Source organism: Rhinolophus sinicus, linkage group LG14, assembly GCF_036562045.2.
Source record: "Rhinolophus sinicus isolate RSC01 linkage group LG14, ASM3656204v1, whole genome shotgun sequence".
Classification (NCBI taxonomy): domain Eukaryota; kingdom Metazoa; phylum Chordata; class Mammalia; order Chiroptera; family Rhinolophidae; genus Rhinolophus; species Rhinolophus sinicus.
The window spans coordinates 7,274,473-7,562,830 of NC_133763.1; the positions used below are offsets into that span (position 1 = coordinate 7,274,473).

A 288,358-nucleotide genomic window follows, 5' to 3' on the forward strand; every position below is an offset into this window, starting at 1 on the left:
TTATATATCTCAGCTTGCATATTACTTCCTCAAAGAAATCTTACCTGATCTGGTCAGTCTAAAATAATCACCCAGCCAAAACCCTATCAAACCATGATACCCTTTCATTTTTGGAACTGCGAATAAAATTCTCCGAAATCATCTTATTTATTTATGTATTTATTTTATGCCTTTACCTTGTATAGTGTAAATTTAATGAAAAAAAATCTGTCTTATTTTACTACAGACCCAGAATCTAGAATAGAGTCAGTTTCAAATACTGGCCGTGCCATACACCAAGCTCAACAATGAAAAGCTAAAAGCTTTTCCTCTAAGACAAGAAGAAAAGACAGGGATACCTACTCTCTTCCCTTCTATTTAACATAATGCTGGGAGTCCAGAGCAATTAAGCAAAAAAAAAAAAAAAAAAAAGAAAAGAAATATAAGGCATCCAAAATAGAAAGGAAGTAAAATTGTCTTTGTTTTCAGATGACATGGTCTTATACATAGAAAACCCTAAACACTCAAAAAGAAAACAAACAAACAAACAAAAAAAACTGTTAGAACTGATAAATTAATTCAGTAAAGTTGCAGGATGCAAAATCAATGAAAAAACTGATGCATTTCTATACACTAAAAACAAACTATCTGAAAAGAAAATTCAGAAAATTATAGCATTTATAATTGTATCAAAAATAATAAAATACCAAGTAATAAATTTACAAGAAGGTAAAAGACACTGAAAACTATAGAACAGTGATGAAAGAAAGAGGGAAGACACAAATAAATGGAAAGATATTCAGTGCTCATGGATTGGAAGAAATAATAAGATTAAAATATCCATTATTACCCAAAGCAACCCACAGATTAATGCATTCCCTATCATTATTCTAATGGCATTTTTTTACAGAAATGTAAGAAAACAATCCTAAAATTCACATGGAAACACAAAAGGCCCCAAAGCCAAAGCAATCTTGAGAAAGAAGAACAGAGTTGGAAGTATCACACATTCTGATTTCAAACTATATTACAAAGCTATAGCAATCAGAACAGTATGGTATTTGCATAAAATAGACACGTAGACCAATGGAACAGAACAGAGAGCTCAGAAATAAATCCATACATATATGGTTAACTAATACTCAACAGGGACCCAAGAATATTCAATGGGGATAGTATAATCTCTTCAATAAATGGTGCTAGGCAAACTGGACAGACACATGTAGAAGAGTAAAATTGGACCCCTACCTTAAACCATACACAATAACTAATTCAAACTGGATCGAATAATTAAACCTAAGATCTGAAAACTTAAAACTCCTAGAAGAAAACAAGGAGGGTAAACTCCTTGACATTGGCCTTGGCAATGTTTTTTTATTTTTTACTTTTTATTTTTTGGGATATGGCATCAAAACCACAGGCAACAAAATTGAAACTAAAAACTGGGGCTGTATCAAATTTAAAAACTTCTGCACAGCAATAAAAATAATAAAATGACAAGGCAACCTACAGATTGGAAAAAAATATTTGCAAACCATATTTCTGATATGGAGTTAATATCCAAAACCTATAAGTAACTCATATAACTCAATAGCAAACAAACAAGCAAAGAACCCAATTAAAAACTTGGCAGACGATCTGTATAGACATTTTTCAAAAGAAGACACACAGATGGCCAACAGGTACATGAAAAGGTGCTCAATATCACAATTCATCAAAGAAATGCAAATCAAAACCACAATGAGACATCCTCTCACACCTGTTAGGATGGCTTTTATCAAAAAGACCGCAGATAACAAGTGCTGGTGAGGATGTGGAGTAAAGGGGAAACTTACACACTGTAGGTGGGATTGTAAATTGGTACAGCCATTAAGGAAAACAAAAAATGAAAAATAGAACTACCATATGATTCAGCAATCCCACTTCTGGGTGTATATCAAAAAGAATTGAAATCGTTATCTTGAAGAGATGTCTGCACTTCCATGTTCATTGAAGTTTTATTCACAATTGCCAGTGGGCAACCTACCATATTTCCCTGAAAATAAGACCTATCCGGAACATCAGCTCTAATGCGTCTTTTGGAGCAAAAATTAATATAAGACCCGATATTATATTATGTTATATTATATTGTATTATATTATATAAGACCCGGTCTTATATTATAGTAAAATAAGACCGGGTCTTAAATTAATTTTTGCTCCAAAAGACGCATTAGAGCTAATGGTCTGGCTAGGTCTTATTTTCAGGGAAACACGGTACACGTCCATCAAGAGATGAATAAAGAAAATGTGGGATATACATAATCAATGGAATATTATTCAGCATTATGAATGAAGGATGCTCGCCATTTGCAAGAGCATGGATGAACCATGAGACATTATGCAAAGTGAAACAAGCCAGTCACAGAAGGACAAACAGTGCAGGATTCTATTTACACAAGGTACCTAAACCAGTGTAACCCCTAAAAGCAGAGACTAGCATGGTGGTTAGCAGAGGCTGGAGGGAGAGGTAAATGGGCATTGTTTTTTAACAGGTATAAAGCTTCTGTTTTGCAAGATGAACAAGCTCTACGGACCTGCTGTACGTACGACACAAGCGCCTACGGTTAACAATGTGTACGTCAAAATATGTTGAGAGGATAGATTCCACGGTAAGTGTCCTTACCAAAAACAACACACACAGAGCACAAGGAAATTTTGGGGGTGATGGATGTGTTTTATGTGCCTTGGTTGTGGTAAGGGTATTATAGGTGTGGGCACATGCTCAAACGCATCAAGATGTATACTTTAAACATATGCAATGTTTGTATATCAATTACATCTCAATAAAGTAAAAAAAAAAAAAGGTTGACTGGCAGGTTTGAGGTGTGTAAACTCTGCACATTCCAAAGAAAGGTCGGACCTTTGACCTGTTCCCAGAAAATAACCTCTAAGCCCTCGGATTATCTGGTTTGATAACACTATCTTCGTCCCCCGGAAGCTTGGGACACATCAGTTTATGCTGACATTGTGGTTTACGGTGGGCCCTGGGCCATGTGGAATCAGTCTGACCACTGCAGGGGCTGGAGACAAGAGCAGCCACGCTCAGTGCCTGCCACCACTAAGACCCTGGGCACCGGGGCTCTGAGGGACGTCCCAGGTTGGCAATACTCCATCTGTGTTGTCACACATCCCTGCATGAGTCATGAAGGGCTAGCTGTGACCCACGGGGAGAGGACATCTGGAACGTGTCGTTTTCTCCTTCACCGTGTTCTTCTGCTGACCGTGATCTGTGCCACTTTACTGTAATAAAGCACAACTGTAAGTATAACAGCTTTTCTGCGTTCCATGAATCCTCCCAGTCAACGGCTGAACCTAGGGGTGGTCGTAGGGACCTTGGACAAACGAGCGCCTCGTAGAATAACACTGATTCCTTTTTTTTCAGTGTGTCACAGATTTTTGGAACTTCATTTTTTCCCCCTTGCTCGCTCCACATCCCCAGGTGTGCACCCTGCCCAGGTGACCGGAAACCCAGTGTGATAAGGACGGTATGTCCCTACAAGTTCCCCTGCCTGCCCTGCCCTGTTCGTGACTGAAGAACATCAAACAAAGCAGTGAACCACCACCACCCCCCGCCCCTGTGCCTTTCCTTGTGTCTTCCTCCTTGACCTTAAATAAAGACACTTGCCACAGTTCCCCCCCTCCCCCTGCTTGGTTCAGCCTTCTGCCTTGGCACTCTCCCCCCGCCACACACACCTGCCCTCTGTGATCCCTCCTGGACTGCGAGAACTCTGTATCTCTAGGACCTGTGAGTATCATAAACTTTGTTTTCTTGCACCGGTCCTGTGTGGTCACCTTGAGGGCCCATCCCATAAAAGAGCACAGGACATACAGGTAGGAGTTCAGAAAGGTAATCGCAAGTATTTTTATTAGCATTTTTTGTGGCGGTGGTGGTGGTTTATTTATTTGCCTTTTTTTTTTCTTTTTTTTCTGAAAAGGTGTGCTTTAAACCCTCACTATAGCTTCTGTTTTGAAAAGTAAACAGAAGGGAGTTACCTTGAAGGAGTTTATTGGCTCTGACCGCCTATGGCAATATGTCTGCTTGCAATTGTTTCAGATCCTAGAGATGGTGGGAGGCACTCGCCATCTAAGCGTCACACAACCCCAGTGCAAATACAGTCTCGGGAAAATGATGATTTAGTGAGTGACATCAAACAAATGGAGAACCCTAATTTTCAGTATTCTTGCTTTTCTTTCAAAACCTAATAAAAACACATATAGATACATAAAACCTAGGATCTTTGGACTTAGAAATGTCATGTGAGACAATATCACATATTTCTTTTAAATACACAGTATCTCTCAGTTTAAAGAAATGACTGTATTGGTATTCAATGTTTAAGCCATCCAAACTAATAGACATCATGGTATTTTACAATATATAAAACATAGTTAATGAAACAAGGATATTCTACATCTTTAGATTAGGTTTTATATACTCTAGTAGAAGCTTTTACTAGTGTTGAAACTTACTCCCTGGTTTCTAAAGAATTTGTAAATCCAATTATTTTCATCATCAATTTTTAAAATTGTCACTCTTGAAATATATTCCCCAAGATGATCCCATCATTTGGGGGCCAGCATGCTAAATATATCCATACTTAGAAGTGTCAAAGATGGATAAAATAAAAAAAATACATATCTTATGTATTCAAATATATGTACAAATTTTCTATCACCTGCAGGGATTTTTCCATTACAATCTGATCAAAGATCACTTAATAAAGCAACACCAATCCCTAGAGAACTTCCAGTGTTAGCTTTGAAACATGTCTTAAGCCATGACAAAAAGTAGAGCTGGGTAAAGAGAAAAAAAAAAATTGCAACAACCAAAAAAATTCCTTTTAAATGTAAAATGCAAGAAAATGGGAGAGATGCCATATATTTAATAGAAAATGAATCGCCCAAATAAACATTTTTTTCTTCAATTTGATAAGAAATTAATGATTCAGATTTTCATTCCTCCCAGAAAGGTATAGTGTGCCTCTCTCACTTATAAAAATATTGCCAGTTCTGAAGTCAGTTCAATTCTGTCCTTTAATTTTTTAACTGCACAGATGCCTGATGCATTTGAATAAGTACTAGAGATCAATCTATAATTCTGAAACTTTTTTTTGCAATTGATCTTTTTATTCAGTTTCTATTGTATATGCTATCGGGTTAAAAATTGTAATTCCAATTTTTATCCAGGGATAATATGCAAGGGGGAAAATAGCAGTATAACAATTTTTATGGGGTGTACCAAGGTATACATTATGTCAGAAGCTGAGAGTTCCACAAAGAAATTTTTTAAAGTGTTGTTGTTTTTTTCCTCTGACAGATCCAGCAAGCCAACTACATTATCTAAAAACTACCCAGGAAGGTGTATAAAAGAGTTTAAGAATTAGCAAAGAAAATATAGTAAAAACATAAAGCAAACAGCAAAATCACTAACATGCAAAGTGAAACCTAAGAATTATACGTTACATGTGCAGTGAATAGATACTGCAATCATCTGAGTAGATAGGGAACAATACAAAAAAAAAAAAATGAAAGAAGTGGAAAGGAAGAGAAAGTCTACAAATGGAAAGAGTTTAAATATTGGGTCTCTAAAGAATTGAAAGAAATTTCAGAAATAGTTACTGAAGTTGATAATATATGAAACAATTCTGATAAGCTGTCAAATTTTGCATTGTAATTTTCTGGGCATATTTGTAACAATTCAAACATTTTTATTCTAGTAATACATTTGGCTTTTAAGACATTTCAGCGCCTTCTTTTTTTTCATAAAACAAAATGATGTCACTCTGCAAATATCTCCTGTTTAAAGAGAAATTCTTCGAAGAATGACATTTTTTTCTAGTAAAACAAGTACATTTCATTTTAAACTTTTAATAACCAGTCAATCCACTCTAAAATAGCATCTCCCTAGCAGTTTCCAGTAGTGTTTCTTTTGCTTGAAAATGAAAGTCAGATGAGATGTAAGTCTGCTCTGCTTATCAGTGCATTCCCAAGTTTCTTTCTCAGGCTTGGGCCTCAGAAGAGCTGCATTTCAGGGAGAGGGTCCAACTAACCTTTGCACCTCCCACTGGGGAAAGACTCTGAAGGCACTGTTGTCTCTAGACCAGACAACCCGTGCCCTTTCCCTGAGCCCTGAACCTCTTACCTCCCTTCAATTGTGCCACTAACAGTGTAGCAGTTCAATGTGGTGCAAATACACAGGCTTAACAGGTCAGTAAACGCAGGTTCTGCCATTAACTGGCTGTGTGATCATCAGTAGGTCACTGTGCATGACTTATATTCAATTCCTTTATTTTTCAGTTAAGAATTTGTGGTCCCTCTGAGTTTAAAAATAATGTAACTTTCAATATAATATTGGCTCCGGTCTTTACTTCTAGAGCTGGTATCAAGGGTGCAGTTGATAATTAGAGTCTTCTTCCCTCCCATGTGCCCCTTGACCTCTGCCAACACCTTGATTCATCTGTGTTTTTTACCAGGTGGGGTGACCCAAATTTTAAATTTCTAGAGGTTCTAGATCCTCCTTCATGCACACACTCATTACTGAATTAGCACATGTTTTGTTAATGTTAATAAGCACCTATAATAGAAAATGTCAATAGTCTAATGAAATTAATCAATAAAATAATCTGATTCTAAATAACTAGAAAATTACCTAGTAATTTCACAAAGATACATTACTTAGTAATTTACACTAAGGCCAACTGAGCAGGCCTCCTCTTTTTTGATTTACAGGCATGAACAGCCACACGTAGCCAGGTTGCTGCCTCGACTTCCGTAGCTGTGTCCTTTAACGGAACCTCCGTCCTTTGGAAACAAGGGCCTCTGCACCTACCAATTCCACGGCTGGAAAATCAGGAGGAATGGCTGTAGAATGGGTTGTTAGATGCAAGAAGGCACTCCTGTTCTCCAGTCCTTGGTTTCAGCCCTGTGTATCATGGCTATAGTGGATATAGCACCAAGTATGGGTTTCTTGCATGCGGCATATACCACACCCTGCAGGAAACCCCCACCTAGCATGTACTGTTCAAACTTCAGCCCACTGGAATATTTACCTTTACAATTCTCTTTCAGGATTACCCTGGATGAAGCTATTGGACAATAGACAGTAGACACACAGTTCTGGCTGGTGCCAACACAGCACACGGATCCATCTCTATAGCAGCCTTCAAATATTCCTCTTTTGTTCACTGGTCATAGGAACTACCCACGAGCCAAAGGAGAGGTCAGAGAAAGGGTTACGAAGCATCAAGGAAGGTACCATGGGTGTCTGAGGCAACCACTTGTGCAATTTACTTGTGTCTTCTGCATCTACTTGGACCGAATTCCCTCATATACCATCCCAATTCAATGGTGGTGCACGCCCAACTTAATAATTTACTGGAATAGATAACAATGAGCTTGTGATAGGCAAGTGAAGTTTACTATTCATTTGATAGTCTCTAGTCAGATGGCCCATCTTTAACATTAGCTAGGAGCTGCTTTTCAAATGAAGAATCATTGTTGAAAGAATGACAAGATGTTGGATCTGTTCAACGCTTCCCTTATCAGAGCTCAGCAGAGACTCCATAAAGCATCCTGAAGTGCAAAAGACACTTGAAGTATCATTGGTCATGAGGCTCAAATCTTAGGCAGCTCACATAGCAGCCTGGACTCTCTTTATCCAGTTGTCTATTGATGGGCACTTAGGTTGTTTTCATATCTTGGCTACTGTAAATAGCACTGCCGTGAACATAAGGGTGCATATATCATTTCGAATTAGTGTTTTTGGATTTTTTTGGATAAATACCCAGAACTGGAATTGCGGGGTCATAGCTAGTTCTGTTCTTAATTTTTCGAGGAACCTTCAAACTGTTTTCCATAGTGGCTGCACCAATTTGCAATCCCACCAACATTGCACCAGGGTTCCCTTTTCTCTGCATCCTCGCCAGCACTTATTGTTGATTTATTGATGATAGCCATTCTGACAGGTGTGAGGTAATATCTCATTGTGGTTTTAATTTGCATGCCTCTGATGATTAGTGATGTTGAGCATCTTTTCATATGTCTATTGACCATCTGTATGTCCTCTTTGGAGAAATGTCTATTCAGGTCCTCTGAGCATTTTTTAATCGGATTGGTTTTTTTGGTGTAATTAACAGTTATTTTTAAATTGAGCAAAGTAGTCTATTTACCAAATAGGCTTTTTCTTTCTTTTTGCAAATTTTAATCCTTACCTTGATCTTACCAACAGCCCTGTAGAAATGACTTAAAATGTAAATAGAAAGCTTTCAATATTCCAATGTAAAAAAATTAACATCAGATTAATTAAAATAATATTTAAACACTCCTAGAACTAGTATCTGCCATAATTTTAGGATGACAAATAAATTTCAAATGATGTAATAGAATAGTAATGCATGTCTGGAATACTGTGTTGAGAACAATTCTGAAGACATATTTGGCTTCAGCTGGAAACTGCTTTGATTACTTACTGATATCTGTCATGGACATGGAGAGAGTACTGCTGACAGATATCCATATATTTGCCATCTAGGCCTTAATGAGTCCATCTGGAGAACTTTTCATTTTGTGACATGACCTTACATAACTATTTATATTCTATTCTGTCTAGAAACAGAGGTGGATTGTTTTTTGGGGGTTTTTTTCTAAGGAGAAATATTTGCATGCTAAAATGCATCAGAATATATCAAATAAACTTAAGACATAAAAATGAGAGTGTGATTTTTATTTCCTCTCTTTTCTTTCCTGACTTTATCCAGTTTGAGTTTTATGAAGCATCTATATGATGCGGAAAGTTTGGGGAAACATGACTGACACAAGTTTACTGTACAGACTAGCAATGATCTGACAGAACCAAGCACAGAGCTCGAACGGAGCACTTTGTCCCTTTGGGTCAGTGACCACAACTTACATTCTGCAGTGCCTTGAAAATGTTATGGTTAGTAACATAGATGAAACACTGGTTAGTTAGGCTGTCAAAATAGCCTCTATCAGCCTCAGTTTAGTTCCTCATACTGTCTCATAAAAAATGGAGACTTCTTATACACTTTTTAATGTCAAAATAAATTCAGTCCTGTCTAAATGCCTCAAACACATTTCCTCAAAATAAATAACTTGCTGAAACATATTGACATCAGGTGCCATTTGGGCTGTATTTTTGTCTCCTTAATTGAGAAGTTCTTTGCTATAAATGTTTCACATGCATTTTACTTAGATCATATTTTAATTTTCTTTTCTTGTCTATGTACACGATGTTATTTGATATTCTTCCTTTAGAATATACTGCATGTTATACTTTCTTTGATTGATTAAAATTTAACTTAAGTAGATCAGAGGTGATATTAAGTATAAGAATCTAGAAGAATTAATGATCTATCTTTTACCAGTTTTATCAATGGCATTTAATATGCCTTGTCCAATCAGATATCTAAGTTATTTTTCAGGTTGAATTTATCAATGGTTAATCATATAAAACCTACTTGGGAAGTTCAAACTACTATTTCACACAAAAAAATTATTAAAAACAATTGTATATAGATAAAATTTTGACACCAAAACTTTCTTTTTTGTTTTGATGATCCAATACCTTCCTAGTATACCATCAATAACAAGGAATGTCTAGGCCTGTTACTTGATAATAAAATAATCTATCTGACAACATTTGAAAATAATTCCTTGAGCCAGAATAAAAGGGTTTTTGGAAAATATTTCTACTGTTTATATTTTGGGGAGTATATTTATTTTTCTTTTTGTACATCCATTCTCGGATACTACTTTATGTATTTGGAGATTTTCCCATCGAATAAGAAAGATCCTTACATCATATGCTTAAATTCCATGCTTTATTGCCTCCCACTGTAGAAAATTGTTTAAACAGAATGAGGAAGCAGACAAATGATGATTGTAAACTAATTATGGAAATAGCAGATCTGTTTCCTTAGAGCAATCCCTGACCCTCCACCAGGATTTAAACTTCACTTTCCTTAGGTTCCCTTATCTGTTCCTTTCTCCTGGAACTTTGTACTTTCTCTTTTATTTCTGAGCATGTCTCAACTCCTTCAGTAGACTCTAATATCCTTAAAGAAGGGATATGATTTGATTAATCTTTGTCTTTCAAAATGCTTACTTTAATGCTAGATACGTGTAAATGACACATAAAGGTTTACGCATAAAGTAATTAAATGAGTCAATGAAAGGGATACAGCTCACGCCTTAACAAAAAAGCTACTTCTGATGGAATCCAACTATGACCATCATGAATGAGAGTAATCTATTGGCTAATATTCTGATTATTCCTAATCCACTTCCCCTCCAGGGAATCAAAACTACTGGATTCAAGGGCCTTCAGCAGGTTTAAGAAATTTAATGTTTCAGTTACCATACAGCTAGGGTGTAGCTACAAAAACACTGTCTAGTGCTGTTTGACCTTCTCAATTGTGAGGGGGACTCAACTGGTTATCTCATTCCTTTTCCAAGAACAGTCCAAGGCTATAAAGCTTCTCTCACCATTGCTGCAAGATTCTTTTTCTATGTAGCAATAGTATCAAGCACCCTTAGGCTCAAACATCACCACAACTGATGGTATGACCATACATTTTTGAAGAACTGACAATATGGTACACTTAAAATAAGAAGAATAAATGAAGGCTGGTGTTTGAGTTTTTAAAAAAAAATCCTGCAAAACACATGTTCAAGTCATTTATTTCATCGAAAGTCATCTAAAATTATCTGGAATGCTATTTTTCTCTGGAATGCTGCAAATAATATTCAAATAATCCCATAAAAGATTCGGCAATACATTATTTCCATTCACCTTTTGGAAGGTAGATAGAATTTTACATTTATTTCTTCAGCTATTTCAGAGAACTTCCTTTCAGCGTTTAGTTTATGAATGTAAAATCTAGATTGCATGATTGTAACTATAAAGACCGTCCCAATTTATTACCTATTACCTATGTTTATGTTCAGTCTAATGAAAGACAAACGCTAGTGTCCTCTGGTTGAGGATGCCAATCAAATCCCCTTCTTCCAAGCCCTGATGTGGTTCAGGAATCCGCCCCCTACATGGAGTCACATACCTCTGGGTAACGTTCTCATCCTAAACCTGTGGTAATTAATCATGATTGGGGCTCCAAGCTAATGGTGATTGTTCCATTCACCTCATCAGATATTAGTGAGTTCGTAGGAATTTGGTGAATTTTTGGCCAATGAGACAAGAGGGACAATAATCTAGAGGACTTATGGGAAAGGTTTCCTTGCTCTTAAACAGAGATGTGAAAAATGAAATGGTCCTTTTCTTCTGATGAGAATTTTTGTGTTCAAATGTGAACATCAGCCTGTCTTGTAATCATGAAGACAAAACTGACACACTGAAGAGGAGAACGTGAAAAGATTTAAAACAACAAGCAAAAAATAAAACCATGTGTGGATGAATCACTGAATTAACTAACCTGGAAGCTGCCCCAATTTGTAGACTTTTTCTTATGGTTTATGAGATATTTTTGTTGTGTTTTTTCCGGATTGCAGACAAAGCTGCCCTGACATTTCATTTTTTAATTATTTTCTCTAGTGTTATCTACCTACTAAGATCTATGATATTTGGGGTTGAGTATGAAAAGATATGATGTCCTGAATTTATTTTAATTGTAGAATATCAGCCCTTTTATCAAATGTTTCAAAACCAGTTTCCTCTTTGACATTATAATCAATGTAAATTTTAATACATTCACTTAAGGAATCCTAAAATTACATTTTAAAACATCTGATGTGTTCCATAAAATCATCAAACAGATTTGTTTTATTCTTGTATATGAACAGCATAATTTGATCCTTTTTGCAGTTGTCTTTGTAATATATTTTTATATAGTCATTACTCATAATGTTCTGACATGTAATGCTATTATCAGTTTCTTTCTCTGTTTTTATTACAAAAAAAAAAAAAGAAAGAAACTTCTGGTTCTGTGAAAAGTTTAATTTACGCCTAACTTTAACCCCAATTTATGAAAATTTATGAAAATTAGATAGGCTGTTTGACATTCATAGCATCAGGCTTCACAAGTTGCACATTTAAAATGTAAAACTACACTGACACATTAAAATTCTATTTATCATCTTCTACATGATGTATGTGTTTTACTTTAAAGAGATAGGTATATGTAATTTTAATGCCAGCCTCAGAATCACCAAAAAGTACCCTGGCAATCAGTGGAAAGGTTTAATAGGTTTTCTGTCTTGTTCTTAATTTGCTGAAATTACAAAATCAATACTTTCAGTTGTAGCTGCAGTTACCCGTTTTACTGCTTTAAGATAAAGTCTACAAGAAAGTAAGCTTCACTTTCAATTTGTAGCTCAGGACATCAGGTTGGTCTTGGCCACTCGTTAAATAGCCTGTTCTCTGCCATCCTCTCTAAGATATTCCAAATGTGCTGCAATTCCATTGCCAAGGAGGTACATACTTAAGGCAACTGTGATTAATACAGAACAAGCAGACGTTCCGAGTTTCACACTTTCCTTTTGCCCCTTTCTCTTCACAACACACTGATGTCCCTTCCTATTTCGTTAGTGTGAACTCATCTGAATTCATACTATAACTTACAACTTGGGATCTCAGATTGGCATCAAACACCCACAAACACTCCACCCAAATAAGAAATAGTCTCGTTCGGCCTGAACTCTGTCTTGCCTCTACGATTCTTGCTATAAGAGCACATTCCTGCCACTTTTAAGGTAAGCAAAATCTCCCAGATAGAGTCAGGTTAATACAAAGTAAACAAGTTAGTACATTTCTATGATTTTAGTTGAGAAAAAAATGTGAAAGATCCAATAGTCACTTTAAAATGGCAAAGATATTGGATGTGACCATGGGATTTTGAGTATTAAAGCTGTAAATATTTTTTCATTGTGATAAGTGTTAATAAACATGGGCAAAATAGCTAAAGAGACTTCGGTTTTATAATTTTTGTCACATAGTCTTCCGCACGCACACGCGAACGCACACACACACACACCATTGTCAGGAAAAGGAAGAGATCTTCATGGCCGTGGCATTCTGGGATGACCTGTTGTTTTGGGGCATTGGATATGGAGAGGCAGGGTTCCATTTGCAGGCACCTATTCTTTTATGATCTCTACTCTAAATGTGGCTTCTTCTCAGAACCCGTGATCAAGAAGAGTTATGCCCTTTTAAATGATCTCACACCAGGATATCAGCATTATTTCGATACTCAATAGCTATCGAACTGTCGTGGTGGGCAAGTAGTGCTTTGTCCCTAAAAAGATACAAACACCTGGCCTCTTCCCTCAAAGAATTTTCAGCCTATCTAGTCACCATATCTAATATCCTTTTAAGTAAAATAACATTATTAGTGTAAAAAATCATGTTAATAACGCATTTCTTCTGCATTCCCAAGGCATGTTATTTGTACTTCCCTTACTATATTGTAATGGTATTACAGTTTGGCGGGAGTCATGCTTCTTAACTTTTCTATTGTAAAATAAGCTAATCATAGATGGGACAGTGTCTTTTCACATTTATCTATTTAAATTGAATGAAGTACGAGATAAAATTATGGCTCTATGAGGTGTCGATGAAAGAACAGCTCAAAAGGGAAGAAAGGGCTTTAAATTTAAAAGAGTGTTGAGTCACCACGGACTGAATTATTCTGCCAAAAATGTATAGCTATGTGGATATGACAAAATTCAGTGTGTCCTTGGGGCATATAAGACTAGAGTCTCTAAACATATAGTCCAGGCAAACCTTAAAGTTTTGACAGACATCTTTAAAGACTAAAACTAGTTGTAGAAACTGACAAAATTCGTTTTGGACTTGGAGATGACAACACTTACAACAGACGGAGAAAGGAAAGTAGCTTGGTTCACGGTATTACAAAATTCCACAGGAAAAAGAGCAATGACAAAATTTATTTTTAATGTCACTTTTATTGTATCTTTAACGGAACCCACGAATCGACTTGCTTAGAATGTAAACTCTGACTACATCATCTAATCTTGACAACACTAAAGCCATTTGTTTCAATTGAGGCTGAGAAAAAGTCAAATAGTTTGTCTACAAAATAAACAAGTGCCAACCAATGTAATGACCTTCATTCCAGTTTGTTGTGATCGGTCCGGTCATGTTTTCAGCACACTCATCTCAGCAGGCTCAGAACCCCAAATCTATATTTAATTTAAGCATTGCTCCATCACACAGAAATCTTTCAACAACCTCACTGCCATTGCAAGGGAGAGCGCATAAACTACTCTTTACCAGAATCACTTTACAGTCTCAAAAGAAATAATAATAGCTTCAAATATACAATGTTTTTAAAATCAAGATAATTAAAAAGATAAAAAAAAATGAATCCCTCTTCATTCAATCTTTATCCTAACAGAGGTGAGAGACGTTTTTGTTTAATTTCCACTTTAACTTTATTCAGAAATTGCAAGAAAAAATTTTCACAAGACTTGAGGACCCCGTTGTGAGGGGTGTAAATGTCTAATCACTATTTTGTTTTTGTACACCTGAAACTAACAAACAAATAAATAAATAGAAAGTTCTTAGAAATGTCAAAAAAAAAAAATAGACAGTTAAACATTTGAATTTAGATGTTAAATCTGAATCAAAAAGACATGCCAATTTTTAAATGGTCATTTTATCTATTGTCCACTTCTATTTCCTGGTAGGAAAGAGAGCACGACTCAGAAGTTTAAAGAAGGATCTATTAACAGAGGTAGAAGTGGATTTACAAGAACAGAGAAGAGCTGTTGAGGTCAGTCTTGTCCTGAAAAGGCCGGGGAAGTAAACAGAATCCCCAGAGACCCATGAGACCTGGGGGCCCTCAGCCCTGTAGCTATGGAGGGATATAATAATTGCCCACAACGGTGACCCAGAGCGGGTGGGAGCAGAGGAAAAATACACTTCTCTCCATGTCTCCCACCCTCGCATCTCCCATTACGTAGCTGAAAACTATCAAATATCAGCACGTAAGGGAGACTGGATGATGTAAAACAGATATCATCTCATCTCTCAGGGAACAACATAGAGTCAGGACAGATGAGGGTAGGTCCAGGGTTTTCGAGGGGCGCCAGAGAATGACCAGGACAACATCACCACGTGAAGAGTGGCAGTTTTGATGTACCACAAAACAGACGGCAGCTCTTCAAATGCCCACTCTCTCACTTAATAGTTTTATTGATTTGTGCAATGCACCTCCCTTCACTGACCCCTGGTTTTCTTTCATTAAAAAAAGAAAAATCTGCATATGATTGTATTCCTGAACAGAGGATTTTTATATTCTCTTCATGGTAGGTTTTAGGGGTGGGTGAGTTAGTATAAAAAAAGGAAACTAAATACTGACCATCTGGAGTTGAAAACTAAATATGAGAAAGAAAATAAGGAAGATTAAAAATGGTCTAGAGATGGAATTAGTCGAAGCCAGCACACCTTTGTCAGACAATGGGCCATGAGCGTCTCCCTCGGCATTCGTGAACACACTAATGTAGCACCCCAGGAAAGGGCAACACGGAAGCCTCTGCAGTGCGGATTATACAGCTGCGAGAGGCATGACAAGGGTCCTTAAATACCGTCCTGATATTGTCTGCGCCCTTTATAGAGTTCATATTTTCTCTTTCAGTTTTCTTTATAGTTTAATTCATTCGTCTACTTACTAGCCGTGCAATCAGCATCTAACCTGAACAAGACCCTGTCCTGGATTCCTAGGATGCAACCTGTAATGATAACTATTTCCGTGAATTTTAATTTACAACACTTTGAATTCCTGAGACACACTAAAACCATTTGGCAGGAACCCTAAAACACCAAGAAACATTTGATAATTTGGTCTTGCTCAACGAGATGGTAAACTGATATTAAAATCTCCATTAGGTCAATAGCTACGTCTATAGGTATGCCAGGCCGAGCCAGGTCTGCGGCACAGCCTAGCTTCAGGGAACTCTATACCGAACCAAGTTATGCCCTGGGGGTCTCTGTCCCTTATAGGCCAGAGCTGACATTGACTCATACCAGTCAGAAATCATACAGTTGTTCTTTTTTATTTTTTATACCACATCTTATTCCCCAGATGGTTTCGGGCAGGGAGATTCATTACTACAGTGAAAGCGAGGAACCCAGGGTGCTTATTTGGCACCTACAGTACAACTGTTGCCTGATCTTAGAGGCGGCATTCCACTCTGAATTCCTTCATGAACGTGCTTCTCATGGACGTAGCCAAAAGACATCACCGCCCTCCCTGCCAACACCACCTCCCTACTGTTCTCATTTCAGCCATTGCCAAGACTAACACCAGCACCCAATTTCAGCTTAGGCCTCAGGCTTTCATGCCTTACACGGAGGATTTACCTCCTGCATGTGTTATGCCCTCTAATTCTGCATAAATTGGACATCAGATTGAGTTGTGTGCCTTTGGCTGCCAGTTGATGTAGACTCGGTGAGCAGGTTAACTTCCCCAGTAGAGGTTTCGATGTAGTTTTCACTTTCTGGGCCCCCTCGTCCCTAACTGCACCTATTTAAATTGTGAAAGCCTTAAGCACTATGTCAGATTGAACAGCATTTATAAATGTAAAAAGAGTGGCAAATCAGACATCATCATGTATAAAGGAACAGTCTTCAAATGAATTGGAAATATGATTGTTAACACCAGGCATTCACAGGCTTTCTTTTGGTTTCTCTGCTGAGCTCCTTTTAAATACCTGTCATCATAAACCACTGCTCGCCTTCCCTCCCCATCACCTTCCCTGGTACCGTATGCACAACCTGTGCTCTGCTCTCAACTTGGCTTCCTGACCCTGCTGGATCATCCAACCTCCGTACAGGTACACCCTCTGCTCCATTCAAGCAGTTTTACTTTTTCTAAACCTCCCATGTGTTCTCTCTGACTTCTTTCAAAAACCATAACTGCGCAATTGTTGTTTAATATTTTGTACTTTGTGAAGTTGAAAAGTACTGCTTTCAGCATTTCGAATTACGGTAGGCATTAAGGCATAATGAAAAGGTGAAAAATGTTAGGTCATAACCCCCCTTCGGGAAGTTCATAGTATAGTTGGGGAAAGAAGACATGAAAAGCAAATAATACACTTATAATTTTTTAATTTAATACAATAATAGGAAGAGGATCAAAAGGCCATACAATGTAATCTATTCAATGAATTAGAGAATAATTGCTAGGACAGTTAGATAAGTACAGCTGGTAGGGAGGCCGGGAAGAGAATATTTTAGCGCAGGCAATATTACAAGTGCAAGTAACGAGACAGGTGAGCTAGGTTACCCGTGAGTAAAGCTTTTGTCCCAAAGAGAATAATTTAAGACAGAGGGTGGGGCAAGGCTGGAAGGAATGCTGGGGTTCAAATTATCCAGGACCGTCAATAACAAGCCAAGTCACCTGGTAGACAATTAGGAGCTATGAAATATTTTGGAAATGGATTCTGGTATATTCATTTGTCTAGAGACGGTCTGAAGGATGGCATGGAGAGGAGAAACGAGCAGGGAGATGCACTGAAAAGCACTGCAGTAGGTCCTAGGCTGCAATGGTAACTTCTAGAACCAACAGTAGCAGTGGGAAGAGAAAGATGAGCTATTTTAAAGAATAGGCATTAACTAATACATTAATTAATACATTAACTAGGAAACAAAGGGAAAAAAAGACTACAGTCCTAAGGCTTTTGAATCGGGAAGATGATAGCGATCTTTAGATGGCTGTTGCGGAGAGAACTTTGAGAAGAAAACATGAATTCAGTCCTAAATGAAGATCAATCGTCAGGGGTACATATACATGAAATTTAGAAATGAAGACTGGAGTTTAAGAGAGAAGCAGCCGCTAAAGGTCCATAGTTTGTATGGACAGCGCAGACGTGCTATGGGAAGCTGCAAGTTGACAAGGTGGAAACTCCAAGAGAGAGGAAGTGGAGAGAGATGAGCCGACTCCAATCACCACCATATCAAGCAATATTTAACCTGTGTTATTTGACCATCAGGAAGCAACATGCCAGAAAAATCTCTCAATAGTTTCCCAGAGAAGTCTGACAAAACCCTCCTCATCTCTGCTAGGACGCAGACTGCTACCTTAGAAGACGAGATGAATTCATGGAGCATCTACAGTTTTGCGAAGTTAGTGCCAGTACACATTCCACCTGTGAAATGTGGGGCTTCTGATGACAACACGACTAGTTACCAAATTGAAATAGGTTATATATGCATTCATATGAATAGTGTAACCATAGTTGTTAAATTTGTAATTGAAATATTCTGTCGATTTCCTAAAAGAGCTACATTTTTCTAAATACAGCATTGGGATAACAATGGTATAATATTCCCTGATATGTTAAATTGAATCATGTAAAAATTGAAGACCACAAACAGTCAAATACTGGCAATTTAATACATTCCATCTATAATGTATATTCATATCTTTAACAGGTTTATACATTTTTTTTAATTCAATTTTAAAATGTCATAATATTCCAGGAGAAATTTTCTGGTTTTACTTTCTTTGACTTTCAAATATTCTTTTTGGAACTGCATTCAAATTTCATAAAAATAGTCCCTATAATAAACTACACTTGATTTATAAACATAAGAAAAAGTCATACAATGGCTATTCTACTATAGAACAAAAAAATTAAATGAAGACCTAGTAATTATTTAACAATTTGGACAAAATACACCACTTAACAAGTAGTAAAAACAAAGAGCTACAACTTTATCCACTTAACATTATGTCTACATTGATTCTGTTAACAAGACAATTGCCAAACTCTATTTTACTTCGTACTCTGTGGACACAAAGCCAGTTTGCTTAAATGTATTGAAATGCTAAACAAGGGATACAAAAATTACTTCTAAAATATTGATCTGTTTCTAAAGCAGATTGGACAGTTCAGCTTCGGACATCATGAAGCTCAGTGCAAAATGAATTTTTTTTCTGTCAAGGCAGACAACTATTATCATGTAGATGCTAAATGCATGCATTTGATATAAGAAAATTATGGTAATGTGACATTCCTACTACATGATGGAATATTCTTTTAGATAGTGAAACATATTAATAACACACATGATAGAGTTCTTTTTGGTTCTTGACATTTAGAACCAAATTTTTCAAAGGTTGTCCTTATTAATATGTATACAGTAAGTATAAACCACACCATGCATACAAACAAATGCCTCTTAGTCTTTGATTCGGTAGAGTTTTGCACAAGTCAACAGGTGACCATAATTTTCCAGTTCTTTTAACTACAAAGTCTTTAAATGACACTCAATAAAAACATTTCTTGAGAAAACATTTGCACTGATACAACTTTTTGAGATAAACCTGCCCTCCTTTGTGATACAAGTATTTGGGATAAAGGAAAGCTTAGAGATAATCAAAATATAATGCCATCATCAGCTAAAAATGTGGAAAATAACATTTACTAGGAATCTGTACATTTGTTTATGTTTATGAATATCCATGTGCATTTATATACAGACCTAGCTATTATATATGCACAAGTATATATGGGTACATATACATACTATGTTTCCCGGAAAATAAGACCTAGACGGACCATCAGCTCTAATGTGTCTTTTGGAGAAAAAATTATTGTTTTAATATAAGTATTGTTTTAATATAAGACCGGATCTATAATATAATATAACATAACATAATATAATCCCGGGTCTTATATTAATTTTTGCTCCAAAGATGCATTAGAGCTGATGGTCCAGTTAGGTCTTATTTTCAGGGAAACATGCATATATATATTTTTTTGTGACTATAGCTAAATGACGTATTAAGGAAGTCATTGCGAAAGTTTTTGTATCATCAATCTGATCTCTTTGAGATTATTATGAATTCTATGAACACTCCCGCCAGAAAAAGCCCAGGCAGCATTTTTGCATGTTGTGCCAGGGGTTAATACAGTTCTGGAGTCTAATCACAGAACTCTGCAACTACTGCCTTCAAGCTATGACTTTGGGGTGACATTGGTTAGTAAAATTATATAGGTTTCCAGTATACAATTCTATAATCTATCATCTATATGTGGCATTGTGTGCTCACCACCCATAGTCAGTTCTCCTTCCATCACCATATTTGACCCTCTTTACCCTTTTCTACCATCTCCCCCTCCTCCCTTACCCTCTGATAACCACTAAACTGTTGTCTGTGTCTATGAGTTTTTGTCTGTCTTGTTCGTTTGTGCTGATTAGTTACGTGGAATATACAATAAAAGTAAAGTAAACGAATTTATTAAGTTTGTATTTTTTCTAAATTCATGTAATAGTAAGCCAATTATCAAAATCCCATAGCCAATTTCAAGCTTTCATCAAATGTTAGCATTAGACATTACTAAATTTCTAATGATTTGTTAAATTCAAACAGCAGATACAACAAAATTTAAGCTTTCAATCCTAAAACTCTGACACTTGAATTTGTAGCCTATTTTATTTAGAACAGGGCATAGATTGGTTCCCCAGGAAGTAGGCTTGAAGATGGATATCAGTGTGCCAGAGGGTTATCTGCAAATGCTGGAGGGTCCAGGCCCCAGGAAAGAGAAAGGAGGAAAGCAGCCCTGAGTAGAGGGAGAAATCTAGGTGTGATGGGGTGATAATTGTTAGTAGTTGTCACCTGATAAACTTTAATTAGAAAAAGAAAAAGAAGAAATACCCACTTTTGCTTCAAGCATGGTCTGCCAAGTGTACTTTGCTGAGATTCGAATCGAAAAAAGGTTTCAGAATTTAAAAAAAAAAAAAAAAAAGTAAGTAGTCTAGTTGTGCTGCGGTCTCCAGGGAGGTCTCAACCAACTGTATAGGAAGTTCTTGAGTTGGGATAAACCTTAAGAGTTGTTCCAGGCTGAGGCTAAGATTCCCCCAGGTTTTCCATTAGGCGTGGGTCTCCCCAGAAAGGGAATGTGACCCTGGGCCAGAAGCATCTGCTGAGCAGAAGCAATCGCTTTGGGGGGCGGGCAGCTGAGGCTCGTCTCTAGCAGCATTTGCAGCAGGTAAGGAAGGAAGGCACTCTTTTCTAAAGAGGTTTTGCCTCATGCATCACAGTCGCCCCACCATGCTCTCTCTGGTTCTCTCTTAAGATAGTCGAATCTAAGCACAGTCATGAAGACCACCAAATCACGTGTTTAGTCATCGCTTCTGGGAATTCTGGGAGAAAGCACATCAGCCCTCCGTTGGTGTAACATCAGTGCATCTGCAAGGCATGATGCAGACTGTGGCTTGCATCCGGCCAAGTCTGCCAAGGAAGCGGGAGCCTGGGGACCGAGTCTAGCCTATGCCTGACGTGGCAAGCCTTGTCCTAGTGACAGGCTGGGTCTGCCCAGAGGAAGGAAGTGTCTTATTGCAGTCTGCCTTCCCCAGGTCAAACATATCCAGCTCTTAGAGAGGGACAGTGGTTTCAGTAGAGGCTCCGTCTTTACTGCTATTCTCACTTACATAGAAAGACTGTGAACACACATAGAGCCTGTTTTATTCCTTTTCTTTTCACTTTCAAATGTTAACAATGACTGTGTTGGCAGTGGTGAAAGAATTCCATTTCTGTACTATAAGCCTAATGGGTTGCATATTGTCAGGAATCGCTATATTTAACAAACTCATTCATCACATGATAGCCCTCGTATTTATACCACTACATAAAACATTGCCAAAAGAAACACGGCAGTACAAAATGAATTGTATTAATCAGCTTAAGTATTCTGAATCGTTTGGTGTGTAGAATACCTGAAAATTCCCAGTTCTAAATTCCATGGAATTAGAACTTTATAAAGTAAAATTCTGCAGGAAAAATATTAAGCAGTTTAATTTTATTTGTATTAAAAAGTCAACATTTTCATGAATTATACTAAACGTGTACCTATTTACTCATATTGATTGTCATAAATTTTAATCTGCATTCCTATCCTTTGACATACTGCTAGCTGTATAAACAAAAATAATACTAAGTAGTAATAACAAAATATGCCTAGAATTTTTTAAGTTTACATCTGTGTTCTCATTTGTTTACATACATAAAACGAGACACAGAAACAACCCATTTCCACTGATCTTCAATTCAAATCAAAAAGTATTTAGGTAACAGTGCCACCTATTGCTCTAAAGTTAAAGTAAGCCTCGTTGCTATTCCCTTAGTATTTCATACCACAAGTCTTATTTTTCTGTTTGTTAGCCTAAGTTTTCATTTTAAGGTAAAGATAATTTCAAGTAATTTAAATATATGAATGCTTTCAGGAAAACTACATTTAAACAAGAGGGATGCGTTTGAAAGTTTCAATCCCGAATGGGCCAACAGTCAATATGAAAATAATTTAGAGTTGATTTTTTTTTATTTGCTGTCTTTGAGGACCAGCATTATAACAGAGTATGGCAGGAATTTGTATTTGTCATCCAATGTTGTATCATTATCAAGACAAATAATGATCTTTGATTTCATCTCTGAGAAAATACATGAAAATAGATCTAAAATAGATCATTGAAAAAGGAAATCAACTTGTCAATGCGGTGATAAAATTTGTAAATTTCTTTTCAAAAATTTTTTACAGCACTTATCTGGATTTATATAACAATATGTAAATTGCAATAGTTTGGATATTTTATTGTATTGTTTCTAGTTTGTAATAATAGTATTCAAAATTCACTGCAAATATACATTCCTATAATTAATATCCATCACCTACTTTCAATAACATGTAGATGAATACTTTTGAATATAACTAGTTTTAATGTGTAAAAATAAAATGTTTATTTGTTTAATTAATGCTGAAAATTATGAGTTCATTTAAACATGTTGTGATATTTTCTTTATTGTGTGTTTATTCTTTATTGTATGTTAAAAATAACTGAATAGGCATTGTACACAATGAAACTGCCCAAAAATATAAGGGGAAGTTCTTGGATTTTCCAGCAGCAAAGTTGTCAACAGAATAAAAGAAAAGCAGAATTTTCTTTATCTCCCCAAATGGATTGTGGTATGAAGCAATATTTATGGAGCCTAGAATTCAAAGATACTTTAGATGAGTGAAAGGAGGGCTGATTTTTAATATGTGCTTCTCTGTCCTTAGGGAAGATCATACATCATGTGTTTCTAAAACCTAATTATATAGATTATATGGCTTTCGAAATTACAATTGCTGTACTTGTGTATAATCTTTGTAACTTAAACATAAAAATTATTCAATCTTTCAATTATATCTTTTAATTTCATATTCAATTTCATTGAACTATTTCGTTGATTATATACATTTATGTGAAAACCAGTAATATTTCAAATTGTACCATTTAAGTTAAAAATAAACTTTATGAATGCTATATAAAGTCTAAATATGCTAAAATACTGAATTGGTTTAATATCATTGAGTGACTGAATGCTTGTATAGCTGTGTATATGTTGTCAAGATATTCAAGTTTAGTGAAAATATAGTCAATTACATATCTAGGAGAGCAGGAAATATATCTTTTTTTCTAGATTATTAAATAATTTATGCTTTGGGTAAAAATGTACTGAACTATCATATAGGCCAGAAATTTTGTTCACAATAGCTAACACAATTCTTGGCACATAGTAGGTGTTAAACAACTATTCAAGGGTAAACTGAAGGTTACCAGATGGAAAGGGTGTGGGGGCTCAGTGAAAAAAGGTGAAGGAATTAAGAAGTACAAATTGGCAGTTACAAAATAGTCACAGGGATGTAAAGTACAGCATCGGGAATATAGTTAATAATATTGTAATAACTATGTATGGTGTCAGGTGGTTACTAAACTTATCGGGGGGATCACTTCATAAATTATATACATGTCTAACCACTATGCTGTACACCTGAAACTAATATAAAATAATATTGAATGTCAAGTATAATTGAAAAATAAAACATAATAAAAAATAATAACTATAATTACCATTTGTTCTTAAAAGAATCAAATCTTTTCCTCAATTTCAAAAACACATTTTTTTCAAGTTCTCTTTTGTATATTGCTTTTCTTATTTGATGCAACTGATTAAACACACTTCCGTTCAAGTGTATATGGTTTTCAGAAATATGTTAAGTCAACCTTACAAGACAATATACCTTGAGGTCAAGTAAAACATTTTGGAAGAGACCTGATTACTGTTTCAAAAATCCTGATATTATACAATATGTTATAAAGAAAGACTTTAAAATTATTGTCAAGTAATGTCTTCACAAGCTTTTTAAAATTCTTCCTCTTTGGAATATTTACTTACAATATTTCAGCTAGAAAAATAGAAAGAAGTAACATAAAACAGAAAACATAAAATAGAGAAGATGGGTAGGGGAACAGCAAAAGCATCCCAAACAACTATTCTGAAATATCCAAATCCAACTCTGTAATACTAAGCAGTGTGTTAAGAGACATTGCTTATATAAAACATGTATTATTGTCCATAAAAGTAAAGAACACTGATAATATATATTAAAACAAAAACATGCTTGCTTGAGAAAAATAAGCTTATACGTATTACTGTATATAGACTGAACTTGATAATTCTTAGAGTCCAGTTGGCATATTTTGTGCTGTTGGAATTAAAACAATTATTTCATATAAAGATTTTCAAAGTGTTGAAATTCAATTCTTGGGTCACGGTCCTTTATATAAGATTATCATTAGAGTATAATTTAATCTGGGATAAGAACGGGGAGAGGTGGGTAATTAGGTCTAATGTTTAATTATTTGTCTTAGCTTTCCCACATAAGTTCCTAAGCATGTAAACTAGGGATGCAAAAGTAAGATGTCCGTACCCCAACAGCTAACATCATCATTGTTTTTCTGTCTTAGCTTTACTACATCATTGCTTTAAATGAGCACGACAAAACCAGTAGAGCTTTAGTCTCTGCATTACCCTCTCTCCTCATAATCATTTTCAATTTATTTTTTTCTTGCATGTCATCGTTTTAATGTAAATCTTTCACTTTTTTCTTTTCAATAAAATGAAATGATTAAGTAATTCTGCCTCTTGCATGATTAAAGATGACGGATAAGCTTGGGTGGATAAATATCAAGGCGCCTAACAAAATCTGGGCACCTCACATGTCAGAATCCTTCTAGCTGGCTCACTGTTAATGACAGGAGAAATTAGCATGTCTGTGGCTAGCCTGGGAAGAACCAGAAGATAAGGAAACTGTATCATTTTTTTTCTTAGTAAAATTTAAATCACTTTTTTGGGGGGGCTTTAATTGATCTCTAGCAAAAAGAGTAGAAATTAAATTATACGTAAGTCCTAACCACAGTGCAGGTTCACATAAAACTAAAAAGTCAATAGTTTCTTAATAATGCTTTAGTAAGTACATAGCTATAAGCAAATATAGAATAGAGAGCATATTAATGCAAGGACATTTACAGAATCATTGATGATATAAAACATTGATTACTACAATAATGCTACTGCACTGGGATCATTTTGTCATAATGATTTAAGGGGCAAACACAAACCAAATGAATGATATTTACCATTTTATTTTTCATAACTCCTTTATCGCTCATCTTTTCATAGTTTATTCAGACATATATATCAGAAAGAAACTATTACAAGACAGCACATATTATATTATCATTGCTTCTAGAGATAAGAACTGAAATGATGCTGAAAAAAATTAGGTTTGGGGCCTCTTGTGATTAATTTGGATTTTTAAATTTTTCATGCCAAAGACCAAGATTGTTATGTATTTTTTTTAATTTTAACATTTTTTAAGGACTCACCATATTTTCCTCAGTCGGTCTTAGTTTTATAAAATTAAAACCTTTGGTTTCTAAGCGGAGGCCTGTGGTAATAGCGCAACAGCCCAGCATTAGCTTTTCCAACCAGGACCACACAACGTTTCTTGAGCTAAATTTTGTAGACATCTGTATCATGGTAGCCCTGTGTTCTTTTTTTGACAGAAGAAATCACTATTCTGATTTTTTTTTTCTTTCTTTTTTTTTTTTTTTTTTTTTTTGATTGTGTTCTGGATGGCAAACTTTGGGCCGCAAAATGCTAATTTCTAACCTAACACCATGACAGCTATCACAACCATCACAGGATGGAATAAAGACAGCAAGCAATCTAACATCCAGGGCTGTGAGCTTCTCATCAGTGGCTGGCAGACTGCATGAAGGTTTGCAGTAATCCCATTGGACGGCCTTGGTTGATGAAACCTGGGCACAGGCAGTCACAATGTAGAGTTCACAATTGCGAGCATTTGTCCATAATTTAAAGCTATACGAGAAGCGGGGAGACTATTCATCTGAACCCCAAGCTATAATTTTACTGGAGTAACATTTACACAGTTTTTAACCCATTAAGTCCTTCTTTCCTGATGCACACTGACTTTCTTGTTTTAAAAACAAAAATAACCTCTCTAAAAGGCCACGTGCAAATGCCTAACGCAAGCTTATCGGTTAAGCTGTGAAAACCTGCCATAAGAATAAAAGCTTTTTGTTTGCAAACAGCATCAGTGAGTGACATTTCTAAATCTCAAACTTGGCAGTTTTTTGATAGTTTCCTTTTATGTGGTGCTTTGAGTATTTGAAATTCATTTTTAGCGTATCACAAGCATATCTAGGCTGGTATTCAGCTTTTCTCTTTTCTTTCTTTTTTTTATTTTTTATTTTTATTTTCATGTGTGCTGGGTCTATCTATTACTCCAACCTGAGATGTTACCAAATGTGGTACTTCAAGTAACTCCAGTTTCACACAGTATTGTGTGTGTCTCTGTGGGCGCACATGCGTGGGGGGAGGTTCCCCTGCTGTTTCATAAAAATATTGTAGGCCTTTGTAACTGATTTGCTTCTCTTATTACCTTTGAAATTGGGCATCATTGCAAGAAAAAGAAACAATGTGGTTTGTTATATCAAAAATACAGAACGCTAATTATTAAATGTGCAAAGCACTTCTCCTTTTAAGAATGCCAGTGTTTCGATTATCGAATATGTCATTTTAAATGAAAAAGTTTGCCATTATCTCAGACTCAGAATTGGAAAGTTAGCGCTGCCTTCTCTGCTTCACGCAGAATCTACCTTTTTTTTCCCTCCTTCCTTTCTGTCGTACATTCTTCACAATATCCTCCCATGTACAAATAGCAGGCTACATTTTTCTTGTTCTCTTTGCTAAAATAAGAAAAACTAAAGGCATATATATATATATATATATATATATATATATATATATATATATATATATGTCATGGTATTATCTCAAATATCCATCCTCCACTCAGTGTTTAACAAAAACCTTTTTTTATCACTATATCAATGGCTACTTCTTCCCACCATTGTTCTTCGCCCCAGTCTTAACTCTTTCCATTTAAAAACCACAGGGAAATCCTATGATAACTGGTCTTATAATCTTTCACACCTTGGTCTTCTGGTCCGACTTGTTTCCTTTCTCAATAAATTTATTGAAGGCTATAGTACTTTTGCTTGCCTACTTGTCCCATCATGTTAAGGACACTGAACCTTCCATTTGGAATCAAGGTCATTACCTGTTGTGTTGAAGTAGCAATAAACAGAAAGAAGATCAGTAATTCTTTGAAAAATTAGAGATATTGGGGCAAAGATCTCTAATCTCGGCTCTCTATTGTTGAAATATAAAAAGTACAAGAAGCCACACGGTACAATGGTATACACAGGTCGTCCCTCTTTCCTGAGCCAGCTTGCTCCTTTGTGAAGCAGTCAGAGACACCTAATAGTTAATGCACAATGTCTGTGATGTCTGAACAAACAGTGGCTTCTTCAAATCTGATCTAGAACTCTCAAGAATTAGCCAAGTGTCATTGGCAGGTGGCCCTAAATGTGACATTTCTATTCACGTAAGCTAGTCTCAAACGACCCTTTGGGATTCAGCCTCAAGCCTGTATTTTCCAAAATCTGTTCCTTCTACTAAAGATAATGAAAAATTGCACGTTATCCAATTAAGTTCAGCCTCCTTCTCTTAGCACTCAAGGCCCCAAACTCTGTTTCTAACCTTTTAAAACATTTTATTGGAAAATAAAACACAAATCTGGAAAACAACTCACACACGAACAGTACTACTTAGTGAAATATTATAAGGCAAACACTCAGTGACTCCACTCCGGTCAAATCAGAACTTTGTCTGCCACCCCACAATCCCTTCACATGCTGCATGCCAGAGGGCACACATCCTTTTTATAGTCGTTTATGGTTTCTTCACCTATTTGTGTAGCCCTAGTCACTGTAAAATAGTCCTGTCAAATTTTTAACTTGATATCTTTTAAGTTTTGTGTGTGTGTGTGTGTTTTTTAATCTTGAGATACCCCCTCTGCAACCCTTTCTTTTCCATATCATTTTTCAGGTGAAGAACACACAACTGATAGCATCTTCAAAAACCTATAAACATGTGAGCCGAGTTTGTCAGCCTCCATGTGCTGGTGGCGTACTCATGATGCAATTTAACATGTTCCTCTGTCCTTTACATTTCCTGAAAACTGGCAATTGCATCCAGACTGGATCAATCTCAAGACTGATTTGTTGATGGTGTGTTCTTTCATGACACCATCACAAAATGCCTTCTCTCCTTCTGTGATGTTTGCAGTTGGAATGCAAAATGCCTGGATCCATTCATTCACCAGGGATTGCAAAACAGTGCTATTCTAATTGTACTATTTTGTTCTGACTTCTTAGGTGGAATAATTTTATTTAAGGAGGCACTGTATGATAAGAGTTAATCCTCAGCTGGCCTTGGAAAGCTCTTTCTTTATCTCCAGGCCTGGGTGTCTAGCTTTGATTCCTGACCAAGATAAATGTGGTGGAATTTACAATGTTTTGTTTCAAATGCAAAACTGCACTGGTGACCCCCAAATCCCAGAGAAAGTTTGTTTAGTGATAGTTTTCAACTGGCATAACTGGTTAGACAGCCTGGGTAATCACCTGACCAAGGGGCATAGAAGACCTTCTGGAAGTATCGGCCTTGATTTCTTCTGAAGCCAAAAATCCTTGCACACAATCAATCCCAAAATGGAGTGTAGCTGCCTGAAGGAGAAGCAGGAGGAGCTTGTACCCCAATGTCTGCTGGATCCCCAATGTCTCCCCGCACTCCCTCTCTTCTGATGCACTATCCTCTTCGGCTTTAGATAATAGCCTTAAATGAGTATGTTCTGTTGAGTCTGAGGAGTCTTTTCAATTATCCAGAACGAACAAATATTTCCAGAGACAACTCCCCTCACTTACTAATTTTTTTATCTAATGGTTTAGTTAATATAGAAAGGCAGGACAAAGCTTATTTCTTTCCTGATTTAAGCAGTTTTCAAGATAATGAATCGGCTCCCTGTTATATTCAGCAGGTAACCAATTACGCTTCTTTAATATATTTTTAAACTTGTTTGTTTATGCATTTAACAAGTGTAGATGAATTTCAAAGTTTACCCCTTGTGACACTCAAATTGTCCCATTTGTCCCAGGAAGCTTTGACAGCTTTCGTGCTCTCCGGTATGCTGAGATGCTTCAGAGTCATCTTTTGTATTTTTTCCTGCTCCCCACCGCCCCCCCACTTGGTATCCATGACTCCAAAAACACTGTCTGCATTCTGGGCTCAGTCATGGTTTCTCAGCCTTTTCAGTTCGATGCTACCAATTTCTTGGTGCAATATACCCTCTTATCACTGGTTGGAATTGCATGCTTCTTTTAGGTAAAATTGGCTTATGTAAACATAGGTATAATTCAGGACTTTCTATTGTTTCACTCATAGGCCTATAGCTTTCTTGTGCCTAAGAATATATGAGAAGGTCAGGATTACTTTATAACTCTTTAACAATATAATTGAATATTTTGTAAAACAGTGCATTTTAAATGTAAGTAGGCCATAATACATTTAAGGTCCTGGGAATCAATTTATTAGAAGTCACCAATATTTGATAGGTAATAAATAACTTAGAAAATATTAGACTTCATTACATGTATCTGGGGTAATTATTATTTTATGAAACTTTTATTGCTTTTGTTTGTGTATATGTGCACATGGATTGAGTGGCAATTCTAAATATGTTTCGTACTGTAGGTTACAATAAAAAATGATTGAAAGTCATTGCTGTAATATAAATTCTTTCAGATAATGTTAGAATAATTTTTTCAATTTCTAACCCCCCCCCAATTTTTCCATAGGGATATTTACTGGCATTATATTAAGCACCATCATCTTTATTTTCCATTTTAAAAGGTAATTTTATCCAAAGTAGTCTGCAGGATTAATCCATTCCCATTACATTTTAGTATTTTTCAATGCGTTAAAGAAATCTAATTTGGAACTAATATGGATTTGTCTTCTGTAATTTCTTCTCTGCATCTTTCTGAATTTTATTCAGTACTCGGGAATGCAACATTTACTCATATATAATTTATAGCTTCTCTTTGCATCAAGAAAACTGTATTCCATTGGCATATAAGTTGAGTTATTTCACATGCCAAACAGCTGTGTAGCACACCTCATCCTGGACCATTTTTATCGTAAGTTTGAAAAGCAATTGACATATCACTGACATGTACACGCAGCAAAGAAAAACATTTAAGAAATTAAAGGAGTAAAGATTTTATATGTTACCTGATGTTATATATACTTGTGACAGGAAAACAGATATGAGATTATAACCTTTTATAGGCTAAGTGAGCACTCATAAATAATTGTCTAAATGCATGAGAGAGAGAGAGAGAGACAGAGAGAGACAGAGAGACAGAAGAGACAGAAGAGACAGAGAGACAGAGAGAAAGACATCTGTATCTATCTGCATACATATCATTTTTTACAGTACCCTTTCCAGCATAAAGCTCCCTGGTGGCATGTAATTTGTGCCCAGTATTGTGCTAAGAGCTCTACATGTATTATCTTATTTAAACTCACCCTGAGGAGGATTAAATTTTCATTGTACAAATGATGAAACTGACACCTGTATGTTTAAAAACTCACCCAAGGACACATAGCTGGCCATGCGGCAGATCCAGAACTAGAAGATAGAGGGGCTCACTCTTAAGCACCACAAAATGGGCAGAAAGGGGGCTCTTTTGTTTTGGAAACCAACAGGCAGAGAGGATTTCTTGGCAAGTCCAGAGTCCTTTGTGGCACCTAACATTCGCTTTGGGTGGATGGGTGCGCTCCTACCCGTCTAGCCACGTGTCGCATCAGCTGCCCTCGCACTCTTCACTCTGGAAAAACTGGCTTTTCTCCCCCTTTTTCTTGAATTTCCATTTTTCATCCATATAACTTTTTGAGAGAATAAATGATTCATCTAACTGAACTTCGTATAGAGAACAAAGCAAGACAAGTTGAATGTTTTCATTTTTCACTTTAGGGAAAAAAATAAGCTTTTAGTAAAATCAACTTAAGAAACAGCTTGAATTGCAAGATAATACTGCTCCTATAAGTAATTGCTTATGTGCTTGTCCTATTCATAGTGGAAGAGCTATGATTTATGAACATTTTTATTTAAAGTATAATCTTGGATTTATTCCAAATAATTGTCATCTTTGAAATGTTGTCAACCTGGGCTAGCCACAGGGATGCCAGAATTAAAGTATTATATCAGCTCACCACATGGTCTGCCCATTGGGCTCAAGGAGGTTTTTATCTGCCTCTCTTTTATCACATATTTCCTTACTTCACATTTATATTTAATCCAGCGACTTCCGGGATTTCTTTTATACCAGAGAGCATGTAAAACACAGAAGAAAATAAGTAGACTGCTATTCACTTAGCAGAGGCTTTCTTCTTGGTTCTCACTCCCTCGTTCTGGCTGAAACTCCATTAGGCAAAAGTGTCCCTGGTATTAATCTAAGATGATTAACTGTGAAGTGGAACAGAGGGTGAGCCTGAGGTGGAGTCATGTGAGGGTGGGAAGATACTAGAGAGCAAAAGGATCAAGAAGAACATGAGTTTAAGAGGCAAACTTTCCAATAATACTCGGCACAGGAAATAATGTTAGCAGCAGCTGCAAACCAAATGGGGAAATATATTCACCAGCATAGAGCTCTGCATTAGCTGTGCGGACAGCCCAGCGAGCAATGTCAGTATAGTTCAGCTGTTTTCTTCTTTCTCTTTCTCTGCTCTTTTTACAATTTTTACCACCAGACTTTTCTCCTGCACAACCTCCACATCTTATCCCTATACCTTGCCTAACTGGACATTAATGTTCTGATCCCCCAATATATCGTGTACACCCCTAAATAATTCAGCCTCTCGTGCCATTATATTTGGCCACGAGGCTAATTCCAGACAATACCAATTCATCACAGGTGACTTGTTTCACTTCTAAGCCCAACATTTAGAGCTAGTGTGCCTCCTCCCTGGGGAGAAGGTACCACCACAACGTGTAGAGAACCTGGATCCCTGAGTCACCTGATGGAAAAGCAGCTCCACTGACTGGTATCGGACTTCCATGCATAGTCATTAAACAATTATCATCCTATTATTAAATAATCATCATCTTATCATTACATAATTATTATCCTATAGCATAATTTAGTTTATACATCAAACGACATTTTAAACTAATATATACATTAGTAATATATATTATCACTAATATACCAATGAAGGGGAAAGAATACACAAGCCATGCAGCAGGAACTAGGATTTTACTGCTACCTGTTCTATATTCCTTCAAACAATATGTATAGAGTTTCTACAGTATTTGAATCATTATTTCAGACAGAAATAGTGTAAGACAGATAAGATCTCTGTTTTCAGAAAAGGGGGTCAGACAAATATTAAGTAAACAAATAAATTAGGTAATTCAGAAATCAATAAGCACTGTTAAAGACAAAACCGATATATCAGGTGACAGGGGTGGGTGACTGGGGAGCCTATTCAACTGAATAGTTAAGGAAGATGTGTTTGTCTTGCAGTTAGGACATGAGTGGAATAACGGAGCTGGTTCAGATATTCCAGAGAGATGTCCTTGGGTATGAATGACCTTAATGCATTAAGGAAAAGAAGGACATGTAAAGTGACTAAAGCATCAGAGCACAGTGAACCTGGAGAGACTGGATGAGGACACAGAACCATATTCAACCCATTGAGTCCATGGTAAGAATTTGCAATTTCTTTCTAAATCCTATGAGACGACACTGGAGAAATTTAAGTAGGCAAATATTTCAATCGTGTTTTCACAAGTTCATTCTGGGCATGGTGCAGGGAATGGATATATTTTTTAATGCAGAGCTGACCAAACTCTCTAATAAATGAGATGTGCAAGGTAAAGAAAAAAAGGAAACCATGGCTCCTGGGATCTAGACTTGTGCAACTGGCTGCGTAGCCATACCTTTTGCTGGGATGGACGCTGGGAGAAGAACTTGCTATGAGATGGGATTTATGAGGCCTATTACACATCCAAAAGAGCTGCTTAATCAGAAATTAAATATAAAATACTAGAGCACAGTGGAAAAGTTAGTGTGACATAACATTTGGAAATATTTTTTATGCAAATTTCATTTAATGGCACTGAATTGGTTAAGATCACTTTAGGGAAAGAGTTAGAGGAGTCATCTGAGGGTACAGTCTTGATGATTTCAGCATTTGGTAATTCAGAGTCTTAATTTCTCAATCTCTTACTCCCCCTCAAAGCAGACGACTCTAACTTGCTAAAAGCTTTGTCTTTAGGAGATCCCTAAGCAGTGAATCTAGTGAAAATTTCCAGTATGGTGGTGAACCACTGGGGGAAATAAAGTCAGTAAGGGAGCACTTTTGAAAAATCTATAAATCACACTGTTTAGGTGGTTGCTTACTCTATCTGCAGCCCTAACTTAATTATGAAAGTCACCTAACGCAGAGAATCCTAGTCATAACGCTCTACATAGGAAAAATAAGGGCAAACTACTTCCTTTAATATATACTGGGAATACAATAATAAATTTGAAATAAATTATCACCCTGCCACAAATCATGATTGGGTCTCCATGAAAAGCCCACTTGTGAAATATTCACTTGGCTGGTGAAGGAAATGAGAAGGGGAGCACAGAAATGAGTAATGGGTCTGAGAGTGATCTGACCTAGTTTGTGATATGACTCAGGGACATCACTCAACATTTCTGTGTATGTGTTTGGAAGCAAATGTTTTCAAATGACCAGCAACAGAAGTTCCATTTTCCATCTCTGTGGCCTCTTTTCACAAGCAAACCCCAACCCCTGCTCACCAGGTAGCACAAATAACAGTTTTTATGGGTAACAAAAGAGACATCAATGACAGAGGCAAAAGATGTCTCAATGAAATAATGATGCACAGGCCTTGAAACACCACTGATGAATGCTACCATGCCAGTGACGTGCCTTTTCTGTTGTAAACACTGTATCCAGACAAACCAGAGGATGAAGTTACATAATATGCCTGCATCACAGTCTTAATTAGCAATCTCATGAAAGCTCTTAACAAGAAGGAATTGTTTGGGGACCTGTTTTGGTAACTCCCTGGGTATAACTATTAAAACTCTTATACTTAGTGACAGTAGAACAAGAGAAGGGGCATGAACTGACTGGATTTAGTATGAGCTGCCTTAGTGCCGCAGACGAAGCATCGCTTGCCTTGGATTGCTATGTAATATGTATTAATAGCTGCTATTATACATGTGAGGAGGAATAAAATCAAAGAGAGATGGGAAAAATGGAAGGTTACCAAGGGAGAGATGAATCTCCACCTCACATGAAGCCTTGGCCCTCGTGACCCAGCAGTCCTCAGGTCCATATAAAACCTAGGATCTCGGTATGCACTGTCCCTTCTTCACCACTCTTCCCATTCCAACACAAGCCCAATTTACTTAATGATTAACTTTCCATGAGATCTACCATGTTGCATCTTCATTTTCCAGTTAGACATGTATCCCCTGGAAGTCTTCACCCACCTCTGTTTTACCAGCATGAATTAAACTGCTTAAGAATTGGGTGATTTTGAGTAAATCAAAGTTTATATCTGTTACCAGTGGAACTTTTGAGAAGCCAAGAAAATACCTCAATGTAACCTGATAAATATGGTACATCCAGTCATCTTATCCTGCATTTATATTTATGTTTTTTTTAACTTTCCCTGAACTTTCATATATTAAGCACCTTCAGAGAGTCATCCAATTAATGTATTAATTTATTCTATATTTAGTGAGCATTCATGCTATGCCAGGGGTCCCCTTATGATAGACGAGATACAAAGCAGTGAGCAAGACAGACAAGTTCTGTGCCCTCAGACAACATGTGGTCAGTCTTACGCGGAAGCAGGCATTATATAAAGGAACGACCATGAAATTTGATAACTGCGATGTACAGAATGATTCTGAAGATCATTATAACCATCATCAGGAGTATCAAACAAATCATGCCCTGTTTAGAGGTATGGAACCTGTGAGAGAACTAACCCCAGATGCTCTCCTGAATTCTGAGTCTCACGGGGATCTTTCCTTACATTCAGATACGTCGGCATGATCCAATACTTTTCTCCAAGGCAATCTACTGTGGCATTTTCCTACCATGTCTAACAGGTGCAGTCTTTACTCCCATCCCCAAAATCCTTAATATCTAAACTTGGGCATGGTAGAAATATCACAGAAGAGGACAGTTCACTGAATCAGAGACAGAGAAGTAGTTTCACCTCAAATAGCTAACCTGCACTTTGTGGAGAAAGATTCTGGAGTCACACCTGAGATCAGCGAGAAAAGGGGCCGGTGAAAATATCGGTGACATGGATGTACAATGAGGAAGGACTCCTCTCTACCACCCTGTGCTAGGTTGAGCATAACCTCTTTGACAGGATGGTGGGGACAGCTCCTCTCTAAGACGCAGTTCCCTGAGGACTAGACAGTGTCTATCCATTTCTGTACCTACTTAGGAGCTTAGTCACAGTAAATGAGAGTGCACCTTTGTATAGCCTCCCTCCACGGAGAACTATCACCAGGAGACTTCATTGTCCTTTAACTTGACCCCACATTTCTGAAACAAGTGGAAGGGAATTTGTTGAAACTTTTTGGAAAATGACTTATCACTTCACTGGTCATTACCACATGATCAAACTCCGCTTTACTAATTCATATGATGTTTTTCACATTCATATCTTGATCTATTATTTTCTAAATTCACACCCCACCCAGAAAAGATGGAACTGACCATTGCAAGAAAATTAAGTTATATTAAATTGGCAAGATACGGCACACATGTAATAAAACGGGGACTTTTTTCCAGTATTCTTCTCTGTTTTTCAAAAATCAAAGTACATGTAGTATAAAAATTCAGCATAGAGAGAAAGGAGAAAAAAATATACATTTGTACACTAATACACCATGTGCAACTCCTTATAAAACCCCCAAATTGTGATATTTTTCTCACTAGTAAAAACATTTTATTGGTATGAATGTATAATAATTGAATTCTTCATCTGAACAAAATGGCAAATTGTTGTGATGATTGTTCTAATAAGATTTTCCTTGGTATCTTAAGGAAAAGGTGTTTTTACAATTTTCTTTTTACCATTACATTTCTTTGGTCTTTCTCCCCCAGCGCACTGCTTGTTTTGAGCAACTTGTCACTTCACTTGCTTATTTTGCACTTCCTAAGTGCTTATAAAAAGGCTTTCAAATAATCATTCAACCAGATTAAAATTTTAGAAGAGAATGCAATTGGTACTTTCGTCAGGGAGAGGGTGGGCAACATTAAAAGAAAATTGTTGATGCTGTCTATACCACTTACATTGATTCATGGTGAAAAAATGTTTCTTAGTTTATTGCCTCTATCTGAACAGCAAATCTATGTAGAAAATCTGATCAAAGCCTACTCTTTAATAATGCATCATGTCTCACTATTGACATTCGTAAGTTGTGTTGACTTTTACAACACTGGTAATGGTAAGAGACGCCTAACATTCATAAGTGAACTGATATTTAAAATATATATGCTTCACCTGAGCATCTGGAAAGTCATGGAATGCTGTCTGAGGTCAAATATACTGTAAAGAGAGAGAAAAAAAATCTCTCTCCCAATGGCTGGTGGAACCAGGTACACCAGTGTTTGCCTCTGCATTTTCTTCTCGAGTAGAAACACGCTGCCTTGTATCAAGGGTGTACTTTAGCTATTGGGTACTCAGCGGATTGTTCATGAAGTAGCTGATTTGTTAGTGGTGAGTGTTCTGATTTCAACGCTTGCAAAGGTGTTCCAAGAGTGTTGTCTCCTCAGTTGCTATTCTAATGACCTTTCAGCACTGAATTGAGATAAAGCAATGGACGCTACTAATAGAATTTGCTGCAGGGAGGCCTATGGTGAATTGCTGACTTCACCACGAACTCTAGTGCTACAGGACACTAAAACAAAGCCATAGTGAAGGAAAGGAAAGTGAATAGAACATACAGAGGAAACATATTTTTTTAAAAAATTGATCTGAATATTCGGAGGCTGTGTAAAACATTATGTGATTTAACATACAACAATTGTGTTCATTAAATCTGAAACCAGGCTGGTGTCACCCTAGGTTAAAAAAGCACTATGACGATAGACGTGGTTTCATGCTGCTTTGCAGGACTTAGGATGGCATTATACATTATAATAAACAAAATGCAGGAATGTCACAGCTGGCTAAATTCCTATCAATTATGAACTTAATTTTTACACACATTTAATACGTATCTCATTTCAGACTTTGCTATACTGAGGAATTTTCTTTTAAGAAAAATGGTTTATACAGTTCACTTCCTGCCATAATCAAGGTCTTTCTAACCTGATATCTGAAGGTTATGCTTCAGTGAATAATTCAGTAGGTTAGTGAAACTCTGGCAGCAAAGAAAGTGCTAATCTTAGATGGAAGCTGTGAGGGATATTAAGAAACAATTGCAAAAAGTGACATATTTAATAGAGAAAGATTACGCTGTGCTACATCTATTTAATTTGAATTGAATAAATTTTGCCAGTATTTTATGAGATGCAGACTGGAAATTATGTGAAACTCCAGTGTCACTTTAGCCTAGGAAAGAGAGTGAAGTCCTTAAAAATATTTTATTGTGATTTGGAAGACTTCTCTGTCATTGAAGAGACTGAAGAAGATTCACTGTCGGTCTTTATTAATTTGAATTAAAAAATAAAGGCGAGTGGAAGATGATTTATCAAAAGACACATAAAGTGTGGAACTAAAAGGAACTAGTGTCATGTGTGAGTCCCTAGAGTCAGGGAATGCCTCCTGGATTGTGACAGAGTGAGACTGTTTTCCTTCTCCATTTTTCAAGGGAAAGTTAGTTGATCTGGCTGAGACAAGCCTGAAATTATGAATAATGGCAAGTGTGAAAATGATGGGGGGAAATGTGTGGCTTTAATCACTACACAGATTCTCACGTGAACTCATCTCTGACATGTGTCATTATCTTTTGCCATGTGCTCACCTGACACAAGTTCTAAGATGAAAACATAAATACTTCTAATGCTTAACCTAGCACTACTTAATTGTGGATCGTTAACATGGCACGCTTAGTAACAAAACAGTGTTTATCTGTGGGGAAGATATCTGGTATAAAATATCTCAGAATCTAGTCTCTCTAACCAGAATGTGTCCCATGGAAAGGAACAGTCCACATCAAATAATCTTGGGGAAAATATTTACTTTACCTCTTGGTGACCCACGATATAAGTGAACATATTAAAAAGCATATAATGCCCTGCAGATAAAAAAAAAAAAATTAAAATTTAAAAAATACGTGTATGTCAACCAAGATAGCACTGCTGAATCTCACGGTTCCGTAATGGATCTGACTTCCATAGTTGAGCCTCTTCCATATAATACCTATGAACATTCCGTAAAACGTGTTTTTTGGAAATTGCTCTTTATATTACTGTTATGGCCTCATGGCTGTGTCCTTCCAAAATCCATATGCTGAAGCCCTTCCCCATGGTGTGAGGGTGTTTAGAAGTAAGACCCCCGGGAGGTGATTAGGTTTAAATGAGATCCTGAGAGTGGGGCCCCCATGATGTGATAAGTGCCCTAATGAGAAGAGGAAGAGACCCCAGAGCTGTCTTCCTACAGTTACATGCATCCAGGAAATGTCACGTGAGCCCACAGTGAGAAAGTGGTCACCTGAAAGCCAGCAAGAGTGACCTCACCAGAACCCAATCACGCTGGCACCCTGTTCTTGGACTTCCAGCCTCCAGAACTGCGAGAAAATAAATGTTTCTTGTTTAAGCCACTGAGTCTATGTTATGTTGTTACAGTAGCCCAAACAGACTAAGGTGATTGCTTTATCATTTCTTATTTTGCATCATATTTTACCCATAGCCTGTCCTTGGATCACCAAAGTCTTTTCTGTCCTTAATCCACATAGGGACATGCATCTCGATTGTTTAAAAGGTCACTGCCTTCAAAAAAGTGGAAAAAACAAAGGCCTGGCCAGATCTGCCTTCAAACCCAGGTTTTGCTACTATGAATCCTGGAGTAATTTCCATACTGAGCATTAGTCTTCTCACCTAAAACTGGGTATCGTAATAGGACATTGCCAAAGTGACGTAAAAATTAAATAAGTCACCTTACGCAAGAATTTAGAATAGCTCCTATACTTGGTAGACATTACTGTATGGCAGGGCATTATTATGATCATTACGAAAGAAAGTGTAAAAACCAAATAAACTGGACTATTATTAGCATACTACAGCGATACCACAAAAACTCCGCAGCCCTGTGTTAGAGTAGGCAGCCTTAGGAAAGACGAATGCTGGGGTTTTTATCCCTTTTCTCCTTAGCTCTCCAGCAGACTGAGAGACAAAACCTTGTCTATTTAGTTACTGTGGCAGATGTTGTCAGTTCCTTTGACCATACCCTGTGGACCTTACTTGTTCAGTGTACTCTTGTCAACTTTTCCCGGTGCCAGCCTCCTGTCTGGCGGCTCCGTGTGCCCGAGAGGGCTCTAAACCTGGCCACTGGGCACACATGAAGCAGGGTGGACGTACTGGGGAAATAGGTATCACTCACCTCCCCCAATCCATCCTTCAAGAAATGACTCTTGAGAGTTGGGTATAAACCCCCAGCTCATTGAGTGGGATAATTCTGAGATGACAGCATTTCTCAAAGTTTCCTTGAGGGATTAAACTCACTTCCGTACCTTCCTTTCGGTGTCTCCTGCACGTTCCAAATAAACTACATGCACTTGATGCTTTGTCCCGCTTCTAGGAGACCCCAACCTAAGACAACCGTGACCTCTTAGAGTGGGTAGGACGACGTTCATGAGGTCGCGATACACCCACACACAAACAGCTTCTTTGAGAATGCTAAGTTTTCAGCCAAGCTACTCTGAGATCTAGGCTTCTGACTGCAACTGTTATGAGGTCCAGTTAATTCCGTTGCCTTTTCCTAAAAATCGCAAAGATGTATTTTCTGGCAACATTACAAAAACTAACAAAAACAAAAGTGAACTAGCTGAGAACTGAAGCACACTACCTGTAGTAAGATTGGCCCTGGAGTCTGAACTGCTCCCACATTCTGAATTTCACACTGAGAGTCCTAAGCCCTATTCAAATTACCTGAAATTCCCAAGGGATAATGCGAATTCTCATGGTCACCTGTGCCTCAGGGACCACGCTTCCAGGCCAACCTCTTCAGTGTACAAAATTCCCACTCACGCCAATGAGCAGTAAGTATTGCGACTTTACTCAAAACTGGGGAGGACGGGAAGTAGAAATAGCTTGTCCTGTAACGCTGAGGACAGCCCCTGTGTTCCCAAAGAGCATCAGGCAGCCCACTGTGAAAATATTACCTTAGTCTCTGCACTATTCAAATAATCCCTGCACTATCACAGATTCTACCTAAAGCCATCCGGGAAGCACACTGATTCTGAGACCCCAATTCATCTTCTTTTCTCCTCTTTTTACCTCTCCACTTTGAGATCCAAATTATTTGTTGCCTAGACCCTCAGAGTTTCACAATCTCCCCTAAAGTCACTGGAGGTACTTTCTTCTCTAAGAATTCTGTTTCTACTTCTCTACATATATACGAGGTGTGATCAAAAACTACAGTGAATGTTTAAACTAAAAAAAAAAAAAAAGATTACAGTAAAAGACACATTGCTATTAATCCCCCTCAAAAGACCCCCCCTCACTTCAAACACACTTATCCCATGGTTCTTGCCACTTTCTGAAGCAGTTCTGGACGTCCTCTTTTTCGTGAGTGTCTTTAGTTGCACTGTCGTGGCTGCCTCGATGTCCTGAATTGAGTCAAAACGTTTACCTTTCATGGTCATTTTGACTTTGGGGAAGAGCCAGAAGTCACATGGTACCAAATCCAGTGAATAAGGTGGATGAGAACACACTGTAATGTTTTTATTTGACAGAAATTGCCGTATACCGGAAGTGATGTGTGACATGGAGTGTTGTCATGATGGAGGATGATTTACAGCACACTTTAAAAACACACCTTCTCTCAACGTAGCTCACACCCAACTGACTGCACCAAACAAGTTGAAACTTGTCACACATTGTTACTAAGGTTCGACGTGCCACTTCCCATATTAAAAAACCCTGCCTTTCCATTGGATGGCACTCGGCAGCAGCATTCACCATATGTTTTGATCGTACTTCATACTGTTTACATATATAATGTTCATTGTTTATCTTAATAGATTATTAACAGCCAAAGTAATTTTTTTGTTGTAATTACTTGTCCTTGCTCACCATGCCAGAGTTAATAAATGTGGTTAAATTATAGTGTTCGGTACAATTTTAGGAAATAAATGGGTGAATGTTGTTTATTAGTTATAAATTTATTTTACCTGTATTAGAAGCAACATACCTATAATACCAAACTCAGTGTTTCACAGAATTGGTTGTGTAGAAAGAGACTACTTTCAAAAATTCTAATCAAATCAAAGTTGCTTTAAATAAAAAATATCATACAGAAGTCAGTAATACTTCTGAACTGGCCAACCAACATGACAAGAATTATTAGGGTGGTACTTGACTGACTGAATAAAATTTTTGAAATATTTCTCTGGAGTAATGGTAAAGTATTTAATCAAAAATGTTTGGGAGAATATTTGTCATGACTCAGGTTCTGTTTTATTTGTCTCGACTTTTTAATACTATATTTCTTGAAAATACATGCTACTCTCAACTGTACTGTAAAATTTATTTTCTCAGAGCTGATATACTAATTTCAATTAGTTGTGACTCTCCACTTAATCAATTGTTCAAGGTTTAAAACTGATATGTGGGATATAAAACTGAAAACAACAAAGGAACAAGACAAACAAATAAAGAAACAAAAACTCATAGACACAGACAACAGTTTAGTGGTTATCAGAGGGTAAGGGGGCAGGAGGTGGTAGATGAGGGTAAAAGGGATCAAATATATGGTGATGGAAGGAGACCTAACTCTGGATGGTAAACACACAATGTGATATATAGATGATGTATTACAGAATTGTACACTTGAAGCCTATGTAACTTCACTAACCATTGTCATCCCAATAAACTTTTTAATTAAAAAAAATAAAAATAAAAATGTCCCAATTAGGGAAAGTTATATAGCTCTAGTTATTTTTCTTATTCAATAACTCACATACACATGCACACATGCCTAGATAGATGACAGATAGATAAATCGATTTATTAATTGTGGTTCTCTTTCAATGCATTTTCTTCAATATTCCCACTTTCAAAATGTTGTCTTCTATGATCTTTAATCCAAGATTCTTATTCCCTGCTCCGCCTCCCCCACCCCCAAATTTCAAAAACCGTGACTAAAAGTGCACTTCATGCCACTGTACTGGGATTTCATTATTTTAACAGTTTTTGCATACCATTTCAGTTACATTTAGGTTGACCCCAAAATTTTGGGACAGGAGAGAGAGGGTGAAGGTCATAGCAACCATGAGAATGCCTCTGACCATCAGCTGTCATTCATTTACCAAATACGTATCAAACAATATGCTACGATTAATGTAAATTAAAACAAAGTAGATCCTGACATACAGTGAAATTATATTTTATTTTTTACTTGCCCATCTTCAGAGTGAGTGCAGTAAAGTATCCACATTTATACTAAATATTAAACTATCTTATATTGACCAAATAGGCCACAACCTAATTTCAAACTTTGCCACCTGTATAACTTATTTCAAAGAAGAGACTAAAATAATTAACCAAAATAGTCTTCATCTGTATTCCGTTTTTACCTTGTCTTTGAATAATATTTTACACTCTTTTCCAAGATGTTGTCTACATACTAGCTAATTTTATCCTCACAACAAACAAACCAACTGGATAGGTTATGTTGTGGCACCAATTCATCAATGAGGTAATAGGGAGATGAGAAAAACCTGGGCCCTTACCAATGGCAAACATGCTTATTTCTAAGACTCCATCCCAATCCTTCTAGCTTTGATTATGTCCCCCATCTCCTGCTTGGCCGTGGACAAGTGGTTCTATAAAAAAACATAGTGGCTAGGGAAGCAGTTATTCAATTACAGACCTCAATCAGCCAACCATTACCTTATAGCAACTGTCCCTTTACCTTTTCACCAGGTAAAGCACTCAGCCCACACATTTTTCCAATCACTGCTATTGATACAAAAACAAGCAAAAGAATAACCCCTCAGCTTTTGTCCAAAAGATGTGATTCAGTGTCTCTGTTTAGACATCTCATAGAAAGGACATTTGTCTTCTAAGCTACCAGCCTTTCCACTTCTGCCCTAAATCCTATAATTTTCACTTACCTTCTATTTCATTTCCTTCCCATCCATCCATCTCCTCACTTCTGCCTTGGAGCACACCCCGGACGTTTACTATTAAAAGGAGAAAGAAAAAAAAAAAAGAAAAAAAGAAACACTGTAGCTTCCAACTAGTTCCTATTTTATTTTTACCTCCTAATGTGTTTTCAAAAACATAACTTTCCCAATGTGTCTCTAGGTAAACTGTAAACAATATGTTATAAATACTTGAATATCTATAAAAATTGAAATGTATTAAACGGTGCTCAGTGAAAAATGCCTCTTCCTTCCCAGCTGCCAGGAGCAGCCCTGCTCCTGTTCCCACAGGCACTCATGTTGATCACCGTGTACTCTTCCAGAGGTAGTCTTAATACCTCTAACCAAATATGTTTATATCCTGCTTGTTTTTCACACAATTAGTTCCATGCCATTCACGTTGCTTCGTGTGATGGTTTTTTTCTCACCTGATACTAATATATCTTGGAGTCTGCTGCTAGCAATACATATGAAAACACCTAGGTTTATATTTTTTGTTTCTTGGGTTTGCTTGTTGTTTGTTTTAATAGCTGCTCGGTCGCCATGACATAGGGGGGGTACCATGATTTTTTCACCTGTTGACAAGCATTGGGGTGTCGCAAACAATTGACACTTCAATAAGCCTGCAATGGATACCCTCTACATAGGTCACTGGTCACATGGGAGAGTATAAGACAAATTTCCACACCTTAAATTGCTCATTAAAAAAAAAAAATTACAAAACATACTTTCTAATCTTTTCTCTCAATGCATGAATCACTCTATGCTCCAGTCAAAATAAATGAGTCTAATACTCACCACCACTCACTGACCTGACTTTCTGCTGTTATTTTTGTGCCTTTCTCTTCAAATGCCCACACTACCTCCAAAACTCAAGCATCCTTCTTTTCACTTAACCAAAATCCTCTTTCATGAACCATTCTCTCATGTGTCCTTCTGTGAGGACACAGCCTGTTTCTTATGACCTTTGTTAAATCTACTTTACAGAGGATTCTCAAGACACTTACCTCTCTCAACTGTGTGAGTCAATTGAGTCTTGAGAAACATGGGTTTGAACTGTGCAGGTCAACTTATACCCGGAACTTTCAACGCCATTGGCCCTTCCTATTCTTGGGTTTCGCATCTGCAGATTCAACACACTGCAGATTGAAAACAGTATCTTTGCATCCCCAACAGCAGTTTCCCCACTGCATCAAAAATATTGTTTTGGCGTCCGTGGTGGGTGGAATCCACAGATTCCATGGACCTACTGTGGTTAAGTTTTGGGGGAGTCAAAGGTTATATGCGGATTTTCAACTGTGCAGGGGTCAGCGTCCCTAACCCCTGTGTTGTTCAAGGTTCAACTGTATTTGTATTAATAGTTTAGTTCCTGCCTAATTTCTTAGAGAACAGAGTATACCTTTTTCGTGTGCTCATTGGTTGCTCCTTGGTATACTTAGTAGACTCAATAAACGTTTGTTGCATGAATAGATTATTAATTGGAAGAATGAAAATGAATGAATGAGCAAATGAGAGAAATCTAAGGGTTGCAGAGAACCAGATTTATTTCAGTCTCAGAGGGCTATGTGCATCCTCTGGACTTTTCTGTTTGTATCTACTTGATAATTTTTATCTTCAAGACCTTTGTTAAATGAATAAAGTCTTAGGGTGCTTCACATACCGAAAATTGAGATAAATTGTAATCCCTTTAAGTTCAGTGTTCCCCATATCCATTTGACAACAAAATGAAGATGCTGTTATAATAGAAAAATGTGATTCTACTCTCTTCACATATACAGACATTAATCCCTGTGGAATAATTGAGAACAATGCATGGTTCATGGAGATGTGTCATCTCTCCTGTTCATCACTGCTTGAGGAAGTTTGGCCTTCTCTGTATTCCCTATATTGTTTTCTTTTCAAGTCTATGGGGTTTGGAAACAAACTTGGGTGCTATATAAAGTAAACTACAGTTCTGTGAAAGACACACAATTGAGAGAACTGCTCTCATAAGGCACTGCTAACCACATTTGCTACCCTCACTATGCAAATAACAGAATTTTGGATCTTAGGTGATAAGCTCTGTCCTTCTTATGAAGGCAGACGGTGCAAAATATTTTCTTGTCTCTGAATCAGAGATTGGGTCAATTGTGTAATAATTATAAGTCTTATAAGAACTATTTAAAAATCATAGGATATTGTGGTATAGAAAAAAACAACAATAGATTAGAAATTATCATTAAGGGATCTCATCTTAACTCTGCCTCTCTGTCACATTGTCCAGGTTTTTTTTCTCTCTGTTCTCCATCTTCTCATTGAATAAATAACGATTTAGACTAGAAAATTTGAAGGTCCATTTAAGTCCTAATGATCTATTTAGGAGTGGGAGCCCTGGAGATAGAAAACCTGCCTCCCAGATACAGTTCCACTATTTTGTGCTAACTGAGTCTTGCCAAGTTATTTAAGTCTCTGAGCCTCCATTGTCTCGTTTTTCTTTTTGTTTTTTTGTTTGTTTGTTTGTTTTTTATTTGAAACTAATGACACCTTGTTTACACAGTTATCGTAGGATTCAAATAAAACAAAGTAAGGAAAAATAATTGTAAATTCAAGGCCACTCCATATAAATAGTAGATATAACAGTATTCTTATTTCTTTCTTAATTATGAATAGAGACAATTCTCATTCTCGTTGCACAGTGTTTTAGGTGGCACATGTGGTGAATAAGGGTGGTGTAGCACACACTCATCTCCATAACCTAAGATCTATTTTATGTATAAATTTCAAAACTTTTGGAAACTCACATTATGTCTTTTAGCTGCAAGCTTTCAATACCGCTAAGAAACAAACAAATCTTTGTTTTTTAGAGAAAAGAAATACCACTAAAAAAGTAAAATAAATAAATGCCAAAAAGACCATTCAGGAATATTAGAAAATATGTCAATAGCAAGAAATGTTTAAACATATCTAGACTACATATATTGCTAAAAAATAATAAGTAACATTTTGTATTTGAGTCTCAGACATTTTTCTAAGGACTTTGCATGCATTCACTCAATTAATATTAAAATCAGATATACGTCATTTCATTTTACAGGTGAGATTGAGAAATAGTTTAAACAATTCGATCAAAGTCAGATTAGTAAGTAATGTAGTCATCATTTCCATTCACACTGTCCAGTTCATAATCAGACATTATGAATGTAAAGTACCTAGCTCATAAAAGGTGTTTAATAACAACAAAAATGTAACTTAATAGAAAGAATTATTCCTGGTTCAGGTTTCCTAAAGAGTTACAGAAATAAATTTAGCATTGAAACATTTTCATTACTCCCGTGTTTTTAAATATAAAATGGAAGAAAGAAAATGGAGAGTCCATGTGAGATGGGAGGTCAGCATGCAGCAGAAGTAAGAGTTGGGAAAAAATTATTTGAAAGTTCATGATGATTTTTGTAAGTTGGGGGCTATTATCACTAACAGCAGTAGTGGACTCAGTGTCAAAAAAGTAATTGGTATTAGCATATTGAAGGTACTTTGAAGCATCAAAAGTATAAACAAACCTGCACTATCCAGTTATTCTCTTTGCTTTTTTTGTGTGTTTTTTTTCTTTTATAATTTGCATGTCTTAAAAAGATTGCCAAAAACTAGAGGGGAGAAATGGTAAAGAAATGCTTATTATCAAATCCATGTGCCTGCCCTTTGAAACAGCATTAGTATGTTGCTATTGGTTTTTTATTTCTTTACACAATTGTTAATATTGACTCTCTTTGTCTTTTTGATTATTTATTTTGTTAGGTTATAGAACGCAGCATTTTCATAATCAGTAACATTTGTCTCTATTGCAATTAGGAACTAAATGGAAAGTCTAAAACCATCAAATGTTATCATTGCAATAATGCTACCAACTGGAAATTTTGAGACAAACTTGCCTTCAACACTTTAGGCTCAAAAAGCTTTCGGAATCTAAGGGCAATTAAATCACTGATTTTAACAACATAGATTGGTCAGACACTCCAATTGGAAAGGTTGTGTTGCACGGAGCATGATGTATTTACTTTCTGTATACAAAATGCTATTTTACTTTAAAAATAACAGGCTGCTTGAAATATGGCTGGCTAAAGTTACTCTGAGCATAGCGACACAGAATTCAAGGGCCATACTCACAGACAACCACAGAGAATGAGAGGGGAACAATGTTTCCTCAGACCTTAAACATCACTTGTATTTACATAGAATGACCAAATGTAGTTAATGGGCTTAAACAATGTACCAAAGCAAAGCAATCTGGAATTTCCTTTCAGTGTGCGTGTGTGTTTAAACACATTTTTGGTGTAGTTGCTGGTTCACTTACAAATGTACATTTGTGCGCCTGTGTTGCAGTTGATGGGACGTGGTATTGTCAAAAGATCCTTGAACGTTTAGATTGTATTTCTTGGGAAGAGAGTGAGAGATGCTGTCCTCCACGCTTTAGTCTCCATGCCTGGTAACTAGAAACTTCGCATTAAACTAGCACTTGAAATTTTGCCTCTCCTAGGTGTTAAGACAGTCACTATAGGTCCTTTGTTTTAAATCTAGTTTGCCCTTAAGTAAGGTAGAGAATCCTTTGCCTTCTGCCTAAAGAGTTTAAAGTGCCTGATTTTCAGGAAGGCACTTAGACAAGGAAACATTTTGTCTCCTTGCACAGCAAGAAAGAGGAGGAAATATAATGCCTAAATTGCTAGTAATATGTAATTAGCAAGTAGGTTTCCATAAAACAAGCATCCATAGGAAATACAGAAACAAATGGAGTCCTCTTCAAAGTGAATACGTTTGTTTCTTGCTTTTCGAAATAAAGTCCTTAAATGTGTGTTTATAGTGTATGCGACATCAATTGCATTATATATATATGTATATACACACATATATATGTCTATACACACATGTCTATACACACATATATATGTATATATATATATATATACACACACACACACACATATACACATATATATTGTCTATTCCTCTGGATGAATATAGCTAAAGAGAGTGAGAGAGAAAAGAGAAAGAAAGAGAGAAGAAAGAGGGGATAAAAAGTGAAGAAAGAGGCAGATTTTTAAGAAGAGGGGATCTTGCACGGCCTGGGAACCACTTCCTTTGCTTTTATACCCTCTGCTTCCTGTCAGCTATAGCGCTGAGTGGAGTGTTCCTATCTACCTGGCTTAGAAAAAAAGAAAATCTCTTTACCTCTTCCTCTCTAAACCTTCCAATGAAATCCCTTCCAACAACTTGAACTTAGTCTCCAAGCATCTCTACATAATGCTGAGGATTACATTTAACTATACTCTGGAATGGAGACTACTCATTCAATTGTATGTCTGCATATATAGAAGGAAATTATAAAAATGAAACAAATCAATAGTCTGTATTTTAGAATCTATAATAAAACACAGAAACAAAAATGGAAATGTAGACTGATAAAAAGCAATATACAGGCAAAATATAGACTCAAATTAGAGTATTTATCAAACATCAATTAAAAAGCTGCATGTTCAAATTGTCAAGATGAATATTCCTTTCATACAGCACCATAAATGTTCAAGTTGTCCTAAACCTAAGAAAAATATTATTATATCGCCACCTAGTGGACACTTGTGGCAAAGCAGGTGTGAGAAGTAAAATCTAAGAAATTCCCACCATCTAATAAAAAGCAGTAAAGCAGGCTTGCCATAGAAATCTTGGAAATAAACGCTAAATTGATTTATGATGTCTTGAGGGTTTCTAAGGAATTTTAGTGTACTCCTGTTTTCATTTTTTTTTTTTAAATCTGAGACCAGATTATTCTCTCTCTAGATGTTAGAAAATGGTCCCTGCCCCTTCTTTGTGGCTGAGGTATCTTCACTGACCAACAGTATTTATGCAACTTTATATATATACCTTTGGACTGTGCATTGCAGAGGGTCTTGAAGAGAAAAACGTAAATTTTAAATGAAATTGGGGAATTGACTTATTTGATTTGGTGGACATTTGGATAGATATTCACTCTTAAATTTTTGTTTGAAAAAATAGCAGGCTTGATGATTATCACTGGAGGCCAAAGCGAATGCCAGATAAAAGAAAAATAAAAGCTATAAAGAGATCCTTGGATTGTATTAAGGGCCTGCCTTAATATCAATTATTTTGATGCTAATGAGGGAAACACTGGACACCCAGGTAATTTAATTTCTTAAAGCAAACTAGTTTTTCTTTTCTTTTCTTTTTTAAATCAGTACAACTGTTTTCACTCTAAGAGCAAATGAAACATTTTATTTTGGCTTTCTCCTTTAAGTGTTCAAGGGAATGCTATAAATATTTAAAAGCTGTGATTTACGGCTATAAGATCTAGAAGCAGTGGACTGAGGTAATCTGCACCATGTAATATATTTAGCACAATAGTGTTCATCACAAAGACGTCTATCTGGGGTGTGTGTTGGGGGAAGGGTGAAAATGCACTTCCTGGAAAGCCAAAGAATATATGGCCTTAAAATACCACGATTTCTCAAAACCAAAAATAAGTACGTTAAAATAAATCCTTGCTAGATAAACAAGATCATTGATACATATATTTTTCTTTAATTGTTAGACACATACTTAGGGTGACTAAAAAATCATAAATTTGGTTTTTTTCAACAATTTCATTTTTTTAGACTACATTTATTGGGGTGACAATGGTTCATAAAATTATATAGGTTTCAAGTGTACAATTCTATAATACATCAGCTGTATAGTGTATTGTGTGCTCACCACCCAAAGTAAATTTGTTTTTAAAAAGGAATATAGAAAAAAGAATACAAACGAAATTTTAGAATTAAACAATGAAAAGTAGTAGAATCTATAATGTCTCCATGGTAGACAGGTGAAAATTTACAATTTATGAACTAAATAGTTACCTATCTAAAGGTATACTAATACTGGTAAAAAATAAATCATTCAAATAAGAAAATTATACCACTAATAATTGTAGTAGCAAGTAAAAGTAAAATAAAAGAGCAGCAGAAAAATAAAATTCCAAAATAGTCCATTGATTTTGCTTAGGTTTGTTTTCTTTATGCTTTTATTGTTTGTTTCTCTGCATTTCTCTTTTGTTTTTGTTTTTCATTCCTTGGACTTCAAAAATATGACATTTTCCCAATCTTTCCATTTAGAAATTTTGTGATATATTAGTTATTTTACAGATCAAGTTTTCTAAATCACAATTTAAATCGATAGTTTCAAATACAATTTAAATAAAATGCCCTGTCCAATGTTGTTTTCTCTTAGAAGTTTGAAAGTGAATTTATAGCTCTACTCTCCACCATCCTGTTTATTTTTTATTATTTCTCACAGTCCTTACCGGCCTTATACTTGGAAAAGGTTTTGGATGATATTTTCATAATGTTAGCATATTTACTTTCCTGCTATCTAATTCTACCATTTTTAAAATTAGCATTTAAAACAATATTCTACTTTAGTAACTTGCTTTTAAAAAAACACAAACTTGTAAAAATGTTCATAAAGATTTCTCGTTTAAAACATTGTGATTAATAAATTACCCAAAGATCAGAAAATTGAATTTTGCCTATCAGTATTTAGTATAAGTTTTCAGGCCTGTGTCACATAACTGAGAAAGCTAATTTAGTCATATAGTTGCTTCTAATATTTAAAACAGCAAATATTTTCTACAGATCCTTGCAAGTGTTTTTAATTTTTTTTTCCCCTAGGCCTTCTTCTCATTTCTTGTGAAACTAAACACAAATACTCTGCCTGCTGTTGTCCTTCTCCTAAAGATTTAAATTTAAGAAATAATAGATGCCTGTCTAGACAACCCTAAAATTGTTTTAGTTACTGATGTATGGATGACTGATAAATGTCATCTTTTCTGCCTGCAGTGCATTTGGAATCTAGTCTACTGACATTTGTCTATAGCTGACCTGTGTCTGCATTTTAGATTTACATGAAACACTTAGATTTTACAACTAGAAACCTTTCGATTTCATTGTTCTTACTCTACATTCAATACAATAAAACAATTAGATCCTCTACCATGTTTCTTCTTCCTCACATGGATGTTTTTAATTAAACCAGCAGGGAAGATTGTAATCAAAGGAAAGGCAATGGAATTTACTTCATCCCTTACCTAGTGAAACAATTATTAAATTCCCAAGCTTCATATTTCTCATACCGATAAAATTAAATCTGCAGCTCTGCTAGGAAGGGTGAAAAAAAGCAGTCCCAAGTTATCAAAGCCTATAGGTTTTCAGGACAATAATGCAAAATATATAACTCTGTTGTCTGGAAAATTGTTAGCTTATTCCCGTAGATTTCATATCAGTTTCCCTCAGTTTCACTTTATTGGGAAGTGTTCCTATATTTTACACATAATAACAGAACAGTCGCCCTTAGAAATGTGGTTATAAGACCTAATTAGGTTATTTCGAACAATGTTTTATAGAATAATGGCTTACCTTGAGTTGACCCAGGATTCTACTGAAAGAATAGTTTTCTTTGCTTATGGTATATTATAAATGTGAAATTATCAAGAACATGAATACGAAAAAGTGCTTTTCAGACTGTGTTTCTGTGAGTCTTTGTTAGACATCTCATTACCCTGATATGCTGTGACATGTGACATTCTCACTTTTCACCTTTTACACTACTTACAATGCTTGGACAAGTTTAAAAATTTATATAAAAATAATCATCCTCACATTTTAAACATATGGGGAAAACAATTTACATAATGCCCAGCCAATAAAGAAACAAAGAATCTGAGCAGCTATAGAAGCAATAACTTCAGTAATATGCACAATGATTCCTGACAGCCCCCCATCTGATTTCGGTTTGCTCTGGATGTTTAACGGGCAATGGGCAGGGAGGATGTTCTTCCTGTGTATGTACTTCGTTTACAGCACTTTTCTCAAATCTATCAGTATTTGTTGCCCTCACTTGACTGTGAGATTCAGAGCAGAAAACTTAGCATTTGTCACCATCCAACACTTGACTCATGGTAGGCAGTCAGTGAATATTTAATGAGTTAATATTAAAAGAATGAATAAATATGGTCACAGTTGAAATGTTGATATTATGTTATCAACTCCAGATTCCATCCTCTTTGACATCAGAATATCAAACACACTTGTTAACTTTCTGCAGGATTCCATAAAAGAAACCTGCAAATCACGAGTGAAATTGAGCCGCAGATAAAGGCACAAAGACTGTGAAAAGAAAAGTAGAAACAGCTTCTGAGTGAACAGTGTATTTGGATAAGATGGGAGGAAGAAAAAATAAAACAATTGAGATCTACATAATTTTACAATATTTTGATGATGAACTTAAAGCTTGAAACTACATGAATTGAAGGAACTTACTGAAAATTAGACTGAAATCGTAACTTCATGACTCTTCTTTATGATTTATTTTGTCTGGATTCTAAAATAAATCCATGTTCTGTGAGGAATGCAGACTCTAATTTCTGAAGTGATTTATATGGGCAGATGCAGACGACTTGGGCTGAAACTGGTGTTTGCTCAGGGATCCAGGAAATGGAGTTATATCTGTGCTAAATGTAACCATAGTCAATGCAAATTTTGCAGACAATACAATTAGTGAAATGATAATGATTTTTGAAAGCAATTTACAAAGATAAATTATGCTATCTGCACTGTTGTGGACATGGGTATGGATATAGGAAATCAAGAATAGAGTACAGGAAAAGTAAAAGGAAATTCTCTCAGGAAAAAAAAAAAAAAAGATAATTCCCCAAAGGGGAGATAATGAATGAAATGAAACAAAAGATAGGTGAATCCATTATTACTCTCCTTAAAAGGATTATTATCTTCATTCATTTCCTTAGTTTATCATATTTCATCAATTTCTTATTTATTCTCGACTAGTTAACATAAATGGAAAGTGGGGGAAAAAATCCCTTTAACTTGCAACCAGAATAGATCATTAATAAATGAGAAGATGGATTCAATAAATTTGCCCAGCATGCACTACAGAGAGATAAAAACAAGAAACATGAACAGGACTTTGAGATCAAGGCTAGACTGCGAAGATACTAATATATCTAATAGATGTTATAAATTTCACTTTTAATCTGGTGGAATACGTTTTCAGTAGACTAACCATCCCACAGGTATTTATTGTTATAAATTCTGGGCAAAAAGACCATAGCACAGCTACCTTGTGGGTTGGAAGGGTGAACAAAAGTAAGCTGATTTGGGATGAGACCAGAAGTCTGTAGATATAAACTGTCATGGGGTGACTGCTCTGTCTTTGTGGCTTTGGCTGAGGTTGTCACATGGCACAAGTTGACCCAAACTCCTACAGAGAACCTGCTATTTTTCTGGCCTAAGAAAATGGAAGTTGGGACAACCAGAGAAGCCAGAAAGTGAGGGAAGAATTTCCACAAAAGATGCAGACAGGCGGAGGTATGGTCTATGTGTAAAACCTGCCTGGGTCCTGGGCACTGGACCCCACCTGGGAAAAGCCTTCTATAAACAACCCAGCTCATGAAAACCCTCCCTCTGAGCTGCCCGCAGCAGGCCAGACAGAGTTCGTTGTGTGAGTCTAACTATATTAATTCGGCGCTGGATCAAAAGCCTCCCAATTTTGGGAGGAAACTAACAGAATCCAGAGACTCCACAACCTCATATCCAAAATGCAAAGAATACAATCGAAAATTACTCACTATACAAAGAATTCAGAACACGTCATCCATTCCCAAGGGAAAAGATGATTAACATCGGTGCCTGTGAGATGCTACAGCTGATGGTATGAAAGAAGGATTTCAAAGCAGCTGTTATGACTATGCTCGGTGAGGTAAAAGAAAAAAACACGCTGGTCATGAGAGAAAAGGGAGTAACCTTTCAGGCCCAAATAGAAAATACGAAAAAGAACTGCCGATGGCATTGTGTCTCCCCACAAGTGTCTGGCAGTCCTGACTGCCAGTACCTGTGAATGGGCTTCGCCTTTGGAAATTGGACATTGCAGATGTAATCAGTTAAGATGAAGCCATGCTAGATTAGGGTGGGTGCCACATCCAATAATCCGTGTCTTTATAAGAAAAGACTGGGACGCAGAAAAGACAGAGGGGAGAACGCAGAGTACAGGAATGTTAAAGATTGCCCAAATCACCAGAAGCTATTAGGTTGGTGCAAAAGTAATTGCGGGTTTAAAAGGTTAAAAATAAATGCAAAAACCGCAATTACTTTTGCACCAATCTAATAGAAGACGCAAGGAAGCATTCTTCCCTAGGGTCTTCAGACAGCGTGGGCCTGCTGACGCCTTGATTTCGTTGGGACTTCCAGTGTCTAGAACCAGGAGAGAAGAAATTTCTGTTGTTTTAGGTCACCCAGTGTGTGGCAATTCGTTACAGCAGCCCTAGGATGCTACTACAACAATCACGCAGAAATTTTAAAACTGCAAAATGCAACACGGAAAGTTTTAAAAATTCACTGTATGAGCGTAATAGCGGAATGGAGATGACAGAGGAGAAAGTCAGGACATTTGAAACAAATCAATAGAAAGCATCCAACTTGAAGAATACATACAGACTTGCAAGAAAAGTGCAACTATTGTGAAAATAAAAGTTTAGAGTCATAAGACACTGTAATCAAAATGAATAAATTTTATTCCACCAACATTTGTTGCTTTTAAAGAGACAGCAAGGATTATAAATTAAGGGAAAATATGAGAACTTCCTTATAAACTTTTTTATTGGGACCAAGAAATCAAGAAATCAATGATCAAAAGATGAATGAGAAATTATATATATATATATATATATATATATATGTATATATATGCTCTCACACACACACACACACGTGAGGTCAGGCAATTAAGTTTGCGAGCTAATCCTTAAAAAGTGCTCCATACCTCATTGCTGAATATCACTACGGTCACCTTCGAAGTACTTACTCCCTGGGAAGCTATGCACCGACACCAGCACCTAGTCCACCCTTCAAAGCAATTTTGGAACTCTTTTTCTGGAATGGCCATCAGAGCTGTCATCCTATTACCCTTGATGTCCTGAATGTCATCAAAATGTCTTCCTCTCAATATTTCCTGTATCTTCGGATAAAGAAAGTCACTGGGGGCCAGATCAGGTGAGTAGGGAGGGTGTTCCAACACATTTATTTGTTTACTGGCTAAAAACTCCCTCACAGACAGTGCCATGTGAGCTGGTGCGTTGTCGTGATACAAGAGCCACAAATTGTTGGCGAAAAGTTGAGGTCGTTTTCGTCTAATTTTTTCATGCAGCCTTTTCAGCCCTTCCAAATAGTAAACTTGGTTAACTGTGTGTCCAGTTGGTACAAACTCATAATGAATAATTCCTCTAATATAAAAAAAAAAAAGATTAGCAACATCATTGCAACAAGTTTGCAAACTTAATTGTCAGACCTTGTGTGTGTGTGTGTGTGTGTGTGCGTGTGTGTCTGTGTGTCTGTGGGAAAGGTAACAGTAAAAGTTATGTAGGAGATGACCCGTTCTGAATGATAAGGTTTCGGTTCTATCTGTACTAGGTACCCATCATTGGGTACAATACTGCAAAAATAAACAAGTGATCTCTTTCACAAAGTGCCAATGACATAGTGGGAAGTCGAGAGAGGTTTTAAGAGTAACTGGCTATGAGCACATATGTTAAACCGATGGCATAAGTGTCAAGAATTAAGTTGTTGCCATGTGGTACAGCCGAAGGTGTGAAAGTGGGGAGTGACATGTGTTCTCCTTCTGACCCTGAGGATTGGGGTGGGGGTGTGAGGGGAAATACTGAAGATGGAAGAAGAATTGCAAATTAACAATAAGGGATAAAAAAGATGGGAGAATCACACAATTTCAGAGGAATCAAGCGAGATTGACAGCAGTCTGTTAAAGAACCCAGACAGTAGAAGGAAAATGGTTGTAAGCAGTGGTTTAGAGGTAGATTTAGTAAAAGACAAGATTGAGATGAATAGGACAGAGAGAAGTAGAAAGAATTTTTTTTCAAATGATGAGTGAATTACCCAATGGGGTGTAAATGTGGATAAGCTGATGAAAGGGGTTTTATTGTAGGTGAGTGTGCTTGTGACTGTGTACATGTGTATATTGTGTGTGTGTGTGTCCATCATGTATATGCAAGTGTGTTTGATGAGAAAAAGTGAGGTTAAGAAATATAAAGACTGGAGAGTTAGTGTGGACAGTAAGTATATTTTGCTTCTAAAAATTGCTTGAATTAATTTAATAAAATCTGGTTAGAGTAGAGTGAGGTCTATTTCCTAAAAACTGAAAATGGCTTCACGTTGATATATGAGCACAGGTAGTCAGTCTTAAAAGCAATTCAATTTTAAGAAGTTTTTATTTTCAACAATCAGCCAATTATATCATCTAGTTATTTAGAGTCAATGCTTGAACCAACATAACACTGCATTCTTTTTTTTTTATAAACACAATATCTGACTTAGATAAATTATTGTCTCCATCTTTGGCAAGTGCAAATTTACAGGCTACTGAGACTTGAAAGTGGATGCCCATGAAGCAGGATATAGGAGGAAAGGATAAAGGGAATTTTATAATTTAGCACGCAGTCACTATCAGCACCAATTTTTTTCTGTAATCATAGAACAAAAGCACATGACATTGAAGTGTAACAAAACTTGCTGCTCTTACTGTCTTTGTAGTTTTTAAAGTGAAGACTAGAACACCCCACATGAAACATGCCTTTTTGTCACCATTCTGCCAATGGTGGTGCTGTTGACCTGGCTTTCCACCTGTCACCAGAATGGGGACACTCACTTTTAGTAACATAATATCCAAACTGGTTCCTCAAGGAAATGGAAACTTTTAAAAACTTTTTAATAATGCATATGCGTCTAAAAACTGAAAAATGTAATGAAATTACTTATAACATCGTTCCAAAATAAGCAGCACTACAAAATCTTCTTATGTTTTAGACATGTTTAGCAATTTCTATCTTTCCACATAGAGGATGTGCGACCCAATTCTTTTTCACTTCATATTATATTGAAAAGCATTTCCTATGCTTATGCAATTATTTTAAATAATTGCTTTAAATGTCTAAATATTCCATCACTTATTTGTATACAGTTTTTTTTAAAATTCAGGTCCTTAATGAAAAAGTTATTACAATACACAACACTTAATATATTACTCAACTGGAGTACAAGTATAGGAAATAATTGTGATGTACACAACACACATACACACACACACACACCGTTATATGTGATCTGTGGAATTGATCTGGCGCTCTGGTGTTAACTGCTAAATCTTTCTGTGAAAATTGCTAAGATCGTCAGTCAGTTGTGGCTGGACGACGTCTCTGTTCTGAGTCTAGGCTAAGTCCCCATCGTCTGTGACTCTGGCTTTGGGTCACCTACTGTGTGAGTCTGTCTGCCTCAGCTGTAACAGTGCCAGTAAAATACATTGTCAGAGGATTATTTTCTAAGTTTATAAATGTTTAAAGATAATATGTTTCAAGTAAAACATTTATTATAAGCAGTGTTTTCAAAGCTTTCTCTGTTTCTGTTTCTACTCGCTTCTGTACACATCTGAGAGGTTCAAAGTCCCAGTGTGCGGATTGCAGGTGAATAGGAATTCTGGGGACAGCCTTCCAGGTGGTGCTATTACTGGGACAGGATTTTACAGTCCTCCAATGCCACTTGGTATTTTGTAAACAACTTCTACTGGTGTCAGTTAGAAAAACCTTTTTTTTTCAAATTTTCAAAATTTTATAGTTACATTTTTTATTGTATCACCAGCATTCCTTTTGGTGACTATAATGGTTCTTAAAAGTAGTCCAACTATTATTTGGGCGTTTGTGTTCTACTGATTTAACACTCTGAATATATAAATTAAACCAATCTTTATAGTGCATAGCACAAATATAAATATAATTTTCCCCAGAGTGCACAAATATCCCCCACCATTATCCAGAAAAAACTGGAAGTAGTCCTATATGAATGGAACAGCAGTATTCTTTCACATATTTAGTTCACTATGGAAAGATGACAAACTTTTTTACAGATTTAGCCTGCAGAATCAAAGTTATGGCTTATTTAGAGACTACGTATCCGATATTGAAGGATGGAAGGGATGAGATGTATATAGAGGCAAGGAGAAATATGGCATTAACTTTTCTTGCTGATTTCTTATTGTTGGTTTCATCATTTGCTTGGTTATAACTAATTATCTGAAGCAGTGGCATAATCTTTCAAAGTCTCCAGCTCTTCAGTAATCAGGGCTGGTCTCAGACACATGGCACCCCAAGAAGGGTCATCCTCTGATACATCTTCAAACAAATATTGTCAAACTACTGTTGACTGTTTGTGTAAAGGAGATGCTTGGGATCTACAAAGGGGAGAAGGAAAGAAAAAAGTTACTGGTGGTAATACTATATTGTCTTGAGGAATTCACCTCCAAACTCCAAGCTCCAAACGCATTTTCCATTTAGCAGAAATTTCCTGAGATAAGCGTTTAACGTGACAGCTAAGATTGCAGAACTAAAGCTTACCATGAGGATTCTGTCTTCCAACTATTCAGAATTCTTTTCCTGGTTTTATTTCCACAGGCTGTTTCTTTCAGCTAAAATTTGTCACAACCTCACCTACTGTCTGGAAACTTACCTTTTGATTGCCATGTGCCTTCAGAATAATAACCTTGGATCTGATGAATCATTACATAATAGCATGCAGGTGAGTTCCTTGGTAATTTGTATTATTGAATTAATCAATATAAATGTTAGAGAAGTCCAGCAGTGACTTTTCTAATGGGTTGACCATTTCAAATCTCTTAAGTAACATAAGATAGAAAACTTACAAATGCTTTTTTTAGGTAATTATTTATTTAGGTAATGAAATTAAGCACCCGCCCAAACATCTCCATATAAAACCAGGTAGACCGTGATTAAGAATCCTTATCAATACCATTTACTGACTGTGCTCTGGGAAAATAATGAAGCATCTCTAAGCTTCAATCTCCTCACTGTAAAATGGAGCTATTAATCGTACCTGCTTCATATAGGGTTTGAGAGTCAAATGAAAAGAAATATACATATTTAGTATAATGTGTGGGAAATAGAAGGCATGTAATAAATATTACCTCCTATTGTTGGTGTTATTTGTCCCAGATAATCATTAAAACAATTTGCGTCCTGTTGGTTTAATGGCTTGATGTAACATATTCTGTATTTAATATTACAGAACACAGAAATAGCGGAATTTAAAATTACATATTCTTTAAAGTGTCTTCAAGCTTTGCAGTGTCATGACTCGATGATTCATGCAACTATGAATTATACCTTAGAATAGGTGTCCAGTCAAATATAATCCGAAATAATACAATATTATGGTTGTATTTTTCCAGTGTCCCCTTTTTTGAGTAGATTTTTAATAGCAACCTGGTGGAACTCAAAAGCAATGAGATTCCAGTGTCAATTTCCTTAGTTTTACTTGAGTATCCAATAACATAAATGTGGGGAGGGTGACTGTTTTATTGATGTTGAGAAAGTGAAACTAAAATCACCATTGAAACAAATGGAGGTTGATGATTCCCCCATCACTTCAGATGACATAATTGGGAAAATCATTTCTTTGGGGATGTGTTTGCTGTCCAGTCTTATTGACATCAGTGAGAATGCCTTCATTACCGGTTGCCCTGACTGGATGTTCATGCAGTGAAACTTAGAAAATACTCCTGCCAGTATACAACAATTTGATGACTTTAATGTTTTTGCTCTTTCAAAACTCAGATTTTTCTTTGTTTTGCTTTTTTTTTTTTTTTTCCCCCTTTCCCTAAATGGCCAAAGGCAGCAATGCCAGCCAGGCTGTCTGATTATTTGGTTTAAAAATCAAACTAAACTCTTAAGTCCAGTTATCATCTTTTTGACAGATTTTGAAACAGACCACCAGAGCTATACTACAAACTGTCAAAAAAAAAAAGTTGTGTTTCAATTCTATAGCTTCCCTAAGGCCTGGTTACCATTTGGTATTCTTAACTTATTGAATTTTCACTCAAGGAGTCTGAGTTTCTGAGATTGCCAAGCTCTTCTATTAGAAAAAAAAAAAAAAAAAAAAAAAAAAAGCTCGTGTGTAGAATAGCAATACGTATAAACATGGGCCAACCAGAATTATGTCAATCCACTAATTTTCACCTCTCACGTGAATATATGCCATGTTTGAACACGATTGTCACTTGGCTCAGAATGGTCAATTTCTGGAGAGTTCTTGGTGCAAGGGGTACAAGTAAAAGAGGGTGAGGGTTTAACTTTATGTCAAATTTAAATATTTTTTGTTTCAAATCAACATGTATATTGCAAAGTGTTTTCACAGATTACATTAATAAAATGTAGTCATTTTCTAAACAGAGGAACTTTATGGAATGAATCTTTTTCTTAAAGGAAATGAATGACAGCAGTAATTTTATTTCACACATTCTTAACATAGTTCATTTTCAGGGCATTATTTGTACTTTCTTATATTCCTTTCAAAAGAGAAACATCATGAAACTACCAATTATTAACGGTCCTAGAAATTCAAGCTATTTATCGATTGTGAAAAATCTAGATATAAAAGAAAGGAAGCCAAGCTTCCATGTATGTGGTGAAATCTTTGCTTGAAAATGAGTAAGGTTTAAAAAAATGCAGGGAATCGGGTAGATTTTTAGCAGTGCATTTTAGAGAATATATAGAGTAATTCTTCCATTTTACAGATAAGAGGAAACTGCACCAAAGAAGCTGATTAACTTACTCATAGCCATATCTTAACATGAAAGCTACAGCTATCCTGACCCCTACTTCTGTATGATTGCCATAAGCTCATGCTACCAGCATATAATCATTTATTAATTCTAACTTTGCTCGCCCACGCTCATGTGTGCAACAATAAGTTCTGATAGTCATTCACTAATCGTAATTTTTCCAAGACTCTCCCTTTTGAAATTTCTTACAAAAAAAATGGAAAGGCAAGGTAAACCAGATCTACAGTCTGAAACCTTACTTCCAATGAGATGGAAAGATTGCTGTAGAAACAAGCTAATGTTCAAGGATGCTTTTCTTCGGTTTGAAGTAAACTTGGTGATAAATGAGGTGAGCAAGATAAAACTGGAAAAGGAAATATTTTGTACTTTTTGAAGGGGAAGTTGGATTTCAGTAGACATAACTTACTCTTCCTCTTTACCTCAAATAGACATCCAGCCAGCAGCAGCTTCATAGCATTACGATTTTAGTATGTTTGCCTATGTGGATCTACACATAGAATTACATCTACAAAAATAAGTTTGAAAAGAAATAGAAAGGAGAAAAAGATTGATCATAGGAAGTTTCATCTTTGTCCTGTATGTAATTCATTTCCTCATAGCACTTCTTTGTTAATTCTTGACTTTAAAGTTGTTTTTTTAAAAAAAATCATGAGCTCAATACCTATATTACACTCTCCTTCTTTAAGTAGACTGTGGCCCCTGGCAATAAATGCAGTGATAGAAAAAACCAATTATCTGGAGTGCTGTGTGGTTAGGATATTAATATTCCCTGTCATTTTTATTCAGGTGCATGAATGATGTACTATGTAGCTTGTTTGATATTCAATGATAATCTTGACTATTTGAATTAAAATGTGGCAGTCCAAACAAACATCATGGAACATATAGTAATTTTAAATGCAAATGCAATAAGATGATTTGCTTTTATGCCATTTGCTGAGGTATATTTTATTATTTGGAGTTAGAAAAAAAAAGCTTCTGCTATATTGTGATGATTTGGCTGAATTAGTTATAGCAGGAGCCCTTTGAAGAAATTCCCCAGAACCTTTTTGACTAGGTTTGACCATTCTATCAGAAAAGGAACGGAAAAGACAGAGCAGGGGAAGAATATTTGCTTGATATTTTATTCCATGTCCCACAGGCTAATTTGAAATTTTCAGTCTGTAGCTCAACATTTACTCTCTGCCACATACTAATAGAAATATGGCATATAATGCATATATTCTAATTCCTGAAATTCGGGAGTAAAACAAATTTTCTTTAACCGGTCTTTCTTAAAAGATAGCAATAAAGTATATCAATACCATAGTGTCATGCATTTTTTTAACTTATAACAAAAATCTGTTTTTATCAGCTTCCCCTCATTTGTCATGATTTCCCCAGTCAGATTATTGGAGGATGTCACGACATCATTAAGGCATTTAATTTTGTTTGCCACAGAAAACAAATATGCAAAATAGTCAGGAACTCAAACACCCATAATATGCATTGGTTTCAAAGAGCTTTACTATTTAAAACGTGCTTTCTCCTTTCAGTGGCTCTCAGCCTGGCTCTCTCTGTCTTCCCTTCTCTTTCTGAATCAGCAGCATGGACACTGTCTTAAAAAGTAAACTATTGAGTTTTTGTTTGTATGTGTGGTTGTGCTTTCACTCATAGACACAGACAACAGTTTAGGAAGGGGGGAGGTAGAAAAGGGTAAAGGGGGCCTAATATATAATAACAAGCACAAATGACCCTAGGTGGTGAACACACAATGCAATACACAGGTGATGGATTATAGAAATGGACACTTGAAACCTATATAATTTTACTAACCAGTGTCACCCCAGTAAATTTAACAAAAATTGAAAACAGTAAAATACTCTATGTTTTTCAAAGAGTGTTCTGCAAATAAAGTTCTAAATACTTATAACATTTCTTTGGTGAATGTTGACCAGGCATGATGTATTATGTTGGTGCAAAAGTAATCGAGGTTTTTGCAATTATTATTAACCTTTTAAACCGTCATTACTTTTGCACCAACCTAAAAGGTCTTCAAGGCTGTTTAAAGATCTAAAGACCATGAACAGACACAGATCCTTACAATGGAAAATTAGAATCAGATACAGTAACATTCACCCACTAAGATTTAAGACAGAATTAACACCTGAGATGTTTTTTCTCTCCTATTCTTACGTTTGAATTGTTGCCGTACTTAATTGTTTTCATTGATATGCTCATTAATTTACCTAATTGCTTTTGAAGACTCTGTAACAATGTGAGGAAGTCATTGACTCCTGCTGAGAGACCATTTAAAGAGGTGATTCATATCTCATCAAGTACCAACAAACAATGTATGAAGTAGAATTGAAAATAATTTTCTTCTAATTTGTAATTTTCTATTGTCTGTCTTCTTATTAGGCATTTTAATACGACTCTCTCTTGCTTCCCTTCCCTCTGTTGAGGTCTGCTCTCTCTCTCCTCGTCTCCTCTCCTCCCTCACCCTCTCTTGCCAAATAATCACAATTACCATGTATACATTGACAAAACTTAATTCATTTTCAAATATCAGCCTGTTATTATATCATATCCCTTTTGAGTCCTCATACTTTTTCTGTGCCAGGATTAACTGTCGTACTTAAGGTATTTTCCCTTCACATTTTGATGTAAATAAACTTTCAACCCCACCTTTCATCCTATTGCTATCCTTCCATCTAGTTACTTATTACTTTATAGTTTAAGTCAAGGGTTTTGCAAATGTCCTTATATCACCTAAATGACATACACAATTTTGGGTTATGGTCATATGTATATCATTATGGGTCCCTCAATTTCATAGGATTTTCAGAGTTTTTAGTTGCTTGATCGTTTATGAATATGTGACATGACAATCACGGACAGCTAACAAGAATATTAGCCATTTGATCACATACTGAATCTAACAATTTTTATCATATACACATTCCCCAAAACCCAAATTATTATTCTAACATGCAAATTATCATGTTTCTTCCTATTGGCATTTTTTGGTTTGTTTTAAAAAGTTGAAAACCACAGGTTAATACTCAGTGCAGCTAATATTACTAAAAATGATATTGAGTATATTAGAAATAACAGGATATGAATAATGAAAACAATAAACAAAAGGCAACAGAAATATTTCTCTACTTGATTTTGTTGCAAACTTTTTAATGATTTATATACCACCATATACACTTTTTCGGGGGACCATGTACGAACTATTAATGTAGCCACATTTTTAAAAAATACAACAATCTCATGGAGAATTTTTTTTCCATTAGAACTCAAGCCATTAAATCCATTATCCATTTTTGTTTCCTTGTCGATGCAATCTGTCTCTTGGTTTTGCCCCTATTAACGCCACATTGAAAAATGGAATCTGTTCCCTAAGTTAGTCTCTAACCTCTTTCATTATTTGAAAGAGAGTTTAGTGCTTGGAAACATGCTCAGGGAAATAGAATTCCCTTCCTAAAATTTTCCACAGCACAAACATCAGTATTGCAAGCGTGTTCACCCGTGAGCCCCTGGTCTGCTTTTGAAAAATGGCTGAACAAAGTGGCTGAGGTCAATAAGAGGTCTCTCAGATGGTCTGCTAATTCATATGTTACAGATGCTGTTGATCCCTTCAGACAGAAAGAAAAAGCCACCACTTTCTAAGGCCCCCTGGATGGAGGGGTATGGGAGTTGGAAGGTTGTTTGTCTGGTCTACCTGCTTTCTGGACCTTAAGAGAAAAATCTTAAACTCAATGCTGGTTTCAGACACCATGAAACACATTCCTTTTTTAGTCCAAGATGGATTCTATGTTCCCATAGTAAGTTATTTTGTTTATTGCTTGACAAAACTATTGATCATGACTATATGTAATGTTCAGATGTCGGATAAACTAGAATAATTTGAGTGCTGAATATTGAACAGGTATTGTGGATGAGGTAATCTAAAAAACAAATCAAGTTCTTTTTCTCAGCTGGATGGGAAAAGAGGACAGACTAATTAGCAGATTTCAACCACCTCCGCCCCCGTGAACTCTGAGCTATCTCCTGAACTCCATCCATCTCAGGGGCTGCTACTCTGCTCACCTTGAGGTCCTCAGCCTCCGTCACTGTCTACTAAATTAGACTGTTCCTCCAGGGAGAGAGTGGAGGTGATCGTAGGACGCACATCAATAAGTCCAGTCTCACTGACCCCTTCGTGACAAGATGCAGAAAGCCCGACATTCATTTTCAAATTACAGCAGATCCTCAAATAAAGTTGTTTCACTGTCATGTCGATGAGATGCCTAGGAACTGAACTCTTACTTATATAAATTAGCTACGGTGAGATTGGTTTTGTCATTTCGCTGAAATGTGCGGAACCTATCAACGACATTAAGTGAGGACATTTAGTATAAACTTTTTAATTGAAGTGTAGCCCACATACAGAAAAGTGCACAAATCATAAACACAAAAACTAATTTTCATATATATATATATATATATATATATATATATATATATGACCTGGTATTATGTTATGTTATGTTATGTTATGTTATGTTATATTATATTATATTATATTATATTATATTATATAGATCTGGTCTTATACTATATCATATAAGACCAGGTCTTATATTATATTAAAATAAGACCAGGTCTTATATTAATTTTTGCTCCAAAAGACGCATTAGAGCTGATGGTATGGCTAGGTCTTATTTTCAGGGAAATACGTATTCTGTTAGGTATCTACCAAGAAATTAAATCATTGAGTCATAAGGTATAGGTTTATTTAACACAAGTATATAAGGAAAAATAATTTTACAAAGTATATTGTTTACAAATTCAATAACAGTGTATAGTATATATTTCCATTTGGCCCACATCCTCAAGAATACAAGGTATTTTCAGTCTGTTTCATTTAGGTACTTGGGTCAGTGCATTCCTGTATTGTATGGTTTGAAATTCCATTTTCCGGATGACTATTCAATTTGAGCACCTTTTCACATTTCACTGCCCATGTGGGTATCCCCCTTTGGTGAGTACCTTTAAGTCTTTTGCATGTTTCATATTGGCTTGATTTTTTCTTTCTTTTATAATTGATTTGTTGGAATTCCTTATATATTCTGCTATGAATCATTTGTCAGGTATGTGAATTGCAAACATGTTCTATTCTATGGCATGTTTTTGCACTATGTTAATGTTCTTCTGAAGAAAATAATTCTTTAAATTTTAATTCAGCATATGTTGCTATTTTCCCCACCCCCACCCCCCATCCCCAGGGGTTGAATTTTGTAACTCTTTTTTAAAGCTTTGCTTAAACCAAGTCAATGTTGAAACTCTCTCTCTTTTTTTTCTAACAAAAAGTTTTGTTGCTTTACCTTGCACATTCTGAATTTGATTTTCCATATGGGTGAAGCAAGTTTCTTGATTCATTTTGTTCATATGAATATCCCATTACTCAACACAATTTATTGAAAAGATCATCTTTTCCCACCATCCTGAAGTGTCACCTTGTGATAATGTATTTGTTAATCTGTTTGTGGACTCTATTGTTTACCGTTATTATGTTTTGTCTTTCCAGCCATTTCTGCACTCTCACTTTTTTTTGACCTTTAAAATGGGTTGGTTATATGTTGGTATGAGTCCTCAAAAGTCAGAAGCTAAGCTCTAACAAATTCAAACAAATTAGACTTGAAGACAACGAGCGTTAATGGAGGCAAAAGATTTAGACCAAAAAATTGCAGGCATTCAGCAGAGAAATTTCTCTCATTTTGCACTTTATGTTTGTCTTGCTTATTCCTTATTGTTTCAATTTTTATATACATTTCAGATTCATCTTATCCACTGTCACCAAAATATTATACAGGGATTTTGATTGAAATTGAATTGAGTCTAAAAATATTTAGGGGGAAATTAATTTCAATGATTTACAATACTGTATCTTCTAATCTGTGAATTCAGTATATTTAAACCTTTCCATCAATGTTTTATACTTTCCTATATGTGAGTACAAATTAACTCCTGTGTGGGAAAGCACTTTGAAAGCTTGAATAATACTATAACATAATTTATAGTTTTACAATGACTTGCTTCAACAAGTCAACTGTTAATTTGAAAAAAAAAAATGGATTGTGTATGGAAAGTTTCATCTTCTGTGAACTTGGAGACAGTTTTAAGTTTTGAAATTTATAATACAACATGAAACTCCATTTATTCATTTGTGTGGTTTCAAGCTGACGGCTTAACTCCCACCAACCCTTGCATGAAGGATGCAGAATTAAACGCTTGTTGAAGTTCATTGTTCGGAGGCCAGGAACAGGGCAGGTAGGTTAACGTGAGAATGAAGCATCTCACGAAGTTGTACGAGCGTATCTTGACACGCAAAAATAAAAAAAGGTTTTATCACACAGTGATTTGGAAGGTGTGATTAACATGCAGCTGTTTTTTGCATATGCTGTTTTCAGGCACCGTCTCCCTTACCTAACTCAAGGGCACAGAAGTATGCAGGGAACTGGTACAGAGCTTAAAGATTAACTACACTGCAGGAATTTTGTAGTGGATCTAAAGGCCTAACATGGGTTATGGAAGAAAATGTTCAGAAAGTTGCATTTGATAAATTCAGGTCTCTACTTGGAGACCACTTCTACTCCTGACAGTCTTTTCTTTGCTCCATACTATCCAATACCTGGCTTGAATTCTCGCTTTTACTTTATATTTTGTGTGTACGTCGTACCTCAGTGTTCGCGACCCCATCTATGCAGTTATTATGCAAACAATACTATATGGCTAGAGAAATATTTATATTTATAACATTATATAAATAAAATCATATAAATATATAGTTATGTACATAACCATATATGGCTTATAGATAGCGCTGATATTATGTGTCATAAATAAAACCTTAACTTAATTGAACACTATCTAACACAAAGGTTCCTGATTGCATGCTCCCAAGCTCAAAGTCCCCTCTGACAACTGACTCGAGAATAACTACCAAGTAAGATTCTTGGAAGGTTCTATACAAACAAATTAGTGCCCCTATTTTTATTCTAAAACAGCAAATTCACCACTAAAGATGATTATGTCTATAAATTAAATAAACTAAGGCACATACCTGATTGATAAAGGAAAAAAATACTTTTCATTTATGTGTGTAAGTATTTTCAATAAAGTCAATTACGAGGTTGAATTGCTATGATGCTTATCTAGGTTGTCTAATTGGTTTACCTAATTTGTATTCAGGTCCTGCTCTGGGGCTCCTCTAGCCATCTCCAATCACTTACCATCCTGTTCTTGGTTCCTAATATACTTAAATTTTTACTCCCCAGTTGGGAAATCTCCTCTTAGGAATTAGATTCTAATGGGAATGCTTTCAGCATGATGTATTATAAGAACAAACACCAATAACTCTCTTGATCAGACTATTGCTCTGAAAGGTTTCGCCTCAAGCACAAATAAATAGATGATTAAAAGTATGTGTACCTTGAAGTTGCAAGAAGGGTCTCATTTAAGAGTTTGAAAACATTTCATTGCAGCTATGGACGATCTAGATTGTAGGTTAACAGTCAGGAAGATCCCATGTAAGACTCCACCTCATTCACGGAAGAAAATACAAAATGGACCTGAAAGCGAAACATCAGTAAAAGAGAGAAAATTGTAGATTTTAAAAACCGCATAGGGAATAGAGTCAATGGAATTTTAACAGCTATATAAGATATCAGACGGGTAGTAGATTGGGGAAGGGGGTTATCACTTTGTGAGGGATGTAAAATGTTTATTACATTGTTTTGTAAACCTGAAACTAATAAAAAAATAGTCATGAAAAAACAAAAAAATAATGTTAAGCAAATTCTTAATTAGCTGAAGAAACCTACTGGCCAATAATTGCAGGAATTATATTTTAGAGTACAGTTTTAAGAATAAATTATTTCTAATTTTCTTTTTTTATTTTTTTTTTATTTGAGTTGGTATACAATCTTCTATTATATTAGTTTCAGGTGTACAATATAGTGATTTGACATTTTTAAACCTTACAATGTGATCACCCCACTAATTCTAATAACTGTCATCATGTGAACTTATCACAGTATTAGTGACACTATATTCCCTTTCACCTTTTTCACCCATCCCCAGAGTCCCTCCCTTCCATCAACCATCCCTTTGGTCTCCGTTTCTATAAGACTGTTTTTGTTTTGTTTGTTCGTTTTGTTTTTTTCTTTATTTTCCACAAAACATAAAACCACTTATTTGTCTGTCTCTGCCTGACTTATTTCATTAATATAATACACACTCTAGGTCTATCCATGTTGTTGCAAATGCAAGATTTCATTCTTTTTTATGGATATATATATATATATATATATATATATATATATATACACATACACATATATATATCACCTCTTCTTTATCCATCCATTGATGGACACTTAGGTTGCTTTCATATCTGGGCTATTATAAATAATGTTGCAGTGAACATTGGGGTGCATATATCTTTTTTAATTAGTGTTTTGGATTTCTTTGGATAAATATCCAAAGTGGAATTGCTGGGTCATATAGTAGATCTATTTTTAGTTTATTGAGGAAACTCCATAGTGTTTTCCTCCATAGTGGCTGCACCAATTTGCAGTCCACCAATTGTGCACCAAAATCAAATGAATACCATCCTTTCACTCGGAGAAATGGTAGATAATTTGTGTTTTAAAACTGTCACATGTACTGCCATTTTAAACACACTGCATGTACTAAATATATATTTTAGTACAGCGCTTTTATATTTTCCAATAGACTCAATCAGTCTGAGACATAGTTCCCTAGTTATAATCACAATTTATTTTTATTTGACTAATATTCCACAACTATATTATTATTAAAATAAATAAATAAATAAAGTAACCCTGATTGTCTCACCATAATACATCATTTTGAGGGGTGATTTCCTGATCTGTATCACAAACATACTTATATTTACATAGGAAAAAAATCAGGTTAGATAGAATTTTTTTTCCTTTTTTATTTACATATCAGAAACCATTTCTAGACAGCTACATTGTCCATAGTCAAAACTTGGCTTCATTTTTGTTATTTGATTTGCTTTGCCATACCTATGTTTTTCTTGATTGCAATTTTCATGAATGATATACATCTTTGTCTTCTCTCTCCTCCTTCTCCTCCTTCTTGTTTTTCTCCTCTTTCTCATCCTTTCACTTTTGATTAGTACTAAATTAAATCTATATAAGTTGTATGGGGAGAATTAAAATACTAACACCTTTGGGTCTTTCAATCTTCAACTTGGTGTATCTTTCAACTCTACTTTTTCTCAGAAATATTTTGTAGGACTCATTATAGAGGTCTTGCATGTTTTTTGTTTAATTTATATTTAAGTTTTGATGCTGTTGTAATGGTATTTTTATTGTATTTCCCAATTGTTACTTGATATTATATAGAAATATGTTTCGTTTATACTTTTTGTACACTGGTATTTTATTAAATTCACTTATTAGTTCTAGTCATTTCAGTAATTTCTATGTATATAATCAAGGCATCTGTAAATAATGACAGTTGTTTTCTTTCTTTAAAATTTTTATGTCATTTATTTTTTTTCTTACTTTAATGCACTGGATTTAACTTTCAGTACAATCGTAAACAGAAGTGGTGAGAGTGGATATTTTTTATTAGTTCCTCATTTTAAGAGGAAAGTGACTGATATTTTACCATGGTTTTCAGATTGAAGTTTACTCTAGTTCTAATTTTCTGAGAATTTTTAATAATAAATTATATCATTTTTTTCTGCATCTATTAAGATTATCAGAGGAATTCCTCCTTTATTTTGTTAATGTGCTGAATTACATTTATTGAATGTTGAAACAACCTTACATTCCTTGGATAAATTCCTCTTCATCATGATATATTAATATATCATGCTACTTAACTTTAAATATTTATGATTTCTTAGAGATGTTAATTGCATTGATTTCTAATGAAATTCTGTTGCAGTCACAAATCATATTCTATATGATTTCAGAAACTTGAAAATTATCAAGACATGTTTATGGTACCATATATTGTTTATCTTTCTAATCATCCTTCTGTTTTTGAAAAGAGTGTCTATTCCACAGTTATTAGCTATAACATGCCTTAATTTGATAAAATTAGATGATGATTTTGTTTAAATCTATATGCTGACTGATTTTTGCCTAAATCTCAAGAGATTTTTGTTTCTATCTCTAGCTCTGCTTGTGAATTTGTCTACTTCCCCTTTTAGTTATCAATTTATTTCTTATAGTTTTTAGAGTGATTATTAATACACACATCATTCTGTGTTCTTGACTGAGTCTCTAATATTATGAAATGGCCCTTACATTAATATAGCCACTAATATTTCGTTAGCAAATGTTTTCTAGTCCTTATTTTTAGTACATTCATGGTTTTCTTTTTAAAGTATAAACAACATATAGTTGGATCTTGCTTTACATACAGACGGAGTATCTCTGATCTTAAATGTTTGGTTAATTTATATTAACGCTGTTAACAATAGTTTTGTGTGTAAATTTACTAACTGGTGTTTTTTTTCTATATATCCCACATGTTCTCTGCCCTGTTTTTCTCATTTCTACTTTCTTATAGATTAGTTTAATATTTTTAAGTATTGCAATTTATCTTTATTATCATGTTTATAGCTCTTCATGATTTGTGTGTGTGTGTGTGTTTGCTTAGGGATAAGCAAGTACTGGCTGTGTAGGATACCTCTGTTGAATGTCTGTCTTTTAATCAATTGATTTAACAAATATTTGTTTATGTAAGCAACATTCTATGTAACTCTACAAAGAGTACTTTAATGTACAAATTAAGACATGGTGTCTTGTCCCAGATAGCTTAAATTCTAAACAGAGGGGATGGGGGAGAAAGAAGAGACGCACATGAACAAATAAAATAATAATTGCTGGTTGAGATACCTTTTCAAAGGCGCTCATTATAGTGAGGAGAGAAAAAATAACTCAAAGAACAGAGTCAAGGAAAGTCTCTCTGAAGAGATGACATAAGAACTGAAATGTGAGCTATTAACAGCATATTAATCATGTGAAGAGTATTCTAAATAGAGAAAACAGCATGGTCAAAAGCTCTAAGTTCCATGAACCAAAATGATGAGGATGATGAGACGATGACAACGACGACAGTGGGCCACCATAGTAAGTGAAGAGGGTCTAATGGGAAATGATTAAGTTGGAGAGATAGAATGTATATGTTACATAGGGCTTGGTGGGCATGACAAGGGATATATATTTTACTCAAAGAGTAATGGTAGGCCATTAAAGAGCTTTAAAAGAAGTGGGTGGGTGTGTGGGTCTGCCATGATTATTTATGTTTAATTATAACACACAAATCCAAATTTCAACAGAACTCATTTTCTCATTCTACCTTAACATTGCAGTCCAGTTTTAGAGTTTATCAACGCATCTTTCTGTGCCAAAAAAGCAAAGGAAAAAAAAACAAAAAAAACAACTACCTCTTCCAAAGATATTCTAAACAAGCCAGAATATTTTCATTTGCATGAATAAATGAAATAATTTCATTTATTAAAATGTAAATTTAAGTAAATAGCTTCCTTTTAATACTTACTGCTACTGAAAGTTCATGACTTTTTTAGCTGGTAAAATCGCATAAGTTGAAGAATCATTTTGCATTTTTTCCAGTGGTTTCCTAGAAAAGGCTATTCTGTGGGTCTGGTTTTTATCTGAATCCACTTGGGAGTCAGGAGACCGTCATGGCCCCTGAGTGCATTGCTGTAAATACTTGGCCAGATCTCAAAAGCGATGTGTGACTAGCACTTTGACCTTTCTGTAATTATAGAAATTTCTCAACCTATAGGAATTAAGTTAGAGTGATTCTCATTTACAGCACTCTTGCAATTGCACCTGTGTAATGATTTACGGGACAGAGAGCGGCAACAGCACAGACTGTCATTCAGACAGTCTAGATCTTAAGTATCGCCATATAAAACTTGAAACCCTGAGCTGTGTCCTCAGGGTTTTTCTAGCTACCTACCTGTTTCAGGTGCATTATCCATTCTGGGACAAGAATGAACCATTTCCTTGTACGGCTACCATTCCCTTTTCAGCCAGACATTTCTTATATATTAATAGTAATAAAAATACGTATTAAAGCAGATGTTGCATGTCCATTTAAAATTACTATTTATAAATTCAAAAAGCTTTCTGCTAGACATTATACAGATATTTATCTGTCATTTTATAATTCAATAATTATGTTTCTAATCATGTTTATAAAATGTCGGTCAGTAGGTTTTTCAGTAGTATACGCAGCTCTCTATTGTAATGTTTTAAAAAGAATATAAATATAGCAGCGTCATATTAGAGTCCCATATAATAGAAGTAATAAGAATTCTGTTTAAGAATTCCTTATATATATTCAAGTTATGATCAATACCAGATTATGTTCATCAGTCATTAAAGGAGGACATAACCTGATAATTTATTTAAGTGGTTAAAATATATATATATATTCATTTAAGCTCTTAAAATTCACTTGACCACATGCAGATGATTTATTATAAATAGCTTGAAAAAGAACCTCATTATTTTTCAAAATGATATTTTTTAAGAGAAATTCCTCCAAAACATATTCTAAGAAATTAAGGGAAGGGAAACGTATATAAATGTTTAACCACTGTGCTACACCTGAAACTAATATAAAATAATATTGAAAGTCTACTACAATTTTATATATAAATATGTATATATATATACATATATATAATCACGATGTAAAGTACAACATAGGGAATATAAACAATGGTATTGTAATAGCTACGTATAATGTCAGAGGGGCAGTAGACATGGGGGGTTATCACTTTGTGAGGGGTGTAAATGTCTAATCATTATGTTGTTTTGTACACCTGAAACTAACATGCACAAAAAAGAAGTTTAACAATAAAAAGAGGCTGAAAATATAAGAGAGACAGCAGAATCAAAGTATGAATTTCTTAAAAATTGGGGCAATCCTTCTCTTCTTAAAAGAAGCAATGAAATCCATGCAAAAAGAGCCAGAGAATGTATTTAAAAGAGTATGAGATCCTTTAGAGCCAGGAAGATATTGAACCTGAGTACAAGTGAATAACTCATTCTAGAGAAGAGGAAATATCTCTTCTTCAAATCAGAGAGTGAGACAGAAATCACTATGAAGACAGAAATGTAATTTTGATGGATGTCCTTGTTTTGCTAAGTAAATGAGGTCATCTTCTTAGAGACCTTGAAAAGGGTATTCTGGGAGAAAATGGACAATTAATAAATGTAATTCATTTTGGAACTAGTGAATAAACTTTTAATATCTTGAAAAAATAGATATATTCATTTAAGCTGTTAAAATTCACTTGACAACATTAACGTGATTTATTATAAATAGCTTGAAAAAGAACCTCATTATTTTCAAAATGATAGTTTAAAGAGAAATTCTTCCAAACTATGTTCTAAGAAATTAAGGGAAGGGAAACATATGTGTTAAAATATACATAAGACAAAGGTCTACTATCTGCATTGTTTGTTCCTTTAATAATAGCTGCTAATTTTTTTTTAATGTTTACTAAGCCTCAGATTCCAATATAAGCATGTTTTATCAACTTTCTCAATTCCCTCTTATAATAGCCTCCCTGATTTTACTCCTATAATTATTATTTTGTTAGGATTTTTGTTTGTTTGTTTTGTTTAAAGATAGGGAAATTGATACTCAGGAAGAACGTGCAAATAATTGTACAGCTATTATAAACATGCTTATAGTAGAATCCCCCTTAATTTCGTTTTCATTCTAGAATTACCAAGATATTTTTATTATAAAAACCTTTTCTGTATATTGGTAAAGAAATGATGAGGTGATTCTATGGTACTTCCATAGTGTAACACTTTAATTATGCTGCTGAAATACAGTCAAGTTGTATGTCTTGTGATGCCATTAGAGTTCATTTCAGATTTTTTCTTCTGTAGATAAAGCAGTCCAATTCTAGATGAAGATCATTGTATTTCTACAACAAACACCACTACATGTTTTGATTTGTGCTTCTGATCTTATTTATCTGTCAGATAACTGCTCATTAGATCTGTACAATTATATTTAAATTGAATTATTATACAGTGCAAGGGCACCAATGATTTATAAACAAAAAAATCAATAATAAAACATAATTTTATTTCTGTGTTTTGCTGTCATTATCTTAGGGTGAATGGGCTTTACTCTTCTCTCTATCAGTGTATTAAATCCATGTTATTCTGTAGCTTAAAAAAATAATAAACAGGCAATATTGTAACTGTATCTACTAACCTGACTCTGACCCTAATGTTTAATATATGGAGGAGAATGACTTGTGTGAATTACATTCAGATTAAGTGAACACAAAAGGCCTAATACAAGAAACAAACCTTTATGTTTTGACACTGTTTTTGCCATATAAAAATATAATACATTTTGTGCTGCAAAATATCTTTTGAACAAAGTTTATATTTTAAAATATGAAAAATAAGTTGATGAAATCTATCTTAAAAACATCTATGAGAAAAAAATTATGTTAATAAGAGAGAACAGGATTAAATGATAATGTTTCACTTACTAAAAATAAGTTATTTTTCTTTACTATTATTATTTTTTAAATTATGATGAACTGATTTTCTTGTTAAAGTAGTTACGATTATCTAAAAATTATCTACTGAATAATAAGTAAATATATTATTTTTATGTTCAGCACATTTCTTTCTTGAGCTTTACTACCAGAAAAACAATTCATAGTTGTGACCAGTCTCTTGTCTAATTTAGAAATGACAACTGATCACCTATCAATTGCTAGGAATTCTTTGAATCTATTGAATAAAAAGTAAATATATTATTTTTATCTTCAGCACATTTCTTTCTTGAGCTTTACTACCAGAAAAACAATTCATAGTTGTGACCAGTCTCTTGTCTAATTTAGAAATGACAACTGATCACCTATCAATTGCTAGGAATTCTTTGAATCCTGTACCAATATGGTACCTGCTCTCCCGTGGTTCACTCTCATTGGCAGTAAGCAATAATAAAAGAATTGAAATAAATTCTACAAATAGTAGTATATACAACCAACAGTGAGACACATGGGGAAGTCCTTAATTTTACCTGAGAAGGTTGTAAAAGTGTTCACGGAAGAGTGAGGTGATACATAACTCCAGCAGGAGCACGCTAGGAGACTGAAGAAAAGAAGAAAACGCCCACCAGGAGAAATAGCCTGTGAAAAAGGGGAAGCTAGAAATTTGTCAACTGGTCTCTTACTTTACAAAATCCTTAATTACAATAACATTTTTCTAACTAAAAATCAGATCTGGCCAGCTTTGCCATTTAATTACTTATTTCCATGCATTTGCAATTCAACCCCATTCACATATTTAATGCCTTTTTCTCCTAATCCATCAGTCTCCAATGCCTTCATTTACCTGAATATGAATTAAACTCTCAGAAATGTTTCACATTTTCAGTGTAAACACTTTTCATTAGATTTTACAAATTTGACTTCTGATGATATTGTAATTCAATACGTAGATCTGATTTTTACAAATTTTATTTTTATTGATACTGTAATCTATGGCGTCAGTTAACTTCATTTTACAGTTGCCTATGACAGTATATAAATATAAGTGATTTGTGTGTGTGTGTTGTTTCAGGCTGGTATACCTAGAAATCAGACTCTGAGATGACCATGTGAGACATTTATTAGGGGACGCTCTAAGGATCCCCACCCTAAAGAGAAGATGGAGGCAGACTTTGGTAGAGGAAGAAGGTGGATGCAGACTCAGCCCATCCCATCCTGAGCTCTGCAAGTGGGAAGGCTCTTGAGAGCTGTCCTGAGTTGGGGGAAGAGGGCCAGGCCTCTCTATGCTCCTGCATCAACCAATCCTTGGACGCGGGCTGCATCCAGGAAGGGGCATGGCGATGGATGAGGTGGCTTTCGAATGAAGGTCATTCCCGGAGGTATCTACCAGCTGAAGGCTCGTAGCCAGCTGCATTCCAGTAAGTCCTTCAGTTTAGACCGTTAACTACAATATAAGCCTTGTGCCTCTCGGATGCACATCTTCCTGTCAATTTAGGTAGCCGCCTCTTCACGAGTCTGGGGAGCCCCTTTTCTGGGAGAAAATTAAAAGAGGAAGAAGGGAAGTGGAACAGACTGGAGGGCCCAGCAACGAAGCTGTTCCTAAGGCTGGAACGGATGATTACCTCATTCTTCTGCGTCTAACCCAGCGCCTCTTCACCTTCCGCTGAACCTCCGCGTCTCGGTGGCGCACACGATGGGTGGCGTATCCAGAACTTCATCCCAAGCTCTGAGCCTTTAATCATCACACTCTTTGCTGTTATTTAAATAATAACTACTAAGTAAACATATCGGTTAATTAAGAAATTGGGAGACTGTGGTGGGAGTTGAGTGTTTGTATATAGGTAAGGTCTAAAACTGAAGAAAACATTTTTTTTGAAAAAAATGTGATGTAAACATATACTTTCAAACTATGGAGAAAAATAGCAGATAAAACAGCTTCAGAATCTGAGTGTTGTTGCTGGAGAGCAGAAGTAGGGGGAGAGGGGAACGGTGGGATGGAGGAATGAGGGTTTTCACTATCAATGTGTAGCACAGTTACATTTTTAATCGATATAGATATATTATCCTGGTAAAGGTAAAAATAAAATAAAAATCAGTAGAATTCTACCAAAGTAAGATGTACTAGTTCTCATAATTTAAGAAATTTTGCAAAGAGGCTTCAAATATGAACAGATACCAGCAATTAAAACGTCTAGGTTAAAAATTTATGTGCCAAGTGTATCTATACAATGTTGAAGCCAGCTAGGGTCATAGATTTTCATCAATGTGACAAAACCCAAAAGCAAGCAAAACTACATAATTAAAGTACAAATGTGAGGATTCTCCCATCAGTAAGTGTCCAATTCTATGATGATGTGAAGATATGCTAATTAATTTTGCTCTGGCTTCTAAAGACCAATATGAGCAAACTCTATGTAAATTTTGCTAAATGACCACAAAAAGATATTATCAATATCTGTAAAATTATAAAATCATTTTGGACAATAACGAAGCACCCCATTTCAGTTTTTCTCCTTCAATTTTTATTTAGAAAGTTCAGTGAAACAACAAGTTATCACAGTTTAGAAATATTTTAATCTCACTATAATTTAACATTTTAAAAAATCTAGTAATTTTTGATTTTCAACAATAAAATTTATAAAAATAATTTTACATTTATAAAATGAATCATTATTTCACAATAAATTATTCATTTTTATTACCTGAAAAAAGTTTTGTGCTATATAAAAGCAATAACTTTCTGTATCAAAATTTTTAAAATATCAGTTCCTCTCATCCAGCATTTTTGGCAGTAAAGTATACAAAAATATTATATTACAAATTCCCTGACCACAGTTATTAAAATAAAATCGTTAGTATAAATTTCTAAACCATGACTGTTTAGTAAATATATGCAGATAAGTTAAAGGGCTGACTAATAATGATTTGTTTTATGTTTTAAAGTGTTTTTTTTTTTACGATCATCTAAGAGGACACAAAAAAGTAAGCAGGAATCTACAAATGACATTTGTATTTATAAAAATCAAAAAACATTCTTATTCATGAAACAGAGACACCAAATTTTCAACAACAACAAAAAGTTTAAAAAACTTTCCTTTTCTCTCTCTCAAAGACATATTTTCTGGTTGCACAAAGGTACCAGCTCTTGAAAGAATTTATTGATTCTATTAAATCAATGATAGCTTCTAACTAAGTAATCATTTTCCACTTTAAGAGTTCAATTTCACTTTAAGAGCCAATAAGCTAGTTAACATTTACTGAACCTTTTTATTTGTGTGGTAAGTGGGGATTATGAAATCATGATCTTAGAAATTTTGAACGGTCTTTAAAAAATCAAGTAAATCAGTCTCCTTATGGCTTGCAATATTTTTTTATATTATTGGTAATTAATTACTCAACCAATTGTTCCCTGCTTCAGCTAATAAATGAAGTGTGTGTAAGGGGTGGGGGGGTATGTGTCACTGGTTCATGAAGCAACCCATCATTAATTGTTTTTAAATAAGCTCCAGCTTTAGATGGTATCAAATACTTTAAAGCTCCAATGAACTGTACTCCTCAGTCCAGCATTAGACATTCCTCATACCCCTGGGTTGCTGGATTTTTAAAAATCTGATTAATTAGTGATTCACATTTGTTTTTGTTTTCACCATAATCTAGCTGGTGTATCTTTTTTCTTAATATATTTAAAATATACTTTTCAGGGGTAAGACTCTTCTTAAAAGTACAAAAGTGGTTTCGTATCATGCTGCAACCCTATGACGTTCCCTGCTTACATGTAAACATGTGTGATATAGGTAAATGACAGCTAGTGTTCAATCAGCCCTCAACTGCATATATTTAAAAACCACAGTCAGAAACTCCCATTTTTCATTCTACACCAAAGCTATAATGATCCTCATAAAAGTCAGCCAGACCTGGGCTTCAATGTGGTTCTCCTACTCTTTAGGTTGATAAACTTTGCTTATGTTACTTAAACTATCTAAGGAAAGGTTTCCTTATTTATGAAAGAAAGATACTAACACCCCTCTTACATGGTTGTCGTGAAGATTGAATGAAGCAACACGTGGGGGACACATGGCTGATGTGTCTCCCAATATTTGTCTCCTACATGCCCAGCTTCAGTGGGCACAGGCTTTCCGCCCACTCTCCCAGCCTCCCTGGGCAGGTGCCAAGTTCTAGTCAATGAATGATGACTTCTCCGTTGTTTTTGGAGAGAGAAATTAACTTGTCTCTTGGTTGAGCCACTGTTTTAGGGGGTTCAATTTACAGTTTAGCCTGTAGCCTATCTGCTGAAACTAACATCTTTTATCTTAACATACATCGTCAGATTTGAAAGAATATTCAGTCTCCCTTGGAATGGTTGTGTAGATTTTTCTAAACTTAAAACAGGCAGATTTAACTGTGGGCCAAAAGATCCTTCTTAGCCACAGGATACTCATAAGTGATTCTTCTTCACAGTTCTATGCCCTATTCTACAGAAATTTATTTTTCTAATTTGCGAATTTAAAATCTATTAAAAACTTGGTTCATTTTCTATTAATCTGGGATTTCTGATCTACTATTCTCAGTCAAAAGAGAAGAGTTCGTTCTGCATCACATCACGAGAAAGCGGTTATTTACAGATTTAAATTAATACTAAGACAACAAATGAAGGTCGTACAGAAGATTCAACTGCTTTAGGCACAGTGCAAGGGAAGCGGGCAAAACACATACGATATAAACACACCAAAACTCACATGTACAGTGGTTGCCACTGAAGGTTTCAAACAATAGCAACAACACACAAATGAGCATATAAACAAGAAAATAGGTTACCATCTTATAACAGCACCATGAAGAAGCCTTGGCTAAGAGTTTGCCAGAAGCACTATCCTGAGATATGCCACGACCAGTAATTTTTCACATTTATGCAGTGCCGTTCAGAAGTAAACGCGTCCTCACAATGGCTTTTGTTTGGAGAGAGGCTGGTGTGAAATGACAGAGGCTTGGTTTGCAGCTGTTTTGTACTGTTCCTGACCAGAGCCTTGTGGCGGGGAAGGGAGTGGGGTTTCAGGAGTTGCTAAAAAAGAATCAGAGAGTCATATGTGATGTGACCGTCACCCTGACCCATCCATTAAGTCCCACATGACAGGCATTGCTTCATTTTGGAGGCTTTTAAACGATCATATGTAAAGTAGTGATTTATATAATGCACTGTCAGTTCACCGACACACTGTTTCAGATGCACCCCCAGCCTATCTCTCCAAATAGATTTAACCTGAACTAGGTCATGCTTAAACATCTTAAGAGTGTCTTGACGGTGTTTCCTATCTTTCCTAATAGTGTATATGAGCATCTGCTTCGCTCACACACCCAGCAGAAAAAAAGGTAATGAAAAGAATTAACAGAATGCCAGTGGTTTTTGAAACCTTAGGAAACAAATGTAATTTTGCAATAAAAATGTGCATAAAATAAAATGTATTTGGTTTAGATTCCATGAACTCAAACGTATTTGAGGACATGAAAAATGAAGGCAAGGTGTTTTTCAAGTGCTTTAAAATCTATGTTGTTGTTAAACACAGCTGAAAACTATTGACTTTGTCACTGCAAAATTATTCTGTTATAACAGCTTATCTGTCCCTTTCCCATCAATGCAAAGAGCAAGCCTAAGTAATTAAAAAAAAGTTACAGTTTGAATATTTCATTGTCTAGAATACTAGTTCTTCCAATTGCAAACTTTTACCATATTATAAAATCATATAAGAGCTATTCTATAATTATTTTAAAACTGGAAATATTTCAGTACTCACATTTATTACTATTCCATATACTTAACAGAACAAGTAGAAAATGATTGATAATCAGACTGAAGCATTGCAAACTTTATAGATAATTTTCCTCCAAAACAATTTTTTTTTTTAATTCTAGAAAAAAATTCTGTACAAAGATGAGAACAGTCCCTTTTTGCCTGGTTTTCTTTACTAGAATAACTTTAGTATTATTAAGTATGGATTAGCAATTGCTTCGAAACAACAGCTTTAGATAGTTGAATTGGCAAAAGAATAAACATATTGCTTTAAAAATTATTTCTGGGGTTTTAGGATGGATCTGAAATTGCAGAGGCCAGCTCTAAAAGACCAAGAAAGTTACGCATAAACTACATTTTTATGTGCGTATGTGTCTAATGTTTTGTTTCAGATAAAATGTAAACATTCTACATGAGCACGAGCAAAGCAAATGATTTTTGCTTTACAAATGACTCTTATAAATATTATGTTACAAGAGGAAAATAACAATGAAAAGTGTGATGATGTGACTCTCAAGATTAGGGTCCACACACATGCTTTTTAAACTACTAGAAAACTAGCATTTAAAAAGTAAAGGATTCAACTGCCAGGAGAATTGTGAAACTTTCTTGCCAGTTGGCGCCTACAATGCTTAATGTGTTGTTTAATGTGTTTTATTGTCTGAGTTTATGAACAACTGATCTCTAAGAGACGCAGCTCCATGGCTTTTAGTATCAGCTTTTAGTGTTGTATTGGGCTTGCATCTCTCTGCCCTTGACCACCTATTAAATGAAAATGGTAACATCTGCTTTGCAGGGATGGTCCCCATACAATGTCTTTCAAGTACGCTGGGACCCACAGGTTAAATGTGCCACACTGTTTCCACAATTTGAACTTTTTTTCCAATAAATTCATTTCTGCCTCTGTCATATACTCAAATAATTTTGTGTTTTGGACAAAATGTACACATAGGTCTACCAATGCTTGGAACTAAAGTATAGATGTGAGAAAATATATTTTTGTGGTCTCTGCTTTCCCCACCAAGAGGTAGTAGTCAGGTGGTACTCAGGAAATTGTTACATTATATTGAACATTTGGGTAAAACAACATTGTAACTAGTTATTAAGGGCTATTGTAAATTCAGTAGGTAATGCCAGTATGTATACTAATTATATCCTCATGACTGAAGGCATCTCAGTGAGGTTGCTGGCTTAGTGCTCAGAGGCCACAGAACAAAGGTAAATTTGGGATTAATTAATATCAATTCAGAGGCAATTAATTCTAGGTGTTTGGTCAAATAGAGATTTTTATCTCCAGGAGAGAGCATATAGAAATAGAATTTGTGTGAACTCTGTAATCATTTCAGATTAACTTAACTGCTAACAACCTCTAGTTTTCCCAAGCAGCCATCGCTGGCCACAATTCTGATATCCATGGGTTTCATTTATCAGTTAATAATAGCATCAGTCCTGCAAAAACACGTTCTGAGTTTCAGTTAGCGTGGTAACTCCCAATTAGCTGTGAGCTCTGCATAAACACAGACTGTACTGTTAACTCTTCAGCCTACAAATAATTACCTAAATGACGGATGTCTTGTGATCAGTGATCAATCACATCTCATCTTTCAGTCTGTCCATGATTGGTCCTGAACATATTTTATTCAACTCACGCCCTGACAACGAAGTGTGTAGTTGTGTTATCGCCTGCCTCCTAGTGATAAATCCATGTGACACTTTTCAAAAATGGACAATTGAAAGGGAATTGGCTTTACAAAAAAGAGATTAAAGTGCGGCAAAGAAACAAAAAAATGATAATGCTGGAAGTGTAATTCCAATCAACCAAAGTGGAGTTATAGAAGGAAGAGCTGACCATGGGAATGGGGACACTGCTGTTGCTTGAGTTTCTAAATATGCAGCCAGGAGCTTGAGGAAGGAACCCTTTTCAGCATACGTGAGAAAACGGGCTGTTTTGTAAAGGACGGAGATGCCACAGAGGACATGAAACTGGCAGAGAACTTTACATGAAATGGGTTCTCAGAGATATTTCAGGGCACTAAAAGTGCAGAGGATAAAATGCTGGTAGCTGATCCAAACTTCCAAAAAAGTAAGTCATCAAGGCAAAGAAAAGATACTCATTACCTCTTACAGGCACAGGAAGAGGAGGTGGAAGTGCTATTCAAACTACTTTTCTTCATATTTTTACAAAGAAATAAAACTTCACTTCTCAGCGTTTCTAGTGGTTTTAAATTACAGTGTGCAAAATAAATATTAGGATTACAATATTTTTCAATGTATAGTTAAGAGAGTTCTTCATGTTTTGGCAAACATTTTCATTTTTTAGTGAGGTATAACTGACATATAACACTATATGATAAACATTTCTAAAGGTCACATGCAACCATAATTTCCCCATTGATTATTAAGATTTCTTTGCATGGTTTCAGCATGTATAGCCATGTCTAGGGTCCTCCATTACCAGGCAAAGCTAGAACTGCCTTGTATTTTATTTTGTGCTCCAGACCTATGAAGTAGAAAGGTTTAGGTGTTCACATCTCTATTTTAGGGAGCAAATTCGTGTCTTACTGAATATCACAGTCTCCCACAGTTGATTCCTGGAGAGAAAAACGTATCCAAATTTTGCAGTTTCTGAGTACTAGTAGATTATGTCCCCCGAATCCCCATTTTTCTCAGGTAATGAAGTTTTAGACATATTACGGTTAAAAAGTAGCCCAGATACTTACAGATCTGGTCTGTATGAACCAGGGTTGACATGGGACCTAGAAGTATAGTTTGTCCAGTTAATGGATCTTGAGACAAATGTGGATGCATTGGATGATGGAGATGGTTAACGTCATTGGAAGCACCTACAGAAGATAAAAAGATGCTTGCATTAGTGACATGTAATCAGGAACGGCAATTTTACCTTGGAACAAATGTTTTGATTGACAGCTTGCATATTGCTATTTTTGCAAAGTGCTTTTTGGGAATTCAAAAATAAATTAATAGAACTGCTGCCATATTAAGGACAATGTCAGCTTTCACTGCACATTGGCTAGATAAATGTTGCCTCATATTATGTTGTATATTAATAATGGACCTTGTGTGTTGTTTCCTGGAATCATTAGGTTTGCTGCCTGTTGTTAAGGCAATTCCAAGAATCACTTACCTCAAGTTTATAGTATTTGGGATCACCCTAACGGCATAAACAACTTTTATTTCAGGAAGATATCATTAGGAACACATTAAGCACCAGAAAACTAAAAAGAAAATAAAGTGATTTCATAAGGAAATTTAATCTAGATCAGAACACAGAATAAATGCTTTCTTAACTTATCCCCGACATTTATTGCAGTAATGAAATCTCATTTTCCCCTTCTCATTGTGTTGTGTCCATTAATTATTTCAGGAGCAAAGGGTTCACTTTTAAGATATTTTATATATTTTTTTAGGTTATGTTGCAATTCTGATATCCTTGAGCTTTTAAAGGAGTAAAGGCAGAGGAAAATATACTTCAAGGAGTACTAAAAATAGGAAATAGATTTCTGTTTACCATATTTGAAGAGCCTGAAAATTGAGGTTAGACGGACCAGGTGGAGCTGGTGGAGATGGTGGAGGCTAGAAAGGGTGGGGATTGGAATATGTTCATGGTATTTTGTCCCCATCCAATGGGCTTTGCAGACTTTCTACATGTAAACACTTGAGTTCCCTGTAAGGGTCAAACTTATTCTAAAGCATGCCGTGTGGCTCTCATGAATTTAACAGAGATTCCCAAACAGACTCACCACCCAGTAACATCTCCTGAAGCAAGTTGTCGATTTTCACCATCCCGAAAAGTTTAACGAATTGTATCTGCTCGATCATTTGCCAGGTGATGCTTTGCAGCGTGGGCAGGAGCAGCAGCAGCTCCCCAAACCGCCCGCGGGAGTCGTACTGCCGGTCGTTGATGTAGTCCTCCAGACTGAGCTGCACTTGGAACCGCATGTTCTTAATCTTGACCGGGTCACTGAGCCCTTTGGCATCTAATACAGGAGTGAAAAGGGCAGTCTCAACAGTGATGCTTGCGAGAGTGTGACAGTAAGTGTGCTCGTGTTACACAACAACCGTTCGATGTTCATTCAAACTATTGTTCCCCGGGACTGCGGAAACAAACCTGGATCAAAAAACACGATGGCCTTCAAGCAGGCATATTCATTGTCATCGATCTGGATTTCTTGGAATGGGCGCACCAGCTCATCTAGTACCCGGTTGGCCACACGGCTGATTTCCACTTCACAGCTGTTGCGGTGAATAATGTAGTTGTTTCCTAGGAAGAAAGAAAATAATAATAATTACTCACACACCCCCCTCCCAAGAAAGTGTTGGACAGTATGTAAGATTTTACAAAGCAATGCTTTGCATGGCCTTCCCTTGCAGAAATAATAATAGCACTTCCGCTCGTGGTGGTGGTAAGTTAGAAAAACTTAAGAACCCTTAAAGGATCAACATTGATAGCGTGATCGCATGCATTTTAACAGCCTCCGTCACCGGTGATAACACTGAAGTACAGGCTAATAACAAGCTAATAATTGACAAGGGAGAAACAAAGTGTAATGATTAGCTTTCTGCTGCCAGTTATCTGTTCGTGTCTTACTCATTAATGAGCACAATATAGAAACCTCAGGAATCTTTCTGTTTTACAGTGATTAAAAACAGCCCTCTTTCAGTGTCCAGGTATATGTAGGCTTACAACTACTGAGATCATTTCAATAAGCCGAAGGAGACGAGGCTGACTTTTTCAAAATGAGCATGTGTATTCTCACGAGTTGCCTCATTAAATAGTAAATTCTCTCTTCCTGGGTTCAAGTACAGACGGGATAATCACTTTACAGGGAAGGATTTAAGGGATTTCAGAAATTGGATAGAGAGTGGACCACCTCATCCCGAAAGACCATTCTAAATTAGAAAGTCTTTGGATAGTATATGATCAGTATTTATTAGAGCTGCTAAAATATTAGAAAATTAGACACTTATACTCCTAAAATAACATCTACATTGTTATTTTATGGTTTCATAAAAAGCAGAATATTCTGGGAGCGGCCGATGGCTCAGTTGGTTAGAGCGCGAGCTCTCAGCAACAAGGTTGCCGGTTCAATTGAAAACGGCGACTGGACTTGGAGCTGAGCTGCGCCCTCCACAACTAGATTGAAGGACAACGACTTGGAGCTGATGGGCTCTGGAGAAACACATTGTTCCCCAATTTAAAAAAAAAAGCAGAATATTCTGAATTCACTGCAGGCAAAGACACTGTTCAGTGTAACAATCTGTGCAAAAGTATTCAAAAAATGTATCATTGCTCGTCTTAGTTTACCTAATTTTTCACGATAAAACAATCTAGAACTAATAGTAAAACTATTTCGTTTTCTAGGTGTCTTGTATTCAGATCTGTAATGAGGATGGGTTTCTCTAAAGGCAAGAGAATGTTTAATAGAATCTGAGAGAATAGTCTGTGGAGTCACATTACGTGGTTTAGAATTCTGTCTCTGGCCTTTGTGGCCTAACTAACTTTGTGACCTTAGGTAAACTTTCTTTGCCTCCATTTCTTCATCTGAAAAATGGGCTGAAAATAATAGTGCCTATCCCTTAGGGTTATTGCGAGGATTGATTATACGAGAGAGTGTTGATATATGTGTAAAGCACTTTGTGCAATGCAGGTTACATAGTATGTCCTCAATAAACATCAGCTCTCGCTATATTGTGCTCAATTTATTTATATTTTAGGATTAAATATATACCACATAAAGAAAATAAACAATTTAGTTATGATTTTGCACAAGCCAGGGAGAGGTGGAGCTAATAAGCATTGGGGAATCTTAACTCTTTCAACAGGATACCTAATTTTGTAAGTTAAGTAGGGTGGGGGATTCGAGGCTGACTTAGTGAAGACAAAAGCTTTTCCTTTGTCTCTCCCCACACCTTCCATTCCACCTGCCATCCTACTTTCGTCTCTTCCAGCACTGTTATTTCACAATTAGAATTTTCTAGACATTGTCACCATTTTTTTTTTTTTTAATCTTGGGATTTCGTAGTGTATCATGGGTAATGAGACCATGGGAGATATAGGTGTTCCTTAAAAAAGTATAAAATAACATATTGTAATTATTAAGTAGGCACAGAGTGAGTATGAAACAACACTGGGACCTCATAGGACAGTCACAGGAATCATTAATTCTCTGTCCTATGATTTAAATATACCTCACGGTTATGTTTATTGAGCAACATCTTGCTTTTATTTTTAAATCTTAATTCACCCTGAATATCCAATGCACTCTGCACTCCGTTGCAATCAAAGCAAAGCAAAAAAAAAAGAAAAAAAATGGGGCCTGAGTGAGGACATGATCAGTTAAATCCACTCTGTGAAGCGAGAGCACCATTTCACAGTTGTCTGTGAATGGTTGGTACTTTGGCATGCTATGTAAGAAGGAAAATGCATAATTTCTTCATAAATTAAGACAAAACTTACCCAAAAGCAAAATATCTTTATACAGCATGGATCTCTTTGTGGCTCCTAGCAGCAAATGTTCCCCAGCATGAGCTCTCAACAGTGCCACCTTAATGAAAAAGTCCAGGTTCAACAATTAATTATAAAATTGGGTGATGAGAAGATGATATGAGTCTAATGAACTTAGTGTTCTTTAAGCCTGGGACAATTTTTTTATGTTTAACAAACTATAATATTCATGGGTAGTTGCCATCAATAAGCTTTCTATTTTAGAATGTCAAAGGAGTTTCATTTTTTCAAAATTTCTAAAACTAACAAGTCAATACAACATCAGCAAAAACAAACAAAACAAACAACAGAACAATTAAATGCTTTGGAATGAAATGAAATGAAACAAACCAGAGTTCAATCCTGGCTTGACCACTTACTACCTGTTTAACTTTGGGTAAACCGTTCATGTTTGGGACTCATTTGTTTTCAAGTGGAGATGGTGGGAAACGTTTCAAAGAGTAGACCAAAGGATTCAATGAGAAAATATATGTAAAACACAACGTCTTCCAAATAATAAATTGAATAAACAAAAGCAAAGTGAGGACTTGTGACACAGTGAAATGAAGATGGGGGGATCTGGAGTCTAATACATTCTGGATCGATCCTCTGACTCTTTGCCCAAGTTCTCAACTGAGCTTGGTGTGTACACTCAGGTGCCTGCTGGACACCACCACTAGAAATAATAGGAAGCATTTCAAATTTAGCACATCAAAGGAAAGCTCCTCCACGTCTTCAGCATCTTAGTAAACGGCACCACCATGCAAAATGCTTGTTCATTTCACAAAGGAGACTCCATTTTGATTCTTCTCTAATCACCCAGCCTTTGTCCTTCATCCCCTGGGGTCCACAATATACTCTGACAAGTATTCCTGCTCCCTTCCTGGTTCCTCGATCTTAAATCTTTCTTGATAGAGCTTCCAAGATAATATTTATAAAATAATCACTTACTACCACTTCTCTGCTGAAAACTCTTCACTGGCTTCTTACTGACCTGAGAATAAAATCCAAACTCCTTAACCAAGGATAGCTCAGTGCTTTGCCCCCAGCTGTGCCTCTGGCTTCACCTTGCAAAATCCTTTGCTGACTCTTCTGCAGGTACATGTTTCTGCTTGCCTCAGGGCCTTTGAATATGCTGGTTGTGAACTCAGAATGCTTTCTCCTCACATCTTGGTATGCTTAGTCCCTTTCATTCAGGTCTCAGGAAAAAAATCTTCTCTGACCCCCAATTTAAAGTATCTGTTACCACCCCAACCCCTGTCATTCTCCAACAACTCATCCCATTTTATTTTATAGAACTTATCCCCACCTAACAGCAACTTACTCATAATCTGTATATTTTTTATGGTCCGTCTCTCCCAAATAGAATGCAAACTTTATGAGAATAGTGGTGTAATCTATATTTTTACTGCTGAATACTTACAGTTCCTAAAACTGAACAGCAGTTCTAATAAATGTTTGTTTGATGGATTTACTGAGTGAATTTAACTGCTCTAGAGTTTAGTTTTAAAAAATTATTAAGTGGAGATTATAAAACCTATGCCTCAGAGTTCCTGAGAGCATTAAATAAAATAATCTAATATATAGTACAACTGAAAGCTAATTTCCCAGTGCCTTACCCATAATAGACAGTTGTCAATCCATGGCTGTTAATGCTATATTGTTAATATTAAAATCTGAGTTAGTAAATAAAAAACTATTTTTGACAGGTCACTGGATTTCAGGTTTCCAATGTTTAAATTATTGTCTTCATTCATAAGTCAGCAGCTTTTAAAGAGGAGTGACAATAAAAATATAAAACTGATAAATAACATAACCTTACTTATATGGCTTGGGGTGAGACAAGTATGTTTTAGCAATTTAGCATTATTCACTCTGAAATAACCTTCTGAGCCAAGTTATCTTTATGATATGTCAATAACCATGACTCATACCAGGAAGGCAGTTACCGAACATTTTAAGAATGATTTGAGATTTTACAGATTTTTTTTTTTTTCACCAAGTGAAATACTCTCCTAGAAATGTAACTAACTTCTTATGATCACTTTTTTTTTTCTGGTTGTGTAAATAGTTTGTCCTTCTTTGATGTTTTGTCCTTCTTTCTCTTTGACAGTTTGTTTGTGTCTATCCATGATAATACTGGTCAAAGGAGGTAACAATAGACACTGGGTATAATACATAGATAGCATGGTTTATTCAATGTGGGGGGAATTGGAAAACTTCAAAATATTTGCATCTACAAAATATTGTATACTACTTAGACGGAAGAGTTTGAAATAAATCTAAAACTAATGATCTAACCTTCATAGACTAATTAGAAATTAAAGTTCTTAACTATTAATTAAAATGTCTTACTGTATATATGACAAAGTATGAAAATATATTTATTAGGAAAAGATCATTATTCATGAATTCTCTTTTTCTGTCCATAGATCTCAAAGCATGATTCTACAGTCTTTTATTACCAAACCTATAATTTTCATACAGTAATGCTAGAATAAAATTGACAACAGGAGGCGCAAAATTTTATACACTAATTGCACAAAGTGCCCAAAAGACCGACACAACCTGTGTGGTTTCTGTTGAGAAGTGGCCCGGCATTTGTGAGGAATTTTACACAGCACCTTCAGTTAATACCCAGACAAAATAGTGTACCATTTGCCTCCCAGACATTTGCCCTGCCAATCCTTTATTTCACAGTGGCAGTTACTTATCTGCCTTTCACCCTCAGTTACTCTTTTCAAACTCCAAGAGGGAAGAACAGCGCCTTGCTCAACTTCACCCAATCAATAAATTTTCAAGACCCCTAAAATAGAAGTTAAACGCCTGTGCCTCTTGATAGAACAAGAAGGCGAATGGGCAAGAAAACCAATCTTTTTCTCACATAAGATCATTTAACCTTTGCCAAATGTAATGAATCTATTGTAAACATAATTAAAAGAACACAAAAACTTGGCAAAGTTGAAAAAATGTTTTCGAAAGCATTCATCACTTCTTTAAGTTATACCTGATCGTCCAGTGGTAACTCACAGAAGGCAGGGATATATTTCGCCCATTCCACCAAGACTAAGAGTTGCTGTTTCATAGATTCACAGACATCACCGATACTCGCAATTTTCTTAACATTTATGTCAGTGCTTGCACCAGGGCTGGAGGCAGAGATCTGGCATGAAAAACATTCTATTAACTTATCATTCAACAGAAGACATAACAATATTCTTTTTTTCTATGAAACACCACTGAAGCGGTACTATCATCGTCACAATATCTTGAAATACACTAAATATTTTTAGATTGAGAAATAAAATACTCATCAGTTCTAATTAAATTGAAAACATTCACTGCATAGCACATGCTCTGGGAGCAGTTTCTTATTTTACTGGCTAAATCTGTAAAATAAGTTACCCAACTTTTGGGGTGTTTCATAATTCAAAATGACTCTACCAAGAGACAATGGAGTATTTACATGAAATATGCTCTGTGATTTTATTTTTAATTAAAAAATGACGTTTTCATTATGCAAACCCATCTTTAATTTGCTGACAATGTTTCCAGTGGATGAAGTTTACCAAACTAGGGAGAAAAGATTTAGACAAGAAGCCGGAATGGTTTCTGTTATGCAGCAAATGGAAGCCCCTCAAAATAAAATGAACATGCTAACCTTTGACTCAGCCACATAGAAAAGCCTAACATCTAAGGATGCTTTTAAAAATGATATACAATTCTGAACTATATAAAAAGAGAAATGGTGTTAAAATGTCTTTCTGCCGAAGAAATCACTTTCTAAACGTTCTTACAAACTTTTTTTCTGAAATTTTTGAACATGCGTGTGTACGTGTCTTTCTTGTGTAGTGAACATGTACTTCCTCACAGCTCCCCTTTAAGCCATGCTCTAAATGCTTTATAGGACCATCAAGTAATCTGCAGGTAACAATGATGATAACGGTGATGTTAACCTCATCATATGACCCTTGTGTTATCAAAAGCGAAAGTTGTACTCACTCATTATAGGATCGGATTAATAGTTAGCTATTTCATAATTTGCCTTATAATAGAAACATATCATTAACATTTCTAATAAGAGCAATGCTAAAATAAACTGTCTTTAAAGAGTTTCTTTATTTTATTCCTGATTTATTTTTTTCATGCATCAACATGATCTACATTTTTAAACTCTAGAACTCATATTCTCATTCTAGAAACTTAAAGTATTTTCCCTGTTTGTTTTTTTTTCAATTCTGCCTCTTCCCTTAAAGACCGGCTTCCAAAGCAGGTGCCAAGGTGAATTCTTGAGTCCAGACGTCATTTTCAGGGAAGCTCTGATGATAGGTTTCAATGAAACTCCCCAGAAGTTGTGGTAACTGATTTTACAGATTCAGTCAAGAAAACAAGATTCTGCCCCCAGAGAGCAGTGCTATGCTTTAAGCATATTTTAAACCAACCTTGTAAACAAATGGCTTCTTTTTATAATCTTCGATTGAAATGCATTTCATTTTTCCATTTAATAAATAGGAATGTGTCCAAGAAAAGTCAAAATTAAGTCTACAGTCCAACTAATATTTTTCAAAGTGAAGCTCAAATTACACGTACACACATTCGAGAGTTTTACTTTGAAAATATTAGATTATGTTAGCATTCCACCTAAATAGACACTTGATTCTCTTAGGCAGGCAGGAGGCTGGGGGTGGCAGGTACCTGGCGAGACCGATGCTCCGCCTGAGCCAGTGTGTTAATGGAAGGTATGTTGCTGCCGTCAAATGTGCTTCTTCTGGTGCTTATTCTATCGCGCTCATTTTGCACAGCTAGGGGATAAAAAGGCACAGTTTTAATTGGTCGGTTCCCTTCCATAGATATCAAGATACACACTTTGGATCCAAAAAAAATGAGTATAAAAAGTGAGAAGGGATATGTCTCAAAAACCCAGGATCGGGAGGAGGAGTATGACTGAAGACATTTATCATTCTCTAGCACTTTTAAAAGTAGAAAGAGCCAGGCTTGTCGCTTGAGCTCATAAAATCTTGCCGTTTGGGACTTGGTGATGGCATACATGTTAGAAAGTGTTGGGTCAGCCAGTTCAGCCATGCTGTATTTTAATAAGATGGTTTTCCAGTCTCTTCAAGTTAATAAATCCGTAAGATAACTAGAGGGAGAGTATCGCTTCTGAGATTGACCAGGTCAAAGATAAGAGTGTATTCACTGTCAGAAGATGTGAGTCATAGATTCTTGGAACTTCCATTTTCTTTTCCTTCTAAAACACTAGCAAAAATGGGAAGTTAATTTATTTTAGTTATGGAGATTTTAACATTGCAATCTGATGAAACAATGTCTTGGGAAAGTACAACATTAATAAAGCAAGAGTTGCAGTAGGTAGGAAGTGTCTCCTGAGAAGCCTGATGTTTGATTATCAGCATTTGGGAAAGGCGAAGAAATCTCACAGATGATATAAAAGGCTTCTAAGGGAACTACAACTACTTGTTTCAGAAAGAAAAGAAAGAATACCGTGTCTCCCCAAATTCCTGATTAAAAACTAAGTATTAAATATAAGGAAGACTGAAGGGGCGGGGTATTAACCTATGTTTGTCACACAAAGAATAATATAAATCAGATGTTAAAGTTGGATTTCAAAACTTAGAAGATAAAATTATCTGTTTCCCAAAAATAATGAAAACAAGGCTTATGGCACCTAAATTAATTAACTTAAGGCCGTACTCTGTTCTGCTGGAAAGCTAAATCATTAAACTATCAGATTTTTTTTAATGCATTTATTCTTTTATTTAAAAAATTCACTAATTTCTATGCCAAAATCGACAATATGCCCCAAAGTTATTATTAACTATCAATTCATTAATTTGGAAGAGAAAATACTGAACTTTTTGACTTTAAGAGTGAGTGTAGTCTTTAAGTTGGAGTGAATCATTAATATTTTATTTTAAAATTATATTTACTGGTAGCTTGCTCTACTCCTCTTTTTTTTTTTTTTTTTACAGAAATTGTCATTGATTTTCAGCCTAAACTGATGAAATATATTTGTGGAGATAAAAAATTAAAATGTAAGCCATGCTTTTATGAATTTAATTTACATGATCAATCTTTAGAAAAATGATAAAAGATATTGTGAACATTTGTAACCTTCTTGCTGTCATAGGTTTTGACATAAAGCTATGCTTATATACGTTTCCATCTTAAACTAACCGTGACATTATGCTATTATTGTAAATAAGAAATACATCACTACTCTTAAACCCAAAAATTACTTCCTACTCTATTTAGAAAAACTAATGTACTATTGTATGAATAGTAGAAGATATATTTTCACTATTTTTGAAAACAATTTTTTATTTCCCAAACTGTAAAACTCTTAAAGGAAATATAGGGTGGTGATGTGCTTGTATTTTTGTAGGAGTAAAGCTGAAGCTCAATTAGAAATGGATGAAGGTGATTAACAAATTACGCAATTAATCCCATAAACTACCCAATATGTCATTGCAAATAAGTGATTTTAAAATAGGAAAGGTGCTTCTCCTCTAATTTTGTGAACTTTCATTTGCCTTCTTTTTTGAGGCTAGCAACCTGAATGAAACTAATGGAATTTTTGTCTGTTAAAAATACTGAGTGACAAAGAAAAAAACTAGCTGTGTCCAAGAAAGGTTTGAAACATCTTACATTTCTGTAGTGTAGTGATTTAACTTAATTTTTGCATAGCTTGTGAAACAGTTCTGAAAAGTATCTCTTTGTATATGACAGACATAAGCATGTGGCAAAAGTGATAAGTGTAAGTCTCGTCGTGGCTATTCTTGTAGTGTCAAGCATGTAAACGTGTTCAGCACATTTGTTTCTAAGTTAAGCATATTCAGAATGTAGGGTAACATAATCAGATTACTTATTATGTTGAAAATGAAAGTCAAGTAGCTAGTCTATGTCTCTGTCCCTTAACAGAATATAAGCTCCCTAAGAGGATTAGTCTAGTACATTAACTACTGAAAACTGAGCACCCAGAACTGTGTTTGGAGAGTCATAGTGCTCAATGAATATTTGTTAAATAAATAAATGAAAGCATGAAATGTCAATGTTCTGTTAATGTTTATCAAATAAACAAAGATAGTAAATTGTTATTGACAATAAAAATGTGTTTCAAAATACATTCACAACTTCAACCTGTTAATAGATTCTGCCATTTATCGTTTGAACAGGATATTGGAATGTCATTTAGACAACAATTTTGTTGCCAGGTATAACATAGTAGTGGAAAGAATGGTGTCTAGATTCAAACAATCATGAGATAAAGACTGGTTGCACTGCTTACGAGCTGGGTGTCAGTGTCTTTGAGTACATTTTTAAGCTCAAAAAACCATAGATGCTTCATTGAGAAAAATTGAGGAAAATCAGAACTCATGTGAAAATGTTTTGATCAAATGAGAATGTGTATATAAGATTTTTAATCAGTAATGTTAAGTATCACTATTGTGTTATATGTTATTACCTTCTTTTTTCATTCCTGCTCTAAAACACTTTCTTAATCGACAATATCTACATTGATTCCTTTTATCCTTGTCAACAACACATTGCCGACTGAACCTATAACATAAAAAGAATAAAAGATGTATTAGTTTGCAGAAAGTTATTTATGAAATAAAGCAAATAAAGAGACAAATCGACTTTAAATAAGTATGGCCAAATTTGGCCCAATAGAAAGAACGTATAAGAACAATTATGACTATTCCAGTCTTACAATCAGCTTGTACGTGGAAATACCAGCCTCACCTCTCATGCAGTCTTTATAATGAAATAAAACTGAATGATATCTCACTTTTGGCCAGTGAGCAGGGTCATTTCTTTCATGAGTCATGAAAGCCAAACCTAGTTTTAAAATCTTTGGCACATAAATTTTAACTGTATCAGAACTCCATGTTTCTGTAGTTCCATGCTTTTCTCATTCTAAATATTCTTTGATTAATTTTAAATGTCCCTCATATCCAATTAAAGTTTAATGCCAAACTACATAGTGAGAGGAAGCTGAGAACAGCATTGAGTGTACAGTCTCTGATCAATTAGATACCACCTCAAACCAACTGAAACGGCTATAATCAGAAAAAAACAACACAAAAAAACCAGACAATAACAAGTATTGATAGGATGCAGAAAAACTGGAACTGTCACACATTACTGGTTGTAATACACAATGCTGCAGCTGCTTAGGAAAAAAGTTGGGCAGTTTTGTAAAAAGTTAAACATAGCATTACCATCTGAGCCAGCAATTCCGCTCCCAGGTATGTACCCAAGATAAATGAAAACATAAGTTCACACAAATACTTGTACACAAATGTCCAGAGCAGCATTAGGTGTGGACAACCCAAATGTCTATTAGCTGATGAATAAACAAACAGTGGTACACCCACATGATGGATATTATTTTGGGGCAATTAGCAAGACTGGACTACTGATACATGCTACAACATGGATGAACCTTGAAAACACTATTCCAAGTGAAAGAAGTCAGACACAAAAGGCTGCATATTGTATAATTTAATTTATATCAAATCTCCAGAAGAGGCAGATCTATAGAAACAAAATGTTGCCTCACACTGGTAGGGAGGATACCTGCTAAAGGATAACAGGTTTCTTGATAGGGTGGTGAAAATATTCTAAATTGATCATAGTTATGGTTGCACAATACTGTGGACATACTAAAAAACTGAATTGTACACGTAAAGAAAAAGAGTACAGTCTCTGGAATTAGATCTGAGCTTGATTCCTAGGTCCACCATTCACTCTCCATAGAACTCAAGAATGCTTTTTAACACCCCCAGTTAATTTACAATTGTACCATAGGGAGGACCTACCGTAAAAGGTTGTTATGTTAATGTACTTCAAAGACTTTGGGGCAAATGTTAATCATATAGTAAGCAATAACATTTCTTCACAACTCTGGTCTAAAATTACCTATATGTATTGATGTATCCCTGTTTACTTGTAGTTGATTATTAATGATGAGAATAAAAGAAAATATTTTGTGATCTCTAAAAGAAGATATTTCTTCAAAAAATACGGGTGGCCATGTAAAATTGAATGAAGATATAACCTGTGATAAATGAACTGAGCTAGAAGAGAGATATACTTTCAGGATGAGGAAAAAAGCATTGTTCATTCGGGAATGCATGGCTGAGGTGACTCAGGAGAGGGGACCAAATCAATAAAAACAACAGGAGGGCACACCCTGTTAACATTAAATTAATGCAAAACTGGAATAAACATATTATTAAGCAACTACGGGTCTAAGATCCAGGAGCAGGGGTTAAACAGAGGAATATAACCTACCTCCTCCATTCAAGGAAACTACCATTTAATAGAGTACACATATGGGTTTACAAATAGCCATAATAAATGACATAATGTCAGAAGTAGTGAGACAGTAATTTCAAGTGCTTTGGGAGGGAAAGCCCAACTTCAGTGTGATGGAACAATTAGCATGGACATGGCATTGGTAAATCTAAAGAAATGGATAACTGTGAGACCAGGAACACTTGATCTTAAGAAACCTTAATGCCCCTGAACTTGCATCACTATAGCAACTATTTTCCAAATGGAACATCATAACATTTGCTTAATAGCAAAATATGTAAAGAAGGCAAAGGTGGCAGCAGTACTCATGCTGGGAAGGTTCGAGTTCAACTGTACACGCTGTTGGAATATTCTTTAAACTTCCAAAAGTTGCTATGGGAACACTCTTTTCCCTCTTTTCCCAGACAGGAAGTGGGGAATCTTGATTTCACAACGCTTTGTGCTGATATGCTATGATTCTTAAACCTTTTTTTGGATTTAGTTGTTCGGATCAGCATTTTTCATATATATGTATTTCACTTTTTACAGAACACATGGGTCAAGGGTTGTTTACATATTACTTTGTATATATTTTAGTTGATAATTTTGGAAATCTACTTGGTCCACTTTTTACCTTTAGAGTTTTGACATATACAGAGGGTGACAACAAAAATGTATACACATTTTCAGAAAGGAAAAAAACTGTATTAAAATTGTAATAATATATACCAATAACAAAAGATGACTACAAATCATATTTGACTTCTGCAATTACAAGAGGTGCTCAAAGTGGTTACCATCAGCATAATTTTAATACAGATTTTTCTTTTCTTAAAATGTGCATACATTTTTTGGGCACCCTCTGTATAAATGCAAGACCCATCTAAATATTATTTTGAATTTGCCAAATAGGTTTCAAAATGAATGATTTACATTTTTTTGACCTACTAAGCTGCCCAGTAAAAATTATTAGAGAACACTAGTTATATATTTGAGGAGTTATATATTAACTTTTTCATACTCCTAGAAATCAAATGACATCATATTGTGAAAGAATTAACTTCTTTCCAAATATCCAACTTTTTCCTAAAACAACATAACATTGATAGAAAAAACACAGATATTTTTCTCTTATAATCAGTCATTAGTAATAGCCCGTATTGAGCATAGATATAATCTGCATTTGAGAACTTTCATTCTGAACACTCAGTGTGGAAATATCTAACCCTAAATTGTGCTATAGTGTTGACTAGATAATTTTAAAAAATACAAAAGAACATCCTACTAGAAATAAGTTAAATAAGTATTACATAAAACATTAAATTCAAAGGCAAAAGAATTGTGGCACGCAAATACATATAAAATTTCAGGAATGAAAATTTACTTTCATTCATTAACAGGAACAAGCTACCAAAATCATCAACACTTTTGTTTGAAAAGGCTCAGGATGTAATGATGCTAAAAAAAAAAAATCAATATGCAGAAAAATATATACATTGTGAAGCCATTTAAATACAGATTTAAATATGTCTATTGGTATATGAACACGCGGTAAAACAATAAAGAAACACAAGGAAAAGACTGTGAATTTCAGATAGTAGTTGCCTCTAGGAAAGAGGGGAGAAAGAAAGAGACAAGGGAGGTGTCCAGTAGGCTCCAACTATATTGGTCTAAGTTGGGGTGGTAAGAATGTGGATTTTTTTATATACATTTTATAAGTCTGAATGTCTCATAAAAAAAAAAAAAAGAAAGAAGAACCACCTGTGTGAATGCACCCTGCATACACACCCACACATCCTCACTCTTACTGTAGCTCGCAGATTGTGTGCTTAGAGTTACAGAAACACAGAGGCTCTGAATTTCATTCTCTGACTTCTGGCACGCCAGTTTGAAACACCTCTCAAGAGAACTTTCCCAAGAGGAGCGTTTCAGGTACCTGCAGGAATAGACGTGACTCTTGCGGATACTGCGCCGGAAGAAGCCCTTGCAGCCATCACAGCTGGAGGCTCCGTAGTGTTTTCCCGTCGCTCTGTCCCCACAGATAGCACACAGACAGTTGAGACCGTTGTCTGTGGTATTCATACTTGTTGTCTCTGGGGCAGCACTATCTCCTAAAGTTAAGGGAAAAAAAAAAAAAGAAGAAGAAGGAAGAATAGAGTTTGAGTTACTACTGAATCTTTCTAGTTGAAATCGCCCTATTCAATATTCATAGGCTTGAGATAGTCCATTCCTTGACTTCTTGGAGGCTCCATGCCACTGCTCTCCTTTTAAACCCCAGCTGCTTCTGCCAGTCTCCATTCCAATCCCCCCTCTCCTATTTCTGATGATTAAACTTTGGGACACTGTAGGGCTCCATCCTCCAACTATACTCTTTCCCAAGAGAAGCTCATCCAGTCCCACAGCAGTAAATAGTAACTGTAGGATGAAAATCCCCCAATTTTATCTGTAGCTCTGATGGCTCCCACGGGTATCAATCTGAAATGCCCAAACACATATCTAACGACTTCGCTTTGAAGTTTCATAGGAATTGCAAATTCATGCACAAAAACAGAACTCTGATTTTTCCCCTAGAACGTTTTTCCTTCAGTCTTCCTTACATCAGTCAGTGGTACCATCTACTTCTGAGGGCCAGTAACCTGCAAACATTCACTAAATACATCCCATCGCTCATAAGCAACTCAACAGTGAACATATTTTAAATACATATCGAATCCGTAACTTTTCACCCTTTCACTGTGACCACCTTTGTCTAACTGCCCATCTTTCCATTGGATCATTCCAGTAGCCTCATACCTAATCTCTCTCCTTTTACCCTCGATCTCCTATAGTTTATTATCCCAAAGCCCCCAAAGTGCTCCTAGTATAAGAAAGTCACATCTATCAGCCTTCTGCATCCAACCCGTAGGTGCAGATCCGTCTTACCTTGGCCACTGAAGCTGTGCATGATAAATGCCCCCTCTCACCTCTCTGATCCCATTACCTGGCTCCGTTTTTCACCCTGTTCATTATTCTCCAGCAATCTTGTTCCCCACCCGCCCTTAAAATTTGTTCCCATCTCAGAATCTCAAGAAATTCTTCCGGAATTTCTTCCAGCTGGCTCTCTAGCTTCTGTTCAAATCTCACATTTTCTGTGAGACGTTCTCTGAACACACTTCTAAAAGAGTCACTTCCATCTGCCCTACAAATAGAACCTAGAACCCTGCTTACATTTTTTTTAAATAACTGCTTCATTGTCTAAAATTATATTCTGTATCGGTCTGCTCATTTATCCCTCTATGTCCATGAATGCAAACTTCATGACATCAGAGAATTTATTTGTCTCATTCATCCCTCTCTGCCTTCTCGCTCTTAGAACTATGCCTGGCATAAAGTGGGCATCTAATACATAGTTTTGAAGGAAGAGGCTTAAAAGAATCCACAAAAATATTTTAACTTCAATATTCTTAAATGAGTTAATGCAATTGATTATGTCTTTAAAAATCTGTATGTACTCAAAAGACATTGAATATATAAGGTAATGTATTTTAAAATTTTAATTGATCACAAATTGTCTAATATAAACATAGTAACAATTCATTATTTTATCTTCAATATAACAAAAACTAAAATTAAAGGTTGCCATGTCTCAATTACTTTCTGTGACAGCACATGTATTTTACTTACTAATACTTCTGAGTAGACAAATATTATCATGTATAATTTCATAAGGTAAAATAAAACTTAATGAGAATATGTTTAAGGTTAACCATGTGACATAAAATTTAAAGCTGGGGATTTCTCTTTTGGTACATAAACAAAATAGATATTAGAAATACAGTAGTTACAAGTGCTAAGTATTGACTGCATTCTGGGAGATTACAAGGAAATAGGGAAAAAATTGAATTCTTGCTTTAAGTTAACGTCATGCTTATATATTATTAACAACATTATTACAAGAAAACAAGTTAAACATCACTTTGGAAAGTCAGCTGCTTTAGTGAATATTTATGATAAGCCTGTCCCTACTATTGAATAATCTACAGTCTCTAAGATAATCATGATTCTATTGAGACAAATATTCTATGAAATATCTCTAATCAAACCTAAATATAAAGAATCAAGAGTGACTTGCTATAATTTGCACTATTGGTTGATTTTTAACTGTCTTTGTGGTCAATTTCAGAATTCATCTTCTGACAATTAAAAACAAATCATCCCATTAATAATATAGCAGAGTAGAACATTAAGATATTCTGTGTACAAGATACATTTTCAAGCCTGAATTAAACACACACACACACACACACACACACACACACACACACACACACAATCCTCCAATGTATACATAATTAGTAGATTTTAGGAGTTCTCTCAACTACAACTAATCTTGGGCGATATTTTCACCTAAAGAAGAAATTTAAAGTCAATAGTAAACCGTGTTATATAAAGACATGAACCCTAAACAATTCATGTCTTATTCAAAGTTAAAATGTTACAGTAGATAAATACCAAGAGCTTTGTGAGGCTAAACATTAGCTTGTCAAGTGGGGTTATAATATAAACCTTTTATTTCCTTTCATATTTGTGTTCAGTGGAAAAACTTGATCGTAATTTTTAATGCAGTTTCTCATCAGCAGTAATTGAAAGTCAAAATAATTGAAAGGAGGAGGCAACCAGTAAAACTCTCCAGTGTTCTATGAAAACTTCGTTCCATACGTCATTTTAAATACTGCATAGAAAACATACTTTATAGTCATTCTGCCGATATCACTTATTACCATGATTTAGAGTAAATAAAATAAGTGCTGAAACTATTCTTTTTACCTAACTGGCCCATGACAGAATTCTGAGGTTACTTTATTAGACGTAACGAGGCTTTTTCTATCTCTAACATAAAATAGGTAGAGCATGATTAATTCAAATTTTGTGACAAAGTACAAAAGCTCAGATTTGTGGCCTTAAAAAGCAAGCCCTGAATTTTCCAGCAATGAAACACGGGGCTACCACCTAGAAAGCTCAGTTTTTCTTCTCCCAATAAACTTAATTTATATATATATTTACAAGCAGATGAGAACTCACCATTTGAATTATATAGAATCTGCATAGTTTCAAACTCCAAAGTTGTATACGTTGGGTCCAAAACTTCACTGTAATTTGCCATATCCATGTCCAGGACCGGTTCCGATACCCTCATCATTGATTGAGAAACACACATACAAGTGCCAGCACAGGCCCAGCGTGTGTGATGGCTGTTGGGCTTTCAAGCTGTGAGTGATAACCCAAAGTTAACTGTAACTGAGTGACTTATGTGCTGCAGTGGGAGGAGCTACAAAACTGGAACGCCTTCAGCAGGCCATATTCTGCTGCTTCTTATGCTTTTATGGCATGCGAAAGCAATTCCTTATGATAATATTGGAATGCTTCGTGGTAACACCTTATCTGAAATGCTTAGTGGACTAACGTGATTTCCTATATCAATTGCCAGGAGACAATAAATGATGTCATTTAGAGGCTTAAAAATAGAAAAGAGAATCTCTCAGGTTTTAAACTGTAATTATTACTTGATTTAGCCCATGTAAGCCACTGAAATCACACACCACATGTTCTGAAAGATGGGACTTTACAGTTATAAATTTGATAAGTCAAGACTGTAAGGTAACACTTAACACTTAACATAAGCCCTTCACAATTTCAAGGTGTTTTTTTTTTTTTTTTTTCCACCTGTATAATAAAGCTAACTTTGTTTATGTTGGAATGAAACAAATTTGTAATTTGAAATGACAGGGATTTATGACATATTCCAGTCACAGCCTGGGCATAACCTAATAAGGTCTTTAACATATTATCTTTAACTATCAATTTATGAGCCTGTGTCCCTTGCATATGTGCAAACTTCCCAAGGGCAGAAGTATAATTGATAGTCTCCTGTAGGCATTCAATAAATAATTGTGACATGAATAAAGTTTCATTTCTTTTGACTCCTGATGCTTTCTTACATTCTAGGCATGAACCTGAAATAAAATGATCCCTAACGTGTGGATCTACACCATCCCATCATCACCTTTCTAATACCTAACATCCATACAGCACATGGTATCTTCTACGTGCACATGTAACAAAGAGCATTGAGAACATAATACTCAATGGTTATATTTTACTTCTGAGAATATGCTTATTGATTTTATCTTCCAAGAAAGAACTCCACTCACATTTACATTATAATGTCAATTTCATTTTCCACATTTGTTAAAGATTGGTACAAAGAAATATTTCTTATTCCATTTCTTAAAACCATAAAAATGTATTATAGAAATTATTTTATTTTTCATCTGGCCAGGCAGGTCTCTTAAAACAAACTCAAAACCACGTGAAGAATGGAGAAGAAATTAGCAGAGTCAAGTGAGTAGTCAGACTCACTCAATGAGTGACCCCTGGAACCCCTACCATTGCCCTCACATTCTGTAGCACTCGTAATTGTGACGATAGTACTTGGGGGATAAATTTTAGGGACTGATTTTTCTTTAGTGAAGGCTAATTAGAATCTGACTAAGGGAGATGCTGGGCACAGAGATAGTGCAGAAAGGCAGATTTCATCACGCTACTCAAAATGGCATGATTTAAAAGATAAACTTTTTTATTTCAGGAATTTTCTATTTAGTATTTTTGGACCATGTCTAACTGAAACCGTGGAAAGCAAAACCAGGGATTGGGGAGTGGGGGGCTATTTATTAGCTCAGGAGAACAGCAGTGTCACAGTTTTATTGTTCTACTCCCATCCCTTGCATGGGGGTGGCATTCTATGGGGTTAGGGCATCCTACTCGAAGGTGGAAGGGGCTAGATTCGTCTCAGCACACATCCAAATGTTGCCACCAGCAATTAATCAGAGCTGGCTTTCAAGATGAAACCTGTTTCCCATCCATGATACTGTCAATTATTTTCTTCATTTTATAGAGTAAAAGCTTGAGAATTTCCAGAAGATATAGCAGATCCAAATAGCAGGCCAATCTCCTCAAGTGGGCAGTTTGTCTTTCTAATGATACTTGCTGTGGAAGCACACAGGGAAGGCAGTCAGCCTCAGCCTAGTAAATGGAAGATTCTCTTTAGCTTTTTTTAATATTTTTTTCTCAAAGAAATTGCAAAGTAGAGTAGAAGTCCTCTTTTCTTAAATTCTAGGATTGATAATTTACTGAACTGGTTAAGTAAATAAAATAAAATAGAGAAACAAATATAGCATATTCATACTTAATAGTGTATGTGACATAAATATGTATAATTGTTACTGTTTTATTGGATAACAAAGACCTTTTTTGAATAAGAATCCACTGCTTGAGATTATTAATTTTTAAAAATAAATCCCATACACTGCCTTTGATTTCTCATAAGTTTTTAATGGAGAACAAAGTAAAAGCTCTCTGTAAAGCCACCTGAATGTAGAAGCCTACTAGAATTGTATACTTTTTTCAAAATATTTTATATATTTTAATGAACTTGCTTTTATCGACTTCCAAAGTATTTCCCTTGGTTTTTATCGGGGGGAAAAAATATCTTTTAACACTCATATTTCATCGGATTATGCAATGTTTAACTCAATTATGACATGAATGAACACCAACAAATGACAGGAACAGGAGAGGTAACAAATACAAGTGACCCTTGATAACTATGTAAAGTTGGTGAGAGGATCAGGGGACATGGCAGCACTATTCACAACCGCGAAGATGGAAACAATATAAATGTCCATCAATGGATGAATGAACAAGAAAATGCGGTATACAATGGAATACTATGCAGCCTTAAAAAGGAGTGAACTGCTGAAACATACCTGGGTGTGGATGAACCTTAAAAACATTATGCAAAGGAAACTAAGCCAGTCACAGGCAGTCAGAACTGCATTAAGTCTGCTAACACGAAAACTCTACAGTAGTCAAACGCATGAATTCACAGAGGAATAATGGTTTCCAGGCTCCAGGGGGAGGGAGAAATGGGGAGTTACTAATCAAAGGGTAGAAAATTTCAGTTAAGCAAGATGACTATGCTCTCTAGAGACTTGCTGTATGACATAGTACCAGTCAACAAGAATGTATTGGACACTTAAAAATTTGTTAAAAGGGCAGATCTCATATAAAATGCTCTTACTAAAATAAAATACAAAATAAATAAAATAAAATGAAATAGAAAGATTTATGAAGAACCAAACTACATCATGGGAAATGTAATCTGAGAAATGTAAAATAAAACAATTAATACTCCTAAAAAAAAATGGTGACTGCTACTGAAGGAAGTTAGTCTACCCTGGAAACTAATTAGTATGTTCCACAAAGGAAGTTGAGAGCCTGAATTAAACCGGGGACATGGCTAAGTGGAGAGTGTTAGCTTCTCATGTATTGATTTTAACATGAGATAACTGTATTCATAAATTAATTTATATTCCTCCTTAGGACCAAACACTGCTCCCTACCTTTAAAATTAATCAAGCTAAATTCGGGATATTTTTATCATATTTGCTTAAAGAGGAGGAGGAGGAGAAAGATAAGAAAGAAAGAAAGACAAAAAGAAAATGTCACAGAGAAACAATTTTAGTCATGGTTACTTTTGAATTTTTCATTATGCATCATAACACAAGCAAGTGTGACACTCTAGTATTTTTGCTGTTTTCCATTCAATAGTGATTGTGGAATTTTCATAAGTAAATTTGATTTTTGGAAACAAGTTCATGGTACAATAATTGAACAAAATAAAATTATACAATTTAATTGCATAAATCTTAGATACACGAAATAGTGAAGGTACTTTTTAATATATTTTTCACATTAAAATTTAGTTATTTTAAGGAAAGGAACAGAGGGATACTACTCAGGAGGTTTTCATTATTACTTCATCAGGTACTTCTTATGAGTAAATTCATTAAGGCAACATTAGACCAGAAAATTAAGTACTTACAAGAAAAACTATATTAATTTTTTAGGTGATATAGAACCAATTATCCTTAAATAAATGCAACCTAATATTACTACACCCTACATTCAACATAAATTTATGAGTACTTTCAAGTTTACCTCTAAAGGTTTAATTGGGAAAAACATCAAATATCCATGCTAATTATTAAGACAGTCATTTAAAATAATAAGTAGCAAAAATATCCTAAAGTGAAATACATAAACTTAATCTATGTCCAGAAATATAAAAATACAGAGGGTGCCAACAAAAAATGTAAACATATTTTAAGAAAGGACAAAACTGTTTTAAAATTACACTGATGGTAACCACTTTGAGCACCTCTTGTAATTGCAGAAGTCAAACGTGACTTGTATTCATCTTTTGTTATCGGTATATATTGAGTATTATAATTTTAATACAGCTTTTCCTTTCTTAAAATGTGTGTGTATTTTTTTTGGCACCCCTCTGTATATGATAAATTCTACTGAAAATCTCTTGTAATAGAGGTCACTTTGCAGTATCTGTTCTGTAAGCTTAGCAAAATATTACTGTTCTTAGTGTGATCTTGTGGTTTGCAGGCTAAGATGGACTTTCTTAGTGCTCGTCACATCAAATACCCCAGAAAGACAGTATTATTTACAGATAAAAGGTTGATTTTAAATAGCACAGCTAACGTTCCTGAAAAAATGTTTCTCTCAGAGCAATGGTTCTCTAAACTGGTAAGTGAAATATGATATTTAAATTCCTTTAGAGCAACACAACAAAAGATGAAAACAACAGTGTTTTTTAAAAAACAACTCATTCACTACTGACTATTCTAGATAATAGCAGAAACATTTCTATCTTATCTGCAAGACTATTAAGTCTGTTAAATTGTTCTATACTTTATATTTGATTTAATCATTCCTACATAGCGTGATTTAAAATAGAAAACAGGCTAATAAAAATCAAGGTTATTTTCATAAAAGATTTTTCATGAAAATAATTTAGAATGTTAATATCAATATTAAAACATTTTATTTTAAAGTGATAGTTAATAAAGTTTGTTCTGTAAACTTATCCCTTGGAGATTACTTTTCATTACCCAAAATATATGTACTAATCCCAAAAGCAAATTAGTAGTGTCTCTGGTTTCCATATTTCACTTTTTCGAGTATGAAGATTACACACAAAGTTACACTAGAAGTTAGATGAAGAAAAATGACAATCCAAATCTACCTAGTGTATTTATCAGTGTAAACAGGAAACCAGTAAGTGGAGAACTCTATGCAATAACATGGTTTATTAATTCAAAGCAAAACCACCTTTCATTTCTTAAAAAAAAACCCCGAAAACACCTCAATTAAAAAAACAAAACAAAACATTATTTCCTTGCTGCCACTGCCTGAATCTAACCATTATTCTTCTTTTGAAATAGAAATCTTGTCTTTCCTCCATTCTACTTTTGATGAGGGAAAATAAGCATATTAAAAAATTCAGACAAACAAATATAGGCATTTTAACCTTCAAAGCATATTGCTATCACTGACACGCAAAGAAGGAAGTTTGAAATTGGCTGTAATAATGGGATTCTATTTTCTAAGAGCTTCACGGGTCCTTTCTTAAAGTCCAAGTTATATATCATTTTTAGATAAACAAAAACAATTTTTCCTTGTCTTTTTTTTTTCCCCTCCTTCGATCGAGCCGATTGGTCATGTAGTGACTAGCAAAACCATATAACTCATCCTGTCATTTAAACAAAAGTGATTCCAAAATACGAAAAGATGTCCATTATTATTTTTGAAACATACTTCTATCCTAGAATTGCTGAAAATTTTTTAAATTTAAACTGAATGTCCAGAGATTTTGTTTACATATTTTTATAATTCTCCCTAATTGACTATAATCATTCTATAGCTTATTGTTCATTCCTATCTTTTTTCCTCCGTGACTATAGTTCATGAAAACAATTTTGTATTCTTATTTTAGATCCATCTTTAATCTGATCGATGTAAACAACTCATATCATTACTAAAAAATGCTGTTTTATAGTAAAATCTACATAAATTGGAGAGAGATACACAGCATCTTATGAAAGAGCTGAATTAGTTCAGAAATATGTTACTATTCTTTACAATATTTATGATTTACCTCAACTATTCATATTTTTATTTCCTCACTAAGACATCAGATTATTGCAAAAACTAGATATACAAATAAATGTAAAACTCAAAACTAAAGAAGGGTGGAAACTGTACTATAATTCAATCAGTGGCTCTCAGGATAGACAAAAGGTGGACTGCACAGCGGAGACCTAAATATAACCAAGAAAATACTCTGAAGAAAAGCTTAGAGGTGATACGAGAAATCTGCATTTATTAAATTCACCCCCAAGGTCAGTTGCCTTGTGATTTCAAACAGACTCTCCTTTTCAGAAGATAAGGAGCCGATTAGCACTAAATTATTAACAGGAATATAGATATACTGGTAGGGAAAAGAAAAAAAAAAAGCTGGATATAGGAAACATGTTAGGATTTGACAGTCACCATTTCTGCATTTCCTTTTACAATGGCTATTATCATTGTTGCCACTGCACACTCAGCAAGGTTAGAATATTTCAGATTGCGGTGGCATTCTGATACCAAAGTTGCTGCATTATGCAAAATGACGGGAAGGAAATTATCAGGTTGGGCCAGTAGCTATTTCAAATAGGTTCTGAAGAGGGATAATTTTTTAATAAAAATAGGGGCAGTTTTACTCTGCTGAGTCCATAGTTAGATTCGAACATTTTGAACAAATGTATTATAGTGACGGTTTAAACTTTAGCATCTAGGAGCCAAATACACACACACTCATACATACATATATTCATAAAAGTTACTATTTCTTCATTTCAAAGATGTAGTAATAGTAATATACAGTCATACACTCAAGAACTGTTCAACATCCCTCTTTAAAACTTTCTTATATACAGAGGGAGAATACATATAAATGTGATATTTGGTTTAGTCAAAACTAAATAATATTTGCATTTCCATTTAATAAAGTTAGGTATATGATGACCTCAATTGAAATGTTAAATATTTCACCTCCTCTTAGGTAAATTTTTATTTGAAAAAGCAATGTTGATTAGTTTTTCAAATATACCACAATAAAGTGCTTCTTTTGGAAAATATAAGACAAAATGAGAATGATATTAACAGCAAACAAATGTTAATTTAATTTGAACTAAACATCATAGATAAGGTTGTGGCTTTTGGCAATGTGTTAAATTTCAAAACTAAAGTAACACAAGCTATCATCCCTCTCCAGTATTTTGGAATTGCTTAATGTCTAACTTACTCATTAGGCCAGCAATCCACAAATTCAGCTGCACATTAGAATTATCTGGGGGACTTTTAAAGACCCCGGGGCCCAAGTTGCATCAGATACCAAATAAATTAGAATGTCTGGGGGTGAGAGTCAGGTATCATTGTCTTAAAAACCTTAAAGCAACAAACAAACAAGACACAGAAACGAAAACTTATAGACATAGATAACAGTCTAGTAGTTACCAGAGGGTAAACGGGGAGGGGGGTGGTAGAAGTGGGTAAACAGGGTCAAATATAGACCCTGTGATAGAAGGAGAACTGACTCTGGGTGTGAACACACAATGCGATATACAGATGATGTATTACAGAATTCTATACTTGAAACCTATATAATTTTATTAACCAATGTTACCCCAATACATTTAATTTTAAAACTCTTTATGTGATTCCAGTGTGAAGCCAAGTCTGGAGACCACTGCTTTAAGCTGTAAGTTACGAAGTCAAAGACCTTATACTCTCTATTCATTATTATCTCTCTAGGGCCTAGAATATTGCTTGCCTCATGGTCAACACTCCACAAATACTTATTGAATGGGTGAATAAAACACACACGTGAATACTTAAGTTTGACAGAATATAGCATTTATATTGAGCACGTAAGTACACTTTGTGTGTCAAACACTTTCCTAGTAGCAAAGTATTTCTACAAGAACAAGTAGAGAAAACCCTGCCCTCATGAAACTTACAATCTAATAATAATAGTAATAATAATAATTTATATTTTTCTAAAGAGATGGATAATTGAACCACTGTCTTTCCACTGAATGCACAAAGCTGGACTGAGAAAGATAATGTGTCTTATATATATTTAGACCTTGAAACAGCAAACTTACTGGTTTGTAGGTAGATAAAAAGAGATATAAACCCTCATACTCTCTGATTCCTCAATGCCTGTCTTAATTTACATTATTATTTTTTCTTAGGTATTTCAGTGGGAAGTTGCTGCAAACACTGAATTAGCAAATACTGAACCATTTGTCCTCAGGGGAAATACATAGTTAGGTGCCTGTGAGCCCCTGGGCCCAACATTTTCATCAACCAATGAATTCATAACCTGTTTAAAGACCCCTTGTTTAATATACACATTGTTGATTCATTAACGTCGAACCCACAGCCAACAGCACAACGCATACCTTGGGAAGCTGATGTAACATGAATATTTTCTGCCTTCTTGCACTTAAGAATACTGGACAGTACTTCAGTACTGCAGTTGGGGGTTGATTTAAACAGCAAAATCACTAACAAAAAGCACAAAAATGAGGAAAACATGGCTCTAAATATGTTGTGAAAGGACACGTGTCTACAAGGGGAAACAAGAAGACAGAGTGTTGCCCTGTTTGACCTCAGTGGGAACTCTCTCATTGAGCAACTAGAACTTTTCACCACCCGGCAGGTCCATGAACGACTGCAAATCACCTGAGTATTGATTTTGGGGTTAGAAGTAAACTTGAGTAGGTGAGCAAATTCACAACCACGCATACCAGCAGAGCATGAGGACGCACTGTAGATATGAACACATTGCATTAATGTACATTGTGTACATTACATACGTGTCATGTGCATTACTATTCAATTTTGATATGCAATAAAAAGAAAGGTGCTCATTGGCTGTGTAACATTAACTGTATTTTGAGACAAAGGACACTTCCTGAGAATTCAGGGCCTTTTGCAGTCTTTCAAATATATATATATACTTTTTAATTCCCTATTTTAGTTTGTTAAGGCACCACCAACTTTTTAAAAAAACTATGTGAGTATATTTTTGTGACTAGTATTTGGGTTTTAAATATAAAGAAAAAGTGATATATATTAATAAATCCATTGCCTTTGAGGTTTGTCCATATTTGTTGAACCATCCTCCAAATGTTTACAAGTCATTTTATTTGACACAGGAAACCAAACAATAACTTTTCAGTTCCAGGCCCCTAAAAGTAAAAACCCTATTTATAAATCTTCAATTAAAAAACAAAAGAAAACAAAAAATCTTCAGCGAGTAATTTCACTGTGATATTGGGTTATGGTATTTAATGGGATGTCTGTTCAGGCAAGCACTGTTACACTCACATAATTAGGACAATTTAATTTTTCAATGATAAACATGTATTATGATAGAAGATATCATGTTCTTCCCACTGTTCTCCCTTGTATGGTTATAAAACGAAATGAAATGAAATGAAATAAAATGAAATAAAAAAACAAAATAAAATAATGGAGGAGAAGAGAGGAGAGGAGAGAAAAGGAAAAGAAAAAGAACAAACAACTTAGGTTAGATATATGGACTTCTGAAAAGCTTAAGGAAGCCATCAATACAAACATTTAAATAAATTCGATATTTATTTGTACCAAAATGCTAGGGGTAAAAAATTGTTTTGCTTAAGTGTCAAGAGCATCTCAAAATAATTTTTACAGTATTACTACTATATCTGAAAATGAGTAAAAGTTAATACCAAGCAGAAAGAACTACACAGTAAAACTATACGCTAGCTGATTTATTTTCCATAGAGCTGAAGCTTACACAATTTTGAGAGGCCTCTTGAAGAGGAATGAATTACTAGAAACACATTGCCAAGGCCCCACCTGGGGCGGAGAAGGGGCTCACACAACTGATATGCCATGAACTTTAAGTTTCATGAGCTTTAAGTGAAATCTGCCTTTGACTCACCAAATACAATAACTGTTTTGATTTAAAATGATATCATCCTGGTTCTTCCTTTACCTGTGTGGCAACTCCCTTTTTTAACTCTTCCTCACCCATCTCATAAATGTTCATTCTTTAACTTGCTGATTTTCTTTTTTTTCCCTTTGGAATCTCATGTGTTTAAAATTACCATCACTATTTAGAAACACAACTCCAATTTTTTATTATTACGGTGATTACTCCACTGCAAAATTTAATTTTGTATTCCCAGTTTTGATTAATCCTTTTCCCCCTAGAATGCTTTTCTGTCACATCAAGTAAAACTTTTCTGCAGTAATGTAAGTGGGGACCAAAAAATTCAATCTCATTACTGTGAGGTTAATAAAATGACCCAGGTGAGCCTACAGAACTAGTTGGCTTAAAGATGAATTTCTGGGTTTTATACATAAAGTGAAACTCAGTTACCCACAGCAAACCAAAAAGCTTTCTTTCTGATTTCCCTAAATTTACCTTGGTATAATTATTCTTCTAGGGGAAGGAAATATGTATATATATATATGAATCATATATGTGAATCAGCATGGCTTTGTTAAATTAATAAAAGTAGATTGGACATGATATAATTGTTAAGAATATATCCATATTCTTACCTATTCATTTTATCCCTACCTATTCATTCCCACCATTTTCCTAATTCAAGATGAAATCACTTCCTGTGTGGGCTATTGCAACAGCCTCAGAAGGTTTTCACTTCCTCCTTCCTCATCCCCATCCATCTCATCGTGTGTACTCTACTCAGCATACAGGCTACTGTTCCTAAAATACTTATTTTCTAATGCTATCATTCTGATAAAGAAGTTTAATGACTCCAACTACAGAAAATGCATGTAGCATGTGGACATAAATACATAAGGTAGGTTTTCAAAACTACTCATGGCACAAAATGATCAAAAATGTCTCAAGACAACCATTTTAATCAGAGAGATTAATCTTGTAATTTCTTGAGTCTTTGCTCCCACTGGGGAAGGTGAGGTTGGGCATGTAAGTATAGCATGTTTTAAATTGTTGACTTAAGTTTCCTTTTACTGTGTCTTCCAAATTCACAGCAGTTCTTTCCAGAGTGATAATCTTACCTACTTATTCGTATTCTTATAGTACCTCATTTTTTATGGTGTATTTACCATGCGTACACTACGTACACCATACATTTCTATTTACTAACTATAGTAATACAAAGATAACCCATGTGAAATGTGTGTCCACCATTGGTCTTTAAAAGTACTCAGATCTCCGTGTTCAAATTCTAATCTGTGGATACATGGGAGTGTATAGTTATGAAACTTTATCAAGCTATACTCTTATGTGTACTTTTCTTTATCTATATTATACTTCAATAAAGAGTCTAAAAAATTAATCTGCTGTAAGATTATACTTAAGGAAGTATCACTATTTCTAGCGATTCAAAGTAGCCCCTATAAATTGTCTTCTATTAAATGTTTTCATTATATACACACATCAGTACACTAAGACTATTCTTAGAGAAGTGACAGTTATTGATATTTCTATGAAAAATAGAGAAGAGCAAACGCGCAGAATTTTTTTTTCTGGTCAGTTATAATAAATGTAAGTGTTAATGAAATGTCTTGGTAACCTTTTTACTAAATTTAATAACTCTCTTCGGCATTATGGATTTTGGTGAATTTTTAAAAAAATTCATTGAATCTCTTTACTTAAAAAAAGGTTCAATAGTTCACTACTTACATCTGTGTGCTTACGTACCACGATGCACATACCAGCTCCCTCATACATTCAACGTATTCAAAGAAATAACCACATTCATACATCTCCATTTCTTCAGTTCTCATTCATCAGTGGGGGCCAAAAGTTTGGGACCATCAGTTTATTACATATCTAGCAGTAGCATCCATGTGCTTTGTTTGTATAATTGAGAAAGAAGAAAATAAAAGAAATGATTTGAATTTTTTCTGCAAGAAACCATTGCAACAATGGGATTCATGGGCTGCTCCGAGAGCCTATCAGATAATGATAGAAATATAGTGTTAAAATTCCTTGATTCTAGAGGCTGACCTGGCATCTGGGAAAAGCCTGAGGGAGCAGGAATTGATCATTCTGTGGATTCATGGAGACTGCTATTCCTTTCCGTCAATTACAGAGAGCTGGGATTCAAAACAGTTCTTTCTCCTTCCAAAAGCTTTGCGTTGGCGTTTATGCCATCTGTTTTGCGGTATGCTTCAATTCACTTTCTCTAGCTATTTAAAGACAAGTAACCAAACTCCAGTGAAAGCATTTCCATTCTGTGAGCATGGCATAATTCCAGCTTAATATGAACTTACATGAAATATCATTCTTTGAATGTCACTTCACCAAAGTTAGGTGGCATATTAGGAAAATCACCCACCGATAGCAGTGGTTCTCAACGAGGGGTGATTTTGCCTCCCCGGGGGACATTTGAAAATGTCTGGAGACATTTTGGGTTGTAACAACAGAGAGAGAAGGCTGCTAACTGGTACCTAGTGGGTACAGGCCAGGGATACTGCAAACATTTCACAATGACAGAGCCATCACTAAATAGGAAGTCACCTAAGTCAGATGTCAATACTGCAGAGGGTGACCTATAGTAGGTTAGGGTTAGGGTTAGGGTTAGGGTTAGGGTTAGGGTGTACAGCAAACCTAGGTCACGCATCATCGTTTAAAATTCAACATCTTTTAAATGAGCATCAACAGTGATAATGTGTTTAAGTGTTTTGAAAATTATAAGGATCATCTTTGATAATATGCTTGAGCCTTTTGGAAATGATACAGAAGTGTTGAATCATTGTGTATTTAAACATGTATTTATTTAAGTTATTATAGAATAAATGTTCATATAAATATAGTCTGCTGGACTTTAAGCTATGTCGATACAACATCTTATAACCCCAGTATCTCCCCAGGCAGGCAGTAACAGGCACATACAATTTTGTTTAATTAATAAATTAATACAGCAACGTAACAATTGTAATCCCTGGGAAGAATCTTTTATATAGAAGTTTAACAAATAGAGCTATTTTTTTTTAACTGAAAAGAGCTTTATAAGCCTCCAAATTTAATTTTAATAATTAAGTATTGGCAAGGGAGACATTTGAGTAGAACAGCATAATATGTAGAGTGAACTTCAACTTTACAACAGATATACAACAGACATTTTAAAAGACAATATTCATCAAAAAGATAATGACTATTTTTTAATATCATTAAAAATATACTCTTCAAATTTTCTGTTTGTCTCCTCAACTGGACTTTCAGCCCTATAGTCACTTCTACTCAGTTCTTTTTAGGATCTTTACTGTTTTAGCTGTAAGTTCTTATCCTGTTAAGTTTGGCAATCTCATCTTTTCTCATGGTTGCAATTATGCATCTATAAATAAAATTCATACATATATACTATACATATATAATATATAATTATATATATTTATATATATATGAACATATTCATATATATATATATATATACACACACATATATACAAAGATAGATAGATAGATAGATAGATAGATAGATAGATAGATAGATAGATAGATAGATAGATAGATGGCAATAGGGATAGGAAAAGAGACAGAGACACAGAGACAGAGACCTGTATATTGAAAACTACAAGACATTTATGAAAGAAATTGGAGAAGACACAAATAAGTGAAAAGATATCCCATGCTCATGGATTGGAACTGTTAATATTGTTAAAATGTCCATACTCTCCAATGCAATATGCAGATTCAATGCAATACTTATTATGGTATTTTTTACAGGAATAGAACAAACAATTCTAAAATTTGCATGGAACCAGAAAAGACACAAAGCAGCCAATGCAATCCTCAGAAAAAAGAACAAAGCTGGATGCATCATGCTTCCTGATTTCAAACTATATTACAAAGCTGTAGTATTCAGAACAGTATGGTTTGGGCATGAAAACAGTCACATACATAGATCAATGGAACAGAATAGAGAGATCCAAAATAATCACACACATAAATATATGGTCAATTAACATATGACAAAGTAGCCAAGGATATACAATGGAGAAAGAACAATCTCTTAGTGAGCCAGTTCAATCATGAAATCTCAGCTTTGAATTAGAAAGGAGGTCAAAGGGAATGATAATCTAGTAATCAAGATCCACGCTACCTTGTAGGAATTGTGGAACATGAAAATGAGGTGGCTTGTTAATTATTCTCTCTGATTAGGTTACCTATTTCTACCCATGTACATTTAAATATTAATCAGAGATTCACTTCAGTGCAGTATTATTCAAAAGGATAAAATTAGAGAAGAGTTCAAGTGTAAGATAAACAGCCACTTAAAATAGAAGATAAGAGTTCCCTGCTTACTAAACATAGTATTTAATAATTACCAAAGCTGCTTGTAAATTTTATGATAGATTTTATTCTCGCTAGCTTATAAACTGAACTTTTAAGTTTATGAAATTAGTATCTGTTTGACTGAACTTTCACACTCGGATTCTTATAAAAACCACTACATCCTATATTTTCAGACCTATTATTATTTAACTTTTAGACTATATGGTTTCTAATAGGCCAGAATATTGGTATGCCGTGATAGGGGAAAAACAAAACAAAACTAGAATTGTCTATAATATATGCCTGATCTTAAATTGCATACGTAATCATTTTTAGAGGCACACCCAGGTTTTCAAAATGCAAAACACTTTCATTTTCATTAAGAGAGAAAAGTCACTACACTAACCAATTTTAGAAATGCAATTTTACCTCCAAGAATGTTAAACTCTGGGGATGTCTTTCCCTAATTAAAAAAAATAATAATTAAAATGCACTGTGTTAGTTATTACAAACAGACTGTCAAGGGTCATTCCACTTAAATCACTGAGTAGTAAGCAGAGTTAATTATTCAGAGTCCATGTATCTACAAAATATTTAAAATGTAACTAGGAGTGAAACTGGATTCATCATATTCTTCCGCAGACGATTTTTAAACTAGATGAAAAAGTGGCAAGAATCCTCAAATATGTATATTTGCAACTTGTGTATCATTACTTTTCGCAACTCTTGTCTTTTAGAGCTTGCGATAGAACTCACGCTAACATAAGGCCCTTTTGTATTTGTTTATAAGTGACAGGACAGTGAAACTTACTCAAACCCACTGCAAGATAAAACGACGTTCTTACATGGTTTTCTTTAACTCTGCACATTTTGGTAAATGAATGCAATTTCAAAACACTGTGGTTTGGGGGTTCCAAACCTTTGAAATTTTGTACTGTTGACCTGGTGCTGGGAAAAGGTTAAAGAATGAGATAGAGAAGCCAGTTCATGGTAGACCATGGACAACCCCAAAATCACATGGAAATTCCACAGTTGTATTTGGAAGCAAGAATGTATGGTACAAATCAGAAAGTCACAGCTGGCACGGAGCTTAGAGACATCTCAGGCTAATGCTTCATTTGCGGTTGAGGAAGCAAATTGGTTAAGAGACTTGTCAAAAGTTCACCAACAAGTTAGCAGAAGAACTGGGTTTAGAAATCAGTAACCACATGTTATATTTAGCGGTAAAATCACCACCTGCACTCAGAAACTAACCTATTTTCAGAGATCTTCTCTCTAAATCCTAATAAACTATTGATAAAATCCCCTTAAAAGAAAATACCTAAGGGATGGTCATTGTAAGTGTTACAAGTTGAGTATGTTCCAGATACGAGTAGAAATTTCTATAACCACCTATGTTAATGGGTGGAATTATGAAATATCTACCCTGCTTTCCACTCATGAACTACCAAATATGATCAGCATGATTCAAAATCGCAACATGAGAGAAGTCAGAATCTCAAACTAGCCCCCACCATTCATAACTCACTGTATAAGATCCCGGGGTTACTTACATATAATGAGACCATTTTAATTTGTAATAAAAACATCAAAAACATAATAAACAAATCATAATCAGCAGAACATATATACACAATTTAAACAAAGGGCAATATAAAGAAAACTCACATATGGGAAAATGTCCAAATTTGGTAATAATCAAAGGACATTAATCTCAGAATATAATTTTATGACTAGTTTATTTTTTAAATAATGCTATATGTTGCAGTTAATTGATATCATCCAAAGCTGAAAACAATGTAAACTGCCCTCCCCCAAATGTAGACGTATATGTACATACATGTATGTGCATGCATATATATATATATATATATATATATATATATATATATATCAAGAGCTATTAAAATACTTATAATACCAATAAAATGCTAGTAATACCAGTTCTAAGAATATGTCTTTCTTGAGATTTGATAACCCGAACTACCCTTGGTATTTTAAAAGCAAGCATTTTAAACTATTGTTTAATATAAAGGGTAAGGTTATATTTTCCTTTTTCTTTCCTGATCATGCCAAGAATTGTATTGGCTTTTAGGATTATGGAGGCAACTCAGGCTGGTGTGTTCTGAAAACAGTCTACAATCATTCTTATTGTCCTTACATCATCGGGAACTTTGTGCTTGCTGACTTTAAACTAGTTCCCATCCTCAAAGAGGATTACAGCTTGTGATGGTGTGATTTTCCCCTCTGGGCACACTCCCAGGAGCACACCCAGGTTTGTCAGCACTTCCCTGCACTGTGGCATAAGGCACTCCACCCTGTTCTGTCCCATTGGAGAGCTCATTTCATAATTCAAGACAGTGTAAGAGTTTCCGTAGGCACAGCACTGATTCAGTTGTCACATAAAAGAAACAATCCTCCAACTGTGGTGACAGTACCACACAGCAATGATTGTAACACATCAGCTCATGGCACCAGAGATCAGGTCGCATCTAGACCAGCAGCCACTGCAAGAATATCTTGACATCTCTCATTGGAAGCCAAAGACTGTACATTACTATCACTAATAAATATAATATATATTTATATATTATTAATATTATATATTATTTCTATTAACAAATATATATATTTATAATATATATTTAACAGATGATTACTCTTTACCAGGTCCTGCTTTCCGTTTCATCATGTTTAATACTTACAATAGCTCTGTAGGTGACCACCATTTTTATCTCTATTTTACAAAGAGAAAACTGACGTTTAGAGAGTTTAAGTAATTGATCAAATTGAAGTAGGTGATAAAACCAAACACAAATATAGGGCTACCTAATGTCAAACTCTGTACTTTTAACCAATGCTTTTGTTCATCACAGGGAATTTCTTTGAATAATGAGAATTATTTACCAGATCCTGAATTGCCCTTCCTGGTTGCACTATTAATTTTTGGTATCTGTCCAGAGAAAGTCTATGTAAAAATTGTATGTGTATAAGTGCGTTTGTGTACTTTTAAAATGCAAATAAATCATAATATACATTCTGTCCTACAAACATCTTTGTTTGTTTTGACAATATGTCCAGGATATATTTCCATATTATCATATATTGAGTGACCACTCTCTCCATGGACAGTTAGCTTGTCTCAGGGGTTGGCTGTTACAATGTTACTATAAATAGCCTACACAGGTCCTTGGTAACTATGTGAGTCTTTCTAGAGACAGTATCCCTGAGTCAACAGGTATAGACTATTTCTTTTTTCCCTTTTTGAGAAATAAGGCCAAATTACATCAAAATGATTATAAAAACTTATACATACACCAAGAGTACATGGTAATAAAATACTTGTCTTCCCACAACTTCATCAATGCCAAATAGTAACAGGCTTTTTTTTTTTTTTTTTTTTTTTAATTTTTGCTAAACTGAACAGTAGAAATATCACACTGCTGTTTACAATGCATTTTAAAAAATTATTTTATAAACCAGGCATCTTATGTTTAAAAGTTTATTTTTTTCCTTTGAACTACATGTTCACGTCCTTTTGCCCATGACACTGGTTGCTACTTTCCTGATTCATAAAAGCGCTTTATGTGTTAAAATTAATATTTATCTCAAATATGTTATAAATGACTCTTTTTGCCATCAGATTTTCTTCAATATCACATACTCAAATTTCATGATTTATTGTGTCCATATATTTTACTGTGTTTATTCAGGTATTCACACTAGGATTAGAGAACATATATTCTCTCAATTTCTTTCATTCTTTCTTACAACGTTTATAACTATTATATTTTAAATTTTACTTTATCTAGAATATATTTTGGCACAATACATGAAGTATGAATACGATTTTAATTATTTTTCTCTGAATGAATACTGGTCTATTGTCTACCCACATTTATTGAATAATTTACCTTTTAGCAATCGTTTGATATATTCCCCTGTGGGGGGTGGGGTAAATGTGTGTACTTTGGAATACATTTGGACTCTGTTTTATCTTATTGTTCTACCATGTACCAACTGGTACTAATTTTTGTAATTACTATGATTTTATAATATGTTTTAAAATCTGATAGTATTTATTATTCTTCCAGGGAGAGAGAGAGAGAGAGAGAGAGAGAGAGAGAGAGAGAGAGAGAGAGGTATTTAAATATATTATAAAAAATATATAAGTATATAGATAAATAGTAAACATGTATTTATTCATAATGCAATGGCTTTAATAATATTCAAACGTAGTGCAACAAGCATCACTAATTCCAAAACATTTTCATCACCCACTAAAAAACCCATATTCATTACTAGCCCTTAAATATCGCCAATCTATGTTTTTTCTCTATTAAGAGTTTCCCATTCTGGATATTTCATATGGATGGAACTGGACACTATTGTGTGTGTGTCTTGTCCCTTTCATTTAGCGTAATGTCTTCATGATTCATCCGTATTGTAGCATGTACCAGTACTTTAATCTTTTTATTGTTGAATAATATTCTATTGTATGGATATACCTTATTTTGTTTATCCATTCATTACTTGATGGAAATTCGGATTGTTTCCACTTTTTGGAAATAATACTGCTATGAGCAGTGCTATAAAATTATTTTGTATAAACCTGTATTTTAAATTATTTTGGGTACCCACCTGAGAGTGGAATTTTGGGATCATATGGTAAATCTAAGTTTAACTTTTTAAGAAATTGCCAAACTTTTTCCCAAAGCAACTGCAACATTTTTCATTCCATCCAGCAAAGTGTACAAGGTTCAAACTTTCCCACATCTTTGTCAAAATTGTCACAATAGGTGTGAAGTCTTAACTCACTCATAACCTAAGACTCTTCTTCTAATAAAAAAAATTTCCAAAGAATCCTATGGATAAATTCAAACACAGAGTAACAAAATCGAGGAACACAGAAATATTTGGAGAGAGTCTTACCATAGTGTAAAGAAAATGAGGATATCTAGGAAAGATCAGGGAGGAACCAGGATGAAAATAGACCTGATAATAGGAATTAAGATGAAAGAAAGATTTTCTGTCCTGAATTTATAATTCCTCTTCCATAGCTACAGGAAACAATGTTATCTTGTTCTCTGTTGAGCTACTTATTAGATATATCACTTACTGAGAGTTATACCTATTTTAACTTCTCTGTCATGTCCAGCAGTTAGGACTTCCTTCTACAAGGAATCAAATGTGATATCCTCTGCTTGATGAAGTTAAATATGTTTCAACAACACCCAAACACAAACACATTTCCTTCTGCCAATAGAGAGAACAGACTTGGTTTTAAAACTGCTCTTCTACTATGTACCTAAGGATCTTTGGAGAGCTTTACGGTGGATTCAGATACAAATACACAGCTCTGTTTGGTTCTTGGTCATTAAACCCTTCTCATCCACGCAGCACTTACATACCCTGTCACATCTAGTGGGAAACAAGCGAAACGATATGGGTGCTACTTAACCCAGCTATTCCACGTCATAAATCATTGGAACGGAGGATGTGTACTTCCTGTAAGAACCAACCACAGCCAACTGGGCTCTGAGTTACAGCCAACCAAATGCATTCCTTTACTGGCTTCTGTACCTTCTGTATACATCCTCACCCTAGCGCCTGTCCAGTGGGACCCTCCCTCACCTTCCGTTGTGGCCCCATCCAATTAGAATTGATTTTTGCTCAAATAAACTTAAAAATTTAATATACCTCAGTTTATATTTTAACAGTATAAATCGAAATAGACAGGTTTTCACACGTATTTTGTGATACATATCTCCATCTGTGTATGTATAGGCACACACATATAATTTAATCACGTCCTGGTCTGTCCCTCATGCATTTCTGGCAGACAGCAAGTCTTCAGGTTGCCACCTGTTTTTTGGTGTCAAACCAATCTTTTTCAGAGACCCACCCCATGCCTTGTTCCAAAAGGAAACAGGCAGAGACCGCTGAGGATGGGTGGTTCTCCTCTTACACTTGCTCAAGAGAGACCAAACGTATGGCTCATAAATCCAAGCAAAAATTGTCTTGCTGGCCTTCCTCGTGTGGCTCCTGTAAGGACGAGATAAGCCACTGTGTGAGGTCAGGTGGGACTGATAGAAAAGTAATAGACTTCACTGCAACCTGGGACAAATCACGTCACCTCTCACAGGCTTTGGTTCTTCTCTACAAAATGAGTATAAAAAGACTCATGTCATGAGATTGTTTAGAGACGTAATTGAGGTCAATTGTGTGAAAGCTTCATGCAACCTAGGAAGTCAGGTGGTAAAAGTTGGTTATTGTCAGATGAGAGTGCGACATATATTAAAATGTTGCACCAACGTTTTGTGACTCTCCAGCTCCTATTTAGAGCTAGAATGTGCATTGCATCTGAAAATACTTTCTGTTTTAGCCAGATTTTCAGCTCTGCTTTTAACCTTTCGTTATGTAGCTAGTGAAGGGACAGTAAAAGAACCTTCCATGCCGGACATGTTTCTGGCTGGATACAAAGTTTTAGAGAAAGCAATTATTTAATGAGCAGGATGGGGTCTAATTTCTAATGCTAGAGAGTGATTCCGATTATCAATGCTGAAACAATTTGGAAAGGGAAGAAACAAGTAGGTGGGAACAATAGTAGATTTCGGGGGGCAGGACGGGCTTCAGCTAGGCTTTGAAACGTTGGAATGATGTGAAGAAACAGCCACCCAAGCCAGAAGAAGAGCATGAAAACAGGTACAGAAAAACTTATATTAAAGACGACTGCCTTCAGTACACAGGGAAAGAATGAAAAGAGGTCATCACAATATACTTGTATGTTGGCAGAAAGCAGTGGACAAGAAAAGCAGCAAACCTTGCCTGGAGAGGATCACATTTAAAAAAAGGCTTAAAACATAATGGCCTTGTTCTCTAAAGCTGCTTGGTGGTCCTGGGCCATCTCTTGGCACCAACTTGCTGGCTTCCTCTGCTTATAAATCCTCAAAATGGATCTAAACCTGGGTCTTCTAACGGGTTTGTATTTCCCATCTCATTGAGAATTACAGTGATCTTAGAATATGTTTTGTGCTCTTCAAATTTCTATAATTAGAAAAAATGACATACAAGGTGCTTTGCTTTTAATGTGCAGTTATGAACTGCTTATTTTCTTTATTCTCAACATGTATCTATTTGTATTATATAAAAGTATAATCATAAATCTAAATCCTTAGCAAAAATTATATATCAGGAAGGTCATAATCATTTCACCTATCTAATATCTGTGCTTGTGCTAAGTCTTAATATTATCACACTTATTATTCCAATATGCTTTGGATAGCTATTATTACTGTTTTATTTTTATTGTTTCTTTTTATACTCGACAAACTGTTATTTAGAAGAAATAAGAATGACAAAAGGCATAAGCATAGTATGTGTAGAACAGCTCCTATTTGCAAAATGAAACAGGAAGGCAAGGAGTTCCATAAGAAGGTTATGATCAGTATACACATTGAGACTTTTCTATATATATGAGACCTGAGAAATCACAAGCAAGTCAGACAAGAAGAAAAGAGGTCTTTACAAGGTGTCCAAGCAATAAATAATTTACAAAGCAATTTAGAAACCTCAGCAGTCACCACTTACAAGGCTGTGGTGGGGAACGGAGTCTGTATTTGTGGAGAAGAGGAGAATCAATACAAAGAGTAAGCTGTCAGTTTTTTCTATAGTGTCAATATCTCAGACAGGCTGCTTTCACTGGTGCTTCTGTGGAAACAATTTCCAAAAGTATACTATTGAGTGACAAGCAGCATGGATTAAATGATTTACTTTAATCCCCTAACTGCACAAAAGGAATACTAGAGAGCCTGAGGATAAAGCAACCTATAACAATAGTGTGATTTTGGAATGGTTTATACTTAAGAAAACCCTAGTGCCACACAGCAAGTTCCATCCAGAACAACCAGTGAAAATGCGAAGTGGTCATCACGATAGACTTATATTGTCTGGCTACCACCAGGGGGGTCATTCGCAATATTGAGAGATCTGATTAAATAGATTTATTGGTTAACTTTCCCGTGTGTAAGTCATCAGATAAAATGGTAATTTGATCTTGGAAGAGTCATGAGCAGCCTTAACTCCCTTTTCATTGGGAACTGTGTGATAAAGATCTAGGAAGAATTTTTGAAGTGTGTCTTGTAAAACTCAAATGTAGTTTTCACACTAAATAATTAGGCATAAGAAGTACTTATCTCATTAAATCAGAAGGTTATAAAATGAAATTGACTCTAAGCATAGAGCAGCAGGCAGGTTCAGAGACAAGTGTAGCAGAAAACCACTCCATCTCTAGCCAGGGAGGAAGGTTTAACAAGGTTGGCTCTCTAACTCCACTGCTGTGTGAAGTTGATCTTTTAAATGAGAAGATGGGTTCAATTTATTTCTAGTCCCTTACAGCAATTACAAGTCTATTCTTAGAAACTTCAATCATTGTTCAGACCTTACAGTAGGGATTGATCATTTGTGAGCTATTGAGGTGTGTGGGAACATTTGGCCTTAAATTGAAAAGCTCCAAACTATTGGGATAAAGAACTAAGATGTACGCGTACATGTAAGAAAAAGTTTCTTTTTCTAGTTCTGATTCTGTCCACTTACTTGCCATATAACTTTGGACAATTTTCTCCCCCTAAGATTTAGTTTATTCATAATAAACAAAAAATGTTCCCTACTTAAGTTTTCCGTGGGTTCTCAATGAGATTACATGAAAAGTTCTCAGCACAGTGCCTTACATTCATTCATTCATTCATTCATTCACTCACTATGGTCTCCAACAAATATTTACTGAGTTCATTCTGTCCGTCTCTGTGCCAGGCACTGAGCAAATAAGGTTGACAGTTATTGCTCAAATGAAGCTCACAGGACAATAAGGAAGACAGACATTCAAAAGATACCATAAGGTGATGAATTGTAATCATTATAAGTAACATGAACTAAAATTAGAAAGTTATGAGAACATATAACTGGGGGACATAGCTGGTCTGAAGGGACCCTGAGGAACAGCAAACACTTTCATGAGAAAGTAACATTTAATCTGGAACCTGAAAGAGGCTTGACCAGGCAAGGAGGTAAACCAAGAGAATTCCAGAGAGGGCTCTGAGATGGGTACAAGCTTTGTTCATTGGAGTGTTCAGGTGCAAAGTTCAGATACATGTTTCCATAATTGCAATCATACTCATTATGCATTTGCATATCCTGTTCTTTTCACTTACCATTAACGTGTGAGCATTTTTCCATGTTGTAAAAAACCATGATTTGTAATGGCTGCTTAATGCTTCTCATCAAGATGCACAAAAATATACTTAACCACTCTCCTACTTCATCATTCGATATGTTTCTAATAATTTCTGTTTTAAGAAATGTTGAGGTAAAAACTCATATTTACTTGAGATTACTTTCTTGTCATGACATACTGGGTCAAAGGAAGAAATACTGTATATTTTCTAAACTTTTATTTCATTAAAAAAGCAAAAATTTACATTCTGAAAAGTAGCTATCCACTTGGCTTCCTTAACTTGAAACTTTCTTAACTTTATTTTTGAATCTTCAATATTATATGTAGTAACAGTAATAATAATAATAATACAGTTGTGATAATCCAATGAGGTATTTCATAAAAGTGTCATTTATATAGAAACTTGTACTAAGAGGTTAGTTATTCATCAACGATGTTAATTATTATTGACCAAGTATATTAACACAGGGATAATAGTTCTAAGAAACAATAACTAATAATACCTATTAATACCTAATAATTAGCCTGTTTAATCCTGGATATTGATATGATCAATTTTTAAAGGAAATAGCTGATGCATATTTAGTTTTAAAAACATCATCTCCTTTCTATTTAAATATGATCATTTTCCTTAGTTTTAAAGAGAGGAGACCTTTCCTTAAACAAGCCCACTGTGAGATCAATGCTATTGAACGTCAATGAAAAGTTGCACAGACTGTATACGTTTTAGGGAGAAAAAAAGACGAGGAACGTGAGCAACTGAGGTTGTGAGGCCACTTGGCGAGAAGCAGGGGGCAGTGTGACAAAGGCTGAGGAAAGAAAGGCCACAACTGCAGGAGTCTGGGTAGGGAGGAGCCAGACGCGGCCCTGGGCAGAACAGACGGATGGTTCTTTTTTAACCAGAGAACAATTCTGCTTACTTTGTTAATAGGACTGTTAGAAGGAAAAGGAGCTGAGCAGTACAGAGAGCTCTGAACCATCAAAAACTACTCTGTGTTCGAAAGAAAGTGAACCTCTGACCTGACCTATTAAGATAAAATTGGGAAATGTTTTTTATCTGATCTATTTGAAATAAATGAATAAATATTTTATATCAACACTATTTTTAGAAACAATCAATTATATATATATATGTATATTTTTAATAAAATGTAACATGATAAACTGTTGATTTCCTCATAATGGAAAAGACATTTTATCATAAACACATCGTTTCAAATTTTATTTTAGGACATCTATGCAAGTTCAGTTCCCATGTTATTAGGTTCAGAAGTGTTCAATCGTCACTCCTGAACCTTCAGTCACCACTGAATACTCTGTTATTTAGTCATAAGCAGAAGGGATTAGATTAAAATTTTAACTAGAATACGCAAAGTTAATGGGGGATTACTTCAAACAGGAAACCATAATAAAATGATGGTGTAAATCTGTTATAAACACTATTCTGTTATATAGAGAATGAAAGTATGAGTGCTTCAAATTTTGTTTGAATAGTTTAAAAATCAAACATATTTTAGATGGGAATATGGAAGTGTGATCACCGGCAGAGCCATTTTTAAAAGAATATAAACTTGTCAGTATTCTAGTGTATCTAGTGAATACTAAACATACTCAGGAATAGTAACTAAAAAAAAAAAAAAAAACAACAAAAACAAACAAAAAACTCTAATACAAATTATCTCTTTCAAGATTAACACAAGAAGTTTGCACTAAAACCCTCCCAAATTTCCACATGAGACTTTTGATTTCTTCTAGGCAACTGGCCAATCTGTCTGCCTCTTACATAACTAAAGTAGAACTGTGAATAGGTCCTTAATCTCCTACTTGTTAGGGAAGATGTTTCTATTATGCTGCAAAGCATCGAGTAGGGGGACACCGAGTTTAGGAGTAAAAGATTTTCCCTTTGAAGACGATCCACTTACACGTGAACACCTCCAGGGCATTGCCCCATTGCTCTTGACAGCCAAGTTTGCATGGAGTTGGTCAATACCATGGTTTTATTCAAGCTTATCTAAAACGGCTGCCTGAACATTTCCAATAAGACCTGCTAAATTTTGCTGAACAAAGGTGCAAGTAGGAAGACTGCTTACATGAGAGGATGAAGACACACGGACATGGGGCAGTTCAGAGGTGTGCACAAGTGGCCATCACACATTTTGTTTTTGTTCTTCTGGAATTATTTGGTTCTTATTTTTGAAGGTTCCCAAAAGTTAAAAATTCCACACACAAAATTATATGTTCCAATTTTTACTGACAGAAGTTGGTAATACCGATTGTGAATTTCCTTGTGGACAGTCTCCAGGCACCCCATCGAGGCTGTGTCCCCTGTTGATGAAACAAGTGCTCTCCAGGGAATACCCTAGGGTCCCACCATTACCTCTTATCCATCCTCCTGTCTTGCCAGCCCCTGTAAAAATTAGAGATGGCAACTCTTCATGTACCTATAACCATGATAGAATGAAGAACAGGTAAGTAAGGGCCTCGGAAACAATGCTAACATACTGTTGTTGGAAAGAGAGTTTTTCCCTGGCTTAATAAGTCCATTCATCCACACAGATGGCTGTAGAATCGGACCTTGAAAAACAAGTAAAATTGTGACTGGTGAAAATGGGCAGATGGGTATTCCATGAAAAGTCTGGAGTGTAAGGCAGTGGTAATTTGTGTGTCTGACTCTAGCATTTAGGAATTCTAGAATTAGGAAAGAAGAAACGTTGAAGGGGGAAGGAACCCCAGATGTCACTTAGTCCTGAAACAGGGCCTGGTTGGGACCCCCACAAAACAGGCCTCACCTCTCCCTGCCCTAGAGCTTAACAATTGATCAACCCCCTCCCTGAGGTTTGAGCTTAGGATGCCCCTGTCCCAGTTTCCTGCTTTAGATAATAATTACCCAGAAATTTATGCTTGCTTACTGGTCACATGCTCCCCATGCTTGCTGATTACAATCTCTATGGCCTGGCATTCTTTCCAGGTTACTGTCATCACTGCTTCTGGGTTGATGACCACATTGGGGAGCCACATCACCAGAAGGAAGGCTGCATGCAGACCCCTGGAACCATCACGTAGCCTCTGGAGGAACGCCCAGATTTTCCCTTAAATATCCCAGGCTGGTCTGAGAATGTGAAGGCAGTTTTTGGAGGTGTTAACAGGCTACCTTCTCAGACCACTGGTGCTCTGATAATAAACGCTTATTCTGTGACCCAACTCCTGTGTCGGTCTAGTGGCCAAGAGGCGCAGGCAGCATGAGTCCCAGACTCGTTTGGCCTCCGGTTTCAGTCCAGAGTTTTTCAATTCTCTACCTTATGGAAGTATTTTCTAAACAAATTTCAAGCATGCTACCAAGAGGTAAAATGCAAAGTCAGAACTGTGTGGGAGATTAAAGCACTCCCAATTTATAGGATTTGGCAGAGCACTGTTTGAAAGCCAACGACCTAATTCCATCCTCTGATGAGAAAGTGAGCCTCAGAGAAATGAAGTTACTGATTCAAGGTCATTACTAGGGTTGGAGACCAAGAATCCTTTACTTACTTGCAGTAATATCTAGAACACTACCAATTACTTCATCTGTATTTTCTAGCAAAGTTCAGGAGAAATATGGGAAAATAATTCCGGTATCAAATGTCCGTATGAAGAAATTAATCGTGGTGGCTGATTTTTGTTTTATTTTAAAGGTTGTCTTTATCATTCACCCTTGGTTTCACTGATGAAAATTATTTTTTAATGTAAAACTGAAAATCGGAAGACCTTTAGCTGCTTATCAAAGTGCAGTCACGCTGCAGGATTTGACACTTTCGACACGCAATATACTAAGTTCTATCATGACTGCACACGTGTACAATCATAGTGTATCCTGCTCAAAGAAGTGAAGATTATTTTCTCCAAATTTAGATTTAATTTCAATGCATATTAGATGCTTTTCGGTTAACCCATCAAAGCTTTGTAGTATCATTAATTCTTGATAATTTTTTTATTACTTAGTAATCAATAAAAAATGTCCTTATTATCACAAAAACAAGCAAAATATTACCTATTAGGCAGTTAAGCCTGTATTCATTCAATAAGAATTACATTGTTTTTAAATTGCACAGGATTTTTCCAAAAACAAAACTTATCTAAACACTCAAAAACACTCAAAAACAATTCCTAAAACTTAGGAATTTTAAAGAATATGATTCTCATTTTTTTTTTCAGTTTATTGTAAAATGTTCCTTCATATCCTTGGTAGTTAAACAACTATAAAACATTTGTCACATTCCCTCTTGTTATCCAGTCTCTAATAAACAAAATGTTCATTCAACAAATAGTCATACACAGCATATTTCTTTATACAAAACACATACAGACGCACAAAGCAAAAAACATTCAAAACAAGTGACAGCCTCATTCATGACGCAGCCCAGGTATTATTTCTAGGCTGGGTGTATCTCTGATTATTTACTTTGCTGTGAGTAAGTGTATAGCTTTCCCCAAGTTCAAATTCTGGCACCATCATTTACTGGTTATGTGACTACAGGGAAATGTACCTAAATTCTTTCTGGCCCAATTTCCCCATATTTAAAAATGGAATAATAACTGTATGATCACTGAGAAGTAAATATGTTAACATATGTGAACTGCTTAGTGTCGTGACTGACACTTGTAAAATACTCAATAAATATGAGTTATTATTATTAGTCTGAAACTATAAACAAATGAAGGATTCACATGTTCTTTTTTTCAAAGGTAGAAGAAAATCCAGACATTCCATATGGATTATAAAACTAAAAAGAATGTAGTTTTTTTTTTTTTTTTTTTTTACCAATCTTAAAGAATTGCTTACATCATCATCAAGTGTTGCTTTTCTCCTTCCTTGTTTTCTTGGAGGGAGAAAAACTGCTGAATTTCTGACACCTCTTGAAATACTATCTTCAGGTTACTATATCCGGAAGAGGAGACTCAAAGTATCAGAGGCTGCTGAGCTGTCTCTCCAGAGCAGACTGCTAACACGCAAACCTCTCCGAAGGACCCAGAATTTGATTCCATGCAATTTGCATTTGAAAACCATGTTAGGAGCAAACTATGCAAGACATAAAAGGGTTGACTTGCACCAAATACAGCCCATTTTTTAGGTGCATGAATCTGCTGATTGTGCAAAAACAACCATTTCGAGCCCTTTAGGTAAAATGCCTTAGTTCATGAGCAAAGCCAGAAGATAGAATCTAAGAGGCCAATCTATCTTTTTTTAACTGAAATTTAATTTTTTTAATTAAAGTGCAGTTGACATACAATACTGTATTAGTTTCAGGGGTACAACATCGTGATTCTACGTTTATATACCTTACGATGCAATCCCCACTGTAAGTGTAACAACCATCTCAGGGATGATTTAGAGAGTTACATTTGAAAGAAGGAAAGCACTGTGCTTACTTAGCAGGTTCTAAATGCCAATTGTGTACCTGGCATTTGGCAAGGCCCTTTTCTCATTTAATCCTAACCAGATCTTCTATGCTGATGTGTGACTATCCCCGGTTTTATAAATGAGAAAACTGAGACTTGGAAAGGTACAGTAATTTGAGCAGAGACACACACTACTGAGAAGACCAAGATTTAACCTGAATTTATCTCACACAAATGCATTCTCAGGCCACTACAGCACAACTGGGGACCCCAGAGTCTAACAAGCTGCGTTCATTAATTTTTAGTCAGGACTCACAGCACTTGTGCTCTCAAATCAACGTGTAGCTTTTACTTTGCTAGAAATTTTACTGTCTTCACTGTAAGAAAAATACTTGTTAAAAAAAAAATCCACTGTACAAGACCTGGATTTTGGAATCCATAGAATGACAAGTTTAAGGACTTTACAAGGCCTGTGGAAGTATTAGTAAATCTCTCATATCTTCAATTCCCCTGAAAAGGTTTTCATCCTTCTGTCCCCAGAATCATCTGAATTTCAAAATATATATATATATAAGCTCATGAATCCTGATAACTTGTTTTAATAATTTTTAGAATGGTGCAAAGGGCAATACAAAGAAATGCAATGTCTAGGGGAATAATGAACTCTGGATTTTGGTTTCATTTCACTTGGATGTGGATTCTACTTAGAATATTTACATACTCGGAAAATAGGTGTTTCTCTCCTGCTGGGATATCCACTGCCTTTCTACTCCCTGTACTTGTGTTTCCAAATTTGATCACCTAGAAAAGAACCGTTCTTCAACTTCCATACATATAAAGAGACTTGAAGGATTTGATTCTAAATACACAGGACCCAATAGACAACAGTATTTCTTTCTCCCTAGTGTGACTTTAATAAATATTTTAGCACTAAAAGCCCGTGGTTCAAAAAATTAGCCTAAGAATCCTTTCGAAGTTTAATGGTAGAGTTCGGCCTCAGAAAACTCATGCATGCCTCAAGTCAAATGGTTTCTTTTTTTGTAATTTTAAGATAATATAAAAAATAAACCAAACTATTTAAGATACTTGAAGCTAAACCGGCAAATGCTTCTACGTCTCCTTATCAACTCCAGTAAAGGTGCCAGCAGTAAAACTGTCTAATTAAATCTAAAGCTAAATACTAAGTTTAATTTTATTTTGCAATACATAAGTATGCCAAACGACCAACCACCGCATTAAATACAACTTTTATGCTTGGGTTTTCAAACTAAATCGATTTATGAATATTAGAAATGCTAATACTTTGGGGTGTGGCACTTAATCCTCACTCCTGATATTTTGTTCTGTGAAATGCAGCTGTCCTCTGGCTTAACACTACCCACTTTACCTAGCCCTAAAGGACAGGAAGGGACTTATCTAGTAGGCACATCTGGGAAGACTCAACTGAAATGCATAGCCCCATCCAGGCCCTCTTTCCCTGGGGAGCAAGCTGCCTACAAGTTCCCACTGACGCTGAAGGTTTCACAGGAAAGAATCCCCACTTTCTGAATTCTCAATACAATATGACATGAATAAATTACAGTATATACAAAAACAAAACAAAAGCAAATTTTCAGAATTGTGCTTCATTACGTTACGGCCTCACAAATGCTAAAACATACAACCATGTTAAATTTGCCAATTAAGTTCAGCTTAACAAGTGTAAAGAAGCAACATAAGCCTGATATGGAAGTTGCTAGTAAGACTCTGCAACTCGGAAGTTCAACAGTTTGCATTAGAAACTGAAAGTAAATTAGAAAGTCACATACTAATTGCCAGTTATATAGACTTAACATATATATTTAGTTCTTTCTCTGTAATAAAAATTGTATTGTTATGGTTTATTGTAAATGAAAAATAAGACTGGGAACAGGGCATTTTCTTCTCGGCACTTTAATATAAAAACAATAAATGAATAAATATTGGGAAAAAAAAAACCTCACTGATGCTGTAGGTTTCCACTGCTTATCAATATAACTGATCCATGAGCCATTAGAGGGTCATAAAATAAGAAAGATCAATAAAATAATCATAACCTCACATGTTTATTTAGTTCTGAGACTCAAATGATGGACCTTTGTACCTCACTATGGCCTAGAGACAGTTGCATTACACACACACACACACACACACACACAGGCTTATCTCATACTCTCTTTCTCCTGCTCACATACACACATGTTCATGGGACATCTATCATCCCGTCATAGCTTTCCTTTAATAAACAACAAAGGCAATGGCCTTTTCATTTAAATTATAATTATGTATAATTATTGACCTCTGAATGGCAGATAAACCCAAACCAAAAAGAAACGCTCAACTTATGTGAACATAGTTCAGCCCTTTTTAATTATATTTCTAGCTTTCTGAACTTGTTTCATCATTATCGAGTTCATTTTAAGTAGTTTTAAGGACATTTGGATTTTGGACAAATCCAAAATTTCCAGAAAATATTCATCTTCTTTCTGTCTAACTTACACATGGAGAATGCTCAGTTATATAATTACTCTGGTGGCATTAGTGTACTAGACAAATTTACCCTTCCAAGGTAATCTCTTTAGAATTTTGGTGTCTTCTTTAGATTCATTTCTAACCTATGTCTAGGGGCCTTCTCTTTTGACTCTCCCTAGTTGACTACAAAGATTCGTACCTCCTCCCTATCTTATCAAAAGCCTTTTCCTAACTCTATTGTCCTAAAATTGTTCCCTATCTGGGCTCCATTTCATCACCCACTCACTTTTTTTTTAACCCCATTCTGCCCCAGTCATGCCAAGAAACTTTTTCGCTACCATTTGTCACCTGTGAAGGCCACCACTTCCTTCCCCTGTGCTGCGTCTTTTGCATGGTCCTCTATCTGGGCTCCCAGTTCCAATCCTATATATCCATTCCTGACAGATCGATCTTTCTAAAGTGTAGTTTGGTTAAATCCTTTCACTGTGGAGGGTGGAGACAGCTGAGGGCGAAGAAGATTCCCGGTGATCTTCCAATAGCTGAAGAACCATATGGAATCCTCTTCCTTTGGAAAAACTATCTTGATTGCTCTATTCTTTTTACTTCCATTTAACAAAACTGTTAAAGTCACTCTTCTTCCTCAAAGCATTCGCATGCCTGCCTCAAACTTTGGTATTCCCTTTGTCTCAAAACCATCACTTGCAGTGAGACATACGTAGTTTTAAATTGTGACTAAGTATACACATAAGGCTAATTATACATGTCTTATGTCAGCATCACATATAAATCGAAACAATTTTCATGTGTTAAAGAGAAAACCCATAGGCCCAGAATGGCGTCACTTGTGCACAGAGTCCATGATACCAAACCTAGATTTAATACCTAATCTAATTGCAGTTTCGACCTATCCCAGAAACATAACCTTAATCAACCAGCCTGGAATTTTGCACCAATAAGGTAATCTGTCACATGGGCCCTTTCCATCCCCCATAGAAAAACAGAGGCAATCTGCATGATAAAAACCCTCCCAGGTCTCCCGCAAAAAAGATGTCTCAGCCCCCAAATAATCCTTTTTTTTGTTGTTGTTAATACCTCCCTTCTTCCCATAAAAACCTTCCATCCCCTAGAAGAGCCCTTCTAGTTGTTAGATTGGCTTGACAAAGCCAGTTACATCTTCAGATTTGCTCAGTTGAAATTTGTTCATTAACACATGACATAATGACAGTTTGTAACTTTTTATATGTCAATCATGATCCACTAAACTTATGTCATCACCCCATAATGAAGACCAACCTACCCTTTAAACATCTGATCTAGATTATCTAAATCCTTGCTCTTTTTATAAATTTGATTCAGTTATATACTTAAGCCATTCATTCATCCATTCATTCATTCATTCATTCATTCATATTATTCAAACAGATGAGTAATAACCCACTGGAAGCTAGGTATTTCCGCATGTACTGGTGATACAATAACAATGAGCAAACAAGTCCCTGCCCTCATGGAATTTAGTGTCCATCCCTAAATGACAAAGATCAGCCCTGCTTCTCTCCTCGTGACATATTTACCTACCCTAGCCATTTCAGAGCTCTGTCATGCCACCTTACACTTGCTCATCTTTTATATTTCAATTCTATCTCCACAAATAGACTGTAATATCCTTCAAGAGAGGATATTTGCACTCTGTGCTTTCACTTAGTAAAGGGAACAAGAGGCAAAGGCAAAAACAAGCAAACGAAGGAACAAACAAACAAACAAAGTGAGTTCCAGCCTTAGCTCACCACTTACCAGCTTTGCAAGTTTAGGCCAGTCACTCAACTTCTCTCAAATTCAGTTCCCTCATCTGTAAAACGAGAGGGATGGGCTACGTCAGTGGTTTTCAAATTCTATGGCACAAAGTTTTCATGGTTCAGGGGAGGCACTAAAGCATGACAGTAAGTGGTCTTCACTCAAAAGAGGGGGCAGGAGTTTGGATCCCCATCTCCTGCCTCAACTGGAGATGACAATTTTGTTTGAAAAAATAAAGAGTCTTGAGGCTAAAATTTTTTAATTATTAAATCTCAATATTTTGCAGTCACATGCTTCATCTTCTCCGCTATACAAGATTGAGGTGGAGGAAGAAGAAAAAGGTAGGAAGAAAAGAGGCAGGAAAGAGGGATAGCAGGACGGAGGACGCAAGAAGGAAAAACATACTTTATTAATAAAGTATACACTACTATGTTTCAGGAACTGGGTTAGGCTCAGCATATGAGTTACCTTATTTTTTTCTATTCAACCACTCACAATACAGGGATTATTAGGCCATTACACATGGGGAAAATGAAGTCCAGAAAGGCTAGACAACTTGACCAAGTGCCCAACTGAGAAGCGGTGAGGCCAAAATCTGTTCGCTTTCCCTTATTCCAAGCTTCCCTTAAAAGAATCTAACATGGATATTACATTTGTTTTGCTTTGTTTTGTTTTCATTTTTCCCATATTTGACCTGACTTAATCCTCACAACTTAAGAAGTGTATCTCAGAATTATTCTTAATTTGCCAATTAGAAAACCAAGGTTCAGAGAAATGAAAGCGATCTGCTCAATGTCAAAGTAATTCAATGGGGCAAAGATTGAATTAAATACCTAAATTCATATTCTGTGCTCTTTCCATATACCTAATTGCCTTCTTGCAAAGAAAGAGGGAGAAATCGGGAAACAATAAGAGGGAAAGAGGCAGAAAAAATGGGACAGGTGGAGAATTATAACAATCCTACTGCTTACTTAAGAGGGCTAGTGAGTCCAATGATATCATTTAATGGAAAGCACCTTGAAAAATCTGAAACACTCTATCACTATAAGTCATTATTATTAGCTATTCAAACAGTGTGCACAGGAGATGACATTTTATATTTTTGTAAAATTCCAAGTGGTAATTGCAAATATACAGGCACTATAGAACAAATTAATTGCTTAAACATACTACAGAAACTCATATAAAAGGACAATCTGACACTCTTGAGATTATAATACAAGAGTTGGTTACATATGCCTGCTTTCTGTTCATGATATATAGGCCCTACTGTCAGTGAAATAATTCAAATTTTCAATTTTTCTTGGATTTCATCACAAACTCTATCAAAAGCATGAAAGTCAATATTTCAATATCCTTGCACCATGTGGAAGTAATAGCATGTTCTACTACCTGAACTCTTCAAGCATTTTTTATTTTGATTGTCTTCCCGTTACACTGAAAGACTGTCAGGACTTTATCAAGAAGATCATCCAAACAAACTAGAACATTATTAAGGTTCCCGCAGTGCAGTAACTCACCGAATGTATGAGTGATTAAAAGCCATGCTGTTGTGACAAGAACCATAAGGAGATCAGACAAGGGTGTTACACGTCTTTAAAAGTAGAAATTTAAAAAAAAGACTAGACTGGAGCATTATTTCATCGATATAGAAAGCCGTCTGTGATTAGATTCCTTATGGCAAATAATTCCCAAAGGACAAAAGAGTGGGAAATAGGATTAAGAGAGAATTACAGTATCATTGCTGCCCTGCCACAGTGCCAGCATTCCAAAAATTGATATTTAACATAACAAAATGCCCTAACATTAGTAAAATACTACCACGTTTGGAATGTATCATTGACTATCAGCACACCTTTTTGGTTCATTGAATTATTTGGACTTAGAAATGTATTCTCATTTCATTTAACATTCACAAAACTATTAATTAAATATTACCTATTTGCCAGACATTACACTGTTCAGTGGAAATAGGGTATAAAATGAGAACAGATGCTCCTTGAAGGAATGAACAATGTAGGGTAAGACAGAAATAGCTAAATTCATTTTTACAAAGGAATGGAGTTGAAAAACTGCCTACACCTTATCGTTAAATGAAATAAACCGACCTTTAGAAAACACAGTACCAAAATGTTCACTGCATTCTCTTAAGCTGAGAAGAACAGTGATTACCACCGACTTTATTTTCTTCTTTACACTATACATGGCATTTGTTTTTTATAAATGCTTTTTAAATAATTTTAGAAACAGAAGTAAAGAATCCAAGAATGAAACTCTTTAAGGTTTATTTGGGGAGAATTCTTTGAGAACCCCAGGAGAAGACCACTGAGTATGTAAGTCAGGCAAAGCCTGAGAGCACAGATGACATCTGAGCTGGCTCTGGAAGGTTACTGAGTGGAGAAGACAGTGGATGACGGCCAAAGTAGTGAGAGAATCATCTAGAAGAACAAAATGTTTTGAAATCAGCATTCCACGGTTTGAGTTGTGCATGCGGGCGAGGGGGTGGAAACTGGATGACCCCCAGGAGAGAAAACACTGAGACCAACCTGTAAAGGGCTTTAGATACCATCCTATAGACCTGTGGATTTCCTCATGTAGTCCCTGGGGAACCAGGACCCTAGCAGTGGAGGCCTGCAAACATGGGACACTATCAGATTTGGTTTTTGAAACATATTACTGGCTCCAAATGTCTGTGAGGTAAAACTCTTGCTTAAAGATGAAAACTTCTAATGGAATGAAAATAGTACGAGGGGATTTGAAGGGCACTTTGAGTTGGAACGAACGGTATCTGTTCACCTATTGGATATAGGGATAAAAAAGAAGAAAAACCTGAGGATAACCCAGAGTGATCTGATGATGGGAAATTAAGGGGCAGCAAGATAGAGGTAAATCAAGAAATAATGAAATGTCTGATGCATATGGAGAAGATAGTGCTGGAAGAACATTCATTTAATATTTTGAAACACAGATCTTATATATACGTGACTGAGGCCTTTTCAGCTCTGATTTGCACCACTGTGACAGTAAAATAACTAATTATATGACATTGATGAGTAAATGAGTAACTTTTTAAATCTTATAAGCGAAACTTTAAAAAAAATCACTCGAGGGAGTTTCTGATAATGGCAAAGCAAACACACAAAAATTCATGTACATCAAGACTACTCAGACGTATATTCATATACTTTCCTTCTGATATAAATTGGATTATTGCCCCAATTATTCAGTGTCTTGTTTTGGGATTATGCATCCACACCCTGTGCTATGTAATTTTACCATGCCTCCCACTGTGGGTGGAATACAGTTCCCTACCCCACTGATGTTGCGTTTGGCCATGAAATTGCTTTGACTAGCAGAATGTTAGTGGACATGATGTAATAGAAACTTTAATTGTTTGTATGGCTTGGCTTGCTGTCTCATGAACCTATGATCTACCACAAAAAGAAGAGGCACACTAGCTACTGCTCCTTCAGCCTGGACCTCAGACCTAAAACCCAATCAGAAACCTGCAGTATGTTCCTAATACAGCAGAGCTTGGCCTACATCAGCCATATGGAAGTATAAAAATATATGAAACATCAGTAAGCCAAGGAGTATTTTATGTGTTGTTTTTTGTTGTTGTTATATACCATTACCATAGCAATAGCTGACTAATACAGCTTTTCCTTTACCTCCGAGTAAAGAATACAGAGGTTTTGTTTCCTTAACACAATGGTTTTCTATAAAATTATAATCTACTCATTTAATTTTATACACACACACACACACACACACACAGCACCACCCAGTAAGCCCCAAAGTTGAAGATCTCAATAGAGGGATATATTATATTCATGAATTACATGATTCCATAAATCAAGGGTTTTTTTACACTTGGCAAATTAATCAATAAAGTTATAGCATTTCCAATGAAAACCCAAGCATCATTTTTAGTACATATTAATAAGTTCATGCTAAATGTCTACACGATGTTCAAAAGAGTAAGAATAGCCAAGACAATCTTAAAGACAATATTTTATTTGTTTTTATGCATATATGGTATATTTCATAGTTTATTAAAAAATTAAAATAAGTAAGAATAGAAATAATTATAGAACTAGAAAGAGATCTTAGAGATTAAATATATAATAACCAAAACATTAACTGCACCAAAAGCCTACGAAGCAAGCAATGAAAAGATTTCTCATGTAGAGCAAAAGTAGAAAATTATTAAAAATATGAAATAAAAGACAAGAGACAAAGAAAACTAATCCAGGAGGTACAACTAATCAAAATCAGAATTAGAAAATAAAAACAAACAAAAAAAAAAAATGGGAAAGAAGATATCACTAAAGAAAAAACTAGAAAATTTCCCCAAACTAAAGCAGGGTATGTTTCAAAATTGAACAGGTCCTTGGGGAATCCCAAGACAATGAGTGAAAAGCAGCCCCCACACACATCCTTTTGAAATTTTGGGATACCATGCATTGTGAGATTTTCAAAAATATGTAGAGCTCCACAATGGAAGCTACGGGGGGGGGAGTGGGGGGCTGGGGGGGTGGAGGGGTAGAATCTGAGATACCATAAGACTGAGGGAGAATAAATGAGGGTAAGGTAACAGCTAAGTGAGAAGCAAAAAGACACACAATTGGAAATTTCAGAATAAAATCAAACCTGTACGAAAATGCCAAGACCCAGATATAAAATAAAGCCAATGTAAATCTGAAATCATTTCAAGCAATTAAGTAAAAAAACAAACAAAAACAAAGAGAATTCATTAGAACATGGTTAACTTCCCCCATATCCCAAGCATGTGATAGATTTTGTAGGGTAGACCTATGTTCAAGAATATAGCACACTGCATAGTTCAGCATTAGACAATATTGGTGGAGTGCCGATATTGTTTGCACATTTCCAATTTTCAGAAAGTTAATATATTAAAAAAGGGAAGACTTGGTGGTGGTTATAGAAAGAATGTAAATATCAGCAAGCTTGACAATGCAAAAGTAAAAGTTTAGCAGACCAAAAGCCACAGAAGGAAGAAAATGTTGAGGAAATGAGTAGGAGTATTAATTACTTGTCTTAGAAAGTAAAGAGTAAAGACTTTTGAAAAAGAGACATGAACTTTTAACTACACTATTTTTAGTTATGAAACTAATCAATAGACAAACAAAACTAAAAACATCAATGTCAAAAAAACTGACAGGAGGGGCAGGGAAAGATGGGACAAGTTAAGTGGAACAGACCCTCAACTTTCACAGCAGGCATCAGTGATATTGTTTTAACATTGATAAGGATGTGATCAAGAATTACAGAGGAGCATTCCATAGGAAATGAATTAAAAACCAACAATTAGGAGCTGCCCCGATGAGTGAGGAATTGATGGGGCAGAGTTGGTACTTTTTATTATAAATATCCTGTAACATGAGATTGTGAATTATGTGCAAAAATGATTTTTTAAAAGACTGACACAGGATCCACCTTGCAGAAAACTACTTGTACACTCATAAGAACAATAAACAATAAAGAAAACTGCATCTTAAAAAATCTAAGTACTTGACATGGAATGAGAAAAAGCCATCATCAGGCTAATGAATTAATTCAAATGCTCAAATTTAACACTGTAGGAAAAAACAAGCAAAGTAGGTATTAAATAGCAGAGGGGAAAAAAAGAAAGAGACTATTGAGCAGCAGGATATCATTTGTTAAATAAAAATAAGGTCTATGGAATGTTTAATATATTTAGAAAATAAACAGGTTTTGCAAGTTTATTATCAGACGTGTTTGTGACATTTTGAATGCAACATGTACTATTTTATCTGCCCTGCTATTTTCTCAAAAATGAGGGACAAGGAAAAAGCATTTGTTGAATACCTAACAGACATGTTTAAATATGTTTCCATTTGTTCTAAATTAAATTTGGTATAATTTACCACCATATCAACACTAAATAAATGGCACTAAGAGATTTGTCTGAGGTTAGTAAATAATGGAGTAGAATTTTCTGGTTTCAAAGCCACTTCTATTATATTATACTATTATAATCATTTTAGTGATCATTAATCTTTTATATAATTTTGTCTACTAAATTATAGTATCAAAATATCAATTTAGAAATACACAACTGCACTATGTTTACCTATACCTTCTTCAGCACTAGTGGTAGGAAGTATAATGACCTTTCAAAGAGTATAATGACCTTCCCTAAGCCTTGGAAGCTGTGAATATGCTACCTTTAATGGCAACAGTGACTACAGATATGAATTTAAGGATCTTACAATTAGGAGATTATCCTGGAAAATCTGGGTGGGCCCAGTGTAATCAAAAGGAACCTTAAAAGGTGGAACAGGAAGTCAGAAGAGTCAGAAAAGGAGAGATCATGACAAAAACGGAGGTCAGAGTGATGGGATTGTTGGCTTTGAAGATGAAAGATGGAAGAAGGGGCCATAAATCAAGAAATGGAGGAAGACTTTAGAAGCTGGAAAAGGGTCTCCAGAGGAATGCAGCTCTGCTGACGCTTTGAATCTAGCCCAGTGAGACCATTTTGGGTCTTCTGACCGCCAGAGCTATAAAATAACAAGTCTGTGTTATTTCAAGCCACTCCGTTTGTGTTTATTTGTTACAGCAGAAACAGGAATCTAATACAGAAATCGGCTTCAGAATCAGAAAGATCTGGGCTTAAGTTTTGTCTCTGCTATGTGATTTGGGAAAAGGTTCCTTATCTCCGTGAGCCTGTGGTTTCTTTACCCGCAAACATGAAATTATAAGAACATCTATTCAAGAAAGTATGGTGATCATTAGCCTACAGTTAGAATTCATTAAAGGGTGGATATTATGATTAAGTGCTAACTGTAGAAGGAAAATGAAATAAAACTTGTAAGAAAAAAAATGTTTAAGATTGTGTTTCACTTCTAAACCCCCGATGTTCACTAGCCAGTGATGCTTCATAACATCCTGGCTACAAGTTGAAATATGAAGGAGGAAAACAGGTCCAATATTGAAACCACTTCATGATTTGAGCTCATTCACTCCACTCCTTTAATATCTCTCCTCTTTGGGGAAGAGGCAATATCCTTGACTGGCTATAAATTTATGAGAGTAGTTGCTTTTATGGCTCTGAATGTAATAGAACGTAAGTAAATACTGATAAGTTTTCTATTCTTCTGAGATGTTTCCACCCACACAATATTGTCCTATCATTGGAAAGCCCCACAGTTTTGATAAGAACTAAAGCAAGAACTCTTTCATATATAACACTTGTCAATTAGAATCAGAACAGCATTCATCATTTTACTTGGAAAGGCTGGATTTTTGGTTTGTTTGTTTTTTTTGCTTTTTTTAAAAAACCCACATGAAGTCTGTATAATGGAATTTTACCCTGATTGTCTTTTGAGTACCTTCAGCTGGTTTGAGAGGTTAATGATGGCTTTCAAGTTTACTTTTTTTAATCAGCCTTTAACATGGTTTGCATTCACAGATTAAGTGATAAACTCATTCAAAGGAAATGAGTATTTTCTGTCACCACAGCCTTCCCACAGAAGTAGACCATATTAGAAAACCAGGTCCATCTTTCAGTATAGAGACAGGTAGAGTCTCGATTAACTAGGCCTGTAGGGAGTGAGATGAACTCTTTCAAACCACTTAGTAGCTGGTCATTTTCAGGAATTCTTCATGTACATAATGTATTTAAAGGGATTCCCCCCCCCCCCCTCAGATGCAATGTATTGATTTAAGCTTTCTGTGTACAGGATCATAGCATGGCATGAGTTAAGTGTCTAAGAGGCCTCAGAACTAGGCGAATTCTCACTGAAAACCATACTCATTCTAGAGAGTATGAAACGTGACTACAGAACAATGCTTTACTACATAACTCCCTCTATCCATGAAGTAGGGTTTTCCATTGGTGGGTGCATCACTTTAAGGCACGACCTGTGTTATTTGAAGACGATGCTTTAGGGAAACATTACTGATATCGAGAAAAAGGAGATCTTATAGCTCTTACATGGTTATTTTGCTTTGGCTGAGTAAACTTTTGCTGTGGGTGTTTCTTATCCAGCAGGTGAGGATGAATTTCAAACATCACCTAACAGAAAATCCCTATACCTTGTATGAAGCTAGGTGATCACTAAATATGCAGAATTTCATACACATATATGACTATTGACATGGAGTATGTACACCCGCATGTATAGATGAGTCCACAGTCCAGAAAGGGATAGTTTTCTAGAATGCTAGCATTCTGAACACAAGTGCCTGTCCACCCGGACGTTATACCATCAGTGTCTGGATCAGTCCAATAGATGGGAAGTGTTATGGACTAAATGTGTGTGTCCCCTCCAAACCTTAATCCCAATGTGATGGTACTTGGAGGTGAGGCCTTTGGGAGGTGAATTAGATCATGAGGGTGGAGCCCTCATAAATGGGATGAGCGCCCTTAGAAGAAGAGGCCACTTCGTTCTCTTTCTGCCTTGTGAGGATAAACAAGAGGTCAGCTGTCTGCAACCCAGAAAAGGACTCACAAAAACTTGACTATGCTAGTGCCATGAAGCTGGACTTCCAGCCTCCAGAACTGTGAGAAGTAAGCTGTCACAGAAGCCACCCAGTCTATGGTGACTTGTTAGAGCAGCCTGAATGACTAAGACAGAGGTATGAATAAACATGTACATGATTAAATGCATAAAGAACAAACATTTCCTGAAGGAACATATAGATGAATTAGTTACTTGGTTTTACACAAGGACATAGCAGAGTTTACTTCTCTTTGCTAATATGAAGCCAAAATACACAGTTCATCTATAAACACGACTACACAAGCAACATTATGAAGTCAGGACTAGAATAAATATTTTATTATCTAGAATCTCATCACCCCACAAATCAACTACTTTTTTTATACTCCTATTATAGAGTTTGTTTAGCACAGAGAAATCGGAATATTTTTCTACATAATGAGAAAAATTCAGGCAAAAGTTTAAATTCTGCACATAAATTAGGCTTTTTATTCTTGACAGGCCACAATGATCTCTCCTTCCTAAGAACTCATGACACTTTATGAATTTCATACTAACAAGGGATGCAGCCATATACTGATATAATACACATTTCGTATTATGACTTGGCCTGTATTCTTTCCAATTTTATATGTATCATTTACCTACCTATTATGAAGTTCCTTCCTGTTAGGGAATATGAATTAAGTCTCTTCATGTAATCCCACCCTGCCTAGAAGGCTGCAAAAGATAAATAAATGGATGGGTAGATAGATATATAATAGATGATTGATAGACATTTTTTGAATGAATACCAAATGAATGCAGTAGTTACAAGTGAATAAAAAATGAGAAAATAATAAATGTATAATATTTTATATTGTTGTATTTTGAAATATAGAGCTTGTTCAAAACCTTTACTTCCTGAGATAAAAACTATAGTTTTCCCTTACAAATATACATTTCAAGATAATCATCATTTTTTTCATTAATCTATCCATTAAATAGTAGTTAAAAATACCAGGGGGTCATTAGAAGAATAAAATAGAGCAAGAAGGATGATCATTATTCTCTTTAGCTTTTACTTTTCACTTCAAAACATATGTGAGATAAACATTGTTCTTAACTGTGACTCAGTTATAATGCTGAGGTAACTGAACTCTGCCCCTGAATGCCAGCCAGTAAGTGGAGATTATTGCTTCTTCCCAGGAGGGTGTAAATTCGATAAAATAAATGTACCACATGTACCAGCCATTTAGGAAACAAAGACATGAAGACACAATCCCTGCCTTCAAGAAGCTTACAGGATAGCATGTGTGTGTGTGTGTGTGTGTGTGTGTGTGTGTGTGTGTAATATTTTTTGAATTATCAAAGTCACAAGAGTTTTTCTTGTTGTTTTTTGTTTGTTTGTTTTTCAGTAGAAATCCTGACTAATTGATCCCTGCTTCTTTGGGAAAAAGAAGTCTTTGAAAATCAGTCTGCATCTCTGTTCTCAGGGTTTCCCTCATTTTGACATCCATTCCTGCTTAATAAATAGATAAATGTTAGCCCATTAAATATAAATAAAGAGTGGTCTTCTTTCCCATGATTATTTTCTTCCTTCCTCATCTCCTTAGTTGGGTGTTATGTTTTCCTCTCACCCTGAAGGCCAAGACAGGGATTCAATAAAGCTACCTAACAAGTCAAGGTGACCTGTTTGTGCCCAAAAAGGGGTGAGGTGGCAGGGGGTTAATGTACACCCTCATCTCCTCACTTCCTCTTGGGTTAACAGGTAAGAGACAAGGTTCTTCATCAGGAAAATGGAGTCACGTGTGTTCTCTTTATAGCTGGCCTGCAGAGTGGTCTACAGCTAGAATGTGGAGCTGTGCTATCTGTTCTGAATACTTCAGTTACTTGATAAATGACTAAATTAATTAATTAGGCAATGGCTCTGTTCTGGATATATCAGAGACTTGGTAACTAAACAAATTAACTGGTTAAATTGGCTCTTTATTCTACGTGGCTTTTCTATAGATTGTTAACTTTATCACCTTCAGAATGCAAGGAATGGATTTCAGGTATCATACTGGCAAGAAATGCATTTCTTATACTTTCTAAGGAAATACTGGAGTCGAGTCTCTCTATTCCAATTTTTTTTTTTTATAAAAGAAATTAGACCTAAAAATGGCCCAGATAAGATACATCAAATATAAACTTGAGATGAAAACTAAATTATCCAATAAAACAAAGAAAGAGTTATTTTTTAGAGTTCTGTGCTTCCTGGAAAATAAAAAGATTTTTTTGTTTTTTAATCTCAAGTATACAAATCAGCAAATGCTTATAACATCCCCATAAGTCTCTTGTAGAATTATGTTATATGTCAGGTCTCCTGTCACCCTCATACATTTTTTATCTTTTTTTGGTGTGCCTAATGCATTCAAAATTAACCCTCTACTTTTCAGTTTACTTCATCCGTAATTATATAAACATTACGGTGAATTTTGAATGATTCAGTTGAGACCTATACAGAGAGTAAGATCTCAGAAGTGAAGAAAATGAGCCTTTGTTTAAATTTGTGAGGCTCTGGAAAGGTTTATAAAATTTTGTATACTTCTGGACAAGGAAGCATAAGGCGTGTATTTTATAGTTCCTATAACCACTCATTCAATTATGTTCATAAGGCAGAAAAGTTCATACAACTCACAGCAACTAGTTATTTAGAATACTTAATTCTGTACAGTTATTACTATTCAATTAGCACTTTTTTTCCTTTTTGTCTGTTTTTTGAAGGAGATCAGATTAAATCAGTCTTCACACAAAGAATAGGCAAACATTGCAACTGCTAATATTTTAAAAGCAGCAAAAGTAACTTAAAGAAGAAATTGTGTTAAGAGAACATTGTGGTTATTTTAAAAAATCTTTCTAACATTCTACTGGAAAAAAGAGGCAATTATCACTTCTACGAGCTTATTCAGTTATTTCACTAATTCAATGACACTGGATATGTCTGCAAGATCCAACATAGTTAGAGCTGAAATAATTTATCAGATAAATGTTAATAGAACATTTTCTTTCATTATTTGCATATTTTATTTTGCTATACTGTAAGCTGAATTTTCCAGAAAATTGTAGTTCTTCATGTTCATGCATAACAGGAAACACTAGGTTGTAACAATTGATTTAATTGTTCTCTGGAGCATAAATTACCTGAACATTACTCATCACATTGATTGTCATTGTTGGATATATGTGTAACTAAAGACACCAACATTTTATGAAACATTTTAAAATTATTAATCATTCCTATCCATCTAGAAGCAATGTGATTACTTATAAAATACCTCTAAATAGAGACAGACGGAAGAGCTTTATGAAATATAACAGGTTAAAAAAGTTCATAAATTTTATGTTCTCAAAAACTGTATTTTGCGTTCTCACAAAGAGGATGATAATCTGGTATTCATTTCTTAGGAAGTCAATCTCCCAAAAAACAACAGTTAGTGTTTTATTGCTCTGAGGGTTGATAGACCTAGTTTGGAAGGTGAGTTATTTGGTTGGGTTTTGATGGAATAGAAAAATGCATTTAAGGAACGTGTTATTTGCATAACAGCAGTGGGTATGGGAGCAATATAGAAGGAGGGACTCAAGGCCTATATCTCATTTTTCATATGTGATTGGCATTCTTATGTGATTCCCTCCAAAATGCTAACATGTATAGTAATACACACGTATTATGAGTTATCGAAATATCTTGATTCTTAATAGCAGCATTTTCTTATACCATTCCTTTCATTCAGCCAAAAAAACAGGTGTTTAATGATGCCATAGACCAGGTACCCTTCAAAGCACTGGGGACAGGGCCGCGAATAAAGAGGACGAAGGCCCTGCCCTCATGACCTCATTCTTGTGAGCAAGAGGGCGCTGTAAAAACATATACCAAAATGTCAGCGATTGCTCAGTACAAGGAAGAGAAATGAAACAAGAGAGAGGATAACATGAGGGCTATTTTTGATAGGCTAGTTAGAGAAGACCTCTGTAAGAATCTGCCTTTTAGGAAGAGAACTAAGCAAATAACTGGGGGAGAAAGGGGCTTCTGTGGAGAGCACGGCAGCAGCAACAATCTGTGTATTCTGAAAACTTCAGGTAGGTCAATGCGATTGGAGAACAAGAGGGTAGCAGTTAGAGTTCTTAGGATGCACTAGGAATTGCACTAAACATTTTATATCCTCAGTACCATCCTCTATGGTGTGTGTGTGTGTGTGTGTGTGTGTGTGTGTGTGAATATATATATAATCTTAAAATGATTAACCATAGAGCTGCTGGGAGGACTATGGGTTGAGCTCCGACCCATGTTAACTCTCTAGTCCTGACTTCCTGTTCAACTTTGTGGTAACTTCCAGGGGAGGGATGCTATTATAATAAATAGGGAAGCCATCTTGGAATGAGGGCTTTTTGGCACATGGGTGGCCAGTTGGAACACTGGCCGGCAAGTGTGCATTCACACACTCCTTGGTGCTTTCTCTTTCTTTTGCTGAATAAACCGCTCTTTTGGTAGACTACCTGGAAAATTATTTGGCCAGTCCACTGATCATTTTGCAAAATAAAACATAAAAATTGAGAGCAGAAATATGAAATAACTTACCCACAATAGAGGCAGATCAAGAACCTAATTCCAGGAGGCCCAAATCAGTGTTATTAGTTCCCATGCTATTCTGCTTCCAGCAAGAACAACACAGACACAACCTCCTATCCTGGAATAAGGCTTCTGGTTGCAGATAGTAGAACAGCCTCCTGTAGGGATTCGACAGCTCAGGTTAAAGAGCTCCCCAGCTGGATGATGGTGAGCAATCACCTAATCTCTTAAAATTTAATTTGCATAATCATTCATTTCCTCACTAATTCATTCCAAACGTATTTATTGAAGGCCTAATATAGACCAGGCAATGTGATCAAGAATGAAAATGAATGACAATCAACGTGTCTTCAAGAATTCCTCACTCAGGGGTGGCCTGATGGCTTAGTTGGTTAGAGCAGGAGCTCTTAACAACAAGGTTGGCGGTTCAATTCCCGCGTGGGATGGTGGGCTGTGCCCCTTGCAACTAAAGATTGAAAACAATGACTGGACTTGGAGCTGAGCTGCAGCCTCCACAATTAGACTGAAGGACAACGACTTGGAGCTGTTGAACCCTGGAGAAGCACACTGTTCCCCAATATTTCCCAATAAAATAAAATAAAATAAAAGAGTTCCTCATTCAAGTGGAAAGCAAACCTATGGGCATATCCCTCAAGATAATAAAAATCTAATACATAGGTGTAAAAAAAAGTGCTATGGGAACACAAAGCCAGGATCAGTAGTATCCAGCCATCAATTTTCTGTAAAATTAGGGAATGACACTGCATGACAGACAGCACTGGGCCTTCCTCACCTCTAATATTATTTTATTCCAACTGTCAGTCATTGAGTAACATTCTATGCAGCCCGTGAGAAAGCAACATGCAATGCTGCATAAATTCCCATATCATAAAGTCTATTTTTTTCTTGTCAGATACAAGGCTATACTGGGTTCCTCTTCCTCTCTGTCTTATAACAATCCCTGCAATTCTAAATTATTTTCTTAATAATAAGTCATATGCTCAGAAATCTTCACAGGTCATGAATTTCTTCATTGAAAATGACAATAATATATGGGACAAAATGTCACCTAAGTATATAAGCACTAGCTATTACTCAAAAATGAAATATGTGCATAAGGAAACTTTATGCATATTCCACTTTCCTTTAATATTTTCTAAATAAAGTCAGGTGTTCTCAGTATAATTTTAGAGGAAATAATTTTGAAGAACTCAAACTTCTCTAACGCGTGACATCTTCAGTTAACAACTACTATTGATACTTTGCACCCACAAATTTAGCTTTTGAAGGCTTGCAGAGGCCCAGTTATAAGAAAGGAGCTTGACTTCTGAGAAGTCACATGCTGAAGCTCACATAATGAAACTCTAGATAAGAGAATAAGTTGGAGGAGCAAGTCAATAAACCAGACTGTGAACTAAGCTGAACCCAGCAACTCCATCTTGAAGCAGCTTTGTTTTTCTCTCTAAAGTATGACATCCCTCTTAAGGAATTAAAATCTTATTTCTCTACTACAGTGCTGATAAAACAAAGAGAACATGCAGAATTCTAAGAAATGGACAATGTTGAGCCAGAAAAATAAAAAAATTAGGTAAAAAAATTATAGGCTTGATAGTTAGAAAGTTGTTTTTAATTATTAACTTTGATATTTGAATATAGATAAGATGCATATCTATTATCGAAAATTTTGTAAAATAGTAAAAGTACTAAAAAAACCCTATAATTTTATCATCCAAGTTACCCTTTGTAATATTTTCTTACATTAGATATGCACATTTATCTGTGTGTACATATACATTATATACAATGCATACATACACATATTATACATCCATACGTATATAAACATCTGTTACATACATATATTATTTTCTAGGTGGAGTTTTTTGTTTTGAAACATTTCCCTTTATTTTGCTATTCCCTATATTATGCTCTGTGCATTGTCCTATATCATTATTATTTGAAAACATTCTTTTAATGGCTGGAGGATACACTGTAATGACTGACTACAACATTAATTATCTTAAAAGAGAAAAAAATCCTCGAAGTGGAATCATTAAGTCGGATGACATGAATTTCTTTATAGATGTTGATCCACGGTGTTAATGCACTCTCCACAAAAGTGTTTATTTTCATTATCATCTAGTGAAAAGTACAGGCTTTGGAACAGGAGTGCCAGGAGTGGAATCGCAGCTCAAACACTTACTAATTGCGACCTTTAGTCTAAACATTTTAAAAACTCAGATACTCATTTGGAAAGCGGTGACAACACATGTACTCATGTTTTGAGTGCTGTTAGGGCTACAGGATATTGGACAGGTATTAAGACTACAAACATTAGTATTGCAAATATTACTGCTACTACCACAAGTGGTGGTATAATTCCAACACGGGGTATTATTTTTATTCTTTGATAATATTTATTTACATCATTCAGTATAAAATTGTAAAGTAATTTTGAATTTATTTGATGACCAGTTTGGCAGAGACAACTAGCAGTGCGGTAAGAGAGGTTCCTCTTTCCACAGCAAGATTTGTCACTGGGTACTTTGTAATGGGAGACCACATTTCCCAGCTACCCTTGCAGCAGGGTGTAGCCAAGCTGCTAAGATTTCACCAATGAAATGTGATCCCAAGTGATGCTTGCTACTTATGTGTCTAGGCCTTAACATATAAAATTCTGCATGAAATCCTCCAGGCTCTCTCCTTCCTGCAATCAGAACACAAATGTGCCTGGGATTTAGTTTTGTCAAAAAGGTAGGGCAACACAATGCCCTAGGGCAAGGGTCAGAAAACAATGGAGCTGCCTGTTTTTGTAAATAAAGTTTTATTGCAACACAGCTACCCATTTGCCTATGTATTTAGTTTTTATAGCCACATTCACCCTACAACTGTAGAACTGAGTTATTGTAACATACACCATATGGCCCCAAATCCTACAATATCTGCTATCTGGCCCTTTACAGAAAAAAAGTGCCAAATGCTGCCCAAGAAGATGGCAAAGCAACAAAATAGAAATGACTTGAGTCCCCAAACAACGACCACGTGAAAAACAAATATTTTTCAACCTATACCTGAGACTTTGGGATTGTCATGCGAGAAAGAAATAAACTTCCATCTTATCCAAAAAACTCTTTTGGGCCACTTAGTACTAGTACTAGTACGCTTACTTTTCATACTAACACACCGAGAAAGCTGAGTTTTTACAAAATTACACTACTGAAGTTTGCCATTTTTATTGACATTTGAGATTTTTTTAAAAAAAATTATGGAGTTCTTTATATGTTAGGTATTTAAACCTAAGTCTGTAGTATTTATGGAAAATAATGTCCATAGGTGGTGTCTGATTTTTACGTTATAATGTTTATAGTTTTTACAATATGTATCTTCTATCAAATCTATTACTACTTCCTCTTACAGTTTCTTACATTGTTTTATATTTATAAAGTTTTCCTTATCCCCAAATCAGATAGATATCGTGTTTCTTATTATCTTTATATTTCACTCATAATTTTTCATTCCAAATGGCATCCATCCAGCAATACCTTTTAAATAACCTCTCCATCGATGTATAAAATAACATATTATAACCATATATTCAGACTTACATCACATAATCGTGTATTATAAATTGATAAGCATTCAGATCCGTTTCACGGCTTTTATATTGTTCTACTGATGTATTCTTTTTTCTTAAATCAGTGTCATAGTGCTTTATTATTGTTGTAGAATTCAATTAATATTCAGGGTGGAAGTCACCCTTATTCACTTATACCTACAGTTTCTAACTTTGGGGGGAGGTGGGGAAGGGGATGTTTTTAAACATTTATTTCATAACGTGGTAAATATAATATAAATTACAATTTATTACCGCAGAGAAACATTAACAGATGGATGTTCACAACACAGGTGAAACAAAATCATGCTACAACATTACATATACCATATACTCTCATTTTCAAAAATGAACTTGTAAAAAAAATCTTATTTTCATAGACTTCTTCATGAGAGTGAGGCTAAGATAAATTTTGTCCACTAATGTATAACATTAGACTTTTAATATGTTTTCTCATAGTTTCTGCAATAATTCTGAGAAGTTTTTAATTCTACTGTTATTTTCATTTTTGAATGGAAATTGGATAGTGCAGTTAAGTGATTTGATTAAAATCATGAGGCCATTAAGTAGCAGAGTCGGCATTTCTCATGATTTTCAGTTACAGTGATCTGAGCATTTGTTCTACAAGGGGTCTGTCCAACTCAATGCATGCGGACATTTTATTACATCATCTTTATCCCCAAACACCTGAAGAACAGGGTTTTTATGTCGTCATGATCAAATCCTGATATTGAAACTAAGTATAAAATAATGATCTCCTGTTTCTCACAGGCCTTAGGATATTTATGAGTATTGATTTTCGGATTTCATTTTGTTAATTATTTTTCTGATTGGAACTGGACCAAATACATGTATTCATGTGGACTGAAAGCTTTATAAATTTGGAATCTTTCCGTTCAGGAATGTCTTCCTATTCACATCTTTTTATAGGTCTTTCAGAAAAGTCCTATTTTTAAAAGTCTTGCATATTTATAATTTTAGCAATTTTACTACAAATCCTCTGGGGTGTGTGTGTGTGTGTGTGTGTGTGTGTGTGTGTGCATATAAAATTTAATATCTGTTCGGTTTTATAATAATAATGAAACGAAGACTCTGGGTTACCTTTCCTTGATTGAATCCCCACTCCTAGAGTAAATCACTATCCTATGCTAGTAATTCCTTCAATTTCTTTGAGTTTTACCACATATCTAGGAATTAATAACAATGAAGTACCATTTAGTTGTTTTTGTTTGGGTCTTTATATAAATGGAAATATTACCATAATGTATTCTTTCTTGACTTGATTTTTTTTTTTCTGAACCTTGTGTTAACAAGATTTATCTGTGTTGCTGGATAGAGGAGTGATTTATTTACTTTCTCTGCTTTATAGTAAATCATCACATCACATACTGCAATGAATTTACCCATTCTACTATTGATAGATATTGGGGGTGTTTCCAATTTTTGCTTTTACAAACAGTGCTGTTATAAATATTCCAGTATATATTTCCAGGTGCACATATCAACCCATGGCTTGTGGGCCCAAGCCAGTTCATGAACTGTTTGTTACAAGTCCCTGATGGGATAAGTACAGAAATGGAGGGTAATCATTTTGGAGCTCTAACAGTAATTGGACTTTGCTGCACTATCCAAGCTCAGCGAACTCATCTCATTTACCAGGGCGCCACCAGTTTGATGGTGTTAAACCCAGGTGGTGAGTCACAATATAACAAAAACCACATACTCCTATATGCACGATAGGACCAAAAGAGAGTTTTAAGATTACATTGCTGATTGTAATCCCAATAGCAGATAAAATGAGTATATACCTACTTTATAAATATAGGTACATGATTTTCACTGATTACATCATATTACCTGTTGCACTGTCTTACGGCACCACATACTTCTCATTCAATCAGCCTAGAGTAATTGCAGTTATTGAATTAATGTGCGCCTTTACTCTAGCTGAAAGCCCCATGAATACAAGGTCATTAGCTAATATACTACTGTCTCTAAGGAACAGTTTGTTTTATTTTTAATTGTGAAATATAGCGGAAAAGGAAGCGTGGACAAGTTAAATATTAATAAGTGAAACACTGAGTAATGTCACCCAGGTGAGGAAAGAGAATACTGACAGTCTGTGAAAGCCCCACTTATGCCCCTCTGCAATCACATACCCACCAGCCAGGTATATACCAAAATAATTAAGCATTAACATGACATTTTGATCATTATCCCCATTCTTCCCTTTATAGAATGCAATTAATATCCATGCATTATGAAAAAAAAGCATTTAAATATTTTCGTTTTTGAAATTATATCAAAGGACATACATATTCAATATCCCCTTCTCTGATATCCTTCTTTCGTTCAAATTTGTACCTCTAAGATTCAACTACATTGATGGTGAACCTCTAGTTCATTCGTTCCTGCTACAACAGAGAATTCCACTGGATGCATATAAAGTGATGTTTTGTGTGTTGTGCTGTTGGTGACATGGGGTTGTTGTCTTCTGCTACGGGTACTGCTACGTATGACTCCTCATATCCATGTGTGAAAGTTCATCTGGAGTATTGAGCTAGGAAACGAAGTGCTGGTTCAAAGTGCTGCACAAACCTTCAGAGTTCATTAACATTAGCAAAGTATGAGTTCTTTTACATGCCCTGCTATGCATTTCTAGGAGTCTTAATACATTTTTATTTATGTTCTATATTTTTTTCTCAATATAACCCTGCTATTATCTAAATCAAATGTTTAAAAAATATAAACCTATTTCCTTAATATGTTCACTCATTCAACAAATATTTATTGAGGCAACCACGGTGTCAGGTGCTATACTAGATGCTAAACTATTCTTAATTTTTTTTATATCCTTAGTCCAACAGTTAATTAGTCAGAATGCTTCTTAGACATTCAACACCACAGCCTACTCACTGGTCTTCAGAAGATAAGGTTCTGAGAACCAGAGTGAGAGCATGAGTAAAAATAAAAACAAAAACATACATATACTTGTAAATAGCCTGCATGGGGTATGTGGTAAATTGTTGATAAAAGTGTCCTAAAATAATCACTTATTGCCTCACTTCTCATGTAATAGCAAATATCCTTAAACATTAACCTTAAAACCTTTTTTAAAAAAAGTAAAATCACTTAAATAACAATATAAAAAGGAACACAGATTTAAAATGTTTAAATCTGATTTTCATCTTGCTTTAAAAAGTAATCATGGCATTTCTCTCCCACTCCATCATGACCCCCCGGCCTGAAAATGCCTTTACATGATGGAGACTTAACAAGTGACTATAATATTCCAAAGCATTAAAATGAACATTAACACAGTTTGATCAGTGTCAGGAAGTGCCACAGTCTCAGCCAATCATTACCATGTCCCATCTACGCTTTTCATTTTATACACTTTTATCTTCCAATAAATAAGAATTGCAATAATGGAAACACTGTCTGGTCTGCATCTCAATGATATTCTGAAGCTGCAAATCATGGCTATATTTTGGGTGTCCCTGAGAGAAAATATTTATTGCTGACACACCCTAACAAATAAAAGCTGCTTAATGACTATGCATGAAAGCCTGTGTGGAAAGAATTTTTTTGTGCTCACTTCCTGGTTCGGAGGTAAAGAAGGGGCTATAAAAGAAGCATCTGAATCATTTAGAGAACACTTAGCCACCAGATGAGCAGAAAATGTAATTTATAAGAAGAGCTTAAGTTCTTTAAAATGTAGTATGCTCATAATCTTACTTAAACAAAAAGTATGTTTTCGAAATCATGCTCACTAATACACAGTGAAGCTCAGGATTTGTGTGTGTGTATCGGTGGGGGGGAGTATTTGTGTGTGCCGTGCTTCCCTAAACTAGTAGCTTGAACTCCGCATTAAACATAGTGCCGGGGTATAGTTTTGTTACATTCGCTCCCATAAACAAATACCTATCTGTCAGTTGATAGTGTATATTCAGTACTTACTAGGTATGAAATGGTCACAAAATACAATGGGAACATACAGAGACTAGTGAAGACGGGACTCTAAGTAGATATAACGACATGGGCAAAATCCATAAAGAATGGAAGTAAAAGTGTTTATAGCCAAAATAGGAATAATAGTTGAACGTCAACTATATCTCAATAAAAAAAATAATAATAAAAGTCTAATAGTTTAGGAATATGTTTATGTGAACGAATAGTTATATAGTTCATGTACATGCACACAGAAAGAAAGGGAATTATCAAAGGCAGATGGAACTTATTGAGTTTTGCCACAAATAAAAGACTGAGTTTCTGGACTCAACTCTGTTACCGCTTTCTGAAATTATTTGTTCTCTCCCATTTTGTCTGATGGGTACAATAGTCTTATCAATTTACAATATAGACATATTTCTACTAGTATTTTAAATAGATTTTAAATCTTAAAAAGGAAGAAATACTCGCTAAACCCATGTCCTCTATGATCCAATAATTCCTCTCTTGGGAATATACCCATCAGAAATGAGGGTCGAGGTCCAAACAACAGACAAGAAAATATGTTCAAGGTGGATTTATTTGTAAAGCCCCAAACTGAAAGCAACTCAACTGTCCATCAACAGTAGACTTGGTAAACTATTATATAGTCATCCAATGTTACACTACACAACAATGAAAGATAATAAGCTACTAATATACATATATAACAATAGAGTAAAATAGGCAAATTTAATGTATGTCTGAGTAGGAGCCCAGTGGTATTTTTTAGAGAACTGGAAATTCTCTATTTTAGGTGGAAATCGTTACATTTTCCATAAGTAAAAATTTGAGTGTATGGTTAAGATTAGCTACAACTTAATAAAAAAAATCTTTCGGTTAAAAGTAAAAGCAATACAACAATATGTATCAAAAGCTAAAAAAGGCTGATTTATTGATTTACTAAATTAACTTCTAGAAATTAATACTAGAGAAATAAATCAATTTTTTTTTAAAAAAATCTGTGTCCATGCACAGACATTCATTATACAATTATGACTAGGAAATAATTAAAATCGACCTGTATAATAATAGGAAAATGGTTAACTAGGTTGTATTATTTCAGTGTAATGGAATTTTGATGTGCTATTACAAAGATAATTCTAAAGACTCCTCTGAAAAGGAAAAAGTTTTAATTCAATAGTCAGTGAAAAATTCCAAATGCAAATTACTCCTGGTGAATAAATATAAAACATAGGTATGCCCACAAACACACATATGTGAGACGGAGCAAAAATGTGCAAAAAGGAAATGTGGGTGTGCTGAATAGCGAGTAATTTAATGTTTTTAAAGAAAATTCCTCAAATGTTGTTATAATGCAATAATGCAACAGGAAAATGAAAGCTTGCAGAGAAAACAAAGAGGAAAGATTAATGTGATTTGATTATTTGTTTCTAAATTTAGTCTTTTAAAAGTTTCAAACTCATTGCTTTAGCCAAGTTACACTTAGTTTGATAATGTTTTTCACGTGACTCAGAAATTTAACATTAATTTTACCTAATGTTCACGTAGTTGCAGCTTTGTGGAAGTTCAACACGATTCAGTAGCTGTAGGAGCGTTATCCTTTCCTACCTTCATATGAGCGTCAAAGTGAATTTTAAGTTAAGAACTTAGTGGTATTATAATGGCTAGAAAAACAGATGTATCGCCGTGGTTCAATATTAGATTGTGGGTTTTGTGTTCAACAGAACTACTATTATTGCTTCCGTTAAAGTCTGTCTTCTGGATCTAGACCCTGCTCCCCACCCCTCAAAGCAAAAGAGGTGAAACATAGGAAAGGTCACCAGGGAGCTTGTATTGCATTTAACGATTTCCTGTTCTGAAATCTGTTATTTGGTTCTCTTTCCTCTCCTCTAGGGTTCTTTGGCTCCTTTTTTCTACAAACAGAATATAGTACCATGAGGAATGGATAGGTTTACCTCTTCCATCCACCACCCTCCTCCCAAAAACAAATAAATAAAAACAGTGGTGTCTGGGGTTTACATCACCAGCCCTCACAGGAAATGGAAGGTGTTGCCCAGGGCAACCCTGACAAGCCTGTGCTTGAGTGTGAACAGTCCAGCTACCCCAGTAACAGCCTCCACCAGCCGCAGCACAACACCTGGAAGCCAGCTGAAAATGCAATTCCAGCCCTACCCCTGACCTGTTGAATAGAAATCTCTGGGGTACGGTCCAGTAATCTGCATGATTGCTGGCTTTCGGGCAATTCTGTGCCTGATCAACTGAGAGTCACTCGTCTGTGCCATATCCGTATCAAGTGCCCCACAGCTAAATCTCACAGTAGCAGAAAGTCTAGTAACACCATCCACTCTCCAGTGTCAACTAACCCCTGTAGACACTATTTATCTTCCAAATATAATTATTAGAGAAGGGATAGGATTTGGGTTCTCATGAATGTGAGAAAATGTGTTTTCCCATAAATGTATTAAAAAGTCTTTGGAAACAGAAAGTTGATGTAGCCAGTCTAGAAACTGAATTCAACATTAGACTGTCGCAAAATGAAATAATAATAAAACAAAATCATCCTAGACCATGAAAAAGTAGTAGATTGCATCTCGTTTGAATAACCTTCCAATCTGCACTGCCAGCAAGGCAGTCCCTGAGCACTTGGTCTGTGACTAGTGGGAAATGAGATGTGCTACCAGCATAAGACATGCATGAGATTCCGAAGGCTTATGATGAACAACAGCGTAAACTAGAGCATCGATAATTTTTATGTTTATATTGATCACACATCTATTTCTAATATCATTGGATATGTTGGATTACATAAGTTATTTAAATTACTTAACCCTTGTTTGTGTTTACTTGCAAGATGGCTATGTTAAATCTCTAAACAAGTACACAGGGGTGGGGGATGGCAGGGGGGTTGCATTGTATTTCCATCATAGAGTGCCGCTTTCCAGTCCTAAATCAGCAGTGAGTGATAATTATAATCCAAACAAAAATGATGCCACGAAATGCAAGTTTTCAAGTTATATGTAAAGAATTTGCCAGTCTTTTTTTTTTTTTCTTTATTAAATATTCTGTATCCTGATTTTCTTTCTTCTCTTGCTCCCCTGGCCTTTTGTTTTATCCCTTTTTACAATGTCCACCTAAGCTTCTGCTGCTGAGACCTCCTGGCCAGATGGGCCGATGTGATTATCTCCAATCACAATAAATATGGAAGAAGGCACATTTACAAATCAGAGGAAACTCCTTGAACCCCTCTCTGTGGAAGTGACATTTAAACTGAGGACTAAAGGATGAAGATACTCATGTGACGTTGACATATACAGAGGTTCCTAAAAACATGTATACGCATTTTTAAGAAAGGAAAAAACTATATTAAAATTGTAATACTCAATATATACCAATAACAAAAGATGAACACAAGTCATATGCATACATTTTTTTGGCTCCCCCAGTGTGTGTGTGTGTGTGTGTGTGTGTGTGTGTGTGTGTGTGCGGTGGGGGGAGGTGTCTGAAAGGAGTATCGAATGCAAAGGAGGAAGGCCTTCTGATGAAAAATAATTTGGCTTTTGGGGGAACTGAGAAAACCTGGGTGTGGCCAGCACCTAGGGAGTAAGGGAGAGTTGGTAGCAAGAGGTAAGAGTGACAGAGTCATGAGCCCAGAACATCAAATGCTCAGGGGCCACAATAAAGAGCATGGACTTTATTCCTGGGACAATGGAAAACCAATGGGGGCGGGGGAGTCAAGCATGGCGATGATCTGTTCTTATTTATGTTTTGAAAAGATCACCCCTTGAAGGGAACAACATAGAACGCTAGAGAACAGTGGTCCAGGGATGTAGTCACTGGCTCGTGTGATGACGTGGCAGCAGTACAGGTCAGGATGAATGGGAAACACAAGGCTCCTCTGGAGGGAATATGGGCAGCTCTCTAAGTCACTGATAAGTTAGATCGGGTGTGTAAGGAAAAGGCAGACATGAAAGACACCCCCCACTTTTGGCAAAAAATTAAGCAAAAAATTTACTTTAAGCAAAAAATTAACAGGGATTTTAAAACATCTATTTCCAATACCATAAAAAGAAATTTAAAATCTTTGAGAAGAAGAAAAGAAAGGATATTTCCACTTATGAAAGAATCGCGAAGTACCATAAAATGGTGCTGGGTGGTGTCTTATACATGGTGTCCAATTTAAGATTCTCAGGAAGGCTATGAAAGTAGGTGGTATTAATATTATCCTAGATTAGTGATGAGCAAATGAAAGCACAAAGAAGTTAGGTAGCTTGTCAAGGGCCACTCAGTAGCTCAGTCTACTGTATAATTCCCTCCGTCTTAAATGATTACACACAAAACACCATACCAACACTGATAATTTTCTCGATCAGTGAACTACTGTTCCTAAGATAGTTATTGCAAGATGACTAAAGACACAATGCAACCAATCTTTCACAATTTTAAAACACACTCACTGGAGGGAGGACACCGTCCCCATGATTTACAATCATATTGTTAGTAAAACCAAAGTTCGCAAGAATGAATCAGGGAGCGTTTCCGGCAGTCTGGGTTGTTAGGATTCTGCTTGAGAATCTCTGAAACAATCTGTTGGCTGCACTTGAAATGCAGAAACTGCCCTTTGTCTTTGCCCTCAAAAGCCTCCTGTTGTTAGTTTATCTCTCTCCACCAGGGAAGGGAGGATGCAGCTCTGGCTAGCATCCCTCAGTCGGAAGAGGGCTGACATTTTGGCACTTTTGTTATCAGCATGAATGTTGTATGTCTCTTTCCCATTAATTCAAGAGATACACAGTAAATTTAGCGGTCTCCGAATTACCATGTATATATTCCTGTGTAAATCCAATGCTTCTTACATAAACTCAATGCTGATAAACTAAGGTGATGCACATATGCCTACATGGGGCCCTGAACCCAACAGAGAGTAGAAACCTGAAAGAAAGAAGTATTTTAAATGTTTCTTCAAAATGCAAACACAATATACATCCTACCTTGGCTTAACTTGGCATTGCTCTTTAACTTCTGATGGTTCAACGACACAAATATACACACCTACAAAACTTCCCTCTACTGCTACTTGATCAAAACACGGCACCATTTATTCAAAGGCCAACGTGGGGAAATAGTAGCATGTATCTGTGTATCAGTAGAAATGTATTCTTTTAAATAACAGACTTATCTCTGGATTACTCATGGGCGATTCTTCTTTCTATGTATCAGTTAGTGACACCAGGTGGTATCCTCAAGCCACATCAATTTCTGCCATTTGTCCGATCAATGAGATTGGTCAAAAGGGAGCATGCATGAAGACAGCAGTGATGGCAGTGAGTTTGACGAGAAAGGAAGGCTTTTTAGAGGTCCACATAAATGGTTTTGGTATTGGATTGAGTTGATTTAATGTATAGTTAAAACAAATATAGGAAGCATAAGGAAGATCTGAACATACAAGATTGTAATGAGACTAAATCACTTTCTAAATTGCCTTGCTCTTAGGAGATGAATCGTGCCCTCCCCTCTCCTCTGCCCCCAAACTTCCTATGCGTCAGTCCTAACCACAGACAGCTCAGAATATGACTGTAATTGGAGATAGGGCCTTTATCGAGTAACTACCTACAGTAAAATGAGAGCATATGAGTGGACCCTAACCGAATATGACTAATGTCCTTAAAAGAAGAAATTTGGATATGGACACTTACGAAGTGACGACCGTGTGAAGACACAAGGAGAAGATGGCCATTTGCAAGCCAAGGAGACAGAGCTCAGAAGGAACCAACCCTGCTGACACTTTGAGTTGGATTTCTAGCCTCCAGAAATGTGAGAAAAGAAATGTCTGTTGTTTAAGACACCCAATCTGTGGTATTTTGCTATGTCAGCCCTAGCAAACTGAAAAACCTACTTAAAAAAAGTATTTTATACATTCTTTTTCTTCATGTAGAAAACACAGTGCCTTTGAGATAAGTTCTGTGTACTTTCCCTATAGCTGGTATACACTATACCAAAAAGGGGAGCTATGTAAGCTGTTTGGTATATACATTTTTATACGAATAGATTTATGTCATTCTATATTTAATTAACTTCCCACATTTTGCATCTCATTTTCTTCTGTTTTCAAATTAGCTTCACTAGTTTTGATACTTACCCCCTTTGATTTTTTTTGTTGCTGTTGTTTCAAAATTCACAAATTGTTCAAGGAATAATATTTAACTATAAGAAAGACACTTAAGATAGATAATAGAAAATATAGCACATGACTAAGAATGCTTAAGCTCTTTTATGTAGTTCAATTAAACTTGGAATGATGCATCTCATATTTAGAATTTAAATACAAATATGTATTATGTGAGTGTATATTCTAGTGTATATATACTATGTGTGTGATATATATATACATATATATATATATATATATATATATATATATATGTATATATATATCAGTATCCTGGAATAAGTGATTTGTATATTATAACACTTACCATTAACCAACTAGAATGAGAATTATTTTTGCATTTGTTTCTCCAGCTAGTTTGCTAGTTCCTAAACTCCAGAGATTCTATTTATTCTTTACATCCCTTAAGTCACTATGTATTTTGCAATATAATACTCACTCAAAAATGCTTGCCTAATTGAATTATAACCCTTCCTAATAAAGGATACGTTTTCGTCAAAGCTATTTGTTTCAAATATACAAGTTAGTTCAATTTCACAAAGCAAAATGTCAGGTTTTAGACTCACTTATAAGAAAAAACAAGGTGCTTTATATAGGTAGAAACCATAATGTTATTCAAAATTGTTTTAGGCTTAAGGAAAAGAATTACATGCTATGCCTGCATATTGTTTGTTCTCCATTACAATTTAAGTGCTTAAGGCAATTTGAAAATGTGTATCAAAAATACTCTCTACAGTAATAACTCCTTTGCAAGGTATATAAGTTTTAACTTTCTGAGAATACATGCACAAATGAAGAAAAATATGAGCATTAAAATTCATAAGCCACATGATAATGGAAAGTAGTTCAATACGTACCATTTCCTGTTTAACATATCCATAATGAGAATAATGTCAAGTAACAGGATTCTTTGTCTAGAGAAAAGTTGATCAACTAAACTAAGAAAGGAAAGTCATATTTTAAAATACTCCAGGCCTTTCACATTGTAAGCTTTGCTTCCCAAGAAGTTTCATTATTCAGTAATCACTAATTAAGAAAGTTTTTCCACTAATACTTATCCATGATTCCTGAAGAGAAGATAGTAATGTACCCACATTTATAATTAACTCAGCATTCAAAATGTTTCAATTCATTGTAGAAAACTAGGTATAAAGTATTTAAGTCTATACCATAAGCAGCAGGTTTTATTTCATCAAACATGTGACTAGTATGATTTTTATTACTGATTTAATAAATTAGTTTCAATTAAAAGCTCCAATTCAGTGTTTTACAGCCCATTATAACCTGTCTCAGAAGTCGATCTACCATATTGTTTGTTTATACGAGAGAGAGACAAAGAGAGGGGCGGGGGAAGGAAGGAAGAATGGAAGGAAGGGAGGAAGGAAAGAAAGAAGGAAGGAAAGAAGGAGTCCTAAATTGTGAGCCTGTTCAGCAGGTAATTCTTTCATCGTTTGGAAGTCACCCTGAGCAGTACCTGTGGGTGGCAGGGGGAAAGCAGTCAGGACTCAGAGAGAAAATGGAAACAGAATATATTGAACCAATGTCCCCTTAACTTTGAAAGTCTCATGAGAAACAAACGAACAAACAAAATTTAAAAATAACTTGGTCATACTATGTTTTCCCCTTAGGAAATTAACTAACAAATACATATAATTTTACTTTATTCATCTAGAATCCATTTACAAATAAGGGACAACGAAAAGAAAATTCATCTCAGAAAATTCTCTGAGATTTCAGACTGTGTGTGAAACATTCAGTGTTAACAGAATATTATCATTTTCGACGTGCAACCGTATTTCCCCAAATTATCAAAGTCTATTGTACCATCTCCCAGAGCTCAGCAAGACACTGTCCCCTGCCCTACTGGAAAAGTGACTCCTGAGTGCTTGCAGACCAACCCAGCTGCCACTCTTTCCTCACACATTAAACACACACACACACACACACACACACACACAAGCTAAAAAGACATTGGCTCAAAACCCAAAAACCTGTATTTCATATTGACACGACCCATACCTCCAGGTCTCAGTGTCTTCCCATGGTTGTCACAAGACTTAAATAAAATAATGCAGGGGGAAACAATACAAATTGTGCATATGAAAGAATTGTATAAAATATAGCGCTCAATTATTAGAATCAACATTGTAACTGTACTGATATTTATTAATGCTACTACTCACAAAAAAGGAGTTTAAATTCCATGGGGTCACACACAAACAAGTGTCTATTTTCAGGCTCTTTCCTGTTTTTCTAAACTCACTTTCCACCACCTTTTCCTATTTTATCACACATGGGGGCCTCATAAGACCATAAAGCCAACTTAATTTGTTTTCATGTGCAGACGCCATTCCTATTTATGACAGAAATATCCTTTACTGTCTTCTTCTCTTGGTCAAATCCTACCCCTTACACAAGAATAAATTCATTTTGGGAGAGAATATTTTAAAAGCCGTATCTGAGAAAGGACTTGTATTTATAATACATACAGAACTCTTACAACTCGATAATAAGAAGACAACTCCATTTTTAAAAGATGGAGGACGATGCAAAACTTTACCAAAGTAAATACATGTACGGTGCATAAGCTCAGGAAAAGATTTTCAGGCTCACTGGTCATTAGGGAAATGCACATTAAAACCACAATGAGAGCTTATTACATACCTTTTAGAATGTCTAAGATTAAAAGAGTGGCCATACCAAGTGCTGGGTAGGATATGAAGAAACCAGAACTCTGAAACACTACTAGTGAGAAACAAAATAGTACAATTACTCTGGAAACCAGATTGACAATTTCTTCATATGATCCAGCCATTATACTCCTAGGTAATTCTATCAAACAAATGCAAGCATAAGTCCACACAAAGGCTTTGTACAACAATGTTCACAGCAGCTTTATTTGTAAAAGCCAAAAACTGGACACAGTCCAAAAGCTCATCAACAGGTCAGTGAATAAACAGAACATGGCATATTCGTACAATGTCATGCTATTCGGCAAAAAAAAAAAAAAAAAGAATTGAAAGATGCAACAAAGCAAATGAGTCCCGAAATAATTCACAATAGAATACTGTATGATCCCATGGACATAAAATTCTAGAAAAAGCAAACAAATTTGCAGAGGGCAGAACGTAGGTCAGTGGTTGTCTCAGGAGGAGCGGGGGGGGGGGGGGGGGGGGGGGGTTTACCAAGGAGCTTGAGGAAACCTACAGCCTCGGCTAACGTCACTCCCCTCACTGTGGCGCCTGTTTCACCAGTACATACATATGTCAAAACTTTTTCAATTGTGCACTTTGAACACGTACACTTCATTGTATGTCAATTGTACCTCCTAAATTTTCTTTTTTTAAGGAATGTAACCTACTGATACATACAAAATAGTTGAATTTCAAAAGTATTATGCTAAATGAAAAAAAGTAAGGCACAAAAGGCTACACGCGATCTGATTCTATTTACATGTGATCCTAGAAAAGGCAATGCTGGGGACAGAGATCACATGAGTGGTGGCCTGGGGAGACATGGAAGGGGCTGACTGCTAGAGGGCATAAGGGAATTGGGTGGGGGGTGGGGGATCCACAGTGTTCTATGATAAAAGTAAACCTTATGTGGTCTTCATTGCGGTAGAGGTTACACAACCACATACATTCGTCACACTCACTGAAGTGTATGCTTAAAAAGAATGGATTTTACTCAATGTAAATTATATCTCAATATAATGATCTCAACGTAATTATACCTCAATATCAATATATTATATCCCTCCTGAGTTAAAAATAAAGAATTCACGTGTCATCTCTTGTATAACCTACTCCAGGGAACATCAGTGGGTCTTCTGATAGGTTTCTATAATCTTTCTCTAGGACTCAACATTCGCACTTAGCCCGGTGAGTAATAATTCTTTCATTTATATCCCAACCAGACATGAAAACCTCAAGAGAGAATTATTTCTAGCCATCCCCTATTTAGAATGCAGTGCTTGAAAATTAAGTTTTCAACAAACTTTTTTTTTTACTGATATTTGACCAGCCTTCTCCTTTATAATTATTCATTCAGTGAACACACCATCATTAAGCTTCAACTAAATGCCCAACTAAAGAATAATAAAGTTCCTACCCTCAGCGGTCTGACAGTCAAACCCGAGAGAATGCTCATCAAACATGGAACCAACCTCAGTGCGTGACAAAGCCGGTAAGTATCATGACAGGGAGAGAACCAGATACAATTAAACTGTTTTACTGGCTCAGGAGATAAGGAAAGATTTCAAAGGTGTTATGTGAGCAAAGACCTGCCAGAGAAGTGGATGTTGGCTAGAACAATGAGGGAAAAAGGATGGAGATGGTGCCAGAGAGTGTTTCAAATGATAGAAAGTGCACTTTGGAAGGCACAGAGCAGGGTGCGTCTGAGGACCTAAATGAGATTTATTGCAGCTGAAGATTGAAGTGAGGGGTCTCAAGAAGAGAGAGCTGAGGCTTGGAGTGGATATCATGGACCAAGTCACGTGGGTCTAGTGGTGTGAAGACACTTGGACTTCATGCTAAGGGGTTAAGAAGTGATCAAATTGTTTTAAATGGAGGAAAAAAGAAAATGATCAGAATTGCTTTCTCTAAATCTAACTGCTGAGTGGGGAACTGATTGGAGGCCAGTAAGACTAGGGAGGGAGAACCATTGGTCTTTGCAAATATTCAGGTTAGAAACAATCATTTTATTGAAAATCAGCCCAAATGAGAGAAAAAATAGTCTTCCTAAGTACCTAACAGCTTTCCTTCAGTGACCACATAAGGTTTACTTTTGTCATACAAACTAAGTTTTCAAACACGAACAACTTTTAGGAATATGATAGTTAAAAAACTATAAATCCATAATAACCATGACCAAGGCAAAGCTTCCTGTACAATCCTAAAGATACGAATTTAAGGTCACCTTCAATCCCTCGCTTGCTCTCGCCTTCCATAGTCTATAGTTCTCAAATTCATTGTAAAGACCTTTAAACTTCTCTAGACTTCTCTAGAGTCTATGCTGTTTTCTTCACATCTTCATTGTCACTGGACTATTGTGAAACTTCCTATGATTGCCCTGTCTCTCGTCTCTCCCTCTTTAATCCATCCTCAACATACTGCCAATTAATCCTAAGGAAACAAGAGACAGTGCTTTCATAATCCGACCTACTTACAGACTTTTGGTGGCTTCCCATTGCCTTGATGACATAGCCCAACTCTTTGTCACCCACATTCAAGATTGTCAGAATCTGGCCCAATGTTCCTTCTCCACTTTATCTCTGGCCATTCCGCCTATTCTACAGGTAATATCCTCTGCCCCAAACACCTTTCTGATTCTTCTCTACTCAGCAAGTTCTAGTCAAGAAATCATTAACTCCTCTACGAAATCTCTCTAGGCTATTCAAACTGAATGCATCCTTTCTGCTCCCTTTTTCCAAGGTTTTTCTATCTATTGTCCTAATGCAATAGTTATCACCTTATGGTATAGATGGTGATATGTGTTTGTCTTCCAAGTAGATTATTTGCGTTTGAGGGTGGGGGCACTGCTTATCTATATTTATATTCCAAGCATCTAGTACAGTGCATAAAACTAAATTCCTGCTAAATTAATATAAATCAACTTTATTTGCAACCTAAAGCCATGACATCTGAAATAAAAGCAAAGAAAAATAAAAATCTGTGGGACAGATTTCATAATCTTTAGGAAACCAGGAACACAAGCAAAGCAAATCCAGCATGCACACATACAGGAACAACACTCAAAGACTCAGGATATTAAAAATAACTAAGTTACCAGGCCCAGCTGATATTATCAGTGACACTTTTAAGTGATGGGGACATACACTGCCTAGAGGTCTTATGTCGACACTTTGCTATTATAAATAAATGTGATTCTTCTATATGGAATCAGAGGGTAGAGAAAATGTCAAACATTCAACAATTGAAATGCTTGGTTTAAATAACAATTAATCCACATAGACTTTGAGGGTAAGGACTATATTCTCGTTTTATAGCTTTGTAAACTGAGGTATAGAAACATTAAGCAACTTGCTGAGGACACACAGATGGCAGAGGGCAGAGCTGACAGCCCCATACAGGCTGAATGACTACAAAGCCATGGTCTAACCATTGAACTATATGCAGGGTGAGCCGCATCTACACTGCTGAGCTCAAAGCTCCATTGAAGGGAGTCTTATTCTTCAGGGAGTATGGCTGTCTTATTCTTCAGTGTATCTCCAAGACCTATTAGAAGGCTTGGCCAGGTCTCAAGGGGTCCGTAAACTCTTGAAGTCGTATGCAATTTGTCTGTGTATGTAAATACAATTTCTCTAGAGAGGGTCGATGAAAACAGGGGACACTTATTAAGAACTGACTACAAATCAAGCGGTATCTAAGATGCTTTATCTCATTCTGTCACAACTAACTACAACAGCAGCAGCACAGGACACATAGCAGGTCCTTGATAAACACCAGGAAATGTTGGAAAACTTTACATGTGTTAACAAAAGTCATCATCATACCAACTCTATGAGACAGGAATTATAATCACATACTCTTCAAAAATGAGGAATTTGGGCCTCAAAGAGGTTAACTTGCTCAAACCCCTCCATCCTCTGCCCCTTTAGTAAGTAGCTGAGCAGGGATCTAAACCTCCCTATGTGACAACAAAGCCTTCTCTCTTGGCTGATACGCCATACGTGGGTCACCTTCAAAGGCCTCATGCCCCCCAAAATGTTAAGAGAATCACAAAAAAATAAAAATGAAAAATGAACTCATCCATTTTCTAGAAAACCATCTTGATTAAAAACACAGGTTTTCGCACCCACACAACACCAGAGGCTCTGAGCTACTTCTCCCACGTAGAGAGCACCCTGTGTCATCCTGTATTAAATACAAAGTAGGTAGGAAGTACAGGCTGTAAAGCACCGTGTTCTTTCAGGTGTGCCCACGATGAATGGGCAAGACAGTACTGAGTTCCCAAGGGACTTAATCAGCATCCAAATGCGTACACCTGTAGCTCCTGACAGCAAGAGCTGGGTGCTGCTGGCACTTACAGACACGTTGTGACCTGGGAACGTGCCCTGCCCAGGAAACACCCAGCAAAGAGCAGGGCGACGTGGCGTGGCCTGTGGGGTTGGGTTAAGGTTTTGGTCCTCACTTCTCCCTCATTGAGCATTCCTGTGCAGGGAGCAACCAATGACCACGGGAAGTCGCCATGTCCTAGAGCCACCAGAGCCTGGATTTGAATCTCCAGTTTTATCCTTTGTAGAGATGTGTGACCTTAGTCAAGTGTTTACATTTCTTTCTGCTTCATTTTTCCCATCTGAAAATGAGGCAAGTATTAGGATGAACTGCACAGATTTGTTTAAAGAATCTAAAAAGAAATGTACATAAATGGCATAGAGCAGTATGTGGCACATAATAAAGATTCCGTATTAGCATATATATACAGAGGGTGCCAAAAAAAACTATATATACATTTTAAGAAAGGAAAAAAGTTGTATTAAAATTACATTGATGGTAACCATTTGAGCACCTCTTGCAATTGCAGAAGTCAAATGTGATTTTTATTCGTCTTTCGTTATCAGTATATATTGAGAATTATAATTTTAATGCAGGTTTTTTTTTCCTTTCTTAAAATGTGTATACATTTTTTGCACCGTGTGTGTGTGTGTGTGTGTGTGTGTGTAATATTCCTAAATAGCTTGTTCAGCTATAAGAGTAAGCCATATCTGAAGCCTCCTTGTATCTGCGTATTAGCTGATTAATACCAATAGGTGAGAGTTCCCATGGGGAAGGCAGAGGGAAGTGACTCTACAAGGATGTATCACTGTATCCTCAGTTGGCTTTATTTTGCATCTACAGCGTCCTAAGGATCCAAAGCTATGACATCTCATTTAAAATCATGCTTTCATTCCCAGGAAGTGAATCCTTTTTTATAAACGTGGCAAACACTTAAGTCAAGAACCACAAAATCACAACTGCAGCTAGAAGGGACACCATAGTCACATGTGTGTGACACAGACATTCTCACTCTTCAAGCACCACTATGTCCAGCAATTCAGTAAATGGACAGGTAATAACTAACGCAGTGGCATCTTTTACAAGCTCGAAATACAATGGTATTTTAAGATGCAGTTAATTCCCTTTCCCCTTTATTACATTTTTAAAGCAAAATTCTCAAACTCTCCAAGTCAGACGTTCCAGGACTGGTTTACATAATTCCCGAATATTAAACTCCAACAATGAGAAAACAATTTTTCAACATTCAGATGGGCAACATTTTAATCACATCATTATTATCCAGCGTTGGCAAAAGCATGGCCAATATAAAGTGGGCACTTAGGAAGGATCTTGGCAATCTTTATCAAATTTACAGTGAACAATTCTTCCTCTGAGAATAAATATCCGGCAGTACCCTTGCAAAGAAAATGTACACAGATATCGAAGGCATCACTGTTTGTAAGAGTAAGAAACTGGAAAATTCACGTGAATATTCTGGGGGATATTGGTGGCTGGCTACATTGATACACTAAAAAAAAAAAAAAAGAATCTTCATATATTGACAGAAATATTTGAAAACGATTAAATAAAAATAAATTTCAGAATGCTGGTCTACGAACCATTGTCCAATTTGTTGACACAATGAAAGAAACAATCCTGTACTTACACACAGGGAGGGACACAAACCCAACCAGCAAGGGCGGCTACACACATACGGAGAGGAAGAGAGAAGGCGTTCACCGTATATTTTACTATAATTTTCATGTTGCTGTATAAGCAAGTAAAACTTTTAGAATTCATGGAAATAAGAAGAATTTTCAAAAGAAACAGGGAACTCAAAAATAAATAGTTATTGTTTGTATGTTGACATTAACGAAAATCTTTGCAAGCCCTAGAGTTCATTTGTGCTGCGCAAATGCTTACAGTCACAATTGCAGAATAAAATGCTTTATGAGATGTTAATAGACACACTTGAGTAGAAGGGTGGCACTACCTTCATAAAGCGTGTTGAGAAAAATTCCCTATTTGTAGGCCTGTAAATGGAGCTAGGAGAAATGGGAAGAGAACCAGTGGCTCAATTTCCACACCACTTTGAAAAGTGAAAAATGAGTAGTTACCAGCACTCCCCACCTCCCTCTCCCCCCTCCAATAGCACCAGAGAGGACCCCAACCCTGCACTTGACGACCGACCTCAAACGCACAATAAAAAGACTTGCACATTAGATGAAAACAGAGGGTGGTGTGGTGAGAGGGTGGTGTGGTGAGAGGGTGGGGACTGCAGGACTATTATGGGAAAAAACGGTGAGAGCTGGAGAGGAAGAATATTTTAATGATGAATAAATGCTTGCAAAGGGAAAAACGATACAATGTTAAAATGAATGGAAAAGCTGGAGAAAGCAACAAAACCAAAGCAGGAAATCATGCCCTCAGTGAGGCGTTTAGTTTTCAGGCCCTCCCATTAAGTGAGAAGCAGCTTCTGTATTCTGTACTGGATAGCCCCTGGGGGCAACTGAAAGCTGAGTGGAGACTGCCGGTGGGGAGGGGCCGTGGATGGCTCTGAGCAAGCCTTAGATTCACAGCGCATCAGGTAGGAAGCGCCCCGTGCATTCCAGTCAAAGACCTCATCACGTGCTGGCTTATTCCGTTAGACCTGCACTGATGATTGCTTAAGTAGCACATTGTTTAAACAAGCTTCCAAAGGCCATTTCTTCCCAAAGGAAGCTAAATGGTTTAGATATACATATTTATGTACAAATAAGTACGTGTGTGTATATATGTGTGTGTGTGTGTGTGTGTATATATATATATATATATATATATATATATATATATATATATATATATATATAATCATCTCAGCAGCGTCACCATAAGATGCCCACTCCCCAGATACGTCTGTGACAGAACCGACAGAAGCTGAAACCGCAGCGAAGAACTTGGGGTGATGCTCCAGGACCGAGCCCCTCCCCACAAACTCCACCGTCCACAGACCTCCAGACGCCCTAGCCTCGCCGCAGGCCACAAAAACTGCACTAGAGCCCCAGACGCCTGGCAACCACGTGACCCGCCGACAGACACCAAAGCTTTCCCTCCCGAACAAATCCAACTTTTATTTTACTCGCCCTGGGTGAGCGGCTCGCGCATGCCCCCCGCTGCCTGTCCTGCAGCCCTTTCTTCTTCCCTCTCCGGAGGCTGCAGGAGGCCTCGGGGTATCTGCTTTCAACCTGCCTGGCCTAGGGGTCCTTGGGCTCGGCCCCTGCGGGGCGGCCGCCCCTCCTTCCGCCGCCGGAGGGGACGGAGACTTGCCCTGCGGGACTCGGCCGGGAGCGGTGGACTCGGGCTCAGCCCCCGGCGCGGGGCGCGGGGCGCGGGGCGCGGCGGGGACACTTACCTGCGCGGAGCCGCTCCCGGAGCTCCCGCGTCGCCGTCAGCTGCGCGGCGGCCGCCCCATCTCCCGGCCGCAGGTCCCCCACCCACCCCCGCAGCCGCGTCCCGGGCCGCACTTTTCCGAGCCCGGGAAGTTGGCTGAAGGCGCCGAGGTGGGACGTGGGGGTGGGGCTGGGTGAGCGGGGAGAGGACGCTCGAGGATTTGGTGGTGGTTGGATTGTTTGTTTGTTTGTTGTGCCCAATCTGGAGCAAAGACTTGAGACCATATGCTGGGAGAATATTAGCTTTGCTCAATGGCGACAAGACAGCGGCCTGACGCTCACAGTCCGATCGATTTACTAAACAAACTGAAACGTGGGTGGGGATGTTAAACAGTAACCAGCAGCCTCACCGAGAACTGAAAGCGGCGAGGCCGCGCTCGCTTCCCGGTTCCCCAGGCCCGGGCAGCCGGCGGGCGGGCCCGCACGTCCCAGCCCCGGCCTCCGCGGCCCGCGGCGGCTCTCGGGGCTCCCGGAGGACGCCAGACCATCACTGCCACATGCCTGAATGTCCACCGCCAGGGCCAGGCGCGCCGCGGGCTGCCCGTTTGCAGCCGGAGTTACCGCTCTCCCGCCTCCCACACCCGGAGCTGCCGCGCCAGGTGCCGCCCCGCGGCCTGAGGCCCAGCGACGTCCCGGAGACGCGGGCACCGTCTGCTCCCCGCCCCGGTCGCGCCTCGGCTAGGGCGGTGTCAACCTTGGGACAGTCCGTTTGGACAAGCAGGGGCCTGCCGACCAGAATGCAGATCTAAGTCAGAGCCGATGAGGTCCAGGAAAGGGCCGGCAGGATTAGGAAAGGACATTAACAGGTTTCTAGGGACAGCTCTGCGGCCACACTAGGGCAAGCTGCAACCACTTCATTAAAATGCACTTGGGCCACTGGGCTTAACTTCTGCCCGGACGCTGGCGTCCACCTTGCTCTCCTAGAGTTCCGGGAAGAAGAAGACTGGTTCTCCATCCCTCCAACGCGGCCACCTGTGGCTTCGGTCATTAGCGCCTCTTTACAGGTGTATCTGATGAGAGGCTTCCTGTCTCCCTCCCATAACCCAGGCACCGTCTCGAGCTTTACGTTTAGCGAGATAATGCTCAGACCCATTGAGTTGCGCTGGCCACCTGGATCAGACTTTCTGTTAACTAAGGAATATAGCCCAAAGCTGTGGCTTCAAAAAAAATGTCAACAATTTAACTTCGTGGTTTCAGGAATGGATGACTTTAGGTCAAACAAGTAATTATCCTCATGAGATAAATAGTTCCTTAATCCGTACGGTTTTTCTTTTCCGACCAGGGGGTTGGCGGTTATTTGAAGACTGTAATAACAATGCCAGGGAGATCAAAGGGCCAGGTTGTTGTTTTCTTCTTCTTTTTTTTTTTTTTTTTTAAATCGGGTTTACTAAACTTTCTGTTTCCTCCTTCTGAATCGCTTGCCGAAAGGCTCTTTTAGAAACAAGTAGTTGGTTGTTTAAGAAATCAGAACACAGGGGAGATCTCAGATACTATTTTCTTTAAATCGGCCTTCTTGATTGAGCAAAACACATTCTTTGGGTCCCCCTTGGCCACGCGCTCTGAAAACCGTGTCACGAAAGCAGCCTCTGTCCAGGTCGGAAACTGTCCACATGGAGCTGAGGCGGAAGAATAGCCATTAACGGGTCATGTTTATTATGCAAATCTTTCATAGGTATGTTGATTACAGATCACCTGTGCACATGCTGTTTCAAAAATATTTCCAGGTACGTGGATAGGGAAGGTTGTCTTACTATATGCCAAAATAGAAGCATTTAGTTCCCATAAAACGCTGAAACCCTGAAAACAGAAATTCTCCATCCCCCATTCACGGAAGCTCTAATGCCAACGGACATCTGTTGTTCCCACCAGACAAACCATATTTCAGTTCACCAGTTTAGTTCCCTGTTAATTCGCGATGTCAGCGGGTTCGGTTTGGGACGGTCAGTTCATCATCGATGTGTGGTAGGTTCGCTGACCTACGAGGAAATGAGCACATGTTCTGTGTTCAAAATTATTGTGACACCGTATCTGGAACCTCTCTGCCCGAGAATGTTATCACCACAAGGATTTTGACTGATGATGGCAGTACCTTCAAAGAAGTATGTAAATTCAGTTAAGGCGTCGTTATCATCTAAAGGAAGCATCGCATTTGTCCAATTTAGACAAATCTCCAAGAGTCTATGTGACAGAGCAGATCCTCTCGCAGCACGAAGGGAGTGGTTTGCGGTGACTAAATAAATACACAAATAAGCAGCATTGAGAGGAAATGGCTGGGCTCCCAGCTGGGCAGTTTTTACTACATCGACCAGTGTCAACTGACCCAGCTTTAGAGCATCACTTACACTGTTCCTAAAACTGGTTTATGACGGTTCTTCGTGGTATGAGTTCATGACAATGGAAATGAAAAATGGGCTCTATGAAGGGCTGTCCCCTAATGCCGGGGTGGCGGTCACTACAAAAGGAAAGACATCAGGATACGTTTTTTTTTAGGGAAAGGTTCTCTGGAAGTATAAAGTTCGGTTTCAACAGTTAGTGGTTAGGGGGAAATTGTACACATACGCATTTATGTCACATCTGTCCTTTTAACCGAAACACAGAAAATGTGGCGTCAAAAACCCCTTTACTTCACTTTCCTGTTAAATGTCTCATTTAGCCTGCGTTTTCCCTTTGCGCTTTGATCGCCTTTTTGACACCCTCTTTTTACGTCTTCCCAGCGCCACCAGAGCGTCCTGATGAGAAGTCTGGGTTTTCCCACGAGCGTTCCTGATACTATTAATTAAAGGCAATGGCCTCGGGCAGAGCGCTCAGGAGGTGGGGAAGGCGCGGGCAGGCGCGTGGCACCTCGAGGGAATAGGTCTTCCTGGTGTAAGCAACCAGGGACCTTATTTCCGAGGGCAATTCCACGTCCCTCGCCCTGTACATGGAACTATCACAAGATGCGAACGGGAAGTGCCCTCTTCCTGCCGAGGCGCCCCACTTCTGCTGACCTGGTTAAGCTCTGGCTCCCCGGCGTCGCCGTCGCACCCACCCCGGGAGTGGCCACCACTAGGCGTGGGCGCAATCAATGGGGACTACCGCCCACCCTCAAGCACCTTCACACGCAGGAGGGGAAAAAACAGAAAAAAACTCAGACAGCTCTCCACCTGCCTGCCGGCCCCTTCTGGATCTGGGTAAAGCCCAGTGATTCCTTCCAAGCCATTCGGGTGTAAAGGGCCTCAGAGGAGAAGTGGCCAGGGGGACTCAGGTGAAATTAAGGGTCCAGAGCTGGACTAAGCGCGTCCCCCAACTCAACCGGTGGGGCTGTTTGACCCTGGGGGCGAAACCAATGGTAAAGCAGCCTCCGCCAGAATTTCAAAAACTCCCTGGAGGCCGCAGAATGTTTTGTATCAGAGGGGAAGGCCGGGATTCTGGTCACCCGGACTGGGAGCGAGGGATGGGCCCTGCCAGCGGGCGGGGGGTAGGGGGGGAGTAGAGGGGGTAGGAACCGCCGGAAGCCTTTCAGGCCTGGGGTGCAGGGCCTCGGGCTTCTGCCCCCTAGCGCAGCCGGAGGCCAGGACACAGATCTCCAGGCAATAGGGCTGCAGGCTGCTCCTGGGAAGGGGACGCCAAGCCACTGCCTCTCCTCCCACCCTCCACAGACCCTCCAGCGAGGTCGGCCCCTCTGATCCCCGAGCTTTGGTCCCCTCGTAGACTCCTTGATTTGTCGGACTTGTCACAGGGCATCCACCTGTAATGCCTTGAGTCGAACATGGTCAAACAAATCAGAAATACAGGCAGATCGAATATGAAGGAAGGATTGACTAGCGTCTTTCCAATAGCACCAACGCCGTGCAGACCCTAAAAAGCAATGTCCAGACCCTTGCCTGGCCCTTTGGGGGAAGTCAGGCGCTTAAAAACACTTGTGAAAAGCTGCAGGCATGGCCCTCAGGACTGGGCAACCTGCTCTACCACACAATGACCCAGCTAAAAATGAGTCTTTATTGTATGCTCCAGTCACAGCTCCTGAGCACCCAGAGTAAGCCCAAGTGAATGAGGCCACAGGAATGTTCCCAGAGGCTGTTACCTGTTAATATATATGTAAAGCCAAGATTTCAGATTGAGCGTCTGAAATGAAACTGCTTTGCGTATGTTATGCATCTGGCTGAGACACTGAAAAATCGAACATTCAATAATTGTCAATGTCAAGATACGGTTCCTGTGCCAAAAAAGCAAACTGCTAGGCTGGATCTCTTTTCCCCACGGCCCCTCTCTTTGTAGATTTCCTGCTAAAGTATTGACTGTCAAGGTCTCTGCAAGATTTGCAAACTTTTACAGTCATTTATGATGTATGCAATAAAAGAGAGGTGATATGAGCATGCTAGTTCAAGGTGTAATGCAGAGATGTATTCGGTGCCCTTGGCAACTATCTGTGGGACCTGTTTGTCTTTGCAGAACACACCCTTCTCTGCAATGAACCCCTCTCTAACAAAGATTGACCCTTCACATTTCCAGGGCCTTGGCCCCTCCATGGAAAGGCACATGTATTCAAACCAGAAAATTCGGTTATTTCAACCTCATTTGAAACCACACACAAAAAAAATTCTCATTAAAATTGTGGAGTAAAAAAGAAAAAAGGAATCTTTTTAAAGTTTCCTGCTTCCCTACTATCTCCTATCATAAAAAAAAAAAAGAAATTGATTACCAAGTTATAGTGTAATCTCTAACTGCCCCTTGCATAACAGGACCTTCCACTGTGAGAAAATAAAAGTATTGAGATTATACAGAAGCAACAGACCATTTTAGATTGTATGTGCCCAAAGGGGAAAGAAAAAATATCTTGAATGTTTTACATGAAAATACATGGCTAGTTCAGTAAAGATTCGTCGCTAGGTTTTAGTTTTACAATTTTTCCATAAAGAAAATACGCAAGAGGGTTGTAGTTTTACTCTGTAATTGTAGACAGAACCTAAAAGCCTTATTAGAAACCCTATACCCTTGTTTTACCAGTTCTTTTTTCTTTTTAAGGCTATGTGTAGGAGGTTGAGGGGGGAGAAAGAGAGACTCATTTTAAAAACTTCCTACTTTGAACCAAATCGGTTTTCTCATCTAGTGTTGCCAATAAGAAGAGCTGACACACAGCTTCTGAAAAGGATTCAGAATCCTACACCTGCCATCTAGTGGGCATAAGAGAAAATGCTGATTCTAGACGTGCATAAAAGACTGAATACCTACGTAGGTGTTTTCTTATTTATAAACCAAGACAAGTCTAAGAAATGTAAAAGAAAATGTAACTTTAAAGCTAAAGGAAAGGAAATAAACAATTGAGTCAGGGGCTTTATAACATAATCATTCAATTGCACTCCATTTCCTTTTGTGTTTAGTAACCAAGATTACTGATCTTTGCTGAAAGAATCAATTTATTATACACATTTTTCTACTGCATATCCTCTTCACATAGATTTTATACTGTTGGTCTACTTTTGCATCAAATTCATTATCAGTTTTAGATCCAGTTAATATTCAAATAAAAGAAATTCAAAATGAACCTAATAATAGTATTCATTTCTTATTTGGACTCTTAAAATAGCCACAAAATCCTCCATTTTGCAACACAAAGAGAAAGAGAGGGGCAAAAAGAAAGGAAGAAAAGAGAGAGAGAGAGAGAGAGAGAGAGAGAGAGAGAGAGAGAGAGAGAGAATGAATTACTTGTATATATTTGCTTTTGATGCCTTGTTACAAGTATTATACTCCCAAAATTGACTTCAAGTGTCAAAAACAGGTAGGTTAAAATCTGATTGGTTATGACAGTTTAAACTACATTTCTTTAAGGTTTGCATTATAAAATATTGAGCACATTGCTGAGTGAAATAGTCATTAGAGACTAAAGAAATAGTCATCACCATATTTTAATGATAGCTGACTTTTTTTGGCTTGCTTACAATATGCCAGGCATTGTTTTATGGACTTTTAATAAGTTAACACATTGAGAACCTACAGAAACCTTAGAAGGTTTGTATTATTAATACTATTTTTATGAATACCATTTTATAAGTGAGGAAACTGAGTATCAGAATTATGAAGCTGGCGAGTCTATAGAAAAGAGGCAACTTGCAATTCATGCCATGGGATAAGAAAGATATGAGCTAGAGCCACAAGAAACATTTGTTTGAATGTTTAAATTTGGTCTGCAAAATATCAGACATCCAAATGAAAGAAATGAAACCCAGTTAATTACTTCTCATTATAAAAATCAAGTACTAAGAAAAATATATGGCCATAAGTAAATAACCCATTCACTTACCTCACCCATTTAGTACAATTTTTGGCAGAAATCACGCAAACCTTTACTTTAGATTTCTTCGACAGTCCATGCCCACTTGTGCTTTAATTTCACGAAATGGAGTTACCAATACTAAGCCAAACAGCCCTTGAAAAACTTCAACATACTGCCGTAGACTTATCCCTGAATTGAATTGACCCTGTCAATTTATCTTTCCTCCTTGCCTCGTTCTAAATTCAAATAATGTTTCCTAAACAAAATCTATATACATTCTGAACGTATTTTTCCCATCTCTAATTATGCAAACTAGCCTCCTCTTTTCAGGACATATACTTTCTAAATCTGAGCTAATTCAAAAGTCAAGACTCTTCAGTCATCACAATTAAATATAGTCAAATTCTCTCCATATCTCTCCATGCCCTGAGAACAAGCTTTTACTTCTGGAAGCATATTGATAATTTTAGAAACAGTAGGGAAGCGATCAGCCTTTGACCTAAGGTGTTTTTGTTGTTGTTGTTTGTTTTTTTCAGTCCACAATATCTGCAATATTAATTATTAAGTAGCATTGTATTATGTAAGTGTGAATTTCAGGATACAAATGCTTTCGAAATCTGACAGCAGCTAGCTCAGGATTCCTGCACCATTTAACGCTCACAAGTGATGTCACCAGTTGTACCTTTCTGATCTCTCACACACCTCCGATCAAGATCAGACATAAAAGCTCCAGACTACCGCAGTCAGGCCCTTTGTATCTCTCCCGTGCATCCACGTAGGGCTAAGTGCAACTTCCATTCTCGGGAAGAAACATGGATGCTCTCACAGGAAGAAGAGACTCAACTCCCATTCCAGCTTAATCCCTCCACCTGTGTCTTTGATCCCACCTTTCCTGCCTCCGCCTGGCCTTGTTCTATCAATTCATTTTTTCTTTTCTTTTTTTTTTTTCTTTTTGTATCTTTTAACTTTCCCTCTCCTGTGACTCCTTCCTTGCAGGCCACAAATATGTTGAAGTCTTACCAACAAACTAAAAATGTTTTTTTAAAAAGAAACTGAATTTTCTGTGTCTACTCCGTCCCCTTCCGGTGTTACCCTACTTTGTGTCCTTTGCAGCCAGGTATCACTAGCCAAGGTGATTTATGGTCTCTTTAGCAGCACCTTCCTCCACCCACCATAATCTGTCTTTTGTTCTTGGGAAGGGCCTCAGTGGCTTCCGGGTTGTAATCCAAGAATCATGTGTTCAGTCCTTGAGTTAAGTTCACCAGAGTCTATGTCTAACCCTCTTAGACATTTTATCTGTACTTCTGACCACTTGGCTCCAACCATCCTGTAATAACTGATATTTCCTATGGTTTTTCTCTTAGAGTTACTTTCTCCCCACGTACTCTGACAATGTTCCCTACCACAAAATGTCCTGTTGATTAATTAAATTGTGTTCAAACTCAGAACTTTCTCCTAAGTATCAGAACTATAGGAGCGCAGGTGTGCCAACCCCCTTCTATATAGTGTCTCTTTTCACATGCATGTCAAATTCAGTATTCCAAAATTCTCCTACATTATCTTCCTCCCAAACTTGCTCTTCTTGTTGGATTAATTCATGGCACCGTTCTTCACCCAGATGCCTAAGCCATCAGTAGTGACGCCATCTTTTCCTTTACCCTGAGTTAATATTTCAGTCCGTCTGCTCCAGTGGATTAAGGTAAGGGTTTGATTTTTCTCCCATAACAAAAAGTCTGGAGGTAAGTAGCTCCCACCTGGTAGGGAAGCTAAACAATGCCATCAGCGTTCAAGCTCTTTCTACCGTCCTGTCCTTGTATGCTAGTGTGGGATTTCCATCCCCTTGGCTATCATATGCTTCCTTCATTTTATCTGCATTCCAGGCAGGAAGTTAGAAGGAAGAGCAAAGGGCCAAAGGATCCTGCCAACTGTCAGAATCGCTGCCCTGTAGATTACTTCACTCTGAAATGCCAATCAGCCACTCATGTTTATGCCTTGTTGGCCAGAACTGGGTCATAAAGATGCCGTTTACAACCACACATGACAGGAAGGCATCTCTGGAAACTAGATTGCCAAGCAGCAAAACATATTTGATTGGGGGTCTCGTTAATAAGCACATATTAGTAAATTGGATTTCACTGTGTAACAAGCTGCCTCAGAACGTGGTGGTTCAAAATGCAATAATTCTTATGTCTCACAATTCTTTGGGGGTTGGGGGTGGGGGGAGTTCTGAGATGGCTAGGCCCAGGCTGGACACTGTGTCATGGTCTCATGCTCATATCTAGGACCTCGGCTGAGATGGCTGGGCCTCCCTCTCTCTCCATGTGACTGTCACCCTCCAGGAGGTTAGAGCTTCTCCCCATGGTGGTCACAGGGTTCTCAGAAGCCACATAAGGCAAACCCCAATGCTCTAGTACTTTTCAAACATCTGTTTATATGATGTTTGTTAATGTCCCATCAGCCAGAACATTCACACAGCCAGGCCAGGATTCAAGGGGTGGAGAGAGAGATTCTACTTCCTGATGGGAGGGTGGCATGGTTACAATGCTTATAATGATGGGAGGAAATTATGGCCATTTTTTCCCCAATCCGCTATAGTAAGAAAGTACAGGAATAAAGGTATTGGGTGGGCAACAGTAGTGACTCCCTCATCTCTTGTATTTTAATCTCATTTGACCTGTCAGTATCTTATTCAATAACACTTTTTTTTTTTTTTTTTTTAAAGTCTTTCCATTCTCTGCATCCCCTTACCTCTCTAACTCCTTGGCTCCAAGTCTTAACTAACTTACACATCCGTGATTGTTCAACTTTCTTGGGTTTCGGTCCCTTTGAAAATCTGAAAGAAATTATGGCCTATTATGGACTCTTTGTGTCTCTCCCCACCCTGCCATTTCAAATGTTGAGTTTGAATTTTAGGGGGGAGCATAAATAGTGTGGCTTCATTTGGAGATGCGACCTCTAAAAACACAAATAAGATTAAAAGAGGTCATAAGGGTGGGGGCCTGATCCAAAAGGATTAATGTCCTTATAAGAAGAGACACTAGAAGTTTTATGTTCACTCTCTGGCTCTCTCTCTCTCTCTCTCTCTCTCTCTCTCTCTCTCTCTCTGTGCACTCATCAAGAAAATGCCATGTGACAACACAGCAATAAGGTGGTTGTCTAACAAGCAAGGAAGAGAGCCCTCACCAGAAACAAGGTTTGCCAACAAGTTGGTCATTGACTTCCAGCCTCCAGAACTGTGAGAAGACAATTTTCTGCTCTTTAAGCCCCCCAGTCTGTGGCATTTTGTTATAGCAGCCCGAGCTGCCTAGCATATGGTTTCTCGCTCAGAAGAAGTAAACAACTGCACACCACACAGAACGTCATATGTAACGTGTGATTCTGGACACCTGCAGGGCCACCTAGGAACCTAGAAGGTACTTATGCACCCCTGCTCCCCAACAGTATCTCAGATAGCGTTCAAAAACACAAGTTTATTTACATGGCCACCTATTTTAACACTTTTTGTAGCTTTCCATCAACTTCAAGGTCCTTCCTGATGTGACCTGGTTCTTCCCTTAGGCCACAGATTGTTCCCGCTGCTCAAAAATTCCTTCTCATCCAGACAAATTACAGCTGTGAACTGGCTTCCATTCCTGAGCACAGTACCCCAGCTCCCCTGTATCTTTATACCTGTTGTTACCTGCATGTGGAATGCCCTCTATTTTCTTATCTTTCAGGTGAACATTTACTCATTTTTTGAACACTGATTTTTTTTTTCTTTGAATCTGGATCTTTCCCAGTAGTCCCTCCCATGTAGGCCGCTCCGACAGAGTTGCCTCTATTTTTTAATATGTTAATTTGTTTAGTTTAACAACAAAATATTTTACTTTATTTTAACAAGATGTGTTGATACTGGGTTTTTAATTTTTCACCACCTTTTACTAAGCTTTAGATGGCAGTGACCATTATTAGTGTTCACGGTTTATATCTGAGATACAAGGCACCAGGACATAAAATAATAACCACTAGAGGGTATACTTTCTGATAAAAATGTAAGTAGACCACATTAAGATACATGTCATAATAGTAAAGGTAACATGAAACTATTACACAGCTAGTGCCTTTCACATTAGGATTTCACACACACACACACAAAACACACACACACACACACACACACACACACACACAGAACATTGAACATGTAGGAAAAGAAGAGGCAGAAACACCAGGGCAAGAAAAAATGAGATGCATTACCAGAAACTAAACATTTATGGCAGACCTCTAGTCGTAAGTGAAATAATTATATATCGAAAACAAATGAAAATCCATCAAAAATGCCATCCTTCTTTCCTAAGAGAAAGAATGAAGGCATACTCGTATTAGATGATTATATGTATATTTACAAATGCAACACAAATCCCGTTAAATGGCCAGAAGTGATGCTCCTTTGATTACACTGGTAGTCATTCATGGTTTCTTCCTCCTTTTGGAGAATGGTTCATAGCTTAGGTAAGCCTTAGGCAATCAGGTTACTGACACCCACCACGGTCAAAGCGAATGCTGCTTCTGTGATCTTGGTCAAAGCGTGCTTGTTCTCCCTCCTGTGAAGCTGGGAGCAGCCATCTTTTCCATCCTGTCTCAGTGATCTCAGGAAGTTTGGTTACACAGAGCACATGACAACTGTTTAAACCATTGTTCACAGTCCCGAAAACTTGATGGCCCAAGACTAATGTCCAGCTCTGACAACTTTGAGAAGCCACACGTGATGACGATGACCCATCCTTCATCACTGATACTGTTATTATAGTTCAGGTCAAGCTTCTGTGGCCTGGCCAGGTGACCTGTCTGTGAGACCGATGCCAGGAGAGCCATGTCCTCTGTCACTGGGGAACAACGGCTCAGCCCAGCACTCGAAGGGATGTTGAAAGACTTAGTGTTTTCAGAGGCAGCTTCAGACTGCCACCAACACAGTTATTTCAAAAAAGGCTGAGTATTTCCAGAGCAGGGAGGTGAATGGAGGCTTCAGTGAGGGCAGTAAAAGTCTCACCTTCTATACAGCACACTTGGTGATTTGGAATGGCTCCTATGCTGAGAAAATCAGAGCCTGCTTTGCAGGTTTCAGAAGGAGCTGCCCATCTTTTTGCTGCAGGATAAATCCAGTTTTTGAAGACTCAAGACTAAAGAGATCCTCTGGGCCAGCCATCCCACATTGGGGGCTGTTAGTGCATCGGCTAAGGTCCAGGACTTCCAGATGATTCAGTGTGGCCAAGTGAGCTGGTGAGTCTTCCAAACCTCCCCCCAGCTCCTCCTCACTGCAGGAAAAGTCTAGTTTCCTCATCTCAAAGCAGAATCCAATATTTGACACTCTTTTGTGATCATACACATGGATATAACTCCAACACTTTCAGATCTGAGGGACATTTAAATCCCTGTTTAGACTGCCACCAATGTTTCTGTTCATGGAAAGATCAAGTACTTCAAGATTTTGCAGCATAGGAAGCAATGGACCCACAAACACCCCATCTTCTGATGTGAGGGCACAATCCACAACCTCAAGAGTTTGCATCTTGCTTGCTTCTTGAACCGTGGCAGGATCAGAGGCAAGTTTCCTCCCACTTTTCTATTCCAGGACAATTTCAGCTCTTCAAGTTCAAGTATTGCTTTAAGTGCTTCTCGCAGGGCTCCAGCAACATCAAACGTAAGTCTGCAACAACCCAGTCTCAGGATTTTTAACTTGCTGACAAGATGCATTTGCTGGGTGAGTGCATGGAGCATTCCAACCGTGAAATCACTCCAGGAAAATATCCAGTTTTTCCATGTCTTGGAGATAAGGCGGCAAAGCGATCATTTCCTCATGTTGGCTGTTGTTAATTGGCAGTGATTCAGATCTAGACACTTGTTGACAGCCTTTTTGCCCAGCTTCTGCAGGAACTCCTCACTTTGCTCCACCCTGGATCCCAATTCCATTTCTGGATGAACACCCCCATGACCCTTTTCTTACAAATGACTTTGAAGAACTCAGTGGCTTTTCTTTCGTGGCCTGACTTGGGCTTCTCAGCACGTAGAAAGAGTGACAGTCCCAGACAAAGAGGTAAGTTGATCTGTTTGGTGTCGTATTGCTTGTTTATTTTTGCTTTTGTTGCCCTTGCCTTTGGAGTCAAATGCAAACATTCATTGCCAAGACCAATGTCAAGGAGTTTACCACCTATGTCTCCTTCTAGAAGTTTTATGATTTCAGGTCTTACATTCAAGCCTTTCATTGATTTTGAATTAATTTTGTGCATGTTGTAAGATAGTAGGGCATGGCACAAATAGCAGACTGAAACACACCCCCAAATAAAATGTTTCAGTCGAACATTTGGCAAACTGTTGATTATATTAACTTGAAAGTCAGATTACATGCCTAGTTTTCTTGAGTGCCAAATATTGGATGCTGCTTTGAGATACTCGAAGAGATGAAGAAACACCTTCAGAAAGTAGATGTTAGAATTGGTATGTTTTGCTGTTGGCGATAGCTGGCAAGATAATAAAAAAAAAAAAAATAAGAAAGAAAAAGATGATTTTTAAAAACTAATTTGGCTGATTTACATGTAGACGTGAAAGGGAACAGAAAAATTTAGGAGACTTGTAAAGTTGGAAGATTCAAATGTTTTCTAACTCCATGAGGAAAAGATGAACCTAGCTCACTTGGCACCTGGCAGGTGAGGAAGACGCCATCCTGGATGGTAGATGAAGTAGAGCTAATCCATGGAAATGACATGTGTATTTCTAGGCCAGGACATTTAATTCTCAGATCCATTTTCCCCCTAATATGGCGGCAGTGGTGTTCGTTCATCCTGGGTTCTGAAGTGAGGGCATCACATAAGAGAGCAGCTAAGTAACACACCGAAAGTATCCTGCATGGGCAAGAAATAAACTTTGATGTTTTAAGTTATAAGACATTTATTATCTGAGCACAATTTCACTCAGTTGTTCAAACTAAGGGTGCATCAGAATTAACCGAAAAATTTGTCAAAACACAGATTGGGGGCCCTCACGTTGTGAGTGTCTGATTCAGTGGATATGGGGTAGCACCCGGGAGTGTCCATGTCTAAGAAGTTCCCTTGCAATACTGATGCTATTGCTCCTAGGACCACACTTTCAGAACCTGACCTAACCAATCCCAACACATAGCAGTATTAACTCTACTATTCTTTTGCAGCCTATGTAACGATGAGCATGAAACGGTTTAACGACAAGCATAATGGAGGTCACGTTTCTGTACAATGGGAACTCCGTTCGGCTCCAAAGCAATTGGAAAATTGCTTTTTCCATCCATGGGAAATGGGAAATAATCCCACATATACTCTACAGAGTAGAAAATACACTGAGTCAGCAGTCAAGGCATAGTCAGCGAAAGAGAGAATACTTTGGAAGCACACAAATAGAAAAGAAAGCATTAGGTGCTGTATGGGTTAGCATTCAGAGAACAGAATCGACTCTACTTAGCTGAAGCAGGAATTGATTTAGTACATGGTATTAAACAGCTTATAGAAATGTTAAGAAAGGTGAAGAAACAAATTTGAGGGATTGTATCCATCCTGTGCATCACTGTGTCTCTACTCTCAACAAGTAACTTGTGCTTAATACATATTTTTTATTGAATAATGCCAAGAATGCATCACCTTTATTTTTATCACTCTGCTTAGTATGCTTCATTGTCAGCAAACGTGTGTGGGTTATATTTGGCTATAACTGAAAACTGTTCAGCATGAAATTATTTTGACAGAATTTACTCTAACGTTCACTCTTCATCTATGATAGGTAAGATATGGACTCTGCTCGGTGTTCAGAGTAAAATTTTTCAAGAGGTGACTTTAGAGATGCTATGGATCTTTCTAGAAGCAATCAATTCCTAGCTTCACCTGAAGCCATCCTTCCGCGAGCCACCAAACAAACCTTGTTTCAATTCAAGACTGGTATATTGTTGTTGAACTGTGCCTTTCAAATAAGTTAATTGTATCATATGTCTATTACACCTCAATAAAGTGGATTTAAAAAGTACAAACACAATAGGCCTTTTTGCTTTTCAAGGAACTTGTGAAAATGTTAATATAAAACACATACGAAGACCCTGAAAATTAGGTGGAAGTGAAGAACTAATCAAATACTAGTAAAAGAGATTTACTTTCATCCAACACATTTTGAATGACATTTTTTTCTGTTACAGCAAGTGAGTCCATGTACCTTAATTTCTCCCCTCTTTGCTTCTTACTAATTATTTCTGATACTTCACTTAAAGAAGAAGAAAGTCAAATGTAAGCTTGTGTTCAGAAGTCAAACAGCTATTTTTGTCGCTGGACATTAATTAAAAAAAAAAAAATTCTAGCAACCAGGTATTTGAAACCTGAATGAGTAGGGAGGAAAAAGTAAAAAGAAAGCGCATTGTTATCAGGTCCATTTCTAAGCAGCACCCAACCAATAAATATGGGAAAGCATACATTTTCTTAATCCTCTTTATTTATGTGAATAAACCTGTTCGTGAAAGTGGCACATCCTAGCGAGACCTATTCTTTTATGTCAGGCAGTATTCAGCCCAAATAATGCCGGCTCTCTTCCATTCTCTGTTAACACCAGTAGAGCATAAATTGGTAATTGTGTGGTAACTATGCAATTAACTCATGTCACCACTGTACCTTTTCATTAGCGTCACTAAGAGTAGTATTACCCTCTCAGTGACCTCAGCGTAAGTGATAACATCCTTAGCTGTTAAAGTGAAAAAAAAAAAAAAAATTAAGTGAATTTAGTGTTGTGAAGGCTGATAGAGTGACAGCCTTGGAGACAGGAGGCCTTTTTATCATCACGTGGCACAAAGAGTGAAAAAGCAAACCTCTTGAAGCTGCCTCATTAGTACATCTCACCTCTTTTCTCCAAGAACAGAAGGTTTCTTCCTTATTTTTTCACTTGCCGAGATGACGTGCCAAGTTACCTATTGTGCTCGCAATTTCTCCCATGAAAGGGAAATGGCTGTGAGAGCTCTCCCAGTGTCACTGCTTCATTTGCCCTGATTCCAGACACCACCCATGTTAACGAACACACTTGGTATATCTGTCCTTAGAGCACAACTTTGGGAATCCTTATGGAGTCTCAGTCAGCAAGTGTCCACTTGGGGTATAAACAAGAACTACTCAACATTAAATTACTTTGACAGAAAACCCATTCTTATATTCAACATTGGGCAGGTTGTGCTCTTTAGGTACATGTCCTTGATGAAAAGGAATTATATATTCAATAGTGCCTTTCATGAACTAGGAGACATTGGAGAAGGAATCTTAAGTTGGAGAATGGTGGGTACCTTACTGATGAAAGCATGGCTGGAAAATCAGATTCACCCGGATTTGGGTCCAGGCGACCATATTACTGCTCAGTGAGAGCATAGAAGGAAGACCGAGGTATAAGAAATGCTTCCCTGAGGAAATATTCTTTTATCTGTGATATGAAAGAGAGTTAGAGTTATCTAGGCACAGAGAAGAAAAGTCTAGACAGAGAGACTAAGAAATGGCACGTGAAAAGCCCTACTGTGAAAGTCTATTCAGCACAACCATGGATTCTAAATGTGCAAGTGTGTGTGTGTGTGTGTGTGTGTGTGTTGTGTATTCATACAAAGGAGGTTGGGAAATGCAAGGTACAGTAGAAGGACTTTAATAAAATGTGTGCTTCTGACAAATTATGCTAGTTGCAGTACAGTTTATAGAAAAGATAAGAATTTTTGCGGTGGATCCGTTAAAAGTCTATCGCTCGATTTTAGCAGCAGATGAGTGTAGTCTTTATGAGGATGCTGGCAGTGGAGGTGGAAAGATGGGTAAGATTCAAGAGCTATTTGGGAGGCAAACTGATGGGACAGGCTATTGGGATGGGAGGAGAGGGAAGATCATGGATGATGCCAGAACCAGACGGTTATTTACTCACACGGAGGATACCACACAGATCTATGTGAGAAGACCTGAGACCTGAGACTTAGCAAGGTGATCTGAGATCTCTGAGAGTAGATCCACAGTATCTTGAATCCACAGTATCTTGTAGCCACAGGTTTTAGTACCCGGTACCCACTTTTATCCCTCCCTGCCGAGTTCCCACAGTGAAGCCAGAGTCATCTTTTTTTAAAAAGGTAATCTGAAAAACCTGTCTGATCAGGTCCCTGCTTGTTTTGTTGGTATTAGATTATGCCACTTGTCCTCGTAGTCGTGATCCCTGCTTACCCTGGCCTGCTTTCAGCTTCTTGGAGGCATCGTGGTCTGCAGCCTACAAGCTCAATGTCTTGGCTTCTTTATCTTCTACCCTTTGTCAGTTATGAGCTCAAACTTCTTCCAGGCGTCACTGCTGCTATATGTTCTCCTGGCCCTTATCAATTCCTTTTACAGCACTTAGCACTGTTGGTAAATTTGCAACTGTGAGACTGTTAAAAGTCTTTATGGAAGCCTATATTGGGGGTGGTAGGATACCGTGGTTTATTTGGATGCTGTGGTAGGCAGAGTATTGCCACTCCACCCCCCAAAGATTTCTTCACCCTAACCTGGAGGCTGTGATGGCGTTCCTTTGCATGGCAAAAGGGATTTTGTAGTTTTGATTAAGGACCTTGGCATGAATTCTCTGAGTGACCCTACTCACAGGGTTCTAAAGTGGATAACCTTTTCCAGATGTGGTCAGAGAGAGATGTGGTGAGAAGCAGGGTCAAAGCGATGCTGCTTTGCTGATGCAGGGAGAGGGACACAACAGAGAATGGATGCAGCCTACGGAAGCTGGAAAAGGCGAGGAAACAGATTTGCCCCCAGAGCCTCCAGAAAGGAGAGCAGCCCTCCGACACCTGATGTGAGCTCAGTGAGATTATTAGACTTCTGACCTACTGAACTACAAGAAGATAAATGTGTGTTGTTTTAAGCTAGTTGTGGTAAGCTTGTTGTTTGTGGTAATATGTTACAGCAAGAATTAAAAAATGAATACAAATACAATTATGAATTATGTCTGTATGACAGCCAATTCCAAGTATATTTCTGGTCCATAGGTTTCTAATTTAGGAATTACATTGTTTTATCACAATGCTGAGTCTCACGGAAATACACTATTTTGAAACAGCAATAGAAAAAATGATCTCGAATTTAATCTTCTTAATTGAATTCACAGTAGCATTCATAACATCAAATTTTTCACCTCCGAAGAAAATAAAACTTTCAAAGCTCTACGTTGATTCCATAAATTGTATGAAGAATTTTTTTCTTTTCGAATACTTCCATCTGTAGCTGGTTGAATGCATGGATGGAGGCCCAGCGGATATGGAGGGCTGACTATAATTATATCCTGCCATTTTCTCCAAAGAATTTAAGATGTGCTCTAAGGGGATCTAAATTGTTGTTCCAGCCTGAGTAGTGTAAGAAGAGAAATATCTGGTCCCCATACTAGCTTGAGGGTATCTTTAGAGAAGCGAGCACAGCATCCTCTCCCCTGAGTATAGACTTCTGGTGCATAAATTCACCTGTCTGCTGAGGGATCAGGGCTCTGACCTGCCATCTGCAACAGTAAATATAAGAACACATATTTAGCAGACATTATGCTTTCTTCGTAAACTACTTTCAAAGCGGTAACAAGGTATGTCCTGTTGGAAGTTCTTCACATTCCATTCTGATTCTTTACTGTCCACAAATGTCAGCTAAAAGAGTATGTGTTCAGAACTCTGAACAGTGATAGAGAGTTTTAACGAGAAGCAGAAGGCATGTCCCTTTGGGTAGAAAACTCTAGAACCTAATTGAGACAGCCTAGACATATTTATTAGACACGGTTAAGGAAATAGAAATCCTATTATTTTGTGATTTCAAGGCAATAATCAAATTTCTACTTGGAGGCAGTACGAAAACAAATAAGCAGAGTAGGATCAGTGAAAGGAGAGGTTAATTAAGGGCTGGAATTCCACAGGTCGCCAAGATTGAAAGGGAGGAGAAGAAGTTATGCTTGGAATTACGCTTAAGACTTGGGGAGACAGAGAAAAGAGAAGTCATTCCAACTCTACCACTAACATAAATGCGCTTTCCTATTCTCTTTCGCTGAGTGATATAAATCTTTAACTGCCTCAAATCAATGTTTTTGCATCATCCTCCAAACATCCTATCTCTCACTGATTTTTTAAACACTGGTATCTATCTCACCAATATTAAAAAAAAAAAAAAAACAAAACATAGGGAAATAACATTCTTTCAATTCAGTCCAAACAGAACTGCAAAACAAAACGAAACAAAATTTCTTAGGAACATATTTTAAAACTATAACTTTCAACAATAAATTTAGCCCACAGACATTTCCTGTCATCAGAGGACCTTGAAACCACTGTCTCCATTCAGAGAAGAAATAGGGAGGGAACAAAAGACACTAAAGGATCTAGTATAATTTCTGCTTTCCAGGAGATTGTTGTTGATTTTCTCTGCACCCAAGTTCTTCCCCTTTTCTGGGTGATATCAGAACATTCTCACCTCCAACTCCCCCCCTCCCCACTCCCACTTCCACATACAACATTTGGTGCCTACTTCACAGAACTCTCTGGGTTCTGACAGGTTAAGATGGGTTGCAAATCAAAGTACTCAGCACCGGCCTATCTTATTCTCCAGTGAAAGGGAGGAGAGTATCTCAGACTGAGCTAATGATAGTTTTATATTCTCTTGGTCATAATGTCAAAGAGGTGAACATGTGACCCACACTAGGACAATCAGAGTCCCTCCTTGAATTTATATATGAGCGAGAAACAGCTCTTTCTTCTAGGGTCATATGCTGTTAAGATATCAACCCAGACAAGTTCTCCATGACACAGTGGTATCTGAGTCAGAAATACAAAAATAGAAATTTAAACTAGTGGTGGTGGTGGTTGAAGAGAGAAAGCTGGAGAGAAAAATGAAGAGAGAGCACTGATGCTGTTTGAACTCCAAACCCCAGCTTGGGTTACTGAAATACACTCCACTTCCGTCTCTATGGCTTGGTTATATAAGCCAATAAATACATTCACTTTTATGCAACTGAAAATTTCATAATACAGGATTCATGATATGTGAAAGAGTTATAGATACATACTTAACAAAATTACATAATTAAAAGTCAATAAACATTCATAGAAATGAGCGCTATGTGTTGGACAGAGTCATAACAGAAGGAGTCGCAGAGCACTAAATATTAATCAGGATTTTGAATGGGAGATAAGTTTTTATTGACAAAGAGGAAAGAATTATCCTTTATGTAAATACATAAGCAAAAATGTGGAGGCAGAAAGACTATCTGTTATATATATATATATATATATATATATATATATATATGTGTGTGTATATATATATATATATATATATATATATATATATAAAGTTTCAACTATACACATAATCTTTGACTAAGAAGTATTAGTTCATTTTGTCAAATTACCTGAAATTCATTCATTTGAATCTAATTTGGGATAATAGTTTTCAAAAAAAAATATTAAGGCTTTTCGAAGGTTATTAGTCATTGTACTGTGGTATAAAATAATGCAGTTATAGCAATTCCTCTTAAGATACAATTGGTATCAACCAAGTTGAAGGAATGGGTGTTTTCATAAAGAGCCAGGAAGCCAAGAAAAACCATGACACTCATGAAGAAGAAAAAAAAAAAAGGAGAACTTGCCCTAAGAATCATCAATACTTATGCTAAAGCTGCAGTAATTGAGACAGTGAATATTTGTACAACAATAGAGAAATAAGCACACACATACTTGGAATTACCCAGTGGGTAAACATATTTAGTTTTTTGAAGTTTTGATAAACTGAATTCTCGTAATTTTTATTGTACTTCACGTACTTGAATCAACATTATGTTGTGCCTAATATGGACGCAAATAAATGGCACTCTTCTCAGGAAGTAGAGTTAATGTAGAAACACTTGCTTCCATGTCAACAACATGAAAAAACACAAACAAAATGAAAATGACAATATTCTATGTAACAAGCAAAGCACAGTGGACACCAGCAAGGCTCAATGAACTGAATTCCAGACGGAAGAAGCCATCCATATTTGAGCAGAGAAACATGGTGTCAGCTTTCAGTAGCGGGAGTGGGCCTCTAGTCAAGAGAGGGGTGGACAGAGAAAAGGCTGCCACAGAAGGAGAATAAAAATGGAAGGAACCATCTAGGCCTTACACAAGAAGATGGATTAGAGACATGAAATAGAATCTGAAAGAAACACAAAAACAAAATGAGTTGCTCTACCTGACAATTCTCCCATGCCTCCCCCCAACACACACACTTGATTTTTAACACACACACACACACACACACACACACACACACACACACACGGGCTGGACTTCACTGAAGTTAAAATCTTCTGCTCTGTGGAAGACAACAGTCAAGAGAAGGAGAAGATAAGACACAGGAGAAAATATTTGCAAAAGATACATTTGATAAAGGACTGTTATCCAAAATATACAAAGAATTCTTAAAACTCAAAACTCAGAAAACAAACAACCCAATTTAAAAATGGGCAGAAGACCTTAACAGACACATCACCAAGGAAGACACACAGATGGCATACAAGCGTGTGGAAAAATGTTCCACATCATATGTCATCTGCAGTTAAAACAACGAGCTCCCACTACATACCTACGTTAGTAGAATGGCCAAAACCAAAGACACTGACAACACCCAATGTTGGCAGGTATGTGGAGCAACAGGGACTCTCCTTTATTGCTGGTGGGAATGCAAAAATGGTGCAGACAGTTTGGAATGCGCTTTGGCAGTTTCTTACAAAATCAACACACTGACATATGATCCATCCATCACAGCTCCCAAAGGAGTTGAAAATGTATGTCCACACACAAACCTGCTCACAGATGCTCATAGCAGCTTTATTCATAATTGTCTAAACTTGGAAGCAACTGAGATGCCCTTCCATAGGTGAGCTAATTCCTAAACTGGAATATATTCAGACAATGGCATAGTATTCAGCTCCAAAAAGCAACAAACTATCAAGCCATGAATAACTAAGTGAGAGAAGCCGATCTGAAAAGGCGACATACTATATGATTCCAAGTATATGACATTCTGGAAAAGACAAAAGTGCGGAAACACTAAAAAAGATCAGTGTTTGCCAGTGGTTTGAGGGTGGGAAGTTGGGGAATGAAATGCAGAGCCCAGAGGATTTTTACAGCCGTAAAAATACTCAGCATGATACTATCATGATGGATACACGTCAGTATACATTGTTGGAACTCACAGAATGTACAATGCCAAGAGTGAACCCCGGTGTAAACTACAGACTGTGGGTGATTATGACGTGTCACTGTAGGTACATCAGTTATAACAAATGCCCCATTCTGGTGTGGGGTGTTGATAATGGGGGAGGGTGTGTGTGTGTGCGGCAGGGGGTACATGGGAACTCTCTGTTCCTTCCTCTCAGTTTTTCTGTGAACCTAAAACTGCTGTAAAATATAGCCTTTAAAAAAATAATGTTTCCTTTTTTTTTTTTTTCTTGGCTTGAGGAGGACACTTTTGCACTTAGAAGTCAGGAATTGAGGAAACCAGTCTCGATTATTTTAGCTATGTGCCACTTCTACCAGAATGATTTCAAAAGTCACGATTTTTAATGAGAACTTATTCATATGAACATTTCTAGACTGAAACATTGGGGTTGAAAAATAAGTGCTGTTGGTTGTTTTAATGTGTCCCTTGGTTATCAGATTGATCGTCTTCTAAATTTGCATCCCCACCTGACTAAAACATTGTATATTGTTTCTATGAGCTTGATTGACTGAAAAATTCACTGTTCATAAAATTGGCAATGAAGTCATACAGGATAGAAATATTACACATTTAAAAACCCATTCTATGCAGGGTTTTCACCTGGGTAATATGTGTAGACAAGCCTCTGTATTTAAGTGAACATTACAGTAAATCTCATATGCAATGATGCCACAAAAGCCTAGAAAAAAACACTGTTACCAATAAAAGTATTGCGTTATGCAAATACACTGCTAACCACATACACTTGCTTTCTGAACAACCCTTACATTTGAATATATGAAGAATATTGTTGCCTTTTGGGAAAAAATATACCACATGGATTATTTTTCATGGTTTTCAATTTATTTTTCTTTCTTTATATAGACATATAGCAAAAACAATCCCCTTATAAATGTACACATTTGTTTCGTCTCTGCCTACATAACTTCACTAAGAATATCTATAACATTTTTTTATTTCATTTCATCATAGTCATATTAAATTATAAACTTGTTTTTATTTCACTGCTTAGAAACAGCTATATTCAAAAGAAACTCTTTTCCTAAAAGAAATATTCAGAATATTGGTAAAATTATGTAAATGAGACATGGTATATTAAAACAATACATAGGCAGATATTTTTCTGCAATTCCCTTTCTTTAGAACGATAGATCTTTCTCTGATTTTTTTTTATACTTCAGTGAAGTTTAACAATGTTAGCATATGCTTATATATTATTAGTCACATACTTTTATGTTACTTATAAAACTTGAGCTATGATTTTCATATGATTTATAAAGCCTGGAATTTAATAGTATATATATATATATATATATATATATATGGTCCTATATAAATATGAATAATATAATGGGTATTTATAAAAAGATCATCCATAATTAACTTTAAGTGCTTAGTCTATGTGGAGCTGATATTTTAGAAATACTATTTGAAAATGTAACAATGACATAATTTACAATAAATAGCAAAGAAAATTGATATATTTACTAGTATTGGAATGGGATACACTTTTTGCTTTAAAGAAAAACATAAAAGCAAATATAAATTCATAAGAACTAAAATGGTTTAGATCATCTTTAGAATCATACAAATATGAACTTAGTATAGGAATTATTTATTTTCTCTGATATATCAATGTTCAAATAATTTTTTTCTTTTTTGCAAATACCTTCTCCCAATCTTTTCTCTAGCTGCAAACTTTGCCCATGATGTACTTTATTGAAAATGAATCCTCTTTTTGATGTAATAAAAAGTTTTATTTAAATGTTGTTCTGACCCCAAAATATTTTGTCACGTATCTTCTACTGACATATCTCAAGTAAGCTTGACGGGAAGATTCAGATGTATTTCCCTAAGGGACCACAAGAGGGCGGTATGGGCCCTTCCTTGAGTTTGAATTTTAGTTTTGGGGTTTTTTCCTCCTACAAGACTAAAGATTTAAGCAATTCCTTACATAATTTTTATGGCGTTTTGAAATAACTGACGTGTGATGATATGATGGATATGAAAGCAGTGTTATGTGTGTGTGTGTGTGCGTGACAATGTCTTCTGATTTTAATATAAGAATTCAAGACCGATGTGATGAATTTCAAAGAATTGCCAAATCACAGAACTTGAAACATTGAACTATTTAGCTGTCTTCTCGTCCAAACTCTTAATTTTACAGGTTAAGAACTTGAGATCTAAAAGATATGCATTTCTCCATCTTTGGGGCGTTATTTTCACTTGCAAAGTTAAATCTAATTAAAATGCAGGATTAGGGAAAAGACACCAAAACTACTGTAAAACTACAAATAAAAAATAAGTTTATTTCTTTAAATTATTCATGAAATTATATTTATACAAATGCTGATATTTTCAGTGTGCTTTCATCCTGTCAGTGCATTTATAGGGAAAAATTTGCAAAATAAAAGGAAGTCTAAAACCTTTTTTAATGATTAAATCTTATCAGCATATTTTATTCTGGAATACAATTGCCTTAAAAATAATTAGCTGTATGCTAACATGAAAATAACTAAAATAAGCATACTGCAACTCTGTCAAGTATTAGTATTTAACAATCGATTTTGAAAAAGCATTGTGCAATATATATTAATTTGGCACATCTTTACTTTCCCAAAATAACATTCAATTTGATGTAATTGTCCTGAACTATTTCCAAACCATTTTCATTAGTTTGGGTTATGGTTTTGGGTGTATCTTTACATTTTTATAAAATTGTATTGAACATTGTAAACAATGATACTGAAATGAGTTAGCATAGTTGACCTTTGTTCTCCTTTTTGTGGGACAGCATAGTTGTGTAAGCTCACAATTATGAGATTTCACTCAGAATGAACAAGCTGCCTTGTCCCTCCAAAAATGCAACCGTTAGCCTTGCTACAGGACCACAGCAAAGAATGGAAGGGGTAATGCCACTTTATCAGAATTTACATACTCCAACTCAGTCATGCTAAAATGTGGTGTGATTTCTTTTCTATATTTGATTTCATCTTGCTTTCATATACCCTTTCTCACTGATTGAGGAGAGAAAAAAGAATGCCAAACAAGATCAAACCTTAAAATTGGTACATAGATATTTATTCCTGCTGTTCGAATGTCTTCCCATCTGGAAGGGTCTTCTCTCTCTCTCTATGTTCTTTACTACGATGTTATGAGACAATGCAGAACAGAGAGGACCTGTCCTCCTGGGTGGGGAGGAAAGTTTTCCAGTTGGCCTACTGTTGTGTCAGTCCATGGCATCTCCGTGGCAATGTCCCTGGAGACCTCCTGTCCCTGGGATAGTGCCACTCTCAGTGTCATGGTCCACTAGACTTCTCATCATTTCTGTGCCCCCTCTCCAAGCCCTCAAAACCCTCTACTGTGTGCCACACGAACTATGGGGAATGGACCCACACTGCTTAGCAACGTGAAATCTCGGTCATTCTGTGTTGGCTGAACTGGGATGTTACAATGAGCCCTATGATACATAGTCTGCTCTCGGCTTTCCAAATAGGAAGCCAGGCACTGAAAAGCCCTTATTTTCAGTTTCTCCATCACCTTCAGTGCTTTATTACCTCTCATCAGAACTCAGTCCTATCTCCTGTCAGGGTTAAGCGGTTGAATGAAGGGAAAGTTGTTTATGCATCCTGATGTCATCTCCTCCAAATCTCTCCACCCCGTCCTGACACCAAAGGATTGTTCTTGACCCTTTGAACTGCAGGGATTTTTCGTACATTATTCCATCCTCTCTTCTATGGCTTTTAGAGGAAAACCCTATGCTCAGATTCTCAATCTTTTCTTTACCTTTGCAATGGGAAAGTTTGTGAGCTGAAAAATTTCTTTCCTTCCCTCCCTTTCTCCCTCCCCCCACTTCCTGGTTCATTATTGAGACTAAGTGGTAAAAATTCTCAGTCTTAGACAATGTGTTCCTGATATGCCTCCGTAATTCTCAGCAATACGTGCTGAGATGGCACAAAACTTGCATTCAATTGTCACTGTACTTTGTTGCCTGCCCACCTGGCTGGCCACGACAAAATAAAAGTTGGTTACATGTAAAAGCTCATTCACTTATTCATCTGTAAGTTCATTCATCCATCAACTGACAGATGAATACAAACACAAACTACCACAAAAACAACAACACAACCCCACCTTTGGTATCACATTGTAGTGTTTAAAGAAACCATCAAGACATTAAAAGGACAAAATCAAGGCATCAGTGTATGGTTAATTTTTTCATGCTGCAGTTCATTTGAGAGAATCCTCTGGGAAAGACATGGGTCTAGTCCCACTTGTTACTCTTATGTAATTTTTAAAAAGGAGAGAGAGAGAGACAGAGAGAGAGAGAATAAAAAACGACTGGATTTTGACCTCACCTTGGCCTAGAGTTTGGCAGCTCTAATTAAAACGCGAATGTACCCAATATCTTACAGAATAAAGCCCTTTTCTAACAAATAACCTTTTGATGGAGAAACCACACTGTTTGTGCACCAAAAAGTAATTTTAAGGCTTATCTTGAGTTAATGCCAGGGTAAATAGAAGTTGAAGCTTCTTGCCCTTCTTTTTTCTTTACCAAGGAATCAAAGCAGATCTATTTCAGTATTCTGCCTTTACAAATATTCTACTGTAAATTTTATGCAGTTTGCAAGGACAAAATCCCATCTAGTGACATTTTGGAGTGAAAATGAAAATTTGGGATCTATGGTTGTGTGGTGACTAGATTTTAACAATCTCAACAGAAGAAGCCTTTTTGTGAGGAAAGCCAAATTTCATACAGAAGGGTTCCAAAGAGTTGTCAACAGTTCATTTAAGGAAACATTAAGGAAACATCTTACTCTTGAAATTTAATTTTGACCCTGCTTATAAAAGTTGGAAAGCCAGAGTATTTATGTTTTAGTTAAGGAAAAATTTTTGGAAACCTGAGTTTATCTCCATAACTTAATGTATAGAACTGTGCCTACATTAAAGGTGGGTTTGTTTGGAAAGGGATTTCAAACTGGGCAGTTCTTAAAAATTCTACAGTGACAAGTTCATAGATAGAAGGAATTTCAAGAGTCACCAAAAAATCAGTTGGAAAAGTGTAGACTCGAATTTTTTAATCATTAATCATTTTATTGTGGTAATTAAATGCCAAAAACAATGGGCAATTTATAGCTGCACTTCTTGTCATAATAAACACTTCAAAAACATCACCAACGAGTATTTATAGATTAAGCTCAAGAGATCTTAAGCAGTTTTTCACATAGTACTTAGTTTAATAATGACGTGTAATATCCCCACACCCTTCATAATTGACAAAATCCTTTCATGCATTTTATCTTATTTGGTCTTCTTATGATGGTGTAGGCTGGCTGAACTTCTTAAGTAAATCATGAGAATTAAGTACTTTGAGAAAAGCCATGTAACTAAACAGTGGAAGAACCAGAATACAGTCTTATGCAGGACTTCTGATTTCAAATTTTTTTCTTCACATACGTAATTTTCCCATTGGTATAATTACTGTTATTTACCTCACTGTTATTTACAAACGTGTCTTCTTTCTTCTTACTCATTATGTACAACACCAAGACGTCACATTGGTTTGAACAGGTTAGTTGTTCTTAATGCACCTCTTCTTAGCCCTGAACCCCTCCCATTCATCCCCAATAATCTCTCCCATAAATGACATCTCTAGCTATGGAAAGCAAACTCTACACGACAGGACATACATCTATGAGATTTCTAGTTTCTGTTCTGCATGTAAAGAGCTTAGAAGTCACCACTCCATCCTGAAAATAAGCAAAAAGCTGAGTAGACTAAAAAAATCAACAATTCTTCTTGCTCCGTACGAGGCTGGAGGGCACAGAACCAATTGCTGCACCCAATGTTGGAAAGACAGACAGGGGAGCACAGAAAGTCACAGCTTACCCGAGTGGAGACTCACTGGCAGCAACTGTTGCTTAACCAGTGCAGGGGGGAAAAATAAATAAATAAATAAATAAATAAATAAATAAATAAATAAATAACAACCACCACCAAACTGTAACTGACAAATTGCTGGAGGTTCAGTGTGTACAACTCTGATAGAAACTCCAGGGGAACCCAGTCATGGGGGCCCCCACACTTTTGTGAGTTTTAGCTACAGGAGCCTGACCAGGTTCTCACAGCAATTATCAGAGAAAAATGCCCTCCTGCTTTAGGCAGGAGGAAGGGAAAGGGAATCCTTTTGACATTTGCCAGAGCACTTTGTTCTTAGAAATGCCCAACCTCAGGGAGACCAGTTAGCCAGATCCTAGCCCTCTGCAGTACTGGCAGAGCCTAACAAACCTGGGGGAAGGGATAGCCCCATCTCCACCCCTTTAGCCATCCTGGTTTACCTAAAGAGGGGCTAAAAACCAGGGCAACAAGTGCGAAGCTTACAGTCTAGAGGCATAGAAGGCAAAAGGTTGAGATCACATCACAGGCCTACAGAATGTTTCCCTGCCCCCACATCTTACCCACATTACTTAAAGGCCAGTTGAACACAGCACATTGTATTGTATCCGGTATATCAGGTGTATCGATCAAGAAAACGTACAAGACATACTAAAGGCAAAAAAACACAATTTGAAGAGACAGAACACGAATGAGAACTAAATATGACATGGATGTTGGAACTATCAGAATGAGATATAAGACAATTGTGATGGATATGCTAAGGGTTCTAATAGATAAAGTAGAAAGCATGCAAGAACAGATAGGCAATGGAAGCAGAGAGATAGAAATACTAAGAAAGTACCGAAAGTAAAGGTTCGAGATCAAAACATTGTAAGAAAAATGAAGACTACCTTTGCTAGGCTTCTTAGTAGGTTTGACAGGGCTGAGGAAAGAATATCTGAGCTTGAGAATATCTCAATAGAAACCCACAAAATTGAAAAGCAAAGAGAATAAAGAATAATAATAATAATAATAATAACAGAACAGAACATCCAAAAACTGAGAGACAACCACAAAAGGTGTAACATATACATACACATAATGGGAATATCAGAAGAAGAAAAGAGAGGAAGGAAAAGAAGATATATTTGAAACAATAATGACAGAGAATGTCCCCAAATTAATGTCAGACACCAAACCACAGATTCAGGAAGCTCAAGGAAAACCAAGCAGAATAAATGCCAAGAAAACTACACCTAGGTATATCATTTTCAAACTGCAGAAAATCAAAGTTAAGGAAAAAATCCTGAAAGGAGCCAAGGGGAAGTGTGTGTATGTGTGTGTGTGTGTGTGTGTATATATATTTATATACACACATACACACACACACACACACACACACACACACATACATATATATATATATCCTATAGAAGAACAAAGATAAGAATTACATCTGCCTTCTCCATAGAAATCATTTAATCAAGAAGCGAGTGAACTATTTAAAGTGTTAAGAGAAAAACCCACCAAACTAGAATGTGTACCCTGTGAAATTATCCTTCAAAACTGAAGATTAAAGACTTTCTCAGAGAAACAAAAACTTTTATTTTTCCTATTCTTAATTGATCTAACATAACACTTTGTTCAAAATAATAACAATAATTATTTCTATTATATATGCTTATGGGTGTATCTTATGCATAAATGCATATTTATGCTCAGCTTATATATAAGTGAAACAAATGCCAGCAATACTGCAAGGGACAGGAACCAGGAATTAGGATGATTTTATCATTATGAAGTACTCACAATTCCTGTGAAGTGTATTATGTTTTCTGAAAGTGGACTTGGATTAGTTGTAAATATATACTGCAAACTCTAGGGAAACCAATAAAAAAACTTTTTTTAAAAAGAAGGATTACTGATACATTAAGAAAGGAGAAAAAAAATGGAATCATATAAAATGCTCAATTAAAACCACAAAACGCAAGAAAAGAGTGGAAATCCAAAATAGGAACAAAGAACAAGAGCAACAGATAGAAACGGTAACAAATGTAACCACCATTCCAATGATTTCTATAATCACTTAAATGTCAATATTCTAAATGCACCTATTAACGGAGATTGTCAGAGTGGATCAAAAACCAAGACCCATCTGCATGTTGTTTACAAGAAACCCTCTTTAGATATAAAGACATACAGATTAAAAGTAATTGGTTGGAAAAAATATACGATGCTAACACTAATCAAAAGAAAACAGGAATAGGTATATTAACTTCAGACAGAACAGACTTCAAAGCAAAGGAAATCGTCAGGGATAAAGAAGGGCATTAAATAACGATAAAAGGGTCAATTCGCTAAGGAGATATAACAATCCTTAAAGTAATAGAGCATCAAACTATGTGAGGGAAAAACTGATAAAACATCAAGGAGAAGTAGACGAATCCACTATCACAGTTGGAGGCTTCGACACCTCTCTATCAGAAATGGACAGATCCAGCAGAAAAAAAATCAGAGAGGACATAGTTGAACTCAATAACACCATCAATCAATTGGAAATAATTGACCTCTATAAACTACTTCAAGCAACAACAGAAGATGTGTTCTTCTCAAACTCACATGGGATATTCACCAAATAGACCACATTCTGGGCCATAAAACACATCTTAACAAACTGAAAAAAAAAAAAAAAAAGGGAATCAGATGTCCGCTGTCCGACCACAACGGAATTAAACTAGAAATTAATAACAGAAAGATAACTGGAAAATACTAAAATGTATGAAGTTTAACCACCATTCCTAAATAATATATGGGTCAGAGAAAAAAAATCTCAAGAGAAAATAAAAAAAATTTTGAACTGAATGAAAATGAAATTACAATTTATCAATATTGTGTGTTGTAGTGTAAGTGGTGCTGAGAAGGGAAGTTACAGCATCAAATGCATATGAGGTCTGGCAATTAAGTTCACGAACTTGTTGCAATGATGTTGCTAACCTTTTTTTTTATATCAGAGGGATTATTCATTATGAGTTTGTACCAACTGGACAAACAGTTAACCAAGTTTACTATTTGGAAGTGCTGAAAAGGCTACATGAAAAAGTTAGACAACCTGAAAGTTTCGCCAACAATTCATGGCTCTTGCATCACGACAATGCACCAGCTCACACGGCACGGTCTGTGAGGGAGTTTTTAGCCAGTAAACAAATAACTGTATTAGAACAACCTCCCTACGCACCTGATCTGGCCCCCAGTGACTTCTTTACCAGAACATAAAGGAAATATTGACAGGAAGACATTTTGATGACATTCAGGACATCAAGGCAGCTCTGATGGTCATTCTAGAAAAAGAGTTCCAAAATTGCTTTGAAGGGTGGACTAGGCACGGGCATCAGTGCATAGCTTCCCAAGGGGAGGACTTCGAAGGTGACCGTCATGATATTCAGCAACGAGGTATGCAGTGCTTTTTCTAGGATGAGTTCACGAACTTAATTGTCTGACACCCGAATATTAAACCTTCTTTAAAATCTAAAATCAATAATATAATTCTCCGACTTGGAAACTAGGAAGAGAAGAGCAAATTAAATGCAAAGTAAGAATAAGAAAGGAAATAGTAAGATTTGGAGCAAAAATTAATGAAATTGAAAAAAGAAAATTAACAGAGAAAATCAATGAAAGCAAAAGCTAGTCCTTTGAAAAGATCAGCAAATTTGATAAACCGTTGCCCAGGCTAGCTAAGAAAAAATGAGAGAGGACACAAATTACTAATACCAAAAATCGAAGAGGGAACATCACTACAGATCATATGGACATTAAAAATATAGTAAAGAAACACTGTGAATAACACCATGCACACACATTGATAACTTAGATGAAATGGATCAATTCCCTGAAAGACACAATTTGCTAAAACTTACAAGAAGATATAGACAATCCGAATATGCCTATGTCAACTAATGAAACTGAATCAATAAGTAATAACCTTCCAAAACAAAAAGTACCAGGCCCAGATGTGTTCACCAGTGAATTCTACCCAACATGTAAGGAAGAAATTATACAATCCTCTATACTCTCTTTCAGAGGTTAGAAGCAGAGGGAATCTCCCTAACTCATTCCATGAGGCCACCAATTGCCTAATACCAAAACCAGACAAAGACTTTACAAGGAAATGTATCTAGTTTTGCTCACATTGAATCTCTACACCTAGTAAAATGCCTGGCATACAGTAGCTCCTCAATAAATTGCAGCAGAATAAATAAATGAATAAAGGAAAGATAGGGCACCTCACATGGAAAAAAAAATAAATTGTACTTTTGTTTTCTCTGATGTCTGCTCTCAGCACTAGGAGTGAATTGTGGGACATTGGAAAACATGGCAATATCCCTGGCAAAGCACAATTTTACTATAAAATTATGATCTTTTTTCCTTTTTAACATATTCATAGTAAAAACTAAAAAAAAAGAAAAAGAAAAGAAAAGAGAGACTGGTGATATCAACAGCAAATTTAGGAACAGGGAAAATTTTTCACAATGTGAAGCATTATTCTAAACATACCTGAGTTTCAAAGTCATGCAATTTTGTTATGTAATGTTTCAAAATATGTCATATTTAAAAAATAGGGATTGAGAAAAATACTTCAGCATGGTAACAATAAAAAATGGTAAAAGGAGATGCAGATGAGATTTTCATGACACATTTTAATTGTGAAAGTTTTAACTTGAAACTCATTTTACAAAATAAAACACATCTATAGTAGGATACTATAGTAGTATGTAAAACTGTATGAATTTACATACTCATCTAAAAAACTCACTAGTGATAATTAACGTCAAAGGAGAAAACACCAGTGCACTGATATGGAAAGCTGCCTTGATTAACTCTACACATTAAAAAAATAATTATCTTTCAATTGGGATATAGTGAGATTTTATATGTGTAGTGTTCTAAGTGATACAGGAAAAACAGACAACAATGCAGTGTTTGTGTTTAAAGAGATTACCATCTGATGGTTCAGAAAAGACCTGCAGGTATAGAAAGATAACGTCAACAACAAAATTAGGCAACTCGATAGCACAGGGCTTTATAAAAGGGTGTGAGCCTTCAGGATTAATGGTGAGGAAAGCTATTACAATAGAGAGAGCATGTGATCTAGACCTTAGAGATCTGGTGCCATTTGGATGGGTATAAAGAAGGGAGAAACCACTGCAGACAAAGACAATTGTAGGACACCCCACATACACTGCTAAAGCTGGTCCAAGTAACACCGTCGCCCGTTGCAGACACTGCTGTGGCCCAGCATCTTTCTCCCTAAACTCAGAGCGCTCTTGTCATCCTCTGTACAGCCAGTATCAACCAGGCATGGCTGACATAGGCGGGAGGCTGATTTACCACTATTAGGAGAGTATGTGCAAAGGTACAGTAGCAAGGAAGGCAATTTAGAGTAAAAATAGAGCAGCTTGGTTAAAACAGAGTTTTTATCATAACAGTAATGGTAGGGATGTTATGTAAGGGTCCCACATGGCACACTAACGTTTTCTATGTTTTCTGTTATATTTATATTTGTATACTGTCAAGATATTATCTTATTTTTTTATTTAGTTCTGTACCTCCATGTTCAATGTAACAATGGTGGCATTATTATTACTTTTAGAACCTATTAGTACGTCTGTAGTCTCCACTCAGTTTTCTTTATATGACATTAAAGATAAATACTCATCAATTTGGCAAACATTTACTGAGGGCCCACCACGCGTTGAACAGAGTGCCAGAGACTAGAGATGGAACCGTGTGGTACACACGGGGTTCCTGTTCTCACGAAGCTAATGATACAGCATAGAACAGAATTGATGAAATGATTAGATTCTGAGAAAGTTTATAAGAGAAAAAGTACAAGATATTTTGCTTTTATCCAAATATCATAAGACTGTTTTATCCTGACATTCATTCATTCATTCATTCATTCATTCATTCATTCATTCCAAAGAGCTTTTAAAATCTCTACCATTTTCCTGATTTTTTAAATTCATTTTTTGACATTTATCTAGTCCCAAAAATATATAACCATATCTTATATTGGAGGCAAATACATGTTTTTCATAATAGTTGCTAAAACTTTGAACACAACTACTCCTTATTCTTGTATGCTCTACTAGTATGCTCTATTCCCATTCTGTCGTCTTAATAAGGGGATAATTCCAGCACTTAATGAGATACAGGCTCAGGCTGACTGACAAATTATCTTAATATCAGGACCGGGTCCTGTCAGCCATGGGCTTACTAAGTGAATGTACTTTAGGAAGTAATAATAAGACAGTAAGTGAGCTAACCAAGCAAAACCATTCACGGCCCTTTGAAACAAAATAGTACAACAATATACTGCCTTTTCCTATCTTATTTCATGAATTACCTGTGGTTATAGGTAGGATAAATTTTTGGGTATATCTAAATTTAGAAAAAAAAAATTACCCCTAAGAGATAAAAGTAAGGTTGGGGGTTACTATCTTATTTCCAACGAGCCACCCATATTTCAGAATCATGATTTAATTTTCCTATATTACTAGACAGAACTGGCGGTACCTTTAGAAATATGAATGTAAGTGAAATCTACAAGTAAACATAGGTAGCAAGTGTTTAGCACCCAACACGTCTTTATATGAAATTGCATTTCAGAATACATTGAATGTTGAAAACCTGATGCCTTATTATCATGATGAGACAAGTACAGAAAATAGCAGAGGACAACAGGCAATTTATTTTCATGACAAGCTTGCAATATCATGAAGAATTGTAAACAGAAACCATTCTCATTGCCATCTCAAGACTCTAATCTTGTCCTCCAGAGATGCCACACCTGGGTCTCAGTTATGTTAAATGACTCATTTCATATTTCTAGATATTCTTGACCAATCTAGTTATCAGATCCAACCATTTCTCAAATAAATGATTATTATTCTTTTCTACTCTATTGGAGAAAATTATGCCAACACAGAATGCTAGGTTTGAATATTTATGAACCACCCACACAACCTGACAAGAGTGAAAGTGATCCTGTTAAAAGTATAGTTTTTGAGTGCACATTTTTATGTGTATACAAATAAGTACATTCTACAGAAGACGCTATTAAATAAGCTTTTAAAACGTGAATGCAACGTCAGAAATGTTTGTGTGGGTGGGTGGGTGAGTGGGAGGTGTTTGTGCCTGTGGCATAACTCGAACTCTTGTATGTAGCCTCACGTGCCTAAATTATATTTGCTGACATGCCAACATAAGACCAAGTAAGTGTTAAAAAAAGGAGCTCGAATAACCCCACATCAGACACTTAGAAACATTTTATAATTCGGAACATATATATTTATTACTATGTGTATTCTATATGAATTGCACAAAAATCTTCAATATTAACAAGGCAAAGGGTGGTCTTTAGATTTTAGTAAACCTATTGCTACCATGCACGAGCTAAAAATATTGACCTTGATCTAGTACCGCATAGTTTTGCTGTGCTCTATCCTTTGAGAAATACAATTTTAATATTTAGTATATTGAGATAAATACAGCTATATGCCTATACATTTCTAGATTCCATTTATTATTAACATTTACTAGGGATGATTAATGAATAAACTGTGATTTCATTTATTTCTGGTTGGTTAATTTACTTGCTGTCTTATTACCAACTCAAATGCTTCTCCTTAGTTAAGACAGATGCCTTATCAAGTCAAAAATATTTATGGGATTCCCAATGTACACTGTGAGGAATTCAAAAAAAAAGTACACTTTTAGATAACTCGAGAACAACCCTTGATACTCTTTAGTGTATCTCATAAATTTGTTTTTTGGAACACAGACTACGGTACTTTAAATATCTAATGGAAGGATAGAGACGCTTTGTCTAGAAAAATCCACATTTAAACATCTAAACAAATTTTTCATGGAATTTCATTGGGTTCATAGATCTTCTAAAATTGAAGGTATGTCCTGGTTACAAAATCCTACAAAAACGATGTTGGACTAGCTATATAACTATGAGTAAGTTCATTAAATGCAGGATGCCTCATTTCTCTCAGATGTATGATCTGGGAAAATGAATTAATCTATGTTAAGTACCAAGTTCAGTGCTTGGCTCAAAGTAGTACTATATGCATGTTTGCTCTTATTGGGGTTGTGAAATGCTTGGGGAGGCCAAAGAGCAAGGTAAGCCGAGCTTTTTGCACACCTGACTTTAGGAAGATAGTGAATTTAGGCTAGGTATTGAGACAATTTTGGATTGGCAGAGAGGAGAGACAAGTGTTTTAAAAAAATGTGAACATACTTTTAGCAGTAGGAACATTGCATGGCATGAATCACTGAAATGTATTCCAAAGCAGAAGGCTGTTAGTGAAAGCCAGGGGCAGCCAGCAGAAGGGGTGAGATGTCCCCAGATAGTAAAAATCTTTGGAGACCACGCTAAGGAAGTTGAGTTGGGTAAATCAAAGAGGACCTATGTTTCTCTCGCACACCTTCCTATCTTCAGCCCACTTTCTTTTTCACGTTGCACAAGTCAAACAAACTGTAACAATGAGACACAGAATACATTAGCTCAAACTGGTTAAACGTAGCAAAAAGTAGGTGGTAAAGAAAAAAAAAAAATCAGCAACTCCAAAGCACCATCAATGAACTCATGGAAAATTGTGCTAAAAAATGATGATATTACACTGCAGAAGGAATGGTAGATTGAAGAAAGAAAAAAAATCAAGATCAAAAGTAGAAAAATGATTTGGCCTTAATGGTGGAAATATCACGTAAAGAATAAGGTAGTTCGAAGTTACCATGGACAGACTCCAATGCCAACCCATTACTTTCCCATGCATTTCATTGTCATGAGGTAAGATTTTGAAAAATATTAATGTCTATTTCTCCTTTTCCCTTTGAGATGACCTTCATCTTGGCAAGGCAGAGGAGTTTGTTCGTCTACCTGGTAAAGGTATAGGTAGAAATGGAAGAGAATTATAGTTTGCTGCAGAAGAAATGAAGTTATGCTCAGCTTTTGATACCCCAAAATAGAATTCTCTAGCGAGACTACCACCTGGGAGGATTTCTCCTGGTGTGTTTCCCTCCCCTCCCCGATTTAGCACATCAGAAGGGAAGCCAGAAGGCAGCAGCTCTCAGAGTTGTCCCACAGGGTGAGACGATACACCTTTTGTCTGTGACCACTGAGCTAACTCCAAAGGTAAGAAAGAGGGTGTGACAGAAAGGAAGAGAGAGGAAATCCCACCTGCATTTCTGGCCTTAGGAAAGGCAAGGAAGAGAAGTAGAAGAGGAAAGAAGGTATTTCTCCTCCTTACCTTGACATCTTGACATAGAGATGTATGCTGGATAAAGTGAGGGGCGTCGTGAGGGTAGAGAGCCTGTCCTAACTTCTTGTCTGGGTCCCTAAGAAGGGGCCATGTACCAGGCTTCTTCCAGAATACGTCAGTGGACCAAGGGGCTATTCCTGTCTCAGGGGACAGTGAACTCCTCGGACTCTTTTAATGATCCATCAGAGTAGGATTTGCATGAGGTTGGCCTTTTTTCCCCCTTCCTGCCAGCAAGTGGGTGGAATTGTAAGAATAAAGCCCAATTACTTAGAGCCTAAATAAAAACTATTATATTAATTTTCTGCGTATTTGAATATTGATGTGAGTTCAAGTTTCCATTCAATCTATCTTATATGCTTCATTGAAAATATGAAGTTGAGGCAGGTTAAGGAAAAAAACATTCAATGACACTTGTTAAAGCATGGTAAGGAAGACTTTATTTAAAAGGGGGTTGCTATTGTGTTATAAGTATAGGGACCACTGCAATGGGATTTTGCAGTGGGAGAGTGAGAATGGGCTACTCTGAATATTGCACAAGCAAATAGGAATTTATAGCCAAGGAGTAGAGGTGGGGGGGGGGCAGTGAATAGAAAATTACTAAGAGTAAACATTAAGGGTAAAGGGCATTCTGGCTTACCCAGAAGACAGGCCAAGGAGAGCAGACGGCACCTGGGAGACGGAAGATAAGGAGCCCAATCAGATATCGAGGGTGAGGGGTTCCTGCAAAACTAACTTAGCAGGGTTCTTGCTAAGACTAAATTTTACAAGGAAATGTACAGATGGGCCTAGGAGTGAGTTCAGGAGCATGACTACAATTTGGTCAAGCAAAGAATCTTTGTCAGAAACCTATATGCATATATGTTACACTCATGAAATTACTGTACTATGCTCCACTTCTAACACACCGGAATGAAACAAGTTCTAAAAGATAAATGCCTTCTGTTGGAAGAATTATCTTTTAGTGTAATATGCTTAAGCAACAAGCCAGTCTTAATATTAAAACATCATTCGCTGTTTTAATTTTGAACTCATTCTATTGCAGTTGTATTTATTTTCCTGCAGTCACAAAGAATAATACTATGTTCTATGGTTTTATTTTTTCCCAGATTGTGGGATCTACTACTTCAGGAAACAATGTATTGAAATGAAATTTTCTCTTAGTACTTGCAATGTGCTTTACCTTACAAGTTTCTAGGTAAAGTCTCTGCAGGAAACAATAAAGCCAAAAGCATTTTAAACATATGGAACTTTCCACAAAAAATACCAGAGTAAATTTGGTTCAAGATGTTGAGGGGGAGAGGGAGAAAACATCTGAGGCAAAGTGTAGATTGTAAATAGAAAGACTGCATATTAACTTCCCAGATTCGTATACAATAATTATACTGGAGAAAATTCTGACTTTGTAAATGCATGAAAATAAAATAAAGACTGATGGTTTGGAATTGTGAAGAATGCCAGGAGTCAATGAAGGCTGTTCACACATTCCCTTTTATAGCATTGCTTCACACATAGTAGGTATGCAAAATTATTTGCTGATTCAGTCAATTATCCTTGAGGATACCTGGAATCAGTTAGCTTGATGCATTTACCTAGAAACAGAGCACATTTTTCCAGAGTTGAAGATTTGTCTGCAGCACATTTGAATAATACAGCCGTTTCATTTCCTCCATCTCATTTCCCTTCACCTTCAATCTTGGCTTTCCAGTAAATGCCTTCAACTGAGCTGACAATTTCCCCGCTGACGACTCCATGCCAGTGTCGAGGCCAGAGCCGTGGTCCAGGCCCAGAGCAAACGCCCATGGGCACTTCCCTTAAGTAGCTCGAACATTCAGTTCTGGAGTTTGGAGTTTACAATATCTGCCAACAATGTACCAACAGTACAATGGGCCTTTGGGTTTTTCTTTTTCCTTTTTTTTACTTTTATTGAAGTGATTTTTTTTTTTTCATATACTAGTTGTATTTTTTTGAGTTTGTTTTTACATTCTTTTCAAAAATGTATCCTAAATGAAATTATTTTATTTGATGAAACTTAGAAGGAAGTCAATGACAAGATGATTATATTTATTTCATTTCATTTCATTTCATTTTTGCTCCTGTTATGCCTCAAGAAGAATTCCTGATATGGGGGTGCCAAAAAAATGTATACAAGTGGACACTTTGGTCAACGTTGCTCAAGCAGTAGTTCGCCGTAATCAGAAGTATCTGGATGCTGATGGTGACCACTTAGAGCATCTCCTGTAATTTCAGAAGTTAAACATGCAAAACATTCATCTTTTGTTATCGGCATATATCGAGTACTATAATTTTAATACAGTTTTCCTTTCTTAAAATGTGTATACTTTTTTGGCACCCTTTGTATAGTCATGTATAAAATTATTGTACTGAAATTTTAAGTAGGGTATCTGCATACAAAGATATGTCTTCCCTCAGCCTCACCATTTATTAATTGGAGACAGCCTATAGTTTGGAGTAACATACAAACAAATAAAAAACGAGTTCTGAATTGCAGCACTCGTCTATAAAAGCTGTGGCTTAGGTAAGTCACCAAATCTCTCCAAGTTTTTGTTTCCTCATCTTTACAACGAGAATAATATGATTAAATGAGGTGTTGTGTCCAGCACACTTGGAATCTCTATAAAGGCTAGTTTCACTCTCTCCTTCAACTTCTCACTTCTAAGTGAGAGAACGCAGGTTGCTCATTTTAGTTTAAGTTTCCAGGTTCCCATGGCTCGGTTCTCACAAATTATTCCATCATCTCCACAGTTCAGCAGCAATAGGGTCACAGACCAAGTGCCCAGTGAACAGGAACAGTGGCAAGGGTGCAAGAGCTGATGCATCCTGGGGGAAGCACAAAACCAGGATAGCAAGAGGGAATGCAGGGGCCAGGAAGGTGGGGACAGATGCGGGGCCATGAGAAGTGGCACTTGACTGCTGGCCAGTGTTTCATGATGGGCTGTGAAGAGTCACGTGTTGCCTGGCATGCAGGACTTTTTGGCATGGGCTACACAGACATACTATCTCCGAGTAACTCATGGGAAGTAGCGCAAAGGGGGAATTGATCTGCATGACTCCATTACTTCCTGCTTTCCCATTGGTCAGACTTCAACCCGTGGGAAGTTAGCAGCCTGGCCTCACTGCTGGGCTGAGGACCTGGCTTCTCCGGAGGCCCTTTAAGAGCCAGATCTCATGACCTATGGTGGTGCAGTGTTTCCTTCTTGTCTAGAAGTGGTGATGGGCTGGCTGATGGGGTGACAGGTGACCTTGAAGGGGAGAGTGTCCAGAACCCCAAAAGCAGAAATGGGTTGATCCCAAGGAGGCCCAGTGTGTCTCCAAGAGTGTGCATAGGAATCAAAGGAATTCCTCCATTAGAATTTACTCTGTGAGTATTTCAGTTGAATAAATTTTCTCTAATTTTAAATTAGATGCAAAACTCAAGAGAGACCCAGGGTTCGGTGTTCACAACTCATCAGCGACCGTGCCCTCTAAAGGGCAAGGAAGGTGCACGTCTGCACTGCCTTTCGCTGTCACCTGCCTCATCGCTGGATGGTTCCGTGTCATCTCCACCACTCCTGCAGAGTGCTCGGTCTGCAGCTTCAATTCCCTTCTTCTTCCACCATATTATGAGGAGGAAACGACTATCGGCAGACACAGCACAGCCTCTGAAAATAGCTGCGGGCGTATCCGCTCTAAGTGTGCAGTGGGCTGGGGAGTGATTTGCTAATGCACAGTTTTACATCTTCACAGCAGCAGTGTGACGTCCTTTCTGAGACTGAGGAAGCAGACGAGGCTTTGTCCGTGGCTATAGCAATCAGTCGTCTTTCACTGACGATTTCCTTCTGTTTTGTTTTGAGGGAATTTTTTGTTGTTTCACCCAAAAGACAAGGGGAATTGATGATTTTTTTTCCTCTTCATTTTACGATGATGAGTAAATTGTCAGCTGGAAGATGGGCAGGAAATAGCACTTGTTAAAGATAACAAATGTTATCTTTAGATAAGAAGTATTGTGATCGAGAGGGAATGAAATAGGTTTATGATACTGAGAGGCAGATGCAAATTGTGGTTCTACAACTAACTAGTTACCTGCCTGTGAGTACATGACCTTCCTGAATATCTAGATTTCCATCTGTAAGAGATAATAACACCTCCCTTACGGATTACTGTAAACAAAAACTAAAAGTTTATAAATTGCTTAGCATACAGTAAGCTCTCTCTGCATGATAATTAATATAGGAACCAGAAATCTTAGAGTTAGGATATGCAATTCTTTCATTTTTCAGTTGGGAAGCTGAAATCTGGCAAAGGTAAATATCCCAAAGTCACATGATTACTTAGTGGCAAAGACTATTGTATATTCCACTTCTTTTAACTGAATCTAATGTCATTTTTACTCTGAAACAATGCCACCTTTATTACAAGATCATATTTCTGACCTGGAGAATGATTACATTTCTCATTGTGATAAGAGCAAATGTTGGTAATCTTATTTTATATTGGGGATTTATATTAGAATCTTCTTTTGTCTGGAGAAAAATTTTGTACACAAGAAAATGCGTTAGCAGGGCATAATTTATTTAAGGACCATACAACTAAATTCAAAACAACTTGGTTTCTTTGCTGTATGCTCTGAACTTTAGCAATCAAGGATAGTATAGTTAACGGTGATTTAATAGAACTTAGTTGATACGTTATTTAATTGATTGCACTGTGCGCTTGCAGACTTTCACCATTATAGTGCAAAAGCAAGTCTGCAGACGAAATGCAAAGGTTTCAGCTACCCCTTTAGTATTACAGTGTCATTTTCTCATTACTCATACATCGATTTCACTTTATACCATGATCATTTTGAAGTAAAAAGCCATTCCTGACTTTCCTCTGTAGAAATGTATATTTATATAATGTCCAAAATAATCAAGATGAAACGGTGCTTAGCATAAAAGTCCTTTCACGTTCAGAAGAAATGGTTTTGCAAAATGAAAGTCTACAGTGAAACCATGGCTCTATGTGTGTGATGGCCTAAGTTCTTAAAAATACTCTGACAGGATCATTTTTGCTAAAAACAATCCTGTTAAAAACTAATTTAACTTCTGAAAAAAATGGTAGTGGTTCTAAGGTACAGACCTTATGTTTCTGTGCAGCGGCAAAATAATTCAAACAGAATTCTGACAGTCACTGGTGTTATCTGGTACGTCAAGATCTTCTTACACTAATCGGACATCGTAACTTTGAGTAAGTCACTTAAATAAACTCTCTGAGCCTTGGTTCCTTTGCCCTCTAATCATAAACAGTAATTGCCGACTAAGAATAACGGGATAATTAAACTTCTGTCATCCTTGGAAGAAAGTTGTGCTCAATTCATTTTTCATTTTTTATTCCTGCTCCGTCAGTTACATTCTCTTTGCCCAGTAACTTCAAAAATCTCTCTTCACCGTATCTCCTTTAATCAATTCATCAAACCATGACCCAAGTCTCACAATTATTTCTTCATTAGCCATAACTCTCTCTTTTCCCTTTAAAAGCTAATTTTCTTGGTTTCTCACCTTTGATATAACAATATAAGAGAGCAGAGGACACTAGAAAACTGCAACTTGGTTGGTGTGCCAGGAGTAGAAGTACAGATAAAGTGAAGTTAAAAGCATAACCAGGGGGATTTTCAATTTCCGGTCTAGTTTAAAATTTGTCACTCTGTCCTAACAAGTAAAAAGCTGAAAAAAAAACTGAAAAACCAACAACTCTTCTTAGATGTGACAGAGGAATGAAGTCACAGGGCCAACTGCTGTGCCCATGATTGGAGAGACAGACAGGAAGGAGACTACACAGAATCCAACTTACCAGGGCAGAAACCTCTTGAGCAAAAAACCTCCACAGGAACTAGTGCTTAGTGGGGAAACGTGACACACGGCTGTGTTGAATTATCTGGAAGAACAATGATTGGGGCGAGAATAACAGACGATATGAATGAATGCATTTTTTTTTAAAAAATGGCTTCCTCATTAGCTTCTATTCACGAATAAAGAGATTAAAGATATTAAAAGGCCTTAGAGAAATAACTGAAATTATCACAGCCCCCAGTGCCTGGGAATGCCTCGTCTTCCTATTCAACTCCCTTGAAGTAAAGTTTTCTATTTCTAATTTAAATATATAATAGGGGAGAGAATAAAAATGAATTCTTTTAAAATAAGTGAATACATTATTCACAAAGATAAATGCCTAAGTAAAAAAAAAAAATCCAAATAAGGTTGAAATTTGAAGGATAAGACGGATATAACACATATATTTTTAAATTAATCTTAACCCTATAAACAAATGAGAACCAATTGGAGATTTCTCTTTCTCCCTTCATTATCTTAATTTTTTAAAATGATAAACAAAAGTAGTGAATTGTTTCATTGGAGTTATTCCAGATTTTTTCCCCCTATAAATCCATATATATTTGTTTGGAATAGACATGTAATAATAAACATTACTCTGCAATACTTTGATTTTTTTATTTCAGCAGAATTTCACTAACATCTTTTCATGTCTATACATATGCGTCTTCTATATTCTCTTTACATGCAGTATAATACTCCACAGGGTAAATAGGCCATACATTTTTATGCATATTTAAGTTGATTCCACTGTTCAGTAGAGTTTTTTAAACTGTTCATTTGGGAATAATATCAGATTAAACAAATTTACAAAGCTTCCATAAATGTTAACATCTTACATAACCATAGTAAAAAAAAAATCATAATTAGGAAATTAAATCAATATAACACTAGGAACCAATCAAAAAAGTTCACTCAATTATTTCCAAATTGAATTTGAATTTAAGTAGTGGAATTCCATGAATGCCCTTTTTACGGATTCACAACTAATCCTAATTAGTTGCCATGCCAGTCTCCTCCATTCTGGGACAGTTGTGTCATTCTTTTGTGTTTTATACCTTAAACACTTTTGAAGATTACTAGCCACTTATTTTGTAGAATGTTCCTCAACCTGGGTTTGTGGTGTTTCTTCATAATTTAAGTTACGCGTTTTTGGCGAGAATACCACAGAAGTGATTTTGTGTCCTACTTAGTGCACGATATGTGGAAATACATGATGTCACTATGTCTCATTGCTGGAGACTTTAAATTGGTCACTTGGTTAAGTTGGAGTTTTTTGAAGGTTTTTTAGAGGTTTTACAACTGTAAAATTACTCTTTTCCCTTTGTAATTATAAAGTAACTACGAGGAACTATTTTGAGAATATGAAATTATCCTAGATTGCATCTAACATTTGCCAACCTATTTTGGTAATCCATTGATGATTTGTTTGCAACAATTATTAGTGATTTGCTGGTTAATTGATATTTTTCTATTGCTATCATATTCTCTATTAATTGGAATTCTATTGTGCGAAAAAGTTATCCATTCTCCCTCAGTTATTTATCTATTCTCTATTGTATTATATAGGTTATAATCCATTACTATAACTATGTATCTCTTTGCTCAGTTTGCCCCATATTTGTCCATTGAGATCTCCTTTAAGTTACCTTCTGTGTTTTTGAGACACGACCTTATCATTTTTTGAGCACTTTCTTACTTTCTGGAAATTTCCCTGTCCCAGACCTAGAACCAGCCACTTACCAAGGAGCCCAGTATATATTTACCCACACATCCACACATATATATATATTTATGCATTGCTTGTGCATATGTATATATGTCACACATACATACACACACATGCACGAATGTATATTAAAAACCATGAGTTCATACTTAATATCTTCAATTTCCACGAGGGACCATGTTCATTCTAGATTTCTCCCTTACCTTATTTGTAATGTCTTTCTCTAGCAATGAGAAGCTTGATTTTTGTTATACAATATATTTACTTATTTGTTTAGTCTTAGAATATACATAAAGTATTTTCAGAATTTTTAACATATAATCCTGCGAAACAAATTTAATAACTATAGAACTATATTTGTATACGCTTTTGTTTGTTTTTAGTCTTGCAATATATCATTGAAATACTGTTTTCCAAGGTTACTTAAGTTAGTGCTTTTCTCTATCACTCCCTCCAGTGTGGTACGTTATTCATCTCTAATACAAGTAGCTTCTAATTTTCTGTTTGCACCCCATTTAGGTTTCTCTCATATCCTGGTTCATTTTATGATTTCACTATTCAAATGCTACAAACGATGCTGCCAAAATTATCTTTGTTCTAACATCTTCATGCACACCTATAAGTATGTCTGTAGATAAGAGTCCTAGAAACAGAACGTCTGGGTCAAATACACGTACATTTAAAATTTCTATATACACTTATAAAATTTTCACAGACACTGTTTACAGTCCAACAAATTGCTTCTGAGGCTTCTCTGTTGCCCTATAGATCAGCACTAAATTTTATACGTCTTTTTAAACCTGATTAGCACAAATTATATCATTTGTTCTTTTATTTATTTTTACTAGTTTCAGGTGTACAAAACAACATAATGAGTAGACATTTACACCCCTCACAAAGTGATAACCCCCCCCAAGTCTACTACCCCTCTGACATCATACAGAGCTATTATGACACCATTGACTATATTCCCTATGCTGTACTTTACATCCAGTGAATGTATATATATAGTTGACATATAATTATAATATAATTATATATAATTATAGTTGACATTCAATGTTATGTTATATTAGCTCCAGATGTACAGTGCAGGATTAGGCATTTACATACTCTATAAAGTGATCCCCCCGATACGTCCAGTACCCATCTGACATCTTACATAGCCTTTACTTTGCAACATTACTGACTATATTCCCCATACTGTATTTTACATCCTTTTGACTATTTTTGTGACTATCAATTTGTACTTCCAAATCTCTTCACCTTTCCCACCCAGCTCTCAACCCCCCTCCCATCTAGCAACCATCATTTTGTTCCCTCTATCTACGAGTCTATTTCTGTTTTGTATGTTCATTTATTCTATTCTCTTATCATTTGCTATTTTAATTTGTTTTGATTTGAATAATGCTGGAATTATGTATCTTTTAGTGTATTGGTTATCTTATTTTTTTCTGTGAATTACATGTTCATTTACTTTGCTTATATTACTAGGTTTTTTTTATTTTTTGTACTTTTCTTATTGATTTTATGAAGTTTTTTTCTTTTTTTAAATGTGTTAACCCTGCTGTTTATTACATATATTGCAAATATTTCCTCCCAGATCATCACCTGACTTCCAAATTTTTTTGGTAGCTCTTGCTATACCAATGTTTTTACTTTTCATGGAGTAACATCTATTAATATATTCCTTTATAGATCCTTGTTTTTCTATGTGTCTTAGGATGACTTTCTCTACAGTAAAATAATAAAAATATCAATAAAATGTGTAAAATAATTCTTTCCCACTAATTTGGAAGCACTTACACTATATTCTAAATTTTCATATAAACTTGAACCTGTGTCTGGATGAATTATTCTAGTAGTTTTCAAAGGGGACCCCTGGAGTCCATAAGACCTTTTTGCAGATCCATAGATCAAAACTATTTTCAAAATAATACTTCAATTCTATTTATTTCCTTTATTTTCATTCTTTCATGAGTGTTCAATGGAATTTTCCAGAAACTACAAGTATGACATGTGATATCTCAACAGATTGAATGCAGAGGCAAATATGAGAAAACAGTTTTCTTCTACTAAGCCAGTGTGTGTGTGTGTGTGTGTGTGTGTGTGTGTGTGTTGCTTAAATTAAAAGAGGCTTCAGTTGAATAAATATAATTTGTAGGAAACTGAGGAATATTTTAACAGCATGTAACAAATCAGATTTAATGACAATACCTTTACTGGGAAAATATTTAGTGGACTGAAGTGCAACTTTATTTTTCAAACCAAATGGTTGAAATACAACTACAGATTAGCTACAGAAATAAGAGTTCCAGAAAAATCACCAAAACATTCCATAAGAATCAATTGCCTATGTCGAATTAACAATAATAAATATTGAATTTTACATTTTTATTTGTAAATTGTGTACAACACATCATACAGTATTAGTAAAATCTATAATTAAAGTATAAGTATATGTAATATACACAAACATTTTAGGGAGAGAGGATTGTTAAATATTTACTAGCACACCACTGATTAAATGTCAGGGAGATTGAAGTTAAAATTAGAACAAATTCTACTGTGCATATATCAGAAGGACTAAAATTAAAAAATATATAAAATTGTTTATACCAAGGACTGGTGAAGATGTGGAGCAACTAGAATTTTTGTCTGCTTATGGAAGGAATATAACTTGGTAAAACCATTTGGAAAAATACACCTTTTAAATTAAACATATTCATACCTCTGAACCAGCAATTTTTACCCTAGTTATATAGGTTTATAGAACTGTAAGCATCTGTACCCAAAATGTATGTATAAAAATTTTGTAGTTGCATTCTTTGTAACAGCTGCAAACTAGAAATAACCCAAATGGACATTAACAGCTAAAATACAAATGTTTTCATGCAATCATACAGTCTAATTCTATATAGCAGTGAAGGTGAGTAAACCACTGCCATATGCAATAACATGGTTAAAACTCATAAATTGAGCAACAAAAGCCAGGCACAAAGAATATATATATACTGTATGATTTTTATTTATTATTATTTTTTAAAAGACAGGAAAAACTATAGTGTTAAAAGTCAGAATGATGTTTCCCTTTGGGAGGCAGTTACCCAGAAGGGGCCTGATGGAGATTTCTGGTCATTAATAATGTCCCGCTTCTTAATATGGGTGGTAGTTACATAAATGCAAGCATTTGCAAAATTTCAAGATTTGTATGCTTTACCATGCATATGTTATACATTATTTCTAAATAAAAAAAGAATATAGAAGATTTGAGTAATACAAATAAAAATCTTGAGCTAATGTACATTTATAACACGATATTCAACAATTGTAGAATACACATTTTTTTAAAAGCACTTATAATAGCCAACTTCCAAAATGTCCCCAACAATCCTTACTTCCTGATATTCACGCCCTTGTGTAGTTCCTCTTATATGTAATAAGACTACTATATGTAACCAATACAATATGGTGGAAAAAAACAAATCCAAATTTTATTAGTTTCTTGCTATTGTCCCTTTCCTTTCCAGGATTCCATCTAGAGCTACTAGAAAATTGATTTTAAATTAATCTGGACTATTGCTATTCCTGGACTCTTAGTTCTTTCAATGAAACACTACCGAGGCCAACTTCCAGGCATGAGCAAACCGGTCTGGCTTTATGGAGATTATACTAAGACATGACAACAGAATCTTCTTTGTGATTCTCTTACTTTATGGTCAGACTAAAAATCCATTACATTTAGACTTTACCTAATTTTGCTAGAAGATAACACCTTTGTGTAAAGGTGTTAGGATATACCTAAAGCTACTGGACACAGATAACTAAATCCGAAGTTAGAAAATGCACTGGAAAAGCCACTTGCATTGACCTCTGAGGCCACTCTGCTATCTGCTATCCTGGGGTTGTCAAGGGTGCTAGACAGATGTCTTAAGTACGAGTGTAACTTCTGTTGTTCTCAGATTTTTGATGAATAATGTGAGATGCTCAGGAATACCACATATCTTGGTCTGAGTTATTAAAACTAAGAACCAGAAAAAACTGAAAACTGCCATGGCATAGTGTATCATGAGGCCTCTGTATGCTTACCCTCAGCAACAGGGACTAGAAATATCAGTCCCGGCCCCAGTGACACACTAAATAGTCCTCAGCAGAACAGGCTGGCTGAATTGTTCAATTCATTTTTCAGCATTGATCCAATTCACCTGTGGTCATGTAGCTCGCACCTAGGAATCCATTTCCCTGTGGATGGGAGCTCAGAGTAATAGACTATTTTAAAATAAAAATAATAAAGTAAATTTCCACAGGCTTCTGTGTCAACAGTCTTCAGATATTGAACTAATTTTGATTCTAACATCTATTTTGAAATTAACAGAAAGTATGTTATTGTGGGCATTAAAATGATTGGTGAGACATGAGATTTATTCCATTCATTCATTCAAATATATATTGCACTCCCAATATGGGCTGGACACTGCACTGAGCCTTGGGGATGCAAAGGATGAATTGCCACAAGAAAAACAACAACAACAGTATCTTCCCTGATGGAGCACGTTTTCTGGTGAGGGAGTCTGGCCAAACACAGATGCATTTAGCATCTGTGTTTCAGAAAAGCATCAAAGAACTTTGAGAGGGCTTGCTTCCTTCTTCATTTAAATCCAAGTATAGTCATTTCCAGTATATTATAGGTTTCCTTTAAAAATACATAATGAATTCAATTCCCTTGTATATATTTTATTCTTTTTCTAGCCATTTTCAACGTTTCCTTTCAACATTTGTGAAGACTTTTCTTATATGGCAATGAGCTTCTTCATAGTCTTGTTATGTTAACCGCCATTAATTTTCAAAGGACGTTTCATGGTTACAATGTATGGGAGTTTAATGAGCAAGTCAACGTTTACCCTTTAGGCAAGCGTTATATCCCAGTAGCGTGTCTTTCTAACTTCAAAATATGGTGAGAAAATGAGCTGACATTACAGGTCCGACAGCAAGTAAGTGGATAATTAGACATGTTCAGCAGTCATAATTAAATTAAGCTAAGTCTTGCATACCTGTGCTATGTACCTTTGGCATGCCATTTATTAATAGATTCCACCATTGATTAAAGAGAAAAAGTACTTTTAAAAGCATTGTGGGGCTGGATTACAAGTTGAGTATGTTTTTAAAGAGCATGTTTTCTCAGTGTATAAAATTCTGTTAAGGGAAAACTGTGGCTGATGGATTGATAGTATACACTATTTTGGAAATGTTTGGACTCAGAATAACTAATAGGTGATAGAACAGTGATTTCAAAAATTTAGAGTTTTTACAGAGACTTTTAAAAATGTGTAGATTTATTTAATACTGCTGCTTAGTAACAGTTCTTAATTTTATCCCTCATGAAAACTGTATACTCAATCTGTAAAATGAAAATTAAATTTTATTTCTTAAGCTTTATTTTGAAGAAGTTGAAATGATACAAATGAGAATATTAAATATTTAGTAGCACATTCAAAATACCAGAGATATCAGAATTTAGGGTCCTAAAATACTCAGAATTTAATATAAAAAGAAATGAAAGGACATTTGCTAAAGAACCCAGGGATTTATACAGGTGTTATTTCCTCTATTCATTTTTTTGGCATACCAACGTTACATTAACCTACTTAACATATTATATATTTACACAGATCTCAGGAGCTCAGGCACTTCAATAATTTAAAATATTTGAAAACCATCAGTAAATAATTACAGAAACTGAATATTTTAATTAATGCATTTCTTACTCAAAAATGAGTGATTTTAATAGGCTGGTGTTCTTGGTACTGTCTCTTTAGACTTTGAGAATCACTACTTTGCCTCACAAGGTGAACTGAGGAATGAGTGTAGGGAATACCAAGATCTGAGAATAAACATGAATAAACATGAGAACCACTACGCTGAACACACACACCACTTGCATGCATGACTCAGAGGCCATCTTTTTTGAAATTCCCTTACGACGACTTACATCAGACTTGCTCTCTTCATCAGTGTGCCCTCCGCCACCACCTCAGAAGTCTGACTTCATCTCCACTCTGCTCAATTTCCATTCTCTTTGGCCAGTCCTGCTTCCAGTTCTCCTTGCAGGCCAGCTATCTGCCTCTTTCCACTGTGCACTTTGGTGGCAGGAGTTGGCTCAAGATGAAGGGCAGCCTCTTTTGTTAGTAACATTGCCGCGAATGTTCTTTCATGTTAAATGAAAGCTGGCTCTTCCCCAACACACACCCTGCCTTCCACAAAAACCTAAGCAAATGACACTTATTTCTCTTTCCTACTTGCCTCAGCCTAGAGAAGAGCTCAGATCAACACACTGGCCTTGCTTTTACAGGTTGTCCCCAGACCACCGCCACTGCCTCAATTCAGACACCATGCGGACTGAGGAATGCAAATCTCCTTGTAATCCCACCGTTACCCTGTGAAATGCTGCTGCAGAAAGTCAAGGGACCATGCGAATGTCCTCCACCACGGTCTCATGGAGCAGGACAGTTGTTCTGGGCACTCGGTGGGGCCTTTGTGCTCTGCTCAACACTTGTCCCTTCTCATCGGACAGCTTACTGGATGGTACAACTTTCTAAGTCATTCAGAGGCATTCTGCAACTCTCCTCTTTCCCCTGAAACAACAATTTTACCTTCACCTTTCTGCTTTTCCCCCAGTCCCAGAGGAGAACAAGTATTTATTTATTTATCATATCTTAACTATGCTATTTATGCTCACAATCAATTTTTTCCCTTTCCTTCAAGAATATGTTCCAAAATCTATCAAATTCTTGTTTTGTATTACTCTTCAACCTAAAAACAGCCTCAAGGTCTCTTCTTTAAAAAATTATTTACTTTTTCTTTCCATGCCTTTCTGTACATTCAAGGAATAACAGCTTTGAAAAAAGGAGTCTGAATCCATTGCCTTGATACCTACTCTGTTCTCAAGGTTCTAAAATATGGTTTCTGTATCCTGTTAAAACTACCTTTTGATAGTCACCAGTGAACAAATAATCACCAAATCCACCAGCTTTTTTTTTTTTTTTTTGCTTTTGTGCTTCATTACCTTTCTTTAGCAGCTAACATTTTTCAGTGCTTTGCAAGGTCATATTCAGCCCTAATTCATTCGTTCAACAATAATTTCTGGGACCCAGCATGAGTGTTATAAGTTATACAGTACATTAGAAAGTGATAAGGTCTCTTATCTAATGTGGAGAAATGAAGCCAGGAAAGGAATTGAGAGTAAGGGGCAAATGGGTTTGCAGTCTAAAAGTTTCTTAACAATGGTTATGAAAAGGCTTTTCAGGAAGGAGCCATTTATTTGAGCAAGTATTTAAAGGAAGTGAGGTGGGAGCCACTGGGAATCTGGGGAAAGAACTCTTCTAGGAGGACAAAAACCAGTGCCAAACCCTGAGACAGGAACAGAGAGGCACGTGTGGCTGACACAGAGTGACCTAGGGAGAGGAAAGTGTGACAGGAGGTCAGAAAAGTAAAAATAGGGGTTCTGGTCATTTACTCGAGGTGCTGGCTCCACAGACAGGGCTCACCGGGATGGTACGATTCCATTGTCCTGAATTATAAAAGGAATGTTCTGGAAAGAGACAATAGTGTGTGCAATGTGTCAACATGTTACATTCAGGGGACAGCAAGTAGTTTAAGGTAACTGGAGATACGGCCCTTGGGAGGAAGAGAAGATGGGAAGGAAGGAAGCAGATCATGGAGGGATGTGAGCACCAGGTCAGATAGCTGAATGTCAGTGTCCGGCAATGAGGCGTCATCAAGGCATTATTAGATAAGGAGAGTGGCATCGATGATGTGGAGAAAGAAGTCTGAAGCAGATGCTAAGTCTCCACAAAAGGCAAAGAAGTCCCTGCCCTCTTGGGTTCCCTAAGCCTCCCTGTCACATTCTCCTATCACCACATACACCCCAACAGTTTGCTGCAGTCACTTGGCATAGCTCGCTTTTCTGTTTTCTACACCCTCATGGTGGTTATCAAACTATTGTCTCAAAGCCTTCTGTCGTCCGATGTGTGATTCTGGACCTCGGCAAACTACATTTTGATGCGCCAGCTGTTTCCTATTAGGTCCTGACAGTGAGGAGAGATGGGACACCTAGAGGAGGAAGAAGGGGAATGCCCCTTTCTTTTTTGCTTGCTGTTCCTCTTAGTGTCACCTCAGCAATGACTCTTCATCCCCCTTGGGCAGAAGCAGTTGTTTCCAGTGGTAATTAGTTACAATTGCCACTTTCTGTTTGTTTGTTTGTTTTCCATCCTGAATAGCACAGCTATGGTGGGGGGCAGCTGCTGGGAGGTGTGGGTTCAGTGCCACGGGGTTCCCCTTCAGTGTTCCTGAGGTACCAGCATCACCTGGGCAGCACCTCTCCTGGTTGCTCAGCCCCATGGAAACCCAGCTCCAAGCTTCTAGAACCTAATGACCAATCGTTCCCTTTTGTTCCACTAGCCGTACTGATGGGAGCTGCCACTCTCTCTGTTATTTCAGTTTTGTGTTTTGCTTTTGTCGTCTTCTCACACTAATTTAACCAATTTCCTACATTAAATTCTCTCGGTTAAAATAGCTGGTGTAGTCACTGTTTTCCTGACTTGACCCTGACTGACACATTTCTTTATTTGCCTTCTTACTCCAAACATTCCGCTGGAAGCCCTTCACAGCCTTTGTTCCTACTGAATCTTTAAGAGATTCTTGGTTTTATATATTTTTTTGTACTCAAATAAAAGCTCACGTCAAACCAACTAAACAAAGATCTCAGAGCCTGCAATGTTTAAGACATTGTACTAGACAGCCTATTAGCGGTAGAGGAATGGCCTTCTCTCTAGATGCGGATATGGATATGGTTACAGTTCCGGTTACGGTTATGGATATAGATCTGAGCTAAGCAACAACAGAAGGATCTCCCAGCTAACACAGCTCTGCACTCACTCTACTTTGTCAACCACACTTACATCATTTCAACAACTGGCAAATGTGATTAAACACTGTTATTCTTGGTATGTTGGTCTTATTTCATCATAAGATTGAAAAGAATGTCATCTTTTTTCTTAGTTTACCTAGATAGTGCAATTTTCTCCTTCATACGCTGGCAGAGCAAAAACTGCTTAACTATAGCCATTATCTGCATGCAAACGTGCTTTAGAATCCACAGCTTTCTCCACTTCCTCCGTGCAGTCCGTTCTTGACTAGGCTGTTTGGAGGAGGAGGGAAAAGGAAGGAGAGGCAGTAGGGGATTGTTCACTTGTGTAAACAAAGCAACAGCAGTTTCAAAATTGGATAACGGAAATTCGCAGGCCCAGAAGGCAAAAAGAAAGGAGGTTAAAACTGAGAAGTCAGCAACATCATAAAGAAGGAACGCTGGCACTAGTTAGAAACTTGGAAAATCAAACACCAGCTTAAAGGCAGTTGGTACATTGGGCCTCTTAAGAAGTAGAGAAGACACATTTCACATCCTTTGTTTGAGATGAATGAATTCTCAAGCTGCTAGATTTGCATGAATTGCAACATACATTATTTGTGGAATATGTTTAAGAATTCCTAAGGGGACTAGGTCAACAGGAACTGGCATAATTTATTATATTCCAGCTGACAGAGTGAAGAATAAAGACAATTCTGTGTAAGGATCCCATGAAAAAGGAAGTCAAGTGTAAAAGAAATCGGATCTTATTTTGTCCTGATCTCTAGCCAAACATTCAGTTAAGAGGTGAACTTTTCTTCCAGCAAAGAAATGCTGCTTGCCAGGAATGTGGAGGTAAACTATCTTATTCCAGGCCAAACTGGGAATGAATTATGAAAGCGAAACTTATATCTTTGGGGAAACCAGATCAACTAAAGATCTGATGCAAAATATTAAAAGGAATTGAATTCAGGAAGACCTGGATTCTAACTTAAATCTCAGAGGGAATTCAAGAACTCTGTGGTTTCCTTCTTTTTGGAATCAAAATTTATGGCTGTTCTATTTGTAGTAAAAAAAAATAATGTTTTTTGAAGTTTGTGTATGTTTTGTGGGGCTTTTAAATAGTTATTTCATTTAAACAGCAGCAGATGGTGCATTTAATTTACAACAGTTCTGTGTTTCAGGTGGGACAATGTCGTTGCCTGAAATGTTTCTGTAGCATCGTCAACAATTGCTTTTGCTTGCCAGTCAACAGTGTTCTAGAAGAAAATTTACCAATGATTAAAATCAAGCACAACCGTGCTATTCATTGATGCTAGCAGTAAAAATTACAGAAAAAAATATCTGATATGTTCATAATTTGAATGTATAACTATTCAAAGTTATTTTATGATTTTTAAATGGAGTGACTAAAGGAAAAAAACCCACCTACATCCGAAGAACATAATCACTGTCATTTGACACTTGTTTATAACAGACATTCATCTGTGATTGGCTGGCATTGGAGTCTCTTGAAACAACGAAAGCATTTCTGGGAAAGGAGTATAAGCTAATGTATAAGCTAATATACATTTTTAAAGTATTTAAAAATATGTAAAGAATTTTACAGCACAATACTTGAAAATAAATAATGTAGAGTGTTGTGTGACTAATGTGGGAACAATAATTATTGTCCCTTTGCCCCACATTTTGTGATGCAAGGATGATAATATCGGTCTATTGTCAGACTATTTTTTATAAAATTGTTATGCTATTTTTTATGAAATTATTGTCTGGATCTAACTTTTAATAAGAAAGAATGGGTATTAGCTTACATACCAATCTTCTTTAGTATATATTTTGATGAATTTTTCAGGGTACAAAGTTTGCATCTACACAGCAGAAGAGACAGAAACCCTGCAGTGTATATGTCTCAAAACCACGTGCTAATCAACATTTTTAAGTGCTTATGTGGAGAGTAATGGAAATACAAATGAAATGCCATTAGAACTTGATCTCAAGAATATTTTGTTGCAGAATTTTTTTTAAAAAAATTACAGTTAAAAACCCCAATGTCAAAAACTCATAGACACAGACAACAGTTTAGTGGTTGCCAGAGGGTAGGTAAGGGGTGGCAGGAGGTGGTAGATGAGGGTAAAGGGGGTCAAATATATGGTGATGAAAGGAGAACTGACTCTGGGTGGTGAGCACACAATGTGATATATAGATGATATATTATAGAATGGTACACTTGAAACCTATGTAATTTTGTTGACCATTGTCACCCTAATAAATTAAAAAGCAAAACAAACAAACAAACAGAAAACAAACAAACAAAAAAACCCACACAATAGCCTACCTGAATCCAGTAAGGGAAAATAAGAGTTGGATCATTTAACAGGTTTTCTTCCACTGGGTATTTTGGAAGTTTATGTTAGTTTTTCTGGTTAGAGTGTTCATGATATTTGAGGAGAGAGTTTGAATAGAAAGGTACTAAGAAATCGTCTCTCCTCCTGGGAGAGATTATGACAGAGATAGAAACCATTCAGCAATATTTAGTCAAAAATACTATATGTTGACATGTTATAAAATTGAGAATTAAATGAATTTTAGCCAATAGCTAGTATGTACAAAAGTACTCTAATATGCAAAGTGATTAGTGGCACAAAAAGGAAGCCAATTAACTAGCACAGGAATTCAAGGACTAATGAAAGTTTGTATTTCCTGAGAGAAAGAAGAAAGGAATGACAATGGAGGAAGTGTGGCTGGTAGACAGCGTCTAAGTGATCCCCAAGAGTCACACCTTTATGCAATCCTCTCCCCTTGGCTGACTCACTACTAATGGATAGAATACCCCCGAGGTGATCAGATGTCACATCTGAGATTATGTTACAAAATGACACTGGTTTCCATCTCCATCAGTCTCTCTTGCTTTCTCACTCGCTTGCTCTGAAGAAGCAAGCAGCTCTGTTGGGAGCTGCCCCGTGTGGTGGCAGGAGATTGAGGGTGGCCTCCAGTCAAAAGCCAGTGAGAATCTCAGGCCCCCAAGTCACGAGACCCCAGTGGATGAAATCCTGCCAACAACCACACAAGTGAGTTTGGAAGTGGATTCTCTTCCCAACTGAGCCTTGAGAGACCTGTAGCCCTGGTCGACACCCTGATTGCAGTTTAGCGAGAGACACTGAGATGGAGGCATTCAGCTTAATTATGCACAGACTCCTGATGCAAAGAAATGATGAGATAATAAATGTCAGTTGTTTTAAGCTGCAAAGTTTTGGAATAACTTGTCACAACCATAAGTAACTAGTACAAGAAGAGCCATAAAACAAAAGAAAATTTCAGGTAAATGGACGTAAGTAGGAGAAGGGAGATTATACAGTGTATTCCTAGTGGAAGGAATAACATAAGGAATGTATAGAGCTAGGAAATTTCACGGTGAATTTATAAAATAGCAATTATTTGCATTTTCTGGAGCATAATGTACATGAAGATTTTGTAGACATTAGAATTCACAATAATACATTGAAGTCTCAACACACATAGCCTGGAAAGTCAAATTTATAATTTCTATTTTATGTAACTGAATTAGATACATGAGGGGAACAAAGTAGTACTCTAGGAAGGTTTGCTGAGAATAATGTGTAAGATGAATTAAAAGGGAAACACTTATAAAATGCACTATTGGAAGACTATGTAATACTACAGGAAAAAGAAATGAATGAGGGTAATGGAATGAAGATCAGAGAGATTAAGATAAAGAAAGAATTGACAGGATTTTTTTTTTTTTAATCCACTGAATTTATTTAGGAATCTTGAGGAAAGAGATAAGATGCCTAGGAGGATTTAATCTTGGAATACTGGGAAGATACTGAAGTCATATGAGAAATACTGAATTCAAGAAAAGAAGCATTATCAGGGATGAAAAAGACAAGTCTTGCTTTTAGACCTTGCAAGGAAAGGTAGAAATAAAATATTGTGGTGACAAATCAGAATGACTGCTTACCATTTTAGGATAGAATGTGTATGTGGGTTATCGTTAAATATGTGTAAAAAGATCAAAGTCAGATTTTAAGAGAACCTTGAAAAAGACCCACAGTTAGGACCTGAATGAAAATGGCTAAAAGGACAACAGAAAAAAAGGGCATTAGTAAGAGGCTGGTGTGAATGTAGATGCAGGTAAGTTCTTATACAAACAGGAAATCAAAAGTAGGCGTTTTAGGCTCAAACCGGTATAATAAAAAATTCCTCAGTCATTCAAAAAGAAACTTCAGAAAAACTGCCACATAATCCCTACATGTCGAGAAAGAAATTGCTGTGGGTTACAGTTCATTTTCATTGTGCCTTCCAAAACAAACCGATTTTAACGAACCTAAGTAACTGAACTAAGTTACTTGCCACGTACTAATTTTTGAAAGCAGATATCTTCACAAGACAATTACGTAGAATTGAGAGTCCTTCTTTGTGGTAAATAAATTTTTAAAAATGCCAGCTGTAGATGTATTTATTTATTTAAGAAATCTGTATCTCCTACCTAATATATGCAAAGGATCATTCAAGGTGTCGGGGGCATTGCACTAAATAAGATAAATATAATTCTCACCCATAAGGAGCTTGCATTTCGACAGGTCACGTCAAGTGAAAATTAGGACGCTTCCATAAAAGGGAATGATGAACTACATAGTCACTTGTGAAGGGCATGCAAGGAGCTGCAGCAAATAAAATGTCAGGTCTTACTATACAAGAGCCACTTTACCAGAGGGTATTTGTGTGGAAACAAGACTGGGGATTGTGTAAACTCCACTTCGGCATTATTCACTTGACAGCTGCTTCTCTGAGTTGTTAGAATCTGTCAAGTATGTCCTATTCTACTGCTTGCTTCACTCGTTGCTGGGTTTGGCCTGGAGCTCATGCTCCCCTTGGTACCATGAAGGTATCACATCCCACTCGCAGGATTTGGCCTCAACCTCGGTCCAGTTCTCTTCTCCACCTTTCCCCACCAGGCAGTCCATAGGACACAGGAGCATTCAGCAGTACATTCGTACACGTGACACACTAAGGACAGCACCATGGTTATGGGGGTCTCAGTGAGGCTGGAGTCATCAGAGACAGAGGGCTGATCTTAGCAGGCCAAACCAACGCTGCCCTTAGCACTCCAAGTTAAGAACTGTCTAGGCTTGTTACTGACACCCTTGGTACATCACACAACTGAGGGGTGATGGTAGCACCCCATGTCTAATCCCAGCTGAAATCTTCCCATCTGTCTCTAAGCAAAACAAAGTCTGGGAAATTTATTTGTTTAGTGACATATACAAGCTTTAAAACAATATGTAGCACAAGTAAACACTCAGTAAATATTGTTGAATGAGTGCATATGCTGGTTAGTTATATACAATTTTTCAACAAGTCTACGTATATCATTGCCATCTCTCTCTTTTTCTCATGCACACACATCTACATACACAAAACCCATAGATAGACCTTAATTGTTAGAGATACCACAGTGTAAACCTATAAGAAGGAAGATAAGTATTTTCCTGTCTTATATTCTAGAAGAACGGTTCCCCTTAGGATGGAGTCCATATTTGTATTATTAAGCAGCATAGCGGTACTTCTTTTTAATGGAAAATTTCGCCAAAATTTCTCTTTTAAAAGATGGCTCTGGAAAAAACAGAGTATCTGGGTAGGCTCATGATATGATGTGCTTTTTTGGAAAATGACAGGTCTAGAATTATGAATTTTATCCTTGCTCAGAAGTACTGTATGTAAACCCCTCAACATAGTGTTTTCAATTCTTACATGTCTTAAAAGGAAGGTAGATTAATTGATTGCCATGGACTGTATGTTTGTGCTCAAATGCATGTGCTGAAGCCCTGATTCCCAATGTCATATTATTTGGGGGCGGGACCGATGGGAGGTAATTAGGTTTCGATGGGGTAATAAGAATGGAGCCCCCATGATTGGATCAGTGTCCTTATAAGAGGAAGAGACGAGAGCTGTCTGTCTCCTTCTCTCTGCCATGTGAGGACATGGCAAGAAAAGGTTTACCTGCAAGCAAGGACGAAGACCCTCATCAGACATAGCAAGCACCAATACCTTGATCTTGGATCTCTCAGACTCAAGAACTATGAGAAATAAAAGTTAATCTACCCAGTCCATGGTATTTTGCTTTAAAAACCCAAGCCGACTAAGACAACAGTATATTCTAATTACTTAAATAGATCCCAACATTAATGATGGTTGGGTGATATTTAAGTACATGTTTATGTTACTCTAAATTATATATTTGGTAAAAGAGGCCAAATGGAATTTTGCTTTTTTGAACATATGTCTTTTCCTTGTAAAGGTCAATGTACCTATGTATTTATGGTGATCCAGTAGCTTTCCCATGGAACTTGGGGATATTTAAAAACTCCATTACTATCATAAACTAAATGTAACGCCTCCTTCATAAAAACTATATTGTAATTATTTGAATGAGCAGAATCAATTGATAGTTCATATACTTAATAATGTATCTGTATGACAATTTTGTTTATTGGTTTAGAATATTTTATAAGAATTTTAAGATATGAGATTGAGATTATCTGAATGATGTTGATCAACATCCTCAAGAATTAATATTTTCTTCTCCTTTATGGAATTTCTTTAAGAATCTTACATGAAAATACAGTTAAACAGCAAGGAAAAGGCTTTATTAAACTAGTCATTTCTTTCTCTTTGTGAATATACAGTTACAGAAAATGTGAATTCGTATTTCTAAAAATCTGTAGAAAAAGACAAGAGATAATATTATCAATGCCATCTACCCAAGTATAGAATTACTATCCCCATGATTTTACAGTGTAGACACCTGGCTTTAATTTTAATGTCAAATATTTTAGGTTAATTTATACTTACTTACATTAGACCAAACTGAACTAAAAAACTATACAATTTAATTAACACAATGACTGCTATTAATAAACTTATGTACTGAAATGATTTAGTGTGCTTTGTTTTTTTCTGAGTCCAGTTAATTTGTATGATCTCTGTTGTCTGATTAACTTGGTTCATTAGGAATGTGCTATAAAATAGGTCCTAAGTTTTCTTTCACACATGCAATGATTTGCTTTATTCAATAGTTCCAAACCACAACTCAACCATTTAAGCAACACCAACAATCAACCAATCAACTAACAGAGTCTCACTGAAGACCTACCACCATATGTCCAGAACTGAAGACGCTTCCATAGGCCTGAATACAATACACGTCTTAAAGAATACATGCTAGAAGGGACAAAGCAGGCAAGGAGTCAAGAAAAGAGTTGATTTAGCAGGATTAATACTTCACTATAACTGGGAAAAATGTTCAAGTCGATGAGTCAGAAATTCCATCTTTCTTAAATGACAGGTCATTATCTTTTATAGGTAATTCAACCCAAGTGGTAAACATCTGCACTTTATAATGATCAGCATTAAATGAAGCAGAGCATTGGAAAATTTCCAGCAAATTGTGAAGTTGGGACGGGTAGGGCAGCACACTTTTGACTACTTTGGTTCAATTAGGAATTCTTTTTTTTTTTTTCTGTCCTCACTATGTTTTTTCTACATATAGGTAAGAATTGCTGTAGTTATAATCTAAGATAGTGACAATGTCATTAATGTTTACTCTTGCTGCTGCCATCTACTCCAAATTTTTGAAAAAATTAAAAGTGATGATAAGAAAATGCCTATGAGCTCCTCTCTCTCTCTCTCTCTCTCTCTCTCTCTCTCTCTCTCTCCTTCCACCGCCCTACCCTTTCTTCCTCTCTCTATCTCTCCTCTCTCTCTGGCTCATAAGTAATCACCTTTCCCCATCTGAAACAAATTAACTCCTAGCGAGATGTTCCAAGAGCTTTCAGGTACTCGTTTCCAAGGAAACAGCTTCTTTTGTCCACATGAGTTCTGCAGTTCAGACAGTAGATTGCTTAGTATCATCAGACAAGAGTGTAGAGAAACTAACAAGTTTACATGTACTTTAGGGTGTTAAAATCAAACTAATGATCCCACTATAATCAGTACTGGATCATCATTTTTTAAAAAGTCCCAATCTACTGTAGGGGGTTGTGAAAAACGCTATGGGTGGGATTTCAAAATGCTACTTACTATGTTGGGTATAATCATAAAATGGCTTCACAAGAGGAACCGCCTCAATTCTGTGGAATATATAACATATTTCAGTCTTGTGGAGCCCTCTACTGGGAAGCTCTGTGTATCAAATTCAGAAAGAAGGTATTTCGCTTTCCAACAGCCATCCAAGTGTGAATTATTAGGTTGGTAAATATTATTTAACTTTTTCTTATGAATTTATCTGTATTTCCACAGTTTCAAGTTACTCTATCTAAACAGTTTCTCTTAACTTGTTTGCTGTTGTTTCCTGTTCGGAGAAAACAGTGTTGTTAAAGATACTTGATCTAAAATTCTTCCATGTTGACATAAGCCATATTCTAATTTAGTCCTTTCAAGCGGAAGAACTGAGTAAGCTCTTTTAAACTGGGAAGGGTTCAAAGAAACAAGCAAAATTCAAACTTTTTATGTGTTTCATTGTTATTAATTATTCTGAGTTACACTTTTAAAAGCCTTATATTAGTATTATATTTTTAAATATATGAAAAAGATAAAATATGGAGAAAAAATAATAGTATCTTTAATGTGACGTGATGAAACTTCAAGTGTTACAGGATCAGAACTGTATTGCCTTAGGCAGGAGAAATTACAGTATTCACCGTGCAAAGAACAGTGTCAAGGGAAGGCAAATTTCAGTGTAAAGAAAAAGTCAAACAAAGAGTAATTGTCTGAGTGTGAAAATTTTAGAAAGACAACATTAGACAATGTATCATTAGGGACAGGTTATCATAGGTTACCCCATATTAACTATGTAGTCAAAATTAACTGTAATGACATTTGATATGATAAATAAAAACATTGTTTAAATCATATCCATATAAGAATATAGGGATATGAAAGTGCTGTTTCTTATAATTCATGGTTCCCGATTATTTTCCAGTTAAAATTAACCTAAATTCCTACTGAAAGAGCTTTAGGATACAGGACGCATCCTGTAAATGTTTCATTATATTTAGAGGATGGGTATTCCACTGACCATAAGACTCCCGTCTAGGTGTACCAGGAGAACCTATCTCGGGCGGGAGCAATGGTAGGACCTAACCCCTCCAGGTTTAGTGAGAAACATGAAATTAGGGTGTTCGTGTAATTAATGGTCCAAACCAGGAAGCTTTTGAGGGTCAAAGGTCTTAGATTATGCCATGGCAATAGCACAAATCAACACTTGGGTCAGGTGGGGCATATAATCACACAATGTGTGACTCATATAAGTCTGCTGCACGAAGCCTTAGATATTTGGGGTTGAAATACATGTGCTTAAAAGATAAGATTGGAAATAATCATTGTCCTAGGTTTAACAATATTTTTTTTCTATTTTTGCATTAAATGGTTTATATTTAAGCCAGATAGCTAGGGGCATTATATTTTGAAATCTGACTACACCAATGGGCTGTAATAATTCTGCTCACTGTTAAATAGCACTGATGTTTACCCAAAGTATGCTTCATTGGTATTAAAGGAATAACATATATTAAGAGCATTGCTGTGAGGTCGGACATATTGGATTTGAATCCTATCTCCATGATTTAATGTTTGGCATTTAAGACTAATTTTCTCCAAATGTGACTTAGAGATACTGTAATACTTATGTCTAAATGTTATGAGGGTTGAAAGAGATAATAAGTGTAAATAATAAAAAATGCTGAATATTATTTATAATAGGAATAATTTTTATTCATTAGTGCTATGACGTTTTCCAATATTTTTTATATGCAAGGTTTGATATTTCCCCATGACTCTAATTTATATTATTTATTCATATTTTGCTAGTGAAGGCACTAATGTTCACAGAGATTATATGATTTAACCAATCTGGATCCATATCCTAAGATGTAAAAATCATTGGCAGCTATTTAAGGAAAGAATAGGTTGTCAACTAATTTGGTTAGATGCATAACTAGACTAGAATTCTTTCAAAGATGTTTGATTATTTAAACTCCTCTTTGGAGAAGGGATTATAGCCTCTCTTTAAAAGAGGATGAAGATTTCTTAAACAACTAATTCTTTCACCTCCATACTTGGACTAAAATTAAGTTTCTCCACTCTGAGGTATGTAACACCTGCTCACCAAAAGTTTCTATGAAACTGAGAAAAGTGTGCTGTTTTTTTTTTTTTGCTGTTGTTTTGGTTTGTTTTTTGTTTGTTTGCTTTTGTGTGTGTGGCTTTTTTTCAGTTTTTATTATTACTATTTTTATTTTTCAATTATAGTTGACATTCAATATTATTTTATATTACTTTCAGGTGTACAGCACAGTGCTTAGACATTTATAATTTACGAAGTGATTCCCCCGATAAGTCTAGTACGCACCTGGCACTATACATAGTTATTACCATATTATTGACTATATTCCATATGCTGTACTTTACATCTCTGTGACTATTTTGTAACTACCAATTTGTACTTCTTAATCTCTTCACTTTTCTTACCCAGTCCCCACCACCTTCCAATCTGATGACCATCAGTTTGTTCTCTGTATCATGAGTCTGTTACGTTGGTGTTGTTGTTTATTTTGTTCTTTAGATTCCACATATAAATGAGATCATATGTTATTTGTCTCTCTGTGTATGACATAGTCCACTTAGCACTATACCCTGTAGGTCCATCCATGTTGTCACAAACGGTTAAGATTCCACTTTTTATGGCTGAGTAATATTCCATACTTCATACTCGTATGTACCACATCTTTATCCGACTGTCTATTGATGGGCATTTCTGTTGCTTCCATATCTTGGCTATTGTAAATAATGTTGTAGTGAACATAGGGAGGGGTACACCTATCTTTTCAAATTAGTGTTTGGTTTTGAGGTGCCATTGTTGCACCTCTTACACTGGCATTTACATTTGTCAGGGAACATTATGACCAAATACATTTTCTGGTCCTGATACTGTCATAACCTGTGCTACTGGTCAGAATGCAAGAACTTCCAGTCTTCCTTTCATTTCCATAGTTGAGTTCTTCAATTTGTCATCTTTTCTCTCCTAACCTGCATCTTTTCATCATTGTAGCACAGTAGCTAAGAGTGCCCTCAGGTATTAGACTTTCTGGCTAGAAACATTGGTTTTACCTCTTACCTGCTTAAGTTTGGACAAGTTGCTTAAGCCTTTGATGCCTCTGTTCTCTTATCTGTAAAATGGGTTCTTGTGATGATTTAAAATGAGATACCATTACAGGTAAGATACTTGGAGGTATCTGGATCACAGAAAAGAAAGACATTATGAAATTTTTATTATTATTTCCACCTCCCAAGAATTTCTTGATATGATCTAACTACACCTGAGCCAGATATAATTCCATTCCATGCTAAAGAAACCTCTAACTCTTTTAAACCTTCCATCTCTTATTAAAGTTAAAGCCTGAGCCTCCGAAGAATTCTTCTTCCCCTATTGTATCTTTAAATGGAGATTGCTTATTGTCAAAAATTCTATACTTTGCAGTCTAGGAGGAAAGAGTGTTAAAATTTGACTTCTTTGCCACCCAAGGCATTATTCCACCCCACTCAAATAAATACAAGAATTTCTTTTGTAAGTTTATGCTGTTATGTTATTCCACCTCCCACCGCAATGTTGGTATCCAATGTCTTCATGGCCAGTGTTTGTTTATTGCAGCTGGCACAGTTTTTCCTCACCCACAAATCCCACTATCATCCTAGATGACCTCAATGTCTATGTGGACCTAGCCAACAACCTTGGATAGTAATTTGGTGCCATTCTTAATGTCAGTGAGCTGCACCTCAACTCTACTGCAGCCAACTATACCCATGGTCACATCTTAGAAATGGTCGTGACTAAGAATTACCCAACATTCCAAAGTATACGTTGCAATGTTCAACTCTCTAATGCAACTCCACTTCCATCAGCTCCTTCATGTTTATGTTTACAATCTTTTGAGATATTTAGTTCATGAGTCTTCTTCCTTCACTTTTGTTCTCTCTCTCTCTCTCTTCCCCTCCTCCCCCACCCTTTCCCTCTATCCCCCCACCTCTCCTAAATTCTCATTACTTAAACCACTAACTAGACTGCTAATATCTCATTGCCTTGTCTGTTAGTCCTTCTATACAAACTTGACAAAATTCTACAACACCTCCGGAAAACATTCTAACCCTGGATCAGCCTCTCTCGTACAGAACAGTTGCCAAGAATTTCTATATAAACAATAATTTGAGTTGGCTCCACGATAGATTCATGTTCTTTAGTCTCCACAGGAAACCCAATGATGTCTTACTGAAATTTCTTAAGTCCCCAAAGAGATACAGCTTCCATTTCTCAAAACAGTCATGTCTTACCTTCTTTACGCTCATTAAAATCCTTTTAAGTAACATTTCCACAATCACACTCAGCAGAAAACCCTGCTTCTTAACTTAATGATTAAATAGAGGCTACCTGACAGGAATTCTTTCAATTCTTACCCCTCCCTCACTAATAAACTCACCCACATTGTAATAAATGATTTGAGGGAGAGATGGGAGTTTCAGATATTTACCTGCAGAGGTGGGTTCTTTGTTGCTGAAGTTCAATAACATGACTCTGATGGTTCTCCTTACCACAAATGACTGCATTAGCACATTAACTCAAGTTGGACTAATTAGATGACCTCTTCCGGGAATTTGAAATTTGGTTTCAGACATCATAGGCAGTCTTTGATGATTGTTTGAACTGCCATATATAAACTCAGTAGCCACGTGCCCATGGAAAAGCAATGAAAGTGACATTGACACAGAGGTACCAAAGGAGGCAGAGGTGAGAGACTGACAGACCTGGAGACAGTGATTTTGGATATTGATCAGTGTCTTGTTCCTGTTTCACTTCACCTAGTGAGGTGAGTTTTTTGAGTTCCTAGCAGATACCTCTGACCCTTATACTCCACCCTCCTTTTATTAAACTAGTTTGAATGGGTGGCAGCTACTTGCAACGAAAATATTTTCCATTTAGGCAAGGGTTTACTTCACATCCATTCTCCTTCTCTCCAATTTCAACAGTTTTTTATTTTTATTTATTTTTTGTTTGTTTGTTTGTTTTGCATCATAGGTGAATCTCTGCATCTGCTCAGGATTTATCAAGCTCTACTAGTTGGCCATTGGTCATCAACTGTCTTCAGCCTCACCTGTTATTTCTTTCCACTTGGAACATAAAATCTTTATAATATTCCAAACTCGAAAAATAAAACCACATTTTTCTTGAACTCTTGCTTCTCTCAAATATTGCCATATTGTCACAACTACATTCAGCAGAATATTTTTCCCTCTACCACCAAACTTCTGAGAAAAGCAATCTTATCTCATAGTCTCCGATGATTTACCTCCCATTTATACCGCAGCCACTGCAATTTGCTTTTGCTGTTAATGCTCTCCATTGACAATTTTTAATTTTTAACTTTTTTTGATACATCACAGCATTTAACATAGGTTAACTCCTTCCTCTATTTTAAAACCAGCTCTTTCCTTTGTTTCTGTCATACTCAATATACAGTCTTCCTTGTGACACTGATCTTTATGCATTTTGATGACACAAAATTGCAAATGTGGAATTCAGACTTCTAATCTCCAGTCACATACATAAATGCACACACATATGCATACATATATGACACATATATATGCATCCATATTTCTGGTGTATAAGCCATAAATTTCAAAGTCCTTGTGAGCCCACGCTCCAATGCCAAATGCAGATAAATTCTTCTTAATTGGTCTCTCTCTCTCTCTTTAGTGTCATTCTCCTCCAATCCAGGATTTAAACTGCTGGCAGAATAGTCTTTACAATGTGTATATTTAATCACCTGTGCCAAAGCCTGCTGCCAGCCAACAGCCAGTGGGCTTGGAATCAGAGCACAAATGAGGGCTCATATATCTCATGTCTAAATATGTAAAAGTGATAGGCAAATGTAACAAACTTTTAATTAAAATCAATAATATCCTCCTACCTTTAAAATATACTTTTATAACAACAAAATGATAATATATTGCAAAGCTACATTTGATGCAACTACTGTTTGGCAAATTATCAGATAATAGCAATTGCTGCTGCACATGTCTAGAATTTCTGATGCTGGGCTGATAATATTTACATAAGTAATAAAGATATAATAATTCAGTAATCAATTTTTTTCAATAAACTTTGTTTCTTGACTTCATTTTAGCAAAATTGTAAATATTGCTATTATCAAAATTTTCTCATAATTTGTATTCTGTTGACAGTAATATCAAATTAGAAAGCTTTCCTTGAATTGCTGTAGCTCTTAAATAGCTGTTTATTAATATCAATTTGGAGGAACTTTTCTCTGCTGAGACAGTGGCAATTGGAACTATCAATAAAATTCTTATAGAAGTACTTAAATCAGGGAAGAACAAATTTTACATGTAATATTCACTCTAGAATAGGGCTACCCATGATAAATTATTATTATTGTTACAGTAAATATTACAAAATATTTTAATTTTATTACATAAATCAGCATTAATCATATCACCTTTTATGACTTCTCCTATCCGCACATAATATAAAGAGTTGGTGTCACACTCATGCATCTTTTATGGTGTGTCACGCTTATTTACATAATTTTAAGAGTTATAGATTGTTTAATAATGCAAAATTGCCAGATGTAACTACTGCATAAAACAAATCATTTTGTGAGTGTCTCCATACCTTGAATTGAAGTACAATAAGAAGCAAGAAAATGAATGCTTGGCCCAACTGGAAAGCAATACAATACGTAGTTTCCAGAACCCATTATACTTACGGTGTCTGAAGGGAAGAATTTGACAACTTGATGACAATTTCCTTTTTTTCTTTCCTAAGTATTTCTGCAGCTCAAATTCTTCCCATACTCCAAAATAGTGTCTGTCTGCAATATCAGGAGAGGCACAACCCACCATCCGCCATGGTTTTTGCTTTGAGGATATGTGGGAAAATTATGTAGAGCAACATTTTTCTGGAGCCTGAATGTGTTTGGTCACGAGAGTAGGTGTTCAGGGTTATGGGTCACAGTGTGCTGTGACCACAGTGTGCCAGCACCAAAAGCCAGATCACAGATAACAGAGGTTAAGCTGACCAACCTTTCTGGTTCGCCTGGGACTGACGGATGTTTCTGGGATGCAGGATGTTCAATGTGAAAACTGAGAAAGTCCCAGGAAAGTCAGGATAAGTTGACCTTACTGGAGGCCCCAGATGTCTTTTAACAAAATTTGTATGTACATTTGTGATCTGCATGGCTCCAGGTCAAGGATTCTTCTTGCCCATGTCTAAGCGCAGAACTGTCTACGTCACTCCTTTGCTTAAACTACTTTGATCTCCCCTCATTGTTATCATAATAAAATCCAAACAGCCAAGCCATTAGATATGACTCTTCTTACTCTGCCCTATCTTTCTAGAGTTATCTGTCAGTGCCATCAACCTACACCCTTGCTCTAGGCTAAAGTCGTCACCTTTCCCAAATCATCTATGTACTGTCACACTCTCATATATCTGCACGTGGTCTTGTCTTTTGGGACTGCCCTTTCCCCAACTGATTGCCCGGGCCATTTCTACTTAATCTTTCAATCCCATCTCAAACATCACCTTTTCTAGGAAACAATCTATGATTTCTCCCTAGTCTCAGTATAACATAGTACTTAAGAGCACGGGTTCCGGAATCAGCCTGCCCACAGTCAGATCCTGCCCTACCACTTACTAGGCATGTAACCTTGGGCAAATAAGTTAACCTCCATTCTCTTAACTGTAAAAGGAAATTGCAATGCTGCCTCCTCATGAGATGCTGTGAGGATGAAGACAGCACTGAGAACAACGACTAATACATAGAAAATATTAAATATATGGGAGCTCATTATAATTCTCCCCAGACACTATGCTTGACACATAGTAGATGAGCAATACATGTTTTCCAGCGCCTGGGAGGAGTTTCAGCTTTCTAGGAGATTCAGAAATCAACATGGAATAGAGATGAGGGAATTGATCTGGCTTGAAAATTTTACTTCAGAGGTTCCAGTGATCAGGCCACTGGTGTCCAGATGACCTGCAAATTTACATGAGGAATCTGGAAATGATCAGACCCACATATTTCCACTTGGAATTTGGAGCACGACTTTAAGTAATTCGGAAACGCTTGTCAGACAAATGGGTGGTTGTCATTTAAAGGATACATCCTGTCTGTCAGCCACTCAACCCTCGATTTATAAAGGAAAGGAGTCAGTTTTAAGGAGGAGAACAGAGAAACGAAAGCAGAGTGAGAGTCCCCTAATCATTCACAAATGTCGATTGCCTGCTGTATTCCAGAAACTATGCGAGGGTGGAGTTTTGATGAGAACTCCAGACCTGAATGGGAGCTGCACTTCTCATTCAAAAGGGGTGCGGGGTTGGTAGAGCTGTGAGTTGAAGCACACACACCCTGGCTACCCTAACTGGTAATACTGATTCCTAGATCTTATTTGCAGGAAGTTGACAAATTCAACAATGTGGGCTCTTAGCAGATGTCTATGAGTCATTAGATATGAGAAGTAAGAATGTGCCTTTGGTTGTTAGAATGTTCCCTGCCTCAGCCAATTTTGTCTCTTCTATTGGACTGAGCTAAGTATAAGGTAAAAGGGCATTAATAAGCTCAGATGTAGGAAGCTCAATAAGGCAAAGTCTCTGGAAATGAAGCAGAGGCTTTTTAAGTAGCTATGTCAGAACTTCAAGCTGGGTCTGAATTCTGAATCCTATGTTTTTACCATTTAAAAACATACCAGGCATCATCTTTTAATGGAATAAAATGTGTTCTGCAGAGTAAGAGTGGAGTAAACTGTGTTGCTACTAAACCCTTTTTCAGCAATTTTCATTATAAATGTGGTGACATGTTTCTACCAGCACAGAAAGGGAGGACATTTCGGCATCAACATGTCAAAATAGAATGTAAGCAAACAGTTATTCCAGTTGAACCTCACAGAATCCTGTAGGGGAGGGCAGGAAGCTATATATTATTGCCTCCACGTTCTCTGTGTAGAAAGGAAAATGAACCACGTTGGGGTCACGTAATTTGTCAAAGGTCATCTAGCAAGTTGGTGAAAACTAACACTCTTTCAGTCCGCTTTCCACCAGACCATGTTAGACCTAAAAGGTCATGGCTACACACTTGTTTCCAAGTCTGAATTGCATTCTGGAGTGTGGAACCAGGTGACTAATGGAGAAATAGTGTTTGGATACCATGTTGTTGAGCTTGGAAGAAACAGTCCTATTTAAGCCAGTGACTGAAACTGAAGGAATAACCCGATGGAAGACTTAACTGTTCCAAAGCCAAGTGCTGCCTGCCTGTGTCAAGATACAGGCACTTTTACCTCAGCACTAAAGAGGGAAACATCTGTTACAATGGAGCTCCTCCAGCGCAGAGGAGGTGAGAAGAAGGCTGGCTGATTATAACGTTGACAGTATCCACCCAATTTCATAAAAAGGCACTATTGCACAAAAACAATTTGCCACGTTATAAAAACCGGTGGACTAACCAGGTGGTATTGTTGGATGCAAATCTGGCTTTCCGCTTTGCACAGTAGGTACTTAAATGTCAACAGATGATTCCTCCAAGTCCCTTTCAGTTCTGTGGTTTATGGAAATGTTTAATTAGCTCTATTGACACTCCATTATCCAACCTGCAAAGGCTGGAAGTCCAAACATAGTAAATTTACAGAAAGATATTTTATATATGTGTGTGTGTGTGTGTGTGTGTGTGTAATACATAAGATATTTTATATATACATATATTATTAATTATATACATAATAATATATATATTACATATACTATATATAATATATATATATTATATACAATATATATAACATACATAATATATAATATATATCTTTATGAAGCATGAAAATGGATGCACCTTTTCTATTTTTACCTTTTGATCCAAGTGCATTTTTCTAGTCTATGTAATGGCTCAGCATGCAAGCCTGTTTTAGGAAGACTTCTTTGTTGACTCGCACAAGAATCCTCCATAATTGATCCATGTGGCAGGGTGGGGGTCATGAGAAAGCCACATCTCTCTCCCTGTTGGACGTCCTGTTCCTCACTCACAGCTGTCCCACCGTCTGCCTCAGGAGCCCAAGGAACTGTGCTATGACTGCACTGATTTAATATGTGTTCTTTGCTAAATTCCTCCCACAAGACGTTATATACCACCAGGGGACCTGGCCCGTGTCCCAGCGTCAGAGTGTGGCACTTGAACTCCAGTAAAGAGTAAGAAGTAGGATGAATCCCAAGCCTCTTCTGAGTTAGATGTTCATGGTTACTTTTTGTTAAAAAGTTTGAAATAGAGTACAATGACATCTCAGTCTTTTAAAAAAATGTCCATTTGCACACTAAGTAAAGAAAATGAACTCCAAACTTTAAGAGAAAATACATCTGTATGTTCATATGATGATATACGTCCAATTTTATAGAAGACTGAGATTTACGGATGCACTTGTATTTGTGGTCTAACCCAGGAAATGATACTTTGTACTGAATGTCAAGTCAACTCCTCGGATCCATCCAAATGGATTACACATATATGGGAAGCAAATGAGAACAGATGAAGGTGTTATCATTCGTTCTCATCGCCAATAGTGACAGATCCTGACATGTCATTAAGGTAATATATATATATACAGACTCACACAAACAACGTTTGTATAAGCATATGCATATAAGAATATGCGTATGCTGGAGAAAGTGGGCTGGGAATTGGGAAGGGGAGCTGCTTCTCAGGAACTTGGTGCTGATTTTAGCCCCCTCCCCACCCAGTAAAGACAAGTAAGGACAAGACCTTTTTGATGTGGTGCTTGTTTCAAAACCTAAAAGAGCACTGAACAGATGTTTCCTTAAACAGAAGTACTCAATGTACTATGCACATGTTTTCCCAATAGTGGCCTATAAGCCCATAGGATGAAAGAATAATACAGTGGCAAGTACCTTTTTGAGACAGTAACTGCCAATGGGGTGTCCCCATGAAGGACTGGAGGGACTAAGGGAAGCTCCCTTGATTTTGATTAGATTCTGTTCGCTATACAGCATCTGACACTCTCCACAGATGCTGTATACATCACAGCTGAGATGCAGGGGTCAACAGTTGCAGGTGGGTTGCTTACAAGGTGTGATAAAAAAAATACATTTTTTTACCAGACACAAATAAAAAAAAATTTTTTAAATACATTTTTTAAATTTAAATATTCACCATATTTTTTTATCACACCTCGCATGTCAGTAAATGAGACAACACCAAGAATCTCACCACGTACTTAGCACAATCAGGTTTCTCCCACCACCTCACATTTGTACTGTAAAGGCTAAGGGCAGACCTGTGTTTCCAGTTATCTGTTGGCTAAACACTGAAACTACACTCGCTTTTCTTATCTTCCTCACTGATCTTTTGCCAATCAGATAATAACAAAAACAACCCCCCCAAAAGACAATCAGTTTTAGATTACCAGTAAGATATACATGTTCAGTGTAAAGTTAATATAAATGGAGAGAATCTGTGCTTTAATTTAGCTCTTTATTTATAGATTCAAGATAGGCTTTCACTATCGTAACTAAAATTTATAGACTGCTTCACCTTATAAGACATGTTTACTCCCATCAAGACTATGAGATCACTTTTACTATCCTCACTTTACAGACGAGAAAACCGAAGCTCTGAAAGTTCACTGATTTGCTAAAAGTAAACAGCTATTGGAAGTGACTAGAGTGGACTTTACACTGATGCTACATTCCATGTGCTCTTTAGTAGAGCAACTTATTCTTACATCTCTACTCTTGTCTACTCAAGATGTGTTCATCACGTGCATTAGTGATGCTATGACTTCTGCTGGGAAATAGGGAAAACCAAGTCGTGGTTTAAAAGGCTGGCGAAAACACAGTTGTGTGGCCACACCTGACTACAAAGCCGGTTTAGAACGATGGCCTTCCTTCTGGGGGCCATTTGTCATGGTCAGGAGTAGGTTCATGCAAAAACAAAGAGGAATAGATGCGTTCTCTGCCATATAAGTAATGGGAAATAATTTTAAATTATTTTAATGGTGTCTTAGGAGTCTTCATTTGTGTGTTTAGTAGTTTCCAATAAAAGATCTTAAAACAAAGACAGGAAGACATTAAGACTTTTGAAACTCTATTTAAGAATTAAATTATTTTAAGCCATAATTTCAATGCAGGATATTTCAGTTCCTGTGCTTCCTTTAATTGGTTTTTACTTGTATACTGCACAAGCTTAATGGGGAGAGGGTTATCTATAACATCTATTTTAATTTTTAATACAGTGTTTAGTTGAAACTCATAAGCATTTGAAATTTAAGTAAACAATTTTAGTGCCACTAAATGTGTTGATGAGAAAGGACCAAAAATGATATTGGCAATTTTGTGTTCGAGAAGCATGTTGATAAACTGGTTGAGAAAAAGAGAAGCTGGTTCTTTGTTCATTTAATTTGAATATCTAAATGGGCTATGCACTTGGAATATTCCTCAATCATCAGAAAACATTTATGGTTGGAAAAGAATGTCCTGCCAATGGCCATAACCCAGTTAAATGGACATGCATTCTTTCTGGATTCCTACTTTTTTTTTCAATGAAAATACAAAGAGGCAGAACAGCATTCTTGATGCCAAAATGTAAGACATTTTATGTTTCTCCATCTCAAATTTGTCTTCACAGGAGATTAGTTAGAAAACAGATTGAATTTTCAGGCAATAAATTCCTCTGAACCACACTTTTTCTGGTTTTCATTTAGGCACAGGTCAGCTTTCTGTGTGTGTGTATTTGTTTTTTGTTATTGGTGTCAGTCCAATATCTTATTTTTAAGCATCGTTTCAACATGAAACTATGGGGATTTTCTGACACAGGTTCTGGGCAGCAGTATGAGGGAGCAAGTTTTTTGGATCTCAAGATTGATGTTAAAATTTCAATCAGTTTTGTTTTCAGTTCTCGTTTTCTCCTCTTACAAATTTAGCAGTTATCACAATCATATCAGAATGTACATATTTTAATTCCCTCTAATGATTCTTATTCTGCCCCAATGCATCTGGCTCAATTGTTTATGGTAGGGTGATACTGAATATAATTGTCATGTAGACTGAAAATTATGGCTTCGCATCATTTGATTTGTAAAGCGGGCTTTGAATTGAGGGGATGTTATTGGAATGTTTTGTTCTAATACAAGTTTATTTGAGGCCATGTGTCCTTTTACAGGCTCACTTAATTTCGAGAGTAGTCAAAGTTAGAGAGAAGAAGTAGCTTGGCTTGGCCTGATCTCTAGTTGGATGGAACAGGAAGAAGGTGAAGAGGAAGAGAAAACTGTAAAGGTTCCAGGTCCCTAACACCTCTGGAATTGGTGTTTTTTCAGAATCGCCTAGTTATATTTTTAACTGCTGTGTCAATGTCTATGTTATTGAGGACACTAATAATTAAAGGTAAACACAAGCGGTACTCTAAAGCCACTCTTTCCTCCTCTCGTTTATTCTCAAGGCAACTACAGAGAATCTGTTGAAAACTTGTCAGGCCATCCTTCTGCTCAGAACTCTGCAACCACTCCCCACTTGAGTCAGATAAAAAGCAAACACGCCTCCGCTGGCCGAGGAGCTGTCTCTCCCTCTCCCCGCACGAACCCCATTACCTCTGGGCCTCATCGCCTACTCTCTCCCCCTTCACAGACTCAACCCAGGCACATTCCCGGCCACAACTGCACGAACACCCCAGATGCTACCGCCTGTAGGCCCTTGTCTTAGGCCTAACGGGTTTCCTCTCAGGCACGGCTGCTTATTTCACTCTTCCCTCTGTTCTTCAAGTTTCTGCTCTACGATCAGCTTCCTAACACAGTTTTACCTGAGCGCCTATAGAACTGACTTTCTCTCCACCCAGACCCCTGACAACCGCTCTACTTTTGTTTTGTAACGAGCACTTCCCATCTTCGAAAATGCTAGATATTTATTTTATTTACTTATTGTTTATTGTCCAATCCCTTGTTACAGTGTAAGCCCATGAGGACAAGCATCTTTGGTTTGTCCTCTGTATATCAAAAAGGCCTGAAAGGGTGCCTGACACACACCTTGTAGACGCTCAATGCAAATGAACCGAATGAACGGATATAACCAACTTCCCACTTCCCAACACTCTGTTCACCTCTCTCTCTCTCTCTCTCTCTCTCTCTCTCTCTCTCTCTCTGTTTCTTTCTCTCTCTTACACACATACACCCATGTACCTATTAACTCATCCATTTAATATCTCCGATACTGATGAAGTGGATATATAGCTAAAGTAGCAAACAGACACTTAGCTCCACTATAGTGCTCTGTACTACAGAAAGTCTATTATAGAAATAAATGAGGACTAAACAAAGGAGAAGATGCAAAGGCTGCTCATTCAGAGTTTATTATAGCAAGGAAGTGGGCCATCATCACTTGTGGGTTTGGCAGAGCCAACAGCAGTGACAGGTACTAAAAGAAGGAAGGTTTCGGATAGACCCTGAGTGGAACCCACCGTCAGAGGGTCTGTAGCGAGGCTATAACCAGAAGTGGGCATCTGTGATTGGTTAGGGGCACATCGGTGCCTTCTCTGCTTCATAGTAAGTTGGAAGCCGGGACAACAATTATGGAGGCTTCCTGTTATTAATCAAGTTTAGTCTTTTTGGTCTGGTAGTTATCATGTGGCTCTTGGCTTGTGACTAGAGATCAAAGTCTGACTTCCTACAAGCCTGACTTGGACATAGGAGGCTGGGTGCCTGGCCTGGTTACTGTAGCAAAGGGGCTGGTTTCCTGGGCTGGCTGCTGCAGGCTGTGGGTCAGAGTTTGATCTGACACATGGTGTGGCCACTGCCCATTCTGTAGTCAATCTCACTATATATAAAACAAATGGACACACACAGTAGCTTTTAAAAGTTGTGTAAATAGTACATATCTACACACCTATTGATGAAATTAAAACGTCTTTAAATAACCTTATAAAACAATCACTTCAAAATTCTGATGACTTCCAGAATCTCAGTGAGTTACCTACAGACTGAAAAAAACCAAAAAAACCTCAAATGTAGTATCTCCTGGTCCCCGCTGAGATTCCTCTCATTTGGTTATAACAACCTGCGAGCGTAAGCCACTCAGATTATTTGGGATGATGTGACCATTCACGGATCATGTAAGCCCGGGGCTAAGACCACCATCCATTCCTACTCTGCTCCACTCTGGTTTCCCCACCGCAATTATCAATACGTGTAAAATCGAGAGTGAAGGCAGATCTCATTAAAACCTCGCCTCATTCAGTCACTTCCCTGATTCATTACTGATTGCTCTGAGGATAAAGTACGAGATCGTTAACATGGCTAATAAGACCCTGAAATGGCTTGGCCTTACCCGCTCCCAGCTGCTCCTCATTCCGCAACCCTACTTTTGTGCCCCGATCACTCTGGGAACAGCCTCTTGGACTGGCCATGTTTACTCTCACCACAGAACACTTTCCTGCAATTTCTCGATTCCTAAAACGTTTCCCCATCTCACCCTGCTACCATTTTGATTAGTTAACTTATTCTCATGCTACAGATGTCAACTCAGGCTTTAAACATTTTACTAGCTCTTCTCTGCCTATTTCTCACTACCCTAGCATCACATGTATTTTGGTCTTCACTTTTGTCAGTTGTTATTAAGAATCAAACAAATAATGCTATGCCTGTCTTCACCACTAGAATGAAACTTTACAAAGAAGGGAACCAGTATATTTTCAACACCATGTTGAATTAGATGCCTAACACAGTGCCTGACACATTAAAAAAAAAAAAGCAAAACAAAAAACACGTAATAAATGTTTGTTGAATGAAGAGATCAATTAATGGGTGCTAAAAATACACACAAGAGACAAATAGGGCCATTGATTTGAAGGAGTTCACTGTCTAGACAGGAGTTGAAATAAATCAGACATAAATAATACAAAGTAATATACAATGCACCATGAAATAATCATACAGAAGGGGACAATTAACTGCAAGGGTAAGGTCAGCTTCTCAAATAAGGTGCTCCTTGCATGGGGTTTAGAGTAAGATTTTTCCAGATGTTGAGGAAGACGTGACAATGAAAGCCACACTCTTATCTATGGTCCTCGTAACGCAGACCTTATACATAAAATGTTTATTTGTAATTTTTGGATCAGCAACTATTCTTGATGACCCATAATAGTGTCCCTCTGTTCACATGATGATTTATGGCTGAGTCATAAACTATATAAAATATTTTGAAAAGAAATAATGACATTTCTTTTGAAAAGGATTAAGCAGCTATTTCTTTTGCTATTCTTAGCGTAAATTAAAAGGGGGGGGAGAAGGAAAATAATCTTTTCATAATGCTAATAAATCAAGTTATTCAAAGCTATTCTTTGATGGGTAGAGAAATATTGAACTAGGCAAAGTGAGATCTGAAAACTAAGAAGAAATTGGTTATGAGACTGCGCTTTATTAGGAAGTTTTTCCTACAGCACTCAGTCACCTTTGCTGTTCTCAGTTCAAGAGGAAAAAACAACACCCTGTAAGTCACTGCTGAAAATATAAACTTTCCTTATTTCCAAAACGTTTCTTCTTTGAAGAACTGTATATTTAAAAGCCAGCAGTCTGATACTCTGTAGCAGTCTGACTTTTTGCAAATGCCTGTATTCATAACAAAGGTTCACTTGCCCCAAATGTGAAATATGTTGAAAGCTTTTAGGAATCCATATAGTTATAGGTAACTCCGTACTCCACGACAAGCCTTTAACACATAGTATCTCTTTCTATATGGTACAAACATATAAAAGTGTAACATTGCATGATCCACAGATTTGTTCCTGAGAAAAACAACAACAAAATCCTTTAACGTTGCAATGATGACCTAGTCTCATTTATACCTGAAGAAAAACACAATGGAAGGAGGTGTCTTTAAATCTTTACTTATTGGCCAATGATAATATATTCCCGATCACATCTGAATATTCCACAATTTCCCCAATAGTTCTACCTAATTACATGTCAGCTGAGTCTGCTGCAGAGAGAGTCGTATTTGTAGCCTCCCTGGAAAAATTGGGGCAGCTGTTGAAACACAGTTTGACTGAACAGGACTGACATTTGAAGATTTTTCAAAAATTGATGTCTCCGATATTATTGTCATGGAAATGGAAGAAGGAATTATGACAAGGCTTTTTTCGTAAGAGAGCCGAGCAGTTACTGTATCTGATGTGCTAATCAGGAATGGGGACATTGAAATAGCTGAAGCCCAGAGGATTTGTGCTTTTTTTCCCCCCTTCCAATGCCTAGTCAAATTTCACCTTAACGAGTTTTGATGTGTTGAAAAATGTCACTCTATTCGCAGAGAATATTAAAAAATCTTACCATTTAATTTCAGTCTAAGTAAGTTTTGACTAGGCTATATATTGAACAAAAGACAATACAGTGCAAAGGCTTTCTATGGGAATACATTTTTGAATAACAGCATAACGCCCCTGGTACGGCTTTTTCAGGTCTGTCTCAGAGCTACCCCAGGAGGCTATGTGGGCGCTGTCCCATTCCCTGTGTAAATGATCTACGGATATATTGTAAGGAAGATATATCTGTATCTAAATCTAAATCTATCTGCGAAATGTTCTCATTGCCACATTTATCTCTACTGTACCAATTGTTGATTGGGCACTCTGAAACTAAGTAGAATGATTCATTTTTACATGTTCCTTATCTTGTATTATTGACGCGTGGAAAGGCTACTTTTTTTTTTTTTTAACAAAAACAGATTTACTCATCCAAATAAGTGTCATTCTTAGTATTTAATTGCTATGACTTACGTGTAGTTGCCAAGTATATGACCTATTTTTGTTTTGTTTTGTTTTAAGAACTCATTGAGGAAGACCACCCACACAGCTGGTTCACCGAACTCAACTCCCTGCCCAGGTCCACAGTCAAACTTTTCTTACAGTTCTCTATGAACATTAGGTGTGAAAATGGGGCAACCTGCTGCAATTCTCCCTAGCATGCCATTTCCTAAATTAGTATAAAGTCATTCAAATTCTCTTTTGCTTTCTTGATTAATAACCACCTACAATATTCCCCTTGTTAATTTCTCTTCTTTTTCTCTCTTGTATTTTATAGTGTCCGCTATGATGTCAGAGGCAGAGTCAAATTACTGGGGGCTGATTTTCTTTCACTTAGAGATATATTTGGTCTATTTATGTCAGAGCATAATGGGAATATTAGAGAAGACAAGGGAAACAAATTTTCTTAGCAGTGATGATATACATTTTGTGATTCATTAAAACATTTGTTAGGTATACATTAAGTATACATACTCGTATTACAGTATTCTTTAAATGTATATTTTTAAATCAAAATTAAATGTGCACATAATTAAAAATACAATAATTCTAAAAGGATAATTAGGAAAAATAGGCTGATTTTCTGAACTATACTTCCAGTTCATTGGCTATTACCCAAGAATCGATAAATACCCATAGCCTTACTCGTATGACCTACTTCCTCTGATGCCACAAGAAACACCATTCTTAATTCTATCCATTGAGCAGATTTCTATTTCGCTTCTTTATTCAAAGTACAATCAAGTACCCGTCACAATGCCTTCCAGACTGAGTGCTGCCCTCCCAGTCAGGCACTACCACCTGTAAACCACGCTGCTTGTCTGGCTTCCTCTGAGAATGACCATAGAGAGGGGTTGGAGGACTCCTCAGGGGGATCTAACGAAGGGTCAAGGACATGGAAGCACCTTCCAATGTCCTGCATTGTCTCCCAGTCTCATGGACTTGAATATACCACCCTGTTTCCCTGAAAGTAAGACCTAGCCGGACCATCAGCTCTAATGTCTCTTTTGGAGCAAAAATTAATATAACACCTAGTATTAGATTAGATTAGATTATAAAACCTGGTCTTACAGTAAAATAAGACCGGGTCTTATATTAATTTTTACTCCAAAAGACGTATTAGAGCTGATGGTCAGGCTGGGTCTTATTTTCGGGGAAACACGGCATTTCCCTTTGATGAATGTCCGTTGGATTTTTCTCCCTGTTAGAATGCTGTTTTTGCATGATGCATATACTATGATGGGTATTGCGAATCTCAAAATAACTTTGTGACTGGAGAGCTAATTTTATGAAACAAAACAAACTTTAGAGCTGGCAGAAACAGTAGCTTATTTGGGGTTGAGGAAATGTCGCTAATGTCTCTGGTCCAAGTCATGCCTATGAATGTTACCATGTATTCTTTTCCTTTTTTCATTTTTTTTTTTTTTTAATTTATTGGGGTGATAATTGTTAGTAAAATTACATAGATGTCACCATGTATTCTTGAACCTGTATTTTAGCTGGTTAATTGGCCATTCCCTGGTCAGGATATGATTAACCAGCGATACATCAATCACAGAACACCAATCCTCCTTAGCTCGATGCAAGCTTGAATTGTTAACACCCTGTGGAGCCTGGCTGATGTCGTTGGAGGAATCATTTTACTTAGTCCTGTACAATCAGTCTACCATTAACCTCTAGGATTCACCAACTTTTCTCACAAGCCCCACAGGACTATTAAAAAGGGTATTTTGTGGGTGATAATATATTTGTGTCTAACACATCCTTAAGCAATCAGGACCCTACTGACGACCCCCAGGTATGCCATGCAGCTGTAATTATGGATGCTATCATTTAGCATACCCTGAGGTAAGCTAAATTAACCCCGTGAGTGCGTAAGGTCATTCTAAGGATTTCCATCTAGCACGCCCAATTAAAACAGGATATAAAACAGATTTTTACAATACCCTTTCCCCCAATTGTTTGAGGAAGGGAAGAGCTGCCCATCCTGCCATCCAAGATGCCACATACATTCCATAATACTTTCTGGTACACAACCATAGAAACATTGTTCATAAATTTCTACTGTAAGCCATACTTTAAAGCCACTGACAATTTACTACATCCCTATAACTCAGTTATGTTGCCTGTTTACTTTTTATTAGCAGGTTTAGCTATGATGACACTCTATGAGCCAGTGTAGAACAATCCCAATAAAAGTTCTTCGTCATGCCCACGACATTTCACCCATGCCAACCCAAGAGGCCTTGAAGACATTGCTACAAAGTGCACCCCACTTTCTGCCCTGAGACCAACCTGACATATCTTCTTTAACTTGCACTGTTTTAATCAGTGCTGGTTACAAGGGTCCTTTTTCTTCCTTGCTTTTTTTTTTTGGATCACCATAAGATTTTGAAAAATTCATCGTGGTTAGGATAAACTGAATAGTTTTATAATTTTTGGAGTTGCGATCTATTAAAATTTTAGCCGTTATTCCATCTATCACTTCCTTTTTTTATGACATTTTTAGTTAACCATCTGAACTATCCCACCCTGTTTAATTGTCCTGAGGTAAAAAATTAGAGCATACTTTACCATTATACAATCCATATGAAGGTTCTTCCATTTCTAACATTTCAGCACCCTCAGGATTATTCAAGTTCGAATGTAAAAGCAGAGTTGCGTTATTCCCCCTTTCAAGGTATTTTTACATAACCCTGCCTCCCACCAGCTCAATGGATTAGCATATCCACATTTCTGCAAAAAATTCTCTGCCTGAACTCTGAATGTCTCCAGGTTTGGGGTATCTCTGGATCTCCATGGTCCCCTTAACCACACCCAAAGTCTCCAGTCTTTTGAGGGACTATCTGTTAGGCCTGGTGGGGAACATGCTAATCAAAACAAAGATTTGTATTACTCCTGTTTTCATCAGGTCCCTTCCTGTTACAAATAGAATCAATGCTGGTAACTTGGCACACCAGAAACCTCATGGTTTTTTTCTTACTCTCATTTTTTGCCAAAGAAGCCAAAAGCAGCCAAGGCACAGAATTCTTGACTGACTTCTCTTATGTCTGAATTTTTTTTTTTTTTTTCATCTGTTTAGGTATTGTCATCAGCTCCCGATCAATGGTCATAGTATCACTCAATTATAGGCCAGCCTGGGGAAGTGAGCCTGGGGGAGCCTGGGGGCGCCAGTCTGTGGGAGCCTGGGAGAGCCAGTCTGGGAGAGCCAGGCTGGGGGAGTCTGGGGGAGCCTGGGGGAGCCAGCCTGAGGGCGCCAGTCTGGGGGAGCCAGGCTGGGGGTACCAGTCTGGGAGAGCCAGTCTGGGGACGCCAGCCTGGGGGCGCCAGCCTGGGGGAGCCAGCCTGGGGGCACCAGCCTGGGGGCGCCAGCCTGGGGGCGCCAGCCTGGGGGAGCCAGCCTGGGGGCACCAGCTGCAGGAGCTAGCCTGGCATCAACAGTACCTTCATAGACTATTCCTCATCTTCCTTTTTTCCTAACAAAGCCTTCCCCATCATTTAGTTATGGAGCCAAGAGTCACTTCAAGTATCCTGCTTCCAGCACCAATTGAGGCAATTACACAAGGTCAGGTAATTAAAAGAACTCATGAAACTCCACAGGGTATGTGCATATAAAGCTTTAAGAAAGGTAAAAGATAGGATGCAGCAGGAGATAAAAGGCACAGAGAAACATAAGAAAAAATGGAGATTTCTAGGCACAGCTTCCACACTCTTTTCTCCGACACAGAACGTGTTTCATCTGCAGATCCTGACCACCAAGATAAGGGAGGGAAATCATGATGCAGCAGAGCCAAGATTTAAGTTCACTGGATGGGTCTTTTGCACCCCACTGGTCATGGAGCTAAACGCAGACTGGTTTTAAACAGGTGAAATAACTACACACCATTTTCAATAAACAAAGTAGACAACTGGATACAGTGTACCACCAGGTGAGTTTGGATGTCAATACCACTAGAAATTACTAGTTAGTATGTTTAATTACTTTCTTGGGCAAGTGTCAGTGACATGGCATCCCTGGACGTAAGAAGAGAGATACCACAGGCCAGCTTGTAACTTTTTCAACAACTTTCAAAAGTTATGTGTCAAACAATATCTTGCTGGTACATTAAAAAAAAAAAAGTAAAATATAAACTTGCAGATTTTTGAATCATGTAATGTTTAGAAATCCATATGAAACTAATATATGCCATAAGCATACCATTTCAAACCATGTAGATGTATCCTATTGACAGTTTTTTTAAAAAATGATTTCAATAACGAGATCCTATTAGAGACCCTTTCGGCGATTGCCTTGTAGGGTCAAATTCAAATTCATTCCTTACATGCTAAGCCATTCGAGTGACAAGAAAACTGTATAACTACACATAAATATGAAATGCTTTGAAATGAAAAAATCTACTTTTAGGCATTTGAAAAATACAAATGTCAAAACAAAAAGAAACAAAACAAACAAACAAACACAAAAAAAAAACAGAAATGAGCTATCAAGCCATGGAAAGACAAGGAGGAAAGTAGGCCAATCTGAAAGAGCTGCCTCCTGTATGAGTCCAACTACACGACATTCTAAAACAGCCAAAACTATGTAGAGAGTAAAAAGATCAGTGGGTGCCAGCACTGGGGCGGGGGGCAGAAATGAAGAAAGCAGAGGATTTGTAGGGCAGTGAAATGATACCGTATGATGCTATATTAGTGGATACACATCATTATACATTTGTCAAAAAATATAGAATGTACACCACCAAGACTGAATCCTAATGTAAACTTCAGACTTGAAGATAAGATGCTTTCATGTCAATTCATCAGTTGTAACAAATGTGCCCCTCCGGTGGGGGGGGGGGTAATGGGGGGGGGGCTGTGTGTGTGGAGACAGGGGGTGTATAGGAACTCTGTACTTTTCATTCCGCTTTCCTGTGAGCCTAAAAGGGCTCTAAAAAAATAAAGTCAACTTAAAAGAAAATAAAAAGGATAGATGAAAAAAGATATACCACCAGGCATATCATAACTACATGTAGTCTGTTATTACCAGACAAAATCGTGATACTGGGATCTTTACTCAGCATAAACATATTTACTACATTTGATAAAAGGAAAGTTTACCCGATAGCTGTATCAAGTATGGACTTAATTTACCTTTCCAGCTTCTAGGGGCCATCTATATTCCTTGGCTTGTGACCCCCTTTCTCCATCTTCTAAGCTAGCAATGTTGCAGCTATCTGACCTTTCTTCCCCTCTAACTACTAAAAAAAAAAAAAAAAAAAAAAAGAGAGAAGTTAGGAAACGTTCTCTGCTCTTAAAATCTATCATTACATTGGGTTCTCCTGGGTAATCCAGGGAAATCTTTGGAGCTCACTTTAGGTCTGTCGTAATTGCACTTTTGAGTATACGCTGAGAAACTCTCACAGAAGACACACACACACACACACACACACACACACGTGCATACAATATTAACTACAGCATTATTTATAAAGTGAAAAAACTTGAAATAACCCAAATGCCCATTAGCAGGAGAATGGAACAATAAATTGTGGTACATTCAAACAATGAAATACTAAGTGAAATACTGAGCAATAGTTAAATGAATGAACTACAGCCTACGTATTGTTTGCACCAACCTCATATCAACAAATTCCAAACATGCACTTTTCAGTTCAACAGATGTGTTATATATCATATTGTACCATTATTTAAAAGTAAGGTAAGAAAAATGATATGATGTGATATTTTTGTTAAGATATATCTATAAAATTGCTAGAAACCATTTATGGCAATGATAAACACAAATTCAGAACAGTGACTACTTCTGAAGGGGGAGAGTAAGTTACAGAATTAGGGAGAGACACACAATTGACCTGAACTGTGCTTTACATGAGTTATTTAAGAAAATTCAAAAATTAATGAAGCCAAATGGTAAAATTGGACAAGGCTGGGAGATACAAGGGTGCTCAATATTCTCTGTTGCTTTGTGTGCATGCCTGAAATATTTCATAAAAATACAACATAGATTCACTGAAACGTCAATATGTCATATTTGAAACAAGAAATCCGGTTCAATGCCAACTCCCCCACTTACTGGCCATGACCCTTGGGCAAGTTACTTTACCCAAATGTTCTTCAGTATCCTTCGAATGTGTTACTAAGAGCACCTGCGTCTTAGAATTGTGATAAGGACAAAAACAGAATTCATTGATTTAAAGGACTTGAAATACTGCTTGGCAATGTTATCTATTATGTGTCAACTTGGCTAAGCTGTGGTGACCAGTTGTTGGGTCAAATGCTAGTGTAGATGTTCCTGTGATGGCAGTTGTGGATGTGACAAGCATTTACAATCACTAGATTCTAAGCAAGCAGATCACCCTCCGTAAAGTACACGGATCTCATCCAATCAGTTATAGGCCTGAAAAACAAAGGCTGAGGTTTTCCGAAGAAAAAGGAATTCTAGCTTAACTCTGCAGCATAAAAATCCTACCTGAATTCCAAGTCTTCTGTCTTGCCCCACAGATTTTGGATTCTAGGCTGAACCATTAACTCTGGATGGGAACTGCCAGCCTGCCAGCCTACCTTACGGATGGCATACTCATCAGCCTCCCCAATCACGTGAGCCAATTGCTTAATATAACACTATATCTATATCTGTATCATCTATAGATATATCTCACTGGTTCTGTTTCTCTGCAGAACCTTGACTAACATGACAGCTTAGCATCCAGATGGCCTCTGCCCTCTTTTTGGTCCACATTAGCACAGGATAATGGGCAATAAGTACCCTATAAATGTTTTGAGGAAAGTTTAATCTGCTTTCTTTTTTTGCATTGTCTGGATGGGGCCCTTACTAGGTGTTACTTTCACAAAATTTTCTGTGGTTTGAAACTAGAATCATATAGGATATGTTTTCCTATATACTAAGAGGCTGGAAGTTGAGTTTGAACTACTGAAGTTAAGGTAAAGTAGAATTAATGGAATATTTAAGACATGATGCTGAGGTCTGACATGTGAAGTGCATACTTGACAAAACCACGGCAATTTATGGCAAGATGTAAAGATATTTTGTGGCCACTAGAGGGCACGCAACATCTGCCACATTTTTCTTGAAAACCAAGGATTTTGATTGTAGAGGAAAGTAGTCACATTTTGTCTAATAAGAAAATGGAGTCCATTTATATTTAAATCATTACTATTGAAACATAAGTCTCTAAACTTCGTTGAAAATGAGTGTATTTACTTAAAAAGTCACTTTTCAGCTAATTTTTATAGTTAGTTTATTTTCCCCCACATCAGATTTTTAAATATAGCAATGCATCTGACTGAATCAATGACTAAAAAAGTAAAACTATATTTTAAGTTTCTTGAAGGTAGGAATCACATTATATCTTTGAATCCTAATAATTTTACTGACTGTCACATTTTAAGAGTGTGTGTGCTTTTTCATTATAAAATTCAAAGATTTATATTAAAACCGGTATTAGGCACTTTACAAAGGCACGTAGAACAATTTTAAAGATATCACTTTGCTAGACATATAAGGAGGTGATAACATCAGTCAAATCATACTCCCTTGGAATTCAGGACCAGGTGGTATATCAGAGGTAATGCTCACCTACTTGAAACTATTTCCTCTATCTGCCTGTTGGCTGTTGGGAAATCCTCTTTTAGGATCTTGCATTGATTAAACTCCAGGCGCATTTCTTCTTTCCAAGCATTGGGTATTTTGCCCCCGTATTCTTGCTTTCCCGAGCCCCTAGGGATTCATCTTATTTTCCTTTCCACAGACTATCACCTACTCCATTTCTTGAAAAAGGTTACCTACGACAGACTAGATACCGTTTCTTGACCCATGGTTCACCCCAAACCGTTTATTTTTTCTTTTTAAAGAAAGGCATCTGACCTCTTGTGTAGGGAGGAAAATGCTGTCCATAAATGGAGTTTCTTTTCATCATGGAGACTTGAGCTCTACTTTTAAGATTTTTCAACAGATTGACTCAAGCCAACCCAGATGATCTAGGATTATCTCTCTTACTTAATGTCAACTGGTTACAGATTTTAATCACATCTACAAGAGTCCTTCACAGCCACGCCTACGTTTGTGCTTGATTAAATAACTTGGGACTACAAAATAGCCTAATTGACACATCAAACACATCAAAGGACTATCACATCCTGTTACTCTATCATATTTGTTATTATAATTTGTGTATTTTCTTTGTCTTTATAAATGTGTCATGTAATTATATTCATAATGTACATCACTTTGATATTTACTTGTTTTTTGTAACATGCTATTGTAGATTTTTTCCATATTTTTCCTAATTGAAATAGTTAATGACTGCATACTATTCAGTCCAATTCTTATTCATAATTAATGATGTCCTTCCATTTCTACCATTGGAAATTGCACCATAATTAATAATTGTACACTAATGTTTTTTCTAATATTTTTATTTTTAAAGGCATATATCTGAAATAAAATAATAGTTCAAAGACTATAAATAAGTTGACGTAAGCTGTGAAATTACCTCATTATTAAATTGGAAGAGTAATAAAATCATCATCCTTACCTATCTTGAAAGGTATAAATTATGGCAAAATGTTTAATAAATGAAAAAGAGCTAAACAAATATAAATGAATCATTGTTATTATGACAATACATTGTGGTATAAAATAGAGACTGAATTAGGATTCAGCCACATAGTAAATATTATAGGCTTTAGGGGCCACATATGGTTCCCGCTGTAACTACACAACTCTGCCATTATATAGTGAAAATAGCCATAGTCTGCATGTAAACAAATGGCTATGCTCCAATAAATTTTATTTAAAGTAATAGGCAGTGGATTCTATCTGCCAAACTCTGGTCCAAATTATTGATCAAAACATCATTAACATGATGTGAAAATACTTATAATTTGACTAATTTCCATCACATTTCAGCCTTTGCCCCTTTTAAAAAATTACACTGTGGCTGATCAAAAGCCCCTGGCCCTGTGCCTGTGGCACCTTAAAGTGCCCTGATACTTTAGAGAAGACAGACATTAGTCTGGCATCATCACCACGCCTGGTGTGTATGTCGATGTGTTTTATATAATGACATTTGATGTATCGACTTTCTGGTCTCTTACATTGTCTCCCTTCGAGAACCACGACCATCACTAACCAATGACGTCGGAGGGGGGGTTTCTGAAGTTTGCTTTGCTGGGATCCTTTCTCATTTTTGAACTTCCAAGACATTCATATTAATTCCTTCATTTGGAGGACAGAAATTTCAAATATTTCAAAGTTTCTTTTATCCACCATAATTGTATGACACTCTTTGAAGATACATCAGACAGAATTTTTTTGTTTGTTTGTTTCTTTTCAAGAGTGGCATAAAAAAATGGAAGAGGACAGGAAGACTATATGACCACAGGATCATCGGGACTTTCTGGATTCCTGATGAGGCAGAAAGAGGGAGAGAAAAGAGATTGTTTTCCACGTGGGCTCTGTTCCGGGCTCTATTCTCTTCTCACTCTATATGATCTGGTGGGCAGCCCTTAGACATCCGGTGGCTTCCTCAGCCTTCCATGTAAGTAAACCACTAACTCTCAAACTTATTTTAAATCAGACACAGACAATAGTTTAGTGGTTGCCAGAGGGTAATGCGGGAGGGAGGAGGTAAAAGAGGTTAACGGGGGTCAAATATATGGTGACGGAAGAAGAACTGACTCTGGGTGGTGAAAACAATGCAGTGTACAGATGATGTATTACAGAATGGTAGATGTGAAACGTATACGGTTTTATTAATCAATGTCACCCCAATAACTTTAATTTATAAATAAATAAACAAATACATAAATAAATATGTTCTCAATGTTAGCCCTGTATATCTACCCACCCATTATACCTGAAAATAGCACAGCCCTAAAATTCAAGACTTCAAAAGGACGTCATCATCTCTATATATGTTTTTCATTTGGTGTTTCTTAGTTCATTAAATAGTAGTACTGCAACCCACCCAGTACTGAACCCAGATATCTTCCAGTCATCTTTACTGCTTGCTTCTTCCCCACGCCCCATTATTTGTTAACCACCCAAATCTGTTGACATAACCACCAAAGAATTTCGCAAGCCATGGAGTTCTAGCTATTCTCACTACCTTTACTGCCGTCTCAGCCATCACCATCTATTTCACAATCTAGCATATCAATGATCTTCTACCAGTTCTCTGAGCATCCATTTTCTGCCTCATTTTAATCCACACAGTGTGGAATGCAGTCATAGCAATCTTCTAGGAAAAGCAAAGCTGGTGACATCACTTCCCTGTTGGTAAGTCCTTTGCCCCAGAAGGAAGACCAAACACGTCGCCTTGCTCACAAGTCCTAACAGACTTTTAGTCCTTCACATTTACCCTCCCTTCTCATCACCTTGCATTTCTCCTTTCATGCTCTACCTTCCAGGCACATGGCTATGATTTCTAACATTCTTTCTTGCTTCATAATCTTTGTACATATTTGTTCCTTTGCTAGGAGCAGTTCTCTATTTCCTTCCACTCCCACAAACACTTTCACCAACATACAGCGTCCTCCTCTTCAGTTCACATCCTAAGTTAATTTTTTCAATAAACATTCCCTAACCACTCAGAAAAGGTTAGATTTTTGTTCTATGCATCCAGAGCACACTGTCCAGCTGTTTAACCACACTTAGTGCACCTGAGACAACTTGTTCAATGTCATTTCCTCTGGTGTGTAAGTTCTGTTAGGGAAGGCTTGTTATTTGCTCATCTAGAATAGATACTGGCTGAAGTAGATAATAAATATTTGATGATAATTAAAGAATTTGAGAAATACATAGAGAAAAAAATGTTTCACTCTATTTTTTTTTTTTTTGCACATTGGGTCTCTGTAGAGTAACAGTCATACACTAATATTAATATGCTAAGACACTGTTATTATATAATGCTAATAATGAATACTTATAACAATATTTACATACCATTATTAATAGATAAGTTTTGACATTCTACAGAAAGAACAGGGAGGATGACTTAACATGACAGGCTTGTAACAGAGGCCAGACACATCAAATCTCTAGATGGAGCTGTAAGAACTGACAAATCCACCAAATTGTGCTCCATTCCGCAAATCAGAACTAGAGTATTTCCCTTTTACAAAATGTATGTCTTTATTCACTTGGCCAGTTCAAATGTCACCGCATTTCTAAAAGCTCTTGTTCCCTCTACTCAAGCAGAGTTAATATTTATATTCATTCCTATAATGTTTTTATATGTCTCTGGTATAACGCCTGTCATATTGGATGATAAGTATTATAGTCATTTGTAGAAGGAGGTCTCCCCCACTATCCCTGCGAGCTGCTTGAGGTCAGGGTTATTTTTAATAGTTTAAAAAATGTGATCACCCTACTGAAATGTCTTCACAGGAGGCAGGGGATGCAATAATAATGTAGACCTCTTGTATACTCCTTTTTTTTTTTTTCTTTATTTCCCTATGGGAGTTTTAGGTCTCCCTTTAAGATACTCTCTTCTCAAAATCCACTTCCTCCCTTTCTCCGGGGATGCCACACTGTCTCCTGGTCATTCCTTTTGAGTTTCTGGCTCCTTCTTCTCAGTCCCCATCAAGCGTTGTTTTCTTCCTCTCTCCCCAAAGTGACAGTGCCATCAACCTGCATCCTCAGATCTTTCCCTTTCGCTCTATACGCCCTTTTGGCAATTTGCTTAAAATTACTTAGGAAATAACTGGAATGTATTTTATTGAATTTAAAGTTCACCAAACAGGACTATATAGGTTAACCATGGAAGGATTTAAACAGAGATAAAATCATAATTTTTCATAGACATGACTGAAGAATTTACTGACGGCGGGGATGGAATTGGATTAAATAAACCCTTTAAAACAATTATAAAACTTAGAACTTCTTGATTTGTAGGAAACCTCATTCACTCAACTATTTTCTAGTTGAAATTTTTACGGTGTCAGCTTAATGATGACAGAAGAAAATTTAACTTTTTAACAGAAGGGTATAAAAGTTTGGCCTTAATTTTTATTTTTTAAATTCTCCCTTCGATATTTTTACAAATACTAGGGGTGCCAAAAAATGCATACACATTCTAAGAGATGGCTATGCTCAAGTAGCAGCTCGCCATAATCAGAAGTGTCTGGACACTGATGGGAACCACTCCGAGCACCTCTCGTAATTGCAGAAGTCAAACGGGACGTATTCATCTTTTGTTATCGGTATATATTGAGTATTACAATTAATACAGTTTTTTTTCCTTTCTTAAAATGTCTATACATTTTTTTGGTACCCTCTGTATATAGAAACTTGGCCAAGAAAGGCAAACATCAATTCAGATGACGTACAATTTATTCCCGGTTCTATAGTAATAGAATTTGACTTCATAATGTTTTACTGAGTTGAAATACATCTAAGCAATAATATTTCTTGAACACACATGTTCCATGTTCTTGAACACATTCTATGGCTCTGTGCTTCGTACAAAATATCAGTCCCTGCTTGTCACAAGCTGTCATGCAAGGTCAGATTGTCAAATCAGATTCACATGAATCACATACCTTACTCAGGGTCAAGCTTTACTAATACTCCCAAGGATACAGATCCTCAGGAGATCCAGGTGAAGCAAACAGAGGTCTAGCACATTCTCCTGTCGCCCAACTTCTTTTTCCCCATCTGAGACACATGCTCTTTGGGCCAGAATAATAGAGGATGTCTCCCAGTGAGGTGAAAGCTTTCCGTAACTCATGAGGAAACACTGAAGTTATAAAACATCATTGTGTCAGCAGGAAGTTGTATAGTTTATATGACCTGTGTTTCATAAGTCCATACACTCCAGGCTTACGTACCATTAGCAAATTTTAGCCAGAGACATTCTGCTGAGAGCATTCTATAAATAGCTCTTTTGCTTTAGGTAATTTCATTCATTTTGTATTATTTGTACCCAGGGCTCAGGCTGAAAAGGAGATTGGGCTAACCCACCTACCTTCTCTGCCCTGATACCCCACCACCACCCCAGAAGCACTGTCCTGGAAAAGGGAGCAAATGGGTCACTGGGCAGCTGCCTTCCCTTCTCTCTCACTCACAATATACTAGAGAATAGAAGAGGTCATGTTTCATCTGTATTGTACGTGCTCAAAAATTTTTTCTCAACAACATATAGAAATAATAAAAAATATGTAGATGAAAATATATAGTTTGGTGGCAAATATATTGCTCTGACAATTAAGATGTTATCATTGATTACAGGTTATTGTAGCAGACCTAGAATTAGTCAAAAGAACAAATACAAGATACTTGGAGCACGATCAATTAAGGTATAGGTGAAATTAAAAGCACTACTTTGGCTTTCTTTTATTAAAGGACTCATAATAACAGCATAAGCTAAAGAACAATGCTGCTGAGTGCTAACCACCTACTCAACCTGTCTTTCCCCTTTCCACTAGTTTCTGATTTCTTTAATGGCTCACCCAGTCATCATTTTATACCTAGAGTTGATAAAACAGTAGACAATCAGTAAATATTTTGAATGAATGAATAAATGAATGAATGAATTTTCCCAAAACTATATATTTCCCTATTTATATCTCATTTTGTGAATACCATTAAAAACATTATTTATGGTTTTCTGCACCTTTATTACTACTGCATGTCAGAACTTTCCTAACTATTGGGGTTTTAAGGAGTACTATTTGTCCCACAAAATATGTTCAGTTGTTTAGGAAAATGTGTCCTGTAAAGTCTAAAGAAGTGTTAATGACCATAAGTGGATATTTCTGCAAATAGGACAAAAGAACACAATGTTCTCCAAATTCTGCTTAATGTTTGATTTTTAATAGAATGTCAGACATAAGCGTACTACTGAGTCTACTTTAAAATATTTAAAAATTCTGGTTGAGCCCACACAGTATATCAGTTTTCCTAGAATCTTTCTCAGTAATGTTATTTCACATTCTGAAGAACACCTTTCTTCACAGGCTTAATCAGTGAGGAAACACCAGTGGGTACACAGATGGAAACACTATAACCATGAATTCCTCTTGCTTCAACATCTTGGATGCTTTGTGCCATTTGGAAAACAAACCTTATTTCATCATGCAACTATTTCTTCAAACTTAACTTTGCTTTTCTGCTTTAGAGAACAAACAACTCCTAGGTGGTAAGGGAGAACATTATTTATAAACTAAGATCTGAACTGCCAAAATGAAGGCAGAAAGGAGATTCATAACATGATTATTTGGGGTTTAGTTGATTGGTGTTCTAGTGAAAATCTGCTCTACAAGAGATTCTGTTAGTAGTTTTTAGTTGACCCTTTCATGATAATTATTACAAATGTTTTAAATAATTCTTTATGATGTCACAATGAGTATTACAAGTAAAGCATTCTAGAAGCGTTCATGCCATAATCTCAAGAATTAACTCATACAAGCCATCTTGATGCTTGGTTCCCATTTCAACCCCAAATACATATGATTTTTCCTTAGTACATAGACGACAAAACTGTACCAAGAAGAAAATGGTTCATTAAAATAGGTGTGTGATAACTACTTCATATCATGTTAAGTATTCCTATACACTCTTCTAAAATAATTCATTACAAAGTTTTGTTAATCTTTTTCTACTTTACTAAGTTTCTAGTCACATGACTTTTATTTATGCTTATAGATATATCAGAAAATGATCTAAATCTCCTTTTTGCCCTTGATTTATAGCATAAGAAACTTAAGGTTTTGCTATTTGATAGTTTATATAAAGGAACAATTGTATAAACGCCTATGTTTTAGGAGTTTCCTGTGTTACATTGAAATTTCTCAGATTTCTTTTCCTCAGATCATCCCTTTTCTTGCTCCACACACTTACCCTTGGATGTTCTCTGCCATCTTCCTTTCCACTTACATGTTTACTATATCCCTAGCCTGACATTTTCTTATAAACTCAGTATCTGTATTTCATCTTCCTAATGAATATTTCCAGTCTCGATGAACTGAATGTAAATGGTACAATATTCATTCATGATACTTATTTTGGAAAAAAAAATTCTCCTAAATATTTTATCAGGATAGCTTTATATTTAGTCATAATAAGCATGTGTCTTGTTTCTATAACTTGCTTATATTCACACACTGATTACATGTAGACAGATGAGAATGTCAAAAGAAGTTACACATAACAAATTAGTATTAAAATAGTACCACCTCATCATTCCAGTAATTAAGGGGGTTATGCAGGGAGAAGAGGGGATATATGAACCTTTCTTGTTGGAATATGACCCTGGATCTCAACAAGTCCCTGACATTATAATGTTTGAGTCCACATGTGACACACCAATATATCATGCATCAAAAAACGAAAGTCAAAGAATTAAAAATGAAACAGAACAAAATTGATTTTAGAGGATTTGCTACTTCATTTTCACAGATATTTTCTGTGACTGCACAGGAGCCTCATATTTTTCATTGGAAACAAAGCAAGTGAGACTACAGGGGCACAATAGTTTTACAGGATGCTTGACCTGCAATTCACTAACTAGTCAAAATACCTTTGGGGGGAAAAAAAAGAAAGAAAACACTTCAGGCAGAAAGAAAATCATACCAGATGGAAGTGGAGAACACCAGAAATGGCAACCGTCTCTGCAACTGAGACTTTCTTCTTACTATATTTAAATATTAATGAATAACTATTAACTGCTCAAAGGAAAAATAATAAAATGCACTGTGATGTGCATACCATATAAAGTAAAATGTACAACAATGGAACAGAGATCAAGGGGTCATAAATGAAAATATACTGTCTTAAGTTTTTTATACTCTGTCTTAAGTGGTACAACATCAAATGAAGATACAAGGTAAAAAATTAAGCAGGTATACCACAAATTCTAAACAAACACTAAAATAACAACAAAATATGTCTCATAAGCCAGCAAAGGAGATAAAGTAGAACCATGAAAATAATCAATAAATAAGAAAATAGAAAACCAAAAGTGAACAAAAAAAAGATAGAATACATAGAAAACAAATAGTCAGATGGAAGATTTAATTCCAACTATATCATTAATAACAATAAATATAAATGGTCTAAACACCCCAGTTAAAAGTCAGAGATTTTCAAGTTGGATTAAAAAAGAAAAACTCAGTTACCTACTGTACATAAAATCCCTTTAAATATAAAGACACCAACAGATGAAAAGTACAAGCATGGAAAAAGATGCATCATATAAACTAATCTAAATAAATATGGAGTGGATGAATTATATCATAAAATAAAGATTTTAGAGAAAACAATATTACTAGGAATATAATGCTAGGTCATTTCATAATGATAGGTCAATTCTTCAAGAGGCCGTAATAATCCTAAACTTTCGTATACTAATAAAAGAGCTTGAAAGTATAGGAATCAAAAACTCCAAGGAGAAACAGATAAATCCACAGGTACAGTCATATATTTCAATACCCTTTACACAATGAATGACAGAACATGTGTACAGAAAATAGTACATTTAGATAGTTTCAAGTGCACATGAAAGATTTAACACTATGGTCCATATTTATCAAGCCTATAAACAAGTCTCAGTAAATACAAAAGGATTCACTTCATACAGTGTATACTATCTGCCCACAGTAGGAATAAGACAGTAGTAACATAAATATACAAGGAAAACTGCCTAAATTTGGAAACTAAATAACAATTCATACATTCCATCCAGTGCAATGAGGCCAGAAAAGAAAAGCGTCCAAATTGGAAAGGCAGCACTAAAAGTGTCTTTATTTGCAGACACGATTGTCAATGTACAAAATCATAAAGAATCTCCAAAAAAGTTTCCAGAATTAATAACTGAGTTTATCAGGGCTGCAGGATATAGAATAAACAGACAAAATTAACTTACATTTTATTAGAATATTAGAGAATCATTGGAAACTGAAATTTGCAAAAATTCCAGTAACACCAAAAATGTAAAACATTTGGAGATAAATCTGACAAAACCTGGAAAGGTCTGTACACTAAAACATACCAAACTTTGTTGAGATAATTTTAAAGGTCTAAACAAATGGAAATGTATATTATTCTCATGCATCAAAACACTCAATTTTATATTTTTAATGTAACAATTCTCCTGCTGATCTATAGAAAAACACAGACTATCCCATTCCAATTATAAGAAGGCTTTGCTTTTTATAGAAATTGACAAGGTGATTCTAAAATTCATACAAAAATGCAAAGAACCTAGAAGAGACAATTGACTTTGAAAGAGAAGAATTAAGTTGGAGTTTTGCTGCTTGACGTGAAGACATTATGTCACGTGATCGAGACAGTTTGTTGGCACTGGCGGGAAGATAAATAGATCACTGAAACAAATAGATCACTGAAACAGAATAGAAATAGGTCCACCTATATATTATCAAGTTACTTTTTTACAAGGTTGCATAGGCACTCAGTGGAAAAAAGGTAGTGCTTTCAACAAACTTTTCTGAAACAACTGGACACCCATATCCAAAAAACAAAAACAGAAACAAAAAGAACATTGCTCCATACCTTGTACCATATAGAAACATTAGTTTAAAACATATCAGTAATTTAAATGGAAAACCATAAAACAATCTAAGACAAGGTCTTGTGGCCTTGAATTAGGCATAGATTTCCTAGAAACAGCAAGTACATGATTCATAAAGGAAAAATGTGGAACATGAGATTTTATCAGAAATAAAAATTTCTTCTCTTCAAAAGACATAATTAGGAGAATGAGAAAACAAGTGACAGACTGGGAAAAGATATTTACAAAACATATATCTAATAAAGGGCTGGTATCTCAAACACGTAAAGACCTCTCACAATGAAGTAAGAAAATAACCCAGTTTTTTAAAATGTTCAAATGATTTAAACAGATACTTTGCCGAAGAAGCTATATCTGTGCAATGGAAAGTGAAAAAGACGCACAACAATATTAGTCATTATTGCAAGACAAATGAAACGCTCAGTGTGACACTACACATTACCACCCTGTTTAATGAAGCAGGTTTTCTCTGTCTCGTCACCACGGACATTTTGGTCGGAAGTCTTTACTATCGGGGTTTGTGTTATGTATTGTAGGGTTCAGCAGCATGCCTGGCCTCTGCACTCCAGACACACACCCCCTGTCCAAGTTTCTCCAGGCACTGATGGGTTCCCTGAGTAGCAAAATCAGCCGGGCTGGGAACCATTGACCTAAATATGGCAACCGCTTCACGTATGTTCTCACTATTTAAGGTCTTGTCCCACCTTCCCCTGCTCTGCACAAATGCCCCAGGTATCTTCTAAACACCAGATCTGATGATGCGTACATCCATCTGTCCCTTTCAAGACTGTTCCTGCTTCTCAACTGACTCCCAGGAAAAATCCATATTCCCCACAAGGCCCCTGTGTTTTGTTTGTGTGCTTGCGTTGTTTCCTTACCTCTCTCCTTCACCTTCTTTTCCCACGACTTCTCAACTACTCGTGGACTCTGGCTGACGATGTGGCACCTCTTTGACCTTTGGCAGTGCACAGCCGCTGGGCATGGTGCTTCTTCCATGCACAATGCTCTCTTTCCTGCCATTTCAATTCACGTTCACTGAGGAAAAATCCCTTCACCGGAAATCCTGCAAAACATAAAGTACACCTTCACTGTGCAAACCTTACTGCCACCACAAAGCAGTATTATATTCAGGTTTTTAGGGTGTGACTACCAGAAAACAGGTGAGAAAAAAGGAAGCTTTATCTGTTGTTAGCAGGAGGGTCTACGTGAAAGTGTGGGCGCTCTCTCTAGCCCCGAGCATAGGACACATATGCATGTGATGGGGGCGCTGAGATTCATGAACTATTCTCAGAACCCATGAACAGATGTCCTCCGAGACTCAGTGGGTCCAGGAAAAGTGTATATGGTGGTCCTGGATTTTTAAAAAACACAGCCATTTAGGCCCTATGCGTTCAAGTCTTTGTGACATAAGAGTGGTAGAAGTTCATTAACTTTTTAAGCTATTAGCTTAACATTTTGGGTTTCGATAGCACATGTTTTTCATAACTTGATTATACTTACTATTTTCAATATTACATTTTTTCATACATCCTTGGGTCTCCAATTCAGAAAGGAATTCTTCAAAAGCAAAGCCATTGTCTACTTTATCTGTTTTAACCTCAGGGTAGGTTGTGTTATATGCACACTGGATGCCAGGTGGCTGTGTACAGTTGTGTTACAATGTGTATGGCCCAGTGGCCCTCAGACAAGGTGGTGACTGGTGGCAGAAACCCAACATGTGTGTCCTAGTGAAGAGCTATCACCTCTAGGGAAAAGGGGAGGCTTTCTTTCAATTGTAAAAGGATGCTAATAGGCTAGCTGCACTGCTGCTCTCATGTCTCCTGTAGCTCATGGTAGGTAGGTACTCAATTAAAGCTTATTTCAATTCAGATTCCTCTCTCAGACAAATAGCAGATTCAGGGCTCTTTCCAGGCCATTTCAGACATCATGCTCTGGTAGAAGCGACTGGTAGAAACGTTAAAGCAGATATAAAAGTGAGGATTATTATGTAAGGTCAGGTAAGGCGAGAGTCGGCTCACAAAGGTAAATGAGATGAAGAGTCAGGGAACGTTACAGAGGCAGTTATGTGTAGGGAGGTGACACCGTCCACAGCAATAACAATCCAGATGAACTAACTTCTTTCTGCGGAACTTTCATCTTTCATAAAATGAAGAGAAACAAACATACCTATTTTCAAAGACTTAGAAAGAACTTTTAAAGTATGTTTATAGGAATACCGTGATATCGATGAATGAAAAGCAACCTGCAAGAAGAGTAATTTTTAAAATACTTACTTTCCAGTTAAAGAGATAAATAATATAAAGATAAAATAGATGCAAAAAAATTCATTTAACCCCAGCCTTCGAAAAGGAAATAATACAGGTTTAGACCAAATGTATGTTTTGGCAAAGTTCAAATTTTAGTGCAATCTGAAAATGGTCAAGTATTTTATGCAGTTCTAAGTCAACTGGCTAAGAATCAAAATAAATTTTTATTTGGAAATTGGAAAGTCTATATAGTGAGGCTTCCTCTTACCAAACTTCATTTAGGTCATTGACTAAAGGTTTCATAAACATGGATAGTCTAATAATATTTTAAGAAACTCTGAGAAGAGTGAGGAAATATTAGGTCATCTAAATCCTAAAAAAGGATTATTCTTGACTTTTGCTTTTTTAAAAAACATTATACGGTGTTTTCTAAAGAATAGTTTTTGCATAGAGAATCTTAGTTTATATTCTATGAATCTTAGATTACATTCCATCTAGACTAAATTTTGAGTAGATACTTGTACATATTATTTTCATGTTTGATAATAAGAATGGCCACCAGATACCTGGATGTTTGTTACTTGAGTATCAGCAAAGGTCCTGGCAAGAAATAAACGTGTCACATATGTTCGAGGAGATTCTTTTAAAAGTGACTGCTTGCAACGCATGATCAGGGGCTAAAAGGGCCGAGAGCCATTACTATCCTATTTAAGGGTACCAGTGGGAAAAGTTATGAGATCTGATGGAGAGAAAACTGGGTAGAAGGAACTGACTTGACTTTCGCTGTGACCTTGAGCTGCGGACCATGGCCAGCCTGCAGCGACCCTGATGTCACTCACTCTCCTTTCCCACTCTGACTTCTGATGGACCTCCCATCCCACTGGCTGAAACAAACTACAGGTTAGAGAATCTGTTAGTTTACTCTATGACACAGGACACACAGAGGGCAAAGGAAAGAGAAGAGAGATGTGGAGGAGAAGATGACAGACCTACCAAACTTGGCCAGGGTTTTTGAAAGATACACATTATGCAGCTTAATCACACTTTTACATTTACTATATTATGTTTTAAACTGTTGTTTCAATCAATAAGTGTCAATAAATAAATGTATATAGCTAGTAATTCCTTATAAGATTGATCATTTTCAACCTAAAATAAGTTGTAAAAATAGAGAAATCTTTACACTTTTGTTCTTCACTAGCTAAGAAGCATCAAAGGCAAGAAAAAACAATAAAATGTTTTATATAGAAGATGCAATCACTTTACATTGGCTAGGGTTTTAAGAACCTTTCACTGAGATTTCATAGAAGTTGAAATTTTAACACTTTTAGAATTATTTTGTGACAACTATGAATGTTAGTACAGCCAAGTACACACACTGGGGGGTCACAGCTGCCTGAATCATGAAACTTTAGGTTGCATGACTCATCTGATGTTTGGTTTACACAGATTATCACCATCATCTTTAGATGACTCAGACATATTACTCATCATCTCCCATGGACATTGAAGTTTTTACTATAAAATTTAAAATGACAGCATGCCAAACAAGTTCTAAATGAATATAGAAATGGAGGTACTACTGTAGAACAGTACACTTTTACAATTCATTTCTCACATAACATTATTATTATTATTATTATTATTTTTTTTTTTTTTTGGTTCGTCCTTCAAAATTTGAATGTCCCTCTGGATTTTGTAGTTCAAACAATTTGTATCCACCACAGCTATTTCTACACGTTCTCTTGGGTTCTTGCGAATGTTAGGGGTATAAAATCTTCAGCAATTAGGTACATTGATACCCTGTTTTTGAGAGCCTATCCCTGGTGGCCTCAGGACCAGGAAAAACGGCCTGACTTGTAGAGTCTCCTTGCCAACATAAAGAATGCTATCTCTTCCAAGTCAGCAGAGAAAGAAGAGAAAAATGATTCAAGGTATCCATTCACAAGAACGACTTGAGTTTAACCTTATGTGTGCAACCCATGGTAAGTCCTGCTAATTTTCTTGAACAGTTTTGATCTATGACTTCTTTCTAGTTGGCTACGAGATTGTCTAACTCCGAAGTGATACATCCGGTATTGTGTATGACACCTTCTCCAGTCAATGCCGACAGCCTTATCAGGTTGACTTTTAGTTCCAAAAGGTTCCATCCAAAACTTGTAGCTTCATATAGAAAGACAAATGTCACCTTTTGTGCTACTTACCACAACAGTCATAGTTTTTAAGGTTGTACTTTAAATAGTTTTTGTAGGTCACAAATGAAAACAAAATGCCTAAAGTTTGAAAAAAGTAATACATATGCGGTACCATAACGGAAATTGCACTCAGATTGATGTCTCAAACTCAGACCATGTGTTCTGCATTACCCAGTAAGGACCAATCGCTCCCATTGGCTGGGATACAGAAATTCTAAGAGGACATTGTCCTTGGCATTGTGTTAGAAAGCATATTCTCTAATCTAAGACGGTCTCTGATTTGAGGCCATATTATCATAGGTTTTTGGAGTTACTCCGTGGTAAATCTCAGCATAACTTTCCCAATGTATAACAGTAAGTTGATTCAGAAATGTTCAAAAACAGGATAACATTTCCTCCCAAGATTTAATCATAATAGATTTTTTAAAAAGAGAACAAAGTCAATGAATTTACAAATAATATATGCATATATTGATTTACTTATTTATTTAAATCCTTAAGAATATAATTCAAGCCCCAGCTTTAGATGGTATAATTATATAAATAAAAGTTCACATAATGTTTAAATACTAAGTTCAGGTGTGTCGTTTCCTTCAGTGAAGTAACAGACTGAAATGGAGCATTACTAAATACACCCCTTCCCTTTACTGATCAATTTCTGCCAATCAGCGTTACAAAGAGATTCAAAATTTGAGTGATGTATGGACGATGTAATACAGAATTACACACCAGAAACCGGTAACTTTACTAACAACTGTCATGCCAACACACTTTAATTTTTTAAAAAAAGATATACTACAAAAAAAATTATTTTGATAAATTATTCCAGCCAAATTTTCAAGTATTTATGTTATGTTTCATCTTATATTGAGAATTTCCTGCACTATTTGCAATCCACTTACTACAAATGGCATCCCACAGGAAATTATTTAATTCATGCGGCCCTACATTGTATAGGAAATGTACCTCTATGAACATGAAATAACCATAAGGAAGAAGGTTGGGATTTCAGGTAAGCAGACTGTATCCTCTGTCTCTATTGCTTGCACAAAATTGGAAAGTAGACCCTAACCCGCCCAGTACCTCCTGATCCCTGCTGACAGACAACAAGCAGATGTGTTTCAGAAGTGTTAATCAAGCTCCTGAATTCTCTCAGCCAGTTGAGCTGGAAAAAAATAAAATGAGCAATAAGAAGAGTCCAGCATCATTTCAGAGTTCAGAGAAGCCATTTGAAATTTCTTAGAAAATCTGTTTGAGGTGTGTCATTATTATTCAATAAATGAATAAATGCAGAGGACATATACAAAAAATTTCAACTTACATCAGTGCTAATGTTCATGAGAAACATTATTTCGGCTGTTCCTGCTCAAGGTGACCATTAAGAAAAACTAGAGAATATGAGATGCCTTCTTCCTAAAATGATAGTACACAAATTCCTAAATATAAGACCACCACAAAACAACAACACCAAAAAACAAAACAAAACAAACCCATAAAATAACTCCATAGGGAGGCGCGGTTTTCTAGATTGATATTAGTTTAAGCTCTTTGCTGTTTCACCACAGTATTTACCAGGAAAGACACCACATTCATGAGTATCCTAAGAATGTGCCTATATAGGTTTTCAGTCCTTTTGTTTAGTATCTTTGCCTCCATCATCTTTGGCATTATTTTAAAATTTACTTCAATTTTTATTTGAGGGAGCAGGAGATGTTTCTGTATACCAAAGCAAGTTATCTGAATTCATGCAACACTATTTTTTATTTTATTTTACTTTTTATAATTTCACACCTTAAACTCTTTAGTACTAAAATTTGACTCACAAATAACTCTTTTAAATAAACATAAAGACTTCATATACTTTTTCTTTATTCTGATGACCGGGATTGTCAAAAAGGCAGATGCACAGTGTGTTCACTTTTATCACGTCCTTAAATTTAAACTCCATGTCAGAAAAAGGAACGGTTAATGGGAAAACTGGGCTTGGCTTCCCAATCTCCTCTGTGGAAATGTTGTGATTCATCTACTGAAGGCATTCAAGAAAGGACTCCTGAGACAAAAAAAGGGGAAAAAAAAAAATCCAAGATATCCCACACTTTAGGGTGGTGATATGACAATGGTAGGTTCTGTACATGTTAGAAGCCCAGTGAGACATCAAAATGGAGATGTCAATATGCTATTGGACTTGAAGGTCAAGAATTGAGGAGACAATTCTCAATTAAAATATGCATATTTATCAACCATGTAAGCAACAATGGTAATTAAAGCCATGGGAATGCATATTTTGCCACAGGAGAATGTGTAGAGTAAGAGGAAAAGAGAGCCTAAGAGAATATTTAAAGATAGGCCTATTTGGGAAATAAATTTGTCAATATAAGACTTATATAAATATTTTTTCACTTAAATACAAAAATATCACCTTAGAAATGTATCTATAAAACTAATCCTTAATTCAGAAATGACCCAATGCTTGAAAATGTTTATCATTAAAAATAATCACAACAAATCAACTCAAACAAAAATACAGATATGTCTATCAACGATATTATATATTCATTTAAAGATGTATTCTGTAGTCACTGAGTTTTTATTAAAAGTGTTCTTAGTAACACAAAAAGTAGTTGTCATACTAATAAATGGAAAAATAGGCTATGATGTCACTCCTCCAATTTGAGCCAATTAGTTAAAATATACACACACAGAAAAGAGACTCATGAAAAATATCCTCAGTGTTTCTCTTTCAGAAGAAGAGTCCCTTATTTATATTCTAATCTATCGCAAATTTTCTACAAAAATCTTTCTATGAAAATTTCAATATTCTTATAGGACATGGCAGTTACTCGTGACTGCATATCTGCAGCCACCCATTTTGGTTATAGTGTGGTGTTTATTTTGTTTTCATTGTAGTAGGCTCTCCTGCTCTACACAAATTTGGGTATATATTGTGAGCTGACACATCAGAGTATCTCATTTACATGAATATAGGCGTTGGGGCTTAGATGGACATGAAATGAGAACAATCAGTCATCCTCAGAAATTTTATTGGAATAATTGAGAAACGGCATTCTATTTGATTTGGGACCATTGCTCTAAAGCTGATACAAGTCTCAAGCTCCTGGTGATCATTTTCACTTGAAAATGAAAGCAATCAGAGGAATTCAGAGCTTAGAGCTGGACAGTCCTGTGGTTTGAATCCCTGGATCCTGCCAGGCTGAAATGAGTCATCTTTACCTGTTTCCATCATGTGAGAGAACTGGGGGAGGGGGTGTAACTAGTTTGATTTTCTATCATTTACAAGTGAAAAATCAAACTATCATATGCCCAAATCACAACAAAGAGCCAACTCTGATGACGCCATCTTAGAGGTCCTCTCCCCAGTTCTGACCCAATGACCTTAAACAGAAGACCTGATGGAGAGCCTCAGGCATGGGAGGCGGCACACAGCAGGGCTGAAATCCACAGAGTTGGCTGGCTTCACCCGTGTGCACCTTATTTGTTGAAATGATGCCTGATACCCACATTGATACCAATATTCTCTGAACACATCAACCTCAAAACGAGAGACTGAAGAGGAGAGCCAGTGAGGTCAAGTTATTATCTGAGAGGAGTAAAATGGTGCCTCCATTTGCTTCTGTCGCTATCCTGCGATTCTTCTAAGGACCAGAAGTGAGAGATTGGGTAAGTGATGGATGGCACATGTTTCTTAGTATTTCTACGCTTTCTTTTTTGTGTAGTAGCCTATTTAGGTCTCTTTGTTTTGTTTTGTTTTGTTTTGTTTTGTTTTGAATTTGTAGGTTAATAATGCTCACTTTGGATAATGCCTAATTTGTCTGTACTGAAAGTAGTCATAATTTTTAACAGGCATTTCCCCCCCTAATTCCTGGAGTCAATTCAGAGAACACATGGACAAAAACTTTACCAAAAAAGTAAAAGTAAAATAAATAAAATAAAGGTAAAAAGAAAAAAAGTAAAGGAATGAAAGTCTCTCTAAGGCTGTTACTAGAACCCTGAACTAAGAAGACATACTGTGGTTGAACAAAAAGCTAACTTCCTGGCTAAAACAAAAACTGGTTTTTGTCTAATGAAATGTGGTTCATTTCCACATGTGGTTTCTATTATTAGACGGGTATTTCTGCTCAGGATTTACTATCATAATCTTTGTGATTTTTCATTATTTTTTGACAGTTCTCATTGCCTAAACTACATATGGCTTTTACTACTTGCCTTATGTGGATGTCTTTTTAAAGTGTTATAAAAAATCTTGGCATCTGTTAGTCAATGAAAAGATTAATTAAAAAATATTGAATTATCTGAAATGTTTTTTGATCCCAATATGCTAAAAATAAAGGATGTTAGTAATAATCAAATTATTTAGAAATTCAATTAATAATCAATACGATATTGATTATTATCATAAGACTACATTGTCATACAGAAATATGTACTAAGGGGTAACATGTCAATCAGATTCAAAACATATAACTTAATAGCCTAAGTCACATATGCTGTTTATGTGACAAGTTAATTCACATGGTAATATAAAAAAAAAATGAAACCTATATTAGTAATAATGCTGAGTTTAATTGATTTGGTCCAGAAGGAATGTACTGATAATACTAGTGGAACTGTAACAGTATTAACACAAGTCACTACTATCTCTCTTGAGAAATTTTTAAATCAAATGAACATAAAAGGTTGTTTCTTCTAGGTCTACTTTCTAATAGTGAATGCACTTTGAAAAACAAATAACCAAAGCCCTTTTACTCTGTTTAAATTGTGGGTGTTTATTATTCAAAAGTAGAAAGATTTATTTTTCAGTCCAGGAAAAAGAATCACACCCTGAGTGTCGATCATCAAAATTTATGCAGTTTTCAAAACACTGAAAAACAAATCCAGGCTCTTAGTTGGGTAAAGTTTGGCATATACTCTATAAATACTCTGTGGCCAACACGAGTGTTTATAAAGTAGTGGAAAGCTTAAAGAGCATAGTAGTACTAGTTTAGAATTCTAAACGAAAACTTATAACAAATCCAGTCATTTCATGAAACGCCCACATGTATCCCAGGAACATACTTTTCAGGTAATTAGATACCAATTAGTAGTTACTTGACTGAGAAAGTATCTACCAATGTTAGTGGATCAGATTAAGCATTTGAATTCCAATGAGAGTAAAAACAAAAAAGTCACTAGAACACACCCCCTCTCTGCATTTTTTCTTCTCCGTATAAATACCTTAATTATGTAGTAAATTAGAAAAGGTAAGCCCCTCACTTTTCAGAACCACCTTGAAAGAATAAGCAGACTTCAATCATATTATTCCAAATATATTTTTATGAAGAATGTCATTTTCCTCATCGTTGGTACATTAGTTGGTCCTGGTTTTGCTCACTTAGAGTAACCAGGTTCAAAGTGGCTGCCTGTCATTGCCTGGCCCACCAGCTCAAGGAGTTTACGTGATGCAAAGGAGTGACAAATTAGTCAGATGGACATGGTTTATATTTTTTACTGTATGGACAATCCAGGAAAAATTAGTCTTCATGAAACTTCAGTTGAGTCACTTGTAAATTGGTCAGAATAATAGCAACTGTGTGCAATTATTAGGAAAATAAGAGGATTTATCAGAGTAAAGTACTGTCATCATTCTGGACACTCAGACCTCAGTAAAGTAGGTACTCTTTTGTACTTGAAATACTATTTCCTTTGTTGTGCACCTATGTTTCATCAGCTGAAATGAATCACTTCCTCTTCAATACAACCCCTACTTCGGTATTGCATTCTGTCTGAAAGTATATCTCAGCCAGAATGTGGAGCTTCCACACCTATCACAGAAACTATGAAATTGTTAAATTTTATACTAAGTTTAAAATATGAGAATAAGTTAACAATGCTCAAATTATAAAGCAAACCCCAAGGTTAAAGTTAGAAGAAAGATTAAAATTAGATGCAAAAATTTAAAAATCAGAAGAGTAGAAAAAAATTAAAATAGGAATACAGAAAGGTATAATTATGGCAAGGCCAAAATTGTGACAATAAAATAAATAAGGCAAAATGTAAGACTACTTGTAAGCATGGGACTGTAAAGAGGCTAAAATAAAAGGGATAAGACACGAAATAAGAATTTTTAAAGAGCTTTAGAAATAAAGTAGAGAACAATGGATAAATCTAAAGAATGAATATTAAAATAAATACATAAATAAAAATCATGAAGACCAATAGTTTAAGAAGCTAAAAGAAATAATCTAAAGATACCAGGAAGTTACAGGGGTAGAAAACAAAATAAAATATTTCAAATCAAAGTGAGAAAAATGAGAATATAAATAAATATATTTTTTAAAAGCTTCAACCAGAGAGCCTAAATTATGAGAAAGAGAACACAGTCCAAGGGAGGAAATGATTAAACATACCATCACTCACTATTTTTCAGTATACCATAACATTACCCACATGCAAAACAAATATTACTATAAAATAAATTAAGCACCCCAGTTTAATACATATGAACAACATGTATCTCGCGTATGAACTATACAACACAAACACAGCCAATAATCGGGAGTAGAATGAAGGAAAGTACAAGAACATCTGGCCCATTGCTCCAGGCTATGGGTTCGATTGCTAACAACTGTCAAGGTAAATATTTTGCCTCATGAATTTTCTGTCTTCTGCAAGGGAAGGATGTTGGATGTTCTGAAGATAGCATCATACCTGGAGACCGTATTTGTGGGTGACACTGGGAGGGTCGGGAACATATGAAGAGGGAGATGGAAGAGATGGAAGTCTTGAGTGGCAACGTTGAGCGTTGAGTGTTCTTTCTACATTATGATAAATGAGAAGATCTGAAGAGCATGGGTGTAAGAGGGAAGGAAGGAAGAGACAGACGTGCAATGAAAAATGACGTCAGGGGTCAAGGGGCTGTGTCTCCTGTAGTGTCTTTCTTAAACTGCAAATCAATTTTGGAATTCCTTTTCAATTTTATTCCATACTTTTTTTTTGGAGGAAGTTTGCTATTTGGTGGTGATTCCTAAAATATGATGGCAATGTGTAAAACCTTAGTTATAGTTTGCATGGTATTTCCCTTACCCATATGGATAGTGTGTGTTAGAATGGTATTCCTGAAACATTACTCTAGAAGGTTCCGAAGGGTTATCCACCATTAATCTTCAATGTCTTTCTTGTGATAAGGGGTCAGTAAAAGTGTCTTAAGCTGGTGATGGAAATATATCTTTGAATTCCAGGACTTCTTTTAACAAACACATTCTAAAAAGGAACTTGTCTGTTCATTATAATTGTTAAGTAATCTGTCATATTCCTCACTTCCAAAGAGTAGTCATTACTTTAAACGCTGCTGATAGAAAAATGATGAAAAGACTGTAAGGAATTTAGCATTGCATCGATGTCTAAATTATGTGCAAACAGTTCCGAACCAGTATTTTTTTCTTTTGAATAAAAAAGCAACTGTCTTTCAGAGTGTATTTTGTACAACAATGAAATGGAAAAATACAAGCATTAAAAGGTAAATGTAAGAAAATTTAGAAGAAAAAAATGTGTTACTGTACTCAGGAACACCAGAAATGAAAAATGCTTTATGACATTCCCAACTTGCAATGTGTTTTATTGCAAAAAAAATTAAAAATGCAAAGACTGGAAACTTTGTCCAAGATAATTTGCCTTTTACTAATCTGTGCACTTTTGTTTAGGTGATTTAATAGCAGGAATCCAATACTTAGGGTCTATGGGCTTTCCTGTGTGCATCATTTTTTTTCTTTTACTCAAATGAATTTTAAGTCTTCCTCTGTCTGCAGCTTCTCCTGGCATACGTTCTGTCCGGAGCTTCACTTATCTCCTTCCTCTTAAAGAAAAACAAATTGTTTTCATCACCTTCCCCACTCCTTTCTACACATTAACTGTTAAACATGATTAAAAAACAAGTAACCAAATGTGAGCAAGTCTCTTCCATTTAAGAAAAGAGAAACCGTTCCTCCTGGATTCCACTGTTCCCTCCCACTGCCCACTCCTCTTTCTGCTCAAGTCTAAACATACAGACTTTATATTTACTCACAGTCTCTAGATCCTCACCTCATTGAGAAAATGCATTCCAATCTTATTTCCACCCATATGATGCCACTGCAACTATTATAGTATTAAGAGTTGATAATTATGTCTCATGGATTGTCTTTGATCTTCCGCTGTTGGACCCCCTGGCAACATGTGACATCTGCTGTTGATCACAACTTTCTTGAAAAATCTGTTCTCCCACCCCTGCCTCACTTGGCTTCCATCATCACTAGAAATGTTCTATCTCTCTCTGGCAACTTCTTGGTCTCTCCTGCTCTTCATCTATTCAAACTCTGAATATTGGAGTTATCATGGCTTACAAATGCTCTCCTGTCATGCTATACTATGTTCTGTGTCCATCATATAAACCCCTCTGGCTTCAATCATTATCTATAGAGAAAGGATACAACGTATAATTTTTTGAGCTACATACTGCATGCTGAGTTTCATCCTCAACTTTCAGTTCAGATGGGTTTTCCGCAGGTGCCTTAAGCTCAACATGCTCATAATGGGACTTGTGATTCCAGTTCTCCGTCCGTCCCTCAAAATTCCGGCCCTTCAATGTTTTCAGTTTAAGAAATGGTAACAGCCAGAAACGTAGGGATCGTCCTTAAACTTTGGATTTCCTTTTGAGAAGAGAACTGTGATTTATTTTACAAAATGTCTTTATGGCCTAGTTGAATGCTAAAAGATTGCTCCAATTTTAGTTCTAGAATGAAGGTGCAGTACAAAGGAAGGATGGCACTGCTTACATAAAAACAAAGAGAGGAATTAGTTTCTTGGGATTTTTTTCTTTTCACAAAGCAGTGTACAGTGAACGGCCCTACAAAAAAGAGTGGAAACACATTATTTCACTAAAAGTTTTGGCTCCATAATGGATAATTATAAATATTCATAATCAGTTCTATTAACCTACAGTGAGTTCTAGAAACTTCTTTTCTCCACTTGTTTTTTTGTTTTGTTTTGTTTTGTTTTGTTTTTTTTCAGTGGGCCCTCCTATTTTCTTGCTGTTCAGCGCGGGGCTATCTCTAAGAATTGAGAGACAGAGTGTAAATCACAATTAAATTCCTCAGGAAGGTGGATGACTGGAAATGCTGAGACAGGATGGCTGGAAACCAGAAAGACTTGCTACTGTCATTACTAACTTTGTGAAAGTGCAAACGCTCCTTTGTGTCACTGAAGGATGGAGCTACACATGCTCATGTGCTTTTAAGCATCGCGAGGGTTTAGGGCAAAACCAAAAAAATAAATAAATAAAAATGTTTCAGGCTTAAGACTTCTGAGGCAGCTTTCTCTCTAACCCTCTCAATGAGGTTAGTCATGCAAGGAAAGATTCTTAAAAAAAGAAAAGAAAAAAAATGCATGGAAGGAGGGTTCGATATAAGGAAGGAAAAGGTAAATCCGTGACACATGGATTAGGGACATAGCCTAAGGGGTAATGATAACCAGGGATAAACTTGTGATGTCAGGAAAGGCTAAGGAAGTCCTAAGGTAAGGAATGACTAATATTTTAAATTTGACGCTATTCTGTCACTCTTGCAACTCTGCGTTATGAATTAAAAAATGCTTTATGTTACTAGTCCCTAGAAGTACAGAAATGAGTTTTATGACACATTCGAGGTAAGGTAGGACAGAAAGGCACAGGACATGGAATGCGTAATGAAAGCTGAGAATTCAGAAGAGACAGGAAGGAAGAACCAGATCACTAAGAGACATCAGCTACATCCTAATCTTGGGAGATATGGATGTAGAAGTCCCTCAAGCAGAAATGAGGGACTAGATTTCTCAGTTTGGGGGACGGGGGTCTATAGTCATTATTTTCAAAGTTCAGTGACGGTAACTTCAGACAGTTGTTAAGATTTAGGAACACATAGGATTCTGACCCTTGGATTATGTAATAAACTATTAAACCTACTTGCTGTTCTTAAAATATCTATTTTACTCCACTTGAATTCCCAATACCGAAATGTTCTCCGAACTTCTCCTGCCCTTTTTCTTCCTTCCAAACCATCCTCAAGTCCCATAATACATCTTCCCTTTGCAATGCTAGTCAGAGCGAACACTTTAAAAATAACATCTGAGATTTTCAGTCTTTTAGGATGCAAGAATAATATTCATGTGGCTTACGATATATGTGGACTTACTTGTACCATAGTATTAAGGTTTTATGTTTCCTATGCTTATTCTTTATTTTTCCCCTCTTTACTAGCAATAGTTAGATTGATAAAAAACACTCTTACATGTTTACTTCAACCTTATACTTCTATTATTTTAGGGGTAGCCCTTACATTTAGCATACATGCTCAAATTGTCTTGTTTTTCTAACCAAATTAACTTGTATCTCTTCCTTTATCTGCAAACTGTAAGAGAATCCATTTCTCTTGTTCTAAGGCACCTAGTTTGTAGTGCTTTGCTACAGCAGCACTAGGAAACGGATACACACAATATTTTCCTACTAGCTTCCGGGTACTCTTCTCCCTGCTTGAAAATTCTGCACCCGGATCGTTTCACTAACTTAGAGAACCCAACTTGGAAATTTCATTTCAGCTAAATGTTACTTTCTCTCTGCCGTCCTTCACCAGGTGGGATTATGTTATACACTTTTATTGATCTCTGCATTTTGCTTTTTCATAGGGCACTTCCCACCAATGTAAGTAACTAAGACAACATAGTCATGGTTTCTCTTCTCCACTAGAATGTAAGCTCCCTGAATGTACAGGGGGGCATTCACCAGTATAAGGGGTAGCAATTAGGACCTTATCTAGTCCACAGCAGAATTTACATAAACATGTTCAATGAAATAATTAATATACTTTCTAGCACGATGACATTACAGGCTGCTGACGTTCCTAATTTTAAGACTATAACTAACTACTCAGGAATACCAAGCTGAGATAGTCTTTCCTTTAGAATATCTGCAAATGCTAAATACACATACCATTGCCTGGTTAATAAAAACATGTATTTCTTTTTATAGTGCTTTCTTTGAAGGGACTTAATTGTGGTTTCCATCTATGTCAGGCATCCACAAAAACCATAGTCATATCTTAAAAAGCATTTAATATCGCTCCTTGAATCTGTTTCCTTCACTGCCAGAAATTTCATTTTTGTTCTCTTTCTAACTACCTGAGTGTTTCTTCTTTGTCATTTGTCTAAGCTATTTTTTATACATACGAGCATAGAATATAGAAGTTCTTCAAGTGGTAGTGAGAGGAGACACGTGTTAGGGTGTGAAGAAAACAATCACACTAGGTATCAAAGGGCTCTCCAATCCCAGAGGGATGGCTACTAATAGCTAGGAAACACAGAGAATATCATAAACTGAAAGCATGATATGAATGAGCTTGGCAGTGATCCCCTAGGATGGGGTTGGGGAGAGAATCGCAGAAATGTATAGGAGCCAGAATACTCACAAATACTGTGTTTTCCTGAAAATAAGACCCAGCTGGACAATTGGCTCTAATGTATCTTTTGGAGCAAAAAATAATATAAGACCCGGTCATATTTTACTATAAGACCGGGTATGATATGATATATGATATGATATGATGATATGATATAATATAAGACCAGGTCTTCTATTAATTTTTGCTCCAAAAGACGCATTAGAGCTTATTGTCCAGCTAGGTCTTATTTTTGGGGAAACACAGTAGATAAAACTTGGTCAGATGAATCAAGAAAGAAAGGGAAGGAAGGAAGGAAGGAAGGAGGGAGGAGGGAGGAGGAGGGAGGAGGGAGGAGGAGAGGAAAGAAAGAAAGAAAGAAAGAAAGAAAGAAAGAAAGAAAGAAAGAAAGAAAGAAAGAAAGAAAGAAAGAAAAAAGAAAAAAGGCCTCTTCTGGTTTCCAAGCAGAACTCTGGCAAAAGTTGTTCTGCCACTACTGCAAAACTGCCTTCCCAGTGGAGCGGATCCATTAATACCACTGATCTGCTGCTTGCTCACTGGAGACCAACCGCAGCCACAATATCCAAACATGGCTGTTTCCTGATGCTCAGTATTGAAGGTACTAGACTTCCAACTCACATCCCTCCAAATGAGAATATACAGATGAGTCATTTCTTGACAAAAGAGTAAGAGTTTTGAAGTAGAATAGGTGGGAATAAAATCGATAAGCCACAAATACTTTTCGGTGACCATGGGCATGGGAATTTCCCCTTAAATTTGAAATGCTTTCATTTGATATTTAACACCAACAGAATTTCCACTATTTCTTTTACATCTAAATTAACACATGACCTCGAGACTCCCATCAGCTAAACTAACCATATCTTTCTGGTGCCACACTGCCTCTTGTGAGGACAGATATGAAAGAGCAATGTTGAACTCTTTAGTAACTCAGGTCTACTGTAGGGTGTAGTGGTTACCAGAGGGTAAGGGGGGAAGGAGGATAGTAGAAGAGGGTAAAGGGGATCAAATATATGGTGATGGAAGGAGATCTGACTTCAGGTGGTGAACACACAATGTGATATATAGATGATGTAATACAGAATTGTACACTTGAGACCTATGTAATTTTACTAACAATTGTCACTCCAATAAATTTTAATAAAAAGGTATATATATACATATATATACATATATGTATACACACACACACATTGCTATTACTTATACTCTAAACCAAGTTTCCTAGGATGGTAAAATATGTCAGCTTTCACTAAGTACCTTAATTACTTTTCAGTGGAGGATTAACTATGCAATTCCAGGAAAACGAGTTATTCTGGGCCTTTTAATTTTCTAAAGAATTGAGGATATATCTTTTCATTCATCACAATTTTTATATTTTTACTTTATGACCCCATTTTTAGAATTATAGGTGATGAAGGTAATTGAGTTTCTGAAACGGGCATTAAAGACGTGGGTTTTAGTAAATGTGAACTGTGATGGTTATTTCAATCGAAAGTATGCAGTATCAATAAGATATGTGCTGCAATAAAATATAACAAACCCATGGCAAAAAAATAAATAAAATAAAATAAGCATTTTCCTCATGAATCTTCACCACTGTGCGTCTGAATGAAAGGTGGCTGGGCCACTGTACTGACAGCTGAGCTTGTGTATGACTCTGTACACAATCATACATCATCTGTAATACATCATCTGCCATTGAGCATCAGCTGACCTAGGCTGAACCTGTGCCTCAGGAGGCAGGTTTTCAGGTCAGCCAGATAGCTCCCCGCAAGTATATCTTGTCTCCTTGGACCATAGCCTAATTTCATGTTCTTCTCTTGATGGCAGAAGTTCAAGAGAGCTAGCCCATGTCATCACTTTCACTCATGGCTGTGTCACATTCACTTACATCCATTGGCCAAACCCCAAGAGGGGATGGGGGGATTGAGGTTATTGAGGTAAACTTCAGTGGGAGAACTTGAAGTATTACATGACAAATGGTCTGAACAAATTAAGGTGCAATGATTCAATCTGCCCCAGGCATGTTTTTAATTTTATTGATAATTTGATTTTCAACTGTTCTTCAGTAATAGAAATGCTTCAGTGATTGGTGTGTTGGTTAAGACTGAAGAACAGCTGTATCTCCTTAATTGATTCTACTTTTATTGTTCTAAATGAGACCATTGTTGTAGGTATGTATGCTGAGCATGCAAAATAGAATCACATAGTAGAAAGTATAATAATTATTAAACTAGTAGGTAGACAAGAATGGGTTCTAGTGTTCCTTGTATATATGGGAGTACTGAAAAAACTAAGGTTTAGCTTTACACAGAAAAGCAAATTCAAAGATCTGAACTGTAGGAAAACTACAGTTCTTATAACTCAAGGGTTGAAAGATTTATTTCCCTGTGGACCCAGTTTTCAGCAGATCAATTAATAGAGCGTGTTCTTCTCTTCTGCTGCCATGTGCAGGAAGAAAAATGTGTTGATTATGCCATTTCGGAGGACTGTATACACAAAGTTAGCTTTATGGGCTGGGCTAACCTACAGTGCAGGACTCAGAAATCGGGAACCAGAAAATAATCGGTCTCTGTCCACTTGGCAGCGTGAACCATCACGAAGGCCAGGGTTGGCAAGCAGGGCCCGGAGCCCCTAGTGGCTCTCGCTTCACAGCTTCTGATCAAAGGAATGAAGCTCCCTAAACTCAGGAAAGTCTGAGAACCAAGTTACTATATAACA

The 288,358-nt window shown here is 36.5% G+C and overlaps 1 protein-coding gene and 1 pseudogene across 4 annotated transcripts; both read right to left on the bottom strand.

The window, feature by feature from the left end:
* Positions 1-78,527: 78,527 nt before the first annotated feature.
* Positions 78,528-173,495, bottom strand: HNF4G (hepatocyte nuclear factor 4 gamma). 4 transcript variants are annotated; one of them, XM_074318746.1, is made up of 12 exons: positions 172,989-173,128; positions 135,790-135,844; positions 102,698-102,883; positions 99,573-99,747; positions 95,799-95,893; positions 93,014-93,120; positions 91,326-91,481; positions 88,292-88,379; positions 85,943-86,095; positions 85,575-85,811; positions 84,534-84,656; positions 78,528-81,087 (listed from the first exon to the last, which is right to left on the bottom strand). In XM_074318746.1, the coding sequence occupies exons 3-12, from the start codon at positions 102,831-102,833 to the stop codon at positions 80,966-80,968; spliced, it is 1,392 nt and encodes a 463-aa protein (XP_074174847.1). In that variant the 5' UTR covers positions 102,834-102,883; positions 135,790-135,844; positions 172,989-173,128; the 3' UTR covers positions 78,528-80,965. The 4 variants fall into 4 exon arrangements, with proteins under 4 accessions (XP_074174847.1, XP_074174849.1, XP_074174848.1 ...); XM_074318748.1 differs by lacking the exons at positions 102,698-102,883; positions 172,989-173,128 and adding an exon at positions 173,376-173,495; XM_074318747.1 differs by lacking the exon at positions 102,698-102,883.
* A 10,294-nt stretch (positions 173,496-183,789) lies between these two features.
* Positions 183,790-185,227, bottom strand: LOC109443999 (leucine-rich repeat-containing protein 31; annotated as a pseudogene).
* Between the last annotated feature and the right edge of the window lie 103,131 nt (positions 185,228-288,358).

Excerpts from the sequence above, each read along its gene's own strand:
- HNF4G (XM_074318745.1), bottom strand. The coding sequence starts at position 173,250 with ATGGTCTCAAGTCTTTGCTCCAGATTGGGCACAACAAACAAACAAACA. Across the intron at positions 99,748-172,988 it reads CCGGGAGCGGCTCCGCGCAG|GAGATAGTGCTGCCCCAGAG; the intron begins GTAAGTGTCCCC and ends CCTTAACTTTAG. Across the intron at positions 93,121-95,798 it reads AGCAGGAATGAAAAAAGAAG|CTGTGCAAAATGAGCGCGAT; the intron begins GTAATAACATAT and ends TTTATCCCCTAG.